At 40.7% G+C, this 288,358-nt stretch overlaps 1 protein-coding gene and 1 non-coding gene across 9 annotated transcripts; both read right to left on the bottom strand.

Annotated features, from left to right (window-relative positions):
* Positions 1-57,430: 57,430 nt before the first annotated feature.
* On the bottom strand, positions 57,431-234,325 carry NFIB (nuclear factor I B). 8 transcript variants are annotated; one of them, XM_063319683.1, is made up of 12 exons: positions 233,996-234,325; positions 227,189-227,720; positions 132,761-132,814; positions 121,391-121,459; positions 119,208-119,328; positions 117,453-117,571; positions 102,200-102,331; positions 99,512-99,696; positions 87,422-87,587; positions 83,787-83,869; positions 74,782-74,870; positions 57,431-64,169 (listed from the first exon to the last, which is right to left on the bottom strand). In XM_063319683.1, exons 1-12 carry the CDS (start codon positions 234,023-234,025, stop codon positions 64,040-64,042), a joined length of 1,710 nt encoding a protein of 569 aa, XP_063175753.1. In that variant the 5' UTR covers positions 234,026-234,325; the 3' UTR covers positions 57,431-64,039. The 8 variants fall into 8 exon arrangements, with proteins under 8 accessions (XP_063175753.1, XP_063175754.1, XP_063175755.1 ...); XM_063319684.1 differs by having other exon boundaries at positions 87,449-87,587; XM_063319685.1 differs by lacking the exon at positions 233,996-234,325 and adding an exon at positions 228,138-228,275.
* A 51,897-nt stretch (positions 234,326-286,222) lies between these two features.
* TRNAH-GUG (transfer RNA histidin (anticodon GUG)) lies at positions 286,223-286,294 on the bottom strand. Its single transcript has one exon. It is a non-coding gene; the product is annotated as a tRNA-His (tRNA).
* Positions 286,295-288,358: the final 2,064 nt, after the last annotated feature.

The following is a 288,358-nucleotide window of genomic DNA, read 5'->3' as shown; positions in this document are numbered from 1 at the left end:
AGTGTCAAAGACCTTACTAAAGTCACATAGACAATATCCATTGCTCTCAACTCATCTACCAGGTCAATTGTGTCATTGTAGAAGTTTATCAAATTGCTCAAGCATGACTTCCATGTGGTGAAGCCATGCTCCCAATGATTTTCTCCTCCTTAACATGCTTGGAAATACAGTCAGTAACAAATGAGCAGGGAAAGTACATCAGGTGATTCTACTTCTTTGCTGCATCAGAGTTCAGTACAGGAGGGTTCATTAACTGGACAGCACAATAGAATACATTACATGCACTACACCAGAGCTTAACTGTCAAAACTCTACCTTATGCACAATTTTCGTGTCTCTTCCCACTCTGTGTTTTTAGTTCAAGAATGTCATATTTAAAAGCAAAGAGAAAACAACAAGCCCTATATCTGCAGTGCTTCAGGTCTGCTCTAACTTAACTAGGACTTTCTAGAGTCAAGCACTATGTCACACATTCTGATATTTGGCCATCCCTGTTTTTTCCTCTCAGTGTGGAAAGGCTAATTGTTTTGCTGAGGTAGTGTCATGTGCCAGAAGTGGCTGGGAAGGAGTCAGATAATTAACTAAGCTCCTGCTGAGAATGTAGACCTTTTCCCCTTTCTTTTCACTTTCAATAGGTTTCTTTTTTTTCCATCCTCAGAGCCATTATTAACTTTTCCTTAACTGTTATAAATTGCAGGGAGAGGACAACCTCAAATCAAACACGTGGAAATAAAAAGAAAAGGGGGAAAGATTGCCCTGTAAAGAATTCCTTTAAAAAAATTTTCATGTTCCATAACAGAGAGTATTAAAATTATGTAGGCACAATCACAATGAAAACCTTGTGTTTTATTAAAAATAAATCTTGCCCAAGGCATCCATTTCTGGCTTAAATAGAAAACTTTCAGATTTTAAAGGAATAAGGGCCCTTCAATTGGACTGTATCTGGCAGCTGTCAATAAAACAGCATCTTTTTGTTATATTGCCACTTTCTAGACAGTCAGGTCCCTGCCCCAGGTCCTGGTACGAAAAGAATAGATATGGCTGCATACCCTTAATGAAGTAACTTTATTTCTACGTGTTGTTTGCTTGCTCCATGCATAGCCACCACGTTTGTTTGTCATGAGCTTGGATGTTAGCATTTTCTCTGTCTGACCTTATCTGATTGCTCCATTGGACGTTCTTCCAGGCCTGAGCTTCTTCCCACACTAAGAGTTTGAAAGGACACTTTCTGGCAGGCATCGAAGCCCATCTGGAGAGGCAAATGGGAGACTCCAAGGTAGCACACAGCAACACTCATGCCAGTTCCTTGTCTGGAGGGTGGAAGAAGCACCTGGTCTTCATTAACATCACTGCGATGGTTAATGCGTTGCAGGTGTGGAAGTGTGTAGCTGAAATCTGACAAAACACCTGTCTCTCACAGCAACATTAGATCTGTCTAGTGTGGGACACTACCCCCTCAGGTATGTTTTATCCTGCCTTGAAAGCCATAGTAAGCATTGCCCTGTAATTATAAAATCAGAGTCATCATTTGCTGGGAAGGATTCTTTAACAAATTACACCTAATTACTCTGAAATTACCTGTAATTCATGGTAAAAATGTGCGTATATTCTGTTCTATAACACCTTCTTTTTTATCTTTATGCAAATATGATTACACACTATCAAACTGGCACACCCAATCATAATAAACAGCTGCAGCTAGTTCTCTGGTTAATAAATAGGAACTGGACATGGGCCATAGATTATGTTTTCTGGAATGCTGCATCAAAAATTATCCAGTTCATTCCCTGACAACAGTAATTTTTTCCCTCCCACTCAAGCCAAGAGTGTTTGGATTTGAGGTGTTGGTTCAGTCCATTATACAGACCAGAAACAGTAGAGGAGATTGGATCTGTCTCTGAATTTCTTCAAATATGGTGAGCACTTGGAGCAAGAGCTTGAGCTTATGTCTCAATTTACTACCTCAGGGAGCCAAAACAGAGTTTACAGATATTGCTTAATTAGCTTGTTGCTGAGTAAGATACAGATTTGTAAACATACACAACTCTTCCATTTTTTTATTGTTCTCATTATAATCTTCAGGCAAGTTGTCCATTTATATATGCTAGGAAGATAAAGTATTCAGAAACAGAACTTAATATCGAAAGGGGAAATGCAAATTATTTCACTATAAAACTATACAAAGAAAATTTACTCATGAGAAAATTCTTTCATCAAATAGACGTAATTCATTACCATGTCATAGGTTGTCTTTGGACATGATGGACTTCTTTCAGATATAAGGGTATCATAAATTGGTTTTTTTCCACTTTAGTCTCCTTCAGTCATAGTGCCACTTACATTATCTTGTAAGATGACTAATTAATATAAATGTAAGTCCCTAGTAGCGCCCACCCAAAGATCAGCAATGGTGAAGTTGACTTTTAAAGAATTTATACACAATAGCAGATTTCTTCCTCCAGGCAGATGTGTTATGCAGTGAAGACAAGCCTAATGTATCCAACAAGATTCTTTCTTTCTTGCCTTTTCTTTTTTTTTCCTTTTTTCTTCTTTTATTTATTTTTTAAGTAGGTTGTGGGAAATATACTTTGTGTTTAAAAAGTACACAGTAAAACAGGATCTCAATAGTGAGTAGATCTTCAGGCATTACTGAGATACAATGAATCCTGGTACTTCCAGGTGTTTCCTTACATGTCTGATATATCACTTTTAGGGTCTGTCTTTTCATTGGGAGTTTGTCTGTTCAGAAGGTTCTCTCAGAAACTTAGAGGAGTACAGTCACAAAGCAGTTAAAACATGGAATAGCAGCTAGGACTAGGTTTAATGTTATTTTATTGTTCAGCATTTATTTATTTTAAAAGAAGGCCTTTTAGATGGCCCTTTGGAAAGTATACTGAACTCCCTCTAAGCAATTTTATTTATGGAGTTTCCTTTTTCCAGTACAAGATGCAACCGGTGGGCCATAAATCAGTTTTTAGAGTTCCTTTAATGAAAACATTCCCTTCTCATTCAGTGCTTCCAATGCAGGATCATATTCCCTTCTGTGTAGCAGGAATGTCTGATTGTTGAACTCAAACACACAGACCCCTAAACTACTATAATCACAACTTACCTTCTCCCTAAGTGTTTTCAGCAGTTAGTTACTAATTCAAATATGTTGTCAAAATGTGGCCTTATTGTGCAGTGACTGTCCAGCTTTAAAGGAAATAATATTTTCAACATCTCAGTACCTTTTTATGGCAAACTCTATGTAAGTGTCTCACTGAGCAAAGAATTCCCTCATCCTTTTTATTAAGTTTTCAGCTTTCTTATTGCAATCAGAATATTGCCTTCATTATGCAGCAACAGAGCTATAAAGCTTATAGGTGTGCTGATCTACAGTATTTTGATAGTCTTTATTTTCAGAGTGTGCATGAGTCCTGTTTCTTTGAGCAGGTGGCAGAAGAGAGGCAATGAAAAAGCATCCAGTTGCATATACAAAACAACTTTCATCAAAAGGCCTCTGTTAGACATTGCTCAGACTCAGTGACCTCTTTCCTACTACAGTACACTCATCTGAGAAACCTCTCTTTCAAGGCTATTATTAGAGACAGTAGGGTGTATAGGCAAAAGGCTCAGTGCGACGGGAGTGCTTTAAAGTGTTCATTACAACAGTATTGTTCTGGGCATAGCAATTTTTGCTCCTTTCATGGAAAATTTCACTCTGGATGCTTGCATCCCAAGACCAACTAATAGGCAAGCCATTAGCACCTTTACCCACTGACCCACCGTTGTGGATGGGCCAGCTGTTGCACAACCACAGCTGCTTCCTTCTTACAAATTCTCTGTTCTAGAGCCAAATCCAAAGAACAGTTTCCCTCCAGTCCAGCCTCAAACCAAAAGCCCCAAGGTACCACAAAACAGTCTACTCTTGGCAGCACAGGAATCCCAGAGTGCTTCCTAAAGCAGTTATATGTAAAGAATTTGTGCCCTTCTTACGATTTCACCCTCTTTGTACTCGCACATGTCTGCCACACACCCCCAAAGAAAGCCCTAGAACTAGCAAGAACTGTAGGGAAAGCCGTAACACGTTTGTGTTGAAACAATTCTCTTTTTTGCGCAGGGGTGACCTTTCCTTGTCTCCCCTGTATCCTTATACATCTTTAACATCTTTTCTGGTAATTCCAGCAGCTTCTGACTCTGATATTTCTGGTGATTTAAATATGTTTTCTTTTAGTGGAAAGATAATGAAAGGATTATAGTTTTCCCCTTCCACTGCAATTATTTGAAATTGCTGATAAGTAATAGGTATTTAAAAACACCACATATTTTTTTGGCCCAAAAATGAAACCAGAGAACAGATATCTGTTAGATACAAATAGACATAAAATCTGAGTGGAAGAGAGACCAAGCTTAACCGCCTGTCCCAGGGGAATGGCCCGTAGTTCAGCAGCTGTCCCAGCAGGCTAGCACGCACAGCAGTGTCCCTGCCTGCTCCCTCCCACCCAGTCAGGTAGAGGTGCAGGCAATTATATGCCCCAAGGGTACAGGAGATGCAAAAGGAGTTCGAGGTACAAACAGGTTCAAGGATGGCAACTGAGGCTACGGTGGGGTTGTGACAGAAGTTGAAATAGGACTCTCTGACAACCAGGCTTCATTCATTTTGTTACTTGCATGCCTGGTTTCATGTTCTTTACAGTTCACGCCCTACCCTCAGCAGCATTCTTTAATGATCCTAATTCAGTCGTGACTGACCTTCTCCCAAATCCTCTAAAAATGCCGTAATATTGCAGTTTACAATAAGCTTGGAGAAAAACACATCTATGTGATATCAAAGCAGTTAATTTTAGCTGCAGTACAATAAATAGGGTTTCTAAGCTAATTCAGTATCAAGTGTGTGTTTGCATGTGTATTTATATGTGCATATATTATGCCAGAGAAAATTATTTAAAATGAGAAAAAACAGTAAAAACAGACCAACACAAAGTAGTAAAAGAACTTTGGGGATTTTTTTTTCAGGAGTAAGAAAGGAAAATAACAATATTTATGTTTGAATTAATTCTGGACACTGAAATACATTTTTATGCAATATTCTCAAATAATAAAATTATCTTTCTTTGTCATGTAAGTGTGAAGTTGTTGAAGGCTTTACTGGTGTCCTGATTTGAGGTAAAACAGAACCAACTTTCTGTTCAGTAATTTTTACTTCTTAGCTAGGCCTTTTCTAACTCTCTGAAATTAACAGCATGTTGTGTCTGAAACGGTTTGTTCCAGAGTGATAAGACAGTTTGTGCCAAGGAATGGTACGCAGAGAAGCTCTTGCTTATACTTATTGCTGTAACAACCAAGGTCAGCTAATTTCGTTATTTGCCCCATTGGAGGGTTGGAAGCGGAGGGGCGTAGAGGGGTCCCACCTGCGGGGAGGAGCGGACAGGACAGGTGACCCAAAACAGACCGATAGGGGTATTCCATCCCATCTGCCCCATGCTCAGTATAAAAGCTGAGGGATCAAAGGGTCAACTCTTTTTCTTCAATGGCCAACGTCCAAGAAGGACCCTGTCTGTTCATCTGCCTTTGATCCCCCTCCGAGCATTCCTGACTCCAACTCTGGAACCTGGTTCCCACCCGTCACTGAGTCCATTCTGGGACTTCCCACGTGCCTAACGGTGACGTCGTCCTGGGAGCTTAATATGGTTTTGTATATACTGTATCTATTTCATTATTTTCCTTTTTGTTTTATTCTTAATATTTTATGAAAGTAGTTTAGTTTCTTCTAAACTCACAAATCTCTCTTTGTCTCTCCTCCTGCTCTCTGTGCACGAGAGGCTGGGGGGGAGCATCTGTCGCCGTCCATTCACCAATTTGGCCAAAACCATGACAGCTGGTATAAATACTGTGGAAGTGAATGCATCACTTACTCAAATCTTCAAGTTTTAAGTCTGAAAAGGTATTCTGTTGCAGAGGGCCTTGTGACCCATTCTGAGCAGTAATTGGTCAAATACTGCAGTACCGCAGGGAACTCATGAACTGATAAATGCAGTTCTGTTCCCCAGGCTTTGTGCTTAAAAATAATAGAGCTGTCTGCCAGTCTGGAGCAATGTTATCGTTGAGTTCTGCACAGCAACATGCCACTTTGTTCCCATTTCATGGGAAATTGTATTATTTCTTTCTTTATTCAAGATTTTGGCTTGTCTTTCCTAAGATAGCTATTGGTTTGAAAGATCATAAATGCCTTTGGAGAACCCTTGAAGTGTTCTCAGTCCATTTTAGTTTAACCATCCAGAGAGCTGTAGAGGTTTTTGGAAGCACAGGAACTTCATAGTGCCATATGTCTTCATAGTGAGCAAGAGGAATTTAATCAGTGACAAATCATCTTCAGTTTCTGTTAGCTGTTAATGGAGAAGCATTATTCCTCAGCCTTTTATGTGAACGCACCATATAGGTATAGCTATTTTCAGTATTCACACTTTTACACATGTATCCCAGCAACTGCAACAACCCACTTAGGCTGATACTTGCTCCAAAACAGGCAGGGGGACTTGGATACTTGTCAAAGATCCAGCTAACCAGCATCAGAAAAAGACTTAGGCTGTACGCACAGTTCTCCCAACCAGGGGCCTTATCCACTTTTTCTCTTATTTTCTCCATACAGTGGTGACTCATCTTTGTCATCACTAAGACATAGAATGAGACCTGGGGCAATAAAACCCTAGTGACATTTAACCATTCAAAAATATCCAGTAGAAAATTGCTGTGCTACTGTCAGCTTAATGCCTCTTCCTCAAGTCACGGGATTTTGATGCAGAAGATAGAAGGGGCCATGTTTCCCTTCAAGGAGAATGCCTGTTTCCAGCGGTTCCTGTCAAATTAAGGCAGGCTTGGATGACAGAAAAATATCAAATTCAATTTTGTTGTGATTGGATTATAATGTCATAACAATTCCTACCAAAATGCAAGCAATTACACAGAAGGCTTCAAGTTGTTCACTGGATCTTGTTCTTATGCAGAGACGTGCACAGCATATACATATAGATGTGCGTGCAACTGGGTGTATTTTTATTTTTTATGTAGTCACATACATATACAGTTACTTTTTGTAAAAAATCTCATCACACACACACATGCACAGATGCGTAGCTCTGGAGCTGTGAGTTATGGTACTGTTGCTTTGTAGTGAAAGGAAGAGAAGACAGCATCCACCTCCCCTGTCTTGCACTTCCTGACACAATCACTTCACTCCTCCATGGTTCCAAGAGCTACTGAAGCCAATAACAACTTAATAACTAGTATGGTGATTAGCTGAGATTGAGCTGATGTTTTGGCAAGTTGTTTTCATACTCCGGCTGAGTCAGGAGGATTTTTGAGGTGGCTTTCACACAAAATAAAGCTATCCAGAGATGCTCAGCAGGGCACTCTCCAAACAGTTCCAGTATGTTCCTGTAACGGTAAAAGAGTTCACTTCAGGATTATCTCCTATCTCCTCCACCAGGCCCGATGTGCACCAGTTCAAAATGCCCCGTGTCCTGACAAGCGTCCCTCCAACTAAGGAACTCAGGGTGCAAATCTCTCCAGGATTTGTCAGCCACAGAGGAAGTCAAGCCACGCATCCTGCCGTTACGTTGCTTCTGGCTTGCTTTTTGGTGCTTGAAGCAAGGAACCAGGATCTGCAGACTAGCCACAGTAATATATATTTAGCCACCATCTACAGACTTCACATGTTACTGCTTGGCACTGTTTCTCCACGCAACCCAAGTGTGAAGTATAAGAAAAACCACATGCCAAGCTATTATGCACCTCCAGCAGCACAATAGTTTAATTGCACTGTGGTTTGTCTTAAAGACTTTAATGCTAAGTGCTAGAAATGCTTTCTTTACTATGTGGTTTGGAGCAAGGCAGAGGATAGAATGCAAAACTATCCAATGTGAAAGACAATTAAAGAACAAGGCATGATAAGGCGTGTGTTATTGTAGTAGTCATTACACCCTATTTGTTTTAGCTTACCAGCCTAAGATGTGACACTGTCTTAAAGAGAGTGTACTCATTCTCTTTGTTTCTTTGATTTGATTTGGGACAATATAACTTGCAATGTCTTCACTTTGAGTATTTCTCAAAGTATTGACCACTGCCTGCTGAGGTGAGGTGTGGAAGACATTTACAATCTCTTCCCTCTCACAGACACCTTGCTAGTTGAGCTTTTGTTCCTGCCCACTCCTCTTCACCTACAATATCCGCAGGTCAGAGATGCTCTGTTTTATTCACTGCCTTTGAATGGAGACTCTCACTTCTCTAGCAGGTCAAAACCGCAGATGATCTGCCTTTCGCCCAGGGAGTGAATTGGATTACGTCTCTTTTTTCTGCCTCAGCTTTCCTAAGTGGAAGATGGTGAGAATGGTACTTCACGGTCCATAGGTCAATGTTCTAAATTGAGAGTTTTGCTGGTATGTATTTACAGCTACTGTGTCTAGCAGCCCAACAGTGATGAGGCTGCTGCAGCTCCTTGTCCCCAGGCCCAGCCTGTGAGAAGGCTAAATATAAGTTCCCAACAGGCAAACAGGCACACATACACACAACACAACATGGGTATACAAGTACAGATGGCTAGACTCACAGTCAGAAGAAACAACATTTTTGACAACAGAGACAACACTAACATCCCGTTCCCTCTCTGGCTCATCAGGATGAAAGCCTGTTAGTGGAAAATATATACATATATATGTATATATTCAGTATTGATCCCTCCAGTAACTGGCCTTGGATGCACATCTGTGCAATAGCTCTGGGCCTCATTGTCTCACAGTTGCTTCACAGATGCATATATACACAAACAGATATATCTTGTAGTTGGTCCAGACCCATGGAATTTTACCAGTACCCAGCTTGGACCCCTGGTCTCTGCAGTACCTGGCTTGGACCTATGGCCTCTCCAGTAGCCAGCTTTCAGACCTGGCCTCAAGAGTACCCAGACAATACGAGGCTCCCAAACCCCTTATCCTACTTGCCACTAGTCTGTCTTGATGTTTGCTAGCAATTGCACACACTGACATGCACCCAGAGAACATGCAGGCACTCCAGTCTCTCCAGTTGCTGGCACCCTGGTCTGCACCCCCGTGACCTGTCAATATCTGAAGCAAGGTTCCTTCTTCCTCCAGGACTATACACCAAGATGTATTTGTCTCCCTGCCACAATAAAGGCTTCTAATGACCTTTTACATCATGAACTGAGGCTTTACAGCAAGTTTGAAAGGTTCAGCTTCCCTGCTAGAAAGAGGAGAATTGAAAAATGCATCGTGAAGGTTTCTTATAATACTGTGAAAATTCCAGCCATCAGCCCGAAGCGTGGATGTGGGTAGCTCTAGTTTGCGGTTTGGCCCTTTTTTTACATTTATGACGTAGTGGAAGAACTGATAATGGTGGGCAATTCTCATTTTAGTGACCAAGGGGTAACCTCATAAACAACAAATAGCAGAAAAAAGCCCCAGACAAGTTATGTCACGCTACACCTCATGCGTGAAAATAAACGCATATTCTATTGTTCATCAGTATTTGTGAGACTGAGGCTGTTTGGGTGGAAGAGAGCATAATAATATTCATAGATTCAGCATGGGATTATGTAGTGACTTTTGTTAGCTGTTTTCAGTGTAGGGTATTATGTTTGTTTTACGGAGCTGCCTATCAAATGGTTGCATCTGGGAAATATGTTTCAGAGATGTAATTATGGACTCTTGCACCAGTGCCTGTCTGCAGTAGACAGCAGTGACATAAGGACAAATCCTATCATCTGCCTACTACACATATAGGTCCACTAATTTTAGACTACTCCTAGGCTAAGACACCGACAAAAAGGAGGAAGCATCACAAAAACCAAAGCAGAATGAACTAGCCAGATTTATGCCTTTTTGCTGACCAATCTGACCGAGAAGTAGACCAATGAGAAGCTGAATGTTGATGGGGAAAAAAAAAAAGATGTTCCTCTACACAAGAATGTTTTTAATGTAGGTTTGTAGTTAGACTTTTTGTAACACCGTTTTTTATGAAACCCAAGCACAAATGAATAGCTCCTTTGTAGAAAAACACCTATTGTTTTTTGTTTAATTTGTTTATATTTTAAATACCACTGGCTCAGGAAGCCCGACAAATCCTGTTTCTCAGGAGAAGAGAGAAAAACATTGCTGACTGACAGTTTTTTGGGAGGATAAATGTTGGTGTAAATCATCCCACCCTTTTCACTAAACATTTTTTCCAGAGGCAGCTGGGCAGCTGAATGATTGCTTATCCAATTTAATCATTTTGATGCTGTTCTAAGTTCCCATTGTGCAAACGTATTGCAGTTCCTCTTGTTCATATCTAGGCTCTTGTCTATTGTAGGCCAGAGTTGGGAGAGGCTGGTCCTACCAGAGCTGCATCATTAGCCATGAAGGCCTGATTTTCTCACTAAAGATAAAAAACTAGAAGGCAAAGATGACAAGAGCAATAACTTTTCCTGACATCTACTTCCTATACACTTACAAAACTGCTTTGCAAAAATGGTCAAAACTATTGTTTGCTTCCTGTCAAAGTACGGTAAGTGGAGGATACATGACCACTCTATGGAAGCAAACCTAGCAAGTCTGAGCAGTGGAAGGGGGACTGAGAATGTCTTGGTATGTGCTAAAAAAAAAAAAAAAAAAAAAGAAAAAGCCTGCTATGGAAAAGAAAACATGCATGCCTGCTAAAGGAAAGCATGAGTAATTCAGTGGGGCTGCTGTTCAACAACAGTCTGTCCTGGTGAAAATATTACTTCTGTAATGCAGCCAAGGTGAATGTCAGCTTAGGTTATCTGCTGTGGAAGTGCCAGAGATGTGGGTGAGATCTTCCCAGGAAGACTTAGCAGACACACACTTAGCTGTGAGGTCCAACGTCAAGTTTTCTTTAGTCATTTATACTGGCACCTCTTTTTGCTTCATACCCTTCCTCCTGCATAACTTGCACACTCCCTGTGCCTCATCCTACCTTCTCATTCACCCTATTAAAGAGTTATTCCTGGGAGAACATTCGGGGTAATATCCAGGGCATTTTGGTGCACAAGTTTTTTTTGTCCACAATCCACAGTGAAAAACATGGGACACCTTAAGCTATAATAACTCTTCAATTAGCTCCATTATGTTTTCAGGAATAAGTCAGCTCTTCCTCACCCCTCCACAGAATTCCTCTCTTCCCTTCAACCTTGCTGGCCATAAAGAGCTGTGGAGTTACTTTCCATGGAAATTCAGGAAGAGAGGGAAGATAAAGGTTTTGTCTCACCAGAGGCCAGGATTCAGTCATGATCTTGATTCCACTAGCCTAAATCTGGAGTAGCTCTAATACTAATGAGCCAGATAACAACAGCATAAGACCTCATCAAGCCATTAGTCTCATAACATTTTCAGACAGATGCAGTTATCCAGCACCAACAGTGTTACAACACCTCTAATAGTGAACTGTGATCCTATAGTAATGGCCCGGCTCCTTCCTGATCTTTAATATACACTTAAACTTGGAGTGATGTGAACCCAGGTTCCACATTGTTCACAGACGTTTGGACATACTGTGTACAAAGGGTATATTTCCAGACAATACTGTTAAGCTTCAGGGAAAACATTTTCTTATTTCCACATTTATTAGCTGAGCAGAAACCACTCTTTACTGCACTGTCATCCACCTGGGAGTGCTGCCATACTAAGAAGGGAGGGGATCTTAGTAGAAAAGAATAGGAACACTAGTAGAAAAGTTAATAAAAGCTCATTATAGCTGCAGCCTGGTCAGCAGTCTTGGCATTCAGTTATTCCCTAGGAGAGGCTGATGTGTAAAGATCATTTCCTGCTTTCTTATGCACTCTCTCCTTCTCCTAGTAAAGAAACTGAATATTTTTTTAATTAATTTAGTGCAGGCCGAATAGAGTGTTCAACAACGGAAACAGCGTATTACCTACATTTTGATAAAGAATTTATACTGCTACTCAAAAATACCTTTCAAAGGAAACTGGTAGAAGCCAAGCTGACTCAAAAAGTCTTTCAAAGGAGTGAGAGAGTGTGACAAGGAAGAAAGGTGTTTCAGAACCAACAGGATATTCAACTGCTGTGCTGCTTAACCCATTTATTACTGAAAAGGTTTTTGCAGCATCTTCAACAGTATTGACATTAAAAAGGTATGAGAGACCATTAAATCTGAAATTTCATAATCGTCACTTGCCTTGGCAGGTTATATAGTTCACAATATAGACATTGGCATTTTTTCTCATAATGGAACTCCTGAGATGATGTTTCCTTCTTCAGCACCCAGTCTTCTAGGAGGACTTCCTTCTCCTTTCTCTTAAGATATCAAAAAAAAAAACTTCTACTAAAGATACTTTGTCTTGCATCTTGAAGACTTGTACAAATGTTAATGATCTACAGCCACACTCCCAACAGGGAGACAGAGCAATTTAGCTCTCAGAGTGGCAGGAGGAGTCAGTGATACAGCTTGTATTAGAAGATATATTCACCTAATATATCACTCACCATCACAAAAAACACATTTCTTCTTTACCGCTTATTCTCTGTGCTTGAGTCCCAGGCATGTACACGTGAAAAAAAAAGAGAACCGTCCACAGACCAGCTCTCTGGCTTGACTGCAATTAAATTGGCACTGATCATTTTTGGGAATCATAACGAAGGCAATATTTAAAGTATGACCCAAGCTGCATGCGGACTTTGGAACCATGTTTCCCCTCAAGCAATCCCAGTGACATATAATTTTACTAATCCTTGTTTGCTTTATAAGGGATGTACTTCTTATTTTTCTTTCCTGTTCCCAAACACTTTCCAAAAAGACCCTGAACTGTTTTATGGAAATGCTTATGAGCTGCTAGAAGTTTAAGTTTTGCTGGGATTCTTCAAGAGATGGAGGGGTTAGAAGAGAATGAAAACATCAAGACAAGTACTCTTCAGATAGCCCAAGCAAATACCAAGGTCTGTCCAAAGTCTGTAATTAATCTAGGACCTAGAGAGAGGCCTTTCACTCTGTAAAAGTGCATTGGGTCACACATGGTACAGTGAGTATCTGCCACGCTGATGCACCAGCATGCATCAGATAAAACGTTTAAATCTGCACTAGTCATTTTATGTAATAGAAAAAATGTTGTTCTAATAGAAGACTGTCAGAGGCTCAGTGCCTGCTGCTTGGAAAATAAACGCCTATGCATTCATGAACCAGCAGGAGGCCATTAACCTATGACAATATTCTATTCCATGGGCATTAGCTCTTAATTATAAATAGTTTTTAAATGTTCTGTCAAATTAGTGATTATACTAAAACTATTTTGCTAGAAAGAAAGGGTTTATTAAGGAATTTTATGATCAACATACCCCTACAGCGTGTCTGTAACATTCTGTTTTCCCAGAATGAGGCTACAGCGGCAAAAAACATGATCTAGGAACACCAGGATATGGGAGAAATACATTCCTTGTCTTTCCAGCAGCTACTTTTTGTGACTTCCACAAGTTATCACCATAGTAATTCTTACCACCTTATAATATAGTACATGTGTAAATCTGTTTACTACCTCTATCTGTGAAAAGACCCTCTTTGTCAAGATACTGTGCTGTTCTTAATTGAATTGGGCTAAAGCTTGCTCTGTATGTTAATGGTGATAAATGTATTTGTGCTTTTATTTCACCCTCTCAGCGCCAGAACAGAGCAAATCCCTCTACATAAATTTTCATTAATAATAACCTCAGTTTTACAGTAATGTCTTAGAAAAGAAGAATAATTAGCAGATACCAGTAAATTAAATATTAACATTTTGTTGGTCAAGGTTCTTTCCAGGCTTGAAAAATAAAAGCAGGATATTAGTAGTTACAGTTCTAAATATGATCCAATGCTCACTACCATTTTCCATGTGATCTCTCAATTACAAAAAAAAAAAAAAGGCAAAACCTAAAGATCACTGCATCTGGATACCTCTCAACAAGCATCATACACTAAGACGGTTTGCAGTTATAGTTGAGCATCTATAAAAAGGAACATTGAGCAAGAAGCAATTTCAGTGGAACCTCCCATGAGTCATTAAGGCATGTGTTAACAAGCCAAAAAATTTCAACACGTGCAAAATAACAATGTTAGAATAGTAAATCTGACTCAAAGCTCCAAAGCTAGGAAATTGCATATCTCCTTACTACAGTCCACTGTCAGAAAGATGCACATATGGTCTTCCGCCAGGAGGCCCCACAACGGTTGGTCAACTTACATACCCTTCATGCATACCTGGAAACTTTCATGCTTGGCTAACCCTGAGATTTTTCAACAAATGTATATTTTTAAAGAGAAAAAAATTACTGGAACATTATCAGCCATCTGAAGACAGTCTGGTAACTCTGTCCATGCAGAGGGTCTGTTGCCACCATAAACTGTGAGATTAAGGCTTTGATGCATTTGTTAGAGCCATTCTGAGCTTGATAAAGCTAAAATCTCATCTAAAAACTGCATTAAAATTGGTATGATCCAACCATAAAGTAGTCTCTGCTTATACAGTACCATTACATTTGCTTTATCTCTAATTAGAGGTTTTTAAGAAAAGATAGTAATGATTGTATCTTAGATAGTTTTAAGAACAGTCTAAAGTTCTGAATTTGGAGGACAGCAAGAAAGGTTTCTAAAGGGACAACAGCAGCAAAAGAAAGCCTGAGGAAAATGTGGGCCACCTGCTAAATGGGGTAGGGGAGATGATGACAAAGCTGACATGGAAAAGGTAGGGGTATTTAACACCTTTTTCACCTCAGTGTTTACTGGTGAGAAGAGTATTCAGGAACCCCAGGCCCCTGAGACTGTGGGAAAGCCCAAGGGGAGGTAGTTGTATCCTTGGTGGAGGAGGATCAGGTTAGGGAGCACTCAGAGCTCTATACATGTCCACAGACACTATACGTGTCCACAGACCCTGGTGAGATGTAGCCGCAAGCACTGAGGGAGCTGGCCCATGTCTCTTAGCCCAAAGCAGCTCTCGGTTATATTGCAAAGGTTGTGACACCAGGGGGAGCAACTCCAGGAGAAAAAAATCTACATGTTTATAAATACCTGATGGGGAGAAATGAAGAAGAGGCAGCCAGAGTGAATAGGCTGGGGGTGGGCAAGAAGTTGGGTGGGGTCATAGTTGGGACAACTGACCAGAATTGACCAAAGGGGTATTCCGTACCTTACGTAGCAGGAGTCCTGTATAACACAGTCTCTCTCCTCACTTGCACAGCCTTTATGTTCACCACTCGGATTGTCATTTCATACTATCCAGCAACTTGGCCAACAACCATAACCAGTACAATCATCAGCTTTTTATTGGAAGAAGCTCAGTACAGTCTGGGACAAGCAGCTAGTTTAAAGGAAGCGCTGACAGAGCTTGTGCTGTCCAGTACCAAACGACACTTACATCCATCAGTTCTGCCATGTCAGAAGGCCAGTGTTATACAGCTGATATACTGTGTAACTAAACAGATACCCAGTGGCTGCATCATCATTGGCAGTTTCAGGTACAACAGTACCAAGAAGCCGCATTGCTGAGAATTAGACTTGCCAGATCAGCCCACTCCCTATTCCTGACTTGAGAAAGATCAGAGACTGCATGGAGCAGGAGTCCATGAAACATAAGCTCCCTCCTTTTTACTTGCACAACTGTGGTCATTGCTACAGGCCAAAAGGACTCATGCCTTCATCCTTTGTGGTTGCTTTTCAACTGTAATGTCCTCCTCTCATCTAATCGTACCAAAAATGGTACAATTTTCCTGGACTTTAGTAAAGTCTTTGACACCATTTCCCACAGCATTCTCCTGGAGAAACTGGCAGCTCATGGCTTGGAGAGGCTTACTCTTCCATGGGTAAAACACTGGCTGGATGTCCGGGACCAAAGATTGGCAGAGAAGGGTTAAGTCCAGTTGGGGACCAGTCACAAGTGGTGTTCCCCAGGGCTTGGTAGTGGGGACAGCTCTGTTAGTATCTCTATCAGTGATCTGGATGAGGATCGAGTGCACCCTCAGTAAGTTTGCAGATGGCACCAAGTTGGGCAGAACTGCTGATCTGCTTGAGGGTAGGAAGGCTCTACAGAGGGATCTGGACATGGTGGGTTGATGGGCTGAGGCTAATGGAACAAGGTTCAATGAAGCCAAATGCCGGGTCCTGCACTTGCATCACAACAACCCCATTCAACGCTACAGGTTTGGGGAAGAGTGTCTGGAAAGCTGCCTGGCGGAAAAGGGTGTTGGTCAATAACCAGCAGAATATGAGCCAGCAGTGTGCCCAGGTGGCCAAGAAGGCCAACAGCATGCTGGCTTGTATCAGGAACAGTGTGGCCAGCAGGACGAGGGAAGTGATCGTCCCCTTGTATTCGGCACAGGTGAGGCTGCACCTCCAATACTGTGTTCAGTTTTGGGGCCTTACTACAAGAAAGATATTGGGATGCTGGAGAATGTCCAAACAAGACCAAGGAAGCTGGGTGAAGTGTCTAAAGCACAAGTCTTATGAGGAGCGGCTGAGGGAACTGGGGTTGTTTGGAGAGGAGGAGGCTGAGGGGAGACCTTCTCACTCCCTAAAAGTACCTGAAAGGAGGTTGTCGAGAGGTGGAGGTCAATCTCTTTTCACAAGTAACAAGTGATAGAACAAGAGGAAATGGCCTCAAGTTGCACCAGGGGAGGTTTAGATTGGGTATTAGGAAAATATTCTTCACTGACAGGGCTGTCAAGCATTGGAACAGGTTGCCCAGGGAAGTGGTGGAATCGTCATCCCTGGAGGTGTTTAAAAGATGTGTAGGGGCTTAGGGACATGGTTTTGTGGTGGTCTTGGCAGTTTTAGGTTAATGGTTGGGCTCAGTGATCTTAAAGGTCTTTTCCAACCTAAATGATTCTATGATTCTATGAAAAATGACTGGATTATGTGGACCTTTTTTTTTTAATGTAGCCTTTAGCAGGTTGACAATCAACACAATTGTAGCACTATAACAGAAGACTTTTATGCTGCCTTGGATTTTGGAGAAAAAAATGTCCTACTTGCCTCCCTCAAGCATCGATGTATGAATGCATGTGTTCAATTCACAGAAGTCGCCTTCAAAGCTCAGAAATTTGTCACCAAGTTTTTAGAGACCTGGACAAGCACAACACTGCCAGTCCTTTTCATCTAATAAGAATACTGCTTTTCTACCTGTGAGTTCAGATAAAGTTCGTATTTTGATTTTAATCCCACTTCCTCAATAGACTGAAATGCCTAGAATTACTGTCCACATCATCAAACTACAAGTTCCCCCTTACTGCCTTTTAAAATTGTGTTTTGGAATATAATTCTCAGCAATACCATAAATGCAAACCAAAAATTAAGGGAAGTGGGCCTACACCTTCTGCAAACACTTAACAACACTATGCCTTTGTTTTATTCCTGTTGGTGTGAATCATGGCCTTACCTTTATATGCTCTGGCTTTTGTCACTGTAGGCCTCAGTCACTGCTATTGTCACTGTAATTTTGTCAGAGAATTATCCAGGCAGTGCAGAAAGGGCAGGAATACTCAGTACAGCAGTGTAATCTTCCACATCACCCTAATGCTGTCTGGCTTGGCTATACTAAAGTACGTAGCTCTAAAACAGGCAGCAGTGGAAATGTAATTTGCAAAGAATTATTAGAAGGCAGGGAGCACCTAACGAGATGAGTAAATCAGAAGTAGTGATACCAGTCCTATTTCTTCCAGTAGCATGTTTGGCAGCTAACTCATTTCTCTCTCTCTCTCCATCCCCCTCCACTTTTTCTGTGTTCAAAGGGTTAACAGCAAACCAGACTGAAGTGGCATGTTTTACCATGTCTTCTGCATGACTGATACTGCAATCGATCTGCAGCGGTTCATTTTCTCTCTGGAATCTCTGCCTACTGAGAACAAATACAAACACATGTGGAACCAATAGGAAGCAGACCAAGGGGTTTAAGAGCGCGTACCAACCTATGTCAGAAAGTTCTCACTTAACAGATGGGGCAATTAATAAAACAGTCAAGTGGTACAACTGCGTCAAGGTGCCTTTAAGTGCTAACAATCCTCTTTTGTCTTACTACTGTAGTGTACAGATGGATTCCAACTGAGAATAAGCACTGCATTGTGCCCATGTTTGCCGTCGTACAGTGTCACAGTATTTATAGGGTGCCAGGTGTCCAATGCCTTTTATTTTAAAGACAAATAGGAAACTGGTTCCCTCCCTTCTAATTCCCCCCTGCTCTAGCATTTCAAGTGATGAAGTGATCACTAATCGGGGTAGAATTAAACTCTACAAGTAAATCAGCCTTTTTATCAATTTGTAAAGGAAGGATTTGCCATAAAATAATGCTAACACAATGCAGCCTCAGTTAACATGTATCTTTACCGTATTGATCTTACACAAGAAAGCACTTCATAGGGCAGTGCATACCTTGCAGTATGCCTCGTTACATCATGTGTTAATTCCCAGAATTAAATTAAGATTTTCACCTCCTGAGTATGAAATGTTAAAACTCAGGCTATTATTTCCCATTTAGAATTAGAGGGACTTTTTACCAAGATTACTAATCTGGGTGTCCTGACCAAATACCACTGTCCTCCTCCATGCCTGCGTCACGTCTTTGTTCCCCTTTCGTTCTCGTCCTTTCCACTCTCTTTCTCTCCCATTATCTTCCTTCTCGACACTGCATACTGCAGCTGGCACAGGAAAACTCTCATCCTGGAGGTGGCTAGCCTCAGTTAAGCACAAACAATTTTGGTCTCCTTTTAGAGGAAAATGCTTTAAAAATGCTCTTAGGCTCTAAAGAAAGTATAATAATTGTTGATTTGTTTTTTTTCAGTACATGACCAAACTTTGCTTTTCAGTCCAGGGCAGAAACAGAGCAGCGAAAGTGAGGTTGTATCCTCAGGATCACTGACTTACAGACCTACAATCACCACATGCTGCCCAGCTGCCAGCTCTCGTGCAAGCAGGGCACTAGAAGGCCATTCAGCAAGACTCTTGATGCACAGGAATTCTGATGATCTTTGGAATTTTAGTTTGTCCCTACATATAAGCGCTAAATGGAGGAGCGGAGCCTACCGAAAAGACACCATTGCAAGTTACTGGCGTGTTCTAGGTCTGTTGTTGCAGTATGTATTTGATTATGTCATCTTCACATTATTGCTTGGTCAGACTGTGTTGCATAACTAATAATCTGTTTATGCAGTGACTTGTGTATTATTGATATTGTTATTATGCTTTTTACCTCAGTCATGCATCAGAAAACACAGAAGACTGATTTGTGTCTCAGAGCAGATAGGAATGAGCATCCCTTCATCAGCTTCAGAAACATTCTGCTGATGGTAAAGTGGGAAAAAAATATGTTTATTTTGATCTTTATTTCTCCTTTATTTTATACATAACAATGGCGTGGCCTCAAACTATTTTTCACTCTTGTGAGTAAGATTTGCAGGATCAAGTTCTGCTATTACAAATGTAATGAGCCTGTCAACTCATCAAAAATTGATGGAATTGCCCCCACCTGTTTGTGAAATCATTAAATTAAATGCCACTCACAGATAAATGTCTTCACTATGACCAACAATGACTACATGCAGTTTCTGACATTGATATTTGTTCCAGTTTCAAATACAATTTGCTGTTGGTTTTCTTTCACTTTTTTGTTTTCACTCAGTGTGTACACCAGCTAATCAGTTCACCAGGAGGAGAATCTCTTGACTATAGACAAGTCCTTAAATTAAGACTGGAGAACGTTTGTAGGAAACCTGTGTTTGATCAAAATGAACCAAAATGGCTGTAAATTCAAAGACCAGTTATTTGCAATAAACTAATTACAAACATTCATAAGCTTGACTCTGGAGCAAAAACTAAGTCTAAAGATATGCAGCATGATGTAAAGAAGCTTCAGCCAGCCCTAACCAAATTGAGTCCAACAGCTGCGCTAGTGCCAGTTACTCCGTTAGACAGCAAGCTTGGCAGGCATCTCCCAAGCTACTACAACCTTACATGTGTGGACTGAGAGCAGCATGTTGCCGTGCTCGATGGTGTGCCATACCTGCCCATGCCTTTGCAGTGGGCTGCAGAGCATGCAGACAAATCGAGGGAGTCTTACTGCTGAGTCTAGAGTATGTCATCCTTCTCCAAATATCCACTAGCCACTTGAAGTAAAAACAATGCCAGAGGAAGGACTACCATTCAACTTTTCAGAATAAAAATGACACCATCCCTTTCCTCCTTTGGGATTGCTATCAACCTTGTCTAAGGTTGTTGTGGCTACGGTCTGTCACTAATGCAGCTGTAGGGCTCAGTTTGGTTAGGGCCAGCAGGTTTCCTTGCCTCATGCTGAATATCCATTTTTTAAAGATTAAGACATTACATATAGAGGAGAAGTAGCCCTACTGGGGTTTGACTGCTTTCTCATCCTCCCCTATAGCCCATCTATGATGCCTGGCACATCTGCCTACAGTTAAGGGAATAAATGTCTCCAGTGATCCATGGACATGTGGACACCTCGTCTGCACAGGAAAGAAAGGAACTGTAGACACAGCACATGTCAGACCATTCTTTCCAAGTTGTACCATATTATGGCAATATACTAATGTCCAAGGGGGTGATGTGTTCTAGCGATTTCCATAAAGCTCAAACTGTTGGCTCTCCTCAGCATTTTCTTCTACCCTTTCAACTTATCAATGTCATTTTTGCAGCATGATAGCTCTTGTATGGCTGGTCAGGCCCTCAGTATGTGAAAAGCACATAACTCCATAAAAACACCCACTCTACACCAGCACAAGTTCTGCTTTGCATTGGGTCTATCACTGTGAGGCAACACAAATGTTCTTATTTCTGACCAGTGATCAGAAACTCAGCTTTTTCATTATAATTTGTATTTGCTGCCAAAATTGATTATGCTCCTTGCTGGAACGACCATTGATATTAAGCAATTGCTGCTGCAAATGTGCCAGATGGCATTGCACACCAACATACGGCTAACATCATAAACATCTTTTAGTTCAAGAGCCTTTCACAGTAGTAGATGTTCTTTTATAACTGAACAAATAAAAACAAATTTACTGGTAACTTATTTCTCATCCCAAGGTTATTGGAAGTTTCTTTCCATTTCTTAATCTATATGTTTATAGCAACCAGATTTAGAAGTCGTATCATTCCTATTTATTTTATTCCACTGACAGTCAATGAATTCTGCATGAAACAACAGAAAACCAAGTTCTGCAGATTTTCCCATTTCCTGTGCAGAGGTCCTTTGGAGACAAGATAGCTGGTTTGCACCTTAACCGCCACACTCTTTTATCGTTGTTTACCTGTTTTGTATCTCCCTTTTTTAAGATCTAGCTGCAGTTTACCTCTGTGTTTTCTGAAGATGCTTTTGGGTCTCACACATATGCCTACTGGGAAGAGGTAACAAAAAAAAAAAAGGGAAAATTCCACTTTCCAGTTTTGAATGTCCTTCAAATACAGTCCAATGCAACAGTCCCCTCCCGACATGCGTTACCTGCTTGACTGCTGTATAGATAGCTAAACTAGTTATCTGGTTGCCTGAATAGATTTATAAAACTCATAAGTTGCTTCAGACTGCTTTTCAGGAGGAAGGCATCAGAGACAGCTAGAAGGCTCTCAGGCTGGGGGATTGCAGTCGCATAAAGAGCTCCCTCGCTCTCCTCCATCTTAGGAGCGTCCGGGACTCAGCACAGCCCTCAGAGTTTTGGAGAGTGCCTGGGGAGGAGACGTTGCCCAGGCAGCTGGGGAACATGCTTGTTCAGCACACCCACACTGCAGCTTTGGCCAGCTGGACTTGCATACAATGCCCCGCAGAGATTAAAGCCAACCTTCTGCACAACGCTAGGATGGCACTAGTGGGACAAAAACACCTGGTCTGCCTTGTGGTTTGAGCTGTAACGGACCAAATAAGCAGAAGGACAACTTCATCACCCAGTGATGGTGAAGAGGGATCTAGTCAAATCAACCTAATGTAGCAACTAATGCCAATACGGTGCGCTAGAAATGAACCCCAATGGGCTGAGCACATACAGATGGGTGGTTTCAGTTCCATGCATACTAAAGTGTGGCTGATGCACAGCCTACCAGAAAACAAATATGTGTCTAATGCGTCAGTTACATTAAGCCACAGTTACGTATTAAGCAATCACACCCTCTCCCTGTCCCTCCCCCCACTTACCCGTGCAACACACTTATCTAACAGCAGATATTTTAATAAAAGAGTCCTTTGGTTTTGTATCATGCTATTGTTTTGGGAAAACAAGTTTATAGTTTTTGTAATGTCCATCTTCCCCTTCCCCAAACACACTGTTTCCTGCCAATCATGCAGGAACACAGAGTGCCAAGCACTTTGACAGGATGTTTGTTTGCTGCAGCCGCTAGCCAAGTTGCAAGTCTCAGCACTTATACTGAATATCCAAGCATAAGAAAATGTCTTGAACAATTATTTTAACATTAATAGGATTGTTTATACTCTAAAACAGTAACGGATTATTCCCAAGTGAGGAAAAGTTGCTGGTGAACCCATAACCTTCAACAGTTTTTGTACTCTTAACACTTCTGCAGAGCAGATATCAGACAATTTACAATGTTCTCTTAAACACAACTAGATCTTTTCGGTATTGTCAGTAAAGTAACAGATAAGACCAGCATTCCCCAGAGTGAGAGGCCTGAAGACTGTTTTGTAAATTTTTTTTGCAAAAAGTCATGGAAGGTAGTCACTAGTTAGCATTCCATAGGCAAAGTACTCTGACTATAAAGTACCATTATTTCAGGACATCAAATATTGATGTAACACTGTGAGATATAGCGTGAAGGCAATCAGAATGGCCTGCCATGAATCTCAGTAGTTCATTATGCATTTTCTATGCACCACTCCATACGCTGCTCTTAACCTGCTCTTGTATCTTCCAGATAAAAACCAGCTGGGACATCTTTGATCCCTGTGGCAGAAGAGGCTGGGTCACTTTACACAAAATGGTCGTAGTTGTGCCTGTTTGGACAGAAGAAAGTAAGGACCTCAAGACAGATGAGATCCTGGCAACAGCTTAAGCAATGGTTTGTGTAGTAATATAACTCTGTATTAACTATAAAGCCACCCAGGAAGGAGGATTAATTCAGAAAATAACTAAAGGTTTACAGTGATCACAGGATAGAGAATTACTCTATTCACAGGCTTATGTTTCTCTCTGTCAATCCATTCTTAAGTGCTGTAAAGTTCCTGTTTATTTTCCTCGTAATATTCTATGCCTACTTACATATCACAGGTATTACAGTGAGTGGGCTCAGACTCAGGGTGCTGTTTGTTTTCTCAGATGGAATGAAAATGCAATATGTGACAACAACTAAGTTAACATTTGAGGCAGCACTTTAAAAAGCCAGAGGTTCTTAAAGATGTGTTTCAGAATACCTCAAGATTCAATTTAAGGTAAGAAAGCATCACACTAGATATCAGTTTTGGAAGGCATATGCAGTGAAGTGACATGGCTGCACAGCTCTGAGTGATGGACTGTCTCCATTCCCAAACTAAGGATTGCTTACCTTCTAGGCACCTACATAGTTCTTAGTGAGGTTTCCAGCTTGCATCTTTTGTCAAAACAACCAGCTGCATTACCCCACAACAGCTTGTTATGCCTCGACTTGTGAGTGACACCAGAAAAAGCAGTGCTTTCAAGAAGCCTTCAGAGTGGGGCTTTCCTGAGTTGTTGACTTGCACATACCCAGAATGGGACAATAACTGAATCCAAAGACATCTATCAATAGTGTATTGACCCAGGAACTGAAAGATTAGTCAACCTCAGTAGCCAGTGTTGGTTGGTTTTTTTTCTCCTACTGAATGACTAGTCAAGTTGATGTCCCAGAGATTTAATTTTGACTGAGCAAGAAAAATAATCTATGTAAATAAAAACATACCTGTGTCACAGTTTATTTAACCAGCCCCCGTCAGCAGCGCTGTCTTAATGGTCTGAGACCATTCTCTACAGCCTCTGCTCTCTGCACGTCCAACATAAAAGCCCGATCTTTCATCCTAACAGCCTCAATGGACTAAAGCCAAAGCAACTTCTTAAGTCCACATTATCATTTGCAGCTTCTCCAAATAACTCTGCTAATCACATAGGTGGAAATTATCTATGTCCTCAGTGAATCTTACAGAAATAAGGTCCTGCATTTAAAGGCCTTACAAGGACTCAGAGGAGGTTAAGTTTCTTTTTCTGCTAACATTTTCCTCTTACGCCGTAGGGTATATTACTTTGTCTTCCTGGCTGTTATCTAGACTGAGTGGAGGATGGGTGCCATTACACATGCCACGGTCCTGTGCTCCCAGCTTCCACGGCTGGGGATGTGGCCAAAGTAGTCCTTGGGCCCATACCTTTCAGCAGAAAAGCGACACAGAACAGTGCTACCCCGGTTCTGGGTTTTCGCTTGAATACGGAGCTGGAACAATGTCATAGTAGACCTGGGAAGCTCTCCTAGATGCACTAGGTTAGATATGGGGTTTGCCATAATTGTTCATTTGTAGAAAGACAGTAAAGTATTTGTTTCCTTCTGCACTTGGACTCCTTAGATTTAAACAGTTTCTTCAGATAATGAGGAGCTGCAAGGTTTTGTAAACAGAGGTTATGTATTTTCATAATATGTACTTGCTGTATCTTCTGCCTGGGCTCAGGCTTTTGATGCACCATACATACAAAATGCTGAACATGACATGTACTTACCTTGCAGCTGTGAAAGGCTTTACTCAAGATCAGAACACGCTCTAGGCTGATCATTTTCACTTCCCTGTATAAAGACAGCCTTTCATAAAACCTGAACAACAACAAATGCAGAGAGAAGACATGCAAAGAAAGACAATATGGATATGATATGAAGAAGTAAATCTAGCCTACTTTAGGTAAAGAGGGTTTGGGTTTGTTACTGTTTTATTCTGAATTTTAGCACTTAGGTACTGTGGAGACTCAATGTCTATCTAAAACAGATATATCAGCTAGATTAAATGGGAATTTATTTTTTATTATTATTTTTCCCCTGGCTGTAACTATCCATGAATACTGTCACAAGACCTTGAGGAAATTTCTTGTCCAAGACTCTAGAATTCAGTGAGCATATTGTTCTACCCAGGTGTGTTAAAGTGTGGATCCCAAAATCTGCATGGGAGACGTACGTCTTCACAGCTGCAGGTAAAAATTATTTTCAGAACAAAAAGCGTCAGAAATCATAACACAGGCTTTAGTTAGAGTTGAAAGGAAAGTACAAGCAAAATTTAAATTGTGGGTCTGAAATCTCATTCTAAAAATATGTTCACAGAGCTATTAGCTGCAAACAACAAAAGAAAAAGGGGGTTTTTTAACAATAAGAAGCAGACTTCACCAAAAAATAGAGAGAAAGGAAAAAAAAAAGAAAAACTAATGAAACCAGGGGTTAAGTGAATTTAGTTTTGTTCCTTACATAAGTTTTGGTGTTGTAAAATATGGCACGTTTTGTACTGTATGTTCCCTCAGAAAGCCAAACAGAAACTTGTCATCATGGTTTTGAGAGCACAAGGCCTCTCCTTTCTCATGTTTCAACTAAACAGTCTCCATTTGGGCTGAGGAACATATCATATATCATAAATCACTCTCTGATAGATATTTGGCAGCTAGTCAGCACCCCAGGCTATGCAACGTACAGTTGGAACATTTTTAAGGTGGAATCTAGATTTTGTATCTTAAAGACTTAATAGCATCTCAAAACATTTTACTACTTCCTGGTACAAAAACAACAAAAAAAAAATAAAAAAAAAAAAAAAGAGCCAAGAAAGCAGAATTCTCCATATGGTTTTGTGTTCTGAATAATGCATGCATATATACATACATACATATATACAATAAGCCGTGGATCTGTAAACCTGCAGGGTTTATTCAACTGAATGAAAACGAAAAATAAATTAAGGGGAATGATTACAGCTAACCCTTATTGCAATGAAATAGCAAAGAAGTCCTGGAATCTATTTTTCATCTGGTAAAGACCTTAACTGTTTCATTGCCCTGGAAGACAAGGGGGTTTAGATACCCAAGCACATATAGTCCAGACTCTGATGGTTTTGATAAGAAGATTTCATCCAAAATTTTTTATCTCGTCAGTTACTTATGAAATGCAGTGCATGCATAAGGGAGAGAGACCAGTGATGAGAAAACTGGCATTAACTGGAGTACACAAATTGTGATAATTAGCCCCGTCATTGCAGTGTACCAGTGGTCGACTCAGGACGGTATCCTTTGTCATAATTTCAGGGCAGCGGTAGCTGCTGGGAAGTGTGTTTTGATTGACAAGGTTATGCAAGAACTGTTTCCCTGAATTTATGCAGCGTGTTGTGGGACACTTATGGGTTAACTTTATGTTTTTGGGACGTGTCGTAGTGTTCTCAATGTACTTAGACTGAGCAGTTCTTAGAAGGATGAAATGGAAACAGGAGGAATTGCAGAGCATGTGGTATGGGGGTTGGATTGGAAGAAGCAGAGACGCATGAGGAACAAAAGAAAGCTGCTGCACAAAATCCAGAGCAAGTTAAATTGAAATTAGGTATTTACTGAGTTTTTTGAAGAACAAAGTGTGACGTTCGAAGTAATTTTTTCATTCAAGCTCTAATCTTACCAACATTTGAGACTGCAAACAAAATTGCACTTAAAAAAATGATTTTGCTTAAACTTGATTATGCTACTTTTGTTTAATTTATGCAGTGTTTTGGCAATGGTTTATTTTATTTAAAATGAGACTATGAAAAATTATAACTCAGTCTCTCCTTTGCCTTAGTTAGACAGGTTGTTCATGCTGGAAAACTACAGCATTTGTGCTTAAATCCAACCACTAATTGATGATCAAATTTAAAATCAAGGACAAACAATACAGGGCCTTCTGATCTTAAAATGTTGAAAATTTAGTTAAACATTTTGTGTATTAACCTCTCTCTCTGACGTTTTCTAAAGCTAAGCATATAAAATTTGATAGGCAATACCACATTGTGTATTTCCCAAATGCACAGTACAATGACATGGAACAGAGGTGTTCTTCCTTGTTATTTGCATGTTTCATAGTTTCACCCATCATCTGAATGTCAACAGAGGAGTCTGCAAAGTAATTGATACAATGCCTTAGCAAAAATACATTTTCTGTTCTTTATAAAGACAGTTCTCTGAGTGGGCAGCAGGCTATTTAAAACATCAAGAAATGAGAAGTCTTTACTAATTTCTGTCCTTGCTGCTCCTTCAACTCAGTCTAAATGATTAACATCCTGTTTATATAGATGCATATGCCTACTCAGATGTGCTACAATAGCATGCTACAAGGGTCATATAGTGGTTTCTATTCTAACCTTCTTTTCCTGTATCTCTGAATTTCAATTTTTCACTTTTCCGTCTTGAAAAAGCCTGAATAACTTTGTGGTTTCGGGCTATACCTGGAGAATACTATTTATTTATTCATTACTTACTAGGTCAAGCGAGTCGTACTCAGCCCTTCCTAATCTCAGGATTTCCTACAAAGGATTTCTTGTTGTATAAATACATATGTGCGTATTTATAAACTATGTTGTACTCTCTGAGAACTAAGATAAAGTTAAAAAAAGAGGTGCAGTCCACAGATGTGTCCATGCTTTAGAACCAAGCTCCCAACATTCCCAGTAACAATTTGTGTATATGTATATTTAAATGAAATATTAATTTAATCTAAGTTATTAATGACTAGCAAAGCTGCAATACAACAAAAAGGTACAGCCAAATAGACAGAGGTACTTCATGCAGTATTTAAACCTAATAGTTTGGCCCAAAACACCATGAAAATCAACACAATTAATCCTGTAGTTTGCAAAACAATTTGAACACACACCAAAAAGCTTTTTCCTTACAACCTTTTCAACAGTTAAGGAACGGTGTTCTTCCAAATGCTTCCGCTATATGTTTGCTTTCATGTCTGGATATTAATGAATTAGTGCATTACACAAACAATTTTAAGAAGGATTCACACTCAGTTATTCACATATGCAAATTCTATGTATGAAACTGCTAGAACCAAACCCCACCAAGATTGGTAGAGATTTTCTGGTGTTGGCCAGTGATGAAAGATGGCAGTATCCTCAGTACTAGACTTGTTGCCTTGGTCTCCCTAATGGCCCCTTATTTCTGCAAGCAGTACCTCAAGTTGCTCCTAAGAAGGGAGATTAAATGCAGAACTGGCTGTGTATTGGCAGACATCAGCAGATCACCAAGAGGGCATAAAATGGTTCAAGAGGTGACACAGAGCACCATCAGAGTCCACAGACTAAGGAAATGACAAGCCAGGCTGTGATGGACAATTAGATTTTGAACAGCAGTAAAGATTCCTTGGGTTGTGCCAGCCTGTAGCATAGTTTGGACCTCTTTCCAATCTTTATTACGTGGAACAAAACAGTTTATTTATTTTTATCTGACAAAATAATGCTTTTTAGTAATTGTACTAAGAGTAAGACCACCACCGTTGTGCAGACTGCATACCAAATGAAGACCCAACTTCACAGTTGTCTTAATGGGCTCTGACACAAATCACTGGTAAATCATGTATTGATGGAAAGGAAAAGAGAAGTGTACAAACTCAAGGATAAAAACTGTTATAGTAAGTGAATCGTGTACCCCCAGGGGCTTTTATATTTTGTTCTAACAGTGCCTATCGCATGCAAAAGTGGAGAAAGAAGCTCAAGAAGCAAGCATTTCAAAATGTCTTGTTAGTATTAACGTAAATGAAGCTTTGCTAGAATGTCAAATGCTGCATATATTATTTTCCACACTGAAAAAGAGGAAAAAAATAAAATAAAATTAAAAAAAAAAAACGAAAACACCAACACCAAAACCCCCAAGCTAAATAAATCCCTACTACATCTGGTGAAACCAGCAATTCATTCTCCAGGAACAGGTTTAGCTACAAAATTAGATTTTGTCTCTCTTGGTAGATGACACCGCCATAGTTCAGCAAGTCAGACTACAGACTGACTTTACTCTTCACAACTGGATGGTACAGGAGTGTATCAAACTTTGTTTTTCTTTGTCTTGAGTGAATGGGATGGGTAGTCCAAAATGGGGTGTAACTACTTCTACTCCTGGTGGTGTCAAGACATTACCTGTCTTCTGAGGGAGAACTTTGCAGGGCTGGGAGTTTCAGAAGACACATTAACTCATCTATTATTGACCTCAGCATTATTTGTGCAAATAATTGTTAAGAGAAGACCTATATATGAATAGCAACAGGAAGATACAATAGTAATGTATGTTAGCACATTTTCATACCTCACATTAGTACAGGATAGGAATAAAAACATGGTATCATGGATTTATGTCTACTTAAATACACACCCAAATCCATATTATATCTATGTGTCTGTCTTAGCATTGCCATTGACCTAGATACATAAGTTAACCTAGAACATATTACTGTCAGAACTTCACTTTGCTTTTACATGTATTTTGGCTGTATTTTTGAACTGTAAAAACCTGGGCATCTCTAGAGTGAGGTAGCTCTAACTGGATATATTAAAGATCTCATTTTGATCTTTGTTCTTTTCTCCTGTGTCTTAGATCTCAGGTACTTCTTGCACCTGAGGAAATTTTATGTTAATTTTTAAATCTTCAAAAGACTTTTGTAAGCCTACCTATAAGGCTAAAATGAGGTGTCCACTGCCACTGAAATTCAGTAAATTGAATAATCTAAGTCTGTAAGGTATCTTTGAAACTGTTAGGCTTGTTCAACTGAATAAATTTTTAACTTAAAATTAATTTTTCAGTTGTATCCTCACTTCAGTCTGAAACAGAGCAGAGCAAAAACATATCTTCCTAAGTTATCTTTGAACAGTGTCCACTCAAGGAAGCCTTTTGGGGCTGTTATTATTAATAGGGAAATTAAATAAAATTCAGGAGACTTACTACAACAGAATACATTGCAACTGTGAACTCTGAATTTTTATTAAGTATCCATATTTAGTTTTCATTCCTCCCTGATTCTTTCCCACATAATGTGTATTTAGAAATACCTGAAAATATGTCAGTGAGGGAGAAGAGAAAGGGATGCTTATTATGCATCCTGGACTGTATCAAAAGAAGTGTGGCCAGCAGATCGAGGGAGGTGATTCTGCCCCTCTACTCCGCTCTCATGAGACCCCACCTGGAGTACTGCGTCCAGCTCTGGAGTCCTCAGCACAAGAAGGACATGGACCTGTTGGAACGGGTCCAGCGGAGGACTATGAAGATGATCAGAGGACTGGAGCACCTATGCTGTGAGGACAGGCTGCTAGAGTCGGGGTCGTTCAGCCTGGAGAAGAGAAGGCTCTGGGGAGACCTTATAGCAGCCTTCCAGTACCTAAAGGGGTCCCACATGAAGGATAGGGAGGGACTCTTTAACAGGGACTGTAGTGATAGGACAAGGGGTAACAGTTTTAAACTGAAAGAGGGCAGATTTAGATTAGATATTAGGAAGAAATTCTTTACTGTGAGGGTGGGAGGCACTGGAACAGGTTACTCAGAGAAGTTGTGGATGCCCCATCCCTCGAATTGTTCAAGGCCAGGCTGGATGGGGCTTTGAGCAGCCTGGTCTAGTGGGAGGTGTCCCTGCCCATGGCAGGGGGGTTGGAACTAGATGATCTTTAAGGTCCCTTCCAACCCAACCATTCTATGATTACTAGAGAAGAGTCAGTAAAGTGTTAGACTTCCTTGCCTGTAGAAGGGCAGCCTTGATGACTAAAGTAGACTTGATTTTCTGGGGGTTGGGAGGGAGAATATTGCTCACTATTAACTATAAAATGGGCTGTGTGAAAGGGAAAAAATGACAGGCTAGTAAGATTTCTGAGCTGAGATGCTATCTTCTATAATTCAATCATCGTTCTTGTTAAACAAAACCAGAAACACCACTTCCACCAGTGAGGTTAAATAAGAGGACGCAGACACTTCTTGGGGTCATGGACAGAACAAAACCTTTGACTTTGTGTCTACGGGCACAACAAAAACAGGGCATCTGGGAGGAAAAAGGCTACCTTTGCAAGGAAACTGTCTTGCACTTTTTCTCTTTTTGATACCATAAATTGACCATGAGTGCATCTAAACCCTAAAATGTTTAAACAACGTGTTAGCTACAGGAGTAAAGTTTTACTATTTCCTGAATAGTCTTTACTCATCTTCACAGAATGGATCCCAGCCAGCTGCTTTCCAAGCTATGGGAAGACTTCCCATAAACTGCTATTTCCATGTGAAGATAAACAGTGGAATCCTTTACGCTCCCAGGACAGATATGAATATGAGACAAAGAAGGAGAAAAAAAGAAGGAATAGTGTCTGTAGAAAGATAAAACTTGCCTCAGGAGAGGTTTAATTCATTAAACATTTTCTAATTGTAAAAGTTCCAGGATGTCCCTTGGGAAGAAAGACACATGGAAGGCAGCCTGGCTGCACGTGGTGCTTCAGGTGCCAGCGTTTCTGGTAAGGGGATCTGTGGACGTACCAAGCTGCAGTAGGCAATGCTTCAGGGAATGGCAATGGTTTCTGCACAGCATGAGGGGAACCTGAGCGCTGTCTAGCTGGACTGGAATTTCTGCAATGTTGCTCACAGCAACCAGAAATGCCTTCTTTTATATTCAGTCAAAAGGCAGTTTAACAAACTGGTCTGACTCTTCACGACGTTTTCTTAAAATGCAGCTGTAGAATGGTCTTGTCTGATTTTTAAAAAAAATTAAAATCTCTGTTTGAAACTTAAACAAATTGTCTAATGTTAAACCACCACTAAAAAAATATGTATTTTTGGACCTTGAACCCCCACACTGGATAAGTAGATTAGTTTTACTGCTTCTCTTACTCAACCTGCTGTTTTAGAGAATGGCCTCTCCCCATCACTCACTATACGCGTTCAGAAACAGTACTGCAATGTCATCGCAGCACTGAATAGCATCAGTTTGAGGACCTGACTTGAGGAATTGTTCTTCAAATAGCAGCCAGCAAATATAAACTTCTGAACTTGACTTTCTGTAGAATAATGTTGTCTAGGGCCAGGTACAGAGTAATTTTCACCACAAGATTATCACCACAATGACCCCCAGAAGCAGTGTAAGACGTCTGCTATGGGAAGTGGGCATGGCACGAAGCCTATAATAAAGGCTAGAGACTTCAGCCTAACTCCAAAGGAACTGGGTTCTTTACATTATGAAAGTTATAAATGACTGCTTTGCCTAAAGATGAGAACTCTACTCCCATTAAAGAAAAAAAAAATTAAAAATAAAGAAAAAAGAAAGAAAAAAACACCTCACATTGCAGTTTTGGAATACGTATGCCCTCTCCTCTGTGATGGGGCATCTCCAAGCACCCAGTCAGACTTAGAAACCTGATCTGGACCCTGTCTTGCATTTGGTCTTGCTGTCTAAATACTCAGAAGAAACTCTCTTCTGTTCAGCTGACAATGCAAACCGTAATCCACTCTATTTTTATACAATGGAAAAACAGTCAGAATTTATTCGCAAAGCAACCCCTCCATTGAGCATGCTGTATTAATATCCATCCAACCTTCTACACAGTGAAAACACAAAGTCTTTATGGTTACTGACAAAATCCACAGTTCATCATGTTTTATTCGCTGAAAAGGAAGAAGCGACTTGGCCAGATTCCTAGGGGAAAGATAGCCTGTCATATTTGCCAAGATTTATTTGCGAAAAAGCACTCAGGATTATATTTTTTGTGCAACCCCCACTGTTTCTGTTTCGAGCACCATTATCAGACACTGAATTTCAGGGATTCATTTGAAATCAAAATCACAAGCAGCAAAGGAAGGCTTTTCTCTACCGCATTCATTGGCTCCTCCACTTAGTTATTCAAAATTTCCTTATAATTATGATTGCATATTTTAACATCACGCATCTGGTTCTGCCTCTCCCTGCATTTGTTTCCCTGTTCCCAAGATAATTACATTTTGACAAAAATTTATTGAGACATCTGTTTTTTGCTTCAGATCTCCAGGTCATTCTGCAGCCGCAACAGCGGCACAGCACAGCTCAGCCATTTTCACCAAGGAGGGGGCTGCAGTAACTAAACTGATGGCCAGATCGGGGGGAATCTCAGTATAAATCTGCCAGCTGGTTTAAGGTGGAAAGTGGCAGGATACTTGGGAATGAAAGGGGAGATGAAGAAGAGTATCTTTGTGATAATGCTATCTTTCCAGCTCAAAAAACTTCTAGTTCATCTCTAAAAAAGCAAACTCACACAAAATCAGCAGTGCCAGCAAGCAATCACTCTGACTGTCAGGAAATGCTGAATTAGGGCAGCAAGTGACAGGTAAGACTGTCAAAAGTAAAAGGAATTTATAATATCACAGTGAACAGAATCTAGATTAGAGAATTTTGTGAAACAGCAGGCAGGAATAAAACAATTCATTGAAAGGAAAGGGATGTGTATTCAACTACATGGTCTATGTGGTTTAAAACCACAGCCATCCTGGCTGTCCCACATTTGGAGCTGTACCACAGCAATCCAGATTACATTTCAGCTTCATGTTTTGCATGTGGCTACCTCAGAATTTAACACATACAGTAGGAAAATGGTGTGATTCAAAGGCTGCACCATCAGATGTTACTCGGGAGAAGACGCAGGAGCTAGAATGCTTTGTAGCTTCTGCCACCACAACTTAGTCCTAAAATTAACTGCCAGTCTCCCTTGGCAGTGGTATTACTTCCCTTTTTTCTCCATTCACTTTGAGCGTGTGTTACAGATGTTGTGTGGATGGTCGGCCATATTTCCCATGTCATGAACTACCAAAATAGCATCTAAAATACTCAGTGAACACTGACATTATCCCAGCATTTATGTTCAGCTAGGGGAGGGAGAACTTGGAGAAGTTATTATTAGGAGTCTAAAGGGCACTTTAATAAACTCTTCCCAAATCCCAAACAAACCACAGTTTATCATTATTAAAGCTCACCTTAACTAAATCCTGCGTAGTGAAAAGTTTCCTGTTACTCTGTAGGACTCCTCTCACAAAATGCAAAGTTAGCCTTTCAAAAATCATCAGAAAAAAGTTAACTTTTCCAACCTTTCTTTAATCACAGAAATACCCATTTTGTACCATGACATCCATGACTTATTGCCTCATCATATTTTGGAAAGCAGGAGCTGCTTTCTTGTAGAAACTAGAGTTTGTCTTTCAGCTATAGGAAATTAACTACTCTTGAAGATGTGATGTTTCCTCCATACCCCAGGGCAAACCACACGGCTTACACTCTAACCATCCCCTTAATGTAGTGTAAGAAAAACAGAGTGTTCATGGGCCACAAAAGGAGTTACTTTATGCACTAACTGTGTGAACTGAAACTAGTTAGTAGCCATCCCCTAAGAGACAGATGCATCGCAAAAAGAATAGGTGATCCTTATTGCCTGTAAACTCCACAGACTAAAACAACACAAGAAGAAGAGTAAAAAGATTATTTTTTTAATAATAATATAACAGAGTAATTCTTTGGGTTGCATCATTAGATTCAGAAGGAAATAACTTACAACTGGTAGTACGCTATTGCAATTGCAAAGTTTAGTTGGCCTTTACAGAGAACTTCTTCCCTTGCACCTCAAAGTGATGACTGGGCATTTCTGCTTGCTGGACAATTTTGTGACAGGTACTCTTGGTAAGCAGATATACTCCTTTTCCTAGTTTCTTTATTGTCCCCTCTGTTTTGATGGTCTCCATGTAAACTTACATCTGAGCAAAACCAGCCTGACTTTGAGAAGTTAAAGAGGTGTGTTTGGGAGAAAGAAGGGAAGGACCTACTACCTTAACTGATACCCATATTTCTGGGAAAATAAATGCTTCCACACCCACCTATAATCCTGCAGAAGCAGCTGAATGCAGGGTGCCTATACTGGTGAGCACGTAGACCATTGGCAAACGCTGTTCCACTTGTTCAGCTGAATATTGCCCTTGAGAAATTGCCCTTTATGGGATATATGATGTGTAAACTCAATCTCCATCTTTACTCAGTTTCTGTCCTTTACTGAGCTTATATTGCTGTCTGTGCCAAGCCACAGTGATGACTCTGTCAACTTTAGAGGTTACCCCAAGAGGCCCTGCAAACACGTCTCAGGTGTAGAACTCATTTCAATCTCAGATGAGGTCATTCAGATGAGACAGGCAGGGTATCCAGGCAGGGTATCAGCTGCATGATATCTCTTTTGCAGCATGAGGAAAGTGCACTGTTGACAGAAGCTCATAAAAGCCTACTTAAAACCAAAAGGACCTCAAGCATAGTTCACTTTTTTTCATTACATCTTCTGTAGGTACGAACATGACAACCCAAGCTGTTTGTACTTAAACCCAAACTGAGTGTGTAGGGAAGAAAACAAACAGATAAACAAACAAAGCCCACAAACCCAAACAACACATTCCTTGATTTTTCCCTGTATTAGTAGAATCAAGTGCAGTTTATTTAGCTTCATGAAATCTCTGACAATAATCATTAACAAAGAGGATGAAATGTATCTAGGACAAAGGAAGACCCAAACACCTACAGCTGACATGTTTGTTAGAGCCAGATGTTTTGCTGGCTGCTCAGATTTGATAAATGTTACAATGATAATGACCGCTGTATAACAGAAGTTATATCTCACAGACCCATTCATAATTTTTCCCATGTCATTGTTCACAAAGGCACAATGTTTGTGGTTTATTAAAACAGGAATATTTCTGTAAATTTTTAGTGTGTGCTCTTATTTGTTGGCTGCTATGTGTTCCTGTGGTTTAATGCATCTGTTTATGGCACATTCACTATGGCAAGTTTTATCTGACGCAAACACAAAGCATTCTGATTCTTGAATTAATAATACACAAATCAGAACTGTGATTGAACAAGAGCCATTCAAACAGTCTGAGCAAACACAATGTTTTAGTTTAATCCAATTAATAAAACAGCAATTCTTCCTCTTGAGTGTTCAAAATTGCTCTGTTTTCATAGGTAACAGTATTTTACAAGACTTCAGGGCACTTTAGGAATATTTTCAGTAAAAGGAGACAGAAAAATATACATGCTCCTATGTTTCAAGTTGCATTTGCACAGTTCACTGCAGTGACTTGCTGAATTGGCTTTTTGGAAAGATGTTAATTCCATAATAATGCTGTCAGTGCTCTAAAGGTGTTCTTAAACCAAGATCTCTCTCCCACACTGAATCTGAATTTATTTCTGCTGTGAGAGTTCTCAAAATATTGTATTTGAACCCCAATATGTCACTGAATTGCAACATAGAATAGTCCAATTCTATAAGGCCCAGCAAGAGCAAGTAAAGGATTTTAGTTGTTCTAAAATGCAATTCTGAGACTACATCTCAGTCACAAGGCAGGACTTCCTAAATTCTACCCAATAAACATTTTCTGCGTTCTTGATAGGAAAAAGTGGTTTGGTATTCTTCACAACAAAATTATTCTTTTTTTCATTCTTTTCAACCATGCAGTGCCACAAAAAGTGAGTATCTATCTCATGACATGAGAATTAGCACAATAATCAGACATGTTACCCAAGGAAACCTCTAACAGGGTGATATACAGCCTGATGTTGGAGTCCCAGATCCTGAAATACCTGACTGTACTCCAGCAGAAGTCAAACATTCAGCCACACCAAAAGAATGGCTGAGAAACAACAAGGTATGTTTGTTGCGCCATTTTTCTGCCAGCTGTGCCTCCTGCAGAAAATCCTGTAATAGGGCTGCTGCCCACCGCCGTGTGCTTCCCTTTGCTCGAAAATTGTTGTTGTGGGACAGGAGAAATGTCTGATCTTTGGACAGACAATGTAACTGCATCATACTTCACCATGTTCTGGTACTGCACAGTTAGTCTTACGAGTTTGTTTTATATGTCCTCTCCACCTCCTTGCAACCACATGCAAACCTTCTTTTATGGCTGGTAAGAGTAACCTGAAAGGGTCAAAATAATTTTGAACAAGCATTATTCTTGACTAGTCTCTGCACGGCTTACGTTGAGCAGAGGGTCATACTTTTTTTTCGTAATCCCTGGGAACCGCGTGAGCATGTAGTGGCAGCCTCTGGGAGGTTGGGTTGGCCTTCAACTCATTGCACACAGAGAGAAGAAGAGCTGCAACTACTCACATTCTCTGTGATGATAAAACACGTGCAGCCATTAGAATTTGTGCTGTTGGACAGAGCTTAGAAGAGAAAAAAGTTCATTTATTCCTTTATCCCTAGAAATAAAAAAGAGCCCATCTGTTTCATGCAGATCAGAAAGTGTGGGACACCTGATCGGTTCAGCTGGTACATAAGCTTTACCTACCACTGCATAGTCTTCATTTCCCTGTCATAAATCAGTCACGAGACTCACTGCTGCCTCTTCCCTCAAAGTAGCTTACTTGCACAGCTACACTATTGTCTGCCTGTCTCTGCTGTTCCGCTTCAAGGAACTGCAGGGCCATTTTCCCTCACTGTTACTGAGCTAGAGCCTTTCCAAAGGAAACTGTCATGCATCTTGCTTTGGAAGTTTACAGGAGAGGAGTTATTTCAAATTCCTTACGGAAGGAATCCTACAGCCGCGGGCTGGCTCCCAGCCCCCTGCTTCAGCAAGCTCCATCACACTCTGTTTCAGACTCCTGAGGAGAAGGGGGTCCTGGTTACAAACGTGGACATTGTTCTTGTGTTAGCCAATACCCTAGGAGTTGACTGAAGGTCTGGGCTAAGTTAAATAAGGTAATCTAAGCATATGAGGTATGTCGCAATGTTACAGTTCGCTTAGAACTTTTTTACCAGCACTTTTCCCCCTTCTGCAGAGTCTTTCCACATTTCAGATGGAAACAAAACCTAGAAGACTGCAAAATAAGTGTGATTCTTGCTCTTGTAGTATTTGTACCCCAAAGGAAAGGACATTCTTGCAGATTCCCCAAGCAAGCTGGGCCTTGTGAGAGTCCCAGGTGAAAATATTACACAAACCCTGTAAGTACAAATATTTTTCTGTATTGAAATAATCCTCCCAAAATTTATGGCCCTTCCCAACACTGCCATTGAGAAGCTCATCACTTCCTCCGTGACTTCATTCAAAGAAATCGCTTTTCAGTAAAAACAACAAGGTTGCCAATAACAGAAGGAACTTGGCATAAGCTGTTCCACAAAGTAATATCCACTGTGGCTACTAAAACTTTTCAGCTTTCTTGCAGCAGCGCAAAGTACAGCTATACAGTCTCTAATCCTAAAAGTAAATCAGATGAGGGAAAATGGCAAGGATACTTTAGTGGGTGTAGGTGTCAAAGTGCTGTTAGGAGGCGGCTGCAGGAGTAGCCTCTGTGGAAGACTTTGGGGCTGCCCCGTGCCAGACACAGATGACTCTAACAGACCCACCACCAGACACAGCTGAACCTGTCAGCCAAGCTGGTGACACTTTGGGGAAAATGTGTTTAAGAATGGTCAAAAAACACTGCACAGGCAGTGAGGAATGAGCAGAAAAGTCTGAGAAACAACCCTGTGAACAGCAAGGTCAGACGTGGAGGAAGAGCTGGAACCGAGATTCCCCTGCAACCCCTGAAGGAGTCCACACTGGAGCAGGTATTTCCCTGCAGCCCATGGAGAGGACCATGCCAGAGAAGACACACACACTGCTATCCATGGAAGACCCTGTGCTGGATCAGGCGGTTATTTCCTGAAGGACTGGAACCTGTAGGAGGGACCACACTCTGGACCAGAGGAAAACTGTGAGGAGGAAGCAGCAGCAGAGAGGAGCTGTTATGGACAGACTGTAACCCCCTGTTCCCCATCTCCCTGTGCCGTTTGGGGAAGGGGTGAGGTAGAAGATTTGGGAATGAAAAAGTGAAGTTAAGCCTTGGAAAAGGGAGGAGATGGAGTGAAGGTGTTTTAGATTTTGTCTTTGTTTCTCATCCAACTCTATTTTTAATTGGCAATGAATCAAATTAATTTTCCACAAGCCAAGTATGTTTTGCTTGTGAGGATAATTTTTAAATGACCTCCCTGTCTTCATCTCAATCCACCAACCTTTTCGTCTTATTTTCTCTCCCCTGTCCTTTTGAGGACAGGGAGTGGGAGAGCAGCAGGGTAGGGGTCTGGCAGCCAGCCAGGGTCAACCCACCACAGACATAAAAGGAGAAATTCTGGTTTCAAGAAAGTTGAAAGCAAACAACGACACATCCTTCAGGTCCGCAAGGGGTGATTTTGAACAGCCAGATCTGGTTCCTCTAATCAATCATAGAATCATAGAATCATAGAATCACAAGTTCGAAGGCATGTCAAGGATCATCTGGTCCAACTTTCCGTGGCAAAAGCACGGTCTAGACAAGATGGCGCAGCACCTTGTCCAGCTGAATCTTAAAAGTATCTAATGATGGGGAATCCACCACTTCCCTGGGGAGATTATTCCAATGCTGATTGTTCTCATTGAGAAAAATTTTCCTCTTGTGTCCAAATGGAACCTCCCAAGGAGTAACTTGTACTCATTACCCCTCCTCTTTTCTGTGTGACTCCTTGTAAAAATGGAGTCTCCGTCTTCTTTGTAGCTGTCCTTTAAATACCGGAACATGGTGATAAGGTCTCCCCTAATCCTTCTTTCCTCAAGGCTGTACAAACCCAATTCTCTCAGCCTTTCCTCATATGGCAGGCTTCACAGTTCTTTGATCATCTTGACGGCCCTTCTCTGCACCCTCTCCAGACTGTCCACATCTTTTTTCCATAGCAGTGACCAAAACTGAACACAGTATTCCACAAGTGGCCTGAGAAGCGCTGAGTAGAGTACGATAATGACTTTATCTCTGCTGTTGTTGCCCTTGTTGATGTAACCCAGCATCGTGTTGTCTTTCTTTGCCGCAGCACGACACTGTTCACTCATATTGAGCTTGTTGTCCATCAGGACCCCCAGGTTCCTTTTCACAGATCTGCTCCCCAGCCAGGTAGATCCCAGCCTGTGCTGCACTCCTGGATTATGTTTTTCCAGGTGCAAGACCTTACGCTTGTCCTTGTTGAGTTTCATAAGGTTTTTGTTAGACCACTCTTCCAGCTTATCCAGGTCTTCCTTCAGGGTGGCTCTCCCTTTGCAAGTGTCCACTTCCCCATTTTGATATCATCAGCAAACTTCATCAGGGTACACTTGGTCCCATCATCCAGATCAGTTATGAAGATATTAAGCAGCATTGGGCCCAGTATCGATCACAAGTGGGGGGACCCCACTTGTGACAGGTTGCCAGTTTGAAAAAGAGCTATTTACCACCAACCACCTGTCAGCCAGTTCCCCACCCACTGCACAGACCACTTGTCCAGGTGCATCAGTTTCTCTAGCAGGAGGCTGTGGGGAACTGTATTGAAAGCTTTGGAGAAATCCAGGAAGACAACGTCCACCACGCACCCCACATCAAACGAGAAGGTTACTTTGTTATAGAACGTGATCAGGTTTGTCAAGCACAATTTGCCCTTGGTGAAGCCATGCTGGCTTTTCCCAGTCACGTGCTTCATTTGACTTGTGATAGCCCCCAAGAGGATTTGTTCCATTACTTTATCGGGGACTGAAGACTGATGGGCCTATCATTTACTGGATCCTCCTTTAAGCCCTTCTTGTAGATGGGGGTGACATTAGCCTTCTAGTCTTCTGGGACATCCAACAATCTCCATGACTTCTTAAAGATTATGGAGAGCAGCCTCACAATGATGTCAGACAGCTCACTTAACACCTTCAGGTGGATAAAATCAGGGCTCATTGGTTTGTAGGGGTCAAACTTTTGCATTTTGCATTTTAACATTTTGCATACTAACTTTTCCTTCATAGGTGGTGGGTCTGTCTTTTCATCAACCTGGATTTTTGTTCCGCAGGCATGGGGCTCAACAGTGCTGGTAAAGACAGAGGTGAAGAAAATGTTGAGAATCTCTGCCTTTTCAGCGTTGTAGATGACTAGTTCACCTCTCCCATTTAATAGCGGGCCAATATTTTCCTTCTTTTTCTGATTGTTATTTACATACCTGAGGAACCCTTTCTTTTAGTTTTTGACATCTCTGGCCAGTTTCACTTCAAGCTGAGCTTTTGCTTTTCTAACTGCATCTCTGCATGCCCTGGGAATGCCCTTGTAGTTCTCAACAGGTATTCATCTGCTTTTCCATCTCTGGCACAATTCTCTTTTGGTTCAGAGCAGACTCAGAAGCTCGTAGTTAAGCCACAGGGGTCTCTTGCTCTGCCTGCTTCCCTTACCTTTAAAGGGATGAACGGGTTTTTTTGTGCTTCCTTGAGAGCATTCTGGAAAAAATCCCAGCACTTGCTAGCTCCTTTATTCTCCATGGAAGCTTCCCACAGAATCCCTCCCAACTGAGCTCTGAGCAAGCTGAAATTTGCCCCTTTAAAATCTAAAACCTTTGTCTTACAGGATGCTCAGCAGGATCCCAAAATCTACAGTATTGTGATACTACAAAGCAGAATGTGTTAATAAGCTCTCTAAGGAACCACAGTGAGTCTCCAGCATACACACACGAAGATTTCACCTACACAAGCTTCACCTAAAGTGTAAATAGTCTGGTGGGGAAAGAAAAAAAGAAAATTCTTCTGAGAAAATTCAGACCAGATAGAATTCAAGAAATACTTCTTTGCTCTTTCAGTAGATTACTGAAACAACAAAACTTTAAAAAGTAAATCAAGGTTTAAAATAAAAACTGTGTGAGTCTCTCAAACAGAAATCAACATTTAAAAATTAAACTTGTGTAAAGTGTACGGTTCGTTTTGAAAGTGAAAGGTAGACTTCAATATCCATCAATCCATTTAGTTTCAGAACCGAGAACTTTTTATTTGTACATAGAATTAAATGGTCTAGAAAGTAAACCTCAAAATAATTCCTGCTTCTACCACTTCTACCAATACCATGTTTACCTGTTTCTTTGTACTTTCTTATCAGTAAGTCAGTCCTCAGCAGTAACACAGAAAGATGATAGCAGAAGGAATTCAAGCATTACTTGTCCACAAACAGACATCAGCCAAAGGTCTTAAGTAACACAATATGGCATCGGGATGGTCTGAATGCCAATTATGACAGTCAGTTAATTTTATCCAGGTATTCCTGTTTTGATATGAATATAATTTTTGCACTTGATGGAGAACAGCCTCAAGAAAGAATTCATATTCTACTTGAAGACCAGAGTTGAGGAATCCACCATTTCTTTTTGCTGCTTATTAGTAACCTTAATATTTTTAAAAAATCTATTTTTTTCTATTTAAATCACCCAGCTTCAGCTTATAGACATTTTCCTACTATTTTTTATCATGTATATTTGATAAAGAAAATAGGCCAATTTCTCTAAATTTCCCACGATAGTACTTTTGCCTGAATTCTAAATGTATCAAATCTTTCTTCCTCCAAGATCACTTTACTTTGTAAGTTCCCCTTTGAACTATTACAGGACAACAGCGTTGCTTTCACTATCATTGCAGGTACATGTAAAAGCCACAGTAGTACCACTCACAGGTCAGGTGAAAGGGCTCACTCGCCCTTTTCATCCTATGTTCCCTTCAGGGCGCAAACCAACTAATATGCTCTTTACATGTATTAAAACTTTTTGAAAACCATCACTGCTATAATGTTCAGTACTGCTTGTATGGAATATTTATTGTAGTCCGGCCCCTTGGTTTGCTTGTTCTGATTTTGTTTACCAGAACACGTTGCTTTTAATTTCAGCCCCCTTTATAACATTAACTTGGCTGGGTTTTTTCAGGGTTTTTTCAGTTCTCATTACTCTTTATGAAATAGTTACTTTTCAGCCTACCAAACTACCCATTCAAACTGTAACACATTTTCAGCCTTTTGGAACTTCCTTAGTGATTAATATTTATTAAGCGAATATATTTGCAGATATAAATAGCCTTTGATTCTCTTCAAGAACCCCTTTCTGGCCCTGTGTATTATCTAGTTTCTGGGATGTTGCGAACAGTTAGCGCTCTTCTTCCTCAGTAAAGGACTGATAAGCATGTCAGCATCCTGATGACATACAGGGACTTTATTCTGCTTCTTCCCAAATAGGACCATCTTAATGGAGCACTTCTCTGGAACCATTCTGTCTTTTCAGCATCATTATGAAACTTTTGCTCTCTCCATCTGGTAATGGCCCTGTTTCACTGCAAGGATTTCTTTGTTCCTAACGTATTCTAGCTCCTTGTCTTTCTGAGCCCTGCCAACCATGTTACTTTCCTTAATACCCTTCATTTCCTTCTATCATTTTTGTCATGTTACGTCTCTCCCTTTTTGTTCATTTTTTTAGCACGCAGCTCCACTTCCCCACTAAAGTGAGATGAGATTTTATGCAAAGTTGTCTCTTTCTTTGCAGGCAGCCTAGGTTTCACAGCTATTTAATAAATTATTTCAACTGCTTCAAGAAATCAAAAGACTATGTAAACGTTCTCTTTGCCTTCCTTTCCTTTTTTTGTCTCTTTCCTTTTTTTTTTTTAATATAGCATTCAATTACGTCAGAGAAAAGAAGACGTGTCAGATTCTTTTATTTCCACTTGAGAGTATCAAAATCCGACAATTATTCATGAGAGTGCTCAAGTCAGAAAAAAAAAAAAAGTCTTGCAAGGTGACTGTAAAAATGTTTGTTTGACTACAATTAAATTTCTTACTGTTTTGTGCTGGATAAGTTAGCCAATGTCTAGGAAAAAAAGGCAAGGCCAGTAAGCATAAACCTAATCAGAAGATAAATATCTTATAAGTGTTAAAGGTAATAAAACATACAGCAAATGAGGAGATTTAAGTTGTTACAGCAACAGAAGTTGCAACTCATATTAGAAAAGTTAGTAGCAAGAAATAGGGTAGCACTTGGCTCTGAGCCCATTGTCTGCATGTAATTATGATTTAATGAATTCTGGACTCATGTGCACCATACAAATCCCTTCACACTTAATGACAAAGATGCTGAAAAAACTGAAGAATGGCAGCTACTTGTTCAATAGTGACTAAAGGCACTTCGTCATTATTTTCAGAAGATGCTTGTGTTTTCTATTCTGTCCTATTGACCTAGGCACCAATTCCCCATTTAGCAGTTGTGAATTTATTTTGTGTTACTTATAGTTTTTATCAAATCCTTCAGATCTGATTATTAATCCTTTAAGAATGATGGTTCATTCAGTAACTTAGAGAGAGCACTTTCCCTAGCTCAAAGTTCCTGGTCAGCTGAGAATCTTCTTCTATAACAAACCTTCAGAAAGAGACAAAAATCTTCTCCTGGTCACTTAAACGGAAAGCAGATAGGTAGAGGAAGCACAACAGTATAAACAGGACTAAGAGGCAACCTCATTTTAATTTCTACAAGTCATGTTGAGCTTATGGTTTTGAAAACTCTTTCCCAGAGATGTACTTCCTACAACACCTAAAATGATAGAAGATCATAAGATTGTTAAATACCCGGTTCATATCTTACATACTGCGCTAAAATTTGACAGTGAAGTCCAAAAGCATAGGCCTTTTACTACAGTTCATGACTTGGGACTTCAAAACAATTTAGTTTGACTTGATAGCAACTTTGTGTTTGGTAAATAGATCTCCCCTCTCTTCCCTCAGAAGACTTAGAAGAAGAAAAAAAAAACAAAACCAAACAAAACACAAAACAGCATTCTCAAAAAAGCCTAAGCACATGGCTTGACCATGTAGGAAACCTCCCATTATCCTGGAGCAGTTGGGTGAGAAACATGACACATGCTGAGTAAACGAGCCTGTGTTTTATTCTGGTCTTCCAGATGTTACAAATGAAACTTTGTATAGAAATAACCGCAATCTGTTCTTTTGTGTATGAGTCATGTCCCTCAAAAGTTTGAAACCAGTCTTTCCTATGATTATTAATATTTCCAGGAATATTTAAGTAGTGCCTAGAGGCCCTACTGGGGGGTCTGGAATTCACTGGGTCAGGTACAGTACCTGTACGTAACTGAGGTGGGGGGGGGGGGAAAAAAAGGCAAAAAAAAAGATGGTTTCTGATCTGAGCAGACAAATACAGTCAACAGATGGTGGAGAGTACAAAGGACAGCACAACAATATTACTGTCTCATCCGTCTTAGGAACGCTTCAAGCTTCAGACATATTCAGGTAGAAATCCCATAACTTGGTACCACACCTTGGTTTTCTCTGCAGCCCTTAGAGGTTGATAAACATTTATAAAAGATAAATGTTCAGTCAAGCAATGAACTGTGTCAATCATGATGACAGACAACTGAATGTATAAACAATGCAACAGCCCAAAGGTACCAGTGTCCAAGAAATTGAAACAAAATACTACTAAATGGAAGGGTTGGTGCAACAAGGCAGGAGGAAGGTTTCATTTAAGTGGAAAAGGAGGGTTCCTCATGCGCGGTTTTTGACAGCAAAACAACGGAGAAGCATCAGGTAAGACCAATATGAGCGCTCCCCCAGCCTTCCTTGATCCCTGCAAGTGGCAAATCAGGCTATAATCCATCACTGCATTCCTGCACTTTATTGACAGCAGTTCATACCTTCGCCTTAGAGTGTTTGCCCTGCAGACTTGTTCAGTGGATCATCTCTGTTGCACTCTTGCAGCTACAGCTCTGTTCAGCTGCAAAATGCAACAGCGTTCTGTGGGACGCTTGTTTTAGATTAAAGTTGGTTCACATTTGCTTGTGAGCTGCCTTGCCATACAGATGTGTGTCTCTTCAGCTTTTTTATTCTGGTCACTTTCAACGAAGCCATACTTTAATGAACATTTTTCATGATGTTATGTACCAGTACAGAATTATGGCAAATGAGCAAAGGCCTTCACCTAGGTTCTGAACATATCACCAGCATGGTAACAAAACCATGATGATCATGCAAAAATATGTGAAGGAACATCAACAGTCAGGTAATTTGACAATGTATCCTCCAGCTGAAGAATACTTTTGCCTTTTAGTATATCAACATCATTGAAACAGCTGAAGAGAAAGAACGAATTTCATACAAAATGTGAAAACAGTAAAATTATATAATGTCAATAAATTGCAAGTAAACACTCAACTTTGGGAACTTCTCTCTATTCTCCAATTATTCCTGGGTGCGGAATTCAACTTCTCCAGTGTTCTAGTGTGGAGGGAATACACTGTTTATATTGGAGCAGGCACCTCAGCCCTCTGCCCCCAGCTACAGAACCCCTTGTACTTTTCAGGGTAATTTTTGTGTCTTTCCTAAGTATCAAACTTGTTAGTTAAAGTTAAAGATGTCTTCACTGGAGCAACTTTGTACTTCCCAAGTTCCTATCCAGAAAAGCAGCTTCAGCAGTAAAATGCAATCTAATGCTATATTTTTAGCAATGTAAAGTCTGTATCTTGATTTTGAGGAAGGAGTCATCAATATTTCCTTTCTTCCTACAACTGTTAAGGTGATGACATCACTGGAAATCATATTCCTACATTTATTTCAAACCCAGGCCAGACCTTTTGCTTTACCAAAGACAAGTTGTGATTCTACATATTCCAGTAACAACCAAGCAGACTATTATTAGGAGCCAATGGAAACCACTGAATGTTTTCATTCTTTGCAAGGTTTCTGTCTTGCAAGGAAGCTTTTCCTGTAGAGGAAGTGGGTTTGATTCCTTCATTCAGTCTGGAAAACTCTAGGTTAAAGGATTTGAGGCCCAGCAAAACTTTTAATATAGTCAAGTGACTTCCATGTACAGAACGAGCTCTGGCCATCTACCTCAAGTTCAGTGAAAATGACCTGTGTTAGAAGGCTCCAAAATCTGCTTCTGCCAAAAAAAAAGTGGATTGAGTTTGTAATAATAGTTTCTTACTTATATTAATGAGAACACCTAGAAACCTCAGTGAAGACTGAGGGTTCTGCAGTCATCTGCTTAAGTTCTCATAAGCTAAATAAGTAGACCATACAAAGAAGTGCAGTTATCCTATTTGACCACATAGAAACCAAGAGAAAGGAAGGTTAAAGTCTAACTATTCCAGCTTTCAGTATCCACAGGCCTTCATTTTGAAAATTATTGTCAGGAATCATCATTTAACAGACCATGCTGAGAGTACTCCCAGTTAAGCGCTTGGTGACATACATAAAATCCTTTTAAAAGTCTTATTGCACTTCTTAGCCCAACATCACCAAAACAGATATACAGAGTGGACTGTTGCCCATAGCTTCCAGTTTTTCATGCTCCATTGACTGAAGACTCTCCAGAGAACCAGCATGGAGGAAAATGAGGAACGAGTGGCTGGCAGCAAGGTGTGTGCTGACTGCTTACAGATTCTCCACTCTTCCCAAGGAGCCCCAAAGACATATGAGTCCTTGTGGCAGGTGTGGTTTGTTGTCAAACTCATCTAAAATTTTCTGTTTGCTACCAAACTATTTGTTTCTGTATCCTCAGGTATAAGCCACATACCCCCACAAAAAGGGGATAGAGGGAAGGCAAGCCAAAAAGACCTTTCCAGTCACTGCATCCCACATCGATATTAAAACAGGCAGCAAACATCAGATAATTTAGAAGTCATAAGTTTCACCTGCAAATCAACAGGAAAGTTCAGTGCGTTGCTCTCTGAGCAGAGCCTTGAAATTATACTTGTTTCAAGGGGTCTTTTCATTTATGAAACCACATTAACAACTGTTGAGTCTGAGTGAGCTTTATAACCTCCATCAGCTGCACCATGCTCTGTGCTGCACTAAGAGTTATTGATAATGATTGTGCGCTGACCCGTGCCCCTCAGGAAGTGGACGGATTATTATATTTTTTAGAGCAGACTTTTTATTCTACCCAAATATCTCTACACTATACAGATGTCATCAGTGTGCCTGAAGACTGGCACGCAAGACCAAAGGCAGAGCATTTAAGTTTGGAGTCATTAAACAGGGGTGGAGGGAGAGAGTAGAGATTAAGCTCTTCCTTACAGACTGTTTTTAATATTTCTGTCTTTAATCTCCTGCAGATTTTGTGGCACAGCAGCTGGGACCTATCTCAGTGCTGCACACAGCAGCACCCACTGACGGACTTTGTGCCAGGCACGGAGCACAAGCCCGTCCTGGGGCAGGCTCCTGGCCCCAGCTCCCACTTCTCGGCTCTCTCAGTCTGGGAGCTTGGCCACCCGCGGCAGCCACTGAAGAACTGAGCCCTTGAAGCACTGCCCGTCCAAGGGAACAGGGAGCAAATCCATCCCTGAAGCTGCTTCAAGCTGCAATTAACGTGAAACATTCCCTTTCCATATCAGTCCTTCATTTTTATAGCTTATTCCCAATCCACAGTTTCATTGTAACTGCTAGATAAATTCATCCAGAAGCATAATTTCACCTTATGCTATACGCACCCTGTAGTAATTTTCCCCTCGCTGGATACTCTGGGCAAGATCTCCAAAGACTGGACCCATTTTTGCAGCCATGCTTAACAAGGGCCCTCAGAAGGGTTTTGTTTACCAGCATTTGTCAACTGTCTTTGCAAAGTCTTTGTCCCTCTCATCACAACCGTGGGGCAAACGCATAGAAGTGAATTTGTTTCTGCCTGCAGTCTTATGATCACCTTTACTGTTTCTCCAGGGCAAGACACCCGAAGCCCCTGCAGCCACAGATACAACTACCACAGATCCTAAATAAACAGGTTTTGTTTATTTATTTTAGCAATCACCGATCAAAACTGGAGTTAAGTGCAACATATCTTGGTCTGAAGATGTAATTCTGAGAGCACTGACCCCAGCAGGTCCCACCTTCTCCTGAGGCAGGAGGTCAGCCAAGCTCAAGCCAGGCTGGAGAGGGGCTCCTGACACTGTGCCACCCTGACATAGCTGGTCATCTGCAGAAGTGGTACTGTTGGAGGTGAAGGAAAGGGAAGGCATGCCTATCACCTCTGCAGGTGCCCTTGGTGCCCCTGTGGGGCTCCGACATCCCTTTTCCCTCTGCTGCTCCATGAGATGGGAAGGGATCCTCCTAGAGCTCCTGATCACTCATTGTGTGCCACCTCTTTCCCTTGGGGAAAGTGATCTGGCTCCACCACCTCTCATCCTCAGGAGGAACAAGGAGGACAGATAGCACAAGGGAAGCGTTATGGGAACTGCTCCTGTGATTATTATCCAGCTGAGATTGTGAGGAATGGTAAGTAAGGAGTCTGAGTAAATGAAGGATAAATGCAGGAAAGGGGAGGGGGTGCACTGAGCATGCTGGAAAAGAGGCTTGTGAGCCCATGGGAAGGCCAGGACAGGGCTGGCAGCAGGATTTGTTTATGAAGCCAGCTGTCTGTCTCTCCAGACCCCACCACCCTGGGAACACAGAGTTTTGGTGTCTCACAGTGGGACGCTGTACCCAGCCTTGGAAATTTCCTCCCTGAGCATAGGGCAAGACTCTTTCTTTTCCTGTCTTACTTAATATCGTCCTCCTGGGACCCTCCACACAACTATCAAATTGCAAAGGGAATTAATTTCTGTTTTTTAAAGATAGAAGGGCTTTTTCTTCCTCACATTGTTGCTTGCATGAAACCTCACGGGCCTGAACAGAAGTATTATAAATCTGAAAAATGCTTAGAAGGGGTCTCCCACATCTCCTTCAAAACCTAATAGTGCACAGGAAAATGTGTTACTAGAAGGCCATCATTGTACCACTCACGTCATCTTCCCTATCCCACTCTTTATTTTAAGAAAACACTGGAAATTACTTTTTCTAGTTTGTGGACTCTGAAATTTTTCTAATGGGTGTTGTATAGTGAATGGGAGCTTGTTGACAGTAGGTTTTCTTTCCTTAATTGCCTTTCACAGCCCCTACAGAAATATTCCAAGGACCCCAGGGTTTCTTGTGACCACAGATTGAAGGCTGCCAGCCTAGAGGAACACACCACCCACCGCAGGCGCTGTCGAAGCTTCCTAATGATACACCAGCCTGGGCTTGCCAGCACCCTATGCCTCTTGCTGCTGACTGCTCTTGAGCTGAGTGAGCTTAGTAGATATAATGGGACATTCAGCCTTACGTGATGCTGAATTGCTTCTATACCAATCCACGCAGCATGGGCAACAAACAGGAGGAGCTGGAAGTCACCATGCCGTTAGAAAGCTATTGGCATTATTGAAACCTGATGGGACAAATCTGATGACTGGAGTGCAGCTATTGACGGCTACGGGCTGTTCAGGAGGGACAGGTGAGGAAGCAGTAGTGGAGGGATTGCCCTCTATGTCAAGAAATGGGTAGAGTGTGAAGAGCTGTCTCTGAAGAATAGCCACGACCAAGTTGAAAGCTTATGGGTAAGAATTGGAGATGAGGCAACAAAGGGAACCTTGTGGTTGGTTTAGTGGTGTAGTGGTGTAGTACAGGCTGCCCAATCAAGGGGAATCTACTGCTGAAGCCTTCTTACTCCAGCTAAGGGAGGTATCGCTCTCACAGGCTGTAATTCTGATGGGGGACTTTAACCACCCCAACACCTACTGGAAAAGTAGCAGGGTGACCTGTAGACAATCCAGGAGCTTGTGGAATACATTGAGGATAACTTCTTAAACCAGGAAATAGACAGGCCTACCAGAGGGGATGCAATACTGGACCAATGCAAGTGAATTAATCAGTGACACCAAGACTGGAGGCAGTCTGGGCTGCAGTGATCATGCACTGGTGGAGTTCACAGTCCTGAGGGATATGGGTCAGGCAAAGAGTAAACTCATGACCCTGTATTTTAGGAAGGCAAACTTCCAGCTCTTCAAGGAGTTAATCAATAGGACTCCCTGGGAATCTGCCCTCAGGAAGAAGGGAGTAGAACAGAGCTGGCAGACTTTTAAGGATACTTTCCATAGAATGCAAGAGCTCTTGCTTCCCAGGTGTAAGAAATCAGGAAAGGAAGGCAATACACCAGCATGGCTGAACCGAGACCTGCTAGTCAAACTAATGGGGAAGAAGGAACTGCACAGGCAGTGGAAGGAGGGACAGGTATCCTGAGAAGAGGACAGGGACCCTGCCAGTTGTATAGGGATGGTGTCAGGAAGGCCAAGGCGCAGCTGGAGCTGACCTTGGCGAAGGGATGCAAAGAATAATAATAAGGGCTTCTACAGGTATGTCAGCTAGAAAAGGAAGGTCAAAGAAAGTGTATCCCCCCTGTGAACACAACTGGCAAATTGGTAACAATGGATGAGGACAAGGCTGAGGTATTCAACTTTTTTGCTTCAGTCTGCACTGTCAATCTCTCTTCCTACACCTCTCAAGTGGATGGACCACAAGACAGGGACCAGGGGAGCAAAGTCTCTCCAGCTGTAAGAGAAGCTCAGGTTTGAGACCAGCTGAGGAACCTGAACATACAGAAGTGTATGGGACCTGATGAGATGCACCCCAGAGTCCTAAGGGAATTGGATGATGTAGTTGCCAAGCCACTCCTCATGATGTTTGAAAAGTCATGGCAGCCAGGTGAAGTCCCCGGTGACTGGAAAAAGGGAAACATTGCCCTCATTTTTAAAAAGGGTCAAAAGGAGGACCTTAGGAACTACTGAACTGTCAGACTCACCTCTGTGCCTGGGAAGATCATGGAACAGATCCTCCTAGAAGGCACATGTTAAGGCACATGGAGGACAGGGAGGTGATTCAAGATAGTCAGCGTGACTTCACCAAAGGTGAGTCTTGCCTGACCAACCTGGTGGCCTTCTATGATGGAATGATTACATTAGTGGACAAGGGAAGAGCTACAGATGTCATCCATCTGGACTTCTGTAAGGCCTTTGACACAGTCCCCCACAAAATCCTTCTCTCCAAATTGGAGAGATATGGATTTGATGGGTGGACTTTTCGGTGGGTAAGGAATTGGCTGGTTGCATCCAGAGAGTAGTGGTCAATGGCTCAATGTCCAGATGGAGATCAGTGACAAGTGGTGTCCCCCTCCGTACAGGGACCAGTCCTGTTCAATATCTACATCAATGACGTAGGCAGTGGGATCCAGCGCATCATCAGCAAGTTTGTAGACAACACCAAGCTGAGTGGTGCGTTTGACACACCTGAGGGACAGGATGCCATCCAGAGGGACCTGGACACCATCCAGAAGGACCTGGACAAGCTCAAGAAGTGGGCCCATGTGAACCTCATGAGGTTCAACAAGGCCAAGTGCAGGGTTCTGCATCTGGGTTGGGGCAACCCCTGGTATCAATACAGGCTGAGGCATGAAGGGATAGAGAGTAGTCCAATCGAGAAGGACTTGAGGGTACTGGTGGATGAAAAGCTGTACATGAGCCAGGAATGTGCGCTCGCAGCCCAGAAAGCTGACCATATCCTGGGCTGCATCAAAAGGAGCGTGGCCAGCAGGTTGAGGGAGGTGATTGTGGCCCTCTACTCCGCCCTGGAGAGATCTCACCTAGAGTATTGTGTCCAGCTCTGGAGTCCTCAGTACAAGATAGACATGGACACGTTGTGGTGGGTCCAGAGGAGGACCACAAGAATTATTAGAGGGATGGAACACCTATCCTGTGAGGACAGGCTGAGAGAGTTGGAGTTATTCAGGCTGGAGCAGAGAAGGCTCCAGGGAGACCGTAAGGCCTCTCAGTACTTAAAGGGGGCTTATAAGAAAGATGGGGACGAACATTTTAGTAGGGCCTGTAGTGACAGGACAAGGGCTAATGGTTTTAAGCTAAAAGATGGTAGAGTTAGACTAGACATAAGGAAGAAATTTTTTACAATGAGGATGGTGAAACAGTGGAATGAGTGGTAGATGCCCCATCCCTGGAAACATTCAAGGTCAAGTTGAACAGGGCTCTGAGAAACCTGATCTAGTTGAGGATATCCTTGCTCATTGCAGGGAGGTTGGACTAGATGACCTTTAAAGGTCCCTTCCAACCCAAACCATTCTATGATTCTATGATAGGGGACCGTTTGAGAGGTTTTGTTGTTTTTTTAAAGGAAATTTCTCTGAGTCAGAAGAACCTATAATTAAAAGCCATTAATTGGCCAGAGAGGCACTGTGGATTTTTAATAAATCTTTAGAAGGAGAAAACAGTGGAAGACTTTTTCTTCATTGATGCAAGAAAAGAGTATCTTAATAAATGGCTGTAAGGGAGGAAGTGCTGAACATAAAGATGAGCAGTAACAGTGGAGGAGAAATTGGCTAAAAAAACCATCCTTGCTACAAACCTGAAGCTTTGAATAATACACCACAGAACTCATCGCAAAGATAAAGTGATGCATGAAACAAGGAAATGAATATTATGCAAAATCAAAATTAAAAAAATCTTAAGTACTTTCCTAGGGTCAGCAGGAAAGCTGATGGAATCATGTAATCACAGATACTTCTTTTTTATTTCACAGTGAAAACTGGTTTGACTGGCCAGCTTAGAAAAGCAATGTTCATGTCACTGTAGAACTTAAATAAGTAAAAGTCACTTCACTTAAAAGCAGGCTACTGTGTGCTAAAACACATTATGAATATAAATTTATCAGTCTGACAAATGATCAGTGTGTTTGTATCTGCATGGGGATATAGATCATTCAGTAATAATCTTAACCCACTTTTAATCCCAATAATGCCATATAATACCGATGTGCAACCTGCTAAGTGTGTAATTCTGTGGTACCAAGAATGCTCAAGGGCACAATACATGCTATATCTCAGTCACTGTAACTCTAGCCATAGGAAACCTGGAAGTTTGTATTCAAATTTGTGTTTACATGGTGTAGACAAGCTAAGGTATACAAATTCAGGGACAGTTTTAAATAGTTTACAGGAAATTAATAGGAAGTTCCTCACTGTACTGATGCTCACTCTGATGCTGAGCTCTTCATGCTCATTACTCACCAAAAAACCTTGATGACTTGGTGAGGCATCGTGTTATATTGAGTTTATTTTCTTATTAATAAGTGTATTTTATGCCTATTGTGGTGTGTGTCCTCCTCTCCTGATCAAAACAGAAACACACTAGCATACATTAGGCATTTTAGGTATTACATACAAAGTGAATTATCACATCATATTATTTTAAAAGTGGGGAGGGAGGTGGAAAGAGATCAAGCTACCATAAAAAAAAAAAATCTTTTCTCCATGAAACAGAAAAATGTACTCGACTTCTGCGGGTTTACACAGGTCCAAGCTTTCTGGGCTGTGGAACAAATCCACTGTAAGTAACTGTGACATTTTTCAATATACTGCAGAAGAGAAATACACTGAGGGAAATATTTCAATCTCAAATAATTTGGGAGAGAAGTGTTTTACAACCAGAATTATGTCTGAAAAGTGTTTAAGTACTAAAGCCCCCACTTACCCTTGGGTGACCTCATTGCATTCAGAGGCATTTCAGCAGTCTAACCAGGGGCACCATTTGTTTCTTGAAACATCCATAATTATATGATCAGAGAGTTTTTGAAAATTGAATAGACAGCTGCTTACAATTGATATGGTTCCAGCTTCACAGTGCTGCAGTGCTTGACTTGTCAGTTATGGGGAGATATATCTTTTATCCTTGCCCCAGTCCTGTTGTGTATCAGACTTCCTTGCTTGTCTGCCCACAGCAATGTGTGCTGGTTTTGGCAGCCTGCAGTGCAGCTAAATATAGTCAATGGAGACCATTGTTTTAGTAGCGAGCATCAGCTTAGCAAGCAGAAACAGTTATGTTCTGCTTTGAACACCTCCTTTTACCCTAAGGCACACGCTTTAGGGGAAAAATAAAAAACAACAACGCACATGTTAAGACCTGGAAATCCACATTCACCTGAATTAAGGTCCCTTGCCAGCAGTGTAGGCCTGATCCAATCCTTGTTAAAAAACAGATGAGGGATTTCTGTTGACTCCAGTGGCACCAGATCAGCCTCCTAAAGGAGCAGGTTCCCCACCACCACCTTTTTTTTAAACACCATGTTCTGCTTAGGCACCTCATAACACCATGTGCAGAGGCCAACTGCAGAACTGCAGGTCAAGCTTGAGGTGAAGGGCTGGTGGTGTTGACACCACCACCCATATTTTTTAAAGCTTTGTATTTTGCAAGTAGTATCCTGTAACTTTGTTCACTCCGTTCTTTGTCTGGAGAACTAACTTGCTGATGCTCTGAACAGAGTTCGAAAAGTGGACTGGAGCACTATATAGTGGTGAATGCCACCAAAGGTAAATTGAGTTCAACACACACTTGAATCCTTGTACAGCTTTGGGCAGATCTTTACAGCTCTCAGCGACCCAGTCAATTGACATTTGTGAGTAATGGCCTTGGTAATAGTAGCTGATTTCATGCCAATAAGGACCTTAAAAAAACCACCAGTGGATGCTATAATGACGTAGGATAGCTCTTCTAATGAAGTTCCCTTTGCTAGATCCTGCTTGCATCTGTCGAATTTTGACCAACAATGCCAACAGTTTGCCTTAGACTGCTCTGTTGTTAAGTGTCAGTAGACATAGTTCTGCCATTCCTCAGGGTGAGGTATATACCCTGTCCATAAAACAATCCTGTAGTTACCTTACCAGAAAGACTTAAGGCTGATGCTTCTTTAAGTGGAGATGTGAGAAGGGGCATGCGAGTTACCTGGATAGCAGCGATGAGCCTTTTCTTCCTCCAGCAAAGTACAGGCCTTCCCTACAGAACTTTTTGTTTGGTCCTGAGCATTCAACAGCCTTCTTCTCTTCATAGACATTCATGGATGTCATTCAGATTTTGGCAGCTAAACACTCCCAAGGGTCCCCTAGGACTCAGTGCCTTCATCCCCAAGGAACGCCCAGATGCCCATGAGCCCAGGCACACAAGCAAGAAGCCAAGACTACTTTTGTTTTCAGCTTTGCCCAGTCAGAGACAAGCTGATTGAACAACAGCTATAATAAACAAATTTAGGTCAGTAACCAAAATAGAAAGAAAAGTAAGTCTCACAAAGAAACCCCCACACGGCAAAGATAACTTAAAAACTTAATTTAATGACCTAAACAGCAAAAAACTGTGAGGTGCCACTGCACATTGCAGCTTGCGCATGTGTTTGGATCTGGTGGCAAGATTTCTGTTCTTTTTCAATTATTATTTTTAAGCCCAGGGGAAAACACACAAAAGTAACACTGGAGTTTAAAAAAGGACTTTAAACACCAGTCCACGGATTGCTTGTCCGTTTCTTCTCAAAAACTTAGAAAGGCCTGAGCCAGGAGCTTCTTTGCATGCCTTCTTTGCACGCTCTCCTTCCTGCTCCTTCTATGTGGGTCTTCTTGGGCATTACATTGTGCATCTTGAGCATGGCATTGCAGCCCTGGCTCTGGCACTGGCAGCCTGAATGAATGCAGGCAGCTGCCGTGCTTTGTCCTGGCCTACTCGAATCAGTGCCACCGGGCAGCTGGCACACGCGGAGTGGAGGATCAAAGTCATGTCGGAAGCTCGCTGCAGGGTTCCGGTGGGTTATGTATGGAGCCACGGGCTGCTTTGCCAGGGGGCTGCTGAGTGCCTGGGAAGCAGGGAATTCCCTTATCAGAAAGGGGAGGAAGGACTGAATTTAAGCATCTCTGGGTTATGCAGGAAGTTTTTCTGTTTTGGATTTTGAGATGTGGTACCTGAAGTCCTTAATACAGTTTTCAAATCATGTCCAAACGACGGCACTCAAGGAACCCCTAGCAGGACAAATTGGTATAATTTCCTAACTTTTCAGTGCCTGACAATTTGTTTTGGAGCGACACGCATACAACAAAGGCCCTTTCACAGAAAAATGAGTCCACTTAATAAACAAATGCTCTTTATGTAAACAAACCAGTGGGGAAAAATAACAAACCAGTTTGCATTTTTCACACTAACGGCTGAAACTGGATAATGCTTATGGTCTAGAACCTGCAGAATATTTTTATCTAAGTAGATGGAGAGTTGCTTAGCCTCACTGTGGGGCAAAATTTGAGGATTTTTATATAATCCAGTTTAAGTGTTTACACTGTGATCCAGTCAGTCATCTCTTGACCGTATTCATGCTGCTTGCTGGCTGTTGCTATTGGTTTATGGATTCCTAATGGTATAAGAAGAAAACAATGTATTTCCAGAAAGATGAGCTGAATGAAACATCCCATGTATGAAAAATAATTCTTCTTTTGTAGATTTCAGAGGCCTCGACCCAAAACAAAGCTTTCTGAAGTCACGAAGAGTTTTGGGAAGATTGAATCTTGCTCTCTTTATTTAATGAAAATGTTATCATGAAGGCTGTTAAGAAATCAAAGATTTACTGTCTGTCACAAGTGAATAACATTGAAATAAAACAAAGGTCTCCTCCCCATATGCTATCACGCTCAATTTTACATCACAGAAGCAGCAGTTCAGGTCACCTGTATAATTACTAGGGCTGGTAAAATACGATGATGAAAACTAAATATGAACTTTGAAATTGAGCTGATTATCTGCCTCCTTTTGTTTCTGTTCTCTTTTTTTCAGTGTAACCACTAAGCCAAACCGTATGCAAACAAACATGTTAAACCCAAACTAAGTATACACAGAACTCCGTAAGTTCTGCCGTGCTATCAGGGTACAAGGTTTAAGGTTAGTTTCTAAGATATTACTAATTACGACTCTTAGAGATAGAAGAAGAAGAAAAAAAAAAAAAAAACAACCATAAGACCAGGGTCTGTAGCATAGCTCATTTTTATTGTTTAAACAGTTTTTGCATAGGAAATATATCCGCTTCCAGTAATTGACTGCAGTATGAGCAGCTGCTAGCAGTATAGGCTGGATATAACAGTAACAATCACATTAAGTCAAGCTTGATTTACACCAGTTTAAAACTTGTGGCAGTTGAGTTCATTTGTAACCTAAAAAAAGTACCAAAAAGAACATTATTATCCTCCAACCAGGCACAATAAAAACCTTTGTTAACACTCAGGCTAAAAACAGGTCTGATGCCAGAGGGCCCTAATTTCGAAATTAAGTAGCTGTACTGTAATGCATCCTACTAGTGAAGGTTCATTACACAAAGACTGTGCACGCACCTCCTTTTTAATTAAAATGTAACCTTCAGGATTTATGGCCTACAGTATGGGGAAAAATGCCAAAAGTTTTAAAATGGATCAACCCTGGTGTGTAGCTAGCAAGCAATAACTGACTACTTGTCACCTACAGTTGTACTAAATGTATCTAAAGAAACACACAGCCCTACAAAAGTTGTTCTCAGAGAAATATCATTGAGATGGGGTGCCTCTTCCCAGCTTACTAAAAGTTCTATATGATATAAGCACAAATTAACAGCTTGATGAAGACATAATCTAATGCAGCTCTTGAGAAGCCTATGCCTGGGATTGAGGAACCCCTCACATTCTACAATGTTGTAGATTTTTTATTTTTTTTTTGAAGAAAATGTTATCTGAAACATATTTACAACTGAACTCAACAGAGACTGTGAAATTGAACAGGCACTGCTCATTTGTTTGAGTTTTTTGGTAAACATTTTGCTGGTTTTTGTTTCTTTCTCATTTTGCATCAACTTCTATCAGTCCATGCAACTTCAATGCCCTCAATGAAGAATGCATAATAAGCCATACTTCTTAAAAAACTTCCTTCTGCATATAGAGATACATTTGCCACATCAGTCCCTGTAGCACAGTTTTCAAAACCATTCTGTCAAAAATACAGTAATACAAAGACTGGCTTTAGTGTCACTAGCTCACACTGCTCTCTGTTTATTTAGGCCACCTTTTGTTTTACTGTTACCGTATCATGCAATAAAAGTATCAAAGGCTTATTCTAGGATATTATGATGCTAGTGGCACTGAAGCCCTTTTCACAAATTCAACATACATTTGAATTGCAACACACAGATATTTCTAAAGAGTAATAACTAGTGAACCCTTTTATCATTTAAAAAAAAAAAAAAAAAAACAAAAAAACAAACAAACACAACTACTTACAACCATTGAAGAAAAAATTGCAACAAAAAATGTAAAAATTGACCGTCTCCAACTTGTCCCCTTTACTATTAACAATGTGACCAACAGAGCTGTGGCATGGAAACAGTACAAAGAGTTGTCATGGCAATAAGTTTGGCTGATGCAAAGGTCATTGTGCAGGGTTAAAGGGCAAAATCAGTGGTCCGTGTTATCCTCCAACTGCAGTGCTCCACCACACCCACACAATTTTGAGGAATTAGAAAAAACTGGGGAAATAGCAGAAAGTGCAAATCAGAAGGAGGCAGTTTTCAGCTCCTTCAGCATGGAGTAGAACATTCAACTTTGAGCTTTTCCTGTTTAGCTTGATTAGCCTGCATATGATTTTACTCTCTTTTTTCTTTTAGAAGTTTTCTATAGAAACCTGATAAAAAAGTCCAGGAGCATGCAGCTGGTTAATGTTAACAAAAGACCTTGACAGGATCATGTAAACTATATTGGATGTCATGCTTGGGGCCTTACTGCCAGCAACATTTAAGAGAGTTGTTTCATTAAGAGTGAATACTGTACACTGAATATGGGATAACTTTCTGCAGCCTTCATAATCTCACACAGTAAATATAATTTAGATTTAGGTACAGAACACACTCCGGTGTCACAGCTGAGTATGTCCTTGTGCAATCTCTTTCATTAAGTCCTTATGAAGCTACAAGTTGCAAATCCAAAATTCTGCTCCCTGAGGACACAGCTATGTGAGACATAAGTACTGTTTTAGTTCTCTGCCTATCCTGAATTGCTCTGTGAACCTAATCTTAAATACCATCATGTAACAATCACAAAAAACTTTTGCTAAAGGCCATATATACTAATAAAAAGACAGTGGTGCTTCCAACATTTTGAAATGCTCTGAAAACCAACTTTTCCAATACTAAATACAACAAAATAACCTTCATAAAATATAACTTTTCTCCATTTACATTTTTAAAGGATTAGTGACCTATGCTTTTCAAGCACAGGAATCTGCGAAATAACTCCTAACATGGACAGATTTTTTAATACATAAATTAAGAAACTGGAGAGTTTTAACCCAAGTCCAGTTTCCAAACAAGGAATATTCTTGTTTACTTTAAAAATGGAAATGACATGCATTTCCATTGTAATTGTTAAAAAGTTAGCTTTACAAACAAGGGTATTTTAATTAAAAAAAAAAAAATCTTAACAAAACTATACAGTGTACAAATTACTGTCTACAAGGTAGGCGGTTCATTCAGAAGATCCTCCTTTCTTCTCGCTACTTGCAGCTTCACAGATTCATTCACATATTTTCAATGGAGCTGCCCACCTGAACATCACCCCACAACTATATTGCTATAATTAATATTTTTGCCATGTCTTTATGTACAGTCTCCTTCACTGCCTTTTTTTTTTCCTTAGTCAAGCCTCAAACGTTCATGTCACTCCAGGGGAAACACACTTCAGTGGCACAGCCGTGAGGCTAGGGCTGCAAAGCAACTTAATAAAGGCAGAACAGTGCACATAGAACGGGGTGGCTCGATTCAGTCAGAATACACTTCCTGGTGAAGGAGGAGGCCAGAGACTGGATTTGAGTTCTCAATTTTATCTGAATCTTTTGACTGCTGAGCTTAAAAAAAAAAAAGAAAAAAAAAACCCAACCCGAAACCAAACCTACAATAAATGAAAAGTTCATTTTCTTTCAAACTGGCTTTTCTATTAAGAGAGGCAGGTGGAAAAAACCCACAGCTGATGAACAACCCGATTCATTCACATGGAAGGGAGGAGTTTGCTTTTTAAAATATTGCATCTGTAAGCTCAGTTTTTTTCATACAGGAGGTCAGAGGTAACAAAAAAGCTCCGTTAATGGCATCCATCTTCCTACAAGGGCAGTAATCATTTTGACTTTGCAGTGCATATTGCACTTTGCAGCCTGAACGCGTTTCAGTTTCATCCTGGTGTCCTATTAAAAGCCTAAGGGGGACACCTTGCTAATGGCGCTAAGGAAGGACAGCCCCCCCAGCACACCCCTCTGCTCCCAAACCCCTCAGTGTCAGTGGCATGCGGAAAGGACAATACGTACTTTGTTTTACTAGGCCAGAGCCCGACGTGGTCGCTGGGTGGGTCTAGTACGTTTCGGTAATCTCAACAGCCATGTGCTTCGTGAACAAATTCACTTACTACAAGGCTCGGAAAAAGAGCAACATGAATTTGCATTTTCATCTTCTTTTGGCATCTTATCTTTTTGTGTGGGGTTTTCTTTCTTTTGGTTTAGCAATAGATAAATCTCAAGGATTTGCTTTTCTACAGCTCCCGTCTCTGCAGCTATTCAGGCCCTGACTATGCACATTATCTCCTACTGGAGACGTGGGGATGTATCACCACCGCGGCTCGTTAGTTTCCACGTGGTGGCCAGGGCCAGAAGGGACTGACCTTGGTGTGCCCCTGCCCAGCGCCCGGTGGGGTGGCTGTTCCTGGAGCTACACCTCAGGGGTAGGAAAATCTCCCAAGAGCAGAGGAAACTGCGAAGGGATGAATTTTTCAACCAGGGTATCCCGTACCCTCACATCTATACTCTCCTCTGCTTGCACCCTAATAAAAGTATATGCTTTTAAGAAAAATTCACTGTGTTGAGCCATTCATCACAAAGATTGCCAGTGCACAAGAGGTCTCCAGCAACGGGCCCACTACGGATCTGCAAAATGTGATTTTACTGGAAGTACACTTTTATTTACATCATAGTCTAATTCCATGCATTAAGAAATTCCTCCCCCACTAGAGCCCAGAGCTCTCCATCTGACCTGCTGTACGAGAAGACACTGTAAACCTCTGACACAGCCTGAGCAAGCTGAAAATTGTAATTCAGATGCCTGTGAGTTAACAAACTTGGGCAGGGGGGCGAAGAAATTTCCTATGTTTTGCCATAGGAAAAAAAAAAAGGAGTATTTACCAGTTAAGCAGACTAAGGGAGGCAAATTCTCTGCAGGAGCAACTCCGGAGTCAATTGGAGTCAGTGGAATTATGCCAGCAAAGATTTTTGCTCTGTACGTGTGGTTCCTAGACAAAGCAAGCGGCTTTGTCATTCTGAGCTAAAAACGTTTGTAACGTGAACAATTTAGGATGCAGTATCTTTGCCAGAATGGAAAAGGCTTCATCTCACTGTGGGTCTTGACCTCTTTCTCTCTCTGTCTGTCTGTCTTTCTCTCTCTCTTTCTCTTTCTCAAGAAAAAAAAAAAAGTAAAACAATTTCCTCAAGTCAAGTCTGCCTCCAACAGAATTCATTATTTATTTTTTAAATCCAGAAATGATTTCAGCTTGCACCCCAGGTGGGAAGTTAAAAAGAGGGAACCGATTTGCAAGTTTGTCACAGTAGGCAGAACAGTCGCTTTGCAGCCCTCGCCTGGCTAAGGGTGCACTGCTTCACAGCTACACTGTAAAGTGTTAAAAATCCTCCCCACCCACCCCAGAATATATATATATGTATGTATAAAAAAAAATCCCCTGTCCACCTCTCAGTACAGAAAAGGACCTCATCACACTGCAAAAATAGCAGTACCCACTTTGGTCAATTAAAACAAACAAAAAAAGCATACATTATTCTTTTTTTTTTTTTTTTCTTTTAACTCTGTGTACTTACCTATAATAACCAATACAGCTAAAAGCACTACCTACATAGGCAAAACTTGGTATTGCATAATTCGTATAAATTTGTATCCCCTCCCCCCAATATTAATTGGAAGATGAAAAACATGAAAGGTTAATAGAAAAAACACCAAAATACTGAAAATATTGCTGGTCGATTACAATTTTTAAGCGGCAACTATACACAGCCATGATATGCTTTATAAATGTGAGATAAAGTTATAACTGTCTAAAAAATCCATGATGTCACACTTTTTCCCATCTGGAGTACAAAATATCTTGTCATAAAAATGGTAAAGATTTAAAATGATAATAAATGCAGCAAAACAAGTGTAGTGATGTCAATTTTTTTGTGTTTTTTTTTCTTTTTTTCTTTTTTTCCATTTTTTAGATTTCAAGGCAAGGCACGTAATGTGGACATTATATCTTCGTGCAAATTAGGATTACTGGAAAGAGTATTTTAATTTATTTTTTTAAAGAGACATAGAGGCAAAATGTCTGCCCATGCACGTTATATAACTGTCAATATGTGAAAATTGTTGAACAAGGCTAACTTCTGAAAGCACCATGCAAGTTTTCAGCACCCTGTAATTAAACTTACATTAAGAGTGCATTATTTAAATATAACATATCCCCATCCTGGTATTACCAGTTTGTAAACGGTAAGCTTTGCCCTTGTGACATGGATTTGCCTATCTCTTTGTCTCTATGATGCAGATTTTACAGAAACATGTAAACCCTATGGGTTCTTGATGCAACCAGTAACTTTAAATAAATAAATTCTACCCCTCTGTGGAGGCAGCAGCTAAACCAACATAAGTGCTGTGTTTCCATTGATTTCTTTTTCTCAAGGACATGATTTGTCTCGATTAATGCCTTTTAATGCCCTCAAAAACTGAGGGGAAAAAGAAGTTTGTTCAACGTAATTTTTATTTCTATTTTTAATCCCCTCAATTTAGAGTCCAAGGGCTGAAGGACTTATAGTGATGACCCCTTAGATACGATTTTTAAATTGCACTTGCCTCTATAAGTGTTCCTTTAGTGGGGAAAATGTTCACTTTTTTCCTTTTCTTTTTTACTGTTGCATGAGAAGATAACACTTTTACCTACATAGAGGCATTTCTTCCATAGAGCCTGTGTGTTCATACTGATGGAAAACTTCAAACTGCATAACACACTAGAAAAGGCTGAATTAAGGGTCAAAGTTTAATAAATCCACACTGATAACTAAAGGCTACAGAGCTTATTTTTAAAACATTTAGAAATCAGAGTGTTGAGAAAATGGCTGGCTCACGGCCCTTGTCCTCCTGCAGCTCTGTTGCTGCTGCCTAGCCTTTGTTTTGTGAGATAACCAGGAATAGTGATCCCATGCGTAAACAACAAGAATACTAAACCAATAAAACTAGCTTATCATGCAAATATTAAGGCATCTAGAAAGTCAGTTAAAATATATTGTCAGAGACAGAACATCTATTTCCCAGCGGACTTCATATAACAAAGGCTACTTAGCAGGGGCTGCATTCTACCCATCAGTGAAATATCATCGACCCTTTGTATGTCATTTCAGTTTCAACCATAAGGGAATTAGTGATTGTAAGAGCTGCAATTGCTGGTCTATTTTTTTCTTCTTGCTTCAGTTTCTTTTCTCATCTTGTCTTCCTTTCTTTTTTTCTTTTTTTAATTTTGCTTTTTTTTTTTTTTCCCTCAGTTGCTTGTTTCTGCTTGAAGGAAAGGCTCTCCAATTATGTTCAAACCATAATTTGGGACATTTGTCGGCAGGATCGGTGTCCTATTTGATACTTGAAAAGGAACCAAGCTAGCCCAGGTACCAGGACTGTTGAAAAGGGAAAAGAGATAAGGAGAGAGAGAGAGAAAAAACACAAATTAAACATGTTGCAAAAATTAGAACGCAATTAATTTGAATCATGGTTAAGCCAATATTCATTATTAATAGCTCTACTTAAGATAAAATAAGAAACCAAATTTGTGAATGTTACTTGAGATTCTACTTCACAGTTTTCCTTGTGAAAATATTACTTATTTGAAAGAAAAATATTTGCCTTGACCTCAATTGCAAGCAGTATTACTGCTGTCTTACCCCAAGTGGCTTGTTTGTTTATTAAAGCCCCCAAAAATTTCAGACACAAATATATAGAGCAGACACAAGCAAACCATACAAGTGACACTATATGGCACCACAGATGTTACTGAAGACCTAGTGAAATACACTACAGCATGCAGGTTTTTTCTTTTCAAGAGCATAATGTAAAGGTTCAGTGGTTAATTTCCTACCCTCTTACAACCCAGCAGTTTATCTTGTCTCAGTCCCAAGATGTGCCTCTGAGGTGTGGGTCTCCATGAGAATAGAGGACCTTTACTATTCAAAAAAGCTGCTTGCTTTACAGATTTTTCCCAAAAAGCATCAGTGCCTAAGGAACACTGGATAACACAGGGCCCAGCCATGTAAACACTTGCAGCCAAGGGTAGCCACAAGTCAAGGGTAGCAGCAAGTACCGTAAATTTTTCAAAAACTTCTGAGAAAGAAAATATTTTCAAAGGCAATCCAATGACTTTAGAACTTAATGCATCATTTCAAAAGCACTCTGTCACTGAGGAGCTTAAGCCCCAATGGCATTCACATGTCTACCAGGCACCAACTAGCAGTAGGTACTGTACCCAACAGTGTTTGCAAGATGGATGCTCAAAGAAAGACCTCAGCTGTCTCTATTCAGTACCCAGGGCAGACCCTGACGTGTTCCTGGCAACCCAGAAATAATGGACTTTAGAGAAAGTCTCATCAAATTTACTCAGAAGAAAAACAGCATCGTTATGTTAGCAGTAATTGCCAAACAACTAACACCAGAACTGGACCCACGTCGTGCAAACACATGCTTCCTCTGCCTTTCATTGTATCGAGTTTTTCTTCGCATGAGGTGCTTGTTTTCCACAAACACAACACCTTACTTGGGAATACATAATGGGATTAGACTGATAAACTTCATGATAGCACATCTGAAGACTAAAACCTCCGACATATGTATGTTTTGTGGAGGACAGATGCTGGAAGTTTTCTTCCTTCTCTGTCTTTGGTCACCCTTCTGCACTGCTCTCTCCCTGGATGAGCAGATGCACTTCTGTGGCACTGGGTGTAAAAAGGAAAACAGACCCTTTTTAATCTATTTTCATTGTGTATGAAATAACTACATTTCATTTTATGTGATCCTTTCAGTTGCTGCTGTATGAACATTAAAGAAAGAGGTCAACTTATTCTGTGAAATCCATGGGATGTGTTCCTCATGTCTTTTATATTAAAATAATACAAACAGCTTCTGTCATTTACTCCTGTCATTTATCCTGTTTGATACTCTTTACATCTCTAAACCTGTTAATTTACCATTTTGATTCCTAACAATTAATTTCAGGCAGCTCTGTTTCACACACAAAAAAAGGGGAAAAAAATTGTTGACCTGCTTGTTTCAATGATGGTCAATTCTGAAGGGAGACAGACTAAATGAAAAAAATCTTGCCATATTTTCAAAATCTAAGGTCAGCTAATATGTTTAATTAAGTGTTTTTCTTTCTTTTTTAATTCTATTTACTATTTCAAATAAAATAAATTCTGTTGGTGGAGAAATAGCCCCTTTTGAAATTCAAAAATCACATTTACACTGCAAATCTTGAAATATTCACAAAGACTTAAACTCAGTTATGCATGAAAGATTTGTCCAATATGATCTGATGAAAAGATTATGTTTTTTAAAAAAAATCAATACCAAAACCTCATTTAAGAGGCTTAATTGTTTCAACTTATTCTTCATCTTCCTTCACAATTTCTTTTAAAAGGCATTTTTTGTTCCTTTCTCTTTGGATTTCAGTCATGTTAAGAAGTAAATTCTGAAATAACAGACACAATGCAAATCGTTTCCAAGCATGGGGATTTGTAAAAATGGGAACGAGTAATAAAAAATAAAAATAAAAAACCCAAGCAGATTTGTTTGCAGACAGGATCTGTCTGAATATCTGGTTTACAGTGCACAGTTCTTTACTGTGCTGTTACATAGGATTTACAGTCTTTAGCGCATTTAAAGAAAATAAAACACTAACTAAATGAATGTTAATTTTGTGTGAGGTCAACATGGTATTTAAACAATTTCTGTTGCAAAGGCTAAATACACAGCTTCCAGGTTATCTTTCTGAAGATTTACAGTGCCCTTCAGTGTTTGGATACATATATATGTGACTTTTTTTCTTTGTTTTCAAGTTGACAACCTTCTAATGACTACGGTGGGTGAAGGAAAGCAGTCAGTGCTGATAAAGAACAAATTGCTATTTGTAGCAGCTTTCTTATCTGCTTCTTCATATAGGAGACAGAGATCCTGATTTTGTGGAAAGCGCTCAATAAAAATAAGTTGTAGCAAGTGACTAATAGGACTGTTGTTGCCATATGACTTACGAATTTAATATAGGTGTTTATTTAAACCTTTCAAGCCTCCCACCTTACATTACGACCATGACAAAAACGCGGACTGCAACAAATTCGTCGACACTGCTTATGCGTCCTCAGGGAGCAATAAATCTCCCACGTTAACACTGCATAGATCCCGCAGGAGTTAGAGAAGCCTCCCCCGCCGCTGGCGCGGAGCCTCCTGCCACCCACCCACCCGAGATGGCGGAACAGGACATGGGGCACCCCTGGGGCCAGGGCAGCTACATGCCTGCTTCTGCCTGCGGTGGCTGGAAAAGCCACCGCTGGGACACTGCTGAAGGTGGGCTGAAGTCCCTGATCTGCACCCACCCGCTGGGCAGCGGCTGGCCCCACTGGCAGACATCCCCTCTGTTTGCCACCACTTCCTAAGCCACAATCTTCACAGCTTGACAAGCTCCGGTTGTATTTTAGAAACTAAGCTTATCATACTTTGATGAGTACTTCGATGGAACTCTGTCTCAGGCCACCCCAGTCCTGATACCACTGCAAACCAAAGAGGAAACCTAAATGAAAGTCACTGAGGTGAATAGCACTAATCACACCACAAAGCTCTGAGAACAGCTGTGATACAAAGAAGAAGCAAAAAAAAATAACTCAGGCTCTGCTAACCGGCATATGTATGGCTCTCTCTATCCAACATTCCCACGTACCCCACTACATTTACGGTAAATTTAATTGAATTTTCAACTACCATATGAGGCACACCCTGCTTTGTAGGTCCCCGTTGCTCCTGCGTTCAGCCAAGCCAGACTGACAGCCCAGAAGAGCAAGGTCCCCTGTCAGCTTTCTCAAACCTGCTCTGAAGGGACCTCTGTGAGCATTGCAGAGTTTATCTTCTGCCAAGGAAACCATCTACGGTTTCTCTGCAGAGCGTCCTAGCAGAAGGGCCAGTTACTGCTGACTGCAAAGCAAACTTTGCCTGGGGGCCTACACAGGTGGCAACAGCAGGAAAGGGGAAAACATCTTTCCCTTCACCACACTGTCCAGCAGTTTGCATAACTCCCAGGTAAACTTCCAGCCCCCAGTTTCACAAAAGCACAGGCAATGCTGTGTCTCAGTTCACTAAGCGTTTCAACATGGGGGAAGTCAAAACTCTTTCCGTTGCCCAGGACACAGGCAAGTTGGTTGTCCCTGCAGAGGTTAATGAGATGTCCCTCTGCCCATGCACTCTTTCCTTCAGATAAAAGAGCTTTGTATGTATGAGTGGAATAAAGCAGGTCTACCCCACTCTACAGCTCACTGCTCCCAAGGAAACCCATGAGCTCTGAGATGACAGAGGTTATAACATAAACGCCTGTCCCTTGGAGTATGAAGTGAGATCTCAAAAGAACTGCTCTAGGTTAAGTTTTGAAGAAAATTACACGAGAAACACCATCAGCTATTGCTGTGAGATTCAGACTAGAGGCCTTTTTGAGAGAGAGTATGGTTTGCAGGACCACCCCACCTTCCTGAAGCACTATACCTGTAAGTAATTTCACTACCAGAAACAGTTTTCTCTCACCATAACTAGACTATCAGGTGTGTTATACAGTCATCAGTTCCCTCTCTACCCACAGCAAGTATAATGTATTTATCTGTTCAAATGTAATAAAATAGCAAAAAAAAATTCTGCAAGCATCCTACAGGGTTAATATTCTCCATTACAGTTTCCATTATGGTTTTCACATGTTAATTCAATCAAGATTTCTGCCATGATTTCCTCTTAAAGATAATAATTGCTGTTTCAAGAACCTCTGATTAAAATATTACTGGAATGGACCACAGGCAGGACTAACATTATATGTATATACAGTCCACTTTGGAGATTATAATAACATAAAGAGTATAATAATGTTAAACAATTAACTAAATGCAATATAAAATAAATCCAATCAGACTTGAGTAAATCTGAAGGATTTTAAGATTCTTATTTTCCACCAGCTACTACCTCCTTTCTATTACAGCTTCAGAAGTCTGTAAGAGTAGTTCACCATTCAGCAAGTACACCAAAAACAGTATTTCCTTCTTGCAACTTTACTACCCTGTGCATGACCACACTAGTTAAAACAAGGTAGATAGGTCATGCCAGATCAGGTTTTGGACAGAAAAGGTAGAAACGCCTTTGGTGTCAAGAGAAGTGGCACCAGCGAGTGACCAAGCAAGGTTCCTCCATCTCTGTGCTAAGAAAGTGCTCGCCCGCACAAGTACAGGGAACTATACCATTCCGAATTGTTAAGATTGTATGAACTTTGGAAACGCAACTGTGCTAAGCTCAGTGCTCTGGCTAAATTCCCACTTGTGCATTTCTGCCAAAAGAATAACCACCTCTCTGGCATCTGCTTAATGTGGTACTTCTGTTACCATTCTAAACTGGTATCAGTAGTTAAACTCCCAAATTTCACCTCCAAGGTGAGCATTTATTTCAAGAGATATATTAAGTATATCTCATCTTAAATTAGGACAACTTTTATAGTTTAGCAGACACACACCACTCATCTAGCAGATGGAGGAGGTAAAGACCCACTGATTTATTCCCAGAGGAGGAAAAAGGGAATTCTGCTGTAAGGACCTGCAGACCCCTTTTTGTCATAGTGTAACACAAAAAAAAGGTAAGGAAAGATCAGGAAGAGGCCACAGAGACCATCACTAACAAAGAAAACCCACAGCAGAGGAAGGGCCCAGAGAAATGGTGCATGTCCAAGCTGTGCTCTGGACCAAGCATGCATGAGTGTTTGGGGCAGGGGCAGGGCTAAAGGAGGTTTGCAATCATGCACAGAGGGGGATATGACCAAGTGGAGGGCTGCCTCCCATACAGCCAGACCATGAAGAACCTGGCCTGGGGTTACCAGAGACCATTGGGTCGCCTATGAAAAACTGACTCTCCACTTTCCACATCTACACTGCTTTTTCCCCCCAATATTACCATTTCCAATTTTAATGTTAGATTTTTTACCTTAGCACTTTTAAAAAATATGACTAGAAGTTTATTTATGAAATCAGCATGAATAAATAATAATGCAGATAATCCTAACTGCACCAAAAAAAAAAAAAACAAAACCCAACAGTGTAGTTTTACTGCTTCAAAAGAAAAAATTGGAGGTGAAATGATCAAGAAGTAGGAAACTGGAGTAACCAAGGGGTTAAAGATACAGTTTACACTTGGGAATTCTCTGTAATATGCTCCTCCTTCCCTAGCAGTGCTGCCAAAAATCATCTGACAGGAAACATAAGATTAAGTTTGTCCTACCTAAGTGAACAAAGAGTGCTCAGAACAGGCAACCAGTTCACTGCAGAGCGGGAACTTTTCTAATCCTGCTGGAATCTGCAGTGCTGCTCAGAAAATATTACTCAAGTTGTTTTCTTTACTTTAACGTCTTGCTTCTGGATCATCTCATTCATTTTGGTCACACTGCAGATCTTGCTGCTTCTCCCATAAAGGTTAACTTAAAGCTCCAAACATAATCATGTGGAAAATGGACATTATTGATTCCTATGGTCCATTGTTCCCCCATTCTAAGTCCCTGAAGTTCAAGTTCAATCTGGAATTACATCATGTCTGGTTTCTCCTGGTTACCAGACAGCTTGAGACGTGACCACAGCTACAGAAAAAACAAACAGCCTTCTTCACGCTTCGGCTCCCCTATCGATTCAAACATAAACTTTTTTCCTTTCTCTCAAGTATGCTTCAAGTATGGAGCATGGTTAATTTAGAGATTAAGTTCCAAATTAGATTATCTAATGGCATCTTAATGGATTGCTGACCCATTTCCTGTGGGATGGCAGCATGCAAGTCTGGCCTGAATACAATTAATTTCTTAGGAAGTGTTCTGAAGATGTTTGCCTAGATGGAGAGGAAACATAATGTTCTGCACATCTTTCTGCATTACGGAGTTGGGCAAAACTATTAGAGGTAGCAATTTAAATTGATAAAGACCAGAAATCATTAGGTTTTCTTTCTATGAATATTTTTACAATCAGGATACCTCAGCGTTTTTGTTCTTAGATTGTAATGAATTGGTACTTCTATTCCAAAACATTGCCCAAGGGGATTGGAGCCAGGGGAGGGAAGGGGCGGGGGGCATTAACCATTGCTCTAACAGGTGTCTGTGTTTGCCAAAATGTGCTTGCCACAGCAACACAGCTGACTGTGTTACTTTAGCTATGTGTTTCCTCGATACCAAACACACACAAGGTGCTGCATGACAAAAGCAATCTGCACCCATCCTCAATTCCCCTCCTATTCCTTTCACAAATCGGAGATTATCCCATTTGATTGCCTTATCACCATTTTTATCGTAAACCCGGAGGGGTGCTGTGGGGAAAAATGATGCTTGGAAAGCTGAACACCCCTGAGCTGAGAAGGAAATTCAGCACTCTGAGAACAGAGCTCCCCTCAGCATCTCCAGGAACAAACCAGCTGTTGTACTATGCTTATGTGTCAAGATAACAGAATGAAAGCAGGAAATGCTAACCCAGTGCATTTGCCTGGGTAGTGTAAAAGTAACGTTAAAGTAACAGTTAACCCGTAAAACTAACACAGAAAGGTTGTTAAAAAAAAATGAATATAAATAACAATAGTCGGGAATAAAAATATATTTGGTAATAGCTGAGTTAAAATGCACACTTCGGCAATGAAAATTTGCTTACAGTCTGTGAAAGACTTGCAAACAGTCAACATGCTCTAAAAAAGACCCATCATGCCAGCTTTTATGCGCGGTCCCACTGGAATTAATATCAATGGCGTAACGAGTGGCTGCGATTCAGGCTCAAACTCATGTTATCAGACTTATACACACACGCACACACACTTTTTCTCACTCTCACTCATGTCTTAAGTTTACTTGTTGCATATGCTTTTGCTCTCACACGGCGACTGGGACTGTACTTTCCTAATTGAGCCTTACAGATTTTCACAGCTTCCCCTCACCTTCTGTCTCTAGGAAAACAGTTGTTATCACAGAAATGTAGTTATGAAAAAAAGAAGGGTGGGGGTTTTTTAATGGATTTTGAGTATCTTCTTTATATGTACAGCAAAAAAATGATCTAAAAGATCTTAAAAGTACTTGGGAACTTAGTTACACTGATGTGCTTAAATGTTGTTTGACGTGCAGCAGACATAATAAAATATATACCATAAATGCTGAAAATAAGCAACAACAAAAAATAATTGTAGATGGTTAGGATATCAGAAGCAAAATAAAAAATACTACTTCCAAATACCTTACCAAGGTTTTCCCTTTTTTTTTAGAATGCTCATAGTACATTTTATAAAAGTATTTTCTTTAAAGATACTAGAATGTTTAATTCAGCTAAGCGAAGTATTAATCTAGTTTTTATTATCAGTATTCTTGTAAGTCTTTTGGTTTTGAAGAAAATGGTGCATCAATGATTTAAAGATTTGTGGGTTTTGTTGTGGGCTTTTTGTCTTTCTTATTCATAGTCTCTTTTTTTGCAAAGTTCAGTCTTCTGCATATGGACCGCTACTCTCTTATACCTGGGATTTTAAATGCCAACAGATACATAATTTTATAAGGAATGAAAAACCCAGAAAATATGTTTTGAAATCTATGTATCATACTTCGAAATCTATGCATTATGTCTACTATCAGGTATGACACGCAGTCACTAATAAGACAAGGAACACAGAATTAGGAGAGGTTTTATCATCATTCAGTCTCCCCAGGCTTCCAAGGTGTGGTTCAACAATAATGCTGCACGACAAAGCTTTCAGCTTGGCCACCACTGATACGTGATTTCTGTAGAGACAGGACAGCCAACACTGAGGCACCGCCAACTTTTTACCTTCTTGAGGTCAGTATACTTAAAACAACCACAAATGCCTGTTGTAAAAGGTCAGGTCAAGTACCATCAAAATAAGCACTGCAGATTTGAGGAAAGCACACAATCAAACATTTATCAAGCCCTTTTGTGGGAGAAAATTTGACTCTCTGGACTACAATATATTTTTTGCCAATTCCTTTTCAAATGCATTCTTTTTTTATAGTGTCGGTTTTGGTGTCAGAAGGGCTCACTGCTCCTTAGCCTGTGCAGGTGTCATTTTTCTTCTTAGATCCTCATCTACATGGGATTTGAAGGATGTTGTACTCCAAAGCCCCAATCCCAAAAGCCATTTACTTAGGGAGAACTATCAGTTTGTTTCTTTGTCCTGAAAGGCTGCTGTGCTTAATTCAAGGCCAAGTAAGAGTAGCTCAGGCCTGTAAAGAGATGCCCATGGCAGAATTAGTGCATCTGGCAGCACTTTTGTATCTTGGTAGGGTCAAAGTGGCAGGCAGTATTCTGGGAGCAACCTGCAAAGCTGTTTTGTCTGTACAGGTGAGTGGACCATGAAGCATGCTTGTATTCATCACCAAAGCCTCCTTGTCGTCTCCTAGAAATCTTCTTCCCCCCTTTCCTTTCTTTTCATAATTTATGCCCAAGGGTCTTGTGTGACGGGTACTGAAAAACAGAATTCAGCAAACTCTGGGACAGTGCTTCAGTATAAACTGGCATTGCTTTAAAGAGGGCTTGGGTGATGACTGATTAAAATCATTCAAGGATATTCCTAGACAGGCAGTTGTGATATAGTTTCCTATTCCTGTCAATGCCTTGAAAAAGCAACACCCTTTGTGGTGGGAGAATAAATCACCCCCTCTGTGCTATACTAGCTCAGTTTGGATTCACTCTTGGCAGTACATTGAAAACTGTGGCAATTACTGCATGATGGGGATTTATAATGTGAATCACAGCCCTTGAGGAGATGAGGTGAATCCATTAGCTAATTTTCCATTGTGCCATTTCATCTATAAGGGAAAAAGTGACAACACCTTGCTTTTCTGCCACAATTCTTCCAGTTTTTAAATACTATTTCAGAAAAATTACAAAAAGTAAGAGTAAAGCAAAATATTCAAGGCATTTAAACTTCAGAGTTGTAAACAGCACCAATTTTCAAACTCCATAATTACCCGTCCAAGCTGACACTCAAACACCAGAAACCTTCTAGCAATCCATAGTACAAGACAGTGCATCACATGGCATTTTGTACATAATACATATCCACACTCACACAGGTACTTACACAAACTATTCGGATGTATGTACTTTCATGTGCACGCAAATGTCCAAGAAGTGTTTAAAATTATTTTGAGAGTGAGTAACTAATACTTCATCTGACAGGCTCTCAACCCAGAGGCTTTACATGTACAACCCCCATTAGGTGTTGAGTGCTGCAGATAATCCTGCACATGAAAGAGGTTAACAACTGATGTATCATAATTATGCTGATTTGTTTACACACCTATTTAGACGCATGCACCTCTACTGTTACCATAATTAATTATATATCAAGACATGTAAAAGATAATAATGAGCAATTTATTAATGCACCGAAGGTTAATGGGGTTTATTGTTTGCTTTTTTTCATCCAAAAAGAAACCCTCTTTTGTGTAAATCATTCCTAATTATTCTGTTGTTTAGTTGAGAAATAAAATTGTTTTATATCTTACCTTCATGTACATGTTAGTGACCTAAATCTAAACCAGCCAATTAGTCAGAAAAGTGTCTATGAATAGCATGGTTATTCATTGTCCAAAACCACCACCACCTCAGACATTTATTATTATACTCATCTATACCTCTAACAAACAGCACCATTTTCCTCGTGTTAGCCACTAAGCCCCCCAAAATATGACCTCTAATTCTGCAAACAACATTTTCATTTTTAAAGCCTAAGATCAGTATTCCCTTAAATTTACAAACCCTTTGCATTTGACAGCACAGCATTGTCATTCGAGGTGCTTAATTAAGGTAGTTTCTAAATTCAGCTTACACTAAAGATGACCTGAATGTGTACGGGAGAAATGTTACACGCGTGTTTTGATCAAATGTTATCACATATTCCTCTGGAGGCCTGCTAAAACAGATACTGCAGCTCAATGCAACTTTTTTAGAGGTGGTGTAGGGGTGGAAATAATTAAAATGTTACCTTTGCCAAGTAATTCCCAATGTATCCTCACTGGCACTGGGGTATAAATGCCTGCCGTTTTGATTCATGGTCCAGTCACAAATTCTCAGCTGTCAATTGAAACCTAGCAGTCAGATATGGATCGAGCAGTACTACAGTTTTTAGTATTTAAATGAATACATGCAAACTAGTACTGTACATGGCAAAAAAGCCTTACTTTCCCAAGAAATAACTTTAAAAAATAAAACAAACAAAGAAAAATAACGTATTCTGAGAAATAAATGCCTATAGATTTGTTTAAGATAATGCTACTTTAACACACTCCTTTATTAATAAAGCATAAAAGAGTAACTAGTGTTTAGCACATAACAATTAGCCATTATTAGATTACAAACTGAGCTGGAATAAAAGGAAATGTTAATATTCAATAGCGAGATACTTTAAGAAAGGAAATAAAAATGCTGCTTTCTCTAAGCAATGTTCTATTTAATGTGTATTAAGTAAAGGTCAAATATAATCAATATCTTGTAGCATGCATTTCGTGAAACATAGAAGACATGCAATTTATAGAAAAATTGTCCAAATTAAACAAACTTTATGTCCTTATCTTGCTATTTAGGAAGGGTAAAGGTATTTTGTAATTGAGGTTTATTAATCTAGTGTTACTGACAGTGGTATTACTTAGCAAGAGGTGATAAAATAATCTAATTTTGCTTTAGACTCAGAATAATAGCATTTAAAATACTTTATTCCATTTTAATATAATGAGGAATGTACTAAATGTTAGCTGAAACAAATTCTTCCCAGATCCTCAAATCACCAGTTCTGCCTTCACGGGTTGTTCAAGCAACCCTCTATAGCTCTGTTTATTTAACAGCTGCCCTACAGCGTTAGCAGATTTATTGAAAAGATATACTGCTTATTTTGAAGTTTAAGAAAGTGAACTTATCTGGCTTGTGAAAAAAAAACCCATACGTTTTAACCTCTGCATAGTAATGCTATATATAAATTGCTGTACCATTATACGTGATACAGCACTCTGAATTGAAGACAACGTTGTTGCTGAGTTTAATTGCATTCGATGCATCTTAGTTTTCTCTATCTGTATTCACAGTCTTTAGATAGTGCAGGCTACAGCAAACAAACTACAATAAATTATTTTCACAGGAGCACAATTAATTGCAGTCTTTTTCCTGAAAAATACAAATGCTGAGGACAAGACAATATTGCAAAACTGACCCTGTCTGGCTGTTAGACTCATAAGCTTCCTGCTGTTAAGGTCTGAGAAATGGAAATGTTAGTCTCTGATGTTTTCATAGGGATTGTTTCTTGTTTGTTATCTAAAGAACTCCAAGGGACCTTCTAAAGGCCATTAAAAGCATGACTAAACCACATGAAATTAACCAGAAAAGGAAACACGCAGTCAAAAAGTTTGCTAGAGGTAACTGTGAATAATACATTAAATATGTTTAAAGAAAGGGGTAAGTAAATATTTGGTTTAGTCACTATACAAAACAGTACTGTAAACCTGATTTTAATATTGAAGACAGTAAAATATGTCAGCTCAGTTACTCAATGTACAGTAGATGTATTTCTGCTATAATCCTTAAGAATGTCATCATCTTCATTACAGATGCATATTTTAAAACTTTATAACTTAGCTGTAAAAACTCACTTCCAGCTGAAACACAAGACTGAAAGGTTAAACCCCCCCCTATTTTCTTCTTTCACAAAATATAAAATCTATGAATAAAAGCACTTTGGCTGATTAGAACCATAAAAAATACTAAAATCAAAACCTTAGTGTTACCAAATGATTTTATGCACTTAGGCTTAGGTTAAAAATCTGGCAAGCACTTATCTTGCTATAGAACCTGATTGCATTTGCCATTTGGGGACAAGAGTAAAGGATTGATACATTACGTTTTAGTAAATCAGCTTCTGCACTAAATCATCATATTCTTCCCACAGTCTGTATGAAAACTTTCCATATATACTGTCAATGTGTTAAATTTATCATTAAGAAAGCTCCAAAATGAGCTTTTCAAACCTATTTCATAAATGTTGGTAATGACATACTTCATACTACATACAGTCACACATACCTCAACACATATACATCTAAATACTGTAATGGCAATAAGGGAACATGTGGATTTTATAAATATGCTGTAGACACATACACGCACATGTACATGAAGATTCATGCTACACCAGACTTAAAGTTAGTGTAAACTGCAGTGCTATTCACTGCAGCAACAGTGCTATACTTGCAGTACTGACAACACCTTGAAGAACTGCAGGTCTGTATGACAACGGGTTCTGTGACAAGTCCAGGACTGCCTCAGCTGTGCTGAAAATCACCTTCCCAATGTTAAAAACTATTGCTCCACACTCCTCAGTAGGCTCACAGAACTGCCATGTTGTCTTTAAAAACTAACCTGCCAGGAAAATGTTTTTCTTCTCCTTTATATAAAATTTCCTATCCCAAATCACTTCTGCTTAGAGATCAGGATGGCTAAGATTTAGAAATATACTTTCAAAAGTATGTAGAAGTATCACGTTCAAAGTCTGTGTCTGCATCCCTCATGTGTGCTGAGTCCTTTCTGGGTAAAAAGACTGGAGAAGCTTAAAAGAGCTCTACGAGCCCTGGCTCCATTTGATGGAAGAAGATGCCTGCTCACAGCAGCAGCGGGAACGCAGCCCTTGGAGGATGTCCAGACAGCCCAGCAGGGAAAGCCTAGGGGCACAGACCCGACACAAATACCAAGCTTTGGAAGGATGTAGGGCACTTTAGTACAGTATTTTTAGTGCTATATGTTGTCTGGTGTCATGCTGAAAGCTTTCTGGCTAGTTACAGTCCTCAGAGTAACTTAAGTGACCTCTAAAATCATGCCACAGCGTTAGCTGGAGACGAGAAGACACATTCACTCTCACCCACTGTAAGCTATCTAAAAGTTTCTCTGCAGGATATGTGAAAGGGAGAGGCAGGAAACTTCTTGAAGGGTACTTGAGAAAACTTAAATTCCTCAGTAGAGGGGCTAAAGAAATAGTCCTCATGAGACATTTAATAAATGCTGAAAAACATTACTAACTTTATTGAAAATATGCTATGAATGCAAAATAAATTACCTGATTTGCCATGGGACATGATGAAAAGTCTTTCCTAGAAGCCTGTTGGACAGGCCTGCTCTTCAGTCCCACAGCTTTGTCATTTTCAGCAAGGCAAGCCCCATGAACCCCACTTCAATAACACCCTCCATCCATGAAACATTATCAGTTTTTTGGGTTTTTTTATTGCTCTCTCACCTAATCACCCAAAAAAAAGAACATGGGTCAGTATTCTGAAGTGGAAAAGGATGCCCAGCCTTGCAGTAGATGGGGAAACCTCGCAGGCAGCCCAGCCATTTCCTGACACATAGAGCTGCGGTGGCCTCTCATCCCTGTGACGTATCCTCACTGCTACCCTTGTGAAGCACACAGCCCACTGCAAGTGTTTCTCCAGGGAGGCAGCACAACTCCCTCAGCTGCCTCAGCTGCCTCACGGGAAGGGGCCACAGGCCCAGGCAGAAGCAGAGCAGTAGGCTGAGTGCTTCTCCAAACTCTTCCACCTTCCTGAATGTCATCCAGCTCCCTGCTCCAGCCCTGCCCTCTGTAAAATGTCAGGAAAGTGATTTTGGTTTGCAGTTCCCAGTGCTATGAGACGTACTGATGTGAAGTTCTACCCAAGAGCTAGATTTCGCTACAGTGGCCTTTTCAGTTTAAACTGGGCACCTTCCAAGCACAACCATCCTACAGAGTTTTAAGTATGCAAATCCCATGTACATTAAAAACGCATAGTCAACAGCTCAATCTTTAATCATAGTCTGAATAATTTTCCTGTTTAAAGGGTGGCTGTCTAAAACTAGCATTCATTTCAAGCTTCTGTTACAGTTAGTGAAAGTAGATACATATTTTGGAAAGTGTAATAGGAGACTGTGCTATAGCTTCTGTTAGTTGAGAAAAGCCCATAAAACTTAACATTTGCATATTGTCATTGTTTTGACTGAAACTTCCTTTAAATGTGTTTCCTTTCCAGCAAGTGTATGTGAAAGGTGACCTCTTATCCATTTACATACCTCCCTGGTGGTCATGTGACCCAGTTTTACGTCAAACTGTCAATTATGATAAGGGACACAATAAGAACAGCCTAAGTGTTGATAACCTGTTTCCTGGCTTTACTGAGAAGTTCTGTTTAGGAGTCCATTTGTGTTCTTCTTTCAGCCCTCTGCTGAAAGCAAAAGCAGCATCCACCCAAAACATTTTGCAAACAGATACTCCGTGTTCAGTGGACATTTAAGTTTACAACTTCCATGATGAATAGAATGAAGAGAACTCCATTTTGAACTGCGTGATTCAGTTAACTAAAGGATGCATCTGGCACGAACAACTTCCTACCGAAGAGGCAGGGCTGTCTTGTGTGTAGGAAATAAAAAGCTAGCTACAATTTTCTGATTTTGCATTTTAGAGACCTGAAGTGTTTCTTATTACTATGTACATGGCAAACGTCTCACTCATAAATGTCAAAACTGCGTGAAAAACATGCATACCACACACCAAACCCGGAAAATCCAAGCTCAAGTGAAAACCATGCCATTGTACTAATCAGTGCAACGACTGGTAGAGTTCACTAGCTCCTCAGTAATTGTTCCAGCATTAGTTAGCACAGTTTACTGTAACAGACAGGAAAGTTCTAGAGGTCATTGTCTCCACAGACCTCAATAGCTATGCCGTTTATTTATATTTTCTAATTGAAAACAGAATGACAGGTAGAAGGCTCCAAGGTGCATTACAATTAAATAAATGGCCAACAAAGAAAACCTGACAGCTATTTCATTCATTCCAACAGAAATCTTATTATTTGTGAAACCATTAATCTATATTTGCAATAAATACAAATGTCTATCTATCCATCCATCCATCCATCCATCCACCTATCTTTTCACATTTTCTACACAGGTAAAGTGTATGACTAGTATTTTTGGCAACATTCTAGCTTTATAGCCAGAAACAACAACAGCCTGTCTCTAAGTGTCTATCATTTCAAGAACATAATAAATTAATGAAGTTGAGAACAGTAACACAGGAAGGCTACAGAAACGCCATCCCATAACCATGGGAATTCTGATCATTAAGACTTTGTTACTGAACTAATGATCTCTCCATTAAAATTATTTAGCCAAAAGAATGGAGACACAACTAGAATATGGCAAAGGACTGTGGCCACTTGTAGAAGATCAAATTTGACTGAGTTTCCTCAATTTGTTGCTTTTTCTTCTAGTCTAGGCTTAGAAACGACAAATCTTCAGTAGGCGCAAATCAGAGAAAGAAGTTGGGGGGGGGGAGAAGGTGCTCCCATATAATTATTAAGATTATCTAACCTTTCTTTTATGCGCAATTCATTTAAGATGTTTCTCAGCACAGATGATGAGTACCTAGTACTAGATTTGACTTCATAAAATAATCCCAGCAGCCACCAATAGTAAAATTAAGAAAAACTCTTCTCACTCGGGTACTAGCTCTTATCATTTCCCTTGCCCCTTCTTACGGTGCCCTAACTGCATTTACATTATCAATACTTAACAACTCTCAGAAGCTGATGATGAATCAAGAAAAGCAAACCAAGTAGTCATTAACAATTTGTAACAGACAGTTGTGGGGGCTGACTTGACTTTTTTACAACAAAACTGTAAGATACACAAATCTCTAGATGCCACTGAAACAAGAGATATGTTTTCTAACTATTCATGTCACAGTATAGAAATACCTAGTGTTTCAAGGCAGGTGACAGGAAGACCCACCAGCAATTGCAGAAGAAAGTGGACTGCATACTTATAATTCCTCATTAGAACCTCATCTTCCTAACTATCAACATAGCATGCTAAGTAATGAATGTAACAGCATGTTTTTCACAGTATCCAGAACAGTAAAAGCAAATAAACTGCTCCCATTGGTGCTATTAGGCACTGTCTTTCAAAGTTGTATTCAGTGCTTCCCATCTAAATCTGAGTATTCCAGGTAGGTTGTGCCAATTGTTTACTGTAAGTTCTAGCAAACCATCGCTTTGTCAAGACTCCATCCTTTTCCATCTTGCGTCCATGCGTGTTGCAAAATACACACGTAACTTTTAAATTTATTGTGGTTACTGTAATTCAAACAAGCTACATAATGGTTCTTTTTAAGAACAACAAAAAGTCCTCAACAGTACATGCCAATATTTCTCATAACCAGAGAGAATAAATCTTCATAAAGACTCCTCCAATGAAGTAAAAAATGTACCGGTGACAATATTTATTCTTGAGGGGTCAATGTGCATTACAGGGTATGGTGAATGTTTAAAAGACCTCTCTGGAACTAAAACCATTGGCTTTCTAATTTAGAATTTCTCTCCACTAATACAAAATGATTGATTGCCTTTATTTCATGTACCCCTTGATTTTTCTTTTCATTCATCATGGGCTGCTTTAAACCAAATGCATTTAAAATCTGCCACAAGAAGAGTGGTCTCTTTTAAATTGTTGTAAAGTAATGAAAGGACATAGTAAATCAATCTTGTTTCTGCCTTACCAAAGGATAACCTTTGCTCTATTAAAGTTGTTTAGACAATCTCAGTGCTCTACCTCACTTTCTGGGTAATAAACATATATGGCACTGTCATCTCAGAGTTGCCTTTAGGATATAAGTGAGTGAAAGTAACTAATTCATTAGAAACATATACATATGGACTTATATATTTGTATTTATCCATCTAAAAAAGCTTTGTTGTTAAAGTAGTCTGTTCCTTAAAATGGCTTCAGCAGTACATAGTATTCCCTAATTTTGTACATATTTATATGTGTAAGCATCCACATACGCACCCCCCAGCAAACAAATTCAGGCTAGCATACGCATATATCCATTGCATAAGTTAGAAAATAATAGAGAATCCACAGCAAAGATGAAACCATGACACAATTTTTAAAATTACTATATGGCTCACTGGTCATCAACTGATGCTCTTGAATTAATACAACGAGACTATGAAGCAATATACTTTAGAAGGGAGAACATTGGTTTCACACAGTGGCACTGAAGAATTTTTCTGTTTATGAAGTGTACATGAGAACTAGTTTATTTTCCCCTTCCCCCTGAGCCATCTGGCCACATGTTTTACCATGAAAGGGAGTATAAGACACAGTGCATGTAAACACCAAAGACTGTGATGACCCTTCAGATCTCTCTCATTTTTATGTTCCTATGACACTGCTGAAATCTCCAAATTTATTTCCATCTACACAAAGCCAAAAACATACAGAAGATGCATGAAATAAGCAACATATGATTTACGTGTCGTAAACTCAGCCAAGAGAAAATTAAGTGTGCTGCCACTACCTTCTGGCATGTGACAAGAAGTTCATAACTCTTTCAATGAACTTGGAAGAAGGTGGAGTGGGCTTAAGCAGTAGCAAATTTGCAGGAAAAAAACTTGTGTCTAAAAGCACACTGAAGTAGTGAAAAAAAATATTTATTCTTGCACATCCACAAATTAACTGGATGTCAGAGACTTTTCAAAGGATACTATGTAAAATGTCACATGAAAAGAAGAGAGAAGTTGTGTGTGTTTTAAAATACAATAAACATATACTGTATATCTTTTTAAAAGAACCATGTTATAGTAATTATAACACATTTTACGATACAACAATCTTTGAGAGGTTAAAAAAAAAACACACCAGAAAATTTACTGAAAAATGAATGGTTGGCAAAACCACTAATCATCATTTTCTATTTTCATAAAAGTATACAGATGTTTCCAGTTAGGCCTCACTGGTTAAAAACAAAACAAAACAAAAGTTGGCAAAGCATCAACTATCTTGAATAAACGATCATCTTTATGATTTTCTCTGAACTCGGCATGTGGTGACCTTCAAAACGGACATACTGCCACCTTGCCCTGGGAGTGGGTAGGGATAGAGAGTTCCAGATGAAGTACACTTCAGCTATATCTCAGCTATAAACACAGAATAGGCAGTTTTTACTGAAAAACGAAGCAGGCATGTGTACCAACTGTTGACAGGAACCCAAGCCTCAGAAAAAAACACACTACAATAAACACCAAGGACTATTTAACAGCCCCTTCCTTACTACCACATTCAGCTTTTTTCCTTATAACATTTTACATGCTGTAAATTTCAAAATCCTCTACTGTTAAGATCTAGAAGCAACATAAACACACATCATAAAATATGTTAAAGTTCTAAAGGGTCTGAATTTATTCCTGTTCCTAGCAATGTAGCATTTCTGTATATACATGGCCTTGCTACTGACTGCAGCTAATTTGTTTGTAAGCCATCATTAATCTCGGCTGTATATTTTCACAGTTTGGGTAAACACTTCATTTGCATTAAATTTACAGCATTAATGAGATGTGAAATTTAAAATGCTACTTGAAACATAAATGATGTAAGAAACTAGAACAAAAATGTGGTTTTATCACGTTTGAAATCAGCAGACCAATTTAAACCTATTAAACTAGAAATTATGATATGTTGCACTGAGAATTTGGTTTTGTAACTCATCTTCTAGAACTAAAATAAAGAAATGTAAGCTTAAGCATATGGAAAAAAAAACCAAAATAGCTTGAAAAGAATAAGTTGGACTTTTTGCTTTGGAAATTTTACTTATTTTAAAACTCATTTTGAAATGAGTATTTGTTCCTTATACACCTCATTCTCTTTCCCAGGATCCTATTACAGGTTACATGTATGAGCTCTTGAAAAATAAAATAATTGAAAGACATATTATTATAGTTCCCTAAGATGGCACAAATCTAAGAAATAAAGCATATGCTAAAATGATGTTCCTTAAAGGGTTCAGTTTTGTTTTGAATAAACAAATACTGAAAGCCTTAGGATCCCAGTCTAATCCAAGATAACAGTGTCAGAACGTAGGAAAGTAATATCGCAAAAGCTTCTCTATATCATTACACCTATGTGAAACTTGCCCACCTGTTGCTGGTGTAGGAAGGATGGGTCTCTTGGGCTTAGTCCCACATATCGATTGGCTTGGGATGTGCCTGAGGCTGTGTAGGCTGATTAAGGAAGAACAAAACAGATTGATATAAATACCAACCTATCATAACTATTAGCCTGTGCAGGTACAGTACAAATATGAGAGATCCAGAGTTATGAATTTGCAATATATAGGATGTGTCTGTGGTTTTCCTTTATTTAAACTTTAATCAAATGAAAAAGAAAAACTGGACCAAATTTGGGAAGATATGTGTAAATTCCTATAAACTTCAATGGAAGTGCCATGTGTAAATCATAATGTCTCTTGTTAATAAAGTCCCTCTGATTAATATATCTTTATTTTTTTTAAAGTGATTAAATGAGGTATGTATTTGAAGGAATCACAAGCATCATTCTCATTTCAATTACACCAATCTAAGGCACCAGTCAAATCATTGAGATTACAATGTGGAGAGAGAGTATCAGTGCACACTTATTATTCTCACTGCTGTGAAGGCACATCACAAAACTGTAAAAGAACAAAAATTGGAATAAAAAGTTCAGTTTACTTATGTGGCGTTAAATGAATCTTTATAGGCCTTTGGAAACTGGATCTAATCTGCTTAATATTTTCATGAGAAGGAAGTTAATTTTTACTGTGCAATATAATATTAAATATTCAACTCCCCTATGCACCAGGGAACAACATTTTCCAGGGGGAGGTGTGTAAGGAAGTGTCTTGCTGTCTGCTACAGAAAATTAAAGAAATCCATTCCTGAGGAGAAAGGGAATGGTAGGTGATGCTGGGATCAGTTGCAGGATATGGATCCTTCCTTCACCTGTAGGTCACATTCCTGTCTGGTCTCTGTCAGTAATCCCTAAAACCCATCACCGTCTCATGGCTTTTGGTGGCGCTTATGAAATGAGGTAGGTGGTCTTACTCCACTTCCCAGTGTGGAGATGTCTGCACTGCCACTTGCAGCATCACAACCTGGGAACTTGCTAGTTGAGAAAGCAAAACTACTCAAATTGAACAGACATACACAAAGACACCAATGAGAAGCTAGATGGGAGTACTTACTGAATTGGCCTGTTAGTATTAAAGTAATACAGCAAATACAAGCAAATGAAATCCACTGAATTTTTTAAAAAGAAAGAAAAAAGACTTTATACAGTAAACAGGCTTTACTGAAGAACTGTCATAAAAATTAATCAGTTATTAGAAGGACATCATGGTGGAGGCCACAGGGTTCCCCAAATATTATCAAAGCCTGCTGTTCTTTCTGATTCAAAATAATTCTGCTATTGCACTTCAGAATGAAAAGCAGTGCTAATCATTTGCCATTTTATTCTCATCAGACTGACTAATAATGATAACTTGTTGGCCAAGCATATGTTTTATATATATCTATATATATCTTGAATCAATCAATCAGTTATTGCAAATAGAAGTAAAACTATGCCTTAAAATATATTTAGTCTTGATTTTCCCATTAAGTTAACATTATCACTCTGTGTGGCAGGTCTATTATGACTGACAATACATTTTATATGCATTCATATATAATTTATACATCAGCAGGACACGAGCTCTCATTTTTTTGCGATTTTCTTCACCAACAAGCTACGTTCCTTCGCTTTTTTGCTCCTACTGTTACCAATCCAGTTTCAAAAGGCTTTACCAAGCAGAAAGACTACTGGGCTGGTCTGAAAACCCTAACACTCTGAACATGTAGCATTTATATGCTATTGCATATGCAGAACTGGCACATTCAAATTGAAATTGTACATAGGCAGTTTTTATTATTATTTACGTGCTGCAGTAATCTTGCATTGATCCATGCATCGGATCTTTAGGCAAGTTACTAGCACGCTTCTGTGCTACTGAGGAGGCCTTATTTAAAATATCTAAGCTGAGATGTTCTAAGGCTCACAGGGAATCAGATACCCAAGTTCCAATGAACTGCACAAGAAACTCGGTGCTGACTTCATTTCAAAACACAGTCCAAATTTTTCTCTTAGTAGTAAGACAATGAACAGATTATGTTTGTTTTCCTGTAATGATGAATAATATGGTAGGATTACCACAAAACATCCCAACATAGTTCTGACATGGTATTTGTTCTTTTTCCATTTGGATTAGAAACCCTGACCTCATCTGAGACAGCTATTTAGGCCAGGCATGATCATGTCAAGCAGGAAGAAGAATGAAACCATGAATACTTTAAACTATACATGAACTCAGTTTTCTCAGTTTCCTATTCTGGACCAAAAGTTTAGTGCAAAAGCTTCTTGTTTGCTGGTAAAACTAATTCTTCCTAAAAGGTGCAAGAACTTGGTACCACAAACCACCAGGGAAGATACAGATATACTCTACCACCTTTTAAAAAAACTCCTGCTGTAGTAAAAGAACAGCTAAAATCCCTCCGTAAATCTATCCATATAATTATTTGTTTATACTTAAACAATAGTTTGTCCAAAATTTACTACTATCCTTTTATAATAAAGGCATAACCAGTTTTCCTCCTTTACATCTGGGCCACTCCTATGCATTTGCGTCTTATCTCTGCTTCACATTCTAATAAAAAGATTTAAAGTAGTATAACACCTACAAAAAATACAGTTTATGGTCTCTGTTAATGACAGACCAAAAGTTAGGGACTGGATTCACAGTTCAGATACTGAACAGGTCTAAAGCAAGACATTTTAATGTCATGGACCCTAAAGAGTTCAATATTTTTTAAGACTGGCAAGTTTTCTTCCAAACTATGTGTCTGGACGTGTCTCCTAAAAATCTTCAGTAGTCTGATAAATACTGGTAACACTGGCCATCTCAAGTCCAAATAAAAGTTTGAAGACAACAGAAATGCAGAAAGTAGTGAAAAAGCAACATTCTGCATCACTGAGCATAAGATGAGTGTTTGGAAGAGACGAAATTACACTACACATAGTAACACCTTTGCTCTTATTTCCAAAACTGCAATTCCATTGAAGAAAATAGGATAAATAATATGGTCCTATACAGTAACAAAGAGCTTAAAACGTTAAAGCTAGTGTTTGGGGTTTTTGTTTTTGAAAAAGAACAGTGGATCTACCATCCATTGCAGCATTGACAAGGAATTAAGATTTTCTTTCGTCACATCAGTTGTTTTTGCTAAAAATGACACAACCTATATCAACATGCAATTGTCATAGCTCGGATTCAGTATCCGTTGTAACAAGGCTTGATTTCTGTAGGAAAGCTCATTGAGGAGCAAATTATCCAATTTCTGTTTGGAATTCCGTCTGCGGGTCATTGTAAAACCTTGGTGTCTGGGTGTGCTTCTCAATGTCTTTACAATGTCCACCTTAGATGAAAAACCACGTTCTCTTTTTCTTGAATAGTGGTCAAATATGCAGGCTTTTCCCTTTCATTTTGGTTGTCATGTCACAAACTTTGGTTCATGTAACATGATGCATTAGTTGAAATTTGGGGAGGAAAAGCTTTGCAGTCAGATCACGTTTGCTCTCCATGTAAAATGATGAGCATCCACTTGGTCAAATAGTAGGAAAAGGCGCCTTTTTCTGGCCTCAATTTGAAATCGTATCGAATCTTTGATGGACATTTTTTTGTTTCCTAAAGAAATACTTACTGGTTGCTGTAGGTGAAGATGCCTCACCTTCAGTGGATGTAGTGATGGGTTTAGTATCTGTCATGGTCAGGGTCACAGGTCGCACCGCACTGTGATGGGGAGAGGGTGCCAAAACTGGAGTAAAATGGCCAGGCACTTTCCCTACTACTTGACCACTGCTGTTAGGCTACAAAACAAAACCAAAAGAATGCCTTGTGAAACATACACATTGTGTTTATGGAACCTACCCACCTATCTTAGGGTTTTCCAGAACGCCCATCACCGCAGCAGCTGTGTGCTGGAATGCACCATTCTAATAAAGCTATGAATATGTGGTATTTTCAGTAGGCAGATCCCTCCTCAGATAGATAGTTCATGCTTAAGTAGCAATGCTTTTTGGTAAGCTTTTTTTCTTTCTGGATGCAGGATGCATCAGATATTGTTTCAAAATATATTTGCTGTTCACGCAGTGGCTGTGAACCACAGTAAATCCCATGATAGCAGGTTTAAACTGACCAGGCATAGGCCCTAATGTACAAAGTATTAAGAGCAAATGAATGATGCAAAACCTCTATTTTCACATGCCATACCACTCTGGCTTGGAGCATAACCAAGACTTGACCACAGTTGTCCACAGAGATTACACATACTGGAAGGCTAACTAATAATTCACATGTTTGGGAGTCAGGGAGAGGGTTAGGATACCACGCACTATAATGAAGACGTCATAACATCTGGCCAAAGGCCACCAACCAAAAACACAGAAGTGTTTGATAATGGCAACTTTGCAACTCAAGCGCATAATAAACAAAGAGACTTCTTTCATAGATACTGGAGGCAGTCTCCATATGACCTTATGGTACAGGTCATCAAGGTAACATGCTACTTTCTGCATATAGGCACATCAGAATTTGGCAATGTTCACCAGTAAATGTTTATTCAATGGTTAAACGTGCCTTAGACACTCTGTATGACTGTAAACACTCCAATGGTAAAAAAAATTGCAGTAAAAATAAGCAGGTAGTAAATAGTTTTTTTCAGCAGTGGCTGATAACTTTTGTCTTAAACTGATTACGTGTTCTGTGATTCCTATTTTAAAATACAGCCAAATGAAGTAAAAAACACTGGGAGTCTTATTATCAGAAGGATCTTGTCAAATTTGAGATAACTCAGAGTAAAGAAATGGACCAATAAAGGACCTGATTCAACGGCTACAAGTAAAGGTTAAAAGAGGTGAGCATAACTATGGTAATGAAATAATAACCGGGCTGAGACAATTACTGCAAGTATGTGCAGAGTATAAACACACAGAAGAGGAAGGAATTATTTGGAAAGTACAGGAAGTATAAACTTGGGGTAATGGAATGAAATTGAGAAGGAGGAAATTTAAAATTAATAGCAGGAGAAACTTCCTGGCAGTATGATCTACTAGATTTTGAAAATGCTCCCAAGGGAGAGTCTTGTTCTTTAGGACATCTAAAACTAAGCTAGAAGAAAACATTAGAAAATGTAAGTGCAAATAGAGACCAATCTTGTATTCATAGGAACATTGAGCAGTTAGCAAACGATTTCCCTCTCTAAAATCACAAGCCTAACCATGAAAAATAATAGTAAAAATGTACACTAATGAGCAGTGGCCAAAAACTACCCCTCTAAAAGAAAAATAAGTCACCCCCTAAACATAAATGTGTCTTTGGGGAGTTGTTGGTGCAGGAGTGGTGACAGACGAGCCTTGGAATCCCAAGATATTGCAAATACAGAAATTGGGTGGTATTTACCACTTTTTCATTCATGTTTCTAGTTGCGTAAGCTGAGAAGTTACTACTAGGATTTTAGTTACAGGAATAAGTGTCAGCTGTCAAAGTAGCTTCAAAACAATAAAGTAGTACAGATTCAAAGGAATGACAGTACTTTCACAAATAACACAATATCCCCAAATAACTGGCATGCTACATTAAGTTTTATTCAGTAGGTGAAACTTAACAGTTAGATAGATCTCTCTTATTATGTGTACTTGAAATGAAAATGAGATGTGGCAGAATATATACAAGACAATTTCTAGAGAATAATGTGGCCTAAAAGTTTACTGAGCATCTGCTTGTATGCTTACATGACCAATGGGTCATAGGTGGGGCACTCATTCAGCAATTACAGAGGTTTTTCCTCAAGAACACAAATTACATCTATATATTACAGCAAACAGTCATATATTAAGTATATGTCAAGAAGTCCATTTTCTTTGACATCTATCTTAGCAGCCGTTTACGGAATTTTATTTTGTGAGCTCTATTTTAAAGGCCTGCCAGCCTCTGAAACCAGATGTCCTGGTGACCAGAAATCTGACCCATCTGCCTTAGAACAAAATGAAAATTTTAACTAACATAAATTCAGAAGATCTCTAAGAGTTACCTAAAATAAATTCCCCATACAAATGACCCAAGATACTCCAAAACTTAGAGGCAAGTTGATGTTGCCATAGAACAGGCTCCGTCATAGGTAAGGAAGCCGTGACACAGTTTGAAGCATTTGTGGGGAAAACTGTCAGAAATTTAGGCAGGTCTTATAATAAACTTTTCTTTCAAACACCAAAATTCTTGTCAGTATGACTGGATCGCTACATCGGACTGTATTTTCAGGATGTTTCTGGGGAGTCTGCTGCAGAGGCAAGCCCCGTCTCCTGCCCTGGAAGCCCATCTGTCCACACAGCCTGCTGCAGGGACTACCACCTCTCAGTCCTGTCTGCGACCTCCTGGGTGGAGACACTGACCTGTGACCACAGGGCTACCTTAGGAGCCTTAGCTTATGCGCTGTGCTAATATATCACAAAAACAACTAAGAATCCCTGACCAAAACGATCAACTTTTAATAAAACTTAAGAAAGAACATTCCAGGGAGTTTATGGATTAAACAGCCAGTGTCCTCAGCTTCCAAAGCAGCTCTGTCTCCAAAGCCAGACTCGAATGAATTAGAAGGACACAGCTGGAGACCAGGACAATTTACAACAATTTAACACCTTCTACTGTTCCCTAGTAATCCCGATCAACAGGAATGCAATGGCCGACATGGAGTCCAGCTTAGCCCTTGTGTGCATGGTCAAAATGAGCAAACCCTTTTCTTGCTGAGTTATAAGACAAAGAATATACTTACACCAGATTCTCATGTAAACCATGTTTTTCCCTGTGCAATACATAACAGCAGTGCAGTGCATCACCCCACTTCATCCAAATTGAGGGTGAAGCCCTGTCTTTGTTGAAATCCGTAGGGAATTTGCTAGTGATTTTGTGGATGTGGTTTGTGTCCCCCTGACCAAGTGCCTACATTTCTATTTCTTTTCTTCTGTGTCTTCTTAAATGGTAGGCATTGTTCCATATCTGTCCTACACGCAAAACGGAGTACAGACAAAATACAACGAAACTGAGGCCTGCAACCTCTAGACAGAAAAATAAAACCTCCAAAGTAAGAAAAGGAAAAACTCCTTACATCAATAAGTTTAATTCTTATGGTTCCAACATTTCAGACTCTGACTGCACATTAGATTTCAAATGCAATTATAACGTAGTTACCTGCCTCTTAACAATTTTATTGCATTTTGTCACATTTCCCCAAGTATGTTCTGACTGTACTTTATGATTTATTCTGGTTTTATTTTTCTAATCTCTACCATCTATTCTTTTCTTTTTTCAAGTACTTTACCTCTGTTTCCATATTTTTAACATAACATTTGTTTTAAAATTTTGCAGTAATGTCAAATATTGTATAGTGCGATAACTCTTCAGGTGTTACTGCGTGGCAAACAAGATAACACAAGAAGGGATAACTACACACATGACAGAGCTTGGAGTACCATGTGTAAGAACCTAACTTCTCCCCCCATGCTGAAAGTTTCCTGTATTAAAATTTTTAACTAACCTCAGTTGCGGGTGAGCACATACCTTCTGGGGCTTTTACATACATAATTGTTCTTCAACTATCCTAGCTGTCTTTCAGAGGTGAATTAAGGTCCTCCTTTTGACACAGCTTGTCCTGGCAAATACTACGTATGAAATTTTCTGAAAACTTCAATGTTTTTCCTGGGTGTGCTATATTTGAAAACAGAGTTTATGAAAAGCAGCCTCGTACGCTCCCGAACTCTCTTACATGAATGTCGCAGATAAAAAACCTTCCTGAAACGTCCATGCTTGTAGTGAACAACAATGAAGCAGTTAACAAAACTGATATTTAAGTTAGCATAATTAGTTTGCAACTTAAGATGATAAAGTAGTCCTAGAAAAACAAGATCGTGTAATTGTCTCAGAGTTATTCTTAGGCCTGTCTTAAGACTGACGCCAACATTGCTGCATTGGTTTATACGTAGTTCACTCTTCTATGGCTATCTTTGCAAACACAAAACTAAAGGCTTTTTAATTAAAGGTCTAGATTCTGGACCATGGTAGTTGATAGTGGTACAAGCTCAAGAACACTGGTTCCTGGATGTCTCAAATCCTCTGTCCTGTTTTTTTAAGAGGGAAACCCTATGGTCAGAAATAACCCTTTGAAGCTGTCAATTCATAATCTTATTGAAAACTGGCTGCTAGAAATAGCTTCTGTGACCTGTTCTCCTTTTAACTTTTGCCGTTGTATCAAAAGATATTGTAGCATGGAAACTATGTATCTATTTGGACAGCATTCACTGGAATTACAAGTGAAAATGTTTATAGCACATAATTTAATACAAATTCATTTTGTCCTTATTTAAAACAAGTTCTTGGTTCTAGTTCCCGTTTTCCCTGACGAGATTCTTACAGACAAATGCATTACAGGTGAAAAATCAACTGTTACCATCAACTAGGGCATCAATATGTCTGTGTGATGGATTCACAAGCAGAGAGATGGTGCCTGAGGCATAAGCCTCAAGCAAATTACATGGAGGCAGCTGTGTTAGATAAACAAGCTGTGCATTTGAAAATGGGAAAAGGAAAGAAGCAAACGCAAAGAAGGTCTGGCAAATTTAGCCCCAGTTTATGCAGGTGTACATTTTTCTATTGTTGGATTGAAGGCTAATTTGATTTCTGTATCTGTGTTACATTTTGCAGCTTTTTAATTCACACTATCTTGAATTGCCCCAGATTAAGCGATTCATGTGCCCAAAGCCACAGATGAGTTGTATTCACTGCCATAGCTGTAACATAACCAAGACTGTTGGAGTGTTAATATCTGATTGTGCGCACTACGCACACTTTCAGTTAGTCCTTAGGTCTGAAGTCTGAACAGAAACTTGTAACGTATGATATGAATATGGACTTTCTTAAAATCAGGATTCACTATATTTGTTTTCCCTGCTGGGATTTTTTCTAACATTTTTATAATCAGTAATTAACCAACCTCCTCTCAGACTTCTCTTCACATATTTGCCCAAGTATCAGCAAATTTATGCCTTAGGTCTTCAGTTACATTTCAGGACATAGTTTTGTCATGTAGCTCACTACTTCCAGTGTTAAAAAGATTTTTCTGATGCCATAGTGAAATGGCAACACTAATATCTACACATGAGATATCCAAACATAACAGAAATTTTACATACATGTTAAACAATTCATATAAACTATTAAGTTGCTTAAATGATAAAACATATTTTATGTTTATACTTGCACAGTATCTTTTTTTACAAAATAATTATAATTCCAAATTCCAAATAAAATAATCACAATATTCCTTGGAATCTTAAATACAAAGCATCTTCAAATAAATAATCAACAAAGGCCAAAGGCCAGAAATCATCCTGTGCATCTCCTACATACAGCTACACATGATACTGTGTCAGGTATTTCAGAAAGAAGTCTCGGAGCTTAATAAAAATTACAGTATTCCAGCTAACCACTCTACTTGGAGAACAATATATTTGCATCTCAAAACACAGGCTTTTCAATAGAAACTCAGTGTTTCCTAAGAAGGCTACCCAATTATAGCCAGGTGATCAACCAACAAGTGCAGTTTAGCCAAACTGGATTCAGTGTGTTTGGAAATACTCTGTCACCCATTTCTTCTCAACAGTTCCAGCCCCTTTAATCACAAATTTCAGATACTATGCTGAAGAATATCCCTGAAGAGCCCTATGGCAGTGTATTTTTGAGACCATTGGTTGAACTAATTTTGTTGATGAAGCTGTAGAAGATCCAGTTCTGCACATTTTGGTCCCCTGCTCATGTACCAAATACCTGGTTTTAACAGTTGTCTACTATCCCCATCTACGAACCTGGAGAGCATAGTTGGCAACTTCTGTCTTTGAGTCCATGCCATTGTGCTCTGTGATGTCCACAGAGAGTGATGGATGTTTCAGAAAATCTACAAGTAAAAGAAACTGGAAGAAGTATCTTCCAATTTTCTAACTGCCCCGCTTTTTTTTTTTTTTTGAGGGGGGGATGTTATACAATGCAAACCCGGCCTTTTACGTCAGTAATGCTACATCACCTGCAAACATCCAATGGCTGTGTTAGTCTCCCACTGAGAAAGCTCAATGGTACAGGAGGCAGTATCATCAAATGTGCAGAAGACATATCCTCACATTACATATCCTTAAGTTATTACCTATCTGAGTAATATAACAAAGTGCCTTTGAGACTCTGCTAAACATAAGGGAATGGTACTGTTAGAGCACTGTCAGTGAGACTGAAGAAGGTACTGCAGGGCAGTTTCACCTCAGGTTGAACCTGGTGGGTACCATAAACATTTGTTTAACAAGCAGCAAGGCTATACAGATTTCCTGTCCGCTGTTGGACACTATGGTAGCAACAGAAATGTACTTTGCCTTATTACAGTGCCTCTTACCACTTTTCATATAGATGAATCTCATTAGTTTCCATACCCTTGCACCCTGAGTAACTCATTGCTACAGCACATCTTACACAGACCTCACTGGGAGATGCCACACAAAAGCTTCAGGTGGTGTGACACGCAGCTACCTGCCTGCTTGAGGAATTAGCTTTAGAAAAAACATGTTGTTGACAGTTCTTGGCTGACAATACCACTTCTGTACTACTTTCTGAGAGAAATCAAGGTGTTGACTTTGATCTATGAAGCTCTGAGTCTCATGCATTTGAGAAAGCATTTTCCTCTTGATGTAACGCTGCTGAAACTGAGAGCAACTGCAGAGCTTCAGCAACCCACGTTCAGACCCTGATATCATACAACATTCTAGGTGAACAGTCCTCCATCCTGAATCACAATTCTATCTGTGAGCTCAAAAAATCTGAATTATTTGTCAACAGGTAAAGCACAAGGAAATATCTAGCTTGCTTTGTATATTTGCCTTTACAACAGGGTAAGTCCATGTTACACGAGCATGGGAGAGGAAGTCTCTTTGTAGATAAATATTCAAAAGATATCTTTGGGTTAAATGGAGACTCTGGAGACTTATAACTGTGCATTTAATAAACTAAAAATGAGCAAACTAAATACAAAGTAATAATTTGCAACTTCAATTAAATCTTTAAAGGCCTTGTCAGTAGATACAGTTAAGCTAGTACTCTCTCTCTCTGCCTCCCAATTACAATTAAGAACAGCACATTGCCATATTTAATCTTCAATAGCTTCTTAAAAATTACAAGGGAAGACTTGCTCAAGAAGCTGAAAACAATTAAATGTCAACAAATAAAGGTGCTAGCTATTCCAAAGAAACCATATGCACACATATCGCTTGTGTCGGCTTACCAACCAACAAGAAACCCTTTGACCAGACCAAACAGAACCTCACAAGATTCCCTCCTCATTGCAAAATGACTGCAGTTACTGTATTGAAGAATGACAAAGCATCTGCCTGGCATTCCCGAAGACTATGCCTATCTTGCATTGAACAAAAAATTGAATACCCCCATCAATTACGAGAGGAAAGTAAATGGCCTCACCAGCTTCCAGAAGCAGCTCTTCTCAAGCAGTTCAGATATTTCTGTCTTCAGACAATGATAAAACCGTTAAAAAGATAAAGCTGCAAATTAGCCCACCTTGTGACAAAGTATGTTTTACCAGCCCCAGGAATTTTAGTCAATATGTGGACAGCAGTTCACTTGGACTGTTGTATGCAACCAGTGTAAAACATTTATCGTAAGAGGAAAACGGTCCAATATTTAAGTCCCCCAAACAGGAGGCAGTTTTACCATGCCATTGAAAACTGCATATTTAATCAAAAATATCACACAATTTGACTTAAAGTTACCAGTAAACTGTGCCCTTCATAATCCAAATTCAAAGGGCTTGCAAGATTGTCTACTTCTGCTTGCTTGGTTCAATCAAAAAACCAAAAAATTTCTCACTGATGCCAGGATGTTCTTCAGCAGGATTCTTTACCCTGCTTTACCATTGTTTATCATGGTCTGCTTTACCATCATTTCCTTCATCACGCTTTCTGACCCTTTTTCTGTGATTCACCACACCTTAATCAGGAAATTATTCCATTTAACTCAACGGGGCATTAAGTTTGGAGCTTTTGGTTTTGACTTCAGACACACAAGTGTTATTGTGCGTGGTGATTTGGTCAGGCTCACCAGAAGTCCGATTTTGATACTGTATATTGATTCATACACTCTCAGTTATTAATGCATTCCAAGTGTGGGCACACTTGTGTGTGTGCGTGCACATGTGTACATACACACAGAGGAGGTAATATTTTCCAAGATTAAAAGATTCACCCATCTGTAATCATTCAAAAAGGAAATACATGCTCAAAATTTGTCGTAGCTTTGAAAACCTCAATACATTGTACATGCATAAACACTGTAGGTGGATTAGACACATAACAATCAATTAGTTTTTGCTGAAACTTACAGTGAGTAACCAGTTATCAATTTAACTGTGGAGAGACCAGCACCCCATCATAATATGGATACGGACACACACACACAATCTCATCCAGTAACATGTGCCTGGCTAAGAAAAAAGGCATTGAAATAAATCTAATGAAAAGGGCTCAGTACCATTACTTAATTAGTGGAAAGTACAGCAGTTCTCAAAACCTTGGGAACTTTTCAGACTACTAGTTGGAGGAAAGTCCAGCTCTGTATCTAACAGGGTCCATTTCTGTTCAGTTTATTTGTTTATTTATTCTCCGTAGTGAACAGGGGATAAAAAGCAGATATGTATGAAACCAACAGCCACGGTTCTCTTTTGTTTAGGATCATCCATTGTTTAATAATTTTTCACTGCAGCCAAAGGGCCTGTTTGAACTTCCTGACTGTTCATCACACATAATTTGGAATATTTAACACTATGTCAAGAAAATTGGCCACCGCTTCCCACCGTGGAAACCTATGGGAGCTCTATATCTTTAAACTAATTTTACTTAAAGTATTCTATTGAATAGCATGACTGTCTCACTATAATCAGTGCAGCAGTAATGTAATTAATCTCAAAATTGCTGTGGGGAGTACAAGGCATCTCAGTAGCTTGTCGTAACAATCTAAATTAGCGTATTACCGAAAGATGTTGGGGAGGAACAGTTCATTTTAGGTAAATGCTGTCAGGGTATCCATCCTTTCTATTTCTAAAGCTGAAATTAAAACTATCATCATAGTTCTCCTTTTGAAATCCAAATGAGTATGTTTTGAGGTGGGAAAGTATAATTAAATTTGATGTGGTATTCCTACAGATGCAGTTTTGCATTTTATAATAATTAAATTTGTTTGAATAAAAATTCATGTTTTATTTAGAAAAGAAAAACTGGTTTGGCTCAAAGCGTGCCATTGTATCAGAACAATTCCCTTTTGTCACTGAACTTCACAGGCGGCTGCTTCTTCTCTTCCTAAGCAAAAAATTATTCTTGCTGGTTTACTTTTTGTACAGCCATCCTTTAACTGTTCTATTTAGAGATATTATGACTGGGCATGCAACTCCTCTAATGTACAGCAGATTTCAGGGGTGAACTTTAAAGAATTAAATTTAAAAGAGATTCCACTAATAATAGTGATTAATGATAATAAACTGTGTAGAACAGCTGATGCAGATGTCTGTAATCCCATACTTGGTGTTGTTTAACCCCGTCTCCTCTTCTCTGGAGCTAAATCAAACATCAAATGAAATGAAAAACATTACCCTAATATAAAGGTTATGAAAGGTGACAAAAGTAGTAAATTGAGGCCAGTCTGGCCTGTTATCCCCTATGGTGACACAACACAAGAATAGGAAGTGTTTTGAGTTTGCTACTACTCTGAAAACAATCAGCAGAGTAAAATTTTATCTTGTCCTAAGGTCTAAAGATTAATCTTTGAACCACAGATAAGGGACAAGAGCAAGACTCTTGGTGGACAAAGAGTTGAAAGCGCTTCTCCTGCTCAATGAATATACTCCTCAATATTAAAATCATAAGACATATTTGTCAACTGTCTGAAAGAAAGTCAGATACTTCATTGAGATGTTGTATTTTTTAGCAATGATCCAAAGCAGAACACTGAACAATCCAGAGAGATTATCACCTAATCTGCTCTTTTAATATATATAAGAAATTAAAATGTAAGTAAAACAAGCACTGAATAATTAAAGAAATGCATAACAGTAAGGGCCTGATTTTAATTTGCATAATTTTTCCCTTAATAGTGCCTAATTAAGACATCAGTTTAAAAAAAAAATCCAACAGAACTCTAAGATTTTCCACACTGAATTAACGTTAAGGACTTTTAATGGATGTCTTAATTAGACTTTGTTATTCATGGAAATTTTGCACAAATTAAAATCAGGTCCTGCATGCAACATTCCCAGCTGAGTCTCTGCAAAAATGCTATATGGGACTGAAAGACTTTTAATCCATGCGCAGATAGCAATTTGTATTCTACAGCCGACATACTCCATTTTCACTTTTTCGTTTAATTTGCATTAATATTGTAACCAATAAAAATAACGTTAGGATTTCTCACTTCAAAGCAAATTTTTATTTCACAGACTCACTTTTTTTTTTTTTTTTTTTTTTAAAATATGTAGAAAGTCACGCAGCTGGACCAGAGCATTAGCTCATGGAGGCGATAGCCACAATGACCTTCTGAACAGCCCAGAAGGGACGTATCTATTATTCAACATAGAAAGTTTGATTCAGTCTTGAGTTCTGTTGCTGTTGTGCCTGAAACGCAGGCTGAGAGGCCTGTCATTATTGGTGAAAAACAACACAAAACAAAGCCCAAAACAAAATGCTGTCACAGCAATCCCTTTGTCCCTGATAGGTCAGTCTTTCCAAAGTAACCTAACTCTTAGGAGCAGGAAAACCTGACCGTTTTCTCTCCAGCTTATATTCCCAAGGCTCTTCCAAAAAAACCATGCTGAAGCACAAGCTACAGGGCTCCACAGGCGTCTTTCAGACAAGGCATCAAAAATAAATAACAGCCTGAGTGGCAAAGATTACATTACACTGACACTGGAAATACTCCAAGTATTGACAGACCAAGTCTCAACTGCAGTTTATCCTATAGAGCAGATCACATGCTAAAGCTATCTGCTGATGCTATCATGGAAAGCCATTTGCACACAGTCCTTCACAAATTACTTCGCTAATGAAACCCATGTTCATTTCCCATATCAGAGACAAGTCTGAGTCGGTGTAGCAGCATGTTCTCTACAAAGGGAAGAAAAACCATTTTGTGGGTCTGTGCTACGCTCACTGCAGTAATTCTTTGCATCTGTGCAAGGAAAGGTCAGGTGCCTACAAAACAAGGCACGCATTACCTTGCCAGAGTTTATTTCCATTGTCGGTCTATCAATATACCTGTACGTCCGTGTGTGTGTATGCATGCGCCCTTACGCACCAGTGCACTCCTTGTTCCATCTGGCAGCAGGAGCTTCATCCCCTGCAGCCCTGCATGGCCACAGATGCGCCCAGCCTGCAGGAGGGATGTGGCACCAGGACCTACCCTGTTAGTGCTGCTGGGTCGCTCAAGACAAGTATTTTTCTTGTGTTCAACAGAGGAACAGTGAGTGGATGCGCGCCCTTTATTCAACCATGCTGAGCAGGAAAAGTTGCTGGATATATGCTTATACACTTATATGCCAGCTCCCAGCTTGCTCTGAGACCACAAATAGTGAGATACCGGTCTAGGCACCCTGGAAGACACACATTCCTCATTGGATCTCTTTTGGAGGATTCGCATTTTTTTACAGTACCTGGCTAGTCTGCGGGCTGGACGGGTCGTAAGAAGGTACATAATTCTTCAGAGTATCCTGAGGATTCAGGTGGGGAGGATATCTGATCGTTGGATGAGAGAAGTAGCTAGACGGGGCAGGAGGGAGAATAGCTTGTGCTGGAAATGGCAATGGTGAAGGTGGAGGTGGAGTTCTAGTTGAGATGACTGGAGAAGATAAAATAAAATTAAAATTACTTCGCATCTTGTTTCTTCTAAAATTCTTCACCTCTGTGTTACAGCAAGAAAAACAGAAAGTCATTTATAAATCAGGACACTGCACTCTTGCTTCATGGCATCTTTACAGAAAAACTTACGTGTCCTCCTCTCACATCACTCCAGGCAATTGAAAGTGCTACTGTTTCAAATTCATAAATACTCTATCTTGTTTTGGGTTTGTGGGCTATGCCATCATATTTTTTCTTATTTTCTTTAAACAGTAATCATTCTCCAGCATAAAAGACATTTCAGTTACACAGTTTTCCCATCTGGAGCCCAAATAAACCAAACAAATATTTTACTCAATAAATAAAACCTACACTTTTATCCACAGCACTCCAACAGAGGAGGGTAAAGTCACCAAGTCTAAGAAACAGTTAGTGGTTCCTCATTGCATTGCACTCCACCTGCCTCACGTGGGGAGGAAGTAGCAGCTACTCATCAATAGTGCCATGAGCATTAGCTGAGCTTTGCGAAAATGCTAATGAACATTCCACTTCAGGGCCTGGGAAACCAAGCCATCCAATAAAAATATCTCTGACAAACAAAAAAGTATCTACCCTATATATATTTTTCTTTGCTTTCTCTTTCTTCCCAGCCCCTACAAACACACACTTCTCCATCTATAGACTTTATGTAATGTCTAAACAACCTGCAATGTTTTCACAGTGAAAGGAGTGTACAGCATATCCTGCTGCTGCCGCCGAGTCGTCCTGCTGGGAGTGGAGAGTGTTCTTCAGTCACATTGCCCACAACAACCCACTTACCACTCTCATTACACACCTAGAGGGCACCTACTTGGCAATGGGTTAAAAAGGAGGTACTGAGTTCAACGGAAGAAGAGAAAGGACAACTGTGTTTTCATTTTCATTAGTGGGAGGGTACAAAATCAGGACTGTATAAGCAAGGTATTTCATAAACTGCTCATGGTTCTATACTGTATCAGCACAAGCACACCAACACTGCTCTTCTGGACCACCTCTCATATCTTTGGGTTTTTTCAACTTAATTTTTAAATTACTTGCTATTTTTGAGCTGGAACCAAGTCATAGTTTGCCCAAGAAAAAACAGTAGTAGGGATGTTCCAAAATTGCTGTACTTGGTAATCAAAACCTTGCAAATCTCAAAACCATGACAGAACAGGCTACACAGATAGAAATCAGGTTTCCTAGCAAGTAAATAGCTCATCTACAAATTAGATTATGACTGTCACTCAAATACATATATCTTAAAATTATACATTAAAGAAAATACGAAGACCTACACGTAAGTATAGGGTCAATAATAATTATGGAAGCTTCTTTTGTGACAGGCTCATTTTAATCACAGCCCCACCAGTTCAGTTTACTGATAAAACATTAGTTACTGCTCTGACGCGTGGGAGCTGTGCAAAACAAACAAAAGTGAGCAGAAATCTATCCCTTCCATTTCACCCAGCGCCTCTGATGTGCTTGAGTATTTCCTGATAGTGGAAACCTGACAGAGACCAGAATGAGTCCAGGCTCACTTTCATAATAAGTGCATGTTAAGGGGAAAAGAGTCCTTACACATGAATTGAAAGAGAGGAACTTGAAATCGTGGAGAAATCACAAAACAGAAACTTCTCAAAGCAGAACTGCATGTTAAAAAGAAGAAAGAGTCCTCAAGTCTGCTTTATTCCTCTAGTCACCCAGCTGTGCTCAAGAAATGAATCCCTTTATATGCAATTTATAAGGAAGCAGGATGAGCTGCTGAGGGGAGACTTCCAAGGACCGTGTTATTATCTGAAGAATCAAGGTCACTCTCACCTCTAAAATAAAACAGACCATGATGCTGGAATTTTCCTGTCATTCCAGAGAAACACTCAAGATAACATGCATTCTACCACATTTCAAGTGTCTCCTTCACACTTCAAGTGAAGTTTTACTATGGATTTACTATGGATTTCAGAAAACAGATGTTGAAAAATATTTATCAGAATTCTGTCTCTTTAGACAGAGCATTCAAAAGAAGCACTGGTACTTATTTCATTGTGTCACATAGTGACCATGGTTGTGACTTCTCTTGTGCATTTAACCCTACCTATTCTGGTATTTAATCACAACATAGTTATAGCAACAATAATAAAAAAGGATGTAGATGGAAGGAGGAAAGATGGGGAGGATTTTTCCTCTGTCACTTTCTTAATGCATTTTACAGTTTATTTTATTCACTGGTTAATCCTAAATCCTTTCCGGTAACTTGCAGTAGTCAGACTACCTGAATTGAGTTCAATGAGCGTTCCTGCAAGGATACCCCAACCTCTTATATTTCTACTGTCATTGGTATTATAAACGGGATTAGGTCTCTAAGAAAGCCTCCAAAAATGCATCACAATCTGATTGTAGGAAAGGAGAACAGACAAAATGAATAAGGAGGTATTTCAGAGACAAAATGGATAAGGAGATATTTCTTCCTCCTCCATAACCCTCACCACTGTGTGCAACTCCTGGGATTCCTGGGTGGTGATGCTGGGGAAAAGTGCTCAGTCTCGGTGAAGAATCCTGGGGAGAAGTAGGGCTAAACAAAGGCTTTTCAGGTTTCTTCATTGTAGGAGAAGACATATCTGCAATAGAAAAGCAATAGAACAGTGACATTAGCTTAGAAGCCCGTATCAGGACACAGCAATTTGTAGACCGAAGACACTTATTTTTACTGTTCTTGCATAAATATTGTTTGGTGACCTAACTCCCCTATGACCAATAAACTAATTTTAAACTATTGCTTTCAAACTTGAGAATGAACAATAATCCCCTAACTGGTCTTTGTCCTGCAAAACAGAAACTACATTCCTTTCATACCAGACAAGCCAAACAGGGAAGAAATGCATGTCTTCAGAACCTTTCTAGACACTTCTCAGCTCCCCAGAACATCACCAAATCATCTGCTCCTTCAACAGCCACATAATCTTTATTGCACTTTTTAATGGAACACCTACACTCAGGTGTGTACAGTAACTGCCTTACATACGCCGGTTTATGGTATTTATTATTTTGTTATTTCAAAACCCATCCCTTACCCTTCCCAAAACCATAGTGAAACAATGTAACCTCCCTAAGAATAAAGGATACTTTAACTTCCCTGTCTCATATTTTCCATGTCTCAAGTAGGGCCTTCCCACCTCTTCCTTCCAGTTTCCCTATCAACAATAACATCTCTTTAGAGCTCACTGCATGAAGATAACAAACTGGCAGGGACAAATGTGTGATTTCTACCATGCAGGGCTACTGATACTGCATTTAGAAAGCAAAAATACTGGATTCTTTCTGACAGTTTAAATTAATTAAACAATATTTGTTGGACTTTGCACCAAATTATTTCAAAGTTAATTATAATATTTTTGTAGGACACACATCAAGATCATAAGTGGGTTTCATTTCACATCAATGGAACTAACCCGTGTTTTAAGCAAAGGTCATTTCTTAAGTACTTTACTGGAGTGGGGCCATGTTGCAGCTAACTTTCCTACATGGACCGTGTTAGCGCTTAGAGTGATTTTGGCACTTTTAATATTGGCACACAGTATTATGCTATTCTGGAGGAGATGATACAATCATTTTGGAAGTCAGAGACAGGCCTGCAAAATGTGAGCGCCCTACGGAGACCAAATCAGACCAGTGCTTTCTGAACCAGCTGGACTTCAAGAGTGGGTTTCCACCCTCAAAGCCATACTTAGCACAGGACCCGTCAAACCAAGAGACCGCTTGTCCTCTCTGCCCCATCCTGCTGCCAAGGCCTGCAGAGCCCAGAGCAGACATTGATGGTGCCCCTCCAGCACTCCCCTGCAGCTCCCCTGCTCCCCTGCGGTTCTGACTGCCACGGCTGCTGGCCTCCCAGATGCCCTGCAAGGTTCACCTCTGCAAGAAGGCTGCTGAGAAAGGATCTCATTCAGCGTAACATTCAGCAAGAGCGAGGAATTGCTTTAAAACAGAGCAATTCAGCACTTACTCAGTTTTAACAGATACAACAAAGGTTACTGCATGCTTTTCATTACGCTGATCTGTTACAATTTTATGTTGCTATCAAAAACACAGAGTGCTGTCAGAGGAACCTCTAGCTGTCTTACAAAAATCTGGTAAATAAATTGTTGTTGAGGAAGAAAATGGAGGAATATTTTGTTTCTCTGAATTTATCAGCAGGTAGCAAAGACAAAGTTGCCAAACGGTTATAGTTTTCTTGAATACCTTCTGCCAATCTAAGAAATAATTTTTAAAATTGCAAGACTGAATTTTTTCAAATTGAGTTTTGCATAGGCAAACCATGATTAGAAGGCACGTTAATTCTAGAATGATTTTCAAATATTTCATTATGTTTTATTTGCTGCTCAAATGCCAGCCCTAGCTCTTTCATACAAGGCCCTAGTTCCATCAGAGCAAGAAAATTCTCACACCTCCGCAACATATGGAGGGTTTTATAAAAGCCCAGGACAAAATTAACCAGCTATTGTCTTTGTACTGTCATTCTGTGCATGCACAATCTCTGTCTCTACAGAAACACTGCAATATTACAGTCTGACAAAAAAAGGTAAGTGTGCCTAATAGCTTGTAGACACAGCCTCCCGCTACAGTGCTGTGGTCATCAGTACTTGTCACAGAACTTATCAAGTATCTTGTTGACTCTACCACGTATAGGCTATGACAAAAGAGAGAATGTACAAACAGTTTAATTTTATTTCAAATGAAAAGTACTGCATTTAAATCTCCCTAAGGAAAAAACAAACTATGGGCTGGAAGTGGAAAATCTTTTCCTTATGTAAAGCTCATATTCAACAAACGAACTCATGAAAGAAAGAGTTGCCTAGCTCCTGAACATCTGCATGCGTCAGCAGCTCTGATTTCTGGAACGCAACAGAGATTTAATTTGGTTGGTGACTGTTACTTCATTAAACAAGCAAAAGTTGTTGTGTTTTTCAAAATGAAAATATTTTAGTTGCTCAAAAGAAGTATGCTATATGAAGTGCAATATAATCAGAGTATCCATTAACCCCCCAGTGGCATCACTAATTTGAAAAGAATCTACTGAAAAGGAGATTGGTGGCTATGATAACCCTAGCATTTGCTTTAAAAATGTGCAATTTATTCCTGCTCCTACTTTACAGAAGTAAGAACTGTAGTTAGCACAGAGAAAACAGACATGATAATTTACAAAGAAAACACAATGAACTTCTCATACAGAAGATTGTTTTCCTCACCAAAGTGAACATGACCGGTAGTCACGAATAGAAAACACAGCACTGCCATAAATATACTCATTACCCACCAAAACAATGACTGTAACGTGCGCTGAACAGCACACCACCGTGAACTGCTTTCAGAAGGAGACTCGTCATATATAGCACGGGCAACTGCAAAGAGCAACGGCTGAAGTGGGGGCAGCAGCTTCCTTGTTAAAACAATGCACTTCGCATTGAGAAGTAATTCAGATAGCCCCTTCCCCTCGCTGCCCCCGCAGCTCTCCCCGCATGTGCCTGGCCATCCCAACGGAGCATTCACACTCCTGCCACTGCCAAGTAACAGATGCAGCGACAGGGGCGACAGAACAATAACTGTTTGCATAGGTTAGGAAGAAAGGCTGCAGCCGTCTCCTCCTTGACCAAGAGAAGAGGCTTAGAGCTTTAATAGGAAAACACGCAAGTTACATTTCTTCAGGGAGTTACTAGTTACAAGAACAAAAAGGGAGGGGGAAGCGGGGGGGGAACGCAAAGCAGTTTTTCACTATCTTTAATTTTGTTGTAAGAAATAGTGCCTTTAAATAAAGTAGAATGAGTTACAGTGACAGTGAGACTTCATCAGATTTTACTAGTAGCTTCTACGTAATAGAAAATACACTTTTATCTCATTTTAAACCACATCTTTTTTTTTCCGCATCATGAGATATAGTCTAGTAGCTACATAGAGCTTAGCTATATACTGATAATTACATAACGAATGACAAAGAGAGGTCACAAAAATAGGCCGCTTGCTCTAACATCTGTGTCAAAGTTTCAGGAATGAGATTCCAATCCTTACTACTTTGAGAATGAAAATAAAACAGTTTCAAGCGTGATTTATTTTTAGACTTTTGGAAAAAATGTTAAGTACCAATGAAAAGCAGAAAGATGCCAAAAGTACTTGGACAAAGTTATCAGAAGTTCAACATTAATCAGACTCCTGCCGAGAACTTTCTTCAAATGTGAAAAATGGGCTTTTTTTTTTTTTTTTAAAGTCTCAGTGCTGTTCCGAATCACTCTTGCCCATATTCTCATATTATTGTGGAGATACAGTACGTATGCACGCAAATGGTGGCATGTTATTTATACATTTTAAAGCATCACTTCAAAGGAAAAAAAGGGCTTATGCAAATAAAAGGAGTTAGATCATCTCATCTCCCAACAAGGTAAATCTATCTGCATAAGAAGGCAGAAGAGCTGCTGTGAAGCGTAGCGTATGTAGCCTGTTCATCAGCAGCTTGCACAAATGGTGCTCCAGATGTATAGCTGTTGAAGACAGCCCACGGCAACAATTTTGATCAATTCTAATGTGATAAAATGCTGCAGGGAAAGTGTGCAGAAACGTGTTTACGTCAGCCTCTAATTAAACTGTTGTTCCCTTCCAAAGAACCTTAGGAAACACTAATGAGACAAGAGTTTTGGCAATTTCCTCATCAAAGCAAAGACCCTCTTTCTCAGTCTGAAGCAGCTTGTCATCCAGGCTGTTCCCTGGACGAATGTCACCTTGGCACACCACTCAGCAAGACACCTGTTAGGAGAAATCGTCTGGAATCGAGCAGTGATCCAGAGCAAGTTCAGACATCCACCTGCCTGTTTCTGGACACCTGACCTGCTTTCTTGCTCACCACCACAACATGTCAGGTTATCTTTCTTGCTCATGAGACATGCTCACAAGCAGAGTAAGAAGAAATGATAAACAAATACTAAAATCTCTTTTAATCCGGTTTGGCTTTAACTCTTCTTATTGATATCTTTTGTACTGCTTTGTTTCACAAGTCTTTCTTTACAAGGTATGCTCCTGCAGACAACAATCTGTAAAGATTAGTTTACAACTCATCAGTGTAGCATCACCTCCAGAGAAAGGAAGATAAAAGAACGTTCAGCTTACTGTATGTATAACCACAGTGAAAGCAGGAAATCTATGGAGCCCATAGCACCACTGGCAAGCTGTAAGAGGCACCCTTTCAGTTTTAAACTCTGTGTCAGAGGCAGTACCTGGGATATCTATTGGCAGAATACACTACATAGATCACACACAGCTGGGCCTCACTCTCCACTGCCTCCACCACATCTGGTAGGTACGCTTGTGTGAAGCATGTGTGAAAACTGAAGCAAAATTTTAAATTCACATTGGATAGCTGTATGATGATGATGATGAATCATGACAAATCCCAGAATCAGTTGTGTTTTACACCTGTGCATGTGAAGAACGAGCAGAGCCACTCTGCACAGGCAGAGCCAGCATCACCAATTTTCAGATGTGCTCAGTTTGATTTCCTTTAATGCTGTAAGCATTCTGAATTTCTCAACTGTAGGTCTTAATAAGGCACCTAACACTGAATATTGACAGCTGAGTGACTCTACAGCACAACCACCTCTCATTTGTAAGAAAAAAGGCTTTGTTATATCTGTCCTAAAGACATGGCACTGGGGCTGGATGGAAACCAAGAATCCTGAAAATCAAAACATTTTAATTCATTTATCTTCTTCATAATAAAAGGAATGGTGACATATTTTTGTGAATAAATAGGACAGAAAGACAGATGTGCCTGAACATCTTCGTGTCTGAGATACTTGATGAACAGAGAAAGACTTGCTAGAAATCCTGTTCAGTACCAGGCAGAGATCAGGCTTTGCTTTTAGCACTCCCATCATCCAAATCTGTGCCCTAATCATTGGCTTGTTGGGTTCTCATTCCCCCTCACTGTAAGTTTTATCTTGGACCGCAGAGAAACCCTCCTAAAAATTAAATTACTTATTTCCATGAAAAATTCAGTTCTCACAATCAATGTTTTCCTGAGTGGAAAATCAACAAAACAAAAAAACCAAATCATAATCAGTTCTGTTCCACGACTTTCTGAGACACGTATGGCAATTCTCAGTGTGAAGGCCCTTGTACTCGTTTTTGAGAGAAACAGTGAGGTCTTGCATGAAGATATATATTCACATTGCTTAGCAGCTGAGAGTGTTCTGAACTTGAGGAGTAGCCAATGTTAAGGTTTGAAGAGAGCTGCTCTCTACACATTTAAAAACCTGATCTCAGTTTGATTTTTGCTTCTACATCAAGTAGAAAGTGTAGAAAAGCGTTTTGCATATGAAAATTTTATACTAGAGTATAACATTTCAGTGTACAAAGATTTAGTAACCTCCCATCTTCAAATCAGCCTACTTAGTGCCAACGTTATTTTCACAGGCACACCTCCGATATTGCACAATTCAGTCTATCAGACTGTGACACTGGTTTTCCTATCAGGAACCATGCCCAAGGCTAATCAAGCACTCTGTTGTGCTGTTTTGCCATTTCACAACAGAGAAACCATTTCAATGTATTACCTTTTGTGGTTTGTAGTGAAAAACCTAAGAAGAGGAACTAGACCAGAATTTCTTCCAAAGGCATTTTCAGTACTGCAAGCTGGTGAGCAAAACACTACAACAATATTGCAATTCAGAAAAGCTACAGGAAAACAAGAGTAAATTTCTTGCAATAGGAACTGAATTATTTCCTTGTTCATTCTCTATTATTCTTTTCTAATAAATTACATTATTCTCTTTTGCATTGCTTAATAAGTATTAATCTAGATAAGAGAAGAAAGTGATGCAAGAATTTTCAGACAACAAAAACATGAGAGTCAGAAACCCTTTAGATGGAGTAAACATGCCATTCTTCTCATCCTTACCCACAAGCAAATCTGCAGAGTAGTGTACTCCATTGCCAACAGCTACATTCTGTGGGATGTGTTAACCTTGACAATTTTCTTTTCCTCAACTGAAAGAGCTTTAGACATAGGATAAAAGGGCTGTATCTACCTTCCCCTTACATCTCCCAGCATACTGGGGGAGGGGGAAGGGGGCGGACACCCAGATGAGTCTCTGTACAAACAAGTTGTAGGATGCTTTTTGTTGGTGTGCGTGACTAACTGTATAAAGTTGGACAATCAAATTTCTCCATTGCATTACTGATTATCTTACTTTTTACGGGCAGAAAGCAAAACAACTCAGTGCAGTTCCCATTAAAATTACATACACTAGATTTTCAAAACTATAATTCTAGTTTATGGTTATTTAAGTTAGGGTAATGGGGAAAGCTGCATACACATTTCCTAAAATTAACTTTTTTTTTCAATTTTTCAGTTTTAACAAAACTCAGTTTATAAAACAGGAGAAGAGTAAAGATATGATGGTCAGATTAGAGCATTAATCTTGAATATGTACATATCAAAAACATCCACATCCCAAAGTAATTTCAAAAAATACTTAACAGTAGGACGGGACATACGGACCTAATCCCTTAACAGTTGTTTGACACTGTCATATGACATGTAAGTAATTAACTGCCATACTGAAGAGATTATTCCTATTTAAATTTACATCTATTCCCACTAAGATCAGGCTGAAACTATGGCATGCTATCCAGCAAGAACAGCGGGCAGCAATTCTTCATTCTCATCCTTCAAACCCACCTTGCCACTCCTCATCAGGAAGTAACAGTAAACCTCTCAGGAAATGTTCATAATCAGCATGGCTGCGTTATCATACCTGTACTATTTCTTGTGAGAAGAAAAAAACCCATTTTTTTCCATGCACTGGTCTGCTGGCACAAAGCTGGCCAGCCTTCCTCACCGTGCATGCCTCATATCAGAAACAAGGAGACCATGGGGAGCTGGGGTGCTGCTGTTGGAGGGAGGTGAGAATGCCTCCACCGGCTCCGCAACGACCCAAGGGGGCAGAGTGCCAGACTTCACCTCGTCAGCCTCTCCCGCTTCACTTTTTCCCACAGCTGCAGACTCAGTTTATCCAACCACCTCTGTACCAGCACAGCCCATCAGATGCCGTATGGGAAGTACCTGGGAGTAACTCAGAGCTCAGTGGTGTGACCACCTGTTAAACATGGAGCAGACACTGCAAGTAAAGAGGCCAACTTTGGAGTTAGATATATAAAGCAGGAGACCAAAAATACAATGTGCTGCCACAAGGAATGTACTATAACAAATATATATATATATAGTCATCAACAAACCCACATGAGGCCCCAAGTACTCTGCACTGCAATAAATAAGCCTTAAGCAGTTACAGTGTACTTTAGGTACTCAGCTACTTTTTTATTTAACTTTACACTTCAGAAACAAACTGGGCCATTTCATCATCTATGAATCATTCTTAGGAGATGTGATTCCACTAGATAGCTCTGATAGAAGAGCATTATGGGAGACTGTGAGAAAATCTAATTAAAAAGACAAACAAATTATAAAGACTTTAGAGTACATTTTAGTCATTTATTAAATTATCCTACAGAAAGTCATCCAAACTCCAAGGAAAAATGCACAGCTATAACATCTCATTAATGCTGAGAATCCAAGGAACTTGGCTGGAAAATGAAATCAATATTGTAACCTTAACTGCAAAAGTCAGAAAAAGTATTCCCTATTTCTAATGGAATAAGACTAAAGAGGCATTTGAGATAAACAATGTAAGGGAAGTTGTTGATTTAGAAGCATTTAGTTTATGGCACCTCCTTTGTATTACTGTTATAGTCTATACTGGTTACAGTTTAGGATAGTTTAATAGGTGTGCTATATTAATTTAATTGTATATCCATCTGGGGAATGGTTTTGAACTGAGATAAAATCATTAACTCACACTGAAATATACTACTTTGATCAAGTTTGATACAGTTTGCATGAAAGCAGTAAAAAGGAGAAACTGAGAACCTATGTACATATACAGAACAGAAACAAAGAATCTATCAATGAAGACAAAAAGGAGAGATGCCTAAAAAAAGTTACAAGATGTGGACTAAATTCATTTTCTCCAACTCATGGATGTTCCATAACTGGAAAATAATGTCAGTGGAGACACTTGTGATTCATGAGGTACTAGATACCTACTCTTTTGGTAACTGAAGATATTCTGCACCACATAGGTTAGATGATACAGAATAAAACTTAACCTACAATTTCTAATAGGAGCTGATCAGTTTCAAAAATAATGAAATGTCTTATTTAGCAACATTGGGATACAACAATTACACTTAATAGCTCCTGGGCCAAATCTTGCATTAAGACATGCATTTTATGAACTAATTTCAACCAAAGGATATCTAGAGTAACCATCAATGTAACAGGATATTGCCACAGAGTAAGTGCTACGCATACAAGAAAAATCTCCTTTTGCACCTACAACTTTCACTGCTGTATGTGGGAAATGCGTATGCTAGCCCTAAGTAATCCCACATGGAGAACATTAAGTAATAGGCCTTGCCACAATAGATTAGTCAAAATAAAAGACAAAGAACCTATAATGAGATTTTTTACAGTGACTTTATTGAGCAAATAACAGCCATTTCCAAGAAAGCAAAAAAGTAAACCTTTTTGTATGCTTCCTACTTTATTTGTCTTTCTGTCCATATTTCTAAACATTTTATTACTCTTCATTCATTCAGAAACTGAAGTGTACATGGGCTGAAGGAAAAGTCAGGTCCTTGCTCTGCCCAGAGTAGCAACTTCCTCATCTATTACTCTGAATACTTGAATATACTTATGAACAAGTTGTAAATTGACCTAAAGCTATTCTAAACACAGAAAAACAGATATAATCTCTGCTGCTTTATTGTTGGAGAGAGTGTAAACTTAATATCATTCTCACCCAACAATGGACGATGTAAATTTTCTTGATGTACAAACAACTTCACTCATTTTAAGATAACATTTTTGCTGTCCTTATTCATGGATTTTTTTCTCTCTCTCTACCTTTTTAGCTAAACAAGCATTTGAAAGCTCCTTCAGGCTTTCATGCTGTAAGGATAAGGAAGCACTGTTCATTTTGTGACAGTAATGTTTAACTTACTTTATGTACCAGCAGTTTCTCTTGTAAAATTGCCATTATGGAAATGAAAAGTAAACCGATTCCCTATTGATTTTAAATTTGTTTTAACTATCATACCTGTTTTTTAGCAAGTAGACATAACTCCCGTTCATTGAACGCTACCAATGTCTTGTTCTGCAACCAGGAAGAAAGAGGACAATGCAACTTGTGGCCTCCAAGGCAAGCCTTCCTTGTTTATGCTCTTGTTTGTTACCATGATGCCACTTTAAGCGTCACAGAAGCCAACAGGCTAAGAGAAGCCATGGCTAAGAATTTTCTCTGGAAATACACTTTGAAAAGTTACTCTTGCTGAAAAATACCTCTGACTTTACGAATGTGAAGTTATGAAAACTTACCAAGTGGCAGCATTTGACTACTGTGCACACATTACACTAGTTAAAAACACAGAAACTTCATATAAATCATTAAGGTGTGCATGGGGGTGTGTGTATATATATATGAAAGGTATGTCTATGTGTGTGTATACATTGACTAAAGAGTATTTTGAAATATTAAAAAATACAAAGGCAGATGTAACAGAAGTTACTAACAAGACAAATGGCATTAAAGCATGCTTTGACATACAAGGGTTTTGAGAACTCGGACTGAGTCAAAAACACAGAAATGCATTTAACAGATATTCATCAAGGTAAAGCTTTGCAAGATGAATTAATCTGTTAGATGGAGACTATGAGTTTCTATAGCATTAACCTTCAGAAGAAGCACCAGGAGCCAGAAAAAATCCTGAACTCTGTCCAACATGGGCCACCAAAAAGCCAAGGTGATCTGTTACCGTTCTCAGCTCCTGGACCACATTAACTACTTCCTCTTTTAGTTCCCTCACTTCAGAAATGAGAACGTCCATCTTTGACGGTCCATGAGAAGAGGGCCCAAGAAGGAAAGAACCATCAGGAAGGACCCCAATGGGGAGGGAGTGTCCGGTGGGTGGGGAGAAAGCAAAAGGGGACAAGTGTCCAGAAGAGGGGTATCCAACAAAGGGGGTCGGGACCTGAGAAGTTGAGGGTCCAACAGCTGCTGGCCAATCAACGGGTGAAGGTGGTCCAGCTGTTTCAGTTTTAATGGTATGCTGGCATCTTGACAAGTCTTGACTGTTGGTAGAGGTGGGTGAGGTGTAAGAGAGTGAACATGATGAAGAAACTGTAAAATTAAAATTCACTTCATTGTATATTGACATTCAGTATTTCCAGACACCTGACTACTACAGAAATCCAAATGAATCTCTCCAATTCTATCATGACCAGTGTGCAAATAACCCCTGTTTTATTTATTTACAACATACAGTGTTGTAATACTATAACAGTAAAACAGATCTCAAAGACAAATACTGAAATTGTCTGCTATTATGTTAATGCACTTTGTCAAGCCAGCTTTTAGAAGGGAAGCCATAGGTGTACACACCTATGTTCTTCTGATGTTCCTGTTTCCTTACGCGTTAACGAAAGAGTATCTGATTTACTTACCAGCTAGTAACTCAAGATGTTCACCAACAGTTCTTAGCCTATTAGATCCAAAGTACATTTTAATCACTGCACTAGTCACTATTTTTGTTGTATTTTTAACAACTTACTTTTCCAAATGAGGAGGGTGACTTTTTTTTTTTTACTGTACAAAATTTTATCCTCCCCAGAATTTCTGTAACACTCAGCAAATTCACTCATGCAGCAACTTCCATCTATTTCACGAAGTATTATGACACTGCTGCAGGAACTCAAAATTTTGTTTAATATAGAAATGTAAATAATTCAGTAACAGCTACCTGAAAAAAGGGAAGTCTCCAAGAGATTTACAGCAAACTACTTTACAGATCTAGATATATTTCCAGTTGGTAGAAATGTAAGTAAGACATGATCCAGACATTATTGAAGTTCTTAAGGCATTCAACTGGAAAAACTGAGGTACAAGAGAGAACAAATGACTTGCACAAGATATGAGAGCAGACAGGGAAACTGAACTCCTAATTGTCATGTTAGGGCTCTATTTCTAAATAATGCACCATTCTCAGAGGTGGCTTTTCACTTTCTCAGGGTCTGTGATTTTTGGAGGATGGTTAGTTACTTGGAAGGCTAACAGTGGAGAGAAGGTTTGGGAGAAATCTTTGCAGTTATAAACCTGCCTATTTGCTCTGCAGGAAGATCTCACACCTGTTTCAAAAAATCATGCAAATAGAGCCACATTTTAAGTATTTTAACATAGCAAAAATAATGGCACAAACTACAGAATCTTCCCACCATGACTGAATGCATGTAAACTCAAAAACAACATTGTAAATCTACAGTAATTTTTTTTTAATCTGTTTTTTTGAAACTGTTACACATACTTTTTTGGTTACATTTGTTTTTAAAATAGCCACAAACTTTTGCAAGCCAATGAAGGACAGTATCATGGCTTCACAAGCTTTTTTCTTCTTTAATAAGGCTTTATAATCCAACTTCAACAAATACAAATAAAAATTTATTTTTAATAATAATTGTGGTTAATTAGAGGGTTTTTTTATATTTTTATATCAGAACGATAACATGCATAACAATACTAGAGCACTGGATAACGGAGCCACTGCTCATAACCCTTCATGGATTGGCTTTGACCAACCTTATGCCATCTGAGGTTCCCATTTTTCAAATAAGCTTACTTATTTCTGCCCAGAATTACATCTTCAAACAGCCAACTCCCCTAAAACACACTATAAAACACAACATCTGGAAATCTTATCAAAACATTTTTGGAAGTACTACGACAGGAAGAGGACAGATAACAGCATTTCAGGTCAGAAGTCAGAGACTTTGCTCTGTCAGGTCCAAAACAGAAACAATGAAACTGAAATCTCTAATGCTGTATCTTAATATCTACCCTATTTCTAATTTAGTTTCTTTTAGAAAAGTTAAAATTGCATGAGAGTAAAAGAGAGGCTACTTATCCATAAACATGATACCCCTGCGTATTCTCCTTTGTGGGTACTGTGGAATGATTCACATTTCTGGTGCTGATGACCTTTGGAGACTGCCTGGAGAAGCAATGCCTGATGGGACTACATGAGCATCCCCTGGTGACATTGGATCAACAAAAATGTGATCTCAAACAGCTTCTCCTTTTTTTTTCATTTATGCCTAACCTCATATGACATGCAGGTCTCCATGGGAGAGAGGGAGTAGTACCAGTGAGCTCTCTGGCATAGAAAGCACCTCCAAACTTTTATTTGTTATCTTTGTTCTTGCAGGCATAAGGAAACAGAAAAGAGGTTTTCACAAATATCACATCCTGGTAAGACCTGGTAAGGAGCTTTACACAGACAGATGCTAGTAGGAAGATGATATCAAGCACCTAACAAACTAGCAGGAGAACAAATATGCCAGAAGGTGCCACATAGCCCTTCCCAGAGTGGCCGGGTACCAAGGACAAGCATTGCAGTCAGTACCTTACAGTGTTTCCGCAGCAGCAGCATAACCTCAGAAAGTGACTGGAGCCAAACATAAATGGCATGGGGTAAAAGGCTTATGCTTCCCCCACTGTAATGGTTTTGAGGCTGGACAGTGGTACATCTGTCCCTCTGCAGGAATGGAAGAACATCTTAAGGACAGAAAAAACAAAGTCCCTCACAATGTCTCAAAGACAACCCCTCTGCCAGGGATCTGATAAAATTTCACTAGACCCAGCAGTGCTGGAGAACAGGGGAGGAAGCAAAAATAAAACACATTGATTCAACTCTTTTATTCTCTTTTTCTCATCTTTTGGAGTTCTCTAGTTTAAGAAACACAGAGAGAGTTAAAGGCTGTTTCAGTCCTGAAGTAGCTACCCAATGGCACAGAAATTAAGTAAAGGTTCATTGTAAACCTACTCAAGGAATCTGAACAATAACATTGTTCACTACCAATAAATGTGACATGAAGAAGGCTGGTAAAACTGAACAAATCCAGTGTTCACAGAGCACAGTTCTTTGGAAGTAGAATGATTCAAGAGCCAAAAAGCAATCGAGATAGTTGGGAACTACAGAGACCATCTGTGAAAGGCTCTGTCAGCAGGACTTGGGTTCAGCTGTCCGTGCAGCACAGCATTTCTCTGTAGGGAAGCCCCTACAACTCACTCAGCAACACAAAAGGACTTCATTTCACAAGTGGGGATATGTGGAGACCACTTCAGAGAGGAGCAATGGGTTGTTCTCCTCACAACCACAAAAATAATTTATTTTAAAAGCATGAAAATTAGTTGAGGAAAAATCCCGTCTTTTACAAAAAAAGTTAATATAAGTGTCATGGCAAAACAGGTAGCAGTCACAGGGGAAAATATTTGGCACAAGGGGGAAGATTATGGCTGGCAGAACTGCTATTTTGCTGTTCTTAAGTTTGGTTATGCAAAGCCACAGGCAAGCTATTTTTTTTTCAAACCCAATAGTCAATGCTGCAAGCAGCTAGAAATAAGAAAATATCATAGCCTCCATGAGAAATAAAAAGTATAAAAAAATGATAAAGAAAAAGACTAGTAAACATTGTGTGAGAGGAACAGCCTAATAATGACAACTCATATCAGAGGGAAGGCTTGAAGCAGATTAGAAGAAGACCAACTATAACGAAAATATGAAAATAAAAGGCAGCTAAATTAAATACCAGTCACACGCTACCTTGCACATGGAGATTAAAGAAAAAACTTAGTGGGAAAAAAAAAGGAGAGAAAAAAAAGAAGCCTAAAGCACTATAAAAATGAGGTAAGACCAAAGGGTTGATCTGTTACTGAAGAACTGAGAGCAATGATGAGCAGTGGACAGGGAAAAGGAAGGCAAACATTGGAAGATCAGCAAAGGAAGCAATGGCGTGTCTTCTTCTCTATTCCACATACTGCACCGTGTTGTACACTTCATACACTCTCCAAATAGCTGCAGCACTTCAGCTACAGGATACATTAACCCACACTGTTCAAATACACATGAGTTTAAACACATTTTCACTTCACAAAGGTGAGGGAAAAGACTACACTGGCATCTGGGTTCATAAAGCATCCAGATAACATGAGGAAAAGTTATGACAATTAATTTTACTGTTTTGACAGCCATAACTTTCTTCTCCACACAAACATATTGCTTAATTCTGACAACCCAAAACACAACACCACTTATCAACACCCTTTAGCATCTGGATATAGTCCCACAGAGCTATGTGTGGGCTCTTCAGAAACGAGACTATGGGACCTACTCTGAGTCACAGAGTATGGACTAACGCATGTACAGGAGACTGTCATGGTAAAACAAAAACTGAGTAAACTAGTGTTGACTCAACCATAGTATGAAGATATTTTGTTTTTCACTTGAAACCATTGTATTCAGAATCCTGCTGGGATGATCACAGCATACACACTATCAAGTACCTCACCTGCCACACATCTTTACAACAAACAATAGATAAGGCAGTCACCAGATAGAAAAATTATTATGTGGTTGTTTATACCATACCCTGTTAACTGTTGGTTTTAACTACATTTACAAAACCAGCAAATACATGTAACAGACAGAAAAATGATGATTATTCTAAAAAGCCATCATTTTATTGCAGTTATGGAAAGGCACATGCAGAAATTTATTGTATATTTGAATATACTTCGAGGTACTCACCTTGATCTCTTTCATGCCATGTCCGACTCCCCGCAGCTGGTGAATTTGGAGAAGGATAGAAGTCTCCTGTTGGACTTGGCTCCATATTTTCATCTATGGAGATAGTTTTGGGTCTTTTGCTGTTGAAGCAATATGAGATTTGGCAGTGAATATGATATGCAGCTAGTAGTGGTATATAAACTGGATTTCAACAAGTATTTCAATAGAAAGTAATTCAGGCATACAAAGCACACAAAAAAGTGGATGTTAAAGCTTACATTGACTTACATAGATGATGTTATTTTAAAATATGTAATACAGGTATGTGCTTGCATTTTTCATATGATTTAATATTTTGGAGATGGCATGAATGGGTAATATATACAAGTCTACCAGCATTTGGCTGAACAACGAAGAAACCAGTTCCTGTTACTTACCAAAGAAAGGTTGTGTCATGAGAGTGTTAAACACTATGCAGAAACCATGAAAGCAAAACAAAGCACTGGAAAAGTACCGCTAATAAAGCCAAGGTAAAACAGGAACTTTTCTGAATGTGTTAATAAGGAAAAAATGTAGTTTACTATATTTCACCAGGTCAAAATCCTAAGCTTTTCAAAGAGGTCTAACCTGAAACAAAGACATTTCCTTTCAGATTAGTTTAATTAAAAACAACAAAAGACCCATATTTCGAGTCACACTATATAAAATGATGCAGCACTTCAATACAGTGATGTCAAGTTTCTTTGTTACAATATATATTAAAGCTGTTACGCTGACTGCCAAAGAACACCAGGATGAAGCTTTTAGTGGTGGTGGTATTATTATTATTGTTGTTGTTGTTGTTGTTATCATGATGTTTTTTGTTATCATATTGTTGTCCTGACTCACAGGGGTGCAGAAACATGGGGCAATGAGAGGACCAACAGTGCTTATGACTTCATGGTACATCAGGCAGTTTCAGAAAACCAAGGGGCCCCTGGGTGTGACAGACAGTAGTACATTATCTGGGAGTCAGAAGGAGGGCACAGCAGGTTCTCCACCTCTGTGGGCCCAGCAGCTGCTACTGAGGGAGGAAATGTGGTCTTTCTCAGAGTTGGGACAAGGTTGAAGCACGGAAAAAGTGGGTCCCTCAGATCAAACATCTGTAGCAGGCACATGGAGACCCCTGACAAAAATTACAGAGACTGTGACCACCTCTCGTGTTCCTCCTTGTTCCCACTGTGCTGGGAAATGACCCTCGTAAGGGTGAGGCAGGAAATACACTTTCATGAGCTGGGGTCATGCTACGGATAAAGACACCTTGTCTTTATATACCTGTCCTAACGCCTTTTCCACAGGAAACAGTAGCTGTCCCAACATATCTTTCAAGACAGAGGTCCAAGAGGGAGCCCTCAAAGACAGCCTTTGTGCCTGCAACTGCCCCGTGGCATCGAGCCCTGCCAGCAGGCTGGCGGCTCCTAGACCTTCCTGCAACTCAGCAGCAGTTTCAGAAGGCATAGCCGTTCTCCCGGGAGATGACTTAGTGAGCACTTCAAACCCTGACAAAAAAGTTACTAACGTCTTCAGTATCAACAGCAATGACATGCAATAATGACACCACTTCAAATTAAAAGATTTGTAACATATATATCCGTACCTTGGTTGTGGTAATGTACATAAGTAGCCTACCTCACAAAATCAGAGGAAATTCATAAAATGGCTGGCTGTTGATGGTATTTTTTAGTGTCCTACACTGTAAAACCTGTTTTCACATTAGCACTTATATCAAGTTTTTACCTGCTTGGTGGAGAGGACAAGGACCTCTGTAGATTTACACCCGAATTCATGTCATGGTAATATGGCTGACTCGGAAGCTCTCCAATTGGGAAGTTCACTCCAGTTCCCTGGGTTATGGGTGCTGAAAAACATGTAATCAAAACGAGTCAAGATAGCCTTCTATCTTTTTAGCCATCTTTTAATTTTTAACACTGAGACAAAACATCAAGATGTTACTACATGTACCTAATTTTCCACCTCTTGCAGAAACCAAGTACAGACAAGTTCTATCAAAGTTTATATATTTTAAAAAAGCGAATTATCTTCCAGATAACCTGGCATCATCAATGTGAAAAAGATAACACAAGCCTCGGCACAAAGTCAAGCCTTCTGCAGAAGGACTTTTGTAATAAATAAGGCAGGATTTATACGGACAGCTAACCTTATTTATTCAAGAACTGAAATAACTGGAAAGAACAAACTTGGGGACACACAAACTCTTTTTCCTGCAATGTTAACTCTTTTGTATTAATAACAGCCTTCTGCGCTCCTTTTTCTTTCACCCAGTGCCACAGGTACTGCTTTGCATATGTACACCTACACACAAACACACACACACTCAGCATTACCTTCACCTCCTTACAGAGCCTGTGTACCGCACAACTTGGCATTTCAAGAATAAATTATGTTACACATTGTGGTGTATTTACCTTTGTTCACTGTCTGTGCATTGTGCATTTTAACTACCTTTGGCACTTAAAAGAATAATTGAGTGTTGTGTAATGTATCTGAAGGTTTGTATTTTTCCTGACAGTTCAAGTACAACTCTGTTGCGGCTTGAGGTTAAACAAATGCATGGTAAGAAATCCCACAGAAACCACATGCTTTAGAGCTTATTATTAGAAGTATATCATGTATAACAGCTGCAGAAGGTACAATTTCTTAACATAACTACAATATTGATTCTTTTTTGATCTGAATGGCCTGATATTTTAAAATGTATTTGACCACCTGACAACTAAAAGAAAGCTGTATTTCGCACAACCTCAGCCTCCTAAAACAGCAAAACCGTATCTTCAGCAAGCACAAAAAAGAATAAGTCTTAACACTGCAGAATGGCACTGCTCAGTATTTTGCTGAAGAACTTAACACAGTATTAATTGTTGAATATTAATTTCTGACCACAGCAAGTGAAACTACACATGCATCTTAAGCCTCACTAAATTAATTAAATTCCTCAAACACCCTGACCTGGCATGAATTAACTCCTGTGCAAAATTTGGACAGCTAGTTTTGAAAACTTATACTTCACTGTTTTTGTCCTCACCTCATCAGAAAAGAGATTTTCCTGGACCATTCAGTTGTTACAATGTTGGTGTCAACATTGCGCACACTTTTAACTATAACTTCCTATTTTTGTTCACTTCCTAATGAAGTCTTAAGAAAAATATTTTACTAGTGTTGATATTAAAGGGAGAAAAGAAGCGTTCAGAAAGCAATGTCAAAGGAAATTATGCACTGGTTTTATGCCATACTATTATCGCAAATTCTTAGATGTCAACAAAACAGATCTTATTTATATTCATTTTGTTTTTTTCTTTCTGCAATAAAAGCTTCACCTGTCCATTTATATTTTTATGTTATTTTTTTTCTTGCATGTTCATGTCCATAACATTTCTGATGCCAAAACAAGCCAATGTAATTAGCAATTCAATTACAGCCAGTGCTACGAGTAAAAGAAACATGAGTGTACAATACATTGTTAGTCAACCTTTATATCCATGCTGTGATTTTTCTTTTAAGAGCTACAAATTCAAAAGTAAACTAAAAGAATGATCAGACGGTTTAGCAAAATCCAAAGATGTGTAGGACAACCTTAAAAAGCCGCAAGCCTAACAAATAGAAGGTTTTGTTACATATGGTAATTTTATTGACATATCAGTCCATTAAGTTGTGCGGAGGGAGATATAACAAATTGATTCAATCTTCAAATATCAAAGAGACAAAAGAAGACTTCTGTTTGTTTTATTGCAAACACATGCAAGGTGAACTGTAATACTGTGGTCAAAGATGTCAAAATTGTGCATGGTTGTAGCCATTTCCTACACACCTTACACCTCCGGGAGAAAAAATATTTCAAGAAAAAAACCCTTCACTTCATTACAGCAGGCTTTGGAAATGATTATATGCAAATGAATACTTACTTCTGGACACCCTCACAAGTTCTGACACGTTGAACACTCCGGATTTTACAAAACTGTCCTCAAGGTACACTGAAAAAGATCACAACATCATGATCAGTACAATGAGAAGATTAATAAATAACTATAGATAAGTTTATACACCAGATAACAATAGTATCAACAGAGTTTCAGAACTATAATACACAGACCAAAGTCCACTGAAAGCTGATCACAGGATCTGATGAGAGCTGAAATTCAGGCAGAGGTGCAAAAAATCTTGAGGAGTGGTGAGAAAGCAATTTTCTAAGTGTATGGAAACTAACAAGCAATAAACTGAATTCCTAGCTAACCATCCTGAAAATGTCTAAAACCTAGTTCTTTTATTAGCATCTTCAATTTTTAAGTTAGTATTGAGCTAAGAACTGTATCAGTTGATCAATTTCAGCACAGAGCAGTCCCGTCCTTGCATACATTTCTGCTAAATAGGCTTTTACTTAACTCTTACCCTGCTGATAGTGACTTTACGCCACCACCTCCACTATCAAATCATCACCTCAGAGGCAGATGAGGGGTTTACTATTATTTCCAACAAAAGCAGGAACTGGGCAAAACGGGTGAACTATTCAGTGGGGTTTTAATATACATGCTGAATTATATATGTAGAAACCTGTGTTTAAGAAACGATGTGTTATTGGTTTGGCTTACGTTTACTTATTCTAAGATCAATGTATATGATAAACCTTCACTGCCATGAAATTTAGGCACAACTTGGAGCACTGCAGTGAAACAACAGCTGATAATCGAGGCTTATCGCCGTAGTGTAACTAGATAACCTTATAAAAATGGAGCTGAGAAACCCAGGTTTCTGTGGAAGTCTTAGATCAGTAATCACTGCATAAACTGGCTTGACTGAATTTGAGATTACGTAACATCACAGACCTTACAGGTAGGAATGCCAGCCATTTACCCACAGGAATATTTAGATCTACCCTTGGTGCACATTGCTGCTCCAACAGTATTACTTTTGTATTTGCTTTCATCTGAGATGGTGCACTGAGAATTTCTTACTGCGGTTTCTCTAGTCTCTTTTCTGAATTAACACAGCTTTTTTCTTTTGTAAAGGCACCATCAATTTTCTGTTCCAAATGTCTGAATGAGTAAAAGCACTCCAAATCTCTTAACTAACAAAACAAACAAACAAACAAATAAAAAAAATGCACCTACTGGAATATTTACTGATTTGGAAAACAATGGTTCAGTACTGTTCTCCTCCAGTTTCTTTTGGCAATTACTGCTTTCATCTTCAAGTAATTTAAGAAAACGCTGCCACTATAATCAGAAAAGTGACTGTAAAGGCAGTACACTTCACTTGAAAGATCTGCCTTTGCTACGTCTGGAGAAACCTCTACTTACTTTTCAGGGTCGAACAAGAAGGGCAGAGGTAAAAAGAGCAGTTTTCACTGCTTACTATCAGTCTTACTAGGCCCACAGAGCCACCTCACCCAGCACCTCTGATATCATTTCCCGGTGCAGGTATAAACAATGCGCCTGGCAACTCAAGCTGAAAGAGGGTGAACTCATCCAACTGAGCACCCTTCCTGACATCACCCCGAATGATGTTATGCCAATGCTATCATCTTCTCATCTTCCAGACAACGGCGCTTCATACAATATCCCTGCACGTCTTCATTTCCACTAGTCGCTCTGCAGGTCCCCCTCTCTTTTTTCTTCACTTTCTTTCACATTGCTCTCCTTGTCCATTACTTTTTCCTCTCTTATTGTCATTCACCCACATGTTGCAGGCTTCACTGCAACCTTATTCAACTCCAGTTTCTAAGAAATAAGAAACTCTTTCATCTTCTGCATTCTCTTGAACCCTTTTTTCATGTTTTTGTGTGGATGAAGACATGACATGGCTTCCCAAATATTTACTTTGGGAATATTTACTTACTTATTTGACAGAACTTGGCATACCCATATCATAAAAAATTGCAAAGAGTTAATCTTTCTTTTTCCCTTCTTCCTCAGATTTCATTTTTTAACCTAAGAACGGGCAAGCTGGATGAACGCTAATGGAAATCTTTCCCTTCTCTGCCTATTTCCTCCAGAAGGAACAGTCTGAAGTAGTACAAGGAAGGGAGATTTCCAAAGAAAAATTTGCTTTCTTGATTTTAGTTGGCTTGTAAGTGAAGTGTGGCTCAAAGCCAGTGTACGAACATGGAGCCAGCTCTGGAGCTGGTAATGAGACAAGACTGAACTTCTCTGCTGCTTATCCAAATACCACTACTTTGAAGTACAGTTTCTCTCATTCATGTTAGGCTAACTTCAGAGGAGCTTTACCCATGTGTAGATTAGTCAAGTTATCATTACACTGAGAACAAGCCCCAAGGCTCATATTAAAAATAGAAAATGCCCATGTAGTATTTTATATGTAAGAACACACATGTATACATGTATATACACACACATGTATACACCTATACGCAAACACACGCACACACAGACACACATGTTTAATCTTCAGCTTTCTCACATGAATTCTTAGCTTTTCTCACACAACACAACAAGAAATATAGTGTGGTTTTCTCCTTGTGATAATGAAACGGGAACAGGGAAACAATTCTGCCACTGAGTGGTACCACTATTTATCACCCCCTCACAGAAGGATGCATTGTTGACTGACAGATCACTGTCTTTCACACAGGTTTCACCCTGCCTTGGATGGTCCAAAAATAATGACACCCACAGATATAAGCAAATGTTTTGCCTGGCATTAGGAAAGAGAGGGAAACTGCAGCTACTGTAAATCTGAATCAACTTTTTAAAAAGCTTGATTTTTTTCTACATATAATGTGACAAAATATTATTAAAAAATGGACACAACAACAGTCTATGTCACAGGCACCGAGCAACTTCATCCTGAGCCTTATGTTCTAACAGGGAAGGTGGATTCCAGTGGTGCCTCTGAGTGCAGAAAAATAAAGACAGTATGTTGAGTTCCAGCACCAGCAGACTTCAACAGTTTTAACTAGTTAGGAAGACAATCATAGTGGCTACGCTGCAGAAATGTTCTTGGCTCCCAGCTGTGCAGAAGGAAAATGTTCTGTGCCATTAAACTGCTGTAATTTGTTGCAGAAATACACATGCTACATACGATAAAAGACAAACAGCAAGACTATTTAGGACAGCAGCAGGACAACAGCACAGGACATTTTGATCTTATGGTGTGAGACACTGTCTTTAACCTTGTGAAGCTGATGTCCCTGCTGAAGAAGAGTTAACATTTATATTCACATTATTACACTGCACGCAAGAAAAAAATATACGGTGATACTCCGTATGGTATACATCTTACTGGGTTTTTGATTAAGCATTCCCTAATGCACTACTTGCATTAACATGTTAGAGAGCCTTAAATTAGCATTCTTGGTGTGTGTTTCTGACCTGTTCAGTACAGAAACCAACGCACTTGATAACAGCCTATTGCTTTATTCCTCATAGAGGTGTAGAGTACCTTTTGATGGTCATGGTAAGACTTTGCTGATTTTATCGTTCAAATGTAATATAAGCACTGAGTATTGTCATTTACTAAAACTCATCTTGCCTGAGAGAAAACACTCTCTGAAATGCATTTCACTAATTGTCATTATTCTTAAAAATCTGAGTTCTACAAAAAGAACATTTCTGCCAAAATCAACATAGTGCAATTCTGTGTAAACAGTCAGTAACTTCCAAAACCCCTAAATAACAGAGGATTTTTTTCTGCATTTGTTTTTAGGTTTTGTACAGGGTGAGTATAAAATCTGTCTTGTCTCCTTACCTTTTTTACAGAAAACTCATTTCTGACAAATACATTTTCCAAACAATACTACAGCACCATCAATGATGAAAGATAAACAGGTTAAGCCCGAGCAGCAGTTCTAATCAAGCTCCCCTCATGCAGTCAGTAATGGGAGAAACCTCCAGTAATGCCTCCAACTGCTGTAGAAGTTATTCTGTCCCAGTCCTTATACATCTTCCACCCTCTTCCTGTGCTATGTCTTCAAGAGCTGAGTTACAAGTATAGCTTTAACCATGCTAAGACTTAAAATGGAAAAAAAAAAAAAAAGTTGTTTAAACCTACTGAAAAATATTTCCAGTTTGCACTAACATGTACTGTAAAGGGCTTCTCACATTACTTAAAAGCTTACCAGTGACGTCTGGATTTACAAATCTTTAACCAGCCTTTTTTATGTCTTCTGATTTAATTGTACTTTTATGAATAGAACATCTGTTTACATTCTGCTGCATATTGACTAGTGCCAAAACATAGAATTGCTTCCTGGTATCATTAAACATCTAGGTTTTTTACTGATATAACCTTGAGTTTGAGGAACTTACTTATGTAACATGAGAATGAATCCAATCATTGCAGCAAACAATTTGTATTACTGTAATTTTATTTCTGGATCTTTAAAAAGAGGCATTATACAGCAGCAGATAGACTTACTAGCAGTGACACAGGTTCAACATCAGGAGCTACTGTGAGAAGAAAGGCTGGAAGCTGCAGCCTGGTCTACAAAATACTAGCAGGGAGCTGTTGCTTGACTTTAAGTTATGCAATGTAATGTGCTGGGTGCTGCTAGAGGCTTGTTTTACTTCTGAATCTGCTATGATTAAAGATTAAATCATTTCATTGTATAGCTTCTTTTGTTTGAGTCTTTGAAAACTGACTTTGTAAGGATCTGCTCTCACTGCTCCCTGCTATATCTAACTTCTATAGGAAGGTCTTTAATTTCAGCAGGAATCCTAGTGGCATACAGCTACTATTCACAGCCAGAACTGGTAGTGAAAAATTAGTCTCACACTGTTGATAGTAAGTTACCACACAGTCAGCAGACTTGCAGTTTGTTTTCTTATTGCACGCGTTTTGAAGCCCGTATCTTACAAAAAGTACCAGAAACAGGTTCCCACTGAACGATAATTTCTTAAAAGCAGTTAAGGGTGGATAACATCAGCCAAGGAGTGACACAGAAGATTTCAGGGATGATGTCATTTGAAACAGTTGAACTAAGGTCTGTCCAGAGAATGAGGCTATTTTGGTTATTGCATGGTTGTCTCCAGGCTTGTGGCATGCTCACAGTTTGTTTTGGTTTTTTTCCTGAAAGTTGCAATGTTGTGACTGGGACAGCAAACAAACACGTTGCAAAAAGATGCCCTGACCTCATTCAGTGTTTTAGCACAACAAGGAACCAAGAAGCTGCCTGCGCCATTTTCAGAAACAGATGAGATTTTTAATACTCTAAAGTTAATAACCAGAACTATACTATCCTTCAATGCTACAGTAATTTGAAGAAGTAAACACCTGGTTTAATGGACTCTGGAATCCATGTACTGGAATCCAAGAAGTGAGTTGCCCCAAACCCTAGCAAGAAACAGAAAAGGTAACTAGCACAAATGCATACTGCATTGAGGGTCTCAGGTTATACACAAACTACAGCCAAGATTTAAAAAGAGGCTGGGGAGCTGCTTTTTAACAGCTATAGGATTACCAGGTACCAAAAAAAAAATTTTTTTGGTGCCAAAGCAGGTTTCTGGAATTCTAACTGGTAACATAAAGCATTTTTTATTAAATTCTTGCTCCGTGCATGCTTTGAAGTAAAAACCATTGCACTCACCATGGAACACAACGGCATCAGAAGTTAACATGGCCTCAGAAGTGATCACAGCATCATTTATTTACACAGCAGGTTCATAAAAAAAAGGATAGCTGATGCAAACAAAAATTCAGGAGTAATTCTAAGCACTAGACAGTAGTAACTATGCACACCAAATTTCAAAGCAGCCTGCACAGCCAAAAACTCTTCCTCTTGGAGAAAGGGGCTGTACAATCTGTGCAGGTTTCTGATTGTCAAGATAGCACAGCTGCGCACTGGCCCCAGAATGGCCCACCTGGCTCAGGGCTGAGAGGCTGAGGAGGAAGAGTATCACCTCTCAATCACTGGCATTACTAATTCATAGAGCATTTGGGAAAGGAAGAACAGAGAAAATCAAGCCCTGACCAAACCCAACCCAACCCTGTTTTATTTGAAGATCGCTATCTGAGATGGCACAGCTGCAGGTCTACGGGAAACAGCAAGCACTTCAGAATATCCACTCCCATGCTGAAAAATCGAGGTGAATATATGCTTGTTTAAACACAATTCTGTCTGAATCCCCAAACTGCTACTATGGCATCATTGCTTCCACAAGAAAAGCTGCTTTCAATGATGAGGCCAGGGAATATCTCTTCTATTCCTATTAATTAGGGGGCTAATTCCCCCTCCACAAGAGAGTAACTTGCAATACAGTAAAATAATGAAACCATCTGTGTTCTGAGTCGTTCAAAACTCAAAGACATTTGCTTATTCCATTTCCAAAAGAGGTTGAAACCACGTTACTCTTCAGAGGTTATTTCTGAAACTATACATTCTCAAACTTAAAACTGAAATATGTCTATCTAAAACAGTCATATATAGGCAAATTTATTACACATTTCTGAGGGCTTGATCCAAAAAGAATGTTCTCCCTATGGCTGCTAGCCCATATGAAAGCGCAAAAAAGCCTTTGGGGCTCTACAGCTGCAAGAGATTTGCATATTGAGAGATAGGTGAGGCTGGTTGCAAGCTTTTTGGCAACACCTTCTTTAATTAGGAAAAAAACAATTAATAGATGGTGATTTCACTCAGGTCTTCTTTGGAAATGGTTCCCAGAATAAAATTTCTGATGAAAATAGAAGGGGAAAACCAATTCCAGAGCAGTGAGGCTGGGGATTCACATACCTATGCCTCATTCAGATTAAGGATCTTATCACTAGATGAATTCCCTGACAACATGTCGTGGGTTACTGTGGAGAAAAGAAGGGAAACAGTGGGGAGCAATGAATGGTGGAGAGGCAGATTCTCGATCTCTCTGTCTAAAAGCGTGTCACCCCATATAAATAATGTAATATTCGTCAGTGCACAGGCTCAAACCTGAGTCATCTGCGTTCCTCATACCTCAACCTGACTGACGTTATACAGTCTGCAAAATTTATATGAAAATATTCTCTGGACCGGCTAAAATGGAGTAAGTTTTATCAGGAAAAAAAAAAAAACCTAGCAGGTCCCACTTGCTAGGAAACATAGCTCTAATAACCTCTGAACTCAACTGCTTGGATAAAAGCAAAAATCTGAACAGACTTGTCTTCCTTCGCCAATGAGTTTCATAACTGTCTGTGTCAGGATGGTTAGGTTTCCTTTGCACCTTCTGAAAAGTTCTTTTGTATTCCCCAATGCTGGACAAGAAGAGCTCTGAAATCTTGAAGGGACCTGTACAAGAAGAGACTATTCTCCTCCCAGTTCCATCCAGAAGTCAAAAGATGAAGCACCATTAGCAACTGCTATCCACTCCCTCAGGTTTCCAGTTCTCTTGATTCCTCAAATTGTATTCAACTCTCTATCCTATCTTATTGTCATATCAAGGTAACATTTTACTCTATTAGTATCACTGTTTCTTAGTTTTATTTTAACAGCTTAAAAAGGCTGTGTTCAAAGATTTGGACAACATGGCAACAGCTGGACACAGCAGTGTTAACACGCTGGTGTATCAATAAATCAAGTCTGCTAAGCAGCAACCTCACACCAATGGCAAGTAGCAAGTAACCTTATTAATGTCAAACAGTTGCGGTCAGCATGCAGTAAGTAAGGGAAAGAAAAATAAAGCAGGACAAAACCCAGAAAATCCTCTACTAGAAGAACTGGCTAGTAAGGATTGTATCACTGGAGACCAAATTGTTATGGCTGGTGTCAATATCATTAGCTTACTAGTAGTTCTAGATGTTTTTGTCTTTATGTCTGTTAGGCATAATTTTCTTATGCCTAACAGATGAACTTACTGAAAGATCACTCCCTCTGTCCTCAGTTCAGATCCTCTCACACCTTTGCAGGTATTGCGAGACACACATGTTAAGGAAGGCTCATTTTTTAGGTTTTCTTAAACTATATATGGAGCTCCTTTTTATGGAGCAAATAATACAGCATTACACTGAAACTGCCACACTAGGTCTCCTTCGACAGCCTGCCTTCAGCAGTAACCCTGAGCAGATGCCCAGTAGAATAGTAAGAAATAGGGCAGGGTTGTTTGGTTTTTTTGACTGATGGTGTCCAAGGCTCCAAGTATTTTCAGTTTTAAAATTTACTAATCCAGGTGTACCTCTATCTGTTTAGTCACCCTCAATGGATCTATGGACACATCCATTCTCTCTTTGAAACCATGCAAATTTTTAATAATTAGCACTGTGCTAGCATAACACAAACTCCTAGATTCCAGGAATTTAATGACTGATGCAGACAACGGCAGTGTTCGAACTCTTCTCTCTCGGTTCAACTCATCTATCTGTCTGGAACCTACTTAATCCCTGCGGAGAAGTGACCTTTACAACCCAGCCCTCAGAAAAGCAAGTTTCATTCTTTAGAAATATAGCAGATGAAAGTTATTGAAAAATAAAACTTAGAGGAGGATATCCCTGGATCTTGCTACAAAAGCTACATACCACGTTTACCACAAGCTACACCATTTAATACTGTAATATGCTATCAAAGTATTCAGTGTATTTTTAGGAACATATTGTAAAGAATTCCAGCAAGTGCTCTTAATGTTCTTTTGTTTGGCAAATGACATTGCCCTCCCTCCATGGTTAAGACAGCAAATTACCAGACACCCTAAAGAATGCAACAGTCTAGCCAAACCTAGAAAAACCCACTTTTAACACCAGCAGCCTCGCCAACTACCACTCAGTTTCCAACCTCCTCTTCCTTGGCAATGTCTTTGTGAAGGTAGTGGCATCCAACAGCTAACAGCACCTATCCCTTGCCAGCGCCCTGGCTCCTTGACATACAGGCATCAGACCAAAACATGGTAGAAGAACAAACCCTCCTGGCACTGCCAGTCCACATGCTTCTGGCCTGGGACTGAAAACAAACCTCAGAGTGGATATCCTCTGAGGCTCTGACAGAGTGACTGCCTGGTTCTAATAAAAAGACTCATGGGAAGTATAATAAGAAAGAGCAGGACAGCAGTCCTTTTCCCAGACAAACTGAATGGAGTGCAACTCCCTCTCATTCTTCTGCACAGCCCCTGAAGTCCTGCATTCTGCAGTCCCACAAACCTCAACGCTTTCTCCCTGCCAGTTTAACCCCAAGACAGTATCACACAGGGAAGCTGAATGATGCTTGAAGTTCATGTATCCTCAAATAGACATATGGTATCCAATTATGCCTCTGTCTCTGCTTAAATGAAGGGTTTCAAGGGAAGGAAGACACAGCTTCCATTTTCTGTCCCCACTTGGCAGCAGATAAAGGAATAATACTGCCAGCAATGAATCCAGAGTATGAGAAAGTGTTAAGCTCAAATTTCAAGCAGAAAGTTTCATGACGAAACCAGCAACAGATTTCTCTGCTCTTTGTCTCCCTCCACCTTCTGGGACACTGGAGTTGGTCAAACATGGGGGCATCTGGTCTTGCCCCACAAGGCTGCCAAAAGAAAGTCCATATAGTTCATCTGCTGCCCTCTCCAGGGCTCTGCTGCTGGCCTTGCTGAAGTAGCCTGGGGTCAAGACTGAGGGTCAGTGAGACTGGACTCTGTAGGGGATGTGATCCTCACTAGTGAAATATGTACTTCTACCTTCCTACTCCAAAGGCTGAATGGTACTTTAAAAGCAGAATTTTAAAACATGTTGAAGGTGAATTTCCAGACCCTGCCTCAGACCCTAAGCCTTGGCTGTATCCAAATCCAGAGGCTACAAAGGATCCTTCAAAATGACGAGGGGTAATGAATGCTTTTTGGCTTTTCTTGCACTCACAAACAGAGATACTGTAAAACAAAAATAAATGCTCCACAGATAAACGCTCCAAGTTTTACAAAACTGTGGTTACCTGTGAGGGAATTTTTCAGGCTTGTTTTAGGTGTAAATTTGCTGTTTTGGGTTTTTAAACCACTATCCTACATAATTCATGTCATGTATTTAATAGAGGAATAAAAGCCTACTCATAACGTCCCACACAGTTTGGAGAGAAACAGCATCGAAGCCTCCAGCCAAAAGTGATTTCAAGCCTGAATCATGCCTTGCAAAAAAAAAAAAAATCACATTTAAAAAATCACTTGAAAAAGATCTTACAACATTATTTGACTTGTTCCCTTGTTTCCCTTCTCAACTTTGCCCTCATATCTCTAAAACGTATCTGCAATCTTACAGTCTATGTTTCTGGGGATTATATTACTGGAATATGGCCTTTTGTTTAACGATCTATGACGGTTCTCCCTCTTTTGGGTATTCACATGCAACACACACCTGACATACTCCACCACAGGTAGAGAATAATTGGACCATATGCATAGTACAAAACCATAAAGCCACAAGGTAGGCTGTTTTCCCTAATGTTTGATCAGATCCAGAAAATATTCATGTATATGTAACAGCCCAGCATCACACAATTACTTCTTGGTTAGAGTGTCGTTCATTTTGCATTTAGAAAGAGAGCAAACTGACTTAGTTGCAGCTTATTTCAGATAGATAGGCACTTCTTCTGAGAGGCAATATGAGAAGATACAGCATGACGGTGGTGACAGGAGTCACTCCTTGCTCATTAAAAAGTGACAGTATGGCTGTCACACTTATTTGTCTTACCCCAATAAAATTCACAAAACAAAAAAGATTTACAAGATTTACTAGCACAGCCCAACTGATTAGAAGGATTAACTCCATGAAAATACAAAGATCCTTTGGTCTAAACAGTGACGAAAGGCAAAGTCTGGGTTTGATTTTCTCTTTAATTTTTATTTTTAGAGAATCCTTGAAAGGACTATTTACATTGATATCTCTCTCAAAATAATTCTAAATATCACTAGCATCACCCATTAGCAACGTGTTCAAAAACTGCTCTGAGCTGATATAAAAATATAAAATATTAACATATATGCATTTTATAACGCACATATAAAATAAAATTAAAGAAGCTCATAGCTCAGGTCACAGAGTTTGGAGGTAGGTCAATTATGTTTTGTCTGAGATAAAATAATAATTGTAGCATCTGAAGACTTTTATGAAAGTAAAGTTACTTGGGATCTTGTCTCCTTACTCCTCTGCCCAGCCCCATTTACAAAATTCTAAAAAGCATGAACTGAAAGAAAAATTCCTTAGATTAAATGACTGTTGAAACTAAAATTGAGGCATTGCCAGTTTAAAAGAACTAAAATAATCACAGCCTGTCCTGATTATATGTACTTACCAGTGCAAAATAGGTTGCTGACCAATTATGCTCTCTTTAACTATTAACAGTAGTATCTTTGTTCTCAAACAATGTTAGATGCACATGTTCTGGAACTTATATTTACCTGGTGGATTCTTGGCAGGATCATTGTGGCTTGGACTTCCTGGTTGTCCAGAATCTATAAAGAAATGAAAGAAATGTTTTACTAATTTGTTTTGAAAGTATCTCACAACCTTTTAATACCCTCCTTCAGTATTAAACTAATACTTAACTTTGTTCTTTAAAGGTCATTTCCCTGACTTTCTACATGAAGGCATTACTGAACAAACACACTTTTGTTTGTTTGTTCTTAACCCATTTTATGCAGAAGCAGAAACATTGTGAAAGATGCAATGATCCTAATAAGAGGAAATCATAGATCACTGAATAAGGACAAGAGAGTCATTCAGGTAAATAGTCAAGTTGTAAACACATCTACAAGGGTACCTTTTCATTCCTTTTTCCCTCCAACCCCCAAATATAATATTGCATAATCAGCAAAGCAGAGTAGTTTCTTCTCAGGCAATGACGAGAAAGACGTACTGGATCAGGCAACTAAAGGCGTTTGCACAGATGAGTCCTGTTTCTTTACCCTTTCCTTAAAGCACAAAGACCTAAGCTGCTTTCACAGACTCACGACTGCCCTGAAGATACGACCGTCCATTTTAATACAATATAGGCTTTGTGTTCCTAGTCTGTGAGAATTGCTGTTGTGAAATGAAGATTATGCAACATAAAAACTAAAAAAACACAAATCCTGTAGACTTCAAAGAGTGTTCTCTTCATGATACATGCACCAAATGAATCAACAGGAGAATCACAGAATCATAGGGTTGGAAGGGACCTCTGGAGATCATCTAGTCCAACCCCCAATGCAATTTGATGAGAATGCAATTTGATGTTAAAACGCTGTTGCTTTTAAAACTATCTACTTTTTGCTATATTCCCAAACCAATAATATAATAAAACCCTGCTCCACAGCAAGAAATTGTTATTAATAAAGTAAGACACAAAAGGCACTCTTTTATGCAAAGAGAGTAAGAAATTACATGAAGCTCAACCATTCTGTATATAGGTATCTAAAATGGAGCAGAACAGTTTTACAATCTGAATAAAAAAGATCCATTTTTTAAAGTGTATCAGTGCTTGTTAGTAGCATAGGATCACCAAAGATTGCAGTACAGAAATTGCTAGTGCCAAATGGACCCCAGAGGGAAGTCAAGAGTTCTGAATGCATTGCTGCTTACAGCGTCCAAATTAAAGAAAAAAAAGATAGAAAGGGATAAAAGTACATATAAACAAATACTTGTCCTTTAATCCCCATGACTGCTTCTTAAAGCCTAGCTAGAGCTCAAAGCTCTAGCGCTCAACCTAGAATGAAAGATTCCCTCCACCTGCTACAAGAAATTCATTGAAATCTGTTACCACGCATTATGTAGCTTAGCAAACACGGCTTCACACACTTGTCGCTCAATCAGTTTAAGTTAACACAAGCTTGATTCTACAGAAGATATTATCTGAGATGGAAATCCATTTCACAGTTCAAGTTCTACTGAATTCATCTGAATGACAGGTGTCACATAAGACGTGCATCTGGGGATCTAAGAGAGTACTGGAAGACCAAGGCATATATGAAACCCGGTTCCAATGGTATTAAAAACAGAACTAAATTTTCCAATACTGAAAGAAATCACTCCTGCACACAATAAAAAACACATCGGATAGAGAATTTCACATGACATTTCTGCTATCTTTTTCAGCCCTGGGTAGGAAGAATGAAGTACAGGCCTCCCAGTCAGAGTCTACATATGCAAGTTTGGGCACTTGGATACTTTTAAGAGTCCCGTTGTATAGCACAATTAAGATTGCCATTCAGTATGCCTGTTTCTTTTCATGATAAAATACAGCACATCCCTTCAAAAAATCAAATCAAATTAATTTGAAAACTCAATCAGCTACAAGAAATGCAAAAAATAAAATGTTTTTCAAATGGACCCTTACATGGACAAACGTCCTTTTCCCCCTGTTGCAATGGGAGGGTTCACCCTGTAGAGGGTGAACTTTAATATTCTTCCAAAAGGCATTCTTTGCTTCTACACATCATACATATTATTATTTAAACTACGATTATCAGAGAGGATTAATTTTACATAGCAGTGGTCCAACTGTAAAACTACTGCAGATGTGTGGCTAAATGAAATGTCAATTTGGTAGCAGATGCACCCAATAAAGTTTGGACAACGTAGCTTGGAGAACACAGAGATTTGAAACTGGATTAATGAGGCCTACCAGAAAATAGCCTTTGAAGTTTTCTCCTGTTAAAATTCACTGTAAAGATGCACAAAGTGAAGAATATTTTCTAGCTTTTGCACAGGAACTTGCCTTTATTCTCTCATTGTCGACATGGCCACTTTCTGGAACCAGGGTTTAAAGATTGATGGCAGTTTAAACAAGTCTTTTTCGTATTATAATAAGATAAACTTAGCAAAGAATTTTCCAGGTATAGGTAAAAGCAGTTGACTAGTTATTGTAATTTTCCAGTCAGACTTAGTTTTGTTTTATGTTAACTACTTATCAGCCATGATTTTTACAGATTGATTCTTGGCATTTTGAGCAGTAGATGCTGCTAACATACTGGCCAACAGTGTCTCAATGATCTTGAGAAAGCAAAGAATAACTGTAAGCTGAATATGAGAAGCAACTTCTCTAACCCTTCACTTCAAGCAGTTGAGAAAGCAAAGAATTGTATTCCATATGAGAGTATCAATCCATGTAACTCTGCATTCAAAGCACACAGAAGCATCTCATTCTCGGGATGAAAGACACAGACCTGAGATGACCTGTGACAATCCAATTCTCTTACCAGTGTCAGTAATTACAAAGCACTCTCCTGATTTGATTGGATGCAAACAGCCTTGCAAAGTACAAAAGATCCATGATCATTATAGGAATAAATTATATGAATAACTTAATTTATAAGCAGAACATTGAATGAAAAGAGACATTGGAGCAATGCTCTTCTAAAAGAGGGAGTAAGAGGCATTTTTGGAAAGCCACAGAAACTAAGGAAGCAAAAGACATGTTAAGACATTCTAAATCTTTCTTTGTCTTCATCTGCACAAGATCATTAATTAACAACATGAGCCCCAGCTTTAAAAATTGCAGGCTTTTCTTCCCATGTGTTGGAGAAAGACATAAACCAGACTCATTGTCTGCCTAGCTGGCTTTGCATTCAGTTTTCCCACCAAATAATTCTGTCCACATTAAAAAAAAAATAAATATATAATTCTTAAGCTAGAAGTTGTAAGCAAAGCTATACATCTAGTAGCAAATAAAACCCAATCACCTAAATATGATGAAACTGAAATTTTCAACATTGTCATTTAGGTAGCTCCCAACTGCAGGTTCCCTTAATTTATTCTTTTTCTTGGTTTTTTGTTTGTTTTTTTGTTTATTTGTCTGTATGTTTTAAAAAACACCTCCTCAAAGTTGACTGCCAATGTGCTTTTCTTGAAAAAATTCTTCCACATAGATCTCCGAAGTACTTACCCTTATTTGCTACAGAGAAAAACTCGCCTATACATACCATGTCTACAGAATGCCTTTCATATGCACCTCAAAACTACAGCAAGCGTATCTTCTGCTCTGCTCTTCTTGGTGCTGACTGCTCCAACAGTCAACGGCTGATGCCTTGATAAGTTATTGTCCCACAGATGAGCAGTTTATACGAGAATGGTTCAAGCTAGCCTTTACTCTTATCTGGTAGATATTCCTGTAATCCTGATGTGCTTTATGTATAATTTATGATGATTCAGCATGGCTTCCACCAGGATATTCAAACCCTTTATCTCAAATTACTCTTTCTTTTAGAAGACATTTTGAGGGGATGAGTCAAGAAGCTGGTATATTTTATACTGAATTGTTTCCTGTGTTTTCATTTCTAGGGGTCAATCCCAATGAGCATCTGTGAATGCAGGCAACTCTCACTGCAGCCAGGGTTAAATAAAACTGACTGCTGGGGCCTGCTGCTGGTGAGAAAAAAACATCCCTTTCCCGTGCCGTACACTAGGAGAAAGGTGCTGCCACGGCACATCTCTCTTGGCTTCATAAAGCAGAGGAGGGGGAAAAAAAGCTGATGGTTTGCCATCCAGTGAGGGACAAGATGCTCTCTCCCTCTGCACCACCTTGGTTTTGACAAGCAGCAGGAGGAAGGACACACACCCCAGCAAAACCAACAAAGTCACACTGCTGTTCACCAGCTTCCTGAAGGATTTTTAGTATTGCTCACCTCAGTAGTCTGATCTCTCATTTTTCAGCTGATAATAAAAGATACTGTCTTTAAAACTAAGTTATGCTATACCTCCTTTATGCCCCATACTGTACAAGGAATTTTGCTTTTAAGGCTCTCTGCATTAGCATAACATTGAAGGACTTGAAAACAAATAGAGGCAGAATCTGTAAAAAGAAAAAATACTTTCTTGAGCCATGTCTTAGAAATAAGCAGATTCTCCACAGGTGTCATACTAATCAAATAAACTTCCTCAGTGGTTTCAGTGAACACATTTCACTTTTCATTTGCCACAGGCTAGGAGACAGCCTTTGGGCTTAGTTAATCTCAGCTGACAGCCACTAATTTAATCATTCACCAGCATGTAAACACACCCTTGTTCTTTGATAGTCCATGATTTGGATATGGGGGAGGAAAGAAGACCAGAGAGATGTGGCACCATGTAAGTATCAGTTTGATGCTGTTCCAGCCTTCACATACCTATACAGCATTTGACATAACAACTGACAGTCACTACCATGAACAAGAATCACAACTATCTCCCAGACTGTCATCCTTCAGGGTTACATCGCCACCTGACATCACAAACTTGAAGCAAATTGTTGTACTCCTGAAAATCACAGGATTACAAGACATCCCAGTCTGGTGGGGATCTGGGGAGGTCTCCAGTCCCAGCCCCTGCCCAGGGAAGGCTCAGCTGTGGGATCAAACTTGGCTGCTCAGGGCTTTACAAAGTCAGAGCACGAAAACCCTCAAAGACGGAGACAGCCCAACCTCCCTGGGCCCCATCCCCACTGATGGGTTGTCCTCATGAGGAAAAGACTTTCTAAATCAACCCTTCATCTTTCAAAGACTTTCAGAATGTGGTCATGCTAGGAAAGCATTTATGGCAACAAAAAAGCAAGATATCTCCCTCTCCTCCAAAGAAAATAATGTGATCAGCAAAAATCCATAAAGCAAATAAATAAATAATTTCGTGTGTGTGCTTTAAATTGTTACTGTTAATTATTATTTTCCTAATTTTACTACATACTTACCTTCTACTACCTACATTGTTATGCCTTGACAAAGCAACTGATTGGATTGATAAACTTTCCAAATACTTTTAACGATTTAATTTAGCAAAAGCAATGTCTTTCATTGTGTACCATTTCTATATCAGATGATCCTGAATTACTGTACAACTTTATGAGAATTATTCACACCAACTCTAGTCATACAACAGTTTGTTCATCATATAAACAAGCTCCAAGTGTTTTCTTGCATTAAGTATCTGCTGAAATTATGCTTTAAACATGGAAATGGAATTGGTGCAAGTGTCATCCGTGTTTTCATAAGTATGTTAACTTGCGGGGGCACTTCTTTTTCACATTTTCATAGGCCACTACATTTAATGGATATACTTCCCCTGAAAATTTTGGTTAACCGATTTCATATGACAAAATGCTCACCCCTACCGCTTTCTTTGATAGAGAAAAAGTCCTGTAAGGAGCAGGTGAGGGAACTGGGATTGTTTACTCTGGAGAAAAGGAGGCTGAGGGGAGACCTTCTCATTCTCTACTGCTACCTGAGAGGTGGGGGTCAGTCTCTTCTCCCAAGTAACAAGTGATAGGAGGAGAGGAAATAGCCTCAAATAGGGCCAGGGGAGGTTTAGATTGGATGTTGGGAAAAATTTCTTCACTGAAAGGGTTGTCAAGCATTGGAACAGGCTGCCCTGGCAAGTGGATGAGTCATGATCCCTGGAGGTATTTAAAAGATGTGTAGATGTGGTGCTGAGGGACGTGGTTTAGTGGTGGGCTTGGCACTGTTAGGTTTATGGTTGGACTCAATGATCTTAAGGATCTTTTCCAACCTAAATCATTCTATGATTCTATGATTCTATATCCCTTTAGATATATGATATGAACCACAGTTCACACAAGGAGGAAGCAGCACCTCAAAAAAACAAGTAGGGCTTCACCATGAGAACGAAATATTTGCAGGTTGAAGCCTCATGTTTTTTCCCAACAGCATACACTCTATTAGCAATATGCATTCATGACACCCAGGCTGAAACCCTCCACAACACAGAAACAGTGACTTCTTTTAAATATGTCATTCTGCTACCCTTATTCTGTAAGGAGTTCCTCTGTGTTCACCAAGACTGATATCTAATACAATGCCATAGCATGGGCTAAGTATACAAGGTGCTAGCTCTACAAGTTTTTAACGTGCTTGGTACTGATACAGCTGGTTGTAAATGAGCAGTGTAGAGAACTGTAGTTAGGCATTTAGGTGCAAGCCATGGGGCAGTGGCACCGGCTCCCAGACAACATTGCACTGGCAAACCCCGTTGACCACGCAAGGAAGGAGTGCTTGTTGCTAAGGTTCCAGAGGCTCTGTGGCATCCTGCAGTTTTCCAAAGACCTCCCATTAGCTTTGATTCACTTGCAGACATTTAAGTAAGCGCACCGAAGAAATCTATGTGCAAAGGCTCTTAAGCTGACAAAGAAATAACAGTCATGGTTGCTATCAATATGAGGTGTATTCAAATCTCAAGAAAGCCTCAGTTCCTCAGTGCAAACTCCATTCTGGCAAGTAACCTGCACTGCTTTTTACTCCCTTCATTAGTTTGTACCCAGGGGGCACGGGAGGGACCTCCTGGGAGACCAGAGCAGTGGCAGCAGCTACTCTGAAGGCTGGACGTGCTGATCCTACCAGGGCAGGCTTCATCAGCACCCAATGTGCTGCACCAGGAGCCATGAGGCACCGTAACAGTGACCTACCCTCCTCTACCTTGAAAGGGTGCTGCCGTCTAACCTTTACCTACCTGAAAAACACAGTGAGGTGCAGAGGCCTCTGCTCGTCAGAGGAGCAGAGGTCTGCTGGCCCCAGAAAGCTAAGGTATCTTAGCTGTGTTGCCCGTGGGGCTCTGACAGGCACCAATGTTTTAGCCCATGCAGGCCTGCCATTTCACAAAGGCCTTCAGGGCTCAGGCATGGAGGTGCTGCCACTGAGGGGACTGCCAGGCCAGCAGGCAGAAGCTAGGCTCTGTTTTCATTTTGGTTTGAAACCTGTTTGCGTTGGAGTGGGGACATGGCAAGAGCCCCTCAGTCACTGAGCCATCCCCTTTCACCACACTCCTCTGGGCCCTCCCACCGCAGACAAGTTCTCCTGCGGCCGGCAGGACAGGGAGGAAGCCCCGTGCCTCTCAGCCAAGAGCCCATCCGTCCCTGTGGGACACACGGGGGTCTGCCATGACTGGCATCGCTACGCTTGGGGCTGGTCGGGGCGATCCCGGCAGGATCCAGGCGGGAGGACAGCAAGGTCATGGCAGGCTCCCCGCTTCACCTCCCCTTTTATCAGAAGCTCGGACCTGCTGCTGCCAAGTCACCCAACCGTCCATTGTCAAGACTGTTAACTTTTCTTCAGAGTGTTTTAATTAGGTAAATAAAAAATGGTAATTAAATCAACATTACGTAATGTGTTTCTGATTTGTAATCTCATTTAAATTAATTAACTGACTCAGCCCTTGTTTAGTTTTTAAACTGCCCTAGTTAAGAAGTGGAGCTCTGGGAGTAAATCCAGTTTTCATATAGTTGAAAGAAATTCAAGGACCTAGAAGCACTTACCAGAACCAAAATAGCAATAAGCATTGTCAGCTTTTCAGCTTTATGTCCCGTGCACAGATTTATCTTTTTAATTTAAATTCTCTTATTTGTTTATGTAAAATAAATCACGACACTTATTTATTCAAAATATTTCTTATACAATTTATAAAGACCATATGTTGCCCATTTTGAAAACTGAACAACTTTCCCCAGCTGTGTTATAAGTTGTGCATGGAATATATACATATCATATATATATATATATATGTATGCACATGCACACACACACACACACGCACACATTTTTAAGTTAAGAAAAGGGTTATATTTTTTCATGGCCTGAAACAAATGTTTCCCATACTTCATAATATTAGCTGAGCTCTTTTTTGACATGTACGTTAAGAAGAGATTTACATAGGTATCTTGCCACATGTGGATGCATGTGAAAGAATGAAGTTTCTTTCCAAAACTTACTGGATTCAGTAGGAAAGGATGAGATATGAACGCTTAATTTTATCCATCTGGAAGATACTGTGGATACTAGCTACAGTCAGAAACATTCAGAAGTTGATCTTGGAAACCAAGAAACCTTTTACATTAAGGTATGTATCATAAAGGGCTTTTATTACAGATTCTTCAGAAAATGAAAAGCAAAAGGTAGAACACAGTGAAAGACTTACCTGGGTGTTTAGAGAAGAAAGAAATTATATGATAGACTATATTAATGAAAAAGTTCGTATTTGCATATAAAGAATACGCACTTGCATGCATATACCTTCAGCCAATTAACAAACTGGCCACTTCATTATGTTGTGAAAGACAAAAGTTGACCCTCAGCTTCAGGCAATGTATATTACTGAGAAATTCTGCACGGATCCTGGTTTCATGGAAGTCAATTTGAATTTTACCACTGACTCACATGCAGTCAGGATTTCATTTTCTGTTGTATTTTAGGGCAGTAAAGCAAAAAGAGTTCCAGGAGATAAAATACACATTTCCACTACATCAGGAAATGTTTTTAGGCACAGAATAATGATGACATGGCTATGAAAAAAAATCAATTTTGTCCAATATGGGTCTCTGCCAGAAGTTGTTAAAATCAACGGAAAGCCGCTCCAGCTAGTTATGTATGGGCCACTTAAAAGTATAAAGGAAAGCATAGTTCAACAAATACTGTAGGATAGGACCGCATTTTTTCTTCCAAGTGCATTGCATGCTCCACTAAAATGTACAGTAATAAAAGCTGGATTCTTCAGCCTTTCAGAAAGTTACAATCATACATTGCTTCGTGAGTCTAAAACATCACCTGACAAAGAACCCACAAAGTAGTTTACAAATATTAGCAGAGGCTCACGAGGCCTCTCTACTATTCTATAGACAGAGATCTCCTAAAATGCTAAGCGTGCCACCACCCTATACACTAACTGGGGGAAATAAAGAGCAATTAAACTAAAATGCTGTGATTTTACATATCATGGAAACTCCAAGTAGAGCACTGCAGTGTTTAGTATTTCTTCAACCAAGAACAGCATGAGGTAATACCTCTGCCAGTAAGTATAACTGTGCTTAGGAGTCCAAAACAAAATTAATGTTTTCTTTGAAATAGGAGGGAAAATGCTTAATGATTTTACAACCTAAGCATAATTATAGTGTTTCTAAATAGTGCAAGATTTACCAAAGGATGTCCTAATTTTGAACTATGATCCACAATGCTACCACAACTATGTTTTCATTTCAATTAATTTCAACTTTATGACTGGTGGTAGAACATGACCTTTAGCATAAAGTATATGGAATACATCAAGAAAAGACCCCAAAGAGTGACGGTTTGGTTTTGGTTGGTTGGCTGGGTTGGGTTGGGTTTTTCAGTTTTTCAACTGCTGCCTATACACTGCTGAGAATTTCTTATCTTGAGATTGCCAGGTTGATGCTATGTTCAATTTTTAAACACTGGGAAATTACTTTACGTCTGACAGAGACGGAGCATAAGGAATGCCATAGTTTTGTGTACCCTTAAGTAACATATCTTTTATCATAGATCATGTTTATGAGAGCAATGTCTCAAATGGCAGTACATACACATAATTTGTAGGTTATGTTACCATATTCTTTATAAAGTGGATTTAATTCCATCTGCTATAATTAAAAATTCATAGACAAAATATGGACCACTTTGCCTGTCCATATTCCCACAGACATACTATTAAAACAAACTAATAGTGACAAAAGAAAGATTAAATCTATCAGTGGCCACTAGGTAGGTAATGCCCAACTGGCTGAGAAAAATCACCCTACCTTTTCATACCAGTGGTTCATAAACTTGACTGGAATTGCACATGTGCTCACAGCCACCATGTTTATTTTCCAGCATATGCAAGTTGGTAATGAATCAATAATGAGAAGAAATGTTGTATAGAGTACTGAAGCAACAGTGATCAAAAAAAAATTCTGATCAATGCATTGATTTTCTGACTACTTTGACCTTTTGCAGTAGATAAAAATTAAAAGTACCTAATCATATGATGTGCCACAGGAAAACTTAAAATGTAGAACTGATTAACCCATAGAAATATATGATTAACCCAGTTTTGTGTTTGGGCAGAGATGTTCTGCAAAAAACACAAGGAACTTTTTTAAACCATGTAACGAAAATAGAAAAAAAACCAAAACCTTTTTTAAAGGTTTAAACTTTGTTTAAAACTTTGTCTTTCAAATTTAAAAATAAAAACAGTTTTAAAGAACATTTTCCCCACAGACTCCCTACCTCTCTATTAGCAATACCACTGCCGTTGCAGTCATATTGGTCAAAACCAGTAAAAGAAATATTAAATCAGACCATTACCGGACCATGTTCATTTGTCCCTTCCCAACATAATTCTGTCATTTTGTGGCTAATATCACATGGGAGCATCTGATTTGTAATTCTGTAATTTTCACTGTATAGTACACATCAGCATATCCCTCACTTTGACTAATTTCTAATGTATTACCATCATCTGCGTAGGTGAAATTCCCTGACATAGGTACAATACCGACTGCAGTTCTGCAACCAAGATTTTAAAATATGCTTGCTGGTTCAGTATACAGCAGGGGCTGCTTTTGCTCTTTGTATTTCAATTTATTTACTAAAGCTGGCACACGTTCTTGTAGTACCTAAGGGTATCATATACTTGGAAAAAGGATACTACTTTTTATCTGAAAAACCAGATGTATGGATTCAAATTCCAAGGTTTTTATTTTTATTGCTTACTACTTTTTACTTTTTTTGGTTTGCATGAGTAAAAATTGAGTGTTAATTAAGTAAAAAAAAAAAAACAAAAACAAAACCCAACCAACTAACTCAGAATTCTTACTGCACCTGGTAACTTGCCAGTGCCTTGAACATTATTTAACCATCCAGAGTTTCTAAGGCTTATTTTCTTACCGCTGTTCCACCACAGCAGGACCTTGAGAAATCTATCAAGTCTGATTTGGTCTGCAGCTGTAAAAAAAGTCTTTGGAGTTAAAAAGCCCTGCACAAGTTTACTGAAAATACAACAGAAACTCAAGTTTCTGTCTGTGGCAGAGAGCAAAAGGGGTTGCACCACCCAACAGCTCCAAGACCTGAAGCCAGAGTGAGTAACTTTAGACATTCAACACATCTACTATAACTGCAGGAATTATATTCTTATTAAAGGGCCTTTTTTACTTAAAAAATAACTTTCTGCTGGCTAAAGATATACGATAACATTCAATCCAAACAGTCCTTTCCATTTTAATAAGTTTGTATATTCATGTATCTGTGCATGTGTGTGCTGAAACTATAAATGCGTATAGCTTCGGGGTTTTCTTACTTGTAGACCAACGTTTGGAGCTTTGTAGAGGGAAAAGTCTAATTAAAGTTAAACACGTTAACTCTCTTGTGCATTACTGAAAGAACAGGAATAAGTGTGAACAATAGCACCTTCACAACAGTATTCCTTACAGAAATATTTCAGATTTTTCTAAAAACATTATAGCAAAAAATAGCAACTTAATACTTGCCCTGCCCTTCTTCCAGGAACAATAATAATCATTTTCCCCCTTGTGCACCCACACAGCAGGTTCAAGATTCAGTTCAACATCTTCTTATGTGTATTCGAGCACTTTGACAGCTCTGTACTGTATTCTTCCTGGACCTGAAGAACTTAGATGAGACACAGTGCACGGCACAAGTGTTTGGGTGTATGGAACTGTAATTACAGCAGACGTTTTTATGACCAATTTCAAGCAGATGACAATACTTTAATGGGAACCTGCAAACTTTTCAGATTCTGCCTTACCTTCCTCCCTCCTGCCTGTCCCTCTCTGCCCTCCACAAATACACAGACACCTTGTTCACTTCTGAAAAGACATTCTTACATCTCCCTTTCTAGCCCAGCCTCCTTTCGTTGTGGTTGCTGCCAACACTTCAGAGCAGCGTAAAGTCAATCCGTCTGCGCTGCTTGAGCAACTTAAAGTGAATTTGGAAAACTGTGCCATGCCAAGACTAGACTTCATTCAGATCAGCCTGCCCTTCAGTAGCTCACGTTTCCACGCGGTTGCTAAAATTTGAATTGACATGCAAATGAGACCAATTGGCTAGTTAGACAATAATCTTTACCCTTATGAACAGTTACAGCAAGCAAATCTCCGAAGCCCCAAAATGCTTTTATGTTTTCACGCAGTTTTCCAGGAGATGCTGTACGTCTGAATAACCAACAGTATCCCTTTAATGCCTACTTAAAAGTGAAACATGAACAACAATAGAGCCCTTCAGGACAGTGGTATGATATCAGTAACGGCAAGAACATGAGAAAATCCAATTCTCTCATGAAATTCACCTTGGCCTAGGGCTGTGTTTCTCCACCCAGTGGGTGTGACCGACAGGCAAGCGCTGCAGAGGGCCCGCTAGTCACACCTCACGCTTGCAGAAACCAAACCAAGAAAACCAACACCAAAAAAAAAAAAAAAAAAAAGGCACTGATCCCAGGATACAGCAAAGTTAAAAAGCCTGCCGGTCAGCCTGCCCCAAGCTTTTCCCAAACCCTCTCCAACCTGAAGCTGTCCCATGGCAGTGTACGCTTTCCACAGGATGCTCTTCTGCTCACTGGCTCTAATGCACCTCCACAGGTGGGAGCAGAACAGGGTGCGTGACCCACCCGCAGCAGAGTGAGGACACGTCAGGGCTGGCAACAGAGAGCTCCAACAGCAGCAACGCAACCACAGGAAACCAAGAATATGCCAGCACGTTTTGGGGCCAATTTTTCGAAAGTAATTCTGGCATTAGCCTTCCTCCCTTCACAATTGTTCAAAATTAAGTTCATGTAACAAAGTTAAAACACGCTCCATATCAAGCCAGTTTGTCTGCTGTAAGTTTAAAGCCCCGTGTCCCCTCAGGAAACACTAGCATTACTGTATGGCCCCTTTCTTCTATTTTAATCAAATGAACAATCAAATCACTTCCATATGCGTAGCTATTGATAACAGCATGATGTAAGTATTCAGGAGACAGAAACAGCACATGAAGACAGATTGCCATGACAATAAGAATAAAACTAAAGCTTTATACAAAGTTTAGTCTACAGGTTACCACAGTTTGTCAGACAGTATGTGTATGCATATAGGAGACAGCCCAGAAAACACGAATCTAGGAAGACTGTCAAGCTTGCAAGCCTACACTGTTTCCCATACACACGTTGGCTCAGTCACAGCAAGTTTGGGTAGCTTTGCACAGCTCTCACCTATACCATGTCAAACTATATGCCACAGAGTAGCATTAAGTTCACGTAGCTTATAGGCAATCACACAGGGATCTCTGAGCAAAGGCATATGTCAGCACCAAAATGATAGGTGCTTCCTAAATTTATTATCATAAGCCCATTTTAATAATCAGCAGATGAAAAAAAACGTAATCAGCATGTTGCAGCATTGAAAAAAAAAGGACTCAACTAAACATACATAATAAAAATCACATTAGGAAATAACATTTATTAAGCAATGAGGCATTAAAAAGAAGTGCAGTGATTACGGAGCAGAACAAGGCAAATTCTCTGGACCATATCCTTCCATAAGATCAGCAGGGGAGAACCACAGTAAATTGACATATCTGGACTATGTGTTAAAATATACTTATTTCTACATTTCCATACTCCATTCAAGCGTTCTCACAGACTGCTGAAATATGTTCTCTCGGCATTGATTGCAGACTCACGACCAAGACTGGAGTTTAAACTTTCTAGTTTAAACCACTAGAAAGCCAAGATAAATTCTTAGCCCAAATGACAGAGTCCTTACTGTCCTGAAATCTGTAAAAATTAAGTTTGTGCCTCTTAGGAAAGACCGTTCTTCTGTCCTTCTTTACAGGTATTGCAGACTGATTTTAACAACCTGTAGAGCCTGAAGACCCTTGGATTGGATGAATACCTATGTTCAGTCCCTGTTAACAACAAATTCAAGGTTGATGGCCTGCAAGGAATAATACTTAAAACAGAATTTTGTTCTTGTTCATACATAAGCATACCCACAGTACTTCCTTCTGCAGGGCAGATTTGTCAATTTCAAGGTCACAAGCTAAGCAGCAGCAATCAAGATCATCTTGCTGATTTCAGGCATTCCCAGGAGAAAGCTTCCTGAAACACTCTACAAAATCAAGCTCTGTGAAAACTCTGCAGTGATGTTTCACTTTCAGGTACCTGAACAAAATGACTATCCCCACCCCTGGCACTTGAAGAACATCTAAAGAATTCACCAACAAAAAACCAAAGCTGCATGACTACTCAACTCTTTCACCATCACTAATGCCCTCTGCTTATGGGGCAAATATAGTTAGTGGTGTGTAAATCACAACCAAGCGAAGCACAGCAGGAAGGAGAGAGACAGACAACGCACCTTCAGAACAGAAAAGTAATAGTAAGAATTGACATCCACATTTACAGAGGATTCTTCTGTTGTGTTAATAAGAGCAGAGGGCATAGATGTGAGTAAATTACTGCCTGGTATGCAATGAATTCAGAATACGTGGCTTTGTGTGTGTGGAGTCAGAAGTGGTTGTCCACAAGCAATGTTTGATTCTAGGAAGCACACTGTTATTCCATTCATGACATTGTCAGCCCTTTTACCCAAGTTCTAGGTCTATAATTAATTAACTTTAGGAATAATACTGTATATGAAATTGTTAATGATTTACTATAACTTACAATCACTTTATGAATGAACAAAACAACAAACAAATCCTTTTCCCTGCCTTCTCTTCGCAATCTCTCTCTAGCTTCCTCCTGCCACCACCATATGTCTGGGAATATTCCTCAAGCCTGCAGCCTTCTCAGGGTCCAGGAAAATACTTGTAGTTAAACAAACTAAAACCACTAAGAACTGCACAGGTTTCTGAATAAGAGACAGACAACCAAATGATGCTTATTATGAAGGGCGCCTGCTGATGAAAGGATCTTTCCCTTTTTTCTCTAGCCTGTTGCTGTTACTTTAAAGAAACAGCCTCGCTCTAAAGGTGTGCAAGGTAGGGGAGAGGCTGAGCCGATGATGAGTAAAGTGAATAGCGATGATGAATAAAGTGAATAGCCTCTTTTGAAGACGGACTCAAATATGAAGCGGTGCTTTACGACCAGGGCTTTGATGAATCATCTGAACTGAAGGCTTCCCCTACAATCATGCAATTTTACAACTCACGGCCAACAGTCATGCTGCATTTATGGCTACTATTATCAGCCTTAGTGTTTAGTCAAAAACCAGGAGATTAAAGCATTAGGTGAATACTATAGTCATGATAAGAAACTTTACAGAAGCAGAAGCGGTAAATGTGTTTTCCTGCTTCAGCTTCACAGGATGGAGAGAAGCTGAACCAAAATCAGGCAAACAAATTTAGGCTGGGGAAAAAAATGTACAAAACTGTTCAGTTCAGGAGTTTTCAGATTTATGTTAGTGAAGTTTAGGTTCTGAACAGCTCTACTTATTATTAGAACTTCCCAGTCGTAAGTATTACCTTAAACTTGATTTTCTTAGTAGTTACAACAGGGTCACAGATATTAATGTAGCTGCAGATGCAGCTGCAAAGAAGTGTTGTACTAAACTCCAAAGGAACTTGACTCCCAAATCAGTAAAACTGCAGAAGTATGCAAAACCAAAATGGATGGGGGAGGGGAGAGGGACAAATCCATGAAACCAAAACAGTTATTATGTACCTTTAGAACTCCACATTTCACAGAGCTTTACTCAGAATTCCTCTTAAAACGTTCAGTGTTCAGTGCCTCTGTGAGCAGTTTGCAAAACCGCAATCCATACACTCCTATTGTCAAAAATTTCTCTGTATTCCCATCTCAGCCATGTGCTGTGTACGTTCCATTTAGCCGACTACCGAAGAATAGAAAGAAAATACAAATGTTGGCATAGGTGATTTCAAGCCTTAGTTGTTTGACCTTTTTGCATAAGCTTTTGGCATCTGTGACTTGGCAGGCAGAGCGCAGGCCAAGCCAGGACAAAGAGGAAGACAGGAAGCAGAAAGCTGGCCATGTCTCCTTGGCAGTCAGCGTTGCAACAGGGTGAAAAACCACATCGTTGCCAAACCAGAAACAGTGGGGGAAGCCCAGATAGTTGGCAAGTCACATACGGCTGTATTGTACATCCTAAACACTAAATGCCTGATAAACTTAAGTGCTATGCCAGAGCCTAATCTATTTAAACTGTCTTCTGCTGTACACGGGAATACTTCATTTGTCCTTGTTTATGTGTTTCCTAAAGAACTGACACAGCGCTGTTACTACCATCTAAGGGCTGGCAGGTTAAAAGCTTGCTGCTACTATACACGTAGGAGCTTTCAGCATCTCTCTAAAAAATCCTCTAAGATAATGCCAAAGCAGGATATCCCCACGACACACACTCATTTTCTGCCCCCAACCCTCATTCCTGGGCATCCAAGGTTTCAAGCATCCCCAGGATACGCAGTGCACAGCCAAATGTGCCAAACCACATTTACCTCTTTGAAAATATTTTTTTAATTCTTGCCACATTAGTTGAGCAGGACTACTTGACTTCCAACATTTGCCCAAACATTAGGTAGGCATCCAGCTTCAAACCTGTGATCTGGGATGAGGGAAGGGCTTTGGGTAAAGGTGGCTGTCAGCCACACCTGCATCCTCCCAAACACCTGAATGGAGGGATGCTGTTTCAGGCTTTGCTGTGGGTGCAGGATGGGGTAGGTCACTTCCTGCACTGTGCTGTGCAGATTGCTGCAGGCTGCTGTTGGGTGCAGAGCAGCAGTGGTGCTCATGGACACAAAGGCAGAGGTGGGAACCATCTCAGCACATCAGGGTCACCAGCATAGGCGGATAGAAGAACACTAAAGATGTTTCCTCCATCAGTTAGTCAAGGTCCTTGCACTTACAGCAGACCACATATTTTGAAGGGGACGTGGCAGAGCATGGTACATGTTGCTCCGCTCCCCAGGAAGGCCTGGCTGCCTGGTGGACCTGGACATTGGCTTACGCAGAAGAGACCCTCAGCAGCTTCACAGGGACTCTGCTCTCCCAGAACAGTACAAAAGAGCCTTGTCCCAAACCCAGATGATTAGGAGGCTTTATTGATAGGCAAAACACAAGAGTTATTTCCTTTCTAAATATCTCCAGTACTCCTGTAAAACCTTGGGAAGGGCAAGGGGGATTGCAACTTATACAGATCTTTATTTACCAAATATCAGTTGAATTAGCATTGTCAAAGGTGGCTGATAATCTCTTTGTAAGTGTGGAATGCACTTCTCACTTCTGCCAGCCTTTCAGATCTTTCATTCCTGTGGCCAGGCTTGTACTATCTTGACAACCCATTTCATTTTAAGGAACACCAATGATTACAAAGCATCATTTTTTAAAATGCTGATTCTGCCTATGGGCCTCAATCAGCATTCTCACAGACTTCTGTGGCCAAATAAAGATGAGAACAAGGATCTCACTCATGAGGTCCTTTGCCACCAAGTTGAATTTTTATTGCTCATGAAATGGCCATAGTCTATTAAAAAGTTTCATTTTACTCCTAAGAGCACTCTGTTCTTTGGTGTCCTTACACTCTAATCACAGCAACAGTGCTGAATAACTGTGCTCCAAATTAAGGGAACAGCACTTAAGAAAAACAGCTAGATAATTCCAATTTATCAGCAAGATTGATTTATTGATTGGTAGAAAGAATAAGGAGACAATCAATTAAAAGTAATTACCACTTCCTACAACAGGAGTAGAGAATCTAAGAAAATGTCTTGTGATCACAGGGGACAAAAAGTTATTTTGAATTCCTGCAACAATCAATTGTGTGGGATTCCACCCATAAACTGTATTCGCTCCCTCACAGCCAATCTTCGTAACCCAACAGGTTACAAAACCAGAATTATCCTTACAACTAGACCCTATCTTATGTTGTTAGTGCCTTATCATGTGCTTTTGTTACTTTCTTCAATTAGCTTTTTAATATATCTCTATTGTTATGCTTTAGTACTTACTAACCTAATCGCATTTGATGTCTATTATGAAAAAACAAATATACTTTTTTAAAAACATCATTTAAGATTAATTCACTTTAATGGCAATTAGGAATGGGCAAATCAATTGGAAGAAGCTCCTGTTTTTCTGATGGCCTTTCGCTTACATTTAGAATCAAACTTTCTGGAATTCATTAAAAGCTGAAGTAAATAATTTCACTTGCTTTGGGGCCATAACACGCCCATTTGAAAACCTTCTGGTAAACTATGCCTTCGGCAATGCTCACAAACATTGTCACTTGTGTCTACTTCCATATCTTTCCTTCCCTCATTTGAAGTTTAAAGTAAAAAAAAAAAGTAAGAATCCTTCAGTCAGTCCCCAAAAAGTTTCTGCACATCAGCTGAAAAAAAAACACAAAGACACTTTGGTGCCCTTTACCAGTCATAAGCCTGCCCCACACCAGCACCTCCTGGCCCCACATGCATGCAAACCAAAGCTGAACATTCTGTGGGGCAGAGACCATCCCCTAGACTGCTGTGGGACAACCAACAGCCTTTCTGCTGCTGCTGCTGCACCGTTATCAACAGCAACGAGTGGCTCGGCCTGGAAATACAAATGCCAAAATGAAAGCAGACATGATAGCAGTTTCTTGGATGCTAGTCCAAGTTTCATGACTAAAGAAGTCTTAACATACTTTCGAAAAAAAATACAATCCTCCCTACTACTGAGCTCGGCCAAACTGAACAGATCCTTTGAATCCTGAAGTCTGTCATCCCCGGAGAACATGTTTACCTAATTCTGTGACTCTGCTAACTCTGGTTTGCCCAAACCCTGAATACAGATTCCCCCCCCCATGCCAGGGATGGTCCCTCTGATGTGGTGCGACCCCTCACAGGATTGGGGAGCTCCTGGCTGTGAGGAATGGACTCAGCATTTTGGCCTTTCAAAGTCACACTGAAGCTTCTCATTCCCACAAAAATGCAAAAGGAATTAGAGAGAGTTACTTCAGTGCACTTGATAGTGAGCAGAAAGATATTATCTAATATGTATTCTTATATTATAAAACATTAACCAGTTCCACAAAGTCAATTAACTCATCTCATCATAAAATACTGTAACCTCCAGCATTATGAAGTTTGCAGAGAAGGATCTTTGGCTGCTTTTGCCATCTAAGGCTGAATAACGCTTGTGATTGGAAATCATTTTTCTTTTACTCTATAAGAACAATTACCGCAGCTATCACACAATTATTGCAATTATATTTGCAAGAACTGCTGTTCAGAGCTGTTCTCTGTAGCACCATTCTGCAGCACCGGGAACATTTGTCTTTTCTAATGATCACCAGCACAAATGTCCTTTTGTAGCTCTTTAAGTGATTTCATTTCTTTCTATTAATATCCTGTTACTTGCTTTGGGAGAAACCAAAGGAGACAGGCCCCAATTAATATATACTTTTAAAGCAAAGGCTTTTAGTGAAGCCAGAGCTAAGGCATTTTAAAACAGGAATTGACACTTCCCTTTATGACAGCCTAACATTTTCAATGTGCTTGCTAAATGGATAGAAAGCCCCCAAAATACTTCAAATCTGTGTTTCATAAACTGTACTCTAAGAGAAGTAGCAATAAAGTTTATTGCAGACCTAAAGTATCTGCATAAACCCGGTTAATTGAAAAGTGGGTGGAGAAGGCTGCCAAATTAAATGTTTACATTAGCACAGCTGTATTGTAAAAACATTCTGCCCCCTGTGCTTTGTAATTATAAGATATTTCTGGACTGTGTATCTCTGCAAAGTTTATCTCTACTGCCAAGAGTGTTTTGGCACAGAGTGTCTGCAATTTTTGGCAGCCAGAGCGCTCTCAGCGCAGGCAGTATCTAAAATGGCTGCCAAACAGTTATCCTGAAATGTCGTCGACCTAGTGTCGTCCTGTGCGAAGGGCAAAAGCCAAAGCTGGTTTTAAAACCGTATGATTGTTTTAAATGAGGCAAGGAGCCGGGTTTCCAGACAAGCGGGGTGCCTGGCACCACAGGTTGGTCCCACCAGGCTCACCAGGACACTGTGCACGGCAGCGGGTGGAAAGGCAAACGGACTGCTCCCAGTATCCCGTAACTGGGAAAAAGGAGGGAGGAGGAGTTTCCTGAAGGGAAGCTTAATTTTATTGTTTTAAATCATGCATACATCGTCACATGCTTCCCCTGTGCCAGGAGCACACATGTTGGGACCTTTGCAAAGCACAGCTATTCTGCGGTCGGTTGCAAGGCACGAGCGAAGTCCCAGGCGCCCAATACCTCCTTCGCACTGATTGCATTTGCCCACTTGTAAAGAAAATCTCTGCCTTTTCCGAGCAACCAGCAAACCGTACAAAACCCTTCCACACATCTCAAGCCTCTGCTGTGCCAGACTCTCTGTATTTGATTTGAGAGGGATGTCCTCACCAAGCTATCCCATCTTTGGCCAGAACTCGGAAACCTTAGGTATTCTGTCCTGGGCCTGAGCAATAAAGATGGGAGAGTATTCTTCACTGTGCCCATGGCCAAACAGAGATTCCTTGAGCCTGCTTACTGTGCTGCAGTCATAAGTGACCATGACTGAAGAAGGGGCATTTCAAGCTTTTGCTGAGACCACTGCTGTCTATTGCTGCTCACTGAACAGTTTCTTAAGAATCCCAGGTAGACCGGGTGGTTTGGGCAATGACAGGTGACACTTGGGTGTATCATGATGTTTCCACTGAATTTCCTTTAGAAAACATAACACTACAGACATTTTATCATCACTTGGGATTAAAAAAGAAAATAGGAAGTGTCCACACCAGAAGAAAATAGTCCATTAGCAGAAGAATCGCAACCTAAGTGAATACAAAGGTTGTCTTGTGGGTGCTGTCCCTGTCTATTTACTGTCCTAAGCCTCCCTATCAACTGTCATTATATAATAACATCTGAACAGGAGCTTTTTATGAAAACGCTATTCAACTGATCCATGAACTGCTTATTGTCTGTGGCCCCATTGCTGCATCAGAAGATTTCAGAGCAAACCTAGTCAATTATTTATATAACTTTTATTTCATTTCTAAACCTTTCTAGTCTATCAAGCAAATCTTTGTCCCTGTAAATACACAGGACGTTCACAATGATAGTTTCATCCACTCAACAGCCTTCTGAAATAAGTGACTTTCACCCTCTGTTTAATTAGTAATCAGGGTGAAAGTCACACAGCTACAGCTATGTAACACTGATGTCCTTGTAAAGTACCAGTGAGCTAGGGTTAAGGTTCCAAAGAACATGGGGACTGCATCGGCATGCAATTTCTATTGGTCTCTCTTCTATTAATATTTAATAAGTGCACCTTTAAACTGCTCTCTAAAAAAAAAAAAAAGACAAAAGCTAGCAAGGGATTGTGTTCAAAATATTTTATCAGTAAGATATGCACAGGGATATCTTTGTCACCTCTACATTCCAAAGAATCTGCCATGGTTAATCTCCTGTATGTAAAACATTATCCTCAGAAACTTATGCCATTTTCTCTATCTTATCTGCTGCTTGCAGCCTCTACAGATGAAGCTTCATTCTATGAGTATCGTGCCACTCTTCTTCCTTTCAAACGCACATGTGTATTTTAAAAACAAGTATCTACCTGTTCCCCATTTCTCCTCCTTGCTGAGTTAACACGGCACTTCCAGTTACAACACTAAACAAATACAGGCCATTTTCCCCTATGGAAGCACCAAGTACTTTACTGGGAATCCAAAAACTTTCCCTTTTTACCTAGCTGGATTGAAAAAAAATATTAAAAGGGCACATTTATTCTGTCCGTTTATTGAGGACAAAAAAGAGATGTATAAGAACAGCCTTCTCAAGCTCAAATTCCAATGTCTCACTGTATCTGACCGGACTGATACCAGGCCAGCAACTCAGGGTATAGGCCAGTATATATTTGCATGTAACTCGGGACTTCAGTGCTGTAAGCAGTAAGAAAATAAGATCCCATGCCCAGTCCCCGGGTTCTGCATGCTACTGCCAACAGGTTTGCTAAAAACAACGTGAACGAATTTTAACTCTTCCAGGTTTCAAACGACTGTGAAACTGTATTTACCATATTTAAAAATTCCTTTATATTCATGCTGTAATTTTAATGCTTTAGGAAATATCCTTGTATCTTAGCAGTTCCACTTGTGTATTTAGAAAGGCTTGCGTTTTCACTGGCACTGGCACTTAGGTTTCTGAAGTATTCCAAGGAAAGAAGGATGAAGGTATAATTTTTTTTTATTTATTTACAGTTACTTCTATGTTCTTTGCCTTTTGATGAGAATTTTCAAGACAGGAAAAATCAAAGGACTTCTTTTATCAGGAGCATCGCTACAGATGTTTCAGCTTTACAGAAGTGTTATGAGTAAAACCTCCTCCTTCCTCACATTCCTTAGCTAATGGCTAGGCCTAAATTCCATAAAAATGTGTTGGAAAAGAACACTGAAATGTGTACTTGATTCTGAAAAAAGACGAGGCAAAAGTTATCACAAGTTAATTCTACTTCTTACATCAACTTATTATTTATTTTTTCTGCATATCTAGAGATCTATAATGAATCTTGCCTAAAGTGTACAAAAGCGGTATGCAAAAGACAAAGTTGCACAGATAGATGCCCGAAAGTCAAGATGTCAGGGAATTCTTTCTTTGCTCTCTGGGCCATATGCAGTGCAACTTCTTGTAATACTTTGTTCATATTCTGCATCAAATGAGGCTAATGCCTTACATATTTGTGCTTTGAAGGGTTTATATAAATTTTAAAAGAAGCTGTATTGATACCCATGCAGCATCTGTGCACATATGTATGTGCAGAAAAAAAAACCAAAATCTTTATTTTGCAGATAGGGTCTATATTAGCATAAGGATGCCCCTATTTTATTTGCAAAACATATTCCTGAGTGCAAATCTGCAATTGGAGATTATCTACTGAATGAAAGCATCTCCTTGGGAGTTTTGTTCACTAACTACAGATGCTCACAGCCATCTTTAGCTGCGTCAGGCCTATCGACACTAGGCAGTTCTTCAGTTCTTGTGTAGACCATCAGAAGTTAAAGGGAGGAGAGATCGAGGCCGAGCTACACCTGGGATTCTGAAGCACTGTTCCTACGAAAACACTGTGCACACCACCGCCAAACCTAAAATAATCACTGCAACGCTCTTCAGTATGGATCATTTCCCCACCAACTACTAGTTTTTCTATCTCCAGGAAAACAGTGTAAATGAAAGTCACAAGACCATTTTATTTTTATAGCAAGAAAGAATGTACTTTATGAGTCTCCTTATACATGCAAACCGTTGTCACCTTTTTTGCTCAAATTACGTGCGAAGTACAACTGCATTCTAAGGGAGCAAGCTTTGAAAATTTCAAGTCCAAACACAAAGCCTGAAAGCAGAATGGAAATTTTTATGCAAACTTAACAGTTATCAACATGTGCTAATATAGTAAACTATTTAAACAGACTGAAGCATTTTTATTTAAGCTTTCTTCTCGGCTACTAACTCTTCATTCCATCACCTGCAGAATTTCACTTCCACATTTCTTTCTCTGTTTCCTATTGTTATCTTCATTAAAGCTATGATTATTTTTTTCTCTGATAGTATTTACCAGTTTTAGAGAACAGTATCCAAGGAATGAAAAACAGGATGCTTCTCAGTGAACAGTGTCTCTAAAATATTATCTTTTATTTTGAATAATGGAAGGAAAGGTAACAAAACTACTTTTTAAAAGGAATTCACATGTCTTTATACAGTGAAGCACCTCTGGTCTTGTTTCCAGGCATTAGAAACTACTAGTTTTATCTAGTCTTACCTACTTTGTTGTGTGAGTGGATTCTGAATTTTCAAAAAACTTATAACAGAAACTAATTCCGTTGCCTGTTGAGAAGAATGTTTGCAAAATAACACTCAAATCACGTCAGATGACTGTCCTACCAGCAGCTGACTTCTGGCATTAATTTTGAAGCTAGTTACATTACGTTAGCTCTTCATATGTTATGTGTACAGGCTGCCTACATCTCCACAGCAATATTGTCTTCACAGTCTTTCTCATCATCTTCTGCAATGGCTCATTTGTAGGGACACAGTAAAGTCCAACCAGAAGCTTTCAATGCTTCTTGTTCTGCATTAGAAAAGAGTATTCTCTGGGCTAAAGGTGGGGCCAGCGCTGAAGGGAGCATTCACAATACAAATTTAATATTCTTGCAGCACAAAGTTTTACATTGTGAAAAGAAAAAGACAAAAATGTGATTAGCGAACATTAAGAATATCATTGTCAAAGACTTAACATTTACTAGAAGGCAATTGCTTGAAAACATGGTTTTAATTGTGCATACATATTTTTATTCATTAAAATGAATAACCAATAAAATCCCGCACTATGGTGTCCCAGCCTCATAACACATTAATAAAGTTTCTTAAAGGTTTTGGCAGGGGGCCAGCACAGTCCATTAACTCCTTGCAAGTTGTAAAAAGAAGTAAAGTCATTTCAGACTGCTTTGTGGTTATGAATGAAACAGCAGGCAGTCTGTATGGAAACGTCACTTTGGATATGGCATTGGTAATGGATGCTTTGCTGCTCAATCAAAGCAGTATGGGGATAAGTTAATGCACTGAATCACAATCTAAATCCTGATGCACTGCAAAACTAATTTAGTTAAAAGTGGAGGGAAAATGGCAAAAGATTCCAAGTTATGAACCTCTGCGTATTTCCTAGTAGGCTTTCACACCGTATGAGGGTAAACTTGCCCACTGTGAAACCAAAAATTATACAATCAGTTTTCAGTTATTCTGATGATTCTGTAAAGCTGTTTAATAAGACCAATCACATTTGGGGTATTACTATTAACAAATAACATACACAAATAAAGTACCATTTTGCCTTATCTTACCCTTTTCTTTCTGAAATGTACAAAACATTCTAATTTTCTTGTTTCATTCTTTTACACAAAGGAGCATAAATAACTTCAGCAATTGGTAACTAAGTGGCTGTCTTTAGCTCTGTCAAACAATTTGAATTAAAGTGCTATACTTCCCCCTTAAGCTTTATGATACCATCTGTTCTCCCTTTTCATGACATTACAAACAGTCCGTTTTGGAGAAGGGATTTAGTGTTTTGCATCCTTTTTAGAGGAAAAGGCAAATTTGAATGGTGTTGAATATTCTGAGAGCCATCCAAGATTTTCCAAGTGAGGGAGTGAGTAGGCTGTAGGATTAGAGCATTTTGCTTAAGGTGTGGCCAGTCTTTCCTCTTGCCTTATCATTAAGCATCAACATGTGCTTTAAGATTAAAAACATATTCTGAAAAAAACAGCATATTAAAGAGTTTTTTTTAAGGAACAGTAAACGGAAAACAACTTGTGGAACAAAAATCTGTGCACTCCTTAGCAAAACAATTAAAATGCCACAGACTGTTCATTGACGCTGTAATAATAGTTTTGGGTATTTTGAGGACAATTTCAAACTCAAAACTTAAAAGTTACATAAAATTTCCAGTGTGCAAACATCCCTGAAGGATTTGGGAGGGACGACCAAATAATCAGCTGGAGTGATGTATTAATCTTTTACCTCTGACAGCCCCAGCTCAAGCGTGGCTTAAATCACAAATGCAGAAGTTGTTTGTCTAGCACCTAGTGGGAATTTGCCACATTACAAAACCACAAAATGTGTTAAAATTAGCAGTGTCTTCAGAGGACGCCAAGTAGTGAAACAGACGGGTTGTTGAGGCCAAGGGTGAAACCCAACAGCACTCGCCACAAAAGCAGCTTACAAAATAAATGACACAGCTATGTCAAATTCCTATTGATCGAGCTGCCACTGGGCCCCAACCATTTCATCCATAACCAGCAATGACATATTTCTGTATTGAAGACAGCCTAAAACTTTCAATTTCAATAGATAGTTTTCAAAAACTCATTTAGGCACCTTGAAATGTACCCAATTCGTTTACACGATATGAAACATGTTTACTTAGGATCACACCTTTCTGATCTAAAGTATATCAAGCAACCTGGTTATCTAAAGGTTTTCCGTTGGCTGGGGATGGAAAATAAGAGAAGACATAGTGATGTTAAAACAGGTAATAAATCCTGTGGCCCCCAGAATGTTTAGGACTATAAATGTGTACTTAAATCTATGCAGCGAATGGCATCTCTCGATGACTCCAAGGTAAACTAGGAATAATTCTACAGATTTCATTAGAGCCAATGCAGATTTATGTAGCCAAGTGCAAAGTTTGGCCCAAGAATTGCGTTTCACACACAACTGAATGTCAGCCATCTCTGAGATGTGCTTTTTAAGCCACATACGACTCACAGACGCCACAGTTTATAAGCCTAACCTAATAAATCCATACCATTGAATACACATCTAACTTGTGAGCAATCATATTGAAGCCCAATGGAATAATTTAAGCAGGAAGTAAGATGTTCCATCCCAGCTTTCCAAAAAATTAACTTTCTTGCAGAAAACAATCTGCAAATCGTAACAACAGATCTGTCAACCTTGCGATTGTAAAAAAAAATACCATATATGACAGAAACTGTATTGAGAATTTAAGCTGGACGTGATACACATATCTAAATTGAATTGTTTCAAGTCTTTGGGCTTTTAGGAAAGAAAAGTCAAATTTCTTTTGATTCCCAACTGAAATACTCATCCTTCTTGCCAGCATTCACCTTGAGTGGGAGTAGGAGATTGCCTGTGAAAGGTGTTTTTGAAAATTCCCCCCACTTCTAACTTCTGGAAAAGATCATTTGATACCGCAGGACATGTTCATCTTCCCAAAAATACCATATTCCATTAGGATACCCAGCCCCACAGTTCACAGGCATGGAAACCTAAAGCAGAGGACAGAGATCTCATAAAACAACCCTAGTCAGTTTTTGCATACTCCAGATAAGCAATTTGTTTTCCAAAATGGAACACACAGGTTGCACGTCCCATGTAATCTCTCCTTCCTAATAACGTCAGGGACACATATGATCAGCCACGTCTCACAACATGACACAGTTCCAAGTGATCATTCACACCACTCTAAGGATCAGTCACTTGGGGCTTAGATGAGTCCAGTTTGGGCTTTTTGCTATTTGGCTTTGTTTTGCCTGGGTTTCTTTTTCAGTGTTAGGCAAAAAAGAGTGAAGACTCTTGATCTGCACTGAAAATAAAGGAGGAGAACTTTCTCAAAGTTTTTTTTGAGGGGGGATTAATTGTTATTTATTTAGTGATTGCTGTCAGAAGTTTGGAATGCTGGAATAGTCGCACAAGAAAGCGATTAGTGGGTCAAGTGCTCTTGTCTTAACATGGATAACAACAACCAGCCTATTCAAAATAGTAGTAGGAAAAGATCCTGTATTAAATAGTATAGACTTGTTTCCCTAACAAAGGAAAAATGCATTTCTATTCTGTTTCTATAATGCTTTTTATATTATAGAAAGCTGATGTCAGCTCTTGCTTTACCGCTCTTAGATCAGCTCCATGAAGAGAAATTCACAGATGACTTGAGAACAGTCTGCACTAGTTGAATATAATCTCTTTTACAGATGAGACTTCTTGAGGTGTGGCCTGACCACAGACATGAGTATTTTGCTAAAATTTAATCTACTTAGTCACTTCCAGTTTTGATAGCCATTCCTGGCAAGTAAAGATAACACTGCATGCCCAAGACATGACTGATGTCAGTCAGGAGAGCAACTGGAGTCTTCAACACCAGCTGGCAGCCCAGTGCACTGTTTACCAACACTGGAATAGGCCTGCTTTATTCCCAAAGAGCAGCTCTCTAAAACTGCAGGATGGAGCAATGTGGAGCACTCTTTCATGACTGCAGCTCAGTTCAGAAGCAAAATGGGGCAGGGTTACACTTTTCCTAGACTGCCAGCCCTGAAAACTCGACCAAGGCTTTGCACTATCTCCAGTAATAACCACACCAAACTGAAATATGTACATGAACACGTGTGCAAACCCATCCTTCTTCAATCAGCTGAATTAAGCAATCCTTTTTCTGACTCTCCCATTCTCCTGTGCCCCTCCTTGGCTGCAGTGGGTAATAAAGGAGGAGGAGAGAAGAGGCTGCTGAAGCTACCTCCCCCCCACCCCTCTCCCTGCCCATGGCAGGGGGGTTGGAACTACACGACCTTTAAGGTCCCTTCTAAGGGTCTATGATTCTATGATTTTGGAGGGTCTTGACGTTCTCTCTCTTGTTCCTGGGATAAGAGACCATGAAAACTGCAAATGACATTTTGTTTATTGTCACAGGAAGAAGTTGTAACAAGACCCATCCATGCTGGTGGCCAGCCAAGAAAGTTGGAGTCTCCACAAGAAAAAAAAAGGCCATGAAGTTGAGGGTCCCAATGAAAAGCCAGAGGTTAAAGTAGGCCTGAGGAGGAGGCATGGCAGGGATACAGAGCGGCCAGCACAGGAGGGAACCTGCTCCCTCCATCTTTTCACTGACAGAATCACCCTAACACCTACCGATGGTTCAACATGAAAGACAGAGTCTTAGCAGGAGATTGAACAACTCTCCTTCCCATAAGCGCATCTCGTGGAGATGTGGGCAAGTATTCACTGCAAAACAATAAACAATATGAAGCTATTTCCACAGTGTCACATATAGATTCATTCATTTCTAAAAAGAAACTGAAGTTCTCCTCTTTACTAAGTAAGCCTTCCTTCTGGCTTTATAGCTCTAAATATGTCTGCCGATTTGGGATTCACTTCTCTACAGATACCACTATAGTAGGAATGGCATCATCTAGTTAATTAAATGGAATTTCTACCACATAATGTTAATCCCTCAACACTATACTCTTAACTGTCCTTGCATAACTTATACACAGCTATTACAGTACTCCATTGACTTTTCCATTTCACCATGCTTCAGGAATGTCTAATGAGTCACAGTTTGTCTAGATGCCTTCTGAGAATCACAGTCTTCCCCACAGCATGTCATGGTATCCAGGTGTAAAACAAAATGGTAAACAAACTCATGCACTGATCTCCCATTTCTACAATACTGTGGCACAACGGAGCAATAGATGGAAACTATAACACACAACATTTTCAAATTTACCTCTCTTTTGAGACCTTATAAGATCAATAGAATTATTTCTTTTTATTACACATGGATGAAATCAATTTTTTTTAAATGAGTGCATTTGCTAGATGTGAACACACTGTAATACAAAAAATTAAAAGAGAGCAAGGTAAGTTCTCAAAATGGCAAACTACTAGCAAGAGCTATGCCCATGCTACCTTCAGTGCTTTTACCCAACTACACTATTTTTTAAAAACAATAGTATTTAAGAACTGTTCTAGGGATCACTCAGGGGAACTTGCTATATGATATTCACAGATCTATGAGTTGTATTTGTAACCATTATCAAAATTTCTGCCCACAAAGCTAAGCTATAAGTGATTTTTTTCAGCATTAATTGAGTAGTTACCATGCATAAAGAAAATTATATTCCCAATAAATCTACAGGTGATTTTTTATTAAGAGGAATTAAAGAGTCATAAGTAATTTGTGTTGATCCTGGTGTAAGCTGCTATCTTCCCTTCTAGAGATGGAGTTGTTGTCTATGTCAAGTGAAAACATAAATCCCTTATGGGGAAAATGGTGTCTCTCCAAATAAAACTTTCCATTATGGTTCCTCTGCCTTTCTCTTCCTCCTTTCTCTTGTGGAAAACTTTTTCCTTCCTAAAACATTCTTCTTCATCCCTCCCCCCCACGCCCTTGTTTTTTTTTTCCTTTCTTTTCTAAATCCCCACACATCACCCCTTTCAGAATCCAGTTTGTTTAGTTAGAGTTTTCACCCTTACTACAGACAGCTTGGGTGTTAGACGTTTATTGCAGGACAGCTCTCTTCTAACAAAAAATCACAGGGCAGGGGGAAAACAAACTATGTCATACAACTGTGTAGCCATCTACAATTCAGAGTGTACACAAAATACAAAAGAAATGCATGTCAAGAGATATCAGTAAATGTAGTTTAAAAAGAAAAATAAGCTTAGCAAATGCCTACATACAATCTTTCACTTGGGAACACTACAGAACACACTGGAGATACAACTGCCTACCCTACTAGGTCGCACCTCCAAATGTTAACACATGATCGTATTTCAAAGAGTTATCAGCACTATGTACTTCTGAAGACGACCCAAAACTTCCACTTTGCAAAATTATGAAATATTAAACGCAGGTAGAAAACTTCCCTTTTCTCTCAGACAGCATTTGTCCTAAAGCATAAGTGCTGATAATACCCTTCCAACTTTTTTTTTTTTTTAATATTTCTGTCACAGCAGCCAAAGCTGCAGACTTTGCAGGCATTACTTCTACTAAAGCTTGAGGTCATTTAGCAGTCACTGGAAAATTATCCAGTCTGCCTCCTTGGACCTCAAATCTGCCGTAAGAAAAGATGCAAAAACATACTGCTCTTAGATTGGTCTAGACAACTTTACACACACCAGCTGGCAGTGTCTTGTCATTATTCATAAATATGGTGTAAGAAATAACTGCTTCCCAGATTTTGTATGAATCCCAAATATAAGTGCCCACATTTAGCAGGCAAGTTGATGCTGGTTTATGTAACAGTTGGGGATTTAAACCTCCGGGAAAAGCAGTGAGCCACTTAACTGGTGACCGTGCAATTTGACTACCTGATTTCGGTACAAGCTGTAGTCTAATTGGACCTGAGAACAAAGGTTGCCCATTATGCTGAAGTGATATTTGCACCTGGTACTGGTTACAGTAGTTAGGCTCAAAGAGCGTGGAGAAAAGTCAGTAGTGGAATGTTGTTGGTTTTATTTGATATTTCTCTCTGTGAAGTGCTTCATGACTCTAGGATGTGTACCACACACATCTGAAGGAACTAACTTCATGTTCACTCTTTTGTCTTAGAGTCCTTGTAGAAGTAGCAAGTCACACTACCCTTGGAAGAATGAAATAGTTGCGTTTGAAATAGTTTGGGTTGGACTAGATGATCTCCAGAGGTCCCTTCCAACTCTATGATTCTAAATAAGGCAACTTCAGAGAAGATTCCCAGTCTGCAACTGGAAGTAGACCCTGCAATGGCAAGTGTATTTTACATCTAAACTGAATTTTAGTTTAAGCATATTTCCCCTCCTATTGTTTTTTTCTCAATAGGAAAGGGAAAGCTCCAAAAGTAATTTTGAATTCTACTTATTTTGGTTAACAAGATTACTTTTCTCCTCTATCCCCTCAAGCACATCCTTGTTTTGGAAAGCATTCCATCTGACGTCTAAATCTTTCAAAGAGGCAAAAAAGAGCTTGTGGTTTGGCACTCGCTTTAACTTCTAGTGGGTAGCTTCTGGAAGAACTAATTTATTTAGAATCTTTCATCATTATTATAAATTATATTATACAGTTGCAGGTTTCTTAGAAATTAGTTTTGCCATGGTTCAATCCTATTGGTAACAATGTGAAAAAAAAAACCTTGATTAATAGATTTTTCAACTGCTTTTTGGGGACGAGGTGGGGGAATTCAGCATGGCTAACTTTTAGTACCCTGCTCCAACAACAGAATGTTATCTTTCTGATAATTTTGATTGTGAAATGCAGTGTTTTCATATGTAACAAGCTGTCTCTGGCACTAAAAAGTTTTGAAAAATTAACTGAAATTTGGTTGGTTGTGTGCTTCTATTGTGAGTCATGTATGTAAACTCTTAAAGCAGCTGTGCAACGTTGGGTCTTCTTATTCAGAAAACCTGTTTCCTGAATATTCAGGGTGTATTGAGCCTTTCCATCTTCTGGCACAACAGCAGGGCTCTGAAAAGCATTCTCTGTTGACCTGGCTGCATTCCCATACTTTTACTTTTGAGATCAATAACCAGTTTTGAAAATCTCACCTGAACATAGTTTTACTCTTCTCATCACTTTTTTTGTCCTGCCGACACTACCCAGCCAAGAGACTTAGCTGATCTTCCTCCACTTTGCATACTCTGGACACAAATTTTAAGTGAATTCCAATGGCAAGATAAAATACTTCCTGGAGATAAATCTCATGCAATGACCCCATAAGGAGAATTTGGATGGCACAGACTTTATTATACGCAATGGTGCACTAGTCATGAACACATCTCAGGCCTCACGTCTTTCTTCCCGTATACTGGCTCTCCAACCCTCCTCCCTCCCTCCATTTTTCCTTTCCTCCCTTCCTTTTTTACCACCTTCTCTGCTTTCCCTTTTAAACCAGCAAATTCATCAACTGGTTATAGTAGCCCCCTAAACGCTGGTAGCAAACACAGGTGCCAATGATCGCACAGTAGGCCTTCCACAAGAAAATGCCACTTAAAATGTTGACATGACGTGAAGGATATCTTAGGTATATTTTCATTTTCAGTGAAACTCACTCTGGAAGATGGCACACCAAAAATTCTTCAGGTTTCCCTGCTAACTCAGGAAAGCTTTGAAAACAAGAAAAAAAAAATGTGTTTTCTTAGTTCTTCATCTTTTGGCTTGATGGAGCTGGATAGGAAGAGGATATGTCTTTCACATAGGAGGCAAGACTGGAAGACATACCAGGTCTCTGCCTGGCACAAAATAATCTCACACTTGCCAACAGCCACTCTCAGGGCCAGTGTCATCGTCATGCCCCAGGGCTACACTTCAGGCCAAAGCTTTTTAGGGAAAATGTGGTCTGGCCTCACTCTTTTCCTTATCCAGAAAACAGTCTTCATCCTGGCTGAGGTTGTAAATAGGTGGTGCAGAGCTCCCTGCGATGGCTCTTCACCCTCTGTAACACAAGCAGCATCAAAATCTGCACCACCGTTGTGTAGCGAGGCTGCAAGGAGGATGTGACCCAACCTTACACACTTAAAAAGAAACTACCTTATTTGAATGCGGCACAGCAGGAAGATCAACCCTATCTGAATAATACCCAGTGTTTACGAAACCCTTGGCACCAGATCTGTTATCACAAACTATTTTGATTGCATGTAAAAGAAAAGCCCTAAGTGAAAATTATTTATTCTTTATCTATTGTGCAACGAAAAGATTAACTCCCTTAACAGTTGGTTCTCTTTTTGAAGGTGTACATCCTACTCTCATTGTCTTATTTTTACTAATGAGAGGTTTATAGTAGGTTTTAACTTAAGAATGATTGCTGATGGTGAAATGCAGTAATTATATGCCTTCTGACAAGACACGAAGGTGCATACTAGAGAACTTGCACAAAATGCCAACTTAATCTCCCTCAAATAAAAAGGAATACTTTACAAGCTGGTAGATCTTCAACTCTGAGTAACAAAACCCCTTTCTTTTTCTGCCCAAATTAACAATGGGTTAACAAAAGCAGGAACGAAAATCTCTCTATTTTCTTCTCTCACTTGTTCACAAAATACAGTATTACAGGACTTAAGGAATTTGAAATGCCATGATGTGAAAAGCTATGTGAAGCAAAAGAAGTCTCCTCTGATAATAACAAAACAGTCCTATTTGAAAATGAGTTCATAGGCAGTTCATAATGAAGGCCTTTGAGATCCATCATATCCATCATATTAATTTAATTTAGAAGCAAAACAGAAATCCTAGGTAAAGGGCAAAAGGCATTATAAGCATAAAAGTTAAACTAACATTACATCCTGTTTAAAAAAAAAAAAAAAAAGGAAAAAAAGAAAGAAAGAAAAAAGGAGGAAAAGGAGGAAGAAAGAAAAGAAGGAGCAGCAACAAGCAGTAGGCAAGTCGATAGTGTTTGTACTGTTTCTGCATGACTGCGTTTTCTCATACAAGAGGTACTTCTGGACTACAATGAGACTGTGGTAAACCATCTGTTTAGGGATTAAGAATCCAGCAACACTGAATGTTCAGTTCAACATAAACTGGTCACTTGTTTAACTCTGCATTCACCATTGTCCCCCCAAAGCACTCGACAAGTACCAGCTTTTTAATTCTGTGGATAACTAGAAATGTATTTTCTTCTTGGTCTTGAAAAATGTTTTCTAGTAAGAGTGATGTAGCTATGAATTTTAATGTAAATTACAAGCAATCTGAAAGTTTTAGGCCCAAGAACTGGACTGCAGCTGCAGGATTGAAAGGCCGGTTGATGATTGTCAACAGAGATAAGGAGAGTTCAAATAGTAAAAATACAGGGCACATCATACAACATAGCGCAAACAATCTGAGGGTCTAAGGAAAAAAAAATGAAAAATAGAATATTTAGTCTAAATTTCCAGAAAATCTTTGCATTCGTGAGACATGTCGCACTGCTGCATCTTTTCCCAAAGGAGTGGCGTGACGCTGCCTTTGCCAAACCAGAGCACGTTTGTGGAAGTAGGCATATTTGAGATGTGCATTTTAGTGAGACATCTGATGAAAAGAGAGTTAGGTATTGAAGGTGTTAGTCTCCTTTACTGACTAGTATTACAAGCCCAAGAATTCGAACATGTACATAATGCATCTTCTACATCTCTAAAATTTACTATATAAAAAGCATAATATCTTCAATAAAACACATGATGTGTTACTCTGTAACACATGTATCACCGCACCAATAACAAGATGCACATTTTTGCCTGAAGACTTAAAAAGCCGCCCAAAAAAGGGTAAATCGTACAGATTTTACTGTTGATGTTTTGCTAAAGTACAGCTTGCCCTTCTGCTTTGAGCTTTCTCCACTTGCCCTTTTCCATTTAAACTGTACCTATGAGTGGCGGACAGACCAGCGTAGTGCAAGCTCTGAAAGTAGCAGCACAACACAATTACAAAGTTTCCTGCAGCCAAGTGAAAACTCTTATTCAGCAAACTAAACTGCTTGCTCACTAAAGACAAAGTATACAAACTCCTGCTAAAAGGCAAAAGAAAACCACTAATTGCCTGAGCTTAGAAAGCTACTTCCCCTATGGGCAGGTTATTCTGTAACTGTCAATTAATGGGTTTCTTGCACATTCCACCGGCTGCTATCAAACACGGGGTGCTGCACCAAGTGCAAAGTACACGATCCTGGACCACTGATCACCTCTGGTCTGATAAAATCCCTGTGGTCGTAACACAACTCTATCTTACCATTTTACACACTTCCACACAGAAATCGTGGCCTCTGTTCAAGGGCTCCTCTGATTACATGCCATTGCTCCCTGCTCAGGACATTTAAGCAGGTGTTCAATTCGGTTTCTAGGAGCTCTTAGAATGTACTTAAGGATGCCCTGTAGAGAGAACGCCTTCCTGAAACGGGGACTGTCTGTTCATGGTCTGCCAGCAGAGTCTGCCTCCTCCACCAGACAAGAGAGCCAAGGAAAAGGGGAGTTAGTGAAAGCAGCCAAAGAACGCAGCACCCCGTACCCACAAAAGTGGTTTATCTGTTTCTGATACACTGTATGCTCACTTCTTAGTTGACTCCCAGCGACTGGAATGTTCACGTGGGGAAAGTATTTCTCAGTTCATCAGAAATGCAAGGGAAGAAGAAAACCCTGAACTACTAACTTCAAACCAAACAGTGTTCTTTTGGAAATAAATGTTCTCAAGATGCATGTCAGCGTTGCTCCTCTCTAGGAGTGGGCATATCAACAGCCAGCCGTTAAACAAGGAGTTAATAATCAAGGCCCAAATCCTCCTGCCCACAAGCCAGTATAATAAAATCTGAGAAATAAAGCTGACAGTAGCTCTATCTCATAAATTCACCAAGCCTGTCACAAGAGAGATGACTAGCCAAGATTACCAAATGCACCAGTGTTTTTGTTTGCATCTTAACCTCCCTGAATGATGCTGACACTGAGCAGAGTGTTTATCTAGCAAGACAGGATAGTCACAAGTTCCTAGAACTACTGCCTCTTCCTTGTTCTCACTGCTTGCTACACCCTCGCCTGGCATCAAGCCTTGAAGTAGACCATAAACTCCTTAGGGCAGATATTATGTCTGTGCTGGTTTTGCACAGTGCCCACTACGATTAAATTCTGATCCCAACTGTCATTTCTACAGATTTTTCAAATATAAAGGAAGTGGGCTGGCTAAGGAACAGCTTTGGGGAGCTGCGTTGTTTTCATCAAATGTCTTCAAGATATTGTTCACATTTTTCTTGACCTCAGACTTTTATTTCTTGTAATGGAAAACTGTGAATTGAATTATGAATAAAAATATTTTAAAATCTTTATTAAAGCTTCAAGAGAAATCAGACACATGTCCTGATGCTTTTGCTGCCCTCACACACTCGCAGACATCACCTATCCACACAGCTCGTTCCGCAGAAATGGAAATGGCACATTCCTAATTGTTCATCTGATTTAAACATTCCTTGCTGGGGGAAAAATAAACAATAACAACAACAACAAAAACCTAACCTTTTTTTAATATCTTAAGACTGTCTTGCAAGAGGTGAAAGATCCTTGACCATGTGACAAAGCCCAGTGCTCTCCAGCTGTCAGCACTACATTTACCATACTTTCTAAATTATCCAAACAAACAAAATAATATCAAGCAAGTTGCATTTTGTATACCAATCTGGTTATTCAAATCTGAAACCTCAGTCCCCCCAAATTCACTTTCTGAGCAATGTATCAGCTAGATGAAGGAAAAGAGGCCCTACGCATGGCTCGGGCAAGAATCTCTGCTAGCCCTGTCCTTTACGGGCTTTTATATCCTCGCACAACTTTAAATCTGGAGCCTCCCAGTCACAGAGGACTGCAAGAAGTTCACATCTCTTGCTGTTTTGGTTTCAGCTTGCACAGCTGCAGACTAACAGGAGAGTTTTGCACTAAGCCTAGCTGTAAAGGATGTGCTCAAAACTGTAACAGAAACATTCTTCTTAGCATTCAAGCTCATAAACACTAACAAATAAAATTTAAAAAGCAAAGGAAATATCAATGGAAGGGGTAATTGCAGCTGCCATAGGTACTTCCAAAAAAAAAACCCCACAGATGCAGAGTGGGAATGCCGTAGTTGTTACCATCAGACAGCCCTAGGCCGCCACCTTGCATGGCAAGTTGTAAGATTTAAGCGTGGACACTTAAATGTACCGTGCTTTGGACAGGGTTCAAAAAAATCACATCTAGAGAACAACTAGGTTGTTTGCTGGAAGAAAGAGGCAGTTGTTTGACTTGCTGCCAGGGACAATCAAGGAGCACCCCCAGGGCAGAATGTCCTGCCATTTTGGGACTGCATCTCAAGAACAAGGGCCTTAAAAGCACTGCTCTCCATGAAGTTTTACACACACCGTGCACTTCGCGCTGAGGTTCACTGCTGGCTGTATGTAGTTCCGTCCCACCCCCTGGACAGGGAACCACAGCAGGCAGCCATGGAGGTGATTCATATAGAAACCCACTTTCCCCTAAACCACAAGCATCGAAGGCTGATGCGCTCCTGAGAGGCTCTTCCTTTGGACGAGATCTAAAATGTATTAAAACCAGTATGCTCTTGAGGAACTGGGACTGTTAGTCTTCATATCACAGTCTGCTTCTGTGCATTCTGCTTAGCTCTTTATTTGCCACCCAATGTGTGTAACAGTGCGAGGCGTTGAAAAAAGTCATCTCCCATTCTCCAGCTCAGCGACAGCCAACATTGAGGCTTAATGCTACTTTTGACTCATGTGCAAACCATCTGCTGACATCAGCGTTAAATTCTGCCATAGACCAAAAATTTTGTGAATTAATTGAATTTGGCAGGTGGGAAGAGATGGACAGCTGTTTGGTACAGCTTCTTTTCTGTTGCGCATATAAGACTGTTTCTCCCAACATTAGTTGGTCATACAATCATACAAGCGAAATACATTACCTAATTTTGCATCTAACATTTCTGCTGTTGCTTCCATAATCTGTGAGAGAAGCCCCTTTAAAATTCACTTTGAAGGACACACTGGGAACCTTCAATGATTGAGATGGTAGTTAGAATTGATTATTTGTTCTCTGCAAGATGCTTACCTCCCTAATTAACGTAAAACCGTGAGATACCCAAAATGCACCAGTCCGCAGGGATTACAGAGGGAGCATAATATAAAAGAATCAATGTTCATCTCTATAAATCAACAGGGTAAGTGTTTTTCTTGAGAACATCGTTCATGTTATGTTATTATTTTTTCATACACTGGTGAGCCCATAAGATGCACATTTCTCTGTTACTGCTTAATTCCACAAAAATTTTTGGACTCTGTTTAATGAATGAGGATGTATTTTCATATAGTGTCATTGTTTTACTACTTCCCATGTTTATTTGGACAGATTCATAGCACTGGGTACGAAATGTATTGGTTGGCAACTTCAATTTTGGAAGGGAAAGTAAACACATGGTGATTAGCAAACAGTGAACTCTACTGTGTTTAATTTTGGCTTAACAAAAACTAAAAACACACACACAGACAAACACATGAACCAGGGACCATTCTCTATTTTGTTCCAAGCAGGAGCATTTGTCCCTATGTCGTTTCCTAAACCCTCTTTGGAGAGTATCCAGGATTATACTTTTTTCCTTTTTTTTTTATTTTTAAATGTCTTCACTAACACTGATTGCAGATGCCAATAAGGCAATATTTAAGAAGAGAATGGTAAGTCAACAACAAACAATTTCCCTCTGAGATGTAAATAAAATCACTAAATCATACAGATTAAAGGGAGTTTAAAAAAAATTTTTTTAAATTGTGTCTACTGTATCTAGTCTTGATAAATTAAAGGTTCCAAGAATCATTTATAGAAGAACCCAGAAAAAAAATACTGGAAAAAGTCTCAATGAATTTCAAAGCTAAAGATAAATACACAATGACCACATAAGTTTCCAGTTGTCATTGTTTTTCTTTTAGTACTCCCATTGCTTCTTTTATTGCTTCATTGCTTTACTTACCCTGGGAGTTGGGTTTTTTTAAGGCATCCACTCTCACTACATGCAAATGTGCTGCCTTTTCTGACATTATGACACCCAAATTTAAGTGGAGTTAAGTAGTCAGAGAAGGAAAGCAGGAGCCCAAACTCGCACAGCCTATTTTCAGTTCAGCCGCAGAATCCGTAGCATCACTTCAGGCAAGACAAATACCTTTTTTCCTGCACTCATTTTCATCTTGACGTAACAATGTTTCTCCGGTTCAAAAGAAGTGTTGGTGACATTTTACTTACCGCTGTAAAACAGCCTCAGAAAAATATGGTGCGAGCAGGCAGCGCTCTTACAAGTCATTACCTCCCTCGCCACACTTCCCCAGCCACCTGGCAAGCACTTTTCCTGAAATGCGCGTTAATCACCTCGGAGCCTCAGGTGGCAATGGCGTACAGCAACCCACGGCCAAGCATTTTTTACACGACGCTTGCCACATGCGATGCGATGATGCGATGCTCAACAGCACTCCGTGCTCGATAAAGACGAAAAGCATTTCCTTCCACCAAGCCCTGCAGCCCCCGGGCCCGCATCCGCCAGGGCTACTCGGTTGATTTCAAACAAAGGTAGGAAATGGCTGTATCCTAATGCTTCATTGTGGCCCCATGAGTCAGTGCTTTGGAACTCGGTACATATTCTTCACTCTTTTACCAGAAGGAAAAAAAAAAAAAGCCAGAAAAGCAGCAGATAAACACTCCAGGCTGTTCAGATAAATGCTTTGCTCAAGAGAGATCTCCTGGTCCTTAACATTTCTTTTCATTTCCTAATCTCCAGCTCTGCAATAACATTTACTCACCATCAGGAAATCACTCGTGGCGACGGGTTTTTCTACTGCTATGATGGCCCAGCACTGAGCTGCTGTTTCAAAGCCATAGTTGAGAAAGAAAGAGAGAAGGTGCGCAGGCTGCGAAGGTGACTCAGTAACCCTCCCGAGTGGAAAACCACTCTTCCAAACACAAACATAAGAAGGTTATTCACAATAGTAACTAAGGTAGCCAAGCCACAACAAGTTCAGTTTTACTTATCGGTTAGCATATTTTTTCAGGGTTAACAGATACCTTTTTACAAAAAGCATAAGCATGAAGAAACAGTGGAAGGGTTGCCAAAACCACATCGCACAGCTTTGACCCTGCTTTTCTGACTAGCCTGCAAAACTGTTTATGATGTGGATGACCAGATTAACGTTACAAGAGCATGCTGATATGGTGATAGGGCATGCTACTGGGCAAACATCACAGCATTTTAAAAACTCTTTTAAAAAAAAGGAAAAGTTTGCTGTTGTTTTATAACACTAGAAATCATTTTATCCACCACAGATATGCAGCTGCCTCTGAGATGAACAGAGGCAGAGGTTTAACACCGAGGTTAAAGATACTGAGTATTTCAGAAGCTCAGATGTCTCAGAAATGTCTCAGGCTGGAGTCTGACAAACCTCTGTAGTTACAAATATTCCTAGTTAATATAATCTTACCTTCTCAAAGGTACCTGCGGTGACTGCAAGATATGAGGGTTAAACCAAAGATCCCGCACAAGCACTATATACCACCATCAGATACAGGACAAATACCTCATTCAGGCAAGGGCAGTTTTTCAGTTCAAATGGAGATCCAGTTACAAAATCCATTAAAGAACAGCATTAAAAATAGACCAAAGGAGGAAAAAAGAATTGGGCTGAAATGTATTATACCATCTTTAGCACTACTGAAAGGTATTGCTGCAGTTTTTACAACTTGAGAATTCATTTTATAGCACAGTCTCAATGGTGTGGTACAATTCAGTTTCATATGACCATTGCCAATTGTAAAAATAATGTCATTGTTCTCCTTTGGGAAAGGTGAAGTTTCGGGCTGTAAATGTATGAATCATTTGTGGATTAAAATTAGTATCCTTTAGATTTCAATAACATTCACTAAATTTTAAAATCATCAGGCTTTGCATTTTACAAAAAAGAAGACAGTTTGTCCCCACATAATGCAGCAAGATTAAACTCTTTGTCTTAGAAAATCTTTATCTAACTATCGCTAAGGTACATCCTTACATATACTATGACTATCATATTGATAATTGACTTCTTGGTCATTTAAAAGATACAAGTAATGCCACAAGTAATGCCCTTTTTTTTTGCTAACATATACCGATAAGATGCTATTTGTCATTCACGTCTTTATCATATTTTAGTGAGTCAAACTGACCACACTACCAAAACTGAGTATGGAGTGTATAATGGCATATAACAAGGAGGAAACCATAAGAAACTCCCGCATACTTTGCCAACATATCAATAATCAGAACTGTTTACAGAGGTACAAAAACTATGGAGAGCACAGTTTATAAAACAAAAAAGGAAATGTACTCTGTGCAAGGGGAAAGTTAAAAGTGAAGTGCAGTAACAGCACTATCTTGTTACAAACACTTGGCAGTGTGTCTAAAGCACCATGGTCAAAGGCATGATGCAGTATGTGCCGTGTTCCTGTCAGAAGCACTCCCCAACTCCAAACCTCTCTAGCCATCATCACCACCTCATTTGGCAATGGCTCCAAAGACTCAGTTCATCTACTCTAAATTTACTCCACATGAAATAGACACAAACTTACTAGATCTGTATTGTGTTCCATGCAGAAAAAAAAAAAGGAACATTGGCAAACAGCAGTACAGCATATAGCTGGGCAGCTACAAAGACAGTTGCACTGTATCATGAAAGCACAGTTGTACATCGTGTCCACATCCTGTTTTCATTTTAAAATTTCAGTGACACTTTTCTTTATTTGTCTTCCTTTCTAAGTTCTTCCAGTTTCTCAGCCCCACGCTTTTTTTCCATGCTGCTGCTGCTGCTGCACTGGACACAGAAGTAATGTGTTCAGGACAGATAAGAAGCAGCGTTTTGAGTGGATAAAGGAGGCAAAAGGACACAAAGAGAACTAACTGACATCTCTCTGATTAGGAGTTGAGCTATAAAAACTCTGGAGGCTGTATTCCGCTTTCCTCAGAGTTATCACCAAAATTATTTTCTCAGATTCTCTACAACAGCCTACCAAAGGAAATTAATGAATTCAGGCACACTGATTTGAATGTACTGCCTGCTGTATTTCTTAAAAGGAACATGCATAAACTGGAAGAAGTCTTTTCAAGCAGCATTGGGGACTGAGAGATTCACTTTTCAGCAAACCTTGTAGTTAGCGTTTAACTACTCGGTAGAGTGAGGATAACAAACAACCTCAAAGTCAGCCTGGTGTGTACCAGAGACTGCGTGTAGAAGACTCAAGTCAAACTATCTGAAAGTAGAGGTGTTATATTAAACAAAAATATTTCTTTTCACATTGCTATTTTTTTAATTTCCTTGAAGACATCAAAGTGGCAATTTCTTTTACTATCTATCAAGATCCCTTTGAGTACATTGAGAAGATGGTTCCTCTTCAGTTTTTCTCCCATGAGTTTGTTATACAGGACAAACAAGAATGGAGGACTATATGCCTAATACCTGAGACTCTGAAATGCTTTAAGGATAAAAAACTCAATACAAGCTCCCAACTACAATCGAGGACAAAACCAGTTTTAGCTCCACGTAAAAAGGAAAGTAGCAGAAGCACCATTCTGTCTTCATATTTTAGTGAAGGACTGAGACATAAACATTACTCAGAGGCGACAGAATTAAGTCCTACAATAAGAGACTTCTTCGAAAAGAAGGAAAAAAGTGTTTTGATTAGAGTGTGTAAGTACATTCACAGCGAGAAAAAAAAAAAAAGATCCTAAAGACCTCAACAATTTAATCATGAATGGCAGAACAAGAACTACAGGGGGAAGCCAAACAACCTCCATTTAGCAGCAGCAAGAATGACAAACCATTGGAACAAACTACCAAGGGAAGCAGTGGATACTCCTCTCCAACCAAGGCTGGATAGCTTTCTGGAAATGGGCTTAACCAAATGCAAGTTTGGCCAAGAAGAATTGCTGCTGGGTTACAATGAGGTCAAACTACCAGACCAAACGTCCACTCTGACCTCAGGCTCCATGTATTTGCTTTCTTTTTTTAAAGCAGCCAAGGGGATTTCTTCTTTGGAAGAAATAAATGCACAAGTAATTTTGATTCTACCATCTTACCTTTGATTTGTGCTTGACTCTTAGCATTGTCCACATGGAACCATTCTTGTATGAAATGAGAATGAATGCTGGCCCAATTCAGAGCAAAAAATCATATCATCCAAACTGACTCCCCAGTGCTCTAATCATCTTCTCTCACAGTAACAAATTTTGAGAGACATTTCTGTATCTCAGATGACACATTTATTTCATGTATCTAAACTTGGAAAATAAATTGTTTGTATATGGTGTCTATTATTTATTACTGTAATTAGAAAGAGATGTGATTTAAGCTGAGGACTCAAGCACTCCTGTATTCTGTATTCTGCCTCTTTCAAGAAATGTGACCCTGACTAAGTAACTTAGCACTTCTTTCTTAATTTCTTCATCTGTAAAATGGAGATAATGCTACTTATTTACATATCTCAGTGTATAATGTGGATTAGCTAATGTTTTAAAGTGCCATGAAGTTGAAAAGCCATCTTTAAACACAGTTTGATTAACAGAACCACACATACCATCTGCAAATTAATAACAGTAAAATTCTTTCAGAGATTTCTTGAAAAGATCAATAATAATTATACTGAAAAGGGAGTCTAAAGAATTTAATACCTTCAAGGTTGTTCTGGTTTAGTTGTATTCATGAACGTCACAGTCTGAACACAGAAATACCAATGTAGCTTCTGAAAAATGACTGAGAGCAGCCTCACTGAAAACAAAGTACACAGGAGTTCAGGACTGAAGCCCTCCTACCTTTACATAAACTTTGTGGCTGTCGTGAGCCTTTCTCCTGTTCTATAGATCAGATATGTCTACTGGGAGAAAAAAAAAAAAAAGGACTATGATGAAAGCCAAGTTTTAATTTAGAATTTAATAAAAATTGATTAAGCATCACAGAGCACAGACAAAGCTGCTCCATAAATCTCTCAGCTCTTTTTGTGCAGGAATGAAAGAAAACACTGTCTGCTGAAGCAGATGACAGATGCTGGCTTAAAGATAAGTATTATTTATACTTCTGTACCAGATTTCTTCTTATGCATATCTTATCATGCATGGATATACAATCAACAAAGCAATTATTCTGTATCAGTCAAAGACCTTACAACATACTTTTACTCCATGGGAATTTATTTTATACAGTTCATTGTCGAATAAAAAATGGAAAAAGAAAACTTTCAAGAAAATGTTTAAATTATGTCTGAAATACTCTTTCACGCTGAAGTACTGAAATAGAGCAACTGAAAGCTTTATAAACTGTCATGTTCAGAAATGCACTGATGCTTTGCGAATCAGTAGGGAATATCTGCAATATCTGCAAATATCTGCAATCAGGGAAGTTTTAATAAAATTAGCTACTCTGGATGATTCCTCCACAAACTAGTCTGGTAACCTCCCCCTCCCTGCAAAATGTTGAGTATCTGCACACAATCCATGGCAGCAGTTTTTAGCATTATCATGGCTATGCGTACAGACAAATATATTTGGTATAAAATAATTAATTTGTCCATAAGAAAAATCAAATCTAACTTCCAAGTTTCAATGCCTTTTCTTTCTCCTCCCTCTGAATTCTCACATTCAGCAGTAACCCCCTGAAACACTACATTTTTCTGGCTTAATGGACTAAAAGAAGAGGAAGAAAAGAATACAATCAGCTAAATGGCTGAAGCAACCTTCCTGCCATGATCTACTCTAATCTGTCTAAAAAGAGAGGTTGAGAAATGCAGACATAAAAGGCATGTTTCTGCCATGATATACAGGCACCTACATCATAATCACAAAAGAATGGTTCTGAGACAATTCAAATGACAATTCTTCAAAATTACATTGGCAAAAAATTAACTTGTAGGCTTTTTCTTTAATTGAGTAAAGTTATCTCCTGAGAATTAGAAATGTACAACTAAAACAGGAATCATAAATCAGCACTTACGCTGTAGTACGCAATCACTTTCTCTTTTTTGAATTATGCATGAATGCACTATAGGACCATATCAATTAGAGGACGATAACTCTTCATGAGTTTCTACAATACTCTCCTTCCCCGTAAAGCTACACCACATGGGAAACAGTCTATCTGGGTAAAGAACAACCCTCTTTTCAAAATCTGGCTACCAATATCCACTGGAAGTATCTTGACAACTGGTGTTAGGATTAAGATTGGAGTAAATTAAAACACTTCAAAATAGTGCACATATTTATCTTACCTCTGTATGAATAGTCTGCTTTTTCATTTATAGTGAATGACACTTGCCAAGACTGACTACAATATTTATGGGATTTAAACAGTTTTATATTCTTGCTTCTAATTAAAAATGCTGTCACTACCAATTTTCTGTCATGCCTGGCCCCTTCAAAGTGAAGAGGTGTTCTGGGACAGAAAAGCAATTAAAGGTCACAAATAAAAAGCCAAAGAAACAAGTGCAGGTGTCTCTAGAGGAAACTGCTATTTGCGTTCTTGCGCTCCTTTCACTTGTGAACAAGGAAATTGTGTCTCATTGGCATTCCAGGTGGGATGAAAATACATACTTCCAGGTGAAAGAGCTAAGGCATCTCCCAACAGCAACGGATCCAAGTCATCACAGGGTTTTAGAAGGTCTTTAGCAGATAATTGATGAAGTTATTTACAATGACTGGTCAGGCAACCAATCAACTATTGTCTGCCAGGCAGCCATTTGAACGTATGATCTAAAACAAAGAGGCTTAAGAATAAGGTTAGTTTCAAGTTTTAGAAAATGTGAGGATAAAGACTCTGAAAGCAGCACTAAAATAAATGAATTGTATGTGGTCTAAAAGTAGGAAGCATTATTTCCAAATTGTCACACACTGCCTGAGCTGTTCAGGGCATTGTCCTATAAATCACATCACTGGAGTCCAAGTATTACATTCATAGCAGAAGGTAGGATGTTAGAACATATACAAAGATAGATAGATAGATAGATATATATTTTTGTATGTACACACATGTGTGAAAAGAATCTATTAGCAAGGTATCCCCAGAATGTCGTTTCGTTTTATCTTTGCATTTCTCTGCTTGCCATTTTCTTAACAGGTAGGAAAATAATTTTCAAATGCAGCAAACATGAAGAACCAGCTAAATTGCGTTGTAAGTAATGCAAAGGTAGCCAGCTTACACTACATACAGATTTGACATTGTGTCTACACATGTAACAGATGGAATACAAAGACATTCCAGAATAATAAGCTTTTATGCTTCTCATAATTTTCAGAGAGGGAAATGTCCGTAAACGGACGAAGACTTCCACTGACTTCATAAGAATTTGGATTAGTTCGCTTGAATCATATTAACACAGCAAACTCCCTTTTTCAGAAGTCTATCGAAAAAAGCCAGTGGCATGTTTTAAATTATTAATGACTCAAAGAAATGTGTCTTGGAAACAATCTCATTACCAAGCAAAATATTACAGAAAATACCTGCTAAAAATATACCTATTCTACAGTCTTCATTTTAGCACTTCCTTGCTTTTGGTGCGACAGTACAACAACTATTTCCACCGACTCACGGCATCACTCGATAAACGGACTTTTCATTAATATAACCTTTCTTGTTTACAATTATGACCTACTCATTACACTTCAGATAGATAGCCAACAGTCAGTCTCATGTTTACGACAATCAGGTTTTCAAGCCTATTCAGAAATGTAACTCTCCCTCTATTCTGAATATCCAGTTTTATCTTTCGTAGAAGACACATCAAAAGTTTTATTGGAAGAAATATACATGAGTACATCTGTCATAATAAATAAATACTAAATGTTCTGGGTCTTTCAAAGAGTTGACTTTTCTTTTGTCTATCTTTCCTCCAGGGATTTCTGCAGTGTAGGATCTTAGGGCTTGAGTAATTAGCAGAATGTCGCATTTCATTAAAAAATAAAACAAACCTTAGAAACTTCAAAGGAAAACAAATCTTATGGCATTTCTCTGAAATTTGGCAAGAAGGGCATTGGGGAAGAAAAAAAAAGCAAGTCTTGCCTCTGAAGATTAAAATATGCAACAAGTGAGACAAAGAAGAGGCATCCCTACTGAACAATGTCCTCTCCAACACCCACTCTTCAAAGGGAAGCACTGTCAATGCTGAGCTGCTAAACAGTTAATCTTCAGTAACTCCACTAAAGCGTGCTAGTGGCAGCCTGCCCATCATTCTTTTAGACAGAGCTTGTCAGAGAAAGTAGGGCAGCCTGTCCAGCCGGGCCGCCAGTCAACTGATTACTAGCGAGCTCAATGGGGCTGCCGGCCAACCCCCGAGACTGCTGCCAGCCCCTTGGGTATTCAAAGGCCAGCATCCAGTGTGGCTCACTTTGCCAGAATCACATGATGTCAGTGCTGTTTTCTCCTGACCAGAATAACCAGTCATTCAGGTTGCTGCAAATGGTATGCAAACAAATGGCACCAGCTCAGCAAGGCTTGTGCCTGCATTAACTTCCAGGGGTTACAGGCAGAGGAAGGGACAACTCACCTCTGCAGCCTGTGTTCCTGCCCTCGGATGGAGGGTGTCCGTGCAGGCCTCCTGCCATAGCTACACAAAAACTGACCAAATCCCACTCTGGAAAGAACATTTCTAAGTAATTTTAAAGAAAGAGATGACATCAGATCACTGGGTCTGGTAGAGCTGCACAGAAACCAGGGAGATATTTACAGCCACAGGTATGGAACGGAAATGAAACTCCTAAAATGTGTTAGAAAAGAATGCATATTCACTTAACATCTAAGGAAATTCGGAACTGAAAAGAAATAATGAAACTGATGTCCAAGTGGTATGCTTTTCATAAAAGATTTCTCCCCCTGAAAATCACACCCAAGCTGACACACAGACCTGTCCACTTTTATCCGATATACTCAACAGCATGCAACATACTATAGATATGCAAAGCATTTGCAAAGTGAAATGCAGTGATGATGAAAAAAGAACTAGGTTTCTTTTCCACTTTAAAAGTTTGCAGGTTCATCTTCCCCTGAGAAGGCAGCTGTGCTGGTGCAGTTAAGGTTCTGAACTCCATCTTTGTCTGGCTACAGTGGAGCTACACCAGGTAACCCTTTTCCTGCAGGATACAGGTGTATGTTTAGAAGGAGAGTCCTCTGGACCTCATGGAGAATAACCAGTAAGAAGAACGGAAGATATGAAGAAAGGAAGAAAGGGTAAAGAGTATCTCCAGCACCCTTATACCAGAAAAATGTGATGGAGATACCATTCTTCTTGTTTACATAAGCTGCAGGGCAGGGCAGGGCAGATATCACAAAAGAAACATATAGAGAAATGGTTGATTTAATGGTCACCAAAGTAATTTTCACAAAGGCAAGTTCTATTGCCTTTGACCACTGTTAGGTAGTATCTCAGTGTCAGATGCAAAAGAGGCACTGATGCAAGATACAAACCAGATGAGTATAGTAGAAAAATTGGCTTTAAACGCTGAGCTAGAGCCTCAGGCCCAACACAGCTGCCCAGAATAGTTTACAAAGCCAGGAATTCTCACAACACAGACACAGGGTTGGGGAAAGAAAAAAAAAAACAACAACACAACTCTGGCTGACAAAGTAAGCATGTCAGGGTGGACGGGTGACAAAAGCAGATGGGGTTGAAACGCAGCCCCAAACTCCTTTGGCTCAAATGCCTGTCCTTGTCCCTCTAGATCTGCGCCAGTGTCTGCCTGCAAAAATGCAGGGACTCCTTTTCATTTGGAAGACCACTGCCAGTTTCCAAAGTCGATCTAACAGTCAGTAACTTCTCGCCTCTTGACTTGTCCTTGTTCACCCCAGCATGTAACTCTCTTGTGGAATTATGAATTAGAGTTAAATCACACATAACTTTAAACCTCAGCCAATTATCAGCAGAAGCACAGCGCTCTGAAATAACAACAGGTGTGTGTTTCTCAGATTTCTTTGGCATCGGCAACATCCTTCTCCCCTCCAGCATTTGCGACTTTCGACAAGTGGCCCTTCTGTCTCTTCCCTTGTGCAAGGGGAAAGGGTATAAGGTTGCATCTATGACAACCATTTCTATTAACTTGGAAAAGCAGCCATGACTGTAAAAGGAAAATAATCTGTCAAATTCCAGAAGTTAAAAAAAGTGGCGGTCCAATAACAATCAAGAGAGGTAAAAACTGTCATTCATTTAATTTGCTAGACGCAAGAAAAAAAGCACATCACACGCTTTGTTTGATTTGGGGGCAGGGAGACATCTTTTTTTGTCATTCAGGTTCAGTACTCTTCCACCTGGTGGCAATTAGGCTTGTAGTGTATATTCTTCTAAAACCTGTTAAAAAGGTATACCACATCACACAGTATCACAGACCAACTGATGACGGATGTCTTCAGAGTCATGTCACTTGTTATTGGGAAAAGCACAGTACAACAGCCAAACTACATACAAGCTAAGCAAAACCATGACTTATGACTGACAAATTAAATCCAAACAGTTTGGGCAAACCTTTTGGAAATCTGAATATCCAGGATGCAAAGCATGGAGCTGGCATTCAAGATTTCAGTATTCTCTCAAATTCCATGTAAACTAATTGTTGTGCCTCACTTTACCTCCTGTAAGGCTTATAATTATATGAGGCAGTCATATTCATCTATTGAAAAATGTACATTTTTAATGAAACGTGATCTTCACTGCCACTAACAACTTGTTCCATGACTTCATCTGGTCCCATATGTTACAAAATCTCTCAATACTCTATACAATCTGTCATTTTGACATCTCCCTCTTGCTACTTATATCCACTGCTGTCAATCCCAAAGATAAGATTAATTTAATTAGTGGTATAATACTAAGAGTCAACTCCAGATTTCAAGGTCACTGTAGTTTTGGTTTTTCCAGTTATTAGTTCCAAACAGAACAGTGTTTGATATATGCACTTCATACAGAGCCTGTCCGCTGTTACTGAATACTCTGTTATTCTCAATTTTTGAAAACTAGAAACCACAATACATGCCACAGGACAAGCCCAGCCCTTTGATCCAGTTGTTTCTTTATCAGCTTATATTTTTTCCCCCAGATTCCATCCTTAACTTTGTTAAATTGAAGTTAAGACTAAGGAAAGGGCTGGGGGAAACATGTTTTTATATTTTGCTTAAAACACAGAGCTGCAAAATGTTTTTACACTTATAACTGGCTGTAAGGTATTTTACTTCCACTGAGTCCATGTGGCAAGGGTTAAGCCATAGTGAAATATCAGTCAAATACCCCCTTTCCTGACAAGCAGGTCAGAAAAGCAGTTAATTATCATTTTCTCCACGAGGACCCACAACCCCTCTTTCAAATTTTCTCAATATAGGTAAACGATAGGGATGGAAAACCTGTGCCTGAAAGGGCATCTGAAAACTCTACAGAGTGGTCACGAATCACAGGAATGGAGAGCTGGTAGCAAGTTTCCATGTCGCTGCAGGAGAATGGTCATTTCTTGGTCTGGTCACAATGAAATGGAAGGCCAAAAAACAAGGGGGGAAAAATCGTCTAATCTTGGAATGAAGAGACAGGCAGACCACAGGACTGAAATACTCCTGTCCATCGAACACCCTGGCCTTTGGTGTTTGAGTAAGCCGAGCAGCATCCTGGGTGCAGGTCCTCGCCCCACTCACCAGGCTCACACAGAGTCCCGTCACCGCCGTGCCCAGACACACAGGGACACACATAACCGAGCGCAGGGCGCTCCGGCAGCCAGGAGACCAGGAGCAGCAAGGCCTCAGCAGCCACCGAGCAGCACGGCACGTAGCAGAAACAAAACAGTTGTTCCCATCCGTGCCTTGAAGAAATGCCCCGAAGATTTTTTTTTTTCTTTTTAACAGTTCCGTGGCAGGCTTTCACAGGACTGAATGAACAACACACCCAGAGGTGGCAGGCAGCTGAACTGCCTTACAGCTCTGCATTTTTTAACCGGTTTTTCTTTTTAAGTCTACTGCAAGATGTTTGGGGAGCTGATGGAGGGCAGAACTTTGTGGCAGGAGGCACTGCAAGCCTCATTTTACTGAGGGGGAAAAAAGACAAAGCTGAAGAGCAGCCCAGTCTCTTGAAATTCTTCTTTGAAAGTAACTGGATACCAAGCATATTAAATTACAGTCTTTAATGAGACAGTTTAGTTAGAGCCTCTCAAGTTCGTCATTTTTCATTTGTCTATACGCTTTGCTGGGATGCGGCACCTGCCTCTACAGGAGTTATGCTTCCTTCCCTTCCTTCCCCCCATACACATACCACCGCAAATCTGAAGGGATATTTCAATCACCACTTTGATAAAGGAGATCATTTTGGCATACAGGTGATCTCCTAGCAGATTAAGGATATTTACTTTCTTCCTGATGGATCATTCCCAGAGATACCAGCACAACACAACCTACGCAATTAGTTTTCACAGGTGGCTGTTTTGCCTGCAGTAAAACTGCTTTCTTTCTCCTCCTGCAAGTCATAGCAGAGCAAATGTATATAAAAACATTTCAGATATGAAATAAACACTTTCATAAAAGCAGCTGTGATGCAATGCATCATTTCTGTCTGACCTGAGCTATGGAATGAACTTTTGTTGCCAGGATCAAAGATGGTAAGGAGAGAGTGGAGGATGGGGGGCAGGACAGGGCTGGGGGAAGATCAGGGCTCAGAATAGCACAGTGTAAAATAACCTCAAATACTCAAAGGGTAAATGCCAGTTCGGTGCAAGCTCACACTCTCTGTGTACTCTGCTGGGCAATCCGTGCAACCAGGGACATGCTGCCGTGCAAGACAAACCAGGACAGTTGTCCACAACCCACCCTGTAGAGCCGAGAGCTGCGGAAAGACAAGCCCCCCATATACTATGTGCCACAGGCAGCAGTGAACTTCCCAAAGCATGACAAAAAGCACATCTGAAGCTGTAATTTCACCCTCACATGCTTTTATTGGTCACTGTCTTTAAAAACTGCTGTCTCCCATTTTCAAGAACCGTACTTTCAAGATACGACAATGTCAATGCGGAAATCTCAAACTAAACATCCATTAAAGACGTTTCTATGTCAAGGGTCTCAAACTGTTACACAGTAGGGGTTCAAACACAATTTTTTCCCAAGTTCTTTCAGGACTACCGTAGGTAGGAATTTGACGACATTATTTAAACATGTGGCAAGCTTCTTCAAAAAGGATATATATTTTTTAGTGTTAGAAGAAGAAGAAAACTTAGAAGAAAAACCTTACTTATAAATAAGTATCTCCTTCTTTACTTGCTCATGGTACGGAGCCTACAAAGGGATTTGCACATCCAGGCTCCACAACTGAACTGGATTTTTCACAAAATTGCCATGTGCAAACCTAACCATGATGGATAAGGTCTCACTTCTAGCTGGTACCACTAAACTACTCACAAGACCCTTGTGAGCCAGGCTTCCACAACGTGTCAACTGAGCAAGAAAACCCTGTCCTTAAACATTTTTTCACACATTTTTCTCTTTCAAAAAATGCAATGCATAAAATAATCTTTTAATGTTAGAGAAATAAAAAAAAGGGGGGGGGGGAAGTCTTTGACAACTCCTTCAGCTTACTGATTTCTGTGAAAAATTACAATTTTTATCCAGGTAATTTTGTGTACCATAACAAGTGGGCATTACTACTAGAGGCTTCAATCTCACTTAGGACACAAACTTTTAGCCTTTTCAGAAACACAAAGGAAAAAATATCTGTGACTAAAATTGTGCTGATCTTTCATGTAATAGTTTGAGTTTGGTATTGATTGCTAGGTAGCTATGTATACCACAGCAGCTTCATCCTCAAATCCAGTGCAGAAAACAGAGGCAGCAGGATTCTACAGCTCTCCTAAGAAAAATCATTACTGACTAAAACTAACATTGCCAGTTTAGTCAATTAGACTGTAGTTAACCAATAATTAAGATTTCAGTGATGAACTATGTAGGATAAATGTATGGTGACATACTAAATCTATGGGGACAAACTACTGTAGATACACGTATGTTACATAGTGATTAACTGCAAAAAGGTCAAAGGCCCAAATCTGTCATGCTTCTTCACGCAAAGCGTTTACGAACGCAATCTCTTTTGTAGATACCACAATTGACTAGAATGTTTTTCCTGTGTAATCCAAATATAAAAGTCTGAGTGATGCTCTGAAGAAATATGAATAACTGCAAAAACGTGGACAGGCAAATTTATGTAAATACATACAGTCAGTAATTTATACGAACACATTTTTTCTTAGTCTGTTAAGAGCTTTGCTAAATAAATTGGAGAGTGGTGGACATTGGTGTGGGGACTGCAAAAAGGGCCAAAGGAATAAGTAATTACAAAAAAGTTTGACAAGACTACTATGAAATTGGTTTTTTTTAAATGGTAGGTTCATTATTAAAACACCAGCAACATGCTTACCCAGGGCCAACCTACACATTTTGGAAACCAAAAGAGACTTTTGCTTTGATTAGCTTTGAAGAGCTTATACAGTTAAGAGAGCATGAGAAATAGATTCTAGCCCTTCTATTACAGCTACATTTGTTTATTAAAGTTGCACACCTGTGCAGATTGACTCAAGGCAAAAGTGCAATTGAGGACATAGTTTGGCCTGTAGAATATTTGTTACTGGTAACAGATGAGAAGGAACAAGCCCCGTGCAGCTATAACAACTCAGGCTAAGTTTGCAAGTTGATAGGGTGGAAACCAGACAAAGATATTTTACACTGTGTTGCTCAGACACAAACAGAGAACTCTCTTTTCTAAGGCTGACTAATTTTCATAGCACGCTGTCATACCAACCCCTGCACACCAATTAATGCTGCCATTCACAGCAGGTTTCTGAAGATAATCTAAACTAACTCAACTTTTATGATGCGATCAAAACACTTTGAAGAAATTTGGGTTTGATTTTCTGTTACTAGAGAGCCTATCTTTCTTCATACCTTTAGCATAGAAAGGCACTTGCCACAGAGAAGAACCAGCAACTTTTGATTGTCTAATGACTAATGGCTGCTGACCACACCAGTATCAGATCTAAAAAATATTTCATAGCTCTGTGGCTTTATGGCTACACTATCTTTTTCATTTCGAAGAAGAAAGAAACAATGCCTAAGAGAGGCAAGGAGAAATAGCTGAGGTTTGTTCACTTCCTCCATTCTCTACTGCCATTTCAGCACGCCAAAAATGGTTTCTTGTTCCCTCACTTAAAATTATCCAAAAAAGAGACACCCGTTTTCTAAAGCAGTATCATGTAAGTCAATAAATCAAATAACATCATATTATATCTTTTAACAGTATAATGTTTACAAGTAACCTACTCTTCTTTATCCTAGTATATTACCATTCTTCTCCTCCTCTGAAGTAATTCCTTGTCTCCACTATATTAAAATCCAACAGCTTTTCTACTCACTTGCATATTTGAGGGAGAACTGAGACAACAAGAGGGAATGTATTCCTCTTCTTAACTCCAAAGAGGACCCTGAGACCTGGTAGCGAAAACTGCAGAAAGTCCAGCGCCGTTCCTGGACTGGAACACGCTCAAAGCAGACAGCACCTTCCAAGGAATTTGTCTGCCAAAGTCTGATGTGACTGTAACTTAACATGTGCAAACTGAGCCTTTGCAAAGGCTTATAACTTGGCCACATTCAGGCATTTTTTTTTCTCACAACAGGCAACAGGCATCCCCTGACACCAGAATGACCTCTATGCCAAATTTCAAGACTTTGCTCAAAAGCATGGAGGCGCCACAGCTTCTCAATAAAACAGCTGTAAGATGTATTTATTACAATCCAGCATATTTTTGTTTAATCTCATTTTTAGGAATGTCTAGCCCAGTTTTCCTGAAACTTTACAATAAAATCCAGGTGACACTCTGCATGGAAAAGTTAAAGCTCAAAGAAGTAAAGCTTGACCAGGTTATAAGCAACAGGAAGCATAACTGTAACGGGAAGATCCTGGCTACCTCAACTCTTAGCAGTGTTACCAGCTCCACTTAGAATAGAAGGAAAGAACGAACCTTTTTAAGAAAAAGAAAAGCAACTGCACGCACGTTTAGTTCAGACACTTTAGAATTTTAGTAACATGAATACAGCAGAAAACTTCATTTGGGTCAAGAGCTGAAAATATCTTTCCATATCGCTGCCACACAGACAACAAATAGTAGGCAAGCTTGATATCCAATATGGGTCTTCAATGGGTGCAGTGACAGCATTTAGCCTCTTAAAGGATTTCCCTTTGAAATTATTCTAGCTGACAAACTTCTGAGCCAAAAAGAAGTTGAGCAGTCTCATTTTCTGTCCAGCTGCTTGAAGCAGAAGCCTAAGCCACTCTTCTTATCCCAAGAGACACTTTATATGCACTGTTTTTTAAGGAGTGTTTGGGGGTTCGGAACAGCATTCAGCTGACTTATGGCTGCATCTCTCTCTTTCTGTCTACCATCTCCGCAGCAATATGGAAAAGACAAGGTCAGATCTTAAGATTTCCATGATGAATGGAGGCTTTGCTTCTCACCTTAGGTGGACTCTAAGGCGGCCTACAATAGAGACACACATATACTGTCCTCTGCCCCTTAAGAAGGGAGGTTCCTTTGTGACTCCTTCCAGTGCCATGACTAGGAAAGTGCCTCCCTCCAGTAAACTCTGGCCAGTATCATGACAAGTAAAAAGGCCACGCAGAAATCTTGTTCTCATATTGCCCATCAAGACTTCAGAAGAAGGCAGCACACTTGACTCACCGTAAGGTGATTTGCCTCTATAAAGGTGCTTTTGAGAATGGGAGCAAGAAGCCAACTATGCATGGCAGTAACACAACATAAAATAGGTGTAAAGGGAACAATGTACGGTAAAAAACTATCTAAGTCACACAAGCCAATAACACACACACACAAAAAAAAAAGCAGAGGTTTCTTCAGCAAATAAAGAATTTATGCATTGAGGTCCTATATCACGAACACACAGAATCAAATTAAACTATTAAAGTACTGCCTCTGCTGGGGGATTTGTATGACTTTGAGGGAACTGTGTATTGCAGTCTGTCCCAGGGGACCCTGGTTCTTGGAAAGACTGAAGACCACAGACATTCTAGCTCCACTAAGTACTTGTACATTGGGATTCTGGACAGATTTGTATCTCTGGATTCTTGGACTCTATGAAGTGGTCCACCCTGGCATGGGATATCAGGGAGTCTTCGCACTTCCTCCAACTTTACGCATAGTCAAACACAGGAGTCTACCTCACTTTTAGTTATGTCATGTAGCACAGGTCGGCTGCTGGAAAAACATGATGGGAAAGGACTGAGGCTAGGATTTTCAAAAACACACGCATATTTTGAAATATCTAGATATTAGCTATTTGCCAATTCACACATTTCAAGAAGTTAATGAAATCAGAATCTCAATACCTGTGTAACATTATAAAGAGAAATAAAGTAATTGAAAGCTACTACAGGGCTAGTAAATGAACAGATCAAAAATGCAAAGCTTTCCCTGTAGATGGTAATGGCACTGAGAAAAGGTAACTGTTCACACCGTTGAAATAAAACTCATACACGGATTCTTATGACTTGTCACTGGCTTGTGGATATCACAGATTATCAATGCTTCAGTTTTACTCATATTCCGTATTCTTTTGCAGCAATTAATTCAGTTGATTGTGTATCAGCTTTTCTTTGCTAAAAAAAAAAAAAAATGTGGAAGAGAGGAAAGTACTTGATTTTCAGAACTTACTGAAGAAAGGTAAGTGAGGAGCAGTACCTTATCTGAGGCCTGCTTTAACCCAGGGAAGTGCAACAGAACAACAGGTGACTCCAACACAAACATTTCCGCAGCTGAACTGAGCACAGGCTACAGTTTTGCTGCAAAAAGTCACAGCCTCTAGCCAGCATTATCCAACTGGCAGAAGTTTTTGTTGTAGATCTGGCCCTTGCCTCATAAGAAGATATTTCAGGAAATGTTGGACTCAGAATCTTACAAGATCAAGCCAACACTTTCTTTCTCCAACTGGAGCAGAAATAGTGTAAAAATTGAGTGACTTGCGGTATTTCAGCATTTCTGGTCCCAGATGGAAATAGGAACTGTAGAATAATGCCAGGAAAAGAAAAAAAAAAAAGTTAGTGAAAATGCAGTTAACTATTTCGCCCCCTTCAAAATGCTTGATTCAAGGCTAGCTTAAAATAGCGGATAGACCTCAAGCAGTGTTCACCAAAGCATTAAAAAATTGTTCTTCTCGAAGCACTTATGTTACAACAAAGCCTAGTATCAGTGACTGCTTCTGGACCAGACAGCCAAAATGCCACCAGCCTCTTGTTTAGGATTTTCTTATTTACATATAAGCAATTCACACTTGTTGCCACATTCATCTTATTCTCTGTTGTTTCTTATCAGTTAGTTTATAAGGTCACTTTCTCATGCTTTTAAGTGTGATTATTATTCTTTGCTCCATGCAGCTTTATATTTGGACAAGTTAGAAGACATAAAGGAACAAACATATGAACCAGTCCAGACTGCTCATCGCCAGTGACTTTTTTTGCTGTTATATCCCATCTCTCCCATTGTACCCGCAGTTTTTATCAGCGAAGAACATTTTGGGTCCGTGTGAAATATGTCAGAAACTCTTACAAGAGAAAAGGACGATAACATCAGAGAAGTGTCTCCATTGATCACCAGCTCCATATGCTATTATTTGCATTGTTCAAATCTATTACAGGGATGGTTACAGCCATCTTGAATAAATATAATAAAATAAAATGAAAAGGAGTTGGACTTTTACATGCAAAGGAACTTTTTATTTCACATTCAATTTAACATCTCTTGTTTTTTTCCTTAGAAGACTGCTGAGCCATCAGATTGGTGCCCTAGGGACTGTTAAAATTATGTTAATGGATCTTAAAGCTCTTTTAACTTAATTTTTTTTCCATGATTATAACATACTGTGCAGCTGAGAAACTGAAAGACCATCAGGAAAACAAGGAGCCATGCTGCAAATATACAGCTAATCATTCAGTGTTTTAGAAAGTCTTAAGTATAAACTAAGCAAATAATGTCTCTTTTTAATTTTCTTTTAGTTCCTTTCCAGACAAAATTATCACCAATTTCAAAACAGGTATTTTTTTTTAAAGAAAAAAATGTGAATTAATTGGTTTGCCACCATATTTTTCTATTGCTAGATATATAGTTTGCTTGGTTGGTTGGTTTTTTGTTTGTTTGTTTGTTTGTTTTTTCATTTGTTTGTTTTTTTGTTTTAATTGGGCCTGGACAGAAGACAGGTCTTAATCCTATGCATGCATCTGTCTGAGACACGAAAGTAACTCTATTTGGGAACACAGTTGAACGCCCAGCATCTGAATGTTCACATGTGATACTTGTCAATCAAGGGAGAAAAACAAGTGTGATTAAACGGAACTAATGCCTGAAGGTAAGAATTGATGTATGGAGAGTCTTGCAACCTCAGCTTCCTGGAGCAATGAGAAAAGTGACAAAACAAATGTTTCTGGGTCAGCCTGTTTGCCACATGAAGATGTATAGAAGCTGTGCCTTCCTGTTCTCTCCTGAAAATATTTGATTATTCACATTTTGAAACATTTCTGCATTTTGTTATCTTTTTTAAATTGCATTATACCAGACCATTGCTATAAAAATCCAAAAGGATAAGGTTTCTAGCAGGTCAACAGGTTTCCATGGACTTGCTGAAGGAACACCATTAAGATTAAGGAAAAAAAAAAAAATCTTAGACCACTGCAGCAAGGAGCTTCATTTCATTCATGAAATGAAAAATGAATGTTTGATTTGGGAAGTCATTAGCACTTTGCTGTCCTGTGAAGCATGTAAGCCTACCATGTTCAGACTTAAAAATCAAATCTAAGTCTGTAAAAAGAACATCCTGGTAAAAACACTCCTGCTTTGAGCTTTTATAACTCTTACAACACTTACTGAAGAAGACCGATGAAGTTCACAAGTCAAACATACCAAATTCTTAAGTGTGCATATTTGTATAGAATATATGGAGCTCTAAGCTCTCTGTTGTTTTAAATCTAGTATTAACTACTTTTTAAATGGCAATGAAAGGTCACATGGCTTGCACGTCTTGCCACGTAAAGTGCCATCAAATGTCCATGCTTAAGGAGACTATAGGACAACCCCTTGTCTGCATGCACCATACCAGTCTGCAAAAAAATCGACAAACTATTATTGCAAGTACCAGATAAAACAGAGGCAAGAGTCTCATAATACCATCTTTTATGAAGCACAGTCACCTTTATGCCATATTTAGTTTATCAAGCATCTATTTCTTTTAAGCCATTTATACTATACACACATACAATCCATTGATTCTCCCAAACAAGGGATTTTCTTTCTCCACAGAAAGACAATCCATGCATATACAGATTTGAAAGATAGGATGGAAGTTCCAAGTGTTTTAATAGCCCATTATCAAAAATTATCCCTTGGCAATAAAAGCCCAGACCACTGGCTTGAGATCAAGTCAAAGAAAAATGGGATTATACAATTTAATTGAGAGAGAGAGAGAGAGAGAGGGAGAAAGATGTGCTCTAAAAAGCCGAGGATCATAGAGGAAAAAAAAATCCAGAGAGGGTAAACGACAGATCAGCTCCATTTTCAGTCCAATCTACTTGTCTCTCATATACAAATCCACTGGATTTCCTAAGTTTTTTCTTGCTAAAAAAAAAAAATATATAAAAAAGGACTGATATTTGATACTTGTAATTTTTTCATAAAGAAGAAAAAAAAACTCACCAGAAAAAGAAACACTATATTGAGAGGTGACAGGAAACAAAACAGCATTTTGTCTTAAATTTGCACAACCTAATTTATAGTAATAAAGCAGAACCTAAGAGTTCTGGTAAATGTCAGTGCAGTCATGTTCATTACATATGTTGATAGGTATGAAGCAAAGTCTCTGTAGGCCCTTCAAAAATTGCACACAGCCGATTTAATGCAAACCAGAAGTCACTGACTGCTGGATGAACATTCAGTTTCATTCCCACATGGATATTAAGACAAAGCGGGGGGAGGGGGCTTCCTCCTCGTTTATTTACAGTTAAAGGGTGGGTCTTGAGGAACAAGCCGTGAGGCCAGCGAAGGATGGATCTGGTTTATGGGAAGACACCTCCCAGCCTCCCATTCTCCAGCCACCGCAGGGAAAGCGCCTGGGTTGTGTGTAACCTCCTCCCCCACCTCGCATCTGCCTTGCCCAATCTCGCCTGGGCCCGCTCCAATAACAACATCTGCTTGGCAGCTTTTCAAACCCATGGATAGTTATCTAACTGAGGCTTTTGTGCTGCACTGTTTATTCTATGTGAAGAAATGCCTCCTTAGTTGAAAGAGTACTTTAGAAAAGCTGTGCAGCTATTAGCAAGTGAAGCACAAGGCTAATAACCCCCACCTGCTCATCAAATTAATTATGACATCTGAGTCATTATAACTCAGAAAGAACACACGACTGCAGACTTGTCACATGTAGAAATAAACACACTCTGCATTAGGGGAGGGAAATACACGGCAAAAAGGTCCAGAAGAAAAACATCTAACCCTTCACATTTCAGTTACTAAAAATGTGCATATTAACTTCCCAAAGGCAAAAACTAAAGGAGAGAAGACAGAAGTGGATAGAATTTTTCTGCAGAACGCATCTCTACCCCTCTGTACAGGCTTTGTGAAGAAAAGGAAAAGAAAAACATATTAACACAGTGATCTTCACAGCAGGACTGTAAATCAGCACGTTCTTTTGTGAGAAATCTTGTTTCCGTAAGATTCCATAACAACCTGGTGGGAGAGGTGCACATATCAGACACACCACACCCCCCTACGCCCCCATGCCGAGTTCAATTACTACGAATGTAACACATATATCTTTAGTTAAGATAAATTTTCAAACTGGAGTACACTTAACAAGGACTAAATTAGGGAAAATACTGTGGAAAAAAAAGGTTTAAAGTGTAAGCCAAACTTTAGCTCCCTGGCAAATAGCAAAAGGAGTAAAAACTTCGAAATGTAAAATATCTGCAAGTCAGATTCCACTAAGTTCAGAGTGTAAAGGACACAGCACTGCCACACTTCATGTTCAGATGTTCCCTACTAATCTGATTATCAAAGCTATTGGATCATTATGCCACAATTCACGTAGATGATAGTTTCTTTCTTCCAATCACAAGTATGAATTCAACTGAAAAGGTTAAATCATGCATTCCCTTGTTGCACTTCTAAAGGTCTCTGGCATTCATAGACATGGTATGCATTTTCTGTACTTTGTAGCACTTTTCTGGAAAGAATAACGATTTTTCACTGTAAAAGACACAGCCCTGCACCTCACCGTGCACTTCACTCTCAAAAGTGGTTCTTAAATGCAAAGTGCAATTGATGGCTAATTTATTTTAAACAATTCTCAGACTTCTTTATTAGCAAAATGAAGTGATAGGTAAACAAACAATACGTTCACGTGTTGTATTTTAAGTTTAGTGAATAAAAAATGTCAGGCACTAAATACATAATTGTTGGAAAACTGTTTGCCTTGCATTTAGTCCCAGCTCACTTTGTCAACAGCACTTCCTCCAGCACAGCACGCAGGACAGACATAACTGTTTGTAACTTCTCTGTTACAAAGAGTCCACCTTCAACAAACGTCTCTACCACAAGTGCTTTTTTTTTTATCAGTTAGAGGATCAGAAAACATTTTCTAAGCAAGCCACAAAACACAACCCGAGAAGTAGATGGGATATTACTTGTTACAGGTCAGCTTCACCTACACCGTTTCTCCCATTAGTGCATATTTTTCAGTGTGTTAGTAGCAACCACCACCCTTTGCAAATAAAGACCTCCAGCACTATTTCTGGTGAAAAAATGCTGTAGAATTAACTTCCAGGCAAGACGATACTGGTCGTCTAGCCTCTTCATATTTTTTAAGTAATATGTATGCTAATTATTGAGAAAGCCATGTTGGAACCTCATTTTACCTACCTGCTTTTATTTGTTTTTACTTCAATGATACATTTTTCCTATTCGAAAAAAGATTTTGGTTGATTTATTCAACTTTTTCGTTTAGCCCAAGGTTAAGAGGCACAAAAAGAAAGTAAATATTAAAAAGGTACTCCCAGCTTTGCTTTTGCCAGATAAGAAGACTGACACTTATCCTAGAAAATAAATTACTATCGCTTGAGTGTGTCAGTGCTGCAGAACCAGACTAAAGCAGAAACAGGAAATATATTAATCTCACAGGCAGGCTGTTCTGCACAGGTCTATATGCCTGGGAGGATGACTCTCGCATTCAGCCTTCGCAAAAGCTCCGCTTTTTGAGAAACCCTCTTCACCGGGGACTTGGTGTGTTGCTGTTGAAGCCTACGGCTTCCTCCACAGTAGGACTGGGTCTGTAGACAGAAAAACTCCCTGACGCAGAACTGCTTGAACTGTCATCCCTGCAACCTGTTCCTGCCCTGTCTGGTCCACATGCACATATTGCTCCTTTGCATCACAGAGGAAACAAAAAAAAAAAAAAAAGAAAACCACCATGAAAACTGTGAAGAAATAAAGCAAGGAAGAGCATGGTGCATTCGGGATCCTCACTGATGTTAGTTTAATGGACTACTTCATAAAAAGGAAAAACGATGCACGTACAGTTTTTATTCACTGATATAAACATGAATAATTCAATTTGCAGGAATGTAGTGCTTCTGTTCTTACTGTAAGAACCCACAAAGTACATATTGCTGTAGGACACGTTGCCCTGCAGAAGCATTTAAGTATATTTAAGCTATGAAGCACACTGAATCTGGCCTTGAGCTAATACGTTTAGGAGTTCCTAACAAGAAAGGAAAGGAAATTTTTTTCTCAGCTGGTACATTGTTAACTGAATTTACAGCAGTGTGCATGACAGAAGTTTGAGTGGCACCATGAAGTTACAAAATACCTAGTCAATTTGGATTTTGCCTGAATGCTCTATATATTTTTCTGAAAATATTATCTCATCAGAAATTAAAGTAAGTAGAGGCACAGGATTTATGGTTCCAAATTTAAAACCAGACTATTACTTGCAGATGCAACATCAGAGCGGGAAGAGTTAATGCTAAACTGGTCAAAATATTTTCAAAGTTTTTTTTTAATAACTAGTTCCCACAGTTATGGAATTCCTTTACCATGATGAATAATAAATATGTATTCCAGAAAAACACAGCTAGGGTATATGAAAGCTCGTGCACTCGTACAGAAACACAAACACAGGCACATACATTGCATATACATTATGTATGCTAAAGTGCACGAAGGGAACGCTATGCAAAATAGCGTGGTCTGTGACAAAAACAGTTCTACGTGGAATGTTCTGACAGGTTGCTAGATTTAGCAGCACTATCACTGAACTCTTAAAAATGCCAAAGGACATGCCAGAGAGAGTGTGTCTTTCTCAAAATTCTGCAGTTCCTAGATCTTTACAAAGCACACTGCTTCTCACATCCACTTAATCTCTGCTCACATCTCCACCCCTGCTTCCTTCCCAATGGTATGTGGTCTTGAAAATACAAATGTTCAAGTTTCCTGGAGCTGAGCAAAAGAGGAAAAGTCCCGCTCCCAAGAGGCAAAACTAAAGGCTCTTGGTGCCCCTGGAGTTGTTAACTACAATGCAACATAACGTGGCACTTCACCATAATTAGCAAGAGGGAAACAGCCTTTTTTTCACCTCCAATGGCATTAAAGAGATAAGCCAATGAATTCCAGATCGTATCTGAAGGCGCAAAGGTGTCTGATCAAGAAAGTGCTTATATGGACATGGAATGACATTTTGTTCGACAAAGCAGGAAACAAAAAAAAACAAAACAAAAAAACCCAGAGCAACACAAGTTTGCTCAAAGCCAGTTATAGCTGCAGATATTGTTCGCAGCAATAGCGTTAACATGCAAACAGCAAAAAAAGAAAACAAAAAAAAACAAAAAACAAAACAAACAAACAAACAAACAAAAAAAAAAAAAACAAAAAAAAACACAACCAAGAAAAAAGTCCAGTGATTACTTCTTCCTCGTTAAATTTTTATTGATAAATGTGGTCCACAGCATTCCTCCTAATTTTATAAATGCTATCCCCCCCTTTATACGGGTGGATTATTTCTAAAAGTCCCACTTTGGATATTCAAAACAGTTCAGACTGAAAGGCTTAATTCTCCAGCCTTTTGTAAGCAACATTACTGGTGTGAACCATGCCGAGTGACTTTCTTTCCCTTTATCTGTCCATCCAGCTTCTGACCCTGTGCTGTAAGTCATTTTGAAAGTGAAGAACCAGAGACAGTACTGCAAACATTTACTTCTCTGCAGCTGTTCGTCGTGAAACTTGTCGATAGCCATTCCAGGACTCTCAGGGCTCCTACAGCAGTTTTGATTTAATAGAAAAGGCCCAAATGCCCATGCTCAGTTTATTCAGATTTTTGTGGGGGAGGAGGGGTGTAAAACATAAGCAAAAGTTGCACGTAAAACAGGCCTGCTAATAGCTCGAATCCTCAACTACACAGCAAATCACACACAAACAGGGGCAGTAGTTTCCTTTCGCTGATCTATCAATGTGCCTTAATGGTTTTCTAAAGGAACCACTTGAAAGGGAGAAACAATTGTTCAGTTAACCATGCCTATTCAGTCTTGGGTTTCTCTACTAAGCCTATCAACCATTTCGGTGGCGCTTTTCTGTAAGACAGACACCAGTCCACCAGAAACCAGACTAAACCCTCAGTCTTCTCTTTTACACCAGTGAGACCACTTCTTCGGCAGGCACTTCTGACAAAACTTTTGTTCCAGACTCTAAGTGATTAATCACAGTGGTAGCTCCTGGTCTTCTGGGGACAGTTTTTACCATTTTCAGACTGATACTCGCCCATGCTCAACATTATTAATTAGCGTGCGCTCCAACCACAGCAGTGCTTGGAAGGAACCCTGAAGAAGCCAACCCCGCCACAGCCCTCCTCTGAACTGCAGGACAGCAGGGAGGCGGACATCCAGCACCAGCACAGAATAAAAAGGAAAAAAACTCCATGTTTGGGGGGTTTAGTTTTGCAGTTTGAATTTGTTGGGGTTTTTTTCTTCATGTTTTCATATATTCTGCCTTTTGATACAGCATCCTTCAGTGCTGAAGACAGGGAGACGCTGTAACAGCCATTCCACCACTGCTAGATAAGGAGTGTCCAAATGTGTTGTCCTGCCTGTAACTACACTTTCTATTTCTGTTCTGAATCACGCTCAATTACAGATTATACCAACAGGGTGTATGTTTCTGGTGCTGGGTGCCAAAATTATTTTAAAAAGCAATGTAGCTCACTGTCATTACGCCAAACCAAAACTCTGTCAGTGCCAAATGTGGCACTACTGCCAACAGTTGTCTACTGTTAGACTATACCACCCATTGTGGGATCGTTCTTCCTCCCTGCCTGTGCAATAAAGCGGCTGGACTCCGTTCCCCCAGAGTGACGCATCAGTGCCTTACTCAGAACTGCAAACTCATTTTTGGACACAACAGAAGCCTTTTTTCCCCCAATTTTCCCCCCGACGACAATTCACTTAGAGGATTTCAGTCATAATTGAGAACACAAAACTACACATACACATGACAATGGAGCTCCTAAAAATGAGAGTGCAACTTCATCGCTTCTGCTGGTCTACCGGAATGCCCAATTTTTCATTTTGATTTCATAGGCTTCAAGAAAAATATCTTTTTTTCCATTAGCTTTAAAATTAATATTTCGAGGGTAAAATTTTAAAAACTTGTGCCCAATCAGCAAGTCAAAACAGAACACAAAACATTTAAAAACTGGGTCCATAGCTTCCGGACTCTTATACATACTCCTTATCAGGATTTATTGACAGTTCCAAAACCGCAACCTCTGAAATACCACAGTAATTTCCTATTTTAGAAACAAGGTAATACAGTAGTCTCCAAGACAGCACAATGCAATAACCATGGAGAATTGCAGATTTTATGCTGATAACCACTGCACTGCTTTTCATCCAAGTGCTTCGAAGTGTCTTACAAACATGATTAAGCCTTACCACGACCGAGAGATAAGCAAACGTATTAAGAGTTTTAGTCTAAGAGCTGAGCAGCTGAGGCACCTACTGATGTCCAAAGGAGTTCTTGCCTTTGACCTCCATTCAGGCAGGAAATAACGAGGAGCTCACTAATGAAACTGAAGAATCTGACCCAAATTCCCAGAGAATTCTTTGTACGGAACCCAAGTTTCCTGACCATTGACTGATCGGAGCTAAGACAGTTAGTTTGTACTCTGAATGGGTGTGTGCAAAATGAAAATGGATCTTTGAAGTATTTGACAAATCCATACACATGTCCAAACACATGTGCATTGCATTTATTATCAAATGTAAAAAAAAATTATTGAATACACTGAACTAGAAAAGTAAGTTGAGAGCCAATCTTTTACATCAATTTAATAGAAATTTACCTCAGGAAATTAATTTCCCTGGCTTGAAGTTGGGGATACATATAAAAGTTCTATTCATTATATTGGGTGCATTTTTCTGATCCTCTAACTGTAGGATAGCATTAATTAAGACCTTCATTTTCATGTTATTTTTCATATACTACTTCTACAAATTTTTAATCCCAATTCTGCTGATGATTAATTGTTAGCCTCACGAAAGTCATTACCGAGGAACTTTTTTCTATTAAACGTTGAAGAAAAAAATGACTACATTTTATTCTTGGCATTGTCAATGGAATTTCAGAGCAAATAAGTAAATTTTTAGCCTTCTTTTAAAAAGTCTCAAATATGGACAACATATAACCAGATGAATTCTCTCTTCAGCATCCCATCCACATCATTTACACAGGAAAATATGGCAGCTTCCAAGATGTATTTCATTTAACAGTCTGTCTACACTGGGCAATCACTGCAGCCTTGTCCAGAGTTAGCAATGCCATCATATTACTGAACTCTGCCAATGCAATAAATTTCCCTGCACAAAGGCACTCAGCACAAGCTGAGAATGTTCACACCAAGAGTTGGTACAAAGTTTTTACTGGAGTGCAGATGGGAGTAGCTAAGTTTGCAGCTGTGCTTATTTAGCTTACTTTAAACTGCTTTCCATACAGAGAGAAAACGCTAAACCCATTTGAAGGATAATAAATGTATCACACTACTGTCCTAAAACTGCAACTTCTCTATTGTTTGGGGGAGGGGAAGGGGTGGAAGACAGTGCTGGCTTGAAGAATGGTGGCATTTAGTTTTGGAGCCTCCAACCACAACATGAAAGTAGGCAATGCGAAGTTTTACGTGGAAAGTTTTGAAATTAACAAATCAGTCCTGTAATACTAAACCACAGTTTCCCACACAGATGACAAATAGCTGTTTACCTACACTAACAGAGATTTCACTCACACCTCCATGATTCAAGCTCACTCAAAACCTCAGCTGAAGCAACTGCTGATACATCTCGTCCTCTTTACACGAGAGCTACGTTTGAAAACCGTGTTCAAAGCAGTGAGTCTAATTGTTAAAATCTTTTTGTTCCATACCAGGTCTTTGAGAAATTCCTTGCAGAATACGTTTCAGATGCTTTTGCATATCTGATATACGCTTAGCTTAATGCAGAAAGTTTGAAGGAAGCATGAAGGAAGAAGAGGAGTGTTTCACTTCCTTCTTCGTTACCTATTAAGGGAAGGCTTAATGCCCCATGGCGTACGCAGTGAATGGAGTCTTCCTCCAACAGGAAAGAAAATCCGCTAATGCTGAGCATACTGGGTGTAGGTGTCCAGGTGTTGGCAGCAGGGGCTGCAGGAGAGGCCTCTGAGGAAGAGTTAGGAGCTGCCCCATGCTGGAGACAGCTGGCTCCAACAGACCCACCACAGGGCGTGGCTGAGACCCTCAGCCAAGCTGGTAGTGCCGCTGAGAAAATGTATTTAAGAAAGGGCAAAACAGCGAGGAATGAGGAAAAAAAAGTGTGAGAAACAGGCCGGTGAACACCAAGTGCACAGAAGAAGGATATGGAGGAGGTGCTCTATGACCATGGTGGAGCAGATATTTCCCCGACGCCTGTGGAGAGGATCATGCCAGAGCATATGTCCACACTGCAGCCCGTGGAGGACTCCACACTGGAGCAGATGGATATTTTCTGAAGGACTGTACTCCATGGAGAAGATCCATGCTGGAGCAGGGGAAAAGGAGGAAGGAGAGGCAGAGAGGAGCTGTTATGGAATGACCGCAACCCCAATTCCCCATCCCCCTGCACCACTAGGGCCGGGGGTGGAGGAAGGTAGAGTAGTAAGGAATGAAGGAGTGAAGTTGAGCCTTGAAAGAAGGGGTTTCTCATCAACCAACTCTATTTTAATTGGCAATAAGTTAGATTCATTCTCCCCAAATTGAGTCTGTTCTACCTACGAGGGTAATTTGTAAGTGACCCCATCTTTATCTCAACCCACTTGCAATTCTTGCATTATTTGCTCCCCTGTCCTGCTGAGGAGGCAGAGTGAGAGGGCAGCTGGGTGGGCATCTGGCAGCCAGCCAAGGTCAACCTACCACACTGAGAAAAGACAAAATGGGCTTTGTCTTTTTCATGTTGTGACAGAACATGCCGCACTTGTGTGTTTGTCCTAGGACTAAGCGTACAGACTAAAAGCCAGAAGCTCAGCCTATGGCATAAATTGTCTTTCATCACTCTCATCTTTCAGTACACTCTGCTCATCAATAAAAAAATAATAAAAAAATAAAAAAAACACCAATGAAAACTGTCAGGTGACAATATTTCCACATTTAGGGTTTTGAAATCTAAGAAAATGCAGATTTCTCTCTCAGTTTTTCTAAGATGTCTGCTATTGTTCTACTGAAGTATGGACACAAGTATGAAACACGGAGTACAGATGCATCTATCTCACTTTCTTGTATATACAGTTTGCAATCAAAGATTATGTTTGTTCACAAAAAGATCTGTCCAACATAGAAAATTTACCAGAACAGCTATTCCAGTATAATATAATATCCCTTTGGAAAGCTGGCTTTGGAAATAAAAGCATCTTTTCTAAAGCATCTTTTTTTCATTTCTAAAACACCTGTGCCCACAACAGTAATTTCTACGGGAATAACTACTACAGAATAAATTACTTAGAATTTTGTATATTTACACCTGGAGTGGCAAAGAAGCATGAAAGAAACAAACTTACTCTTAAAACTAAATGGTAAACTCAAGCCTCTTCAAAAAATGAAACAGCTGATTGCTTTTGTGCTACATTTCATTGCATTGTATTTCAAACTATTAGAACGTTACATCTGCTTTTTAAATTTAATGCTTTAACCAGATCAGTTCCCAGACTAAGTTCATCCCCTGACCACCTAAACGCTTACTGCCATCATGAAGTAGAGATCAGCAAAGTGGTGAGACAACCAACCACCTGTGCCAGAGCAAGAGAAAGCTGCAGTGGGAAGCTGGGTGGAGGGAACCGGTGGGGAAGGGCCTCTTTTTGCAGCAGCTATCCATGAGGTCATCTCAGCTGTTTCATGGAGTTGCACCCTTAAATTTATCTGAATATATGAAACACTTCACTGTGAAATAAAAGAAGATGTGCCAGAGCCTAAGGGGATTAACAAAAGGAACAATGGTTACTATGGAAGGAAAAAAACTGATTTCTTGACTGTGGAATTTATTTTATGGAGGAGTTTGTACTCTGCTTTTGAGGTCTCTAAGCGCTAGTCAATCCCCTATTTTAAAAGTTCAACAGAAAGACAGTAAAGAACCAGTAGAAAATAAAGTAACTGAAAAAATAGCAATTCTGACTAACAAGCCCCCTTCATCACTAGCCCCTTTCATGTACACTGTGTCTGTGAATTTTCTGTTAGTGGAAGTATCACCATTCCTTGCACACAAGCACACCAAAAAAAAAAAAAAAAAAAAAAGACAACTTGGTAATACATCTAGAACTCTCGGTAAATTAGTAGGGATGCATAATTATCATATCCCCAATTCAAACATAACACACATAGTTTTCTGGCAGAATTCACACTAAACTCCTCCAGACACTCAGCACGCGCACACAGGCAAACAGTATAGAATTTTTGAATCAGTAAGTCATTTGGAAGAATCTCCAGAAGTGTGCCGAGGCATGCTTCTGGTGCTGTGCCAAATTATGTGCTTCTGTTTGTGGCTTTCAAATATGGATTAGACAGATGCACAAGCATGTACTATTTGGCAAGTAGTGACAATAGCCTACTCTGAATTTAGCAATTCAAGCTTCACTTAAGTTTTACTAGGTGAAAGAAAAAATTAATGACATATTGTTTGGGCTCTGTCTTTATATCCTTTTGCTATCTCCCTGCTTACTTGCCAAAGACAAGAAGCCCCTGTAATTCCAGAATGTCCTCATTAGATAATTCTAGTGCAGGAATTTCAAATGGAAGGTTCAAATGTCAAGTGCACTTAACATGGAGCTTGTATTTGTACTTGCTGTTATTCTAAGACACCTCAAAAATTCCGAAAGTCCCACTGTGGAAATCTCTAATACTTCAACTCCTGGCTGCAGATCCATTTGGAAATTGATTGAAGGTAAAATTATTTAGAATGTCAAAGTCTTGTGCCTGGACTGTGACATAGGTAAATACAGACTTTTGCATAACGCATACCACAGTTTCACAGACTTACTATAACCAACACCCACAGTGCCCTTCCTCCTCTACTTACTGCCACGAGGTTGAATGGCATACCTAGGGAAATGCTTCTTGATTCTCTACACTTCGGAGCTAGAAACACAGGAATTTCAAACAAAGCTGTATTCTAGACTCTGCAATCATGACAACGTTCTGCAAATAACAGACTTTAATCTTCACTTTAATATGAATTTACCAGGAATCCAAATATACGTGCCACCATCTTCTATAAATCACATATAGAATGTCATGCAAGGTCAATCCATTCACAGTCTGTCACTTTCCTCAGTTTATAGGTAAGAATAGTAGTTGAGTTACACACAGAAAAATGTACAGAAACCAGGAAACTTTAAAAAAAAAGATAGAAAGGATTAGATACTGACAGTGGCTTATTGTTAATTGAGTCCCATGTGTGAAAGCTACAGAAAGATTAGTTTATACAGCTGCTGCTATTTGTCAAAACATCGCTAACAAGGTACACATGTTAAATCTGAGCGTCTCCTTTCAGTCCCTAAAAAAGAATGACCACACTAAATTCTATGACAAACATTAATCGAGAAAAATCACTGTTATTTCCTGGGGAATTCAACTATTTCAGATTATTCTTCTTATTTTATTATGACAATAGGCTTTTTTTAAAACAGTATTCCATCAAATGAAAACTGAGTGTTTGCAGAGTACAGAGGTAAGAACAGAGAAAAACTGAAGGTTAAATCCTGGTAAATTCTCCTCTGTACCTCCAAATATAAGTTTTCAAGGACTGTTTTGAAACAAAAAAAAGGAACGTTGCCATCATTGCCAGCAGAAACCAAGACCTTTTAAATCAAAAGCATCCGTAAGTCTATAAAAAATAAAATATTGTGTTCTGAGAATAATGGGAACTTAGGTTTATTCTGCTTCTTTAAAAAAAAAAAAAAAAAAAAAATCAGGGGGACTACAGATTGAATTAAATGAGGAAGCTCCACAACTAGGAAAAGTAGAGAACAAAGTAGTCTAGAGCAAGCCCATCCCTCTGACCCTCCATGCAAGCTGCAAACAGGCAAACCAGGTCTTGTAATTAGCTGGAGCCACCCCGACACTGCTGCGCTAGGTTGTGTTTCAAGGGTGGGCTACATTGCTAAGTGGCAGCTGGGTACTTCAAAGGGAGCCTGCTAGAAGACACAAGCTGCCTGTGAAAAGCAACACCATCACCCTCCCCTGACACATGGCCTGCCTCATCCCTGTCACTTGAGATGGAAAGGAGCTATTTGAGAGGTCAGTGTTGACCACTCCCCGGTTCACATTGCTATTGCAAGTATGGGTGTATTTACGGGGTATTTTGCAGGCAGCCGTACGCATGCCTTGACTGTGCCCTGAGCCAGCTGGCCAGAACTGAGTGCCTTGTAGTTGCCACAATGTGCTTGGCTGGCTCACAGTGCAGAGAAAGTTTGCTGGGTCTGCTTAAAAAATGCAGTATAAGTATGTCCTAATCTTGCTTCAATTTTCTTAATGTAGCTACTGACTGATCCACTTTAGCACAAAGCACTTCCCTGGAAGGCAACCTCAGCTTTCTTTGTGTAAGAATTAGGTTGTGAAAAAAATGCCCAGCCACAGCACATTTCACAGCAGCACCCATAAACATCCTTAAAAATGTAATTTTGCTTTGCCTTCTAAAACGGGACGCCAGTAAGATAGTACCACACAAGACTGGTGCAAAAGGGAGTCTGGTGGAGTCTCAGAGAGCCAAGAGGAAGCACACTGATAAACGTGGGCAGGAAACCAGCCCTAACTTCCAATAGTTGAGAACGCAGTAACATGGCCCGTTCACACGGGCACAGAGACCAGACACTGGGTGTTAGCGTTTCCTTTTCAATTTGCCATTGGTTTTTTTTTGTTTGGCCTAAGGAAAGTTGCTTAATATCTTAACTGAAGAAACCTTCTATTTCCTACAGACCTCTTGCTGCTTGTCACATATACTTAGACCTTTCAATAGCTTCGGTACACTTAGAGCTGTCTCTTGTGTGTCTCTTCAACTCTCCCATGTCTGGATGAACGTTTTTCATAATATAAATTATGAAAGATTTTCATCTTTTCACATGTTGGGGGGGGGGGCAGTTGTTCAGGAAATTAAGTATTTCTTGTGTTGAATTCAAGTCTACCTCAGTAAGAAAACAGTATTTAAATAATTGCATGATTATGGCAAGGAAAAAGAAAAAAACATGAACCACAACAAATAAACTATGTTCTACCTACTCAAAGAACATTCAAATTTAACTGCCAAATAAGAAAAAATAATTATACCTGTAAATGCACCTGTTGCAATTGAGTTGAAACCCTAACTGTTAAGACTTCCATTGTTACAGAAAACCTGTTGTATATTAGTCTCAATTACACTCATTTCAACCTTACAGGCAACTGCCTCATTTAAATATGTTTAACAAATGTTAGCAAGTAAGCCAGGTAGAGAGTAGTGGCTGTGACACCTCACAGCTGAACTCTGCTGTATGTATGTGCTGTAACCTTGCTTATATACTTGCATCACCGGTGGTAAAAACTGCACTGGTTCCATGCAGCACAAATGCCAGGTTGTTGTAGAAAGTTATTATCTGTAATTTACAGTTCTGCTGAGTCAGAAGGAAGAAGTGGTAAATAAATACAACAAGAAGAAAGTCACAAAACACAGAACTTAAGTGCTCTTCATGTGGTCACATAAACACAACAGACAGTGGTAAACCCCCCCCAAACCAAATTTAAGTAACAATTATCATGAAACCAAAAGAATGTATAGCAATGATTTTACTCTGTAATTCTTACTGGATGTACTGCATCAATGGCATACTTCAACTTCACTTTCGTAATGTGCTGCTAAGCTAGGAACATGGATGTAATTATAGTTGTTGGCTTCTCTCTCTGTAAACCACGCAGAGATAAACTGCTATTAGTGAACATACACACTACAAATAATCATGTTTTGACAATATAGGTAAAGGAGACCGAAAAAAAATCTAAAAACACCAAAAAGAAAGCCAACCACAGCAATAATAAAGACAATGCCAGAAAGCACATCAAGGTCACTTATGGCTTCCACTAATTTGCTGCAGGCCAAAAGTTCATTTCATTCACATGAACAAATGCATGCACATTATAAAGCGCAGGCTTCTTAAAAACCTGGACTTGCTTAGATGCCTCAGATTTCTCACTTTTCAACAAACGTGTGAGAACACTACCTGCCGTGCATGTTCAAATATTTACTTTGTGTAGCAAAAAAAAAGTGTCTTCAACTCATAAATCTGTAAGACACTTTTATTTTGATACTGTTATCTGGATTAAAGCTCTGCCAGAGTCATACTTCTGTGGTTTCCAAGATGAACCTCTTAAGTGTTCTCATAGAAATAAACTCTTGAATTGTGTAAATTTTTTTCACTTCTTCTACAGAGAGTTTGAACTGCCTGCAAAAGAACTTCCCATGTGACCCAAAAGCTTTTTATCAACGAACACTATACTAATAATCTTCACCATTTCTTACAAGTGACCATGTACTTTTGTAATTAAAAATTTAATTTAAGAGGCTACTAAACACACTGTTCAATAATGATTCCATGGACGGACAGCAGATCACTTAAATGGGTGATCTGCACACTACAGATTGAAAAACACTCTTTTAGACATTTTTGCTTCTGAAGCCTATGCATTTATGCACATTAACAGCCAAAAAAAGCCCTCCTAACTGTGTCTGAAGAGTTTTGAAATCCAAAAGTGGAGAAACAGATATTGCCATTTAAAAAACACTGTGAGTTTATTAATAAAATTAAAATGAATGGTTGATCTAAAGAGAATTCTTAGGAACATGTGCTGTGGCCCTAGAGTTTCTTTGAGTCAGAGACTTTTACAAATTATCCTGTTTGCATCAACACCAATGACAGCATCGCAATTACAAGCTCCATCTACCGAACTCTCAAAGGGTACCAGGCATTCTTAGCACAACCCAGTAAACTGAACTCGTCCTTTTAAGTTTATACATATGTTTTAGTTTGTTTGTTTTCTTTCAAACAAGTAAAATTTAATCAAAAGCTATTTCATTTCTCTTTTAGTAGACCTTAAAGCATAACTGTGTTTATCTACGTCTCCTGCTGCCTGGTTCAGTGTATTAAGCATTTGTAACAGCTACAAAGATTAAAAAATTTAAGTGTTCACTATGATTAACAGAAATCTGTTTTTTTAAAAAATAAAACCTTAGCTGTTTTCCAGGGCTTCCTCTATTGAGAGGTATTTGGACAACTATCATGGGAAAAAGATGAAGTTAAAAATCTAAGCATTTACAAGCATGAGAGCAGTATTTCTCCACTGACTGTAGATTTTGGTGCCAGGGGTAAGAGACAAAAATGCAAGGGTTGTTGTAAAGAATGTGAGGTAGACCGTACCTATCTTTTCATGCTTGTGAAAAAAAGAACATTTTCTTTTTAATACCAAAAGACCTCTAGAATGTATGTTCAGAATACACGATTGCAAATGAACGGGCCCAATCAGTTTAACGATTTCCTTTACCTAGCAATAAGAAAGTGCTGAGGATCACAGCCTGCAGGTTGGAACGCAGCTGCAGCGTGTCGAGTGTTGCGTTGGCACAGCGGCTCCACGCTGGTGTTTGACACACCACCACCATCCACCACCACCCACCACCATCTCACCAGGGATGCGGGTCCTGCTGTGTGCGGTGCAGAACTGAGGCACAGCAGGACACCGATCCCAAAAACCCGCGTTCTTTCTCCTCGCAGGCACTGAGTTTCAAATCTGTGTAAACGCATTTCTAGAAGCAGCAAGATAAAGCAGCATGTTTATATAAATAACTGCTGCTTCACTTAGGTGAAGCCAGGAGACGGCCTGTTCATTTTAAGAGGAAAACAATGCAAAACACTTTTTGCATTCTAAAGGTGTTCACCTTCAGCAGGAGCCCCTTAATGCAGCAGAATGACAGGGCATCCTGTTATCTTAATGACTTAATGAGGTACATTGGTTCTGATGAAGAAGAACATTACTTCTCCGAGATAGGAGACTGAAGTACAGAACACTACGGAGAATGTGACAAGGAATCACTTGTTAGAAGTAGTCTTCTGAAAAAAACAATGAACTGTTCTTCAAAACTAACTAACTAGTTTCCTTCTCCTTAGAATCAGTTTCACCTTCTTCCTATGCTGCCACAATATTTGCAAATCCTGGCAAGGATTGTTCTAAGACATAAAAAAAATAAAAATATATAAATCCCCAAACCAAAACCACAACAAAAAAAAGGCAGTCCAGTGAAACTTAAAAGGACAACAAATGTTTGTCACAATATTTGGATTTAACCTAACACAAAGAAAAGATAAATTCAGATTCTAAAGAACTGGCAGTATTCCTTGGGGGTTAAGGCAGAGGAGGCGGGTGAAATAGTGTGCACAATTACATTTGAGCAAACTGACCTTATACACGTGCTATTTTGAGAAGACTTGTTCTGTGCAGTTCCAAAAAAAATTTGCTGACTGAATTAACTAATTGCTCCTAGGAATTGAAGATGACAATATCTCAATACAGAAAATCAGCACAAGGGTTCTCCTGATATTTTTTTTCTATATAAATAAACTTCATAGAGATTTTGCATGTCTTTTTTCCCCAAATTTTTCATATTAATGTCTATGAAAATAAATGAGGAAAATTTTGCCTTCAGACCCAAGATCTGCTCCCTGGAGGTTCACATTTTGCAATTTCAGTTGATAACCCTCTCCATTCTGTTTTTTTAAGCATAGTATAGTTGATTTGAGTTTCACATTTAGCATAAGTCTGATCTTCCATAGAGCTCAATATAAAATCTAGAAAATGCATGCTAAAAAGTATTGTCCACTTCACAAAAGCAATTACTTCTGAGCAAACTGGAACAGTTAAAATCTCATTATATATCATTAAGAGCATAATTCCCAATGACTTCACACCTTAAAACACAAGGGAAAATGTGGACCTCTGATAGGGAAGGGGGAATTGGGGTAACTACCCTGGGCAGATACAGGTGACATAGAAGAAAAGCCTACAGGAAAGCATTTGTTCCCCCAATGAAAAGTTTGCTTAATTATGAATCTTGCACATTTAAGGAAACTTGACTTGTAGTAACCAGAAAAGATATCGAGAAGAAAAGATGCTGTAAAGTTACAGCTTGTGAATAAAAGCACCATCTTTGAACATGTTATAGTCTCAAGTTGAACTGTGCACAGGCTTCACTTACCTTCTAGCTTTTGCGTATTGGTCAAAATACAGGCCCCCAAAGCCTTGTTGTTTAGGCTTTGAACGTTGTGTTACTCATTTCAGGGAAAAGAAAGCGTAATCATCAGAAATATTCAAAACGATCAGGAAAAGTTTCAAGATTATATTGTAGTCTAGAGAAATAGCATGCCTCTGTCCACCAGATCTGCAGCTTCTGACAGCAAGCTTGCACTGCCAGCGTATTTGCCGTCTTGCCCCTTTTTTTCCATTGGTCCAATGACGTGAGCAGCAGTACCTTGTTGCCCATTATATGGCTCACGGAAATCCCACGCCACCATCCTCGTCACGTGCAGACTAACTGTAAAGTTTAAGTTCAGGGCATCCAAAACATGGGGGAGATGATAGAACTGTTGTGCATGCACTGCACCATTGATGTAGACTCCCATTGCTTTTGGACTTCAGGGAGGTCTTCCCCCCTGCCACATAAATGGACCAACTGACCTGCCAAGCACTTTCTCGTATTTTCTACAGCTGTTTTACTATAACATCCGTGTCCCTGCAAGGGACAGTGAGTAACACCTTGTTTCTATCTTCAGCTGCACAGCAAAGACATGCAGCAAAGACACAGATGGAACCTCCAGACTACATGTCAAATGAGCCCAGCACCATGATGACTCCACATCATAACTGGAGTTATGAACCCAGGCTCACAGGAACTGGGAGTCAACCAAGGTAAGGCAGCAGCCTACTGTCCCTTCCACACTAGATCTCCAAGTAGAAGTCATAAAAGATGATATTCAACTCCAGCTGCAGCGAGTGCTACCACAGCTATGCAGGTGTTCTCTGTTCCTAAAGGAGAGCAAGGGAAGTGGACTCTACTCCTCCCAACACGACCACCACCTGCTTTTGCTCAGATTTCTTTCCTCCTTGCAGTCTTACCAATTGTCCATCCACTGTTCCACAGTGAATGCCAAGTGAACTCTTTGAATGTACTACTTGAGTTAATTCGGCCAGAGCCAAAACTTAGCATAGACTTGAACCGCAAGACCCAAAATACCTTAAAATTTTATTGGTGACATTTCTTTCTCAGTTTCCAAAGACTCCAAAAGCAAGACACTGACAGTAATTAACCTATATGCCAGAAGCGACTTTCAGTAACCAAAAATACCTCAATATCTGTAGTCTGGCACACAAAATTTATACAACACAGGTGAAGAACAGCAGCAACAGCACACTGCTACATACAGCATTTTCTCTCAAGAATATAAAAATATGCAGGAAGGGAACAGAGGAGAGACACTGTATACACAGAAAGCTGCTTTTGGTAATAATCCACTTTATAGCAACAGACAACAGTGTTACTTTTTTGCTGTTTTCTTTTAGCCCAGATAAAATGTTTCCTCAGAGTTTTCTTTAACAGTCATGAGATTATCACAGTTGGTGCAACAGATGTTGGTCTCTAGGAAGAATGGCCTGATCCTGTAAAACCTGCTTTCTCATGTGCAGACCCTTTGAAATCAGTGGGATTTATGTAAATAGGGATTTGCAGGATTAGGTCTACAGTCTAGAGAGTCTGCAGTACTTCAGTCATACGTGTTCTAGTTTGTTGCCTGGGAACCCAATACACCAGAAAGCTCCTGAACAGGCCAAGCATCCTTTACAGAAGCAGTACAAATCTGAACACAGTCCTTGCAACACGAATTCAGCTTAGGACTTTATACAACTGTAAAACAACCCCTCCTGAGTCAAACAAGGTTCAAAGAGATCAGACCTCATCCATAGTCATGTACAAAATACAAGAAGCACACTCCTTGCGTTTATGAAACTGGGGAAAGGGGGGAAAAAATTTAAAATTCTTTTCTCCTTTCCCCCAAAAAATGGAATACAACTTCGGATATGCATATTGTCCTCTCTCAACATCAAAGCCTGGAGCTGCATTTTGTATAGAGTAACTTTGGGTTACCATCGAGACAGAAGAAGAGAGACTACTACTCAGAAGTCAACAGACCTGTCTAGCGCAGGGGTTTCAAAACTGGTGCCATTGGCAATGGAGATGGTGTCCTCCACCACCCCCTTCTCATACCCAGTCTTGGGCACTCTCTGCTGCACCCTCTGCCCACTCCTCCCTAGCCCCACATATGTTGTCTTCTCTCACCTCACCAGCTCCCTGCATCCCCCCAGGTTCTGGCAGGAGCTGGGCTACTGCTGCAGCTTCTATTGGCAAGGAGGCACACACAGCCCATGACGACCAAGCAGTCAAACGGTGACAGACTCCAAAAAAGCTGATGAGTGGTACCTGCCTCTGTGGAGACACTTATAGTGGGAAGCTGGGAAATGCCGACACATCTACTCATCACCTGTGATGTCCAGCAATGCAGTTACTCTGGGTCTGCCGCCCAGACAATGAGAAATATGCCAGCATGGCACTGGTGAGGCCCCACCTCAAGTACTGTGTTCAGTTTTGGGTCCCTCACTACAAGAAAGACATTGAGGTGCTGGATTGCATCCAAAGAAGAGCGATGAAGCTGGTGAAGGGTCTAGAGATCAAGTCTGTGAGGAGCAGCTGAGGGAGCTGGAGTCGTTTAGGCTGGAGAAAAGCAGCCTGAGGGTAGACCTTCTCTCTCTCTACAACTACCTGAAAGGAGGGTGGACCAAGGTGGGGGTTGGTCTTTTCTCCCAAGTAACAAGTGATAGGACAAGGGGAAATGGCTTCAAGTTGCACTGAGGGAGGTTTACATTGGATATTGGGAAAAATTTCCGCACTTGAAAGGGTTGTCAAGCGTTGGAACAGGCTGCCCAGGGAAGTGGTTGAGTCACCATCCCTGGAGGTATTTAAAAGACAGGTAGACATGGTGCTTAGGGACATGGTTTAGTGGTGGACTTGGCACTGTTACATTAACAGTTGGACTCGACTACCTTAAGGGTCTTTTCCAACCCAAATGATTCTATGTGCTACTTTCAAATAGCACAAAAATGTGCTACTGGTGATACAGAAACCAGCCTTGAGAACCAAAGTAAGGCATCCTTGACAATAATATACATAATAACTAGGATGCATGCCAACCACTATTCACTCAAACTAGAAACTACATATCAAACACCACATCAATACACATAGTCAGACTCATATACATATATTATTATTAGAAAATAAAAAACATATATAACTGAGAGAAGTTCAAATGAGCATGCTATGGTTGCTCCAATGGGCATATTTTTCCAGAGCAGGTCCACATCATCCTGCGGGGAACCCACAGAAGCAGTGTACATAAAACCACATGAAGATGCCACATGAATGCAGTTTTGCTGTTTTCAGCACCCACATGAGCTTGCTCAGACCTCATCACGATATCTTTATGTTATACCATGTAGGCAAACCTCACCAGAATCAAATTCAAAAATTCTAGAGCTTGTTTTGCAACTTATAGGCAATATGTAGATTAGATTCTGTTCTGTGTGTTTCGACACCTATTTCCAGGGCATTACAATGGAAAGTGGGGACTTCATACATACATTTGCTACAACAAAACTGTCGCTTCCCAAAATACAACCCCTAACTATTACTATTCAGCAGTCATATCTACATGATCTAATATTGTTACTTTATAGTGTCTCTTCTTAACCGCATCTGTTGGTCTCAGACACGGGCAGCCTATCGATGGCAAGAGAAGTGTCATGAGCACAGGGAAGATAGAATATCTCCTGATATTGTAATATGGAACTTAAGAAAAAGTCTATGTATAGCCGTCCCTGTAGGTTCCTCACCAGATGGAATAGGGAGTTCTGTGTTAATGCTCGTCCTACTGTGAAACGCGTCAGCAAGCCCAAGTTACCATTAATATAGCTTGAATTCTGACAAGGCCGAACTGCCTGGACTATATTTAAAAACACTTTTATCTTACTGCAATAGGATAATGTGTTCTAAGACTCTATACCACAGGAACATAAGACTCTTCTGCTGATTTAACCTAGGCTGAGAAGCTAATGCTCTGCACCATGCTTCAAGTTAATTACCACTGAACAATGCAGGAGAACAGCACAGGATTCCAGCACAGCAGCAAGAGAATTAGTATGCCCTTCTGATCAAAGAAAACTACACAGGCTGTGTCCAGGAAAGCAATTACAAAACTGCAGAAGTCTGAGAGAAAGTTTGGGTGATTTTATTTGCTCATTATTTGTGAAGTCAAAGCACAGAGAAGGGGCAAATGTGACTACTGCATTAACATCACTGGACCCTGAGGTTACAAAGGACATCAAGAGATCACCTGAACTATCGCTGTGCTGGACAACTTGATCAAGTGTGTCATTTTGGTAGATGATTCCTAAACCTGTCCTTGATAAAAATAACCCATTTTCCTCTCCCAGTCTATGTTGCCCTCATCATTAGAAAGTTACTGGGTTTCTTTATTGAACACAATCTTTCCTGATGAAATGTTAAGGCTTTACTTCTTGTCCTACCTACAAGGAAGGCTAACCAGAAATCTAGAAAGTTTCTGGCTATCTCCAGATAATTTACACTTTTTTTCTCACGTGCAGCTCCCAAAACTAGACAGCGTTGAACACCATTACACCGTAAAACCATTCTGTTGGACACCATTAGTGGTGGGGGAGTTCTTCTAACAATTGCTGCAACATCATTCTAGGTCTTGGTTGACACTACTGAACGATCAATATCATTGTTACACTCTGCAATGATCCTAGTCCTAAACCTGAAATGTATCTTTGAACGCACATGCTTTACATCACATAAATGTTGGAGGACAAACAACAGATTAATTGCTGGCCGTAATGCTGTGTTTGTGAGTGCTAAGAAGTCATTCCAAATGTTCCAAAAAGGATTAATGCAGTATAACAAGTCTATTTAATTACTGAAAGACCACTGATCCTCATTTTACTATAAGCAGCTTTTCCTTTATTTGGAGGCTGTAAATAGAACAGAAATCATTACAGGACAACTATAATTCTTGTCCCAGAATATTTAAGTTATAGCAGCAATACAGTGAAAAAAATATTTGAAAGGCCAGGAAGGACTATATATGCACACTGCACTTGTGTGTGATAATGCAAGATTAGGCACATGTTTTAAAATATACCAGCACTCCTTACTGTAGTTACAATGCAGAAACAATTCTTGTGCTCTGTGTAGCAATGTGATATCTGTTTCCTTAACCATAATAATAATTTTTAAAAAGGCAACAATTAAGCCAGCTAAAGTAATTACACATAGTTTTATAAAAAAAAAAATTCCCTCAGGTTTAATAACACCAAAGAAGCCTGTGACTCCTACAACATAAGCCTTTATAGATTACTGAACTTCAGGCAGTGAAGTCACCTATGAATGCATATATGGTAAAATCACAACTTGATACAGATTACTTTAAATTATGTGCCTGAATCTAGACAGCCCAATCAATTTTCCAATTCTCCTTTCTGCACAAGCTGGTTATTCTTTAACTGGAAGATAAACAATAGAATAACTTGTGATGTTAACCCAAGGTTCGCTGCAAACTGCACGGTTTCAGTGTTGCGTGGGGAAAGTGCATGGACCGGTTTCCTTTCATTTTTATAAATTAACGTCACTTCCCACTCTGAGAAGTAGACACAGTAATTTTGTAGGTGTTGATGTTATAGATGGCTTATTACCAACCCTGAAATATCATCATAAAGGAAGGAATGAGGAAAGCAAAGATTTAAGTAGATGGCACGCTGGGTCCAAAAAGCACAAGTGACTAATTAAGTATTTAGAAGAGTTTCAGTCCAATCAGCAGGGGCTTCAGGCAACGGAAGGTCCTCCAAGAAAGACCCTGGACTAGTCCCTTACAAACCAATGGTCTCCCCCTCAGCTGCCTCACAAACCAAACCTGCCCAAGTCTGGGAGATGAAACAGGATGACCAGCATATTCCAGACACAAGCATGCTGTTACATTAGTTTGGGTTTCATCTCACACCTCAGCCCAAACTCCTGACCTTCCATCCTCCTCCCATGCTGGTGTGCTTTGGTCTGAGCTACTGTCCCATCTGACTGAAAAACCTGGGCTCAGGGTGAAGAGAGGGATGGGGAACAAGACTGAGCTCAAAGGCCACTTGTGCAGGCACTGCACATGCCTCCTCCGTGGTGGGCCAGCTGAACGAACATCCATATCACTGCCCATGACGATTGTTTATTTTATCTTTCTATCTGAAGTACTTTTTCCCTTTACTGTCATAGGGCAAGAAAACTCTGACAGCTCTCTGAGCACACCAAAGCTCCCGCACCATGGTCCCATCCTCAAGGGCCAGCGCTGCCCAGGGCTCCTGCAGGCAGAAGCACAGGTGACCTGAGGAGTGCTCCCACCCCACCAGAGACCCAGTCTCCAGCGGTGGGCTGGCTCCGACGCAGTTTCTCTCCGATACCGTCTCCCACAGAGCGGTACCACCGCAGGGCTTGCAGTGGAGGAATGCTTTGTGCCGGCCCTCCTTGCTTGGGCAAGTTTCTTCCGTCCGGGCATGAGAAAAATGGGTAAGACATATCTTTACAACGCAGAGCCCACTTGGGGGGCTGGGCACTGGCACGGGGATTTTTGCTTGCAGTGAAGCACAAGAAGGGTTATAACTTTTCAGCTGGTACGTATCTCAGTGTTTCGCAACCCTCGCTGAGGCAGCGCTGAAGCAAGCGGTGCCCTCTCTGACGGGGACCGGAGGCATGGAGAGACTAAGCAACCTGCTTGCGGTCACCCGGGGAGAGGCGGCAGGGCCGGCGACCGGGACAAGGATTTTGAAGTCCCTGCGTCTAAACATTGAGTCATACTTTACATTGTCATCACAGTGATAGTATTTGAGCTTCTTGCGTCAGTATTCCCACCCTCTTCCTTCAGAGGAACTATATAAGTGCAATTAAAAATCACACCTCGATTGTGGAGTTTCACACTGAAAGAAAAGGTTTAGTCATTTACAAGTGCATGGGAACGCTGTATGTACACATACCATATGACTGTTTTTTTTCTTTTAAAAAGAAAAAAAAAAGAATGAGTTGACAGAGAAATCAGGTGGCCTGTGGAAATATAAACCTGATCATATGCTGCAAAAGTCAGTGCACAGGGCTGTGAAAGAAAATGTGTTTTAAATGAGCTCAATTTGGTTGAATAAATCTACTCACGTGAGCAAAGTTTTCAGGCTAAGGCCTTAAATTAAGAACATACCAATTATCTGATGACCCCTGGATTGCAAATTTACTTGTTTTATAGTGGTACAAGTACCAGGATATGAGCTTTTCTAACCCAGGAAGGCTGTATCATGCCATCAGTTTTTCAACAGATCCAGTCACTGATTTCCAAAGGCACTGCCTTCCTAAAACCGTGGCACAATGCAGCAGATGATTAGATGTAATACCCATCTCAAAAAACTAAACTGTCTTAACAGTCAAATTGTAGGTAATTACGGGAAGCGCAAAGCCTACATCAAGAAGTTGACATTAGCATCAGGGACATTGACAGCAGGCAGCCTGTTGGGACATGGGGCCGATGACTCCCCCCTGTACCGGGAGTAACTCTTAAGGACAAGTAGTTTCCCCCAGAAACAAAGCATTTCACACACACACACACACAAAAAAAAAAAGGCTGAAGACAAAGGTTGTTCTTTCTCGCTTTTTGATAAGGTTAAACACCACATCAAGCACAGTGTGTAAAGTCCTTTGCTTTAGAGACCACGGTCTCTCTCTCTTGAATACAATCTGGATCTTTAAGAAACCAATGTTTTGGTACTGAAGAATCCGAAGAGACACTTACGATGCTGACATGAAATGCTCCTCCATTTCATGCCAAAAAGTTATTTTGTTCACTCTTTTTCCCTCAAAATTGAAGTTGTGTGCATAGCCATTACATTTTCATCGCAAAACATTTTCAAAGGGAAATGTTCTTCCCAGAACAATGCCCATGATGGAACGGGACTGACTAAGACTGATGGTGTTTGCCGTTGAAACACGTGGCGAACCCATGTGCCCTAACAGCAGAGAAACGCAGAGCAGCCTGAGAGAGGATGGAGTTTCCCCCCCAGCCCCTAGAAATCCTCCCGCCACCTCTTCCACCACGGAGGGCTGCCCATTTGTCCCCACCGCTGTCAGCAGACAAAAGGTGGTGACACCAAGAGCACATCCAAGGGAGGACGCGGCTGCTCGGAGGGACACCGTGAAACCCGCCGGGGTGTAAATTCAGGGCTGAGGTCTTCTTGTCAGCGATTACCACAAAGAATCGGAGGAAGCGGCGTGGCTGCTGAACAATGGAGAGGTCAGGCGGTTCGCAGCCATTTCGCGACCCAGACAAGTCAAGGTCAAGAGATTCAGGTAGCAACTTGGCCTGGGCATGAGTTACAGCACAAATGAATTGTTTTAACAAATCGGCTTTGGTCAATTAAACCTAACAAGACATGTTGCATCACGTAGCAGGGTTCTTGACACCAAGGCCAGTAGCTGAGGCCAGCCTCGTAAAACACATCTTTTAACATGGCATAACAAATTTAAGGTAATCCGTCCAGAAACTGCAGATGTCAGAATAATAAAATACAAGTCGTCTTGACTAGGAGATGTTTTCACACTTTTAAATCAGGGACACTGGAGTGTAGTCATCCTTTCAAGATGTCTAGCGTCATTTTCAATAGCATTAATCACGCAATAGAAAACTGATGCTGCAGTAAATACACTTGCTATCTCTCAGACACAGGGCACTTCTGTAACGATCCTCTAAGCAAATCCAGCATTTCCTTGTTAGGCGCTTCATCCGAAAAGGCTGAAAACTGTTTGGCATTTTAGGCCAATGGAATTCACAAGCAAAAAAGAATATATATTCTGCAAATATTTTAATTATATTTAATTTCTAAAGACATGGATTTTGTGAATACTGGATTCTAGCACGTGCGCATTTCTTTGTTTCTATTTTGAAGAAAAATGTATAAATCCTATGACATCTTTCTCAGAGACAGCTTGTGAAGGATATGACAAGATAACTGACTAAAAATTAAAATACAATGTTGGATTTAAGATAAATAGTTCATACTTACCTTTCACTTGTATAAATTCATCCTTTATGAAAATAGGTATAGTAATTCGGGTTAATAAAACTTGAAGATTGGGAAGACAAATATATAAACAATATGTTCAAGACCAAAATGTTTAAAATTCTCAATTGTCAAATAACTGCAAAGAATATGTAATATACTTACTTGTGTACAGCATTTCCATCAAACCAATATCAGAAAACTTATCTTTTTTCCTAATTTCTCGCTGAGACTCTGAGTTTCTCAATCAGAGTTCACTAACTGTTCATTTTTGCATTTGGCTTTCCTGTTCACTCTCTGAGGAAGAAAAGGGGAACCGTTTTGTTCCGTTTCCATGTGTACTTTTTTCAGGGGGAAATAATTAAAGGCCCACTTAAAGCCACAGAGATGCCTTTTGTGAAGGTGCCTTTATGGAAAGACACTGGAAAACATAAAAGTTTCCCTTCTGCTCTGGACATGATAGGCGGTTACTATTAAAAAGTGCAAGGTTTATCCAAGGGAAAAGAACACTTAATGGTTGAATGGGCTTCAGCTAAGCTTTCACACCATGCTTTCCCCAGTGCCGTATCATGGCAACTTCTCCTTATTTCAATTCTATCTCTTGGAGTAAAAAAAGTAATTTAAAAGGTTCCAAACGCCGTAAGTAGTTAGGAGGAAACTAACGTTAAAATGACTCCGATGTCCCTATAATTTTAAGTCACATTTTTGACTTGAGAAGGGCCATGGGGGCAAGAGGGATGTAATACACAGGAGTCGTGGGGCACGAAGGCAAAAGTCCTGGTCCTCAGGCTGTCTAAAAACATCCGAAACACTATTCTTAATAAACACACTTTAGACTATCAGACCTTCCTCAGACAGAATCCCCCACAGAAGCCAAGTCTGAAGTGCCCATCTCCCACCGACTGTGAAAAAAGCTAGAACAAAAGTCACATGCCGATAACAAGGTTCCTAAGAAATGGCTAAAGAAATACATTTATTTAAAATTTAAAAAGCACAATATGCTTCAGAAAAGTAAAGAACCTCTCTGAGACGAAAGGTGGGGGGGTGGGGGGTGGGGGGTGTAAGGAAGTAATCTTTTTGTAAATGAAAAGTGGGGGGGGGAAGATTAACAGCTGTGCTAGAGGAATGTTCCCAACTTCACACACAACTCACTGCTCCCAGAGGGTACAATATACACACCCAAATCAACTCTCTTTTCTCTTGGACAAAGCTAATAATCTAAGATTTACTTCCCCTTTACTAGCTTCTGAGCCTTTCAAACCACTTCTAATCCAGGCTCGCTGCCCTGAGCCAGGTTTTTAGCAACCAGAGTTTAAAAAAATAAAAAAGGAGAGACAGTGCAAAATCATGAAACCTCCCTGTAATGAATGACATCTTGTTTGACATCTGTCAAACAAACTGGCTAATCGCACAGACCTTCTTCCTTTTTCACATTGACTTAGCATCCGGAAAGTGTCTCCAGATAAGGGATTTCTTCTCCATCCCACACTGGAAGGAGCAACCCTATTCAGTACAGTTAGCCATTTAACTTGATCTTGAGATCATCCTAACCCGAGTGGTTACAGCAAAGCAAGACACCACCTTGTTTGCTGGAACGTAACGCTTTAGGAAGCCTCTGGAATGACTGTGCTTGGCACTGTGGGACGCCGCTCCAAGGACCAGAGCTTCAGAGGGCCACCAGTCCTCGAGACGTCTACATTACTGTACGAGCAGCAGCGAGGAGGAGAAGGAGGAAAAGCATGGAAGAAGGGAAAGCTAGAAAAAGAAGCGGGCTTGACAGCATTCTCGTGCAATTAACTTTAAAATCCAACCTGCCATGGTATTTAGTGTTTAATTATTTTAATGAAGTTTTCACAGTTACAATGAATCCAATATGCATGAAAATTAAGAAACTTGAAACATAAATCTCTGCTAGTATTTGAAGTATTTCCTTTATGAATTAGTGGCCTTATTTATAGTTTAAAAGCATTTTTTTTTATTCCCAGTATTGTTCTTCTGCCTGAAACTACCGTGAAGCAAGAATCTTCTGTTTTCTTTTCTATTCTTTTCTTTACTTTATAGCTTCTTGCTGTCAATCTAAATGACATTCATAAATTAACACTGACCTCTGAATTTTCAACTAGTTGCACACAATTTATTTAACCATAAGTCTTTTGTGTCTTAAATGCAACTAATGTCATTTAACCCTATGAAAAGGACTCCCCTTCGTGTACCAGGTAAGAAAAAACAGAACAAGCTAAAAGCTCCTTCCTAAAATGTATATATATTTCATTCCTGACTGCAACAGTAAAATGAAATATGGAAAATTCCCTTTCCTTTCTCATGGACCTGTCATACGACCCATAACCCTGTTCTGAGGGAAACTAAATTAAAAAGAAAAAAAGTATACATTTTGAATTTTTCAGATCTACTGTCCAAATGTCAGTTCACATATACACATTCTGAAAAATTAAAATTTGTGGGTGATCTTTTTAAATGTTTTAATATCCTACATCTTTATAAACAAAGTATCTATAATCATCAATTGAAAAACGTTATTATGCCCGTATATACACCAAATTAATCTCCATCTCCTAATGACAAACATCTTTCCTTCCTGTAATTTTCAGCACAATAGAGCTACTCAACATAGCAGTCATCCAAAATTTTACATTAGAAAACTAAAAAAGAAATCAATATGGTGTCTTTTTCAGTTGACACAGAAAGGTTTTTTTAAATTACATTTTCCGCATGCCCAAAGAGACTGGAATTGCTCAAAGTAATTCAAAGTTTTAAAAAGGTTTATTATTCCCTATCAGATTCTTAAACTGCAAAAAAAATCTTCTCCTATGAGAGAAGATAGAATATGAACTCAGACTTGTGCTTCTGCACTCGCTTTCTGATTCAAAACTGAGATTTAGCGCAAGGGATCAGCATGCCACTTCACTGTGTAAGAAACAAGCTCCTAGAGCACCTAGATGCCTATAGGTGCAGGCCATAATAAGCTCTATTTCCTGTTGTTCCCAGTGTAACTAATAATTTGCTGTGTAAACTCCAACTAATTACCTTGTGCCTTGACATAGCCTTCTGCAAAACAGGTAAAATGTTCTACTTTATGTTCCCAGGTAAAATATGCAGAAGGAGGCAAATCGTTACAGTTAATGGAAGCAGGAACAATCAGCAATTCAAGGGATTGACTGATTCTTCTAAGCCCATTATTTTTTTATTAATTGTATGTGGAAGCATCAGTGCACACAAGAAACGCTAACCATCGTCCACAATCCATCTGGGTAGTTTGACGCTTAGCCATATGATACAGACTTAGACATTATATGACTTATGCCAAAAGGAGATTGCTTAAAACATAATTTTGATCGTGATTTTAAGTGGAATTTCTTGTAGTCACAGCAAACTAACAACAATAATTTTATTTATAATTTTAAAATATGAGAAGTATAATACTACTATACCATCAATTTTTCTGTACTTACTAAACGAAAACCAAAGCATAACGTGAAGGTGGCTACGCAAGCCTATTTCAAAATTTGAGCTCCCTACAAAAAAGAAATGAATTCACTAAACTCCAAGAGCGCAGTACAACTGAGGTGGCCGGGGAGTTCACCCACCCGCTCCTGCAGCTCAGGATACGCTAACGTTGCGGGAACAATCGCGATTCCTCCCGGCAGGAGGACGCGTTTTCCACAGCGGTGCGGCGGGCACACGTTGCTTTCAGGGCTGCCCTCGGTGACAAAGTGACACCCCCGGGCTTTGGGGCACGGAGTACCAGTCTGCCGGCGCGAAGGCGGGGAGGGAGGGAGGCGGGGAGGGAGGGCAGCCCCCGTTCCGCATCCCTGCGGATGTGGCGCCCCGCGAAAACGAGCTCGTCCCCCCGCGGAAAACCCGACGCCCACGACCCGGGGGGGGGGGGGGGGGGGGGCACGGAGCGGGGGGGATGGCGGCGGGGGACGGGGCGGCGGGCAGCCCCGGCGACCCCTCGGGAGGGCCGGTCACACAACCCTCTCCCCTGCCCCGGCGCCCTCCCTCTCCCCCTCTGCTCCTTTCTCTTTTCCCCGTCCCCCCCCTTTCCCTTCCCTTCCCCTCCCCGCCAAGGGACAGGACACAGTCTGGCGATTCAGGGACTCACGTAGGCCAGGCTTCCTTCTGTGCAGCCCTTTGGGCAGAGCTGCTAATCCTTCTTATTAATTAACGAGATAATAGCAGTTAACCGGAAAGCAATATTAATGCTAACTATCTAGGAAACTTCCAACTGAAATGATTTAGTCTTTTTGCTGATTTCCTGGTGACAAAGTCAGGCAGCTGGAACTGCAGCAGCATCGTGATGGTTTAAGAAGTTAAAAAAACAAGAGTGCCAGAAGAGTATCGGACTAAGGACATCCGCATCTATTTTCTGCCCTCCTTCTTGGATAGTTTAAAAGGTCCTCCCCTCCCTCAACTTAAGAGTTTATTAACAGCTGGGGATGCGGGCTCCCTCAATTATATCACTCTTACACAAGGACAAAGGAGAGTGGAAACAGTAACATGACTGATCTGAGAAACATACTCTGAGCGGCACATGCATTAAAAACACTTATAAACGTTTACCATTTACATGTACCATTGCCTCAGTCCTTTAAACTCCCAAAGCGTTTCTCCAGGTCTACTATGCTTCATCCAGTAAGTGCTGAAATACCTAACATCAAGTTTGCATTTTATTTATGCTGAAAAAAAAAAAAAACTCAGTAGAGATGACGCGGGGATTAGGAATTCTGCAGATGAGGCACATTGCTGTAGGTATTTTATGTTTCAGAAAAAAACCAGCAATGCAATTTTTAATTTTTTTTTTAATTAGCTATTGTAAGAGTAAGTAAAACATCTATCAGAAGAAGGGATTTATATTATCTGGGCTCTGTTGCAACAAACAAGTACTGCAGCTTTCATTCACTGATTGTCAAAAACTTTCCAATGTGCCCACTGCAATGCGGATGCCAACCAACGAATCAAAGGCATTCAGCAACTAGACAAAGAGGGTCTGATGCCAACCTCGGTGCCACTGGCAACCATTATTGGCATCAAGCACATTGTCTGCCTTTTTTTTTTCCCCTCTCCTGGCACTCGACAAACAAAATGGCGGTTCTTGTAGCAACGGGAACGCAGCACAAGCGCTGCACTGAATCAAATACCACCAAATGATTTTATGGACGGAGATGTGTTTCATACCAAACGATAGACACTCTCTGATGCCTGACAGAAAAAAAAAAAAAAAGAAAAAAAAAAAACAAACGAAACCATTTTGTCAATAGAAATAACGTTTGTGCCATTTTTAAGCTTTGAGTTTTTTTAAAAACTAGGGGGGAGGACAGGACCTGACACACACAACAAGCAGAGCCCCGCAGAAGTGTGTTATGATTAAGAATTATTTTTATGTTAAACATTGATCACAGTGTGCACTTCCCATTTTCTCCCTCCATTTCAGTCAAAGGAGCAGCATTGCAACTTATGTCAAGCCCTTTTTTCTTTTTTCTGTTTTGTTTTTTTTTTTTTAAGATCCTGAAGCAGAAGAGGGAAGTAAAAAGAGAATGGGGGAAGGGGGGGGAAAGATGCTGAATTCTGAGGGAGATAAGCAAGAAGTAGAAAGAGATGAAGTTGGTCAATGACAGAACTTCATAGTTCAGTCCTTATTTCTTCTTTCGAGGCAGGCGTGGAAGTAGAGGCTCTTTTTTATTAAGAACTGAAAGGATTATTGACACCTCTAGATCTGGAAATTGTCAATATATTGTAACATTACTCTGCACTGCAATGCGGATGCCAACCAACAAATCACAGGCATCCTAGGCTAAACAAAGAAGGTCTGATGCCAATCCTGGTGCCACTGGCAACCATCACTGGCACTCGAACTATCCTTCCTCCTCTTTTTTCCCCCCTAATCTTTTTTAAAGCAACAAAAAACCAAACTACTTGGCCCCTTTATTCATTTTATGTGCTAATTCCTTCTTCATATTTCGTTCAGGGATTTAATTGTTTCTACGTCTCTCCGCTTAGTTTTTACGTGATACTATTACGCGGGTTTATATATTTAAAGAGAGAAATAAAAAGCAAAACAGCATGTGTATAATGCAGCATTTTGGTTGACTTCATGCTTATCTTTTGCAAAGCCTGGTGCTCTTGATTAAGAGCACTACAAAGTGCCACAATTAACCTTCTTTCAATGAGGATAGAGAATCAAAGTTTGACAAAACGGGGGAAAAAAATACAAAGATAACTTAATATGGCTTCTTCAAGAAGAGAGCCAACAGATGTTAACGGAAGGTTTACTGTGAGGCAGCAAGACAGATGCAAAATACATGCAGTTTACAACACACAAAAGGGTCTACTAAGGGTGACTTTGTACACAGAAATTCGCCGGCTTCATCTTCCAGTATATTCTCAAAGTAGCATCGTGTAACTTTGAAAGTTACAATATTGCAGCATGATTATCTTACTCATTTCTGATTAGACAAGGGCTTTATATAAACTCATATTCCCAAACCATTTAAATCAATAAAATCAGCTATGCCCTGCAATTCCTTCTCCCACTTCACGTTACTGGCTTCCAACAACTTAAAAGTCGACAATGTGTAAGAGTACTCCGGCCTCAGCTTCTTCAGCTCAAGAGCTACTCAAACTGTTTTGCCTCCCTTTGTAGTTTTGACTTTTAGAGACAGGTAAATCCATTAGAATTAATCAGTAAGCTATGTCTTGCAACATATGCATTCAAAATATCACTTGGATTTTTCTTCAGAAAAGGAGTTTAAAGGTACAAATTACTGGTAGTTAAGCTATTTTGTTTAATGCTATCGAAGAAATCTTTCTTGCCATGTTATTGGGGGTCAGATTTACTAGACTCTGCAGCTACTTAAAGTCGCTGCAAAATATCTAAGTGTTTTCTACTGCTGTGGAGAGAAAAATACAAAAAATACAAGCAAGGGAAAAAAACAAAACAAATCAAAACAATGGACCATATTTTTTCATGACGAATAGTAAAAAAAATCAAACCCTATTTATATGTCCACATAAACATCGTGCTCCACCTGCATGAGTAAATGCTAAAAGACAAATTCACTGAAAACAATAAAGGTTGTGTCGTGTATCTGTTCTTTTACAGAAGGAGTACACGGCGAACGAAAACACGTGCAATTTCACTTTTTTGTTACTAACAAAACCCATTCCGTTTGTTTTTCAGTTAAATCCCGCAGTTATGTACCCGGCATCAGATAACAACAGCCTGCCATCTGCCCTTCTGCAGGCCATTCCTGCCTACTACCAGGCCAAGTTGTGAAATGGCCCACCATCTGCGGCCGGCCAAACTTTCCCTGGTTGAGATCTGCGGCTAAAAAAGAAATGCTTTATCACTGCTGATCAGTCAGCGATACAAAGATGTCTAGAGGTTGGTACGATCACCAGAAAGAACCAAAATTACCCCACACAGAGAAAAAAGCATTTCAGAAGGCTTAGTATCAGAGGAAAAAAACACCTTTATCTGCTTACAACCATTTACAGTTTTGGGGAACCTGCCTATGAATATTGTTACCTGAATATGCAATGTGACCAGCAGTTTTTTCCCCTGATACATGATTATCAGAAGCCCTGTTTTTTTATTTTCATTCTGTAAAACTAAGTTTAAGAAGCTTTTCCACAGTGTTCCTGCAATTTTCCACAATTCAATTATCTGCCAAGTAAAATTCCATATATGACTGTAATTATGAAAATACACTTTTCATAGAAAAGTCTCTCGAAATTTTACAACCCGGATCTCTGTTTTAAAAGTAAGATGAACCAGTGATGTAAAATATGAGTAAAACGTTAGGTACTATATGCTGTAATTCTGAATATATTGGGTATTTACAAAGCAGTATTTCTATGCTAAAGTTTTTTCATGTTTTATTTTACAGATGTGAGAAAGTCTATAATTGCTCTTCAAAGTGGTAGTAGGTTCCTCGGTTTAAGGATGAATTCTTGATTATTTGTAACTACAAAGACAATAATAAATATTTGTGGCATTTATTGTGATTGTGCAATTGCACATACCTGCATCTGTTACCAGCAGTACTGGGGAAACTAATAAAATAATAATAATTTGAAAAATAAGAAGAATGTTTTCTGAAGTCACAACTGGAAAAACTATACAATATATTGCCAGTTTTTGAGACACAAAAAGAAAAAAAAAAATAAGGCAACTTCAGCAGAACTGAAGTACTACCTTGGTACCTCCCGCTGGCTCTTGAAAGAGAACAAGGCAGGTATGTCAAACGTACATGTCATTCACACAAGTCTGCAGGAATGTGTGTATGTTAAGTATGTACGTATACATGCTGATTTACATATGGATATGTACCCACATTACGTCTATAGACCACAGAATAATGTTTCACTGGAAGCCAGCCCATAGGGGAAACGGGGCTACTTGGAATCAGAGTTTGACATACTAACATAGAAACACGACAATCTGCTTCCTACCTTGCTCCTGCACGTAGTATGCCAAAAACAAATCAAGCTCCTTGACTGATACTGTTATGTGATGTGGCTGGACACAAAGTGCTGGATTTGTGCAATGTGGGGATTTCATGAGCCGCTCTCCATCCGTACTTTCCAAGGGGATGCCTTTGAACAGGATCACCATGACTAGATCCAGACGCCAGACCTTGTCAGCCTGTCGCAGGCAGTCGATTCTCCTAATCTTACCCTTCTGGTCAGGATTGGACAATACACAGCATGGGTGCTTCTTCCCAGTCACCGTGAGCACAAAATCCTCCCGGAACTCTTGGCGAATATCTTTGCGCAGCTTGGCCAGGAGCCTGGATGCCCACTTCTGCTTAATTTCAGGCTTTTCACTAAGTAGCTCATCCTTGACTGCTCTTTCCTCGTCCTTCGACATTCGTTTCTCATGCTTTTTAAAGTACTTGCGTTTTCGAGCCTGAAGGTTGAACCAAGTATAGGCAATTGCACGGACATGTGGAAGAAGTGCCTCAATGAACGGGTGAAATTCATCCTGTGGAAAGAAGTGGAGGGAAAAGAAAAAAAAAAAGAAAAAAAAAGAAGAGAAGAAGAAAACTCAAAGTCAGTAAGCTCTCATAATCAAAGCAGCATCAAGAATGGTTCCTGAAAATCTTAAAGTGAAATCCAAGACGAAGAGAATAAACACTTAAAATTTACGCCAATTTCTGCATAACACCTTTTATGCAATTACTACCGCTGTCAGGCAGCAGACAAAATGTGCACAGAGAATTGCGTTTTCCCCATATTTCACCCTTTGAAAGAACCATGTGAAGATTTTATTTTGTATGCCTCCCCTCACTGCAGCCCGCAACGCTGCAGAGACAACACCAGTTAAAAGAGATGCTATCAAGATGTGTTGTTTCTGACATTTAAATATCTGAGTGAAAATGGCTAACATCAAGAAAAGTACCATTGCACAAAGAGGACACTACACGCTTTTAAAAAATCTGAGCAGAAGCGTTCAGAAGGCTGAGGCGAATGCCACAGTTCATTTCTCTTCTCTGTGGCACAGAAACACAAAGCATATACATGCTCAGTGTAATGCCACACAGTTCCCGCTTTTTGGAGCATGCTCTCAGCAAGAGACTGCTGGTGGCACAAAGAGCATGCGCCATTAAACTTGATCCATTTTCTTATCAAACGTCCAACATTCCAGCACTGAAACAGCACCATTCCAGTGGTGGTAACTAGAGAAACCAGTATACAGTAAGGGAAAGCGGGCAAAAGACACAGCGTGTCGTATACAAATCCCCAACAGAAGCTTCTGTACTTTCAGCTCTTCGGGCTTCCCTCTCACCACCCCCCAAACCCTGTAAAATAAAAGTTTATGAAGTTGAAAACAAAAATTACATTTATGCTCTTCCGGCAGCTCCACTGTGGGTTTTGAAGCCCCACAGAGTCAGTTAATTTGTTAACTGATCACATGAGTGTGGCAATTATTCTAAACCCCTTAAAAATCAATCTGAGGTGTACAATGAAAAATGGCAACTTGGCACAAACTTTGCATTCTTTGTGTTTCTGCATGCTGTGGCAGAGTGACATTACGAGTGCACCACTGGTCAAATGCTGCTTTTGTGAAATCCATGCAATTTATTTACAGTTCCAAAATATATCCCTCTCTGTCATCTGGCTTCACCTGCAAGTTCTTATCTTCTGCCTAGCAGCGATACGGATTGCATTAAGGAGGTAATGCTTAGTTGTCGTCTGCAAGTACATCCTATAGCAATTAAATTAATTCGTTTTGTCTGCGTAAAGCACCATCCTACACATCCATGTTAATATCTAAATAGGCCTTTCCCAAAACTAATGCCTCTTTTCCGTGAGCAAATCCTCTGTTTAAAACAGCGCGATCTGCTTATCAAACATTGCTGTATTTTGGTTTGGAAGGGAGACCTTAGGGGAGGTATCTTTCTTCCTGTGTGCAGGCACATTTAGTTTTAAATACCATGCAGATTGCTCATCATACTGAGTGGCACGGCGCAATCAGACTAAAACCGAACCTTTTCTATACAATTATGCTCAAGAATACAATTAACAAACTAATATTTTAGCTACGCTGGTAGACAAGGAATGAATTATGTTTAATCAATAGGCTGATTAACTCCATTAGGTAAAAATGATGAAAGTATAACTAATGGTCTCAATTATACAGAGTTCAGACTGCCACTGCAGAAGCTTCAGGCCAAGAAATTAGTATTTAAATCTTCAAATTTCAAACAAACTTCAAAATTTCCTGAATGGCAAAAAAAACCCCACTAGATCTGGTTACCTCTCTTCCCTAACCGTCCTCAAATCAAACAGAAAACAACAGAAAAGTTGCAAGCAGTTTACCTATGACCATGTTACCTTCACAGAAAAAAAAAAGAAAAGGGGGAAAAAAAAAGAGAAAAAAGAGGAGAGAGACAATACAGAAAGATAATTCAGGACATAAACTATTGCATTACAGTATGATGCTTGACAAAGAGCCACAAAGGCAATAATTAAACTGATTAGTAGTTTCCAGCAGAGATTTGAACAATTCCGATACTATACTGGCACATAAAACTAGGCCATGGAAAGAGTTAAACCACAATCTGTTCTTTGTGTGGGAAGGCAATACTGCTCTGAGTAACCACAGCCCATGATAAGACTTCCCTATCTTCATATGCTTTCTGATGCCATGCTTTTTTCCCCCTCAATTAGAACTACTAAGGAAAGTTTATTTCTTCTTCTACAGCAGTCACCTTAATCAAAGTATTCAAATAAAATAAAAAAAAAATATATTAACATAAGCATAAAGACTACACCGTGTTAAATCCTTACAATTCATTTTAGACTGAATAAAACAGATTTACTACAGATTTTGAAAATTCTCACAGCTGGGGCTAACAGTGGGGAGAAGGCAGGGGGATGAAGAGCTTTGGGAGAAAGGAATTTTTGCCCCAATACAATGTTTTCCCCTACACCTAAACAGACTTCAGCATTTGTAACTTAAAATGGCAATAAAATTAATGTGGAAAATATTCTACTCTACTAGATTACTGCACATCTAGTTTTCATTTTTAAGAAGAACATCACAAACTGATTTGGAATGGCTATTTCTTTAGGTAGTGCACATAGTATTGACAACAATTGCTTATAGCATTTTACATCTATGAAAATTTTATAGAGAAAAATTCCACTTTTTAAATTCCAATCTGTAGTGGTTGAATGTTTCCTTTTCAAAGAGCAAAAAAAAAAAACCCGAACGACCCAACCCTTCAAAAAACTGTGTTCAGACTTTTCTTTCATAATATCATTAAGACCTAAAGATATAAATATATGTGAAAGAGTGTGAAGGAGAAACACACCAAAGAACATCCTGTTCTAAAGCAATATTATCAGGTACCTTCGAGAGATTCACTGTGCATCTGGAGTCCTTTCAAATGAAACATTACTTGACAAGAAGAAGTGCCCATAAAAATGATCCTAAATGGAGATTTGCAATTAATCACACACGTTCTCCACTAAACCTCCTAAAAAGCCATCTACAGTCTTTGATTTTTTTAATCCCTTAATATTCACACAGGCAATACTGAAATATTCTTTTTTATGTGGCACTTACCCATGTGCCACAGTTGTTCTTGCAATAAAGTGATTTATGGAGGTAAGATTTTCAAATGTCATATCAAATGGCTCAGATGAACCATTGTGCACTGGCAATTTAAATTAAACTGGAAGTTGCTATATAGTACCTATCTAGCTTGTAAATAAAGGAAAACATACCAGTCATCTAATGATGATAGATAGGACAGGTTTTCTTTTCAGAAAAGGTAAAGGGGAAACGCAGCGCCCTTCTTCTACCTTCCAGTTTTATAAACTTTGTATCAATTCATGCAAGTTTGAACAGAGGACCATACAATAAATATACCAGGCAGAAGCCTAAAAATTTTATACAGAAAACTTCATGTAACTGGTTCCCCGGCGTGGATTTTCTCTGTGCCTAATGAAACAACATATTCTTGGCGGAAAACAAAATGACAACATATTCTGAGCTTCCTGGACCACCATAAAATAAAAATAAACCACGGCAAAAATATGACAAGAGACTAAGCATTTAAAGGCATGCGGTAACTGCATCCTATCATGCCTCAGCAAGAGAGATAAACGCACTTTACACTCATTCCAAAACAGGGGGAAAGAGGCACGTGGGATGGAAGGGACCCCCCAAAAATTAAATTGCATTTGGTAGGTCATCGTTTCTTCCTTTATGTTATTTTACACACGCCAAACTTTTATTGAAAGAGGGACGGGGTAACATTCGAATTGCCAAGGTTTGTCTTAAAGCTGTACTTTGGATCTGAGACGTGTTTCTAAAAGGAGCTCCAGCCCTGTCGCGGCACAAACTGAACTACGCTTTCGCAAGGAGCTTGGTCCAAACAGGTGTTCTGTGTTTAGAACTTTTACCAAAATATTTTCTTCTGAGCATACACTAGCACAGTCAACGTGCATCGTAAGAGCCCTAGAGGCGGCGAACACAATAGAGAGCACAGTTTTGGCTGTACTACTTTAACTCGGTCCCAACTCAAAAAAAAAATAAAAAATCAATCTTTTGCTTTAAATAAACAAATAACACAAAGTAGAAATTCTCATTGCCAGTGTAATCTTCATATTTAATTTATGGAGAGGAAAGATGATTTTTAATATACCTTTATCATTCCAAATAGGTAGAGAAAGATTCCCAGTTAAAATCAATTTGCTGCCACCGTGTTCCATGTATGTAGCACTAAGTGGGAAATGTCTCTGCATGGCACATGATACAGCGTGACTGTAAAATATTACGGAGAAGTTATCAACACGCGAAAGCCAGGACTTGCCTTCTTGTATTTATGGCTGTAGAAGTACCATGTTGTGTTTTTGTGTACACCTGAGTGCAGTATTTTAATACAGATTTGTAAAGAATGAGGAAATCCACTACATCTGTGCGTCCAAAAAGCAAACATATGGAAAAAAATGTCATTAGAGTGGGAAACAAGATGAACTACCCGCCGTAATAGAGGTAGTGGTAAGAATTTGCGTGTTTCCAATGTAAAAACCAGTTCTTAAGTTGTGCTGTCAGGTTTATACTCTGGTACAGAGGTCTTATTGCCTGTCAATAATTTCCCAGGATGGACAGCCCACACAGAATTAATTTTTACTAATTGCAGATTCCACCGTATGTAATTATTTCTATGTGTGTACCTGTAAGCATGTGTGTATCTGGTACACAAAACGCTTCCTACATGCATTCATTTCTCTTTTGAAGAAGAAGTATCTCAACAGTACTCTTTTCCAGCTTTGCTCCACTGCAGCTCACGTTTACTTGCTGAAAATATCCATATCTAAGTCAATCACACTTAGATGCCAAACAAAATATAAACAATAAAAAATGTGTCAGCCAAAAAGCTACAGGACTGTATCCAATCACTGAATAAGCCTTATCATTGTTTCCATCTTCATTCACAATTTATGAATACTTCAGTCCTTTTGAATTACAATGCTTTCTAATTGTGGAATAACTTAAATCGTATTTATTTATTCACCGTGCAACTCTAAGTGCATCGCCGGCTCCTTACTACCAGTATTGCAGGAGACGTTACTTTCGCACATTTTCTGCTTCTTTAGCTATTTGTTGCACCAATGTGGAGGCAAGCAGTTATCGGTTAATCAGTTTACATCACATCCTCCTAAGACAGACTTTCACAAAAGCTTCCGAAAACTATCCCCTGGCTTTACCGACCGGCTTCACCCTCTGGAACAGGCTCCGGTGCCCCGCCGCCGGCTCCCCATTTCCCTACTCCCGGCGAGGACGCTCCCGGGGGGCACCCAGGCAAACTTCCCAAGCCGGCTCCCCCTAAACCCCTCAGGTCTCTCCAAAAACTGCATTTTTACGGTGGCGGGGACCCCCGCACGGGCTGCCCCCCGGCGCTCCGCACCGCACCGCGCCGCGCCGCTCCGCCGCCCTCCGCGGCCCCCCGGCTCCCTCCCGCCCGTCCCGCTGACAGCCGCCGTCCCGGCTTGAAAAGCGGCTGCAAGCGCGGTTGCAAAAACCGGGTAAATCTTGCTTTTGGGGTTTTTTTTTACTCCCCCCACCACCCCGTCCTCAGGAGGGTGCAGCCTCCTCCGCCAGCGCGGCAATTTATCTGGGAGGGGGGCAATTGCCGTGCCCCTACGCAACCGGACCAGAAAATACTGCACAGCTCGGTCGTCCCGGCTCGCATCGCCCTCATTGTCGGCAGGCTACGTATTATTAATTAAGCATAAGACGGGATTACTTCGCACCGGTGGGCGCTCGAGGTTTTGGGGGTTTTTTGTCAAAAACGGCACTTTTCCTTTCAAAGCCTTTCATTAGGCTCTGCGTAAACTGGCGAGCTGAAAAGAGAGCAAATCGTTTGATTCCAATCAAATCAATACTTCTCAAACCTGCTTTTTAGCGTAATTATGCTCATTTCCATTTTGTTAACCTTTGACTTCATATGCACCAACAATTAACACTATTTGTCTACGGCTGACACTTTGAATGGATCTCCCCAAAAAACAATGGCCTGGTACAGTTTATTCTCTGCTATTCCCTTCTGCGAGAGGAGTTTGGATCTGACAAGCAGTTACAACTGTGCTTTAACCCGTTACAACTACCAGCAATGACTCATTAACAACTCGCATACATATAAAAATTATACAAAAAAAAAAAAAGAAAGAAAGAAAGAAGAAACACGTGAAAATAAATAAATAAATAAATAAACAGATAAATTAAATAAAACGCGTCTATACCTGAGTGAGACAGATTGGAGAATACATCATGACTTCGCTTTGCGAACACGTTGCCCGGAGAGCCCCTAAGAAAAGCCTCAAAAAGGAATAATTTCATCTATTCATTTTACAGTCAGCTGAGACTCAAGGAAGATGAAATCAATCAGGACGGGGCTCTGCCCTGGATCACCACAACTTCACAACAAACCCCAGTCCTCCTTAAATAGCCAAAGATTCAAGTTCACTCCGTGTGCTAGATTTCCCGGGGTGAAATCCAATCTACACTTTTAACCCTCTTGTAGTCGGCGGCGCAGGAGTCCCGCTTTTGCTGCTGCTGCTGCTGCTGGTTGTTTTGCAGATGAGGGGGGAAGGACTCGGGGTGGGGGGGGGAGGAATGGGGGGGTGGAGGGGGTGGGCGGGAGGATTTTTTTTTTTTTTCTTCTTTAGGCTGCCTTTTTTTTTTTTTGCCTTTTTTTTTTTTTTTTTTTTTGAGGAGTCGGTGGTGGCGGTGGGCCGCTGCGGCACTGTCACCCGCGCTCTCCGAAGTTCAAGGTTACAGCCCCGGAGGAGAGGAGCAGGAGAATCCCGGAGGAGCGGAGCGATGGCAGGCCCAACTTCGCCGGGCACCGACCACGCGGGCGGGCCGCGCGCGGCGGGGCGGGGGGCGGGGGCGCGCGCGGCGGGGCGATGCGGGCAGGGCGCGCGCCGCTCGCGGGCTCTTCCGCCCGCCTCTGCTCGCTCCCTCCGCGGGGCGACGGCGATAGCCGGAGGGGAGGGGGGGGGTGTGCTGAGGGGGGGCTGCTTCCCGAGCGCCCCAGGGTAAGAAAAATGATGGCCGGAAGGTTCAAACGGCGAAATCTCGCCCCGGCGCTGCCGCCCGGCTTTGCTGCCGCCGCCTGCCTTCCCCGTGTGTCCCTCCCGTCCTGTCACCACCACCACCCCCCCCCCCGCCTCCACCGCCGCTTCTCCCCCCCCACCCCCTTCACACACACTCTGCAAAACTTGGAAGCTGAAAAATTTCACCGGTTACACCCTCTGGACCCCGTTCCAGCTCTCCCCCCAAATGAGACTTAAGTATTATTTTTTTTTTAATTATTTAATTACACAATCGCCGCTTACACTCCTCCTCCTGCAAACACATTCCTTCTCCACCAGCTCCCCCCTCCCCTGCCCTCCCTCGTTATTAATCACCACCGAACGCCGCAGAAGGAACTAGCACGTTTTGCAAACATCCCTCATTTTCCCTCTCTTCTGGTGGGAGAAAGTTGCGGGGGCGGGTGGGGGGGGGGGGCGGGAGGGGAAGGGACTGCCATCTGCAGGAGGTTTCTTTTCCTTCTCCTCCGTTCGGGGGTACGATTTTCTCAGAGCCGGCGGGACTCAGACGCCCCCCCCACCCCACCCCCGCTCCTCCCTCCGCAGCCCCCACCCCGCTGCGGGGGGCAGTACCCTCCTCCGCCCTCCCGAAGCCCGGGGGGGTGTGCTGGCACCGCCGGTAGCTCGTGTCCCCAGGCTCACAGGCTGCTGCCGGGCGGTGGCGGGGGGGGGCTCCCGGGGCAGCAACAGGGCGCGGGGTCTGGTTTCCTTCCTCCGGGACAGCTTTTACCGGGGGAGGGGGGGAAATGAAGGGGAGAAGCGGGAAAGTAGTGAACGAAACTTATTTCTGCTCCTTTGAGGAGGGCTGCGACGCAGCGCACAGCTGCGGGGGGGTGCTCGGTGTCTGCGACCCCCCCACACCCCCATCACTGCCGGTGCCGGTGCCGGTGCGCGGGGCAGGAACGGCCGAGCGGATCCCGGTGCCGGTGCGCAGCCCCCGGCGGCGTCCCGGGGGGGTGGGGACCGCTGACTTCCTCCGTGCCCAAAGTGAGAGTTTATTCACGTCAGGCATTTCACAACGACACATCAAGGAAAGTAGGCAGGTTCAAGTCAACCATGAAATGGTCACTTTTTAACCCCGTCCTGTCCTCATTAGGGAAATGCTCAAACACAGCCCATTTTCAAAGAGGGCTCTTAATGAGGGGAGCTTGCCAAGTCTACCAGCTGCAATTCCCATAAATTTACAAACCAAAAGAAGCAGGGGGATGGGCGGGGGAAGGAGGGAGCCGGTACAAGACAGGTAATGTCAAAGGAAACAGCAAGAGCCCAACGCGTTAACCCTTGCAGAATGCCCGCCGCATCCCTCCAGCTCGGTTCCTGGCTGCGCTCCCCCAGTTCCCTCAGATTTGCAGGGCTCGAGCAACAGCCACGGGTTTTCCCTTCTACAGACTGCACTGCTAAGTGACAAGTTCAGGGAATACACTCAGGCGAGAAGGGATGAGGCAAACGCGGGGTTAACCACAACGAGCAAAATTTATTTTCATATCTGGTGTAGAATACCCCCCAAATCCTATCATCTTTTCCTTTACCCAGACACTGCAAAAAGCTGATAACGCCAGCTTTAAATACTGGAGTTTCCCTTTGAATAAATATTCAATTTAACTGGAGTTAATTTACCATAAAAGACATTCCCCTTGGCACAAATGCACCGACGTCCTTGAACACACCTCTTTGAGCGCTTGAACTCTTACACAATAAGCCATTATTGCAGACCTGATTTAAAACCGTAATAACCCTCCCTCTGTCCCCCCTTCTCCCTCGCACCCCTCCGCGAGGATCAGGGCAAGCCCCCAACACCTCGTCAGCAAGGCTGCCCCTGTGAACCACACAGATGTCAGAAGTCTCCCGTCGCCCAGGCAGGGCTCGCAGAAGGCCCCACTCCCTCCCAGGTACCGGACAAGGGACCTCCTTGGCACTAGAGACCTGTGCACTAAAAGCGAGAACTGTCTGGCAAGGTCCTGGGAGAGAGGAGAGGCAGAGCGGGAAAAAGCAAATGGTGCATGATAAGGGTGGACACCAAGCTGGGCACTTTCTGCAGCCTTCGCTACGGCAAGGGAGTCCGCGTGAGATTGGGTTTGCATCGCCCACAGGAGCCGGCTGAGGGTGGGTTTGCACCCCTACCCAGAGCGGACAAGGCAGGGCTGAGCCCAGCCAGCCCTGCAGCACATGCAATACCCCCCAGCATAGCGCCGCTGGGGATCTCAGCAAAGCCAGACCCTCCTCAGAGCCAGTCTGCTAGCCAGGAGTGAGCAGGCCCTTCAGGCGAAGGCATCCTGGGGGAAATGGGGCTGTCTGGCCAGCATGGATCAAGCAGCATCTTGTCTTCTCCATGAGCTAGGGGTCAAGGTTGAAGGTGAATCTTCACCATGGTGAAGGTTGCTGTGGGTTTGCGTCCAGTTTGACTCACAGGCTCGCAGTGAAAGCAGGCTGAACTGGGCACCCAGCAGGCATGTTTCAGTTCTTCCCAGAACAGAGAAAGAACTCCATTAAAATAATAAAAAAGAGAAGCTTTCTACCACATCCTTGCAGAGGTACATAAATAGGTATGTGGGAACTGGGTTAGCCTGGAGAAACACGGTATTAATGCAGCAACGACAGCAGCCACAGTGACTGGGTCCTGGCACACAGGGAGACCTTGTGGGAAAGCAGTTCAATTGCTTTCAAGTCCTGGCTTGCATTATCTCCCCATCCCCCTAAAAACCCTTCTCTCCCACCCCCCCACAAAAAACCCTGCTACTGCTGCAAGTTCTCTACCCTTGATGCTCCCGGCTGGGGGACAGTTGCTTTTTGTCCTCACTTGCCAGAGCTATGCCAAACCTCCGTGTGTATATGGAAGTATCATTTCAATGTGGGCAATTAAGAAAATGGAAGTCATCATCTGACCTTCCTGGTGAGAAACACGGGGAGCTGCTCTCAACTCCACAGGGCCGGGAGGAATCCTGCCCTCAGGTGGGATGCAATGGGAGCACTGGGAACACAAGCACTGCTGGGCACATGCACACAGGTGCTGGAAAACTTCACGCAACGACAAAAACACACGTTCAGGAAGAAAATGCACTTTCCACAGCAGTAAGCAGCAAATAGTGAAGTTGTGTGTGAATCCCCCTCCCTGAGAGCCCGCACCTCCACCCATGCCTCCCACCCACCTCTGGCCAGGGTGTCCAGGATGGAAGGACATCCACTGCCCGCACTGCAGGATCTGAGACAGCTCATCTCAGGAGAGAACCAGAAAGGCTTTTTGACGCCGTGGGCAGATAGGCTCGCACCCCACAGCCCGCCCCAGCTCCCCGGAGCAGTTTTCCTGGTATGCCAGACTTGCACTGAAAGCCTGTTGTTTCCCTCTCTCCCTCACCAACAACACTCACACACTTTACCAGGTGCTGTGAAGTGGCACTGCCCTTGGACTTCAGAGATAGTAACATTAAAAAAGTGGAAAGGCTAGTCAGGCCACCTATAGCCTTCCTAAAGCAGAATTTCAGCTGATGCGCTTTGTCCGGACAACTGCTCAGGTGTTTCAAGTTTTGGAGCACAAGACTATTATTATGCATCAAAAATCAAAGAGAACGGTATTGCTAATGCTGAAGCGCGCAGCCCAAGATTCTCCCAGGATACAAGCAGGCAGTTTAGCCGGCTATCTAAACATACGCATACTGAACTTCTAAGAAATCAAATTTTCATGAACATTCCAGTAGTCGTTTTGTGAAAATCAGGAACAACTGATTCTGGCATTTCATCTAAAAGTTCGATATCCGAGAACCAGCTCCAAGCCTTTTACTTGAGAGGTCTCTGTTATCCAAAATGCAAGCTTTACAGTGTTTTTAATATCTAGTTTAATAGCAATACTGTTAACTTCTCTTTCACTCTTTGTTAGGAAATGCTGTTCACACACTTCTGTTAGATATAGTTACTTAGGTACATACTGAGCAGCACAAATATACTGTAGTTTATGTCAACTACGTGTAACAAATAACCTAAATCACGTTATATTATCATAGTATTATCTGACCGCAATTCTATCTGTACGACTAGTCTTCGTGCCTTGCAAGACTTCTTGTACCATCATCTTAAACTACAAAGAAAAGTTTCATGTCTTTGGCTTAATCACAGCCGTGGTCAGTTTTCTTATGCACAGGAGTATTGTGTGTGCTTATAGAGAGAGGTATACATAAATGTACGTATATGCGCAGAAGGTTGGGTAGAAAACACTTAGGGAGCAAACATAACTAGTTAAATAAGCAAACTGATGATACATTGGTTTATGGGGTCTTGGTACATTTCATATGCAGCTGAATTGTAAGGTATGTGTGATTTAAAATGCAAACAGCAACCTGTAAAACTTCTAAGTCAGTGTGGTATCAAGACCTATAAATATATGTATCATACTATTTGCTAGCAATTTTTTTTTTGTTTCAGGGCGATGAGAAGAAACACATACTGCATATAAACTGTGTGTATGTATGATCAGATAGAAAGTGTGCACATGTACAATGAAAAGTAAAGAAACACACTATGGACTCTATACAGAGACAGACATACATGTGAAGGGTGTGTGCGCTTTACTCCTGTCCACATATGGTTTGATGAGGACTATAATACTTGAGCTTTCCACAGCTCCCAGACCAGCAAATGAAAACATCAAACCTCAAGTGTAAAGCTGTAAACCACAGCGTTTTGGGTTACACAACTGTGGGGCTTTTGTCCTCACTACAGGTCACACTCTCAGCCTCACAAGGGCATGAAACCCTCTTACCCCGATACAGTAAATCCTTTAAAAATTCACATTTACTGATCTTAAATGCCCTGGACATAAACAGCAGCAACAACAACAGTAAAATTTCTGCACCATCTTTTCCAACAGTTTGTATCACTTGTCAGATTTTGAGAATATCGGGGGGGAGGGGGGTGGGGTGGTGGGGGGGCAGTGTCTAGAAGCTGGATTTAAATGTCTGCCCAAATTAGAATTATAAAAGTGTTTTACTTTTTTTCTCGTGACTCAAAGTTAAAATCGTAAGCATTGCAGCTCAAAACCGCTTCGGAGAACGTTACAAGTTAATCTTGTGTGTTTTGGCGCCTTTTCCCTGCCAGCTACTGTACTTAAAAAAAAAAAAAAAAAAAAAGTTGGAGATCTTGTCTGTCCCGTCTCAAGTTCAATGGCAGCGCTTTCCAGCAGCGGGAGGAGAAGATGGCCATGTTCGCAGCCCTAATAATAATTCAGATCACGCCACATCGGCATCTTGTGTCAGAGCCGAAACTGGCTTCCCCGCCCCCTTCAACCTGAGAGCTGCCAAGTCCTCACACACTCCGCATTCAACCACAACTTAATGGATGGGATATTGTGCATTAAAATGTGGCCCAGACACACAGGCGAAGAGAGGACAAGAGGGAAAGCAGACAGGCACACACACACACACACATACACACAGACACGCAAGAGAAAGGAATGAATTAAAATATACACACAGGTCCCACAACAAAACGGCAGTGAAAAAAGGCCAAAAAAAAAAAAACAGGAACAAAAAGAAACCCTCTAAAGTAACTTTAAAAAACAAGCCAGAAATGCCACCCGAACACTACATCCTGCAATATAGCGTGAAAGAGACCAGCACAAGCCTCCAGACAATTTATCGAGCAGACCATACACAACAGCAATGCCATTTCCTCAACATTATACATTAACAGTGCAGTCCATTAACTACAAAAACCACCAAGACAGCCAGAGAGAAAATACTATATTAAAACGAGAGTAAAGAAGCAATCTCTACAGCAACAAGGCGTAAAACTAACTGTCTGCAAGGTACAAATAAAGTAGCATTTGCATTAATCCTTTCCAGCATTTAACTGATAGTTGCCTGCCAGAGAAGAAGGGGGAGGGGGGAAGAGTTGAAGCAGGAAATGTGCCAAGTTCAGCACTTCTGGACGCAAACTCCCATCAACTGATTCCTGGCATAAAAGTGTGACCCATATACAAAAGCTGCCAAAAAAGCAAAATATAAACAATCCACCACTTATATCTCATCCTGTAAAGCAGAAGTGATATCAGCGTTTAAGAAGAGGGTATAACATCCACTTTGAAACCACAGAGACGCAATCTCAGCCTGGAGGAATTACAAAACAAGAGTCGAGCAAGTTACAAAAAAAAAAAATATGTAAAAATCATTTTAAGCACCGCATACCATTGCAGTGTATTGCACTGAATAAATGAGATCTCCAAATCTGTAACGCACACCACCGGGCCGTTGGCTTCACATTTTCCAGCAAATATGTTCTTTCCTCAAGGACTCGGTGTGTCGGGGTCTTTTTTTTTATTTCTAGAAGCGGCCTTCTGCCTTTTGTCTTGGGTTGGGGTGCTTGGGGTTTTTAGTTTGTTGTTGTTGGCTTGGGGTTGGTTTTTTGGTGGTTTGGGTTTGTTTTTCTTTTTTTTTGGGGGGGGGTAGAAGGAATATTGTTATTTGCTCAAGCTGGCTGTTGGCTTTGTTTCGGTTTTATTTTGTTTTTGTTGCCGGCTTTTTCGCTTGCAACCGAAGGGGATGAAAATTCTTGGCCGGAGCCAAGGAAAAGGCGGTGAAATCACAGCCTGCGGGCAGCGGGCAACCCCCCCCCCCCCCCCCCGCTTCCTCCTCCTCCTCCTCCTCGTCTCTCCCCAGCCTTTCCTCTTTAGAGCTCTCAGGCTGGAGAGCACGTTTCCCTGGCGGCTGACTTGAACACGGTCCAAGTAAAAAATTTTTACTTTTTTTTACTTTGAAAAAAAAAAAAATATATATATATACACGCGTACATATAAATGCATATACGTTATGGCTGGGCTGCCTCTGCGCGTCGCTGCAGGCGTTCCTCGGCCGATGCCCCTCAGCTCCCTCCCTCCCCGGACGCTGTGCGGAGTAGCCGGTCGCCGGTCGCCGGTCGCCGGTCGCCGGCCCCGGCCCCGCGGCTCGCCGCTTCCGCCTGGCGGCTGCCGCACGCAGCATGGCCACCGCCTTCATTTGCATATCGGGGGGCGACAGCCAATGGCGAGGCCGCGGGGCGGGGGGGAGCGGGGCCGGGCCGGGGCTCCGCCCACCGCCGCGGGGGTGTCCGGGCGGCGGGAGCCGGTGCCGGGGGGGGGTCGTGCCGCTGCTGCCCCGGGCGTGGAGGGGCGGCGCCCGGCCGGGGGTGACCGGCGAGCTGCACCCTCGAACCGTGCCGGAGGGAAGGAGGCAGCGGCGGGGACGGTGGTCGGCCCGCCGCCCGCGGTCACGCCACGTCCTCCCCCGGCGGTCCCCTCGGGGGGGACTCACGGGCGTGACGGCGTGTCCTGCCCACCGGCGCGCGCACCGAGCACCCCCTGGGCGACGGACGGGCGCCGCGAGGGTGGCCGAGTTCCACCTCTTGCAGAGTTACATTTTAAATTTAAAAATTCAAAGAAACAACCAAAATCTTTCCTTTTAGTCCTCGCAGGCCGCTCGAGGCTCGGCAAGTACATTTCTTCACGCGTATTTTCATAAAAGGTTACGTCATTTCATGGCCGCAGCCGCCTTTTTCTAAAACTGTCCTTCCGTACCGCTCCCTCCCTGCAGGATTAACTTCAGGCTGGAGGAATTGTTCTCTAGCCCGAACCCGAGGAAGGATTTCGCGTGGAAAACTTCCTGCAGAATCCAGGCACTTCCAGTGAAATACCTAAGGCTGCACGAGGCGAAAGTGCGTGAAGAGTTTTAATCCGTCAGATAAATACATTCCTGCCTGTTAAAAATTGTGTGAAGAGTACAGACAGTGGAGAATCTTCCTAATTGCTTGGAGACCATTGCTGGGAACACGGGGGCTTCTCAGGAAGTCAATTTTCTTTTGTTTGATGCAAGAAAAAAACATTCTAAGCTACTAAAAATACATCCTACTCTTAAAATGAAGCAAAAATTGCCATGAAATAGAAAAAAAAAAGAGGAAACACAAGCTTTCAGACTTAAGAACTATCACTGTGGTGGTTTTTTGTCTTTATTTTTCTGATACTTTTATGAAGAAGTCAAACCTAGAAAAATTAAATTCGAATGTGTCTGTTCAGTGAATGGGGGAAATGATTGTTTATGCTATATGTGGCACAGATCTTGTAAACTTCATGACAGTCAGTCAGTCGAGTGGAGAGCAGACCTTTCTCCATGCCAGAGAGAATCTGTGGGTGTTGATTTTTAATTTTATTTTAGTTTATTGTTTTCTCCTTGTTAGAAAATTCAAGCTTTGAGTGAGAGTCACAGACAACTAATGATTTTTGCTGGTCATCAATATTTAACAGAGTTTATTACAAGAACTTCGGCAATATTTCATGATAGATTTCCAGGCTTTTTGTTCCTCCTTAGGTTTAATTGTGGTGCTGCTGTTGTGATTGCTGACAAAGATTCAAGCTCTAGTAGACAGGCCCATTACTCTGCGGCTTTCTCTTTTCTGTGGTTTGTTTGTTTGTTTTTGTTGAGCCTGTATAGGTACTAAGCCTAACTCTGCAAGTGATTTAGCAAACCATCAGGAACTTTTTGTATTATATCAAATGAGAGAAATAATGGCATCAGGGAAAGCAATGGATATTGTAGTCTTTTAGAAAGAAAAATTGTGGTACCCAAAGCAGCCGTAGTTACTCAGTTGGGTTGAAGCCTAGATTGTCATAGGCAACTTTCTTGAACATATTTTTAAGTTCAAAAATTACGTAATGCATAATTTCCATTGCCTTTGGTTTCTCAATTGTATAGCACTAGCATGTCTTGATTATGGCTCTCTTTTCCATAAATGTAATCAAAGGCTCGTATATTTTGTAACAGGCTGACCTTAAGTTCTGTTGATTCTGGATTTTTTTGGTCTTTTGAGGTCACGTATACTTGATACTTTTTAATGTTCATAATGGATGAAACATGAAAAGACTGTAAATAGTTTTCCTCCAGGGATAATTGTTACATACTCAATTACCTATCTGGATATGAGTAGATAGCAACCTGAGGGGAGATAGACTCACTTGCATAATTTCCACTAAAACAAATAAAAATCAGAGAATTATTTGGCATCTTTATAACAGAACTTGTAAGAAAGATCAGATTTTTCAAGACTTATTATTGAGGCTGCTGATATGATTTGCTTTATTAAAATCTCTATATTTTCAAGGTTTCCTCACTAATCAACAGGACAGGAAAATGAAATGAGTGAAAGAAGAGCTGGCATATTGGTGGTTCACCAGTGAAGTCTGTGCGTAGTGCAGTTACAGAATAAACCGAAGAACGAAGGGTCACATTTGGTGACAATACGGCAGGCAGAGTCTTGGTACAGCTCAGCCGTGTGTACGAGGGGTACAGCCGTCTGCATGCATAACAGGACAACCCAGAAAACCAGGTAGCTTTGGCTAAATACATCATTTTACACGTGTAAAAAACTGCTCTCGCCCCACCAGCTTTCAAGTAGGAGCTTCACATTTTTCAGGGAAAGGCTACGGTAGCTAAAAAAGGTGCCGCTTGCTATTCCTGCAGCAAGCCATTCAGGTTCATCTGAGCAACACACCGCGGAAAATCCACGATTTGCACATGTGCACGACACTTGCTCGTTATTTCTGAAAGTTCGTACTTTTGCCATGCTGCTCTTTATAGGCTCCCGGCCCCGCCGAGCCTCCTGCATAGTTTCCTAGCAACTGGGCAGAATTATAACTCTGAGCTTGGCACTCGAAATGGTTTCTTCTGCTGCTTCCCCCAGGCAAGTACTCTGCGGTCTAGGGTAACAGGCGCTGGGCAAAGAGATGGGGAGCGCTGGTCAGAGCGTACAGAGACTGGCGTTAGTAATTGCCTGCACTGCCAAGCAAAGCCTGACTTCCCACTCGCCGCGGCCGGCAGGGACAAGTGCCGTTCCTTCCCAGCCCTGCTCGGGCATATTAGATAAGGAGATCTTGTAAAATTATTTCTAAAACCCCAAGGCCTCGGCCAGCAGTAGCGAAGTTGTTACCGATTACAGCAAACCCGTTTTTTCAGTTCGGATAATAAAGCAACACAGGAGAGGAAGTACAGTGTATAGAACTTTAGTCGGCAGCAAGTCTCCTTTTCCTTGTCCAGGAAAGCAGCTGCAGAATCCTGATGCATAGCATCTATTTCTGCCTAGTTAATAGTCTCATACTATGTGCTTTCATTTGTTTAATCCTGTTCTTCTATTAAAATATGTTGGAAGCACTATCACAACATCACCACACAACCGCATCATCACCAGAACAAATTACAAGATTAGGAGATTACAAAGTGAAGCACTGAAAAGGTAGAAAATTTCCTATACGTCCTATGACTGCCTTCAGTTCGTCAACTGTCCTTAATACGACGGGAAAGTATAATTTCTTCCCCCAAACCCTTGCCTCTCTCGATACACAGGATTGCTGAGGAACTGTAACATCATTGTTTTTAATAGAAAAAATAAATAGCTGAGGCTTAATGGTAGCATTTAAATGGCATACAGAGCCTTTTGAGTTCACACCTCGTTAAGGTGAACAGGAAGGGAAGGGGTGCACATCTTTGTTGTTACTTTTGCCTTGCAGCATTTTCAGCCAAGCTATGTGAACAGACCAGCAGCACATTAACTGACTTTGTAGCAGCTGTATTTTTGTAGCAGGTTTTTTGGGTTGGTTGTTGTTGTTTTTTTTTTCTTTTTTAAGTTTAGAAATTGCAGAACGTTGTGAAATGGAGCCAGGGCAGGCCCTCAGAGGACAATTATTTTGGTTTCCAATTTTTTGCAAACCAATCTACCAGATCCAAGTCTCCTTCCTGCTCCAGTTAGGGGTCTCTTCGCACTGAGCTTCGCATACTCCACTGTTTCTGAGATGGCTCCTGCAGCATCCGAATTGACTTGCCCATTTCTTGCTCTCGAGGCCAGCATGCTTACGTGAGCTGACCAAACCTATATGTGAACGTGCACCTGAAAGAGCTAGGATGTGGTCCTAGGATGGGTTCAGTGCTAGGATTTCTGAGCAGGTCTTCCAAGGCTTTTAGCACTCACGGGCCTGAGAGCATGTTTCAAAATGGTCAGAGGAAGAACAACTCTGTCCCTCCCTGTGAAAAAGTGCTTTTAGGCTGCTAACCCAGCATCTCACTTCCATTTCTGTCCTTTCCTGTTACATCAGCCTGGACCTGGATCAACCACTCATGAATGTGGCTTTAGTGTTCCTGTAGCAGGATGCAGGAGAGATTAGGGACGGCAGCAAAGGTTATTTCCATGTGAACATCTCACTTTTGCACCAGGATCTCCAGGGGAAAAAAAAAATGGAGGAGAGCTTATTTCTGCTGATGGCTGCTGATGTGACAGTCTGGCAGATGCCTATTGCATGCCACAGTCACTGTGGGCTCTTTGTAGGCACAACAACATGACAGCTTGTGCAAAAGGAAGTGTGTCGTCCTCTCAGTGTGTAGTCTTGGGACAGTCAGCATTTCTGCATGAAAAAGAAATGCGCATGAGGCTCGACCACAACCTTTTCCTGCCTCCCATCTCTAGGATGAGGGCAGACATTTTTGTCCGGAGTGGATGGTTTTGCCACCTGGTGGCTTTTTTGTCTACAGGCTGTGTCATTATGGTGTCAGCAAGACAGCTGAAGATCTTACAGTAGCAAAGATTTTTTACATGATTGATGATCTTGTTTCTGTTGCTAACATTCTTAAAATAATAGCCAAGGTTTGAGAGAACGGGCTTCATAAGTTGCTCTGCAGCCAGTATTAACACTGTGGATACCGCATTTTACCAGTCACAGAGAAAACTTAGCTATGTCAGCCTGAAAGACAGCACAGGCTTCTGCCACCCGTAGAGTAGGAGGATGACCAGCATGATGCTGTCCCAGAGGTGATGTTTACCAGTGTGAACAGCAGGTGAGCAGATGATTACAGATCTTACATTCACCAGATGTGAACAGCAGATCTTACTCCTTCCCAAGAATATGGATGTTGGCAAGACGTGTGGGTCATTTTAAGAAATGCCTTTTGCCCTCTTCACGCTGGTATCACTGCAACCAGCGGAAGACTATCAGCTGGAGAAGAGTGGTAAGGTGCGAACTCAGCAGGCTAAAGAAAAGACAGTCCTTCCCAATCACCTCTGGGTAAAAGTGTGACCAGTATCACTTCTGCTCCTGTCTTCTGCAGTATCCTGCGCAATGTCTCCAAGGAAGAGGACCTCCAAGGCTCTCCAGAAGTCTTCAAGGCACAGTAGACCTGAGACAGGTGGCTAGGAAGTGCGCAGGGCCCAGTAAGCAAGGAAAGAACTTAAGGAATGCACTGTCTGCACTATCCTTTGCATTGCTTGTAGCGTGCAAGATAAAATGTCATGCTATAGAAATAAGATGGGACATGGCATGCTCCTCCGGCACCCATGGATATGTTTTCCATAGCATTTTGGACAATCAGGAAACCATGTTAGAGCCTTCCTGACTACTTCTTCTCTCCTGAACATTCACATGCCAGGGAATACCTGTGAAGATTGTCTACTCAAATTATTAAGCAATTTAAAAAATATTAAAATAAAATAAAAGTATTATGACTAATGCATTATTTAAGCATTTCTAGAACAATTACAGACAGTCTAACTGCTTATAATAACAATTTTTAAAGGTGCAGATTTGCTATGCCGGTAAGTGCTGGTGGTGCAGTCACAGTGGTGGTTGAGAAGGATTTCTGGTTGGGAAGGATTTCTGAAGGTACTATTTTCCTTTGACTACACACCAATGCGCTGTGTGGGAACAAAGTGAATGGGGACCAGTACCTACTCCAGTCCTGGAATAACTGAAAATCTTGTACTCTCCGGAGACTGCACTGTCTGCATAAGGAGACAGCACACAGGAGAGGGCACCAGTAAAATATTGGAGGTGGTTACACTTCAGGAGTGGGAACCCTTGCCTTGGAAACCGTGGTACTGACCAGCCACTTAGCTCTCTTCTGGCTTTCCAGTCCTGGTCAGAGAGAGGTCACTTTACCTTCTTTCTTTTCCATAGCTTGTTTTTTTTTCTGTAGTCATTGCTCTTCCTTACTTCATTGGCTTAAATGTTCATGCAACTTCTGTCCAGAGTTGATGTGTACTTCATGCATCTATGAGCCCTTTTATTGTACTCTGTTGATTCTGCTTTGCTTATTGACCCAGTCTGAGGGGAGGAAGATTCCTCCAGGAAAAATGAAGGGCATATAATTTGTCCTCTATTTAAAGAAACAAAAGAATTGCTCCTTTATATTCTACTACATGGCAAGACCACAGACGTCTTCCTTTATCCCTGCATTTTGGCCCATACGTCATCTTCTAGCAACAACGTTCCCAGCTCATGGGTGCATTATGGGAGAGATTTCAGATTAGTTTCTTAACTGACTGGAAAGAGAAGTTGGGGAAAATGGACTGAGGGATCATTCCAGGATGCTAGTAAGGAGAGATTACTGGTAAGAAGACAACTTTCTCAGGTGTAAAAAAACTCCACCTGTCGCTGTATGAGCCTCTGAGTGAAGAGCATGGCACGGTAGAGAGAGGGCTGGTGAGCTACGGGAAGTTTATTCTGGCCAAGAACCCTACTGAGTGTTGATATTTTAAACTTTAAATGCTGAAGGCAAATACTAGCATCCTGAGTAGGGAAGGGGGAGAATTTAAGCAGCCATTGACAGGACACTAGGGTAAGATTTTGCAGAGATTGTCAAATTTATTCTTTCCTTCTCTCCCAGGATGTGAGGTTGTGAATGGACAACCTCAAGGAAGCCAAATTCCACAGCTGTGGCTGAAGATTTTTACTGCGTGAAAACATTGGTTATCTACAGTCTGGACTTGGAGACAATGTTCTAGGACTATCACTCTACACTGCCGTACTGGTGTAAATGTTGCAGGGAGCACTGTCTGGAGAAACAAGAAGCCGTAGTGTCTAAACTGAAAAGTCACAGTTTTCATTCCAAAAATAAAATAATACCTTTAGGTCAAAAGTAGATACTTGAGGCAGTCATAGTGACCTTCAAGCTCACCATAATCATGGCTGTACAGGTGAACAGCAAGGTGTGGTGTTGCCATATTTTGCTGCAATTGCAGTTCTTCACTGGATTTATAACGGCACATCCTGAAATCACAGCAGGCTTTCTCATCTCCTTCTCTGAACGTGCCTTACTGTCAGTTTTGATTTTCTGCGCACCTACCAAAATTAAACTGTAAACCATGATCGCATCAGGGGGTAACAAAATCCTTTGATGAGCCTGGTCTTGTCAAGCGGTGGTTAACCTCAGCAGCATGTCCAGGGTGAGACAAGCATGTAAAAATAGAATGAGCTACATGACGGGAGCTGCATGCGTGTAAGCCACAAATGACCACAGGTAATTTGTGTTGCGTAGAGGCAAGCCACGAGGAGGAAGAAGAGTGGAACAGTACGGGCCCAGGGAACTGCAGTACAGCACTGAGGAGCTACCAAAACCTGGCATGAGGGTTTTGGACTTTGGTGGCAGCTGCTCCATATAGTGAGCCTCTCAGAGCCTGATTAAAAATGCAGCCCGTATCCTGCCTGTACCGGCAGCTGGACAAGCAATCCTGGTTCTCAAGGACATGTAGTTCAGAGCGAAAAATTTTATTTGGAAGTATTTAAGTTAAAATGTAAGTCCTGCTTCGTACTTTAAACATACAGTGAATTTTCTGAAGGCTGGCTTTTGTGTTCAGAGGAAGATTTCCTGGCATGTTAATAGTTTTTACTAGACACAGGAAATTTGAGTTCCAAAGGCGACATTTTCAGAATGCTTTGAACATATGGAAAACAAGGTTATAATGGCACTTCTCTGTAGCTTAATCATACCCTGTCGTTCTTTGAATACTCTGAGTGTAGAGACACATGCACTTGAGTTAATAAGGTAAGACCATTAATCTTTCTGTTAACCAGCTGAACTGATTAATGAAAATATATTTTGCAGTACAATATGCATTAATGCAAGCAAGTGACGGAGCAGGACAGCGCTCAGCTCTCGAGTAGAGGAAGTAGAGAAAGTCGGAGGAAGATGTGACTGCCAGCAGCAGGAGGTCAGTCTGGGCCAAGAGCATCCCTGTCTGACTAGGGTGAGCAAAGGCAATCTTTGTCACAAGAGTGGTTCTAATTGCTAAGGCAAAAACCAAAGAAAAGCAAGTTCCGCCTCTTTCTTTATCCTCCCCCAGCCCCCACACCCATCATCTCTATCATTAGCCCTCCCTGTCTTCCTTCTGCTTCTTACTGAGCCAAAGAAAGGGAAATATGTTGGAAGAAGGAGGAGCTGAAGCAGCAGGAAGGTGTGTAAAGGGCATGGGGAAAGCTCTATCAGACTTTACAGTATGTGAAGGAAAGTAATACGTGAATCTCTCCAGAGAAGGTGGCAAAATTAACGTACAGCCTGTAAGTAGAAATACTACCCATTTTTCAGTAAAGAGTGTATTTTACATAAATGCATATATTCATGCTCTCTGTATACAGGTGGAAACGTAGGTTGGTAGATTAGAGGAAAAAACATAATAAAGCAGTGCTTTCACATTACAAAGTTATGTGGTGTTTTCTTCTGCACCAGTGAAAGAGGTTTCTTTTTTTCCCTAATGGATTTACTTTCCCTCCCCAAACCACATCCTCTCATGTTTTTTGTGAAATTTTGACAGATAAAGTTTTCTGGGAAAGCACGGGCTTCTTTGTTTCTGGTATGCGTTGTGCCTACAACTCTCGTGGCCTCAATTCAGGAATAGGATTTGCTTAAATGTCTTTTTTCATTACCACTCCTTTCTTAAGGCCAAGCTGTGGTAGTGGAATTCAGTCTCCACCTGCACCAGCAAAGCTGCGGTTTGTCCTAACACCTCTCCCTGAAGGCATGGACCAGAGGAGTGGCCACCCTCTTTCAGCCCAAAGGGTGGGCCATGGCCAGCAACCGTGGTGGGGAAGGCCCCAAGGCAGGTGGTGTGGGGCTGTACTGCCATGCTGCCTCCTCTCGCCCCACACTTGCTGCCCCACAGCAGGCAGGTGGAGGTGCCACAGTTGGAGGGGAGGTGACCACAGAACGGCATGGCGGGGCAGATGTGTGGCACCCATGGGCTCTTCTCCTTTCCCCGCCAGCAGCACTCACTCGGCATCTTTTTCTTCCTTCCTTCCTTCCTTCCTTCCTTCCTTCCTTCCTTGCTTCCTTCCTTCCTTCCTTCCTTCCTTCCTTCCTTCATTCCTTTCCTTCCTTTCCTTCCTTTCCTTCTTTCCTTCCTCCTTTCCTTCTTTCGTTCCTTCTTTCCTTCCTTCTTTCCTTCTTTCTTTCCTTCTTTCCTTCTTTCTTTCCTTCTTTCTTTCTGTCCTTCCTTCTTTCTTTCCTTCCTTCTTTCTGTCCTTCCTTCTTTCCTTCTTTCATTCTTTCTTTCCTTCTTTCTCTTTTCTGTTTGTTTTAATTTTGCTGTATTTCCTACGCTGTGGGAGGGAGCCGCAGCCAAAAATAACGTTGCCAAGCCAAGGAGATTGGCACAGGCTGCCTGGAGTCTGCAGCAGCAGCGGAGGCTTTAAATAGACAGAGCCCTGGCTGCAGGCTGCTCCTGGAGGGCTGGCAGCTGCCCCCCAGTGAGGGGGTCGCTGGCTGAGGAGGCAGGATGAGGATGCGCCTCTCTGCCCCCGTGCCCACGCCCGTGGGGTGCCTCACCCCACAGCCACCCCCAGCTCCCTGCTAGCCCCCCGGGGCAGGCTGATGGGCTGCTAAGGCTGGCAATGCCATCCATCCCCCTGAAAATAACTCTGCAAGTTACTAGAAATCTGGCGTCAATAATGCTGTGGTGGTCTGGTGGCAGCATGGGGCCGGGGGGGGAAGCCTCTGCTCCAGGTGTTACACGTGTGGAACGCCAAGTGTGGTGAGAGCTAGCCCATTGGGGGTGGCTCCACAGCCCTGCTGCCACAAAAACTCCATGGTGCCGCTATTTCATCCGACCGGTGAATTTTCCAGTGGATTTTCCAAGATATAGCAGATATATGATTTCTCTTTCCTCATCCTTTCCCCAAACCAAAAATAATCTCCTAAGTAAACAAGAACCTCGAAGCCTGGCAAGCCGAGTCAACCCTTTCTCCTTGGGTGACAGTGGCATGGGGCTGGGCGACGAGCAGGAGCCCCCAGCCCCGCGTTTTGCAGCACTGCGCGATAAAGCTGCCTCCTGCAACTGTCTGGGATGTAGGAGGGTCCCAGAACCAGCTCCTCTGAAGCCCGCAGAGCGCTTCAGCGGGCGAGTATCTCCCCCTGCCCAGCGCTTGGCGCGCGAAGCCGGCTGCTGCCGGCGGTGCGTTCCTTCTGATTAACTCCTTCTGCCTCCCCCTGCCTCGCAGCCCCTTATTCCCTCAGCCCCCTTTATTTCTGCCTTGCAGCCGATTATTTCGCCCTCCTGGGGGGCGAGGGGCCTCTCCCCGCGCCGCCCCCGGCCGCGGCGGGGCCGGGCAGCCCGTCCCGGGGGCGGCGGGAGGTGCTGGCGGCGAGCGGCCGCTCCCGGCGGCATCTTTCCGCACTGTGTTTTGCGGCCTCTCGCTGCTTCCACTTGGCACCCGCGCTGCAGAGCAGTTGGGCTTGTCCCTCCTGGCCCTTTTCAAGGCTGCCCGCGCGCTGGAAGTCACTTTCTCCGCTTGCTGGCTTCGTTCCCTAACTCCAGATCCCCTCCCTCCCCAGCACCCCCATCTCCCAAATAGGCGGCCTCCAAAAAAGGGTCGGTTTCTCCCTGTCTCACCCAGTGTATGCACATTTCCTCGACTCTTTTGTCGTCGTCGTCGTTGTTATTCCGGGCACAGTACAACTGTATTGCTCGGTGCTAAGAAAGAGCAACACTTTCAGTCTGATACCAATTGCTTAGGTAGGATGAAGAAAAAAACCAGTCAACAAGAATATATACTTAGGATACAGGAGACATATGTTGGCCATTTCCTCTCTGACATCCCTGTGTTACTTTTACGGCGGACTGCAGCCCCGGTTAAGAGTGTCCCGAAGGACAATGTCACAGAACAGGTAGGGGCGCCGCTACCCCTCCTTTAAAGAGCCGACTGCTTGTTTTTCTCTCCCGCGCCGATGGACACGCAAACCACGGGGAGAGCAAGGAAATATTCAGCCTCTTAGGTTTCACCATCAAAAAAGGAAAAAAAAAAAAAAAAAAAGCAAAGCATTAGAAACAAAAAAAAAAGAACACACAAAAAAACCCCACAAAAAACCTAAACCCAAAACAAACCAAAGAAGCCCACCCTCCGCTATCAGCCTCTCAGCTGCGTTAGGAAAGTTTCCACTCGCGATAGCGACTGACAAGTTGGCTGATCGGTCGACTGGTATTTTTTCGCTAAAATTCACATATTTAATCCCGAAGTGATGAGCTCGCAGAATCTTCTGCCGCCGCCGCCGCCCGGCCCCCGAAAACAGCCCACCCGAACCAAGAGCAAACGGGCTCGGCCCGTCGCCGCGAAACCCGAGCGGAGCCGGAGCATCGGCAGCGGCGGAGCCGTCCTGGGCTTTTGTCTCCGTACGCTGCCTTCTCCCTTTCCTTCCAAACTTTTGGGCGCCCGCGCTGAGCTGTATTTATAGACCTGGAGCCCACGGCTGTATTTTTCCTTGTGCCTCCTTTGGCTTGGGCTTAAGTCCCTGGCAGGGAAAATAAAAAGGAGGCAGGCAGGCGGGCAGACAGACAGGAGGACAGAAGGGGAACGGAGCTGGAAGTCCCGCAGACGGGACCCGGCGGGGAGGCTGGGGCGGGCGGGCAGGCGGAGGTGCGGGACTCCCCCCCGCTGCTGTGGTGGTGTTGGTGGACGAGCGAGAGGTAACGGGTGAAGGTCCGGCACCGGCTCGCTGGGTGGGGAGAGGAAAAGCCATCGGGGAAGGGGGGGGTTGTCGGGACGGCCGCCCCATCCCGGGGGTGTGGAGGGGGGGCTCGCGTGGGGGGAGAGCTTGTGTTTGTGTCTTGGGGGGGTGAGGGGAACGACGCGGTGTTTGCGAGAACCTGTGCTTTCGCGCCAGGTGAAAATAAAGCGCGTACGAAGGAAGGGAGGGGGAGGAAAAAAGGACTGCCGCCCTCCCCCGCCGGGGGTGGCTGGGGAGCCGGAGCGGGGACCCGCCAGGGTGCAGCAGCCCGGGGCCCAGCCCGCAGCGGGGACGAAGCTGGGGAGGGCCCGGGGGCGGCGGGGAGCGGAGCGGGGATGCCCGGGGGCCGCAGCCGGAGGCCGGCGGCGAGGTCGGCGGCGCTGGGAGGCTGCGGGGAGCTGCTAAGGAGCAGCAGGACCGCTCCGCTGGGCTGCTGTGGGTTGCTTTTTTTTTTTTTTTTTTCCTAAGACGTCTCTATTGTGCTTTAAACAATCAGACCCCCAAACAAACCCCACGCCGCTCACCAGAGTAGGGAAGTAATAAATAGCGATCCGGGAACGCGTTTATTGGGAAAGGGGAAAGCCTTCCTTGCTTGTAGAAGAAGCGTTTGGGGGATTAAAAACTTTAGGTTTTCGGGTTTTGCTCTTGTTGTTTTGCTTTTTTCTTTTTATTTCCTCCTACGGTTTGCAAGCAAAGCAGCTCTCGTTCCCCCCGCAGCATGGATGGTGGAAGTCTCTAACGTGGCACCAAATATCTCAATAACGTGGATGGTGTAATTGTCATGTTGTTAAGCATTTCCTTATTGACGTCCACCGTTTTCAGCCGCTAATCTCCGAAATGGATGTCAAAACAGATTCTGACATCTTTAGAGAGCCTGTCCTGCAGGTAAGTAAAAAATGCGGAGCTGTAGAAGGGCTTGCTTTTGGGCTGAAAATGAGACTTTCAGGTTTGGCTTCGAGGGGCAGAACGGCTGGAGCAGCAGGATTACACTTGGCTGTGCAGTTTGGCATTATTATGACCTTGTTCAAACGCATTCTGATGTGCCATGAGGAAGGTATAAAATTAGATTAAAGCTCCCAGCAACCCATCAAATCCCGTTCAGAGCCCCGGCTCTGGACTCGGGCTTGTTTAAATCACTGACACTTCAGAACAAAACCCTTTCACCCTTCAACTCTCCGGGCATATTTTTCTGTTTGATTACATTAATAATTTAATTTCTATTTCCTAACAGCCCTTCCAAGTGGGCAAATCAGCCCCCTTCCAACACGGGTGGGGGCTGTTATTTTTAGCTCGTTCACTGGAACAAAATGTTCCAACACTCCCTGCTTTGAATCTCACTGCGGTTTGACTACTCTTTGATATTTAAGACCGTCGGTTTTCCTTGTCAAACTACCTGTTATAGGAAATGGCTCCCTTAGCTTGGCAAATCACTCTCAACAAAGTAGACAGGAGCATTTGCCTAAGTAAAGAAACGTTTCTAAAACATTTCAGGGAAATACCCGAAATATTAAACTGGTAAGTTCTACAGTAGGTGCTACCCTTACGATGACCCTAACGGTGTGCCCAGCTATCAAAATAAGTAAGAACTGATCAAATGCCATGCCTTCTCGCCCCCTTGATAAATATATTTTGTCGGCAGTTGCTGAACGGTTTTTGGGAATTCCATATGCACTTCATAAACAGCACTAAAAATGCGGGTCCGATTCAAATGTCATTCAAATAGCCTTGCTCCCTCTTCCCAGCTGCAGTTCTGCAGCTACTGTTTCGGTAACAGAGTACTTTAAAGTGCGTTTAAATCCGCTCCCTCCCCCCTGCCCGCCTCCCCCTCCGCGTTGTCCGAGAGCTTCCAGCTGACACTACTACTGTGTCCATTTTAAAAAAGTGTCGCTGCGTGTCGAGCTACAAGCTGTCCAACATAAATGCAAATAGCGCTATGAAGGGACACAACAAAGTAGGTGGGAAGGCAAAGGGAGAAATCCACTTCTGTCAAGTGATGCCTCCTAAAGAGTGAACTACAGTAATTCATACTTTTAAAACTGGCGCCTTTGATATTATAATGCCATACGCGTTTGTGTATCCGCATAGGTACAGTCTTAGGTGTAGAAATGATAACAGGAGTTTTAAACTTCATGTCTGTAGATTTGCAAAGTTCTCATACCTCTTGCACCTGGACGCCCGCACGTATTAGCACAAACACTGCATTGAATTAAGTGCCTGATCATTGCGATCTTCGCAGGATTTTCTGTTACCGCCAAGAGTATCCTCATGTAGGATGCCCTCCGTGGCCAGGGGCCAGCGACTGACTGGAGTCAAATCAATAAAATAAATGCAACCTAGTCTCCTTTGCACAGAAAGGTTGAAACATGTGTAAGGGGAGCGTCTAGAAGAGATAAAAATCGGAGTTTTACAGCTCCAAATCTTTGCATTCTCAGCAACAGAACACGATCATTACGCGCGAGAGAAAGGGGTAAAATCCTGCGCGTATAACGATTATTGTTATGACAAGGAGCAATAACTGCTTTGTTATAAAAATAGTGTTTGTTATGAAGAAACTGATTGAGCAGCCATCCAGATAAACATTCCCTGCGTCTAACAAGCCTACTGCCTTCGTGATGTTTTGTGCTCTGCTAATCCTCCTGTCCTTTTCAATCATTATTGTCTTTTTTTTCCCTTTTCGCTTGTAATTATGCACATTGTTTCACACTTATCCTAATTTCAGCACTAACGCTCCGAAATTGCACAGGGAAATAAAAGAAAGGCTATTTTTTTCCTTTATGTGCGCATCGATAAATTTAATACCTATTCTCACTGTGTAGTAACCTTTTCGTACGATTATATCGAGCCCTCTCAAACATTAGACTCTCTAATTCCTCTGTATTTGTAGTGCATCTAAGTTGCTTTTTCCTGGATCTTGAAGAGTAGCGATAAACTCTCTCGGACAGGTAAGGGAAGCCCACAAAACAAGGAGCGCAATACCGACGTTGCTCCCCAAGTCAGGCGCTTTCTCTCCTCGTCGCTAATTTATCCCCGTGTCACAACACCCAGCCGGAACGGTGCATTTAAGACAAGGGGACCCCTTGCTTGTGTGCGAGCAGGTGACGAGGGGCAGACGCACGGAGGAGCCTCCCAGGGCGGGGAGAGGGAAGGGGCGGCGGGTATCCCGCAGCCTCGCCGCCCCCCCCACCCCCGGCTCCCCGCCGCCAGCTCCGCTCGGGCGGCATCGCGGGCACCGGCGGCATCGCGGGCACCGGCGGCATCGCGGGCAGCAGCCCCAAGGCTGTCGCTTCTCGCAGCTCTCGGGAAACGCGTTCCCAGCCTCGCCCAATCGTAAAGCCGCCGTGAAGAGGCTAAATACAAAGTGAGAAACCCACGAACACAAGGCAAAGACGTGGTTTGGGGGAGCGATGGGGAGCGGGGCGGGAGGGGGACACACACACGACAGGGGCGTCTTTTGTTGGAAGCTCGGGCAGCTTCATTTCAGCTCCGCGTCGTGTTTCTCGCCGGGTGACCGGCGTGAAAGCGGCCGTGTTTTGCCAAGGCGATGGGTCCCCCCGCGCTTCCTCGTTTCCCCCCCCTCCGGCCCCCGCGCACACCTTTCCGCGCACCCACAGCCTCCGCCTCGACAGCGCGGGGAAACGCGCCCGGGTCTTCTACGAACGGCCTCCCGCAGGGCTAGCTGGGCGGGATGGCAGCGGCCACCGCGGCCCACCTGCCCCTCGCCCTCCGCACCTGCCCTGGAGATGCCCGGCGCCCCCCGCCCGCCGGTCCCGCGCCCCCCAGCGCGGCCCTCCCGGGGCCCTTCCCTGTCCTTCACCCACCAGTTCGTGGCTTTTACTCATTTATTCTGAAAAGCAGATGGGTTTAAACACACGCACACACAAACACACATACACAGCGCTGACGGTGCCGGTAGAAGAGCGGCAGCGGTCACCGCTGTGACCGCCAGCCCGGCCCCGGCCGGCACTATTTTTAGGTCGCCCGAGGCTTTCACCCCCTTCGGAGGAAAAGTCGCCTCACTCGGCCTGAGCCCCCCCGTGCCACCGGTCAGAGGCGGGGAGCGCTTCCGCCCTTCTGGCAGGGCACGGCTTCCCCGCGGCCACCGGCGACACCTCCGGTCGCCACCGCCGGGCAAGCGGCCGCGCAGCGGGCCGCAGGTCAACGAGCCGCCTCCGCGCCCGCCCCGGATCCGGCAGCCGCAAGGCCCGGCAGCCGGCGGCGTCGGCGGCAGCGGGACGGCCAAGCCCCGGGCGCGGCACATGCGCGGCCGCGCAGCGCTGCGCGGCCCCCGCGCGCCCCCTGGCGCCGCCCCCCGGGCGGAACGGGGCTGCGCTCGGCTGCGGGCCTTGGCTGGGCGGCGGCCCTGCCTCTCTGCCCTGCTGCCTCGCATCCCCGCGCCCAGGTTGCCCCGTCCTCCCCGGGCCACAGCACCTGCCCAAGGGAGCGCGGTGGCGTCTCTGGGGCCGGGCGTTGCGTGCGGGGTCACGTCTCAGTTCTGCCCCTTCAGCCCCACGTCGCCCCTCTGTGCCCACCCTCGCTTTCCTCTGGGGCGAGGAGGCCCTCTCCATCGCTGGGGGAGGCCCAGGGCAGCCGTCTGCACCTCCAGCCTGCTCCACAGGTGAGTCCATGGTGACAACGCGCTGGCCTCAGCATCTCCCTGTGCCGCCCCTCAAAGACTGGCTCGCCTGACGCCGACCCCATCCTCTGCCCAAGCGCTTCCACAGGGCACATCCCCTTCCTCGTCACAGGGCACAGGGCATTGCAAATATGGCTTCGTTTACTTACGCAAGTCCTGTGGAGGTGAAGGGAACATTAGCCTCACATTACGGAAGGGAAGCAAAGGTAAAAACTACCTACTAGGCTTACACACCCTGCTTGGAATAAAGTCTTGTTCCACTTCAGGTCTCCTAAGTAGAGCACAATAATGCTTATGGACACAAGTCCGTATCAATGCTCCAGAATTCACCTTAGTTCTTAATTTACTGAGGTGTGGTTAGTGCTTAAAACTGTTTAGTGGTATCACTGCGTGCTTCTTCTTCATTAAGCAAGCCAAAATATAGCGCTCTATGGAATCATCCTGGCAGGTTTACCAGCGAGCTTGATGCCTGTAGGGACCCTTATGCCCAGCTTTTCCAGAGAGCTGTCAGTTTCTTGCAGTCTAAGCTTTGCGCCATGTGCTCCTGAATGCCATGTCATCATGAAGAGACATCACTGTTTGCTGAGGACTTTTTAGTCCCCCTTTCACCCCCCCCCCGACTTCTTAACCAGCTCAAATCTAACATCAGTTGGCTGTTTATAAGTCATCGCTGTTACTATCTACCTCTGTCACGCAACCAAATCTTCAAAGGCAGCCTGGTTGCCAGCGTCATCCCATTTTATGAAACAGAGAAGCTAACACCAGGATGCCATGACCTCCACGAGGGGCAAAGTGTGCAGCTCCTGATCTCCGCTTCGCTTTAGGCAGATGAGGTTGGCAGAGGTGTGCAACCCACCAAAATGGAGAGCATCAGTCATGAAATGAAATGCAGTTCTCCACTTGCTACAGAACAGCAGAAATTTAGACTGAAGTCTAAAAAAGCCTTTGTTTGATGTATATATGAGCAAAATAAAAAGACATCTTCAAGAATAAGAGAAAATAAGACCTAACAATGAAGCACCTAGATTTGTTCTGTCTTGAAAGGAAGGTCGAGGAGAGCTATGGTAAAGTTCAAGCACAGCCTTAATGGTGCCAGGGAGGGGAGAGGCAGACGATATGTTTTCCTTGCCATTTGAATATGTCCATACCTAACAATTCCAGGCAGGGTAGCTGCCTGGGAATTCGCCGTGCGCCTCTGGGAACCGAAGCACATATGGCACATTTAGAAATGACACGTGGGGCAAAGGTGGCTCTTAGGGTGCCTGCTGTTAGAAAACCCAAATTAGATTCAGAGCTGCAGGCCACTCCATGTTACAGTAGCCCTAGTGCTACTTACTGCCACAGTATGCCTTACATTTTTTATGTTAATTTCTTTCTCTTCACGACCCATTCATGGGTAATGGACTCTAGTCCACTGATGACTGTTGAGTACATAAGAGGTGGCATCAAGTGTGAATGAAGATCTCTGCTGGAGACACTAGCAAGCCCAGTCACTACATAGGCTGTCACCTCTTCCCAAGGACAAATTCCTCAGGCCACAGCCATAGCAGCAGGGATGGCCACGAGAAGAGGAAGGTTTTGAAAGGGTTACTCAAGTCTTAGTCCTGTGCACAAGGCTCCACCCAGTCTGGTAATGGGGGGGGATGTTCAGTGCATATTTCTGGGCTTAACTCACAGTATCTTAACATTACCCCTGGGATGAAATATACCTTCTTTTACGAGCTCAGGAGTGGTAAAATAAGAACTTTGGTGAAGTATGCAGAGGTCATCCTAATTCATGAAAATGAAACTGGTTCCCTCCAAGAATAATTTACTGTGTTTTGTTACCATATTTTTGGACTGCCATTATTTTCTATACTTAATCTTTTATGGGGCTTTTATGATTTTATTAAACTGGGAGTTCATTTATAGGGAAGGTTCTCCTGCTCCTTTCCCTGGTCAAGACCCTAGTATGCAAAGTCAAGTTTAATTTTTATTTTTCACTTTGCGGTTCACCTCTTAGAAACCTTTTAGATTCTGAAGGAATATAACCTCTCCTACAATGGCAACCCAGGGACCAAAGGAAAGAAAAACAGCAGTGTAGCTTGCTTTTATGTTCAGGGACTCCTTGTGAAGCCTCTTTAGAGAAAATCACATGGCAATCCTGAAGAGCATAGTGACACTATACCATCACATTAGATCCTCTTCACATCCACGCCCAAGGACACTGATTTAAGAGTAAAACAATGTGACGGTGTAGCCTTCAAAATTGTTTATCTTTGAACTCTGAATCATGTTCACTACCTCACTCTGTACCCACGGCAGAACAGACCATTCTGTTCTGTACCATGTAGTACCTACATTCTATCTCAAGTGGCCTGATCTGCTGCTGCTAATCAAGTAAGTGAATCCCTCATCCCTGAAAGGGAGAGAAGCAGAAATCATGGGGGACTCAGGGTGATGAGCTCTATTATACCTTCATAAAAATTATGGTGGTTTTATATTTGGCCTGTAAGTAAAGTTCAAGAGCAAGGAGCCACATTTCACTTATTGATGGTGAGATGAATCTGCGCTTGCCAGAAGCTTTCTAGCTGACCCCCAGAACAAAGAAGGTACCTTTGTTATTAAAAAAAAATAATCCCTGTATCATCCTTGAAAAGGCAGTCAGAATCAGGAGGTAACTAGTCCTTTATTTCTGAGGCAAGCTCTGCTGAACAGCTGATACTGAGCAGGAGGGGATCGCTCAAACATCTGTCTTTGTAGCAGAGTTGGAAGCTTCTGAGATGGTTCCCCATAACTGCAGCTATAAAGAAAAATGAACAGGCTGATTGTAGGGCAAGCACGATTTTTAAAAATGCTTTAATTCTTTGACTGTGCAAGATTTTTCACTAAAAAACGGAGCCTATACTGTCAGGCATTTCTGTGTCATTTCATCCCATCTGTTAGGTATGTAAGTATTAAGAGTGCTACTCCTTTTTTTTCAGTAAAAAGGTAGAAAAATTGATGTGTTGCCCTTCTTTTCATTAAGGGAAGGAAGTGAGGAATGAATACAGACTAAGGATATATTCATGGCTGTTTGCTGTCATTTCACACAATTCCAGAAGTGTACATAAAAGGGAAAGTAGGGGCCAATAAAAGCAATTTTCTGAGTCCTGTTAGCTGCCAAGTGGAATGACAATATATGGTTAGCTGGGAATCTGCAAGATTTCTCACCTAATTCTACTGGACTTAAATTTTAATTTGCCCCCAGAACAAAATCTCTAATTGCAAGAAGCAGCAGCTTATTACATGTTTTATGTGACTCTGACTCACACATTGACCAAACTGTAAGGAAAGAATTTTCCCTTGCATACAGATGATGATCCCTCTTGGATGTTCTGTACCTAAAAATTCTTCACGATTTACTACTAAGAAACAGAGAATGAGAGGAAATTATCTTCATCTGTTTCTCTCACCCATAAAGCCCAAAATAGACAAAGTGTTAGGGCAATTGCATACCCTTGCACCTTCTTCTGTTAACTCCTCTTGCACAGCCCTCAACTAGCAAGCCGCTAAAGAAAAGAAATACGTGTGGAGAGGAACTTTTATATCTCAGGTATCAGAGAAAGGCTTGCAGTAAATACAGGGGGAAAACATAGAAAAAGAGTAGAATTAGGAGTTAGGAGAGTAAAGGGGAAAAAGAGGAAAAGGGTGCCTACTGAGACTTCTCTCTCCAGACACTCATGATCAAAGCCCACCACTGCCATTAGGCAATCAATCTGCAGTTGCATACATAAAACTTTGGCAGTGTATAGTCTCCACTGCTTTCAACAGAGGCTTTAGACATCTGAAACTGGGCACTCTCCCAAAATTTAGATCCAGTTGCACTATACATTCCAGAAAAGACAGCACCAAATCAGAGGCCCTCTTTTACCCATGTTATTTTCAAGCCGCAGTGTATGAAAAGTTATGCTCCAGCCTCCCCCTTTTAACCTCTTGTGTTGACTATGTTTGTGTCCTCCAGCTTCGTCAAATGGCACACACTGCTAGTAGGCAATTACCGCCTAAATGCATTGTTGTTTTAGGAGAGATTACTGAAAATGCGTGCCTGTCCTTCCTGACTAATTCCCTCCAGGATCATTTAATCACCTAAAGGCTTCTTCCTTTTGTAAACAGCAATCTACATCAGCGTAACATTTTCTAAGTGCAATGCAACTTGTTTCATAAGATGAGTGACCCTGAATCTCCTGATTTGTCTTGCTTTTCAGCTTTCAAACCTCCGTGTCTTTTGTTCTGGGACGTTCTCCTGGTCTCGATTCAAAACCAGTCCTAGCAGCCAGTCAAAGTTTTAGCAGCTTCCTATTCTCGCTCACTCCCCAGTCAGAGGTTTTTCAAGCAGCTGCACTGGATTTCCTCGCAGGGAGATGAATTCAAAGGAATTCTGCAGTTGCAATCGAGGCACAGAGGGCAGCCTTAGTTACTTAATCCTAACCTATCTACCTCTATTTCTAGATGCTTCTGTCCTCCTCTCATTAAACACCTCTTTAGAGATAACTTAATCTCACTGTATCTAAAGAATACAGAGGCTGCCCTACATTTAATAGATTTTACAATTCCAGAATACTCCATTTCTTAATTATCTATATATTTCATTCCATTATCAGAAAAAAAGTGCAGTAGCTATAGATATACTGGACATTTGCTGAACTCTTCCACATCCACATAAACGCCCTGTGGAATGTGCAGCCTCTGGTGAAGTTCTGCAGGAGGGGTCCTTCTACAAGAAAAAGTCAGAGACCAAACACCACTTAATAGGATACACATAGAAGTGTGGTGAGATCCAGAGCATGCCCATGAAATCATCTGTGTATTTATGATAAGAAGCTCACTCCCTCTTGGATAACCTCATGATTGCTTTTGTTAAACCCTTGGCAGCTTAAAAGGCATCTTGCTTTCCAGCGTCTGGGCCTTCTTCTTCTTTCTCCCCCATACAAGGGCCCCCTCTCTTCACTCAGCTCCCACTCTCCCTCTCAAATGACATTCTTTCTGTACTTGTCTGCGCAACAGCACAAGGCCCAGGCTGTGTCTCTAAAAGCCAGGAATAATGCCCCAGTCTCTCTGAGTGATTGATGCACCATCCCTGGAGAACACTGTGCCTTGGTCAGAGGGGTTCGCAAAGCCACGCACGTTAAGATACCTGCTGATCTGTTTTTTACTTGCACTGTAATTTCAACACAAGAATTTGATGAATATTCCTTGACTATGTGGTGTTTATTGTCATTGTCGAGAAGCTGAAGCCCAAGATTTCAAGGTAGATCCCGACAGGGAATCACACACACACAGAAGTATGTTACATAAAGGTCTGTATTTAATACTTAAAGGACTTAAAATTTGAGGAAAATATTTTGCTTCAACAGATCTATGAGGCAAGTTTTTAGTTCAGGCAGTGCTGCCTATTCTAATTGAACACACACATAGCCTTACTTTGACTAGTCTATCTAGAGAGCTCCAAGCAGCTGACATTTCCTTTCCTAAACCCTCGACCTCCTCTGCCAAGGCCAGAAGACATTACACAAGTACCTTCGGTGTGTGTCCAAAGACTAGAGTACAGCCCAGGATGTGGACACTTGCCCATCTTGGGGGAGCGGAGACATACTGCTTCACCTTATGCCTGAGCCTGCGCCCGAGGCACGCGGACATCTGTTACAGGACAAGCTCTGAAGTGCTAAGGTATTTGAGTTTTACTGTGATCTTAATAACTGAGAGGAGTTCTGTTCTTTAATGTTAAAGGGGATGTTCCTTTTTCCATCAAGTCAACAGCAGAATTCTCATTAACTTCAGCGTTAAGTGGGAACATTCACTGAGCGCCTATCAGGGGGAAACAGATATGGTGAAAGTTGGAGAATTGTAAATGCCTACACCGAAAAGCTTGATCCAAACGCCCTGAGATGCTGGCAGTTGAGGAAAAGCTTTATTGATAACCCTTTCAGAAATTATCCTCCTGCTTTTCTCCAGTTATGATTTTGTATAAGGAAAGCTTAACCCTTAGGACATTGACATTTTTCCGAATCACTGTCAGAGCACAGCTGGCTTTCAGTCAAAAACTATCCTAGGCAAGATGGAATTTGGAAGAAAATAAGGTAATTGCTATATTAATTTATATAGATAATTAAACAATTTAGTTAATTTACAGTCTCTAATTATATGCTGCTATACGTTATTTTTCTGTATCTCTAAGTCTCATGAGTAAAATCAGAACTGAAATGACTCTGTAAAGCTCACAAATGTTTGCCAAGTTTCAACTAAATGTTGCCATCTACTGTTAGAATAATAATAAAAAAACCACAAATGGGTGAAACTAGCGCTGTAATTGTGGAAGAACTCAGTGGATATTTGTGTCCTATTGTGCTGATGCACAAGGGATTTTTCTTTGAATGCACAGGCAATAATATGTCCGTAAATCCTTCTGCATGTCAGAGGGAGAACAGAGTTCATTGTTTGCAAGATCTCATTATGATTACTTTTCAGCTTCTAAAAATGTTGTAATAGTTTCCAGATCCAGCATTTATGGTATTCAGTATGTTGAGAGAAAATAGGCTTCATTGAAAAGCTTGTTCTAAATGTTCCTCATCTATGCTTTTTTTTTTTTTTTCCACTGAGCACAGAGAAAAGCGATAGTAACATGCGTAAGAGATTTCTAAACATTTCACTAGTGCAGTATTAAAAGTTAAGAACACCCCCTCCCCTTTACTGACAAATGCATAAGGGGTAGCTTCATATCAAGATCAGGCACAAACACCTAGGTAAGGCATAAAGAGCTAACAGGTACAGACCACTTCTGTTCTGAGCTGACAGTAAAAATAATACTGTCTTTTACTTTATGTACAGCAGAAACAGAATTTAAAAAGAGTTAAAAAATCTCAAAGAGGACACTATCCCTAAAGCTCCAAAAATGAAGGCAACGTGCACGTTTCCATGGATGACACTGGAGCAGGAGATGGATTTCAAGCAATTATGGGATTTCTGTGTTCCTGCTGTGTGTGCCTTAGCTGGCATACTGCACTTGTTTCTTCATGTCCCGTATCTGCTCATTGAAAGGGACCCATTGAATTTTCTACATCAGATTTTGATGGAAAAATACAGTAAAATATATTCACCTAACAAGGCCTAGTATGTCTCAAACAGAACTTCCCGTAACTTTGAAAAATCCTCTGGCTGTGTGTTGTTTTATTACATTCTCAGACAAACATTCTCAGCTGCCTGTCACAGGAATGAGTTGTGAAAAGGTTAGAGGGTATCCATACTATCCAGAAAAGAAGAAATGCGAATACATAAAAAGCAAAAAAACATGCATAGTGTCATGCAGTGCCACCTACAGCTGGAACTGTGAATTACAAATGATTTTTCAGCGAGGCTGTAGGGACTTGGTGTTGCTGTTGATGGAACAGCATTGTAGAATGGCTCTTGCTCAGCTGCACAACACAGAAGACAAAATTAGGGGAATATTAGTCTTATTATTGTTTCAGAGTTTCTTTGAATTCTGTCAATTTATGGGGTTTTTTGAATTTTTATTATGTAAGTTCTGATTCAGCAGACAAGTGCAGTTAACGTGAGGTGCAATGTAGGATGGATTGAGAGACATTGAGCAGTAGACCTGGTCACTGGAACTGTGTACTGAATAGTTTGGTTCACCTTTTTGTGTTACCAGCATGAAAGAAAGAATAGGTTAGCCAAAAATAGTGTCACAAAAAACGTGCAGGTCTCTTTGTTAGGAGTTACGCAATAGAGGCCAAAGCTCTAAGAACTTTTTGAGATACCAAAAAAGATGGGGTTAGGAAAGCCCAAACTTAGCAGAAGCTGAAATTATCAAGGGAAGTGAATGGCAGCAATAAGGTCTTCTATGGAAAAGGCTAAGGCGCTCAGTGACTTCTTTGCCTCGATTTTTACTGGTTGTGTTTGTCTTCAGGTGTCCCAGGTCCCTTAGTCTACTATCAAGGCCTTGGGGAATGAAGTGTTACCCAGGGTAGAGGAGGACTGAGTTAAGGAGTACTTAAGCAGGTTGGACACATACAAGTCCATGGGACCAGAGAGAACACATCTCAGGATGTTCTGGGAGCTGGCTGATGTCCACACTCTGAACCATCTTCAAAGAGTTACGATGTTTCAGAGAGGCTCCTGATGACTTGAAAAAGGTAAGTGATGCACAGCCGTGTTCAAAAAGGGCAAAAAGGTGGATATAGAGATTGTCAGGTTGGTCAGATTCATCTCAGTCCGTGGTAAGATTATGAAGTGAATCATCCTGGAAGCCATGTCCAGATGACGAGAGGAGAAGAAAGTGATTGAGAGCATGGATTTAGCGAGGAAAAATCATACCTAACCAACTGGATTGCCTTCTATAACATCCCATATAGACAAGAGAAGAGCAGCGGATACTGTTCACCTCAGCTTAGTGAGGCCTTCAGAGCAATCTCCTGTAGTATACTTATAGCCAGATTGGTGAGATATAGACAGTATAAATAAGCCATACAGTAGGTGGAAAACTTTCTGGAACTTCAGGCCCATAGGGTAGTGGTCAGCAGTATAAAATCTGTTGTTGGGTACTTGTGACATTCTGCAGGAATCAGTCTGGGGCCAGAAGTGTTTAAAGCAATCTTTTACTTGCAAATTTTTTGATTATGGATCTTTTGATTGTAAATAAAAAGCAAATTTTTCTAACTAAGAAACTGAATCCAAGCATATGCTGAAATTTGTTACTTTCTTTGCTTCCCTAAAATGTTATTCCTTTGGTTGAATCTGCTTTTTGGGCTAGAATTGTTAACCTGTTGAAAGAAAGCCTGGTCATAGCATGCTAATGATAGATCTGATAAAGGAGGCATCTTACTACACATGAGAAGAAGTGCCTGCTTCCAACAGATTATCACTTCACCACCCTTTACTGCTAGCCCTAAGCTGTTCTGGGAGGTCTCCTGCATTAACTCCAGTGCCTTTTCAGTGGTGGCAGTAGAAATTGCTTTACAGTTTAAAAAGATAGCTCTGATTTACCTAATTCTGGTGATAGGTTGCCTAGTGGACGCCACAAAAAACCTCCAACAGCAGACATGGCAATGTTTTTACTAGGACTGCCCCCTTCTAATGCTGTCAGTGAGAACATTTCCCAAAAAAACACAGTGGAAATATCTGGCTTCAGCATGGCTATAGTGTTGGTGCTCCGATACATTAAAAGGCATGTCCTGTTCGTAGATGAGCTGTGCTCTTTCTCTGCACGAGCAAACATATCTAGGGATAGTTTCCCATTAACTAAAGCAGAGATACAGCACAAAGAAGGAAGCAGTGGCCAGTCCAGTCTTGTCCATGCAGGAGAAGGCTCAGTGGGGATTTTATCTATATATATATATATACCTGAAAGGAGGGTTTAAAGAATATGCAGCCATGTACTTTCCAGTGGTGCCCAGAGGCAGGACCAGAGGCAATGAGCACAAACTGAAACACAGGAGGTTCCCTCTCAACATCAGGAAACACTTTTTGTTGTGAGGGTGACCCAGCACTGGGACAGGTTGCCCAGAGAGGTGCTGGAGTCTCCATCCTTGGAGATAATTCAAAAGCTCTCTGGACACAGTCCTGGGCAACCTGCGATAGGTGGCCCTGCTTGAGAAGAGAGGTTGGACCAGACGTTCTCCAGAGGTCCCTTCCAGCCTCAACCATTCTGTGACTCTGAGCAGCTTTTTCTCATAGGAAATTGTGGCATCGTCTATTAATCCCATCCTGTTTAATAATATCCCTTTTCAATGGTAGTTAGCAGTGTACATTTAGGTATGAAGAAGCAGACAGTAACACGAGGATCTAAACGTGTAGCTATGCTGAAGTACGCAATCCTCCTACAGCCATGTAACAAAGCAAAGAGTTCCCACAGTTATGGGGAAAGATAGTTTTGTTCCTTCTTCAACATATGCATAGTACAGGTCAAAATTTAAGTCACATGAATAAACCCCCAAAAGTTCTGGGTATGTAACAATCAGGTATTAGATTGCTATAAGAGGAAGGGAAAAGGAGTGAGATGCGGTGGGATTTATGAAAAACAGTTCCCAGAGGGCCTTAATTAGACGTGCAAAATAACGCCATTTGATATGGAACATGCTTTCTGTCTGTTTTGGAGACAAGCTGATCTGTTCAAGAGAGCTTTCTAGGCTTAATTGGTCACAGCTCCTGGTAAGGACAGAATGTTACAAACATCTATAAAACTTTGCAACTTGGAACAGAAACATGTCATCACACATTTTAGAAGCTCCTTGGTTCTTACACAGCAGTTAGCATATGCTGAGTCCGAGAAGAGCAATAATCAAAAGGCCAAACATTATTTAGGAAGGGCACATTTTGTCATAGTTGACTTACCAAACTTTGAAAAATGAAAACTTTGTTGCAGATTTTATGAATTGTGGTGTTGTTGTATGTCATTATTTCATTCTGATTTTCATGACGTCTGGTGTTTTTTCTCTAGAAACTGTTGCAGACTGAGGATTATATAATAATATCAACCATATAATTGTAATTAATAAATAATATACTAATAAAAGTATGATGATACATTCTCACTTTTCATTAAGAAAAGAATACCCAAAAAAGTACTTATCTGTTTGTTGTCCCCTTTTGCACACCCCTCCAAAAATGCGCTCTCTTGGTGTCTTAATGGTTTCATATCAAATCTCATGATTTTTAAACTAGTCTCATGCTGTTGAAAGAGAAGGCTGAGGAATGTTTCTGCTGTCACGGGAAAGACAGATGTGAGGTATAGCAGCCAGTGAATTAAACTCTTTAGGGTTGAAAGAGGCATAAAATAGTTTCCTTCACCATTCAAAATCTTTGTTTGTTTTCACAGAGAGGGGTGGCTTTCTAATGACTAGTGAAAAACACTAGTCTCAGGAAAGGCCTCTTTGAAGCCAGTAATCTTCCTCAGTGGTTCAACACTCCTTGTAGATAAAGCTTTGACTCCTTGCCCTTTACGTGGTCCTTTTAGCAAGCAAGACCAATTAGAAAATCCACTGTCCTGAAATGAACAGCAAAGCCCCAATTGATGCCAAGTCTTCGTCCACAGGACCTAGGCTGATCCATACTCTTTTCTTCAGATCCAGCAGAGGGAGCTTGTTTTACCCAGTGAAAATGCTCAGTTAAGTTGCTTAAGAATTTTGGGAAAAAAACCCAACATTGCCTAGCCAGATGTGGTAAGTTAAAATTACATGAAACAAGTTATTAATTCTTAACAGATAGATCATTTGGAATCGTTTTCTTGGAGCATAACTAAGTGCAAGCACATTTGTGTAATCTAGTAATACAAAAAAAAAGCCCCACGCTCTGTGTTTGGTGGTAACAATAACGTCACTTTGCTCCACTTTTAGTCAAAGCGAAGTCTAAAGTCAGGATCAATTCTGTCACTTGAGTAATTGTAAAAATTTATGTCATGACAGGCATGGTAGTTTCCTCTTTCTGCTTCAACTCATTATTTGTATAGGGCAATAATGTCTCAGAAAAACTATGAACCCGTATTGGTTAATACTTATAAAGACTTTAAATACTTCCAACCAATTACCATTGGTGAGACTGCTGTTAGGCATTTGAGTTGGAGCCACATTTGGGACAGTTATACATACTGGTGTTAAAATTACCCACCTGTTGTGGGTGAACTTCTTTCATGTGCTTTGTCCATGATTTGCAAAGGATTTTTCTGTCAGCCATGATTGTTGTACTTTGTTGTCTGGATTTTGCAGATATGAAAAATAAGGAGTCATATGTTTTGCTGAGGACTGGGAAAGAACAGAGAACAGAAGTCAGGCTTCTGAGGTCTCAGTGCTTTGCTGTCCTCACAAAATACCGCAGCAACGAATGCACTGTAGGCTGAGGACACCAATAGTGAACTGCAGAATGAGGGGAGATAAGGTCATGTTTGATAAACATTTCATGGTACTGGCCATTGCAGAAGAAGAGATTAATTGCCTCAGGGTTACTTTAACCTTTTCAGGTTATATTAATTTAAGACAGCTCATGTAATACTTTGGTAATTACTTGATTGCATAAATATCTGGATACTATAGCTGTAATTGCTATTAATGCATCATAAAAGGAGTTTTTTAATTATGCTTAGGAATAGATCTAATTTTGAAATGACACAGACATATTATTTATATAATGTAATTAATATCTAGGTATCATAGGCAATGTACTATCTCTTCTGAGAAACAGAGATTTGCTGACATTAACAAATGAAATCCTCACAGTGTCTTTGAGAGATATTTTACAGGTGGAAAGCCTATATATATGCAGATTGAATGACATGCCTACTGTGGTCAGCTGATGCAAGCCTACGGCCAATTTTCCCAATACCTTTCATATTACGGACAGGTAAGGTATCAGCCATGATGCTCTATCACAACTGAGCTAGGTTAACACTATTGTTCCCTGTCACCATCCTCCAAAATAATAAGCTTTTATATCTCACTCATAATCTGTCCTGCCATGAAAGATGTTTAGGGAACATGTATCACCCTGAGGGTGCATCACCCTCATGTACCACCCCTTAGACGGTGGCCACACGGCTGGTTATGCTGGTAGATGTGAACTGGTTGAACGTAGCAGTGACTATCAGGTGAGAGGCGGCAGCAGTAAACCCAGTTCAATTACAAACAGAACTGCGTGAGAAGCCGCAATCCCTCTACAGCCCCAAACCTTATACAAGCTCTCCCCTCATCGCATGTTTAATATGATTCTGATGTACGTCAGAAAGGGAAAGATATTGAGGAACATGGTGAGGAAAGGTTTGGTAAACAGCTTTCCTTCTTACAGAGAAAACCTTCTCACTTTTCTTTCAGCCCCAGTATAAATACTTTTTGCTGAGAAAGTACCTATTAAGGGCAGATTCTCAGTGAAACAAATCAGATCTTATCATTGAACAATCTGAATCCTTCAAACATTCAAAATGCAGACAAAACAGGTGAAATCACTATTCAATAATAATTCTCTGTTAAATAGTCATTTAATAGCCACTGAATAGATTTTAATAGTGTGAGTCAATCTCTGGGATCAGATGGTGTCAATCAATGCCCTTAGTTCAGTTATGATGCCCTTAAGTTATGATATCGCCCAGCTCCTGGACTGGTTTTGAACATGGTGATCACTTAACTTTTTGTTATTTCACCAATATCAACCATCCAATTGTTTAAGCTTTTTCAAAAGCAGGTATTCTTTTAACAAGTTTATTCACTGTGAGAAAATCTCTTTTAGACCAGTCAAATGCGGAATTATATTTCTCAAGGAAGCCAGAAGTTTGACATTATTGTGCCTGTTCCTTATGAACTCCTGCTAGGTAAATCTTAATTACCATGCAATTCTAAGCCAGATAATTTTTTTACTCTGCAATTTTGCAGTGTAACAGAATACGATGAATATGGGAAGATGGGATCTTAACCACTTTTAGCTGCATGTAGTATATTAAATAAGATGATTGTGGAATTTTTTAATGATATATCTGTGGGGTTTAGGTGGGGGGTTTTGTTTATTTTTTGTTTTGCATTCGGTAGATACAATAAAAAGTGTAATGTCTTTCTAACTTTAGGACTGAAAACACTAGAAAGTTCTGTCACCTCCAGAGTTTAAAGGGGCTTTACTAACAGCGGCTCTCATTTTGTCATCCCCTAAGCAGCAGTTCCCTAACCTCAAATAACACATTCAAGAAGTAATTAGAACAACAAAATCTGACTACAAGTCATCTGAACCCCCTTATTTTAAAGCAAATTAACTGACGTTAGAATAAGTTTTAAAATCTACTGGTTCGTTACCAAGAATAGCAAATGCATCTGTGTGGGGTTTATAGTGTAGGTTGTTGAGCTGGTGCTTCGGGAGCTCTCAGTGCAGCCAATGGAAGGGTCGCAACTGAATTGACAGAAGCTATTCTCAGAGATATAGGATGGTACATAAAAAACGGAAACAAAAATCACAGTATCTTCTTACTGCAATCCAAAAAGCCCCACAGAAGCAGGGCAAGCCCTAGATATGTGCGGTCAGCATCTGCCGGTTGCCAATGGGACAATATTAACAGAGAAACGTATTTGAGCTCTCATGGGCCCACTGGTACACTGCTATCACCTCACTGACAGCAATAGTATTTTACCAGCCTACTGCTTAAGTATGTGTTGTCAGCATTATACAGAACGAACTTGTGATATGTTTGTAATATACCATCCACTATGTTTGTGAGGGTGTTTTCAGCAATAAATATTTTTAAAATCTGAAGGAAACATTTTTTGATAGTCAAACAACAGAAAGAGTAGTCTTGTATAGTTGATTTACACAGACTAGAACAAAGGATGTTCTGAGTAACAGCAGTTCTGGTGGTACCCATGTCACCTTTTTCTGAAAAAAACCACACATGGGTAATAGGAGTAGCAATACCCCTAGACAGGCTCGGAGAAGAAACCTGAAAGCACCTTTGCAGAAGATGAAAGACCATTTCAAGTTTTAGCAAAATGATAGAAAGATTTGATCAATTTGCACAACAGTCCACGTAACTGAACTGTTTCTGGACCCATCTTATCTTTTGTTAGTCTCTTCCTAATTGTGTTGTGACATGATTTTACGCTGGAAATGAGGGCCTACTGGCAGCAGATGAAAAGGAATATCTGTGAGTTCCCTCATACAAACATTTGTGTTCTCCTGTGTGTGGCATTAGCAGCACTTTTGTTGCAACAGCAGACAGAACAGCCTGATAGCTGAAGATAAATGCTGAGCTGTAGCAGCAATATTTGTGAACAGTTACTCCAGCCATAGGTGCTATGAGGTGGTGATGGTAAGAAAACATGGACATCACACGGCTTTATTGTAAATATCCACCAGGGCGTCAAAGCAGACTCCACAGCAGACAGAGGGACCACTTCCGATCCATGCACCTCCAGTGTTCGCTTGGCGTGGGATAGTAGCAATATATTGGTAGAAGGATTAAGCTACGCTGCTAATGACTACTCATGTATTAGAGGAAGTGGCACCCTAGTCATTACAACAAAGATTGCAGGAAAGTACCAACATCATTCAAACTGAAGAAGCACAGGAGCTTGGGGTGCCCACGATAGAAGGAGGGGGGATTCACGGTTGCTGGTTGGTGCTAATGGGGACAACGCTGCCCAGACCAAGGTGAAGATAACAAGCTGTTTGGCTACAGAATTGCGACTGAAAGGTCATTTCATTCCTTGTTACATAATTCTGTTAAGAGAAATCTTCATGTTGGAGCAATAAGCAATAAGAGAGATCTGTTTATTTCCAACAACAAAACCTGAACCTTATTAAAAAATGTTCTGGGTGTCATGTGTACCTTGTTTTGTGAAAACTGAGTTTCTGAGAGTCTAATTCATTCTCAATTATTTTTTCTTTTTATCAACAATCTGTTATTTAAAAAATTTGTTTTGAAATCCTTTTTGTAATTTGAAAGATGCTTAAATACCATCCATGATCAGATACAGCTTGGTTATGTGATTGGAATGACCTGATAAGTATTTCCTTATTACAGCTGCTCTAAATACTTTTGTCAGTCCTCTACATGCAACGTTAAGCAGCCGTTGCATAAGAGAGATGTGTGAACATTTGCTTTGTGGTTTTCTCTCATATATCTATATCCATAGAACAAATCAAGTTAAATGTGGCTCCCAAAAAAATTTTCCACCTTTGTCTTAGGTAATTTGATGGAAGAGTTTCTTCTGAAGCCATGCAGTACAGCACAGTCTAGGCAGCCAAGCAATCTACATTTGCTTGGCTTCTCTGCAGTATAACACCTAAAAGTTTGAGAATTTTGCAAGTAGAACTTCACTGATCATTTAAATAGATGGCCTTGACTGTAGCTATCCATGCATCTGCATCAAATCTAAGTAGAAAAAGTGGGATTTCAAGCCATAAGCTTCCGAACAACTGTCTGTTCTGGTCTGACATACCCACTATGGAGGGATATATCACCTCTAAACTACCTTGGAGCTAACTTTCAAAAATAAAAAGTAAAACAAATACTGGTCATGAATGAAGACAAGTTATGGCACATATGTGCCAGGAAGACTGAAACACATCTGGATGGGATACGTGTTAGCTTTCACTCACTGTCACTTGTTCCCCTCTGGTTTCTTCTCAGCACTATGCAAAGCAAGTTTCTGCCCCAGAAGAATTCCAACTGAAGAGGATCATAGGATGCTTTATGGATTTCCTCAGGCTCACATATGTGTGATTTGCCACCCAGATTTATTTAAAGGCAGGTTTACTATCCAGTGTATTGTTTAGACACTATGAAAATTCATGTCTAAGTAAAAAACATTCTCTAGCTCTTACAATAAATCAGTACTAACATAAGATGAGAAATTTAAAAAGTGATTTTAAATAGTGAGATGTCCATCATCAACCTCAGGTTTTGATAAAGGATTTTTTTAAAAAAACTCTATTGAAAAAACACTAATACCTTTCAAACCCAAATATTTTTACTGTCTAATATTACCTTGCATACATATCCTAAGCATTCAGCAGACTGCATTGAAGTCTCATATAATCTGTCCACACATAATAACTCAGACAACTAATAAAATAAGTATAATAAGAGGCTCAATTTCTATGCTTTATGCAGCTGCAGAGATAATACTGTGTTGCAAGTGTTTAGTTCAGCCACAAGGACTTTTCAGGCTCATTTAATGGTACTGTGTGACTGGGGTGATTGCAATGGAACTTAGTTTATTAAAGAGTTTGCTTTAAAATGCACACACCTTAGGGAGGTTTACTTCTTTTTTTCAGAAAAGTGCCAAGGGCTTGGCAGCTGAGTTAGGACTTCTGCATCCTTAACACAGCCCAGGAAAAAGCCCCTTCCTCTGGGGCCGTTTTGCTAGATGTTATGTCATGATCCAAGAGGGAAATAACCCATCATACGTATCCACGGGTTCCTTTACGTTGAGATAAATACACAGGAACAGAAATTCAACCCAGTGAAAATTTAAGTCATGACTCACGAGGGAAGAAAAGCAGTAACATAAGGGGAAGACAGATGACAGGGTGCAGGGCTTTACTGAAGGCAATAGCATAGTCTGAACTGTAGCACTAATGTTCCCTGCAATACCAAAAATTGTACTACAAATGGCCTTTGAGATGTCTTGGGGCAGAGGTCTGCTCTCCCACTGTGAGTTAGGATGCTTACACACCTGGGAGGTCTTGCCATCCCCAAATAGCCAACATCTTGAACACAAAAAAGATGGCGTGCCTTTAGTTCAAATCCACTTCCCTCTGGGTTTTGTTTTATTCTGGAACCCTCTTTTCCTTGATGTTACTGTTGTCTACTGTAATGTAATGTAAGGCAACCTAACCATCTGTGAGCATAGCTAAGTTTCTTCTGCTTCTGCTACCACGTTAGGCCCAACCATTACTTCTTGGGTCATTTTTAAATGGAGGAAACTGGAAACACAGTATGCCAGGATTATTTGAAGGAGACTTACTTCTATTCAGTACCACTAGGCCAAGATTCCCAATTTCCAAATTAATCAAGCTCTTAGCTAAATTTTAGCAACCACAGTCAATTAAAGAAACATAACTAACATGCTATGAAATCAAAGAATCTCCAGAGGCCCGTGTTTTGTATTCCGACATGCTGACACAGCCTAATGCTGTTTTTCCCTTGGTGCCAACACCAACTAACCAGGTTTAACAGTTACGAGTGCACAAACGGAATCAAAGGTAGAGGCATACTTACTAATGTTGCAAACATGCGTTTGAGTTTAAAATGTTTTAAAAATCACTGTTTTCCTTGAATGACACACGGTATCATGCAATCATGACAGTTTTGTATTGGGTTCTCTGAGAGTAATTTGGTTTGGTTTCAACAAAAGAGAAATATGGAGGATGGAAGCAACAGAGAAATAGATTACTGGGCTGCTAGTAGGCGTCAAATATGAAGCAGGTAGGCATTTAATCAACACGAGACCATGCGTGAGTATTACAGATGTAAAAGTCATTTAGCACCTAGAATCTTGCAAATCAATGCAAAAAGAGCTATACATACGCGTTTAGGTGCAGAAATGTGGCCTTGTGCACAATTAAAATCATTTAAAACTTTGGATCAAATCCAAGGCACTGCAAATACTGGGACAAGATAAACTCCTAGAAATGGAATTAATATGGAGCACAATTGTGGATATTCCTGTTATTATGCCAGCACATACAACCAACCACATTGGGTGGAGCTATTGAAAAAAAGGGAAGAAAAAAGAGCACACTCTGAATAGACTGGCAAACTGACATCTTTTTATTTATTTGTGGTTAGTAGAAGAAAAATTAGCCAGCTCCTTTTTTCATAATCGCAGGGAGTTTGGCTGAAACAATGTAATCTATATTAATGCACCTTGGCAAAAAGAGAACCTAGAAAATTCCAGGCAGTCTTGCTGATCTATACATTTAACCATTCATACCCATGACTTGGCACCTCTAACTCCAAGCAAAAATATAACACATGAATGCACTGGGCATGATCCATGTTTATCAAGTCTGAAAACACAGGAGAAGACAACTAAAGTTGTCCTAAATGGTTTTGGACCAACTAAGTTACACTGCCACGCCCCCCTCTACTCTGCTCTCATGAGACCCCACCTGAAGTACCACATTCAGCTCTGAAAATTACCAACTTAAGGAGGGCATGGACGTGTTGGAGCAGGTCCAGAGGAGAGCCACGAAGATGATCCGAGGGCTGCAGCACCTCTCCTGTGAAGACAGGCTGAGAGAGTTGGGGTTCTTCAGCGTGGAGAAGAAAGGCTCCGGGGAGACCTTATAGTGGCCTTCCAGTACTTAAAGGGGGCCTATAGGAGAGATGGGGAGGGACTCTTTATCAGGGAGTGTAGTGATAGGATGAGGGGTAATGGTTTTAAACCAAAAGAGGGAAATTAAACTGAAAGAGATTTAGATTAGATATTGGGAAGAAATTCTTTACTGTGAGGGTGGTGAGGCACTGGAACCCGTCGCCCAGGGAGGTTGTGGATGCCCCATCCCTGGAAGTGTTCAAGACCAGTCTAGATGGGGCTTTGAGCAGCCTGGTCTAGTGGGAGGTGTCCCTGCCTACGGCAGGGGGGTTGGAACTAGGTAATCTTTAAGGTGCCTTCCAACTTTAAACGTTCTGTGGTTCTGCGATTCTAAGATGCTCATCTTGTAGCTATTGCTTAACTTCTCCGTCTCACACAGGCTTTGCAGATGTTGTCAGGGAAGGCTGTCACGCTTTCAGTATCCCACCTCTTGGCACTCATGGGCTTCCTCTGCCTGTGACCAGTTAAGCACTGTACAAACTAATGTTAAAAAAAATAAATTTACAAGCACTGACATTTTATTTTGGTTCACAAGTCCAGGTTGGTGTGCTTTTTGTTTTGGTTTTTTTTATTTCCTGAGAGTCAGAATCACTGAGGCTGGCCCTCTGGAATTCTCTAGCAGGGTCAGCCACACCTGGTTGCCCAGGACCATGTCCAGTTGGTATGAATGCCTCCACAACCTCTCCAGGCAACCTGGTCCTGTGTTTGACCACCCCCACAGTAATAAGTTTTTCTTAGATTTAAAAGGAATTTCCTTTATTTCAATTTGTCCACATTGCCTGTCCTGTCACTGCAGACAACAGAAAAGAGTCTGGCTCCACCTTCTTTACCCTCCCATCATATTTATGGACATCCACCATACCCTCCATGTTTATGGACATTGACAAGATCACCCCTAATCCTGCTCTTCTTGAGCTTAAAAAGTCCCAGCTCACCATCTCCATGCTCCAATCTCTTCATCATCGTAGTGGCCCTTCTGTGGACTTTCTCCATTATGTCCATGTCTCTTTTGTATTGGGGAGCCCAGCACTGGACACAACACCCAGATGGGTCTCATCAGTGCTGAGTACAGAGAAAGGATCACCTCCCTTGACCTGCTGGCAATGCTCTGCCTGATGCAGCCAAGGAGGTTGTTGTCCTTTGCCATAAGGGCAGATTGCTGCCTCGTGGTCAACTTGGTGTCCACCACAACTCCCAGGGCCTTACTGGACTAGCTGCTTTCCCGTTGGTCAGCCCCCAGCATGTGCTGGTGGATGGGGTTGTTCCTCCCCAGGTGCAGGGTTTGGCACTTCCCCTTGCTGAGCTCTATGGAGCTGCTGTCAGCCCATTTCTCCAGCCTGATAAGGTCCCTCTGAATGGCAGCACAACCATCTGGTGTACTCACCAATTCCTTCCACTTTTTTAACTAATTAACAAAATTGTGAAGATACTTGCTACTATCAGTCTTTTCTTGTTACAACTGTCAGACACAGAATTAAAAACTGAGACTAAATGGCGGATATGAGATCTTTATTAAAGACAACCATTAAAATAACTCTACTATGAACACTTATGTTTTGAAACATTAACTCTCAAGCCTCAACAGAAATCTTTCTTTGATGAATCAGTGCTGTCAACATTTGATATTTTACTAGAAATCTTGTTTTTCTGTCATGTCTGTTCAAAACCTGTCACAATGTGCCAGCTTGCCAGTGGCTGGTACTATGTGCTGTGGCTACGGCAACCTTGGTTAAAAATCTGACTTACAGAAGGAGGGGAACATGTGTTTTTATGCTTCCTTTTCAACAGCTTTTAAAATAATTATGTAACTTTGAATGTCCTTTCACCAGATTTTCCTCCATCACTAGGCACAGCATTGAAAACAGAAAGAAGATTCACAGACCAAAATTGTTGTATGTTTGAAGATAGATGTTGGCCAAACAGAAGGCAATGAAAGATTTCCACACCAGACTGCAATTTCCAAAAGGAGCAGGAATATTTTCCTGCCACCATAACATTTGTGCCTGTCTTCTGCACTCACTTCTCTGTTGGCAGTGCCACTTTGGGTTGCGGGGTGCCTGGGTGTGACACTGTTATGGTTTGAAGAACCCACAGCAATTTATTGTCATTTAGACAATTATTCCTTCACCCGATGATGCCTCCCCACCCAGGAAGAGGAATCGGGAAAAAACAAGGAAACCCAAGGGTTGAAATAGAAACAGATTTAATAGAATAAGACTAAATAATTAACATTAGTAATACTGAAGAATCGATATTGATCCCGATACCAAAATAAAATATACAAGGATTAAAGTCAGACAATTCCATCAGCAGGAAGCTGTGCACTCACAGTGGTGGACAGCAAATGTGGGACACTGCGAGCACTAAGGCTTCGGGAGGAAGGGAAGGGGTCTGGCCCCACGGAAAGGAGTTCTCAGGATTGCAGCTATCAAGGAAGAGAGAAACTCCTCAGCAAACTTTCTAATTTATATTGAATGGGGTGTTCATGGTATGAAATAATCCTGTTGGCTAGCCTGGGTCAAGTGCCCAGGTCTTGTTCCTCCTCATCCCTGCACCTGGCAAGGCTCGAAAACACCGAGACCTTGAAACCCGCATACCATAGCGGGCTGCAAAGTAAATATTTTCAGAAATTCAGACACTAGGGTCTTATAAAAGTACAGTTTTCCCTAGAATTAGAGGAGTTTTAGAGAATTAGAAGAGACCTCACCAAAAAGTAAAACTACTGAAAGAGAAATGTATCCTGTGTCTCTCGAACCAGGTAGCAGTGGCCACCCCGGGGAGGGGGCCAGCACACGGAACGTTATAGCTGGTCCGCGCTAGGTGGCAATGCTTGCATGGCTCTGATGGAGGGGACAGAAATGACAAGGCCCCGGACGTGTCCTTTGTAGCGTGCTGTGATCGTATAGTGGTTAGTACTCTGCGTTGTGGCCGCAGCAACCTCGGTTCAAATCCGAGTCACGGCACAGGGCAGAGGGAGCCCTTTTGGCTTGTGGAGGCTTGCTGCTGGAGACGGGACGGGACACCCCCACGGGCCCTCGCCCCCTCTGCCGCAACTGCTGAACAGCTTTCTGTGTCTGAAGCACAGAAAAAAGAGACGAGAGGAAGCAGTGGCTGCACACAAAAGTTCATGTAGCTCACTGCCACGTGGTAAGGTGGTTGATGCCCTTTGCACCATAGGGTTTTTTTGCCTCCTTTTGTGTGATTTCAAGCAGTTCGCACAGATGTTGTTGAACTAAGGTTGTCTGGGACAACATTTTCACTGACTTCACTCTGTCATTTTTTTAACATATCTCCTTTCGGTCTCCCAGTGGAGACTGATTTCTTTCTATGACTTGTCTCAAGGGATGACCCAGCACAAAAGAAAATTCCAGAAGAATTTTTCAGGAAAGCGTAGCAAAGGAGGCATGAAATTATGTGCAATTAATTCTTTACTGTGAGGGCTTTTTAGTATCTTTGTTCCAAGAATGGTGTGCTTAGAGGCTGGTAATCAATAGAAGCAAATGGGAGATATCATGTCTAGACCTGAAATTTGACTAAAGTGAAGAAGGACACTGCTGGAAATGCAGGGAGAGGACAGTGTGACTGGGAGGATTCTGCCAAGAGGTGGGAAAATGATCCGACACGATTCTCTCTTTATCGAATCACCATTTTCTCATCCCACTTACGCTGCCTGGTGGGTGTTGCGGTCTACTGGGGAGGGGATATTCAGGACCAGTGATCTTCCAGTATGGGGATGGTGAGGTAGAGAAGTTAGCTGAAAGGCACAAGGAAAGAACTTTTCAAGAAACACTCCCAAGTGCCTACAGATAGGCACTTTATATACTGATTAAACCATTCAGCAACATGGTCCTACTTCTGATTAGTTATTAATAGAAGATGCTCAAAAACGTATTCATGAACTTCACATCATATGACCAATTCTACTTTCATCATTAGATAGCTATACATCTTGCTGACTGAAGTAAAAACTACTCATTTTGACCAAATGATTTCTTCATACCTAAGCACACAGCGCGACAACAAGTCAAAAGAAAAAGCAGGGAATGAAATAGGAGAAGGCAACAAATACTCATGGGAAATGGCTGTCTGTTTCTAACAGTTGAGGCCAGAATCTCAAACATTTTCCTTACCGAAGACAGTGGATGTCCTTCTGAGGTTAAACCCACTTCAGGCATGCAGACACTGGCTTCCCAGCTCTTGGCAAACTTTCTCCAGGTGTCTGTCCAGGGCTCAGTAAGGAAATAAGACTATCTTGAAACTATTAAGATGAAAAGGAATTGCTTTTAAAGCAGGACTCAGATAACTATGAAGACCAGCAGGGAATATTTAATTCCATTAAACTCATTTCTCAGCAAACAAGAAATAGGAAGGACAATATGGTGAAACAAAGCAGTTCAATAGCTGGTGGATCAACCTTAAATCTCGTTCTGGAATTTACGCTTATGTTTCTCTGGAAGACACTGTGTTTCTTATATTAGCCCTTCTAGAGTTCTTTTGCAATTATTTTTCAGTCGATTTCAGTTCTTATGCACAAAAAATTCAAATTGTGTTTCTGAAAAGAATTTTCCATCATATGCTAGTTTTCTTACCGCTGCTTTAGTTAAATTATTCAGACTTTTCCTTCTCAAGTGTAACAGTAAAACACTAATTTACCCCATGTGGTTTTAATACAAATGCCTTCGTGATTATATCATAAAGTTTTCTTCTCTGTGCCAGTACAAAGGTCAGTACACCCTCTCGCCTTCAGCTGCATGGTGAATAACAGCAACAGCGCAGGTCCCAGAATAAACACATCCTTCTATGCCAGATTTTCCAAAGGAGTTTAGATAGACCTGCCACCCCAAAACAAATCAGTGATGCAATTCTGGAGATTAAAATAGGAGGTTTTCTGTTCATATCAGAGAACAAATAGAAAAAAAAAAAAATTATTCCAGGAGTCTGGAAGCACAGCCTGCAGATGCAGGGATCCACAAGAAAGGAATTACCAGAAACAGTGCGGTGGCTATGTTGTCGGCTCCATGTGCAACTCTCAGGTGCATGAGGCACGTAGGTGTTGGTTTAGCAGCACAGAGACACTGATTTTGTTAACATTATGACTGGGCTATAAGAGAAATTTTTTTACTATATTAGCATGGATATCAAAACCATGCTCTCTTCTCAAAGATTTTTAAGACATTGTGTTTTGGGATCCCTTTGGATGGAGGCTTGTTTGTGACAAAGAAGATATTCCTTTAAAAGTAGTACCACAAAGTATCATCTTCTGAGTTTATTGCATGCAGAGAAAACATATACCACATTTCTTTTAAAAAAGAATGCAGGAAAATGTTGTAAAACATTAAGCACATAGATGACTTTCACAAAGCTTTGTGAAAAAGATATTTATGAGATGTGTTTGAATCTATCTCAAAGAGAGGATTTTACTTCTGTGAAATTTCAAACCAAGAGGACACATCTATGAAGTTTTTAGAATAAAAAATTGGGAATTTAGAATCCTAGAGACCTAAAACCGGAGAAAAATAAATTTTAAAAAAGGCAACAGAAAACATTGTTTAGATAGTTTTTGGATGTTGGGGATTTGTGCTGAACTCTTGATGAAGAAGTAAAACCAGGCCCTACTCAGTAGTTTGAAATGTAGTGCAGAAAGTTGTAGGATTCAGACCTGAGACAAAGCGTAACCCAAAGCGGTACAAGTCGAAAGCTTCAAAACCTGATGGCTGTCTGCACATGTGTTCCAGTGCAGCTCCCTCCAGTGCTGGGAGTGACTGCTGGAGCTTCACAAAAAAGCAGCCACACAGTCTTATTTAGAGACCAGGATGTGCTTTCTTTTAAGAAGCACCAAAGACAGACTATGAGAAAACTACAGAACTGCAGCATCAGGCGTTGTTTATGTAGTTATGTTTACACATCAGGCTCAGGAATCTCCCCGTCTGCCAATTTTTCCCTAATTACTACCCATCCTGCAATAATACCCTGTAAACTCAGAGCTGAATTTCCAGAGGTAAAATCATCCCACCTGTGAAAAGAATTCCTGGCATTCTTTGCTAAAGCACAACCAGCTATTTAAGCTTTCAGAAGTTCTCTTTACCACAGAAGATCTCCTTTCAAAGAGTCTTCTTGACCAGAACCCTTTGAAAGGATTTCAGAGGGGACCTATAAAAGTTTTAATATGAGCTGCACTCCTGTAAAGAGAATGAAAAACAGAATTAATTTGATTTGATGACTGCAGAGTCAAAACAGCCACTGCTTTCTATCCTGCTCAGCACCTGATATGAACATCAGACAGAATACAACCAAGTCTGCAGCACTCTTGAAAAACGAAGGCAGCAGAACAGAAATTTATGTCAGGTTCAATTAACATTTCAAAAGTTTTTCAAGTCTTTCTATTCAGTGTTGCCTTCTTAACAGCTAGGAGTCATTCTCCATAACTTAAAAATTCTAGTGGAATTAACCCTAATCAGAAACTAATGTTAAAATACAGTAACAGGAAATAAATCTCTTCCCAAGCACTGTTGATGGGTGCATCCTATTAGTTTCAGAGCCAAAATGTGATTTAGGCATGTTGGGGATACAGAGATGGACACCTCTGTGTCTTAAAGTTTTTACGCTCTACACAGAGTGAGCCACGCGTGAGAACAACGGCAGGCACAAAAGGACACAGAAGACCTGCAGAGAAAGGCACGCACTCTCTTTTCATGTCTCATTTTTAAAACACCATTCTTCATTTCCCACGGATCGGCTTGCTGCATAAAGGCAGAGAAGGCTGCTGAAGCAAACTCTTCTCTCCGGCCTTCAAAGCATTCTTAGACCCCAAAAAATTAGAGCTTCAGAAATATGTGAACCTGGGGTCCCTGTTAATATTTTGAACATATTATTAGTAGATCATGGTTTCCAACTGGAAAAGTTCTATCTGGACATGTGAGCTAGAAGTGAAGACCCACATATTTCAGAGATGTACAAGCAATTCTTTGTACAATTCAAGCTTCAAAATCAGTTCCAAAATCGTAACTCTGTGTTTCCTAGTCTGCAATCCTGTTATCCTTGGAAACTGTTTTGTACTAAAGTTTTTGTTTTCTTTTTCCCTAATGAGATGGGAAAATTGACAAATATTTTCTCAAGAAATGGAATGTTGGGAGCCACTTGCACTTGCAAGTTTATATTCCAAAATGAAGTTGTGTTTTAATTTTGATTCTCTTGTGAGGAGAACAAATAACTGGAGGGGGAATTGGTAAGAAAGGTCTGATTATCTGCCTACACCATTCTTGCTCTCAGTTTATAGTGCTAACGTTGAGCTAGCTATACAGGTATTGGTATCCTATATAAACTAAAGTGAACAGAATGACCACTGTTTCTGGCTAACTCATAATAAAATAAAATAAAATAAAATAAAATAAAATAAAATAAAATAAAATAAAATAAAATAAAATAAAATAAAATAAAATAAAATAAAATAATAAAATAATAAAATAGGACATTTTGAATTTGTCTAGTGTGCTATCAAAACTCTTCAGAATCATCAATATTACTATAACTGGCAATAAGGTAATACAGTTTAGCTACAGTTTAGATACAGAGGAACACTGGGTATAGAGAAGTCAGGTCCAGGGAGGTTGAGGTCGAGCAGGGGTGAGCCTTGAGTGTTTCAGCAGCCTCAGGATGATGCATTGAGTAGAGCAGAATTTCTGGCATTGCAATTTTGGGATTTCTCTCCTAGGTCCTCTTTCACTTGGTTGCTTTAAAGTATATATGCACCTGTGATGAGTTCATTTGGTATTTCTGGTGTTTATAAAATCTAGCACAACAGATGACACTTCTGAGAAATTACAGCAGAGGCAGAGTATGAAAGATCATCCTGGTCTCTTTTACACTAGTACATGTTTCTAAATTACTTTCTTTTGGGAAATCAGTCACATCTGTCTCATCAATTAGACCAAGAAGTCAAGAGCTAATTGCTCTGATACGCTCCTAAAAGGCTGAGTGATACTTAGACAGGAAGTCTGAGGCCAATTAGAGAAATACCCAAAGATATTTTAAAAAACACGACAGAAAGAGCTCTCATTAACCTGAGGGTGGTGATCAGATGCCAGGCGTCACTAGCCTACTACATTGAAACTGGGACACGTAAGCCTACAGCCTCCAGAGCTGAGGTGCTCTCGTGGGTTTGCAGGGGTCCAGGGCTTTGATTTTTTCCTGATAGTGGTGTGAAGAAAGTTTTGTTTGACTTCCTCACCGTGCAGGAGGGCAAGGAAAGCTCCTGCTGCTTTGCCAAGAGAAAGGCACCTGTTGCTCACACTCTGCAAGAGCTGGGCCCGTTGCATGAAACTTGAATCCATCTTGAGCCTGGCGGAGATGTAATCCGTTATGCAGAGGACTTATGTCCCATCAGATGCAACAGTGAGAGAATAACAGCGCTTGCTCTAGAACTAAATCCTTATCAAATTAAAGAACCAACTACCAGAAACTCTACTCAGTGGCACCCAAATAACGTGATAAACTCCATAATAATGATCTTTTATTAATATAGTTGTTACCAGCTACGTAATTTTGTTGTTAATTTATCATTTATTACACAAACTGCCATTATTTACCATAGCTAATTTATAAAATCCACATGGTCATTTTAGAAATCTTCATTCTGAGAATCTGAGCTCATATTACTCAGTGAGGCAGGACAGTGAAGTTCCACACTGTTCTGAGCGCAAAACCAAGGGGAATCACTGGAATCACTGACAAGTGATGGTTCCTCATCTGTCACCAGCAAAGACCTTCTCCTGGCAGCAGTTCATGCCCAGGTAAGCAGGATTTCCACATCTACCACTGTCGTATTTCCAAGCAATTCAGGCTGATTGCTTTATCAGGATGAAAAAACCAGCAAAACTCAAAACCAAGCAGACTTCATCGCTCAGTCCAGATCTTAAGTAGCTGTAATGAGTAAAAATTACGTGCTCACTTTGTCACTGTGTTTATCCCAGTATCCATAAACACTTAAATAAATAAATAAACAAATCACCCTTGGCAACAGGATGACTAAACTAATACTTGCGGCACACAACCTTTTATCAAAACACCCTTGTAAAATTTACAGAGCTTTCTCATCTTAGCCTGAGACATCCCCAAGAGATTATGTTTGGTGTTCACCCTGTCGTTACATCTCTTCAAAAGATGCGCCCTTCCCTGCCGTGACTCGGATTTGAACCGAGGTTGCTGCGGCCACAACGCAGAGTACTAACCACTATACGATCACGGCACGCTATCGGAACACCCTAAATTGAAGTGACATCTTTCTTCCCCAGTGCTCTCCACAATGTCATACAAATGGTGCCACCTGCAGTTCACACTGAGTTTTAGCAGCAGTTGGTTCTAAACCGTCTTTAAGTAATTACATGTTAACTGCCTTCTCAAAATCGCTCCCAGAGTTACTTTTCCCTTCTCTTAATAATCCATGCTCATCAGGATCGTCTGAAAACAGGCTCAGGAGAGGTATAATGACCCTTCTCCTGTCCTGGGAGGGGGGAGAAGGGTCGTTATATTAATTTCTCTCTGAAAATCTTCTTTTCAGAGACAACATTTTTTTCCTATTTTATCAGTGGCAGGGAAGGCGGAGCCATGACAGCAGAAAAGTCTGGCTGCGTGCTGCAGAGTCAGATTCACTCAACTGAAAACTGCATTTTGCTGAGTTGAACCAGGTATGATTCATTCTAATATAAGTGCTTGTATTGATGGACATCCTCTTCCTTACCTCTGCAATAAGCACAGAACATTAAAACGAGCTTTTTCAGAATTTGCGTGATCTACTGTGGAAGGAGACGGCCAAATGCTACAGATGAAGTCTGAGGGGAATGAGCACTTGGCTCCTATCAACTAAGACCATCAGTTAGCGCTATACTGTAGCGACTACTGAGAAGCTCCTGCCCTTTGTCAAGTGTTCAGACACAAACAGACTGTAAACAACATTCAAATAGGTATGACAGCAAAAATTTGTGAGTTCTCTCAAACAAAAGCTCCCGACAGAAATCAAGCTGTGCAACGTAGAGAAAGTTTTTTTGTGGGGGGAAAAAAAATAGCGCAGCAAGCTCTGGAGCACTCAAGCCCTGCTCAGAAAATGCAGCCTGTTTTCTGCTGCTGCTTCCCTGATCTCCACTCCTGCCAGGCACAGCCCAGCCCTGTGTTAAGGGGCTCTTTTGCTGTCACAAGCTTGAAAGAAAGAGAACCAGGACCAGGTGTGGTACACATCTGAGATAAACCTAATCCTTCGATTTAGGTTTGCTGTTGCCTCATAAAGCCAATACACTTGGCAGAAATTTAAGCATAATTGCATAAATAAGCACTGGCAAAAAAACAGGGAGCTACTAGGACTCTTCCTATCTTTCCCCTCCATCCCTGTATTTCAGTCCTCGTGGCACAACTGTCTGGAAAGCAGGTGTCAGCAGAATCTGCTGCTGAATTTTCCGGCAAGGGAAAAGGACTGGAGAAAGCAATCCCCTCTAGCACAGCTTGTGCATTGCAGTGTGAATGTTACCTGTGAAGCCATCACATATATGTTGTCAGCTGTAAGAAGTCACAGTATGGGAAGGCCTTTTTCCCTTTTCCTCACCAGCCTCCAAGCCCATTGACCTCTAAAGACATCTCTGAAGAGCTGGACAGTGATTGACACTTCTGGGTGAATGCTTTGTTGTGGCAAGTCCTATGGTACTCCCCAGTACTCCAAAGACCTTGATTAAACAGGACTAAGAAACTGGGCACCAGTATTTAACAGCCACCAGCAGCACAGCGTATCGAGTGTTCTTCATTACTGCAATTTTCCTCATTTGGGTTGTGTTCTGGTTTTGTTGTTTTTTGTTTTTTTTGTTTTTTTTAAATATATTCATTGGAAAACATGGAAAAGTGTGGTTCTGAAAGAAGGGTGGTAGATAAGGCCTGAAGTCAGCTCAAAAGGTCTTATCAGTGAAGAGGACTGTACCATGACATAGTCACCTGCATGTGAGCACGAGTGCATTTGGAAGATGGCATTGCTCAGCATCATGCACACATGGGCAGGTGGAACAGACCTGGAACAAAAGTGATTCAGTATTCAGTAGTAACTTATCTGAAGTTTCTTGTTATCGTAGACCTGTGCAAGGAGAGGTCTTGGAATATTTACTTCATTTCCGTATTTTGGACCTTAAATAATCTTTCTTTTTAAAAAAAAAAAAAAAGAAAAGGGTTTTGTTATTACTGGTTGCCTGTCCTGAAGTAACAACAGCAATTTCAGTTTTATTTGAGTTCTTCAGAACATCCAGAGTTCCTCTAAAGACAGAAGTCTAGTAAATAC

This window comes from Chroicocephalus ridibundus, chromosome Z (genome assembly GCF_963924245.1).
Source record: "Chroicocephalus ridibundus chromosome Z, bChrRid1.1, whole genome shotgun sequence".
Taxonomy (NCBI): domain Eukaryota; kingdom Metazoa; phylum Chordata; class Aves; order Charadriiformes; family Laridae; genus Chroicocephalus; species Chroicocephalus ridibundus.
The sequence above is the reverse complement of the archived record's forward strand: the minus strand, read 5'-3'. Positions and strand labels throughout refer to the sequence as shown.

Excerpts from the sequence above, each read along its gene's own strand:
- NFIB (XM_063319683.1), bottom strand. The coding sequence starts at position 234,025 with ATGATGTATTCTCCAATCTGTCTCACTCAG. Across the intron at positions 117,572-119,207 it reads TTGTCCTCTCCACCAAGCAG|CAAAAGACCCAAAACTATCT; the intron begins GTAAAAACTTGA and ends TTGCTTCAACAG. Across the intron at positions 83,870-87,421 it reads ATCTTCACCTACAGCAACCA|CCTACACAGCCTCAGGCACA; the intron begins GTAAGTATTTCT and ends TTCCTTAATCAG.